This window comes from Stegostoma tigrinum, chromosome 6, assembly GCF_030684315.1.
Source record: "Stegostoma tigrinum isolate sSteTig4 chromosome 6, sSteTig4.hap1, whole genome shotgun sequence".
Lineage (NCBI taxonomy): Eukaryota > Metazoa > Chordata > Chondrichthyes > Orectolobiformes > Stegostomatidae > Stegostoma > Stegostoma tigrinum.
In genome coordinates, this window is record NC_081359.1 from 72,077,459 (window position 1) to 72,365,816 (window position 288,358).

The 288,358-nt window shown below is 40.2% G+C and overlaps 3 protein-coding genes across 11 annotated transcripts in view; 2 read left to right on the forward strand and 1 right to left on the reverse strand.

Annotated features, from left to right (window-relative positions):
- Positions 1-4,356: 4,356 nt before the first annotated feature.
- cenpj (centromere protein J) lies at positions 4,357-67,202 on the reverse strand. Of its 6 annotated transcripts, none has more exons than XM_048533087.1 (19): positions 67,073-67,202; positions 64,488-64,529; positions 57,257-57,746; positions 55,687-55,789; positions 49,888-49,986; positions 47,242-47,407; positions 45,590-45,707; positions 41,650-43,300; positions 37,840-37,972; positions 34,630-34,795; positions 28,920-29,159; positions 27,045-27,122; positions 23,243-23,321; positions 22,198-22,322; positions 18,327-18,392; positions 16,802-16,942; positions 12,928-13,012; positions 5,817-5,937; positions 4,357-4,754 (listed from the first exon to the last, which is right to left on the reverse strand). In XM_048533087.1, exons 3-19 carry the CDS (start codon positions 57,692-57,694, stop codon positions 4,553-4,555), a joined length of 4,011 nt encoding a protein of 1,336 aa, XP_048389044.1. In that variant the 5' UTR covers positions 57,695-57,746; positions 64,488-64,529; positions 67,073-67,202; the 3' UTR covers positions 4,357-4,552. The 6 variants fall into 6 exon arrangements, with proteins under 6 accessions (XP_048389044.1, XP_048389043.1, XP_048389041.1 ...); XM_048533086.1 differs by having other exon boundaries at positions 18,327-18,389; positions 55,666-55,789; XM_048533084.1 differs by having other exon boundaries at positions 55,666-55,789.
- A 2,924-nt stretch (positions 67,203-70,126) lies between these two features.
- On the forward strand, positions 70,127-200,287 carry parp4 (poly (ADP-ribose) polymerase family, member 4). Of its 4 annotated transcripts, none has more exons than XM_048533178.2 (35): positions 70,127-70,469; positions 75,964-76,096; positions 80,919-81,105; positions 81,347-81,413; positions 86,717-86,795; positions 92,141-92,236; positions 96,221-96,379; positions 100,903-101,037; positions 105,725-105,898; positions 106,983-107,143; positions 110,350-110,487; positions 116,831-116,929; positions 117,219-117,402; positions 119,515-119,674; positions 121,768-121,892; positions 122,247-122,378; positions 122,650-122,736; positions 128,720-128,884; positions 132,750-132,793; positions 135,019-135,100; positions 135,207-135,341; positions 140,008-140,194; positions 150,864-150,940; positions 160,809-160,996; positions 163,953-164,052; positions 166,866-167,036; positions 167,307-167,387; positions 173,035-173,115; positions 175,501-175,596; positions 177,949-178,086; positions 182,692-183,647; positions 184,720-184,918; positions 185,713-185,815; positions 197,894-198,026; positions 199,148-200,287. In XM_048533178.2, exons 2-35 carry the CDS (start codon positions 75,971-75,973, stop codon positions 199,329-199,331), a joined length of 5,229 nt encoding a protein of 1,742 aa, XP_048389135.2. In that variant the 5' UTR covers positions 70,127-70,469; positions 75,964-75,970; the 3' UTR covers positions 199,332-200,287. The 4 variants fall into 4 exon arrangements, with proteins under 4 accessions (XP_048389135.2, XP_048389136.2, XP_048389134.2 ...); XM_048533179.2 differs by having other exon boundaries at positions 70,127-70,317; XM_048533177.2 differs by having other exon boundaries at positions 70,127-70,247.
- Positions 200,288-229,415: 29,128 nt separating this feature from the next.
- Positions 229,416-288,358, forward strand: part of mphosph8 (M-phase phosphoprotein 8) — a 59,862-nt gene continuing 919 nt past the window's right edge. The window contains exons 1-14 of the mRNA XM_048533529.2: positions 229,416-229,595; positions 239,007-239,153; positions 251,652-252,671; positions 257,007-257,112; positions 261,522-261,773; positions 263,093-263,218; positions 267,269-267,357; positions 269,496-269,636; positions 273,886-273,972; positions 277,772-277,926; positions 279,712-279,866; positions 283,419-283,549; positions 286,832-286,915; positions 288,072-288,358. The exon at positions 288,072-288,358 is cut by the window's right edge and continues 919 nt beyond it. Of these exons, the coding sequence (XP_048389486.1) occupies positions 229,494-229,595; positions 239,007-239,153; positions 251,652-252,671; positions 257,007-257,112; positions 261,522-261,773; positions 263,093-263,218; positions 267,269-267,357; positions 269,496-269,636; positions 273,886-273,972; positions 277,772-277,926; positions 279,712-279,866; positions 283,419-283,549; positions 286,832-286,915; positions 288,072-288,113 (2,637 nt within the window). The 5' untranslated portion in view covers positions 229,416-229,493 and the 3' untranslated portion in view covers positions 288,114-288,358. The remainder of the gene's footprint in view (positions 229,596-239,006; positions 239,154-251,651; positions 252,672-257,006; positions 257,113-261,521; positions 261,774-263,092; positions 263,219-267,268; positions 267,358-269,495; positions 269,637-273,885; positions 273,973-277,771; positions 277,927-279,711; positions 279,867-283,418; positions 283,550-286,831; positions 286,916-288,071) is intronic.

Consider the following 288,358-nt stretch of genomic DNA (forward strand, 5'->3'; position numbering starts at 1 on the left):
CTTCTGCATTGAAAAAATACGTTTTTATTTCGTGCCAAAACTGTCAATTTGTCACTCTATTCATGACCCAGCTGCCCTTTTTTCTAAGAGATGCTGTCCAGTTGATTTGAGTTTTGCGTTTGCCATTTAAGGCCGGTCACTCTTCCTATGGCAGGCTGTTGTATTCCATTTGGTTTTCAGCCATTGTTGGGAAGGAGAAATTATATTTGCCATAATATAGTGTGGCTTGTGCTAACTAAGGATCATATTGCAGTCAGTAACACTTCTTGTTTTGGTGCTTTTAAATTCTCTATCTGCTGGTTTACCCTGCATTCCTGTACTCGGCCACCAAGAAACAGCTCAAAACCAACTTCAGAATTTGGGCCAATACATTATACATCCCAGGGAACATTCACTGCTAAGCACAATTCTTATTCTGAATGTTTGTATCAGTCACAGTTCAAGCTGGGGTATGATAATTGACCAAACGTTTAAACCAATCATAAGTCGGCAACAGAAATGAAGGCATGATTCAATTCAAAACAAAGCACGGCTCAGTAAGAGAAAATAAAATGAGTACGTTAAAGGAAAAATGAATGTGAGATGAAGTGAAGGAAAGATACTTAAAGCTATGAAGTGGTGTAAAAATGTTTATACCTGGAGAACTAAATGCTATTCAGTTTGCCACATATTCAAATCATTGTTATTTGTAATTCAGAGGTTGATCACTCCCAACATCTTAATCTTTTTGGAATGATCCCAAGATTTCCATTCTGACCTACATGCAGAATATTTTGCAATCAAGTATTTTAGAAGTATAGTCACTGTAATGTAGCAAATGTGGTTGTCAATCTGCACAAGGACCCACAAACAATGAATTTTATTTATACATTCTGTGTGCAGAGTTGACCTTGAGCTTCCAGTTGCCTGCCACTATTTCACATACAGTACAGAAACAGCCCAACTTGTCTATGCTGATCAGATTTCCTAAACTAAACTAGTCTCATTTGCTTGCATTTGGCCCATGTCCGTTTTTGTTTTGTTCATGTACCTGTCCAAATGTGTCTCAAATGTCGTAACTGTACTACTTCATTCAACAGTTCATTCCAGATACACACCACCCTGTGGGGGAAACAAAAAATGCCCGTTAGGTCCCTTATTAAAATCTATTCCCCCTTTCACGTTAAACCTATGCTCTGGAGTTTTAGACTCTACCTACCATGTGGAAAAGACAAAACTTCCCTGTCCATCAGAAATTGTGAAGAGGAGGCATCTAGACACTCTATTAATTCTTTCTCTCTTTAGATGCTGCCAGACCTTCCGAGTTTCTCTGGCAGTTTGCTTTTGCTTCACATTTCCAGCATTTGCAATTCTTTTCAGTGTTGGTTAAGGACTGGTACCTGGGAAGACACTTGCTGTTTGCCAAATAATACTATCAAGTGCTTGTGTTACGAGTGACTACACATCAAAATCTGCAGTAATTTACACCTACACTTCAAAAATTGTAAATACTTTGGAATGTGTTGAGTTAAAAATGAGCAAATAAGACGTGATCAGTGTAGCAGAAGTCAAAAGCTGATTAAGCTATTATTTTGTTTCCTTGCTGAAATAAACTCATTTTCCGCAGGCCATAGGGGGAGATTGTGTGGTGGGGTGCCTACCTCTAAGTCCAAGACATAAAATGTCTGCAGATCAAAACAGGAGCAAAGAAGTTTAAACTGGGAAGGGTGATGCACCATATAAGGCAATGCAAACTTTTAACTAGTCAAGTGAGTACAGCAGATATAAATTCAGATATTAAGTGACTGTAAAAGCACTGAACTATATAATCTTTGAAATCAACAGCAGAATAATCCAGTACAATTTCAATGCTTGAAATTTATCATTACAATTTATATTTTAAATTTACATATTTATTTTAAATACTAGTGAGGATTTAATGGTTGCTGTTAAATTTGCCTCAGTATGAATGACAAGAATTAGTGTTGTTTTTGCATTTGATAGAATGTTTATAACTATAATGTGCACATTGATAGTGTAATTTAGTCATGGATGTTAAAAAAATTGACCTAATAAATTCTTTATTGCATCAAAGGTAGTTGAAACAAATAATCTGATAGTAGTGCAATGTATTCCCTGTGTAGCTAGTTATTCTGAAATGAACTTTGGTTATGGATTGGTTATCTTTGTGACAGCTAGTGTCCAGTGCGTGACGTAATCTGAATTGACTGTCAAAGTGAAATCCTGTCATGTATTTTTTTTGGAAGTAGGAGCTAACTTAAACCACTTCCATTTGGATGTTTACAATGGTACAGAATTAACATTTATCACTTCATGTTTTAACATTGGTTTTGCAATCCAGCTGTTCCTCAGAGAAAGCCTAGAGTTTAAATGTTCTTTAAGTGACAAGCTACATTGACAGTTTAGACAGAATAGTGTAGGTTAGATGGGCTTGAGATCGATATGACAGGTCGGCACAACATCGAGGGCCGAAGGGCCCGTACTGTGCTGCAACGTTCTATGTTTCCCTATCAGTTGTTTCAATCGTCTTTGGTGTAATTGGGGGTGACTTGGCAGTTAAGTGCTGTACTCTGTTTTGAAAACAAGGGTAATTTAGTTATCACAATATTGCTTTTCTTAATTAGATATAATCATTGTCAAATGATAAATCATGTGAGTGATTATATGTAAAGTTCACAAAATTATTTCTGTGCTGAACGGTAAATGTACAAGCTGTCGTTTGAATATGGAGGTATTGTGGTGATGATGCTGAACTGTATTAAGTCCGAGATGAAGAAGGCTATTTGAAAGAGTGCAGTATGAATTCTAACTAATGGCTACAAAATCAGTAGATACTTACGTTGCTGTCCTTAACTGTCCGATATCCTCTTGTAGATGTACACTTATTTTAAGATGAAAAGGAGTAAATCTGATTATACAATTTGTGCTTCAGTTCCGAAGGCCATTCTATCAGCATCTAGGATTGCTGGAAAAATTGATTTGAATGGTTGTAAGGACATCATTAGAGGACATCAAATGTTAGGTCGTGTAAGGTGCAAGAAAAAGCAGGAACAAGTAAGTTACTGGAAAAGCTCATCGGTCTGGCAGCATCCGCAAGTAGAAATCAGAGTTAACATTTTAGGTCTGGAGCAAGGATCACTGGACCCAAAACATTAACTGATTTTTCTTCAAATGCTGCCGGGTGTGCTGAGCTTTTCCAGCAACTAGTTTATGTTCCTGATTTACAGCATCCGCAGTTCTTTTGGTATTTTAGTGTTACAAAGCAGTTTGTTTTTCAGTTTGCAATTGGTGGAGGAAGAATCTGGTTCCTGTTGAAGTTGAGTTGTACTACTTTGCTTTAATGAATTTTGATGATCTTGTCATATTGCTTTCATTATATTTGTATACACTTAGAACAAAAGACTGATATATTCACTGCTAGCACCAGGAGAGCAGTTTCAAAGGGCTCAGTAATCCATCTATTGTTCAGTACATACTGCAGGCCTAATCCAAAATGTTCTATGTTCGACAGTGCTTCTGTTCATTAAAAGCTCTTCCAAAGGTGAAAAGGAGATAAACAATCTCAACATATTGGTTGATAATAAAATGTGAGGCTGGATGAACACAGCAGGCCAAGCAGCATCTCAGGAGCACAAAAGCTTTTGTGCTCCTGAGATGCTGCTTGGCCTGCTGTGTTCATCCAGCCTCACATTTTATTATCTTGGAATTCTCCAGCATCTGCAGTTCCCATTATCTCTCAACATATTGGTTTCTTATTCTTGCTTGTATTATGTCTGCCATTTCTAAATACAGTATTTATTAATTGACTATTACCTTTTAAAAATTTTGGTTCCTGGTCTATCTTGTGTCTCCTTTAGTGTCTTATTCCTTTCAAATCAACATCCTAATGGATTGATTAGGCTAACGGAAGATGTTGCAGTATTACCTCAGCTTGCCAAAGTTGCATATTTCACTACAAAACAGCATTGTGAATATGTACACCAACTATTTTGTGAAAACCACCAGCTACTAGCTGAGCAAAACTATGCTAGAATCCCATGTTATTACTCTTGGTGAGACTGATCAGTTTTTTTTGGAGGCCGTCCAGCTTATTGTGGTCTCTCTCAAAGCATTATAAACTGATCAGTCAAACAGTCAGTTGGTTCCACTTGAATTGTTCTAAAAGTCCACAAAACATCAGTTCAATTTTTTTATGCAGAAAAAAACCAAGCCTTTTAAATTTAAAAAGAAAATTGCCTATAACATAGAAATATTTAAACACTTCTAAAGATGTGATCCAAGTTATTGGGTTCACTTTTTATCAAATGTAGTTGACTTAATTCAAAGATTGATGAGCACACATATATATATTGCACTTCAGTTTTATAAACATTTAAAAATTTACACCACACATTTTTCCCCCACAGGCTTTTAGATCACATTGTTATAACATTCAAGTATTTACATAAGGAAAGCAATATACTAGCATGTGAAATGTAGTTATACAGTACAATTAGATTCTGTGTAAATGAGTTCAGTGTTCAAATACAATAGTTTTAAAATGTTTTAAGACTTAGAATAATTGGGATTTAGTGTCCATGATCACGTTGCCGCCTTTGTCTTTGATTCTTATTCTTCCTGAGCTGTACTTTGTTTCCTGGTGACCATTTGGATACACTGTTTTAACAGTTCCATCAGGGTACTCCCGTCTTTTGTAGCTCGATGTGTGAATTTCTCTTTGTCCATTATTAAATTCAATTATCTTGTTACCATCACTGCATTGAAGGAACAAACAAATTTATGTGGCTTCTTTTGATAACTAAAAGGACATTTCAGACCACTTGATTACAACATAAAATATATAGACAACTTTAGAATTGTAGATGTTAAGACCAAGCTAGATAGGTTCTTGATTATCAAGGGTTATGGGCAGAAAGTGGGAGAATGGGATTGAGAAACTTACCAGCCATGACTGAGTAGTGGAGGAGGCTCAATGGCCTAACTTCTGCTCCTATGTCCTATGTCTTATGGTCTTAAATATGGCACAATAACATTTCATAAACTAACAAGTATCTATAAAATGCCTTTAACATAAACCAGATATTTCACAGGTATTTGAAGGTGATGGTGAAGCTGTCAGCCAAAGCTTGTTAATAGGTTTTAAGGATCACTAGGTAGGATAGAGGTTTATGGAAGGAATTGCAGACCTTGGTGGACTATTAAAATCTGTTGATCAAGGCCAGAATTAAGTGAAAGCATCATAGTTATGACACAAATTTTGGGAGGAGGCAGCAATAGAGGGATTTGAACACCAGATGCTTAATGTAAAAAGATTTGCTGATATTGCTTGAGCCAATTTAGCTGGAACTTGCTCCCTCAAAAGCCATTGGAAACAGTTATTGGTTCATTTAGGCAAAGGAATTGATCTGTGCTGTGCCTTGTCAACCACTCAGCACCCTGTTCATAGAACATCAAAAAGTATAGCACAGTACAGGCCCTTCGGCCTACGATGTTGTGCCGTGGAATAATCCTAATCCAAAGATAAAATAACCTAACCTACATTCCCCTCAATTCACTGCTGTCTGTGTGCATGTCCAGCAGTCGCTTAAATGTCACTAATGACTCTGCTTCCACAACTACCACTGGTAAACTGTTCCATGCGCTCACAACTCTGGGTGAAGAACCTCATTGCTAATTAAGTTGTCACTTGTTTCATTCCTGCTGAGTGGTGATGAAAAGCTTTGACTTTATGCCTCACTGTAGCAGTGTTTTAAGTACTGAATGGGAGAATGATAGAGCTCACATTGCTCAATAAATTACTTTTGGTGATTACTTACAGTTGCATATGTATTATCGTGCCATCTGGAAACACACTTTCTTCACTGCCATCTGCAAACAAGTATTTAATGGTCTGGTCTGGAAAAGTTATTTCCTTTCTCCCATCTGGGTAATGTTTCTCTGGATTTAATAACAATTTTTTGCATAAAATTTTCAATCTATTGCAAAATTTAGTCATGAAAATAAAAATATTTCATTAGAAATGAAATTTGTTACACTTGCAGAACACCCACCTCTACTCCATCTTCAACTTAAATAGCATTCTGTAAGGTGTTGCTGTGCACTTTGAAAACAAACAAACTGATCTACGCTTGCTCATTCAGAATCTGTCTTATAGCTGGAAACAAAGACCTTCACCTTCCCCCTCCCCACTCCTTAGACATGTTCATCAGCTCCAGAAGAGACAATAGCACCCAACCCTGCCAAGTCTTCCCCTTTACTGAGTACGAACAGACAGTCTTCAGTAAAGGGCTCACCTTTCCACCCTAATGTTAGCAAGTATCACTCGTGCTTGGACGTTGAACAGTTTTTCTGCTGCCTCTGTGCTCACTTTAATCGTGAACCTAACCCTCCCTCTACTGACCCCTTCTCCTGGACACCACCTCAAGACCTCGTACCCTCCCTCAACCTCTTCATCTTCATCTCCACCTGCTGTCGAGACATTACTTGCCTCAACTTCTTTCCACAGAACGTGCAGACCTCCGCTCCAATCCCAAACTCACCATAAAACCTGCGGACAAGGGAGGCGCAGTTGTAGTATGGCACACTGACCTCTACATCACCAAGCCAGACACCAGCTTTCTGATCATGACCCCACTCCTGGACAACAAAACATCATCTTCCAAACCATGCACAACCTCATCACTTAAGGTGACCTCCCATCCACAGCCTCCAACCTCATCATTGCCCAACTCTGCATCGCCCATTTGTATCTCCTTCCCCAAATCCACAAACCTGACTGCCCTGGTCAACCCATTGTCTCCACCTGCTTCTGCCCCATTGAACGTCTCCACTCCATTTTCTTCCAATTGGTTCAGCAACTCCCCACCCATGTCCATGACACCAGCCACGTGATGTATCTCCCCAAAACTTCCAATTTCTCGGTCCCCAACACCTCCATCTTTACAGCAGATATCCAGACCCTCTACACTTGCATTTCCCATTCACAAAGCCTAAAGGCCCTCCACTACTTCCTGTCCCACAGGCCCTGACACCCTCAATCACCTAGCTCAACTCATCCTCACCCTCAACAACTTCTCTTTCAATTCCTCCCACTTCCTACAGAGAAAGGGGGTGGCCATGGGTACCCACATGGGCCTAAGCTATGCCTGCCCTCTTTGTAGGTTACATGGAACAATCCCTCTTCCGTAACTACACTGGCCCTGAACCTCACCTCTTCCTCCATTACATCACTGACTGTATTGGCACCGCCTCATGTAACCACGAGGAGCTCAAACGGTTCAAATACTAACACTTTCCACCTCAACCTTAAGTTCACCTGGACTATATCTGAGGTATGAAGAAGTCGTCCCATGTTAAAAGGTGCTGTATTAATGCAAGTTCTGTTAAAAGTGGTATTTCTGTTGAATATGAAAGCAATGACTTATCACTAAACTAGAAATTGCCTGTTAGGAAATGGAAGAACAAAAAGCACTTGACTATAGGTGCTATTGGCAATTAGCTGCAGGACACATCTCTGCTCTGTATCAGGTCTCTACCAGATACTTGATGCATGTCTCCTCAAATCACTAAATTGCAGCATGATGAACATTTTACTATAGCTTTTTTTTTAAATAAAAATTTTAAAATGTTTAAAAGATTCAGGTTCTACTTCCATAAAAAAATGCTTCCCACAGCCAGTTATCATTTGGACAGAATTCATGTTGTGATATTTGCACAAATAGCAGGAAATTGATGAAATTTGAAAACAAAAAAAAAATTAGACTGTTAGGTATTTCTGGTGTTTGTACAGAATTGAACCACCAAAATTGTGAATGACAGTAATTCTTCTCCATTTTTTCTCATCACCAGTAAAAGTTCAAGATATTGGAGCAGAAGTTTTATTTTCCTTTATTCATTCTGGGGATGAGTGTGTCTTTGACCAAGGAGTACTTATTGCCTATCCCTAATTGCCTAGAGGGCAGTTAAGAGTCAACCACATTGCTGTGGGTCTGGAGTCACATGTAGGCCAGACCAGGTAAGGATAGCAGTTTCCTAAACGACATTAGTGAACCACTTAGGTTTTTCCTGAGAGTTGACAGTGAGTTTGTGGTCATCAGATTTTAGTTCCACATAAGATTTATTGAATTCAAGTTAAACCATCTGCCATGGTGGGATTTGAACCCAGGTCCCTGGGATGTTATCTGGATCTCTGGATTAAGAGGCCACTGATAATACCACTAGGCCTTCCAGTCCATTGAATAAGATTCTGTTTGACCCAGTGATCCTTGCCTTCATTCCCTTAACCTTCAATTCACTTATCTATTATAAACTCTGTCCATTGTAGTCTTAAATATATCCATTGTTCCTGTCTTCACAGCTTTTGGCTGTGAAGAACTCCAGATTAGTTCAGAAGAAATTCCTCTCATCTGTGTTTTCAGTGGGTGACTCCTTACTCTGAGAAATTGCTTTCCAGTTCTAGACTCTTATACAAATAGAAGAAATTTAAAGTGATAGAGTGGTACAGCATGGAAACGGATCCTACACTCTACCTCAGCCACGTGGACCAGACATCCTAATCTGATCTGGTATCATTTGCTGGCATTAGATCCATATGCCTGTAAACTCTTCCTAGTCATATACCAATGCAGATGCTTTTTGAATGTCATAATTGTTCCCCCTCCACCACTTCCTCTGACAGCTTGTTCCATATATGCACTATAGTCTGTAAAAAAAAAAGTTAACTATTTAAGTCCTTTGTAAATCTCTCTCCTTTCACCTTAAAACTATGCCCTCTACCTTTTGGACTTCCTCACCCTAGGAAAAAGACCTTGGCTATTCACCATATCCATGCCCCTATTGATTTTCTAAACCTCTTTATAATGTCACCCTCAGCTTCTGACACTCCAGGGAAAATAGCTCCAGCCTATTCAGCTTTTCCCTGTAAGTCAAGCCCTCCAGTCCCAGGAACATCCTTGTAAATCTTCACTGCAATCTCTGAAGATTACCATTTTTCTCCTATAGAAGGGTGACCAGAATTGTACACAGTACTCTAAAAGTGGCCTGTATGTCTTGTACAGCTGCAACATGATGTGCTTTGACCATTGAAGGCAGGCATGCCAAAAGCCTGCTTCACCACCATAAGAATTCACTTACAAGGAATTAAAGCACTTGCACCCTTATGTCTCTTTGTTTGGCAACACTCCAAAACCCTACTATTAACTGTATAAGTCCTGTCCTGGCTTGCCGTCAACTTCACATGTATATAAATTAAACTCCATCTGCCACTCCTGGACCCATTAACCCATCTGATCAAAGTCCAATTGTACTCTGATATAACCTTCACCTGTCCACTACAACACCTATTTTGGTGTCATCCGCACATTTACTAATCATACCTCCTATGTTCACATCCAAATAATTTATGAAAATGACAAAGCAGTGGATCCATTACTTTCTCACTATCTCCCCAGTCAGGCCCTTTAAAATTCCTACATGTTATTAAGGTCATCTCTCCATCTTCTAATCTTCAATGAATATAGGCCCACCTACCTGTAAGAAAATCCCTCCATACCCAGGATGAAATTAGTGAACTTTCACTGGACTTCTTCCAGTGCCATTCTGTCTTTCCTCTAGGAAGGTGACTAAACTGTTCACAGAACTCTAGCTGTGGTCTGACGCGTACCTCGGTTTAACAAAAACTTCCCAATTTTAATACTCCATCCTTTTGACATAAAAGGTCAACACCCCATTACCAACTGAACTTGTGTTCTAGATTTTTGTAATTTATGCACAAGGGACTCCAAATCCCTCTGCACCTCCGTTTTCTTCATTTAAATGATAGTCAGCTCTTATTCTTTCTGCCAATATGCAAAACTTCAGTTTTGCCCACATTAAATTCTATTTTCCAAGTTTTTCCCTACTTGCTTAACCTGTCTAAAACCATCTATAGACCATGCCATGATTCTCCTACTCCCGTGCTGGATAAACATGATCAACACAGCATTACAAGTAGGTTGTCCATGTGGAACGAGTTCCTAGGAAACTAAATCAGTTGACCCTCTTTTATTGTATAGGTGGGAGAAATGTTCTGTTTTCAGTTATTGGCTCAGAATTTTGACAAAGACTCCACCTTTTTCTCTCAGCATTATTAATCTTCGGAATTATGTTCACGTACGTGGGGTTAGATTGACCAATTTTCATATAACCCAAATTTGGAAATAGTACATTCACTTCCCTCATTCAAGTAAATAACATACATTGCAAATAATTGTGGCCCAGCACCACTCAAGTTACAAGTTGCCATCTATAAGTGCCCCTTTTATTCCAACTCTAGTCTTCTATTAGTTAGCCTATCCTCTATCTATGCTAAAATACTAGCCCCAGTACATGGGGCCTTATTAAGTAGCTTTGTGTGTAGTTCCTTATTGAACACCTTTGGATTTCTAAAAGATGGCAACCCATATCTAATCTGTTCATTAACCCAACAAAGAACTTTAATAAATTCGTTAAGCATGATTTACCCTTTACAAATCCATGCTGACTCTAGTTTAAAAAATGAGATTTTGTTTGACAAATTTGTAAGAGTTCCTTGATATTATAAACAGTGGAGATAAAGGAGAACAAGTAAATTGGGTACATATGGATCCCTTGAAGGCAAATGGTAAGGCACAATGTAAAGAGTGCATAAGATAGGAGCTCAATGTATTGGGGATAATATTAGTATGGATTAAATAACAGATGGTAGAATTGGGGTTAATGGGTCTTTTTCAGTTTGGAGAAACAAAACTAGGAATAACAAGGATCAGTCTTTAAATCACAATTTACTACCAATGTTAATGAGATAGAGGAGCAGGCAGAGTGCAATAATTGCAGATCAGATGATGAGACAAAAATAAATGGAAGAGCATGTAATGAGGAGATATGGAGAAACTAGATAGGTTGACTGGGCAAAAACCTGGTGGATGGAGTTTAAATGTAGGAAAATGTGGAAATCAAAAACAAAAATTTGGAAATACTGGAAAAACTCAGGTCAGGCAGCATCTGTGGAGAGAAAGCAGAGTTAATGCTTTGGGTCTAGTGACCCTTTTTCAGACTTCTGATTTTGTTTCTAATGTCATGCAATTTGGTAGGAAGAATCAAAAGGCAGCCTGTTAATTAAATGATAGGCTGCAGTGGGATCTGTGTTCTTGTGCACAAAACAAAATGTTAACATGCACGTATAACAAGTAATTAAGAAAGCGCATGGAGTTTTGGCCTTTTTAGGAGATTGCAGTTCAAAAAAAGGGAAGTCTTGTTGCAACTGCACAGAGTGTTGGTGCAATTGAACCTGATGTGCTGTGTACGGTTTTGAACCCCATAAATAATAGATTGTATTGGCATTGGACACTGTTCAAAGGAATTCACTATGCTGATTCCTGGGATGGAGTGACCAATAGGAATAACTCATACAGTGTGGAGCTGGAGAAACACAGCAGGTTAGGCAGCATCAGAAGAACAGAAAAGTCAATGTTTCAGGTCAGGACACTTTAAACCAGGTTAGACCTTTAACCATTAGAGTTCGTAAGAAAGAGGGTGAGCTTACTGAAGCGTACCAGATTCTCAGGGCCTCGACAAAATAGATGTCAAGATGATGTTTCAACTAGTAGGGAAATTGTGAACCATGAGTCTTAAAGCTGAGATGCAAAGGAATTTCTTCTCCCAGAACGTCATGGGTTCTCCACCAGAGAGGGTTATGGAGGCTAGATTACTAGATTTATTTTTGAAATATCCAAGTTGTCAACCAAGTTGAGCTAGCATACAAGAGAAGTTGAGGCCTGTGGCAGATCAGTCATAAACTTGAGTGAATGGTGGAGTAGGCTTGAAGAGCTGAATGATCTCCATCCTGCTCGAGTTATATTCTAATGATGTTTTTGTAGTCTCAGTATTTATAAGGCAAGTCCAGTTCAATTTCTGGTCAACTGTAACTCTTGGGATGTTTACACAGGGATTCAGAGATGGTCTTACCAGTGAACGTAAAAGGGTGATAGTTAGATTGTCTCTTGTTGGATCTGCTCAATGCATGGTAGTATTACTTGCCCCTGTCAGCCCAAACATGACTTTATGTACCCTATGATAAGAAATAGGAGATTTAGGTTACTTGGCCGCCATGGCTCTACCATTCAATAAGTTCATGGCTGATCTGCTTGTGGTCTTGATTCTTTACTCTTGCCAGTCTCCATAACTCTCACTTCCTTGGTTCATCTAACCCCACGTACATGAACATACTTCCAAAGATTATTAATGGTGAGAGAAAAAAGTAGAGTCTTTGTCAAAACTGAGCCAATAACTGAAGACAGAACATTTCTCCCACTTATACAATAAGAGGGTCAACTGATTTAGTTTCCTAGGAACTCGTTCCACATAGACAACCTACTTGTAATGCTGTGTTGATCATGTTTATCCAGCACAGGAGTAGGAGATTCTAGAAGAGTTGCAAGTTCAAGTGGATGCAGTGCAATTAATGAACTGCATTTTTAGATGTTTTAACTACTTAGCCCAAATAACATTGGTCACTTACACAAATAACAAATTTGTAAAATCATGTTATTTTAACACAAGCATTGACAATCCACTATAAAAAAAAGACAACTTGTGAGCAGGCTTCCATTACGGAATAAGAACCAAAAGAACTGCAGGTGCTGTAAATCAGAAACAAAAACAAAGTTGCTGGAAAAGCTCAGTAGGCCTGGCAGCATCTGCAAAGGAGGAAAAAAAAAGTGAATGTTTCGTGTTCAGTGAGGAAGGGTCACCAGACCCGAAACATTCACTCTTTTTTCCTACTCCACAGATGCTGCCAGGCCTGCTGAGCTTTTCCAGCAACTTTGTTTTTGTTCCATTACAGAATGCCTTGATAATATATTTTAAGACATTATAAACATTGAAAGCCTGAAGGATTAATACTTTTCATACCCATCTGATTATTTGGAAACTGTAAAACCTCTAGACCGTCGGGATAGGTTGTGTGTGTTGTCTGTGCATCTGCATAAAAGTATATCTGTTGAAACAAATAACTTTCCATTAAAAACAATAAAGAGCACAAACTCAAAGTAATCACAAAAATTAAATGGCAGGTTGGAAAACATATCTTCAGAGAATGATTAGATGTGGAATTCTGTCACAAGCTGAAGTTGAGTTCATTAAGTTATATTAAAAGTGAATTCGGTAATTACCAGGCAAATAAAATATGCAAGGTATTTTCTCAATGTTCAGCTCACTGTGTTCACATCATTGGGGTTGCTATTTTAGTAGATTAAGGTCATTTGCACAGATATTTGTACAGTTACGGTCATGGTATCAATTTAGCAAGCTCCCCAAAAAACAGATAAGTATAAAAGCAATATTTCAGATGAAGTTTATTGAAAAAAAACATTGAAAATCTTACTCTGAAAGAAATACATTTGAAAATGTCAGGTCGATGTAAGTTTCAGATTTAAAACCAAAGATCTGATACAAATTATATCAATCAGTTTTGAGATCATTAATCATCATAGCCATGATAAAATCAGTAACTACAAAAGCAAAACTTTACACATGTTGGAAATCTGAACCATTAACAGATAACGATAGAAACACAAAGTAGTCCAGACCACCTCTGTGCAAACAGAAACAGAACTAACATTTAGGGTCAATGACTTTTGCTCAGAATATTTGTCTTACTGAATGTTACTAGCAGTAATTTTTTTGTTATAATTAAAGATTTAGTTACGTTCAAAGCCTAAAGAAAGCTGTTTAAATTTAAGTGTATCATAAGCATGCAAAATGCAAAGACTAAAATGGCAGTGTCAAGCTCATTCATGAAGAATGAGCACCACTGGCTAGGTCAGAACGTATTGGCCTTAAGGTGTTAGTGAACTATTGCTGCTTTGAACCACTTGTGGTGTAGTCTAGAGAGAAGTCCTGTTCAGAGAAAGGTCACTGGACCCGAAACATTAACTTCCAGCATTGGATGAAGGGTCTAGGCCCAAAACGTCAGCTTTTGTGCTCCTGAGATGCTGTTTGGCCTGCTGTGTTCATCCAGCCTCACACTTTGTTATCTGAGCTTTTCCAGCAACTTTGTTTTTGTTCCTGATTTACAGCATCTACAGTTCTTTCGGTTTTTATGTTGAAGGCGGTACATATTTTGAGAAAAGCAATTTAGTGTACTGACTGGTGTGCAACAGTCACGTTACCTCAATCTCTGCTGTGAATGCCTATGTCTGTGGTCTGTGACTGCCCTTACACAGTTGACATCAGGAATGGTCTAACTGAAAATATGCAAAGTTTCAGAACTGTAAGGGAACCAGCTATTATTAAGGACATCAAGGAACACGCTGGTGAAAATATATTTTCAGAAATGTAAGAAAGCAAATATTGAAAGAAACGAGAATTTTTTTTTTAAAAAAGTCTGCAGCTTTGAATTGCTGGGTAAGACAAAATGGCTGTGCATTTTCAATGCCTTGCTGTTATGGATATAGAAGATACAGACAGAAAACATTCCACACTCAAACTATTATATAGTTGCACAATTCATTGCAAAGCCCTGAGCAGATAACAGCAACCATGCTAAGGGTGATGGGGAAAGAATGCTACAGCTATATTGCCACTTGGATTGCCCTGAGCAATGGAAAACTGCGGAGATTTTAAAGGCTTTAAAAACAGACTTTGAATCTCACATTAATATTACTTTTGAATAGTATGTGTTCAACATAGGGCTTAAGGGGAGAGAGACTTGATCAATACATGACTCCCTTAATGCATCCAGCAGAATCCTCAGTTAAGAGATTACCAAAGGAAAGATGCCCAATATGGGGACAGCAGCGCACTAACTGCAAGAAGCTGAATCACTGTGCACCCAGGTGTTTAGCTGCAAAGAAAGAAAAGCAAGCCTATAAAAGACGTATTGTGGTATGTCAGCAATGATTCTGCCAAATCACTACACCATCCAACAGGTTGGCAACATCAAGTCTAACAATGATAAATTATTATTTATCATTATCAGAATGATGAGTGCAGAGTTCTAGATAGTAGACATTTAAACAAAATCCATTCAGCTGAACCAAATCCAATGATTGAACTCGTAACTCAAATGTACCAGAACAGATTTGTAGCATTTTGCAGGTAATTAAGCCATCATCATCATCTAGGATTTATTTGGCAGTTAAAAACAAATGGAAAATATTTTGGACATCTTCCCGATGAGTATCGTCTTGAAGGAGGGCAAGGCCAACACAGCATCTGCTGAGGAGAGTTCCAGCTGTCCTTAGGTGCAGCTTGAAAGACAAGATCGAAGAGGTGGAAGAGAATGAAGTCAAAAAGAAAATTACAACCCTGACACACTGGATTATCAGCGTCGCAGCAGTGACAAAACCTGGAAAGAGTATGCAAAGATCTAAATGATCTCTTCAAAGCTTTGAAGAGCTCTCTCTACCCCCATTATAAATCATTGAAGAAATTTTGCTATAATTTGTCAAGGCAAATATCTTTACGGCCATTGATGCAAAGAATAATTGCTGACATGTGAAACTGGATAAAAACAGTTTTTATAAAACTACGTTCTGGGTGCCATTCAGGAGATCCAGATATTTGCATATCTGTTTGGCATTTCCACTGCTCAAAAACAGAATGAATGCAGATAGCATTAGACAGTAAGTAATCTTCCTGCAGTGGTAATCTACTAATCTATGGAAACCGTCACAGTTCACAATCAGAATCTACTGACTACTTGACAGGTTGCCAGATAAACCAGAGGCTGAGCAAGTTGATGTAGTAGTTGAAGGTGCCTAAACTCAAGTACATCACTCATGTGACTGAAAACAAAAGGACTTTGCCTTGATCCTGACAAGGCGAGGGCTGTAGCAAGAATGCACGACCAACAGATGTGAAAGCAGAGCAATTATTTGGTCAGAGATAATAGTGTAGAGCTGCAAGAACAAAGCAGGTCAGTCAGCCTCAGAGGAGCAGGCAAGTCAACTTTCAGATCTGAAGAAGGGTCCGACCCAAAACGTCAACTTTCCGGTTCCTCTAATGCTGCCTAGCCTGCTGTGCTGTTCCAGCTCTGTGCTGCGTTAGCAACGATTTGTGAAATACTTTGCCAAGTTCTTGCCTAATTTGTCAAGAGTGTGAACTTTTACACAATATCATTGTTAAGAATGTATAGTAGCATCGGGGCACAAAGGAAGAAACTGCTTTTTCTAGAATCAAAGTGACTAGCAGCAATAGCTGAAGTACTACAATGTTTATGAAGAAGTCACTTTGCAGTGTGACGCAGGGATGAATGATGAGGGGCACAGATTTAAGCTAAGGTTTAGGAGGTTCAGAGGGGAGCTGAGAAAGGGAAAACACTCAGGATAGTAGCCTGAAAAAGAGTAATAGAGAGAGGAAATGTTACAACATTTTAGTCATATTTAGAGGGACATTTAGAACACTGTTGTATGTAAGGCTAAACGCCAGGAAATGGGGTCAGTAGATAGATGCTTAATTGATGGAAAGATGAGATTAAGAGGCTTTTTCTTTGCTGTAATACTCTTTGACCTCCTGGATAATTGTGCACATTGGCAGTAGTCAATATTATAATATAAAGCCCCTCAATAACTGTACAAAGCAGATCAGGTTGAACTTCATACATACAAGTGAGTTTTGTCATTCATGAAAGTTTGAACTTCGTTTCATGTCTTCAATGTATAGCATTTATATATAGCTTAAGAAAACATGGTCACTTTGTGTCAAGTTTTTATCTAATCAGCAGAGTAAGGAACAATCTCGTGCAAGCCTTTAATTCTTAAAATCTTAGTGGTTTAATGCTTACCACCGTTCGATCAGACATCATCTGTTTTACATCCCCGTTGAAGAAGGTCACTCTAATAGTTTTCCCATCTGCACTAATTTCTTTACGGGTACCATTACAAAATATAATTACGTGACGTCCACTTCTTAACACCTGTTCAACCTACAAAAGAAATTATTCTTAAATACAAGAAATAGAAAACTCAGGAAATAACAGGCAACTAAAACGTATAAAGAAAAAAGTTAATAATTGGCATATTTTCTAAACTTAGTTTGTCGGAAGAGCTTGTGATTCAACTGGCAAAATCTTATAAATTTTAAAAGGAGATCAGTTCACTGCCTACTTATTGCTGTCTTTAAGTGATGGGGGTGTACGATAATTAAATTCAAACTTGATGCTTTCACAGAATTTCATTGCAGGGTATTACATAACAGAAGGTGTTCTTGTAATCTTGTTAATGTGGTAAGAGATTACCCAAAATTCCTCAAAACCAAGAACGATAAAAGTTATGACAATGTTGGGCTTCAAACTAGTGATGTGCAAGCTCTTAGGGTACTTCTGATTCAACATGCAGTTAAGTTTCTGTGTACGTACCTGATAACCAAATGACAAGGTATCTTTCCATGGAATAGGAAAATTTGAGACAGTGGTTAGTTGTTTCCACATCGACTGCATCAATACATACGACTGGAAACACATTTGATTCAACAACAACTTATCCCCGCGATGGATAACAAAGCTAGAAGCATAAACTCATGACGGTATCTAATCTGCTAAGATTTCCCTAATACAAAGAAAAAAATTCCTATACTTAGTTTGGATGATTGTTCCGGACAATAGATGCAAACGCTAAGTAATGGAACACTGTCCTATTTTGCAGCAGTGTCAATATCAAACATTACTAAGTATAGTAAGACAAGCTGAAAGTTAAAGCGCCCCCTGCATGACATCAGTGAAGCATTTTGTGGCTTTTCGGAGGTGACAACCAATGTGAATTTTTCTTCTATCCATTTATTAGTAATTATAGTTTACAAGGGGCCATAGGTATTTGTCTCTGTTAGTTTCAAATTTGTGTGGCTTTCATATGTTTCTCTGTCCAGTTTCTGATGTTTTGCACCCATCTGGTCCTTTTCAAACTGGTAGATTCTTTCCTGACTTTCACTTTCTATTGTTGCCAATACCTGTCTCTCTCACTGCTTTCTCCAGTTGTCAATTTCCTCTTCTCCTCTTAGGGTAAAATCCCACAAGATACTAGAATTCAAGTTTTCCTGTAGACAAATTAATTGATTTTTCACTTTGTTAGCTGATCAAAGACCTTCAGCAGAGCTACATTTCAAAAGCTGTAAATCACTTTTAAGTCTTTTGAGAGTCCAACTCTCGCACCCATTCAATGCATCACTTCACAGCAGGGATTTTGAAAGTTGCTCTTAAAGCGCGACTTGCTAATTAGAAAAGTGGAAGGTTCAGTAACAATGGTGAAAAGTTACTCAATGATAAAATTACAAGATGCCCATAACGTTCAATATAGACAGAAATACTTTCTCACCTTTCCATCTGGATACTTAATCACTTCTTGAATTTCATCCTCAGTTGCATTAGGCTCAAGAGTCTGCTTTAGAGATTCATAGAAGGAATTAATAGTTCACATCAACTTGTACCATTAAAACCAAGATGTTTGTCAGATATGAATTAAAATGTAACTCCCTTGTACATGTCTGTGTGTTTAAGTTATTGAAGTTTTTAACTAACTTTTAACAGACTTTTGTTTTTATTAAATGGTTAAAAAAAGGGGTCAAATATTGGTTGATCTCCCATGGCATGTTACAGAACAGGCTAGATCAAATGCAATCTTCAACTTACCATTTGTCTGAAAACAAAGGATAATTAAACCAGGACGATTTTGAACTTGTCAGTAATTTTTCTCATTAAGGTGTAATTGCAATTTTCACAGTGTGTCTATCTTTACATTATAAAAGCTTTACTTTCAACCCTTTCCTAAAAATCAGGCATGCTCAGAATCCGAAACACAGATGGTGGACAATGCCAGTCTGTACTCTGGTTGGTTCCAGATTGTCTCTTGGAGCAGCACAATCCTGAAAAAATTCTCTGAAATTATCTCAGTTACTGTTGTCTATTTCAGATTTATCGAGTTTAAATGCAGATCAGTAACCCCCATTACCAATTGGCATGACTTTCTGACAAGTTCCCATTATTTTTCTTCGTATGCCATCCTACCTGATGGTTATTGCTCGCCAGCTTTTACACCAGTGCCACAACTATTGCATTGCCATTACCATTTCTCATCTCTATCCAAATCACTTCCATATCTTGATTTCCAGAACTTGTGTTATCACTCTCTATTGTGTTAATATCATTATTTAACAGGCCATCCTTCCACATTTTCCTTGCTTTTTGTTTTTCCTAAGTGCCGCATATCCTTCAATAATCAGATCCCAATCTATGTCACCCTGCAGCCATGACACTGTAATGGCTATCAAATCATACTGTTTATTTTTATTTATATTATCATTTCACATGCATTGTTTTAAATGCATTCAGATACAGCCTGCAGTTTAGTTCTTTTATTATTTTTGTAGCCTCTGATCTTACTTGTTGATTCACTCCTAGATATGTACTCTCTATCTTTTCCAATCACAGTCTGCTTGTCATTTTTCAGTCTCTACCATTCTTTCTTGCCTTGTTTGCACTGCCATGATTCCAGCTGATTGTAATACTAAACATGTCCGATCCCAGAGTGGAACCCAGCTTTTAGTTTTTTTTAAAATTAGTTACAGTGATGTTCAATCACTAAGCAAATTCAAAGGAGGCTGCTAATATACTTTTAATAAAAACAAGCAATATTTCTTAAAGTCTATTTTACAGCAATGCCCTCATCCTGTGAATGAGTAAAAAAAATTTTAAACTAGACGAGAACTAGTTGAAATGATCCTATTACAAGGTAAAGTTCCTATATAACCTTTTAGATACTTAAACCTCAGGTGAAGGTGACCCGGTTTCCACTTTAAAGTTCCTTATTCAGTTAGCATCACTTTCTTTAGCCAACGACTCCATTCACTCCATGATCATTTTTTTTGAGGTAAATGTCTCTTCATTACATCCTTGAAACAACTGCTAACATAATTCACTTATTTCTGAACATGAATTGCTTAAGCTCCTCTTCCTCAGTCTTTTATTTCTGGAGCGATGTCTTACTGACATTAACCCACCAGGTACTTCATTCTCCTGTCCTGACTGTTTTGGAAATTGCTAAACAGCATTGACCAGCTGCTCTGATGGAAACCTGAACATTCACTGTCCTTCTGGATGCTGTGTCTTTCTAAAAGAACTGGCTACAGTATTTATTTCCATGTGTCACAGTAAACCTTGTTATAGATAACATCCTTTTCTAAAGCATTTATTTAAAAGTTTCATTTAAGTGCATTAATTATTTCCAGATACTACACCACCACTCTCAGAACTCAAAAATTAAACTAAGTCCTTCCGTCCTTAGCCCACACAATATAGATATACAACTTAAAGCTGTACATGGTGCTGTCACATTAAATTCGAAGCTTCAGAACATCATGAACTTACATCACACTCATTTCATCTACAATGTTGCCAAATTTGATTTCTTGTCCCCAGTATTTTTTTAAACAAACAGGGAATGGCAAAAAACAAAAATACAAAAAATGACAGTGACATCATATGCACACAAGATAAATTAACAATATCTTCAATGTCATGCATATGGCACAACGTCCTGCATGTCATACTTATTACAATGTTCTATTGATAACATCCCTTTAGAAGCAGAATTTCCATATTCTCACTTAATTTGTTTGCAAGCCAGAGATTGCTGAACTTTTGTTAGGACCAGATAAAGGTACCCGACTAGAAATTTTAATCCTATCATCCTCTCAATATTACATTAGAGATGCAGAATATCTTCAGCATTCTCCTTATGAATGTTTTTTTAAAAAATACTTGTTACCTACCTCCCTTCCTGAATACATCAGAAGTTTGCTAACTGTCTTTCAGAATCTTATTCACTGGTCAATATTTACATACCCTCTTCTGGGTTTGGTGTTATCGAACTACAGGGAAGGGGATAATCAAGACCACAGCTCAGTCCTCTTTGCTTGATCCTCATGGATGCATGAGCCTTTGGTTAACCATTAGAAGCAACAACTCTGCCCAGCCTTGGACACGAGGCACTACTACAGTACCCCCACAGCTGCCTCAGAACAAAACGAGGATTGAAAATTTAAAAATTTTCTGGACCCGATAGATCAGTTGTTCACTGTATAAACTTAATGGCTTATTGGGTGTGCCCAACTGGAAAATACTTTGACTAAAGGTATGTCACTTATACATAAATACCATTTTCTCAGCATTTGAATTTCAAACAAGTGGTATATAAGTATTGGTCATTTTTTTGTGAAGGGGGTTTAATACTTAAGTAGAAAGCAGATGACTGAAGGCCTCCTGGAGTGTTTATATTGTAGGTTTTATGGTAGGACAAGAAGAAATGAAGCCATTAGCTTAACGGAAGCTAATGTGATCAAGTTTTTTTATAAGAGGTTTAAAACTTTTGAATCAGTTCAAAGGAGACCTGACTGAGGTTGGTTGCAAGAATGATTTCTCCTAGAACAGGAAGTTTGTTCAAAGCAATTAATGGAATAAGTTCTCAACGTAAAGGTTTCAGTTTATGAAAACTTCCAATACCAGGAAAGTTTGGGTAGAAATCTGCATTGGTTATTCAAAGCTGGGAAATTCTCGGAAGTCAGTGATGTTAGGATTTCACAACTTCACAGGACAAGAACTGAAAAGACCGCAGATGCTGGAAACTAGCCAATAAATGTGGAGCTGGAAAAGCATAGCTGGTCAGATGGCATTCGAGAAGCAAGAAAGTCAACGTTTCAGGCCGAAACCCTTCAGGGTAGGAACCAAGGTTAAAATAGTTAAGTCAAACCCACAGGGTGGGCAGGGAAGGAAATTCCTCAGAGTAACTGTGTCACAATGGGGAGTAGATGGAACATTATTTTGCCATGTGTTTTTGAAAGCTTTCAAGTTGTGTTACACTGATGGTAGTTTTATAAAATAAAATCCATAAATTTCTCTTTTATTCCAAAAACCAATTCTTTGGCCCTATGTGCTTTTGTTTCAATAAAATACTGTCACACGAAACTGAAAATAAACAGAAACTAGGATCAAGCACAATTTCGCTCTAGGATCCAACTTGTCCAGTCGTAACATCACGTGAGTTCATACCAATACAAAGTTAAACAGTAAATCTATTCTTCTTCATCATGATCTAAAAAAGGTACTATTAGCATTTGCTGCTTTGAACTTCTATGTTTAATCTAGAATCTCAGTTTTTCTACCAGTATACATATTCATCACTGAAGACTTACAGATCCAGCCGGTGCTGAAACCCCATTAGAGTTTGGAGAATTTTCAGAGAGCTCTGAGTGCATCATCGTACCCATTGCAGAATCAGTCACATCAGTGAGGGATGCAGAAGATATTGAAACAGAACCTGAATGAATAAAATAAAATTGCTGAAAAATTTTGGTTGTGGCAATAATGTACTTCCCAACATTACTGCATTAAAAAGTACCACATAAAACTGAAGATGCCTTTTGGTCCATTGGGTCTGTACCATTAAAAATATAATACAGCTTAGACTACATATTATCCTGTTCTCACTTCTCACTTACTTCTTCCTCCTTTGCTCTTCCGATGTTTATAGTCTGTGATATACTGTTAATAGGATGGAAAAATTGCTTCGTTTAACTCAATACATAAGCTTTCTGTATCTGTCCAATAACAGTTGCACTTTATTTAAACCATTTCCATAATGTTATCTTTAACTGAAACAGATACATTACATCCCATTCCTTAGTTCTCTTTTAATCCTGAATGTGTTGAATCCTGCAATATTTATTTGCCAAAATTGTTCTCAGTCTAGTCAGGTTTCAGTCATTTTGTATTATTTTCAGATCCTCTTTGCAAATCTCTTCCTCTTGTTTAAGCATCTTTGATGTTAGTTCTACTAATGTAGCTTTACCAACCATTAAATTTACTTTGCCTTTTATTTCCTTTTCTGTTTGTACCAGTTATTTATCATTGTATTCTCCAACTTGATTCTATCCCTGATCATTCAAATTTTCTTTGTTCCTTCAGTTCAGGCAAAATTCACTGTTTTCATTGATTAACATTTAATGTTAGTAACAAAATACTGCATTATTTTATAGATTTGCTAATACATTATTGAATGTCGCAGTTGACACAGATACATGCACGGAGCTGTAAAATTTTGCAAATTCCTGGGTGCAAACGCATTTTACAATATTAATCCCACACATCATAGAAACTGTAAAATTATTACACAGTGTTCTGGAGCTGTAAATAACTTTGCAGGTAAGATTATTTTGTTAACTGGAAATGTGTACTCACTTTCTTTTAACCTATTTCTGGTCACTGTGGGAGCAGATAATTTCACAGCTTGTCCAAGTTTAACATCTCTTGGGGTAGTCTGCAACAATAAATATCATCTATCTTTACTCAAATTAAACTTCAGCCAGAATATCGAGAAATGAAGAAATGGCAGAGACAATGAACAATTACTTTGTCTATCTTCACAGTAGAAGACACTGATTACATATCAGAAATAGGTAATATCCTAGGTGCCAAAGTACGTACAAAATTAAGGAAATTCACAAAGAGAACTGGATAAATTCAAGGGTCTAAAACTGGACTGATCTCCAGTCCTGATGATCTACTCCCTGGGATATTGCTTGTAATGGCTACAATTTTCCAAAATTCACCATATTCTGGAATTGTTCGAGCAGAGTGAAAGTTAGAACTAGAAACTAGGGGCAGGAGCCTGCTCTGCCATTTAACATGATCATGGCTGATCTCATGGAATTATAAACAATTGTTCAACTGTGATATTATTATTCAAAAAAATGAGTGAGAGAGAAAACAAAGAACTACAAGCCAGTTAGGTTGCAACAATTTCTTGCAGGCTATTATTAAGGAAGTCTTAATAATGCCCTTAGAAAATCACAGTATGATCAGATAACATCAAAGTGGTTTTATGAAAGGGGAATTGTTATTGATAAATTTAATAGCGTTTGTTGGTTAGATAAAAAGGGAACCAGCAAATGTACTGCACTTAAATTTCCAAAAGTATTCATTCAGGTACTAAATACACATTAAAGGGATGTCTCATGGATCTGGTAGCAAGGTTAAGGGATGATTAATGGAGAGGATCCAAATGCCTAAATAGGCTATTCTTAAATTGACAGGGTGAGGTCTGGGGAGTTCTTTTAAAAATCACTACTTAGCCTCAGCTACTCACTTACAATCTATCGTGATGACTCAGTCAAAAATTCAGTACCTAGGTTTGCCAACAATACAAAACTGGGTTGAGGAAGATGTTGCAGGCTCCAAAGAAATATATACAGGCAAAGTAAGTATGCAATAAGAGGGCAAGTGCAGCATAATGACGGGTAGTGTAAGGTTATTCGTTTTGATTGTAAAAATAGAAAGGTATAATAGTCCAGATATTCCAATTAGTTTCAGAAGGCCCATTTCGTACCCTGATTGGACACAAAAAAAAGGTATTTTTACATTTAGATCACTTCTGGTGTGCAAGTTTCTAGAGTCTGGTGTTAAATAATAATGGAACCCATACAGGAACAGTGGAGCCAGTGGGTTGAATCTGAGGCCCCTTTCACAGCAGTATTTGACACATACTGTAATTTAAATATCCAGCAACTACTTTGATGGCAGCTGTGATGGGTTTAAGTATGCAAGTTAATTAATCCATGAAATTAAGTATGAAAGTTAAGTATGGGGGAAGGGCTGCAGGTGGGTGGAGAAGATGTTAGAGTACCGGGGTCGGGTGTCCGATGGATGAGAGATGCCCAGCTAAGTGGCTAAGGGTGAGTACTTATGGTAGGTTAACAGCTTTAAGAGAAGCTTAAGGGAGAAATCAGCAGCTTGTTGGGTCTGGTGAAGTATAGTCAGGTGCAGAAGTGTGTAGGTGAATGGATTAATAGTGATTCAGGACTCATTAATAGTGATTCAGGGGTTAGAGTAGGTTTTTAATTATTTAACTGTTACCACAACTATTCTGCTTATGGGAATAGGAACGTTCCAAGATCTCTGACTTTAAAGGGACATTTTTGCATAGTTCACAACTCAGGGTAATTGCCTAACAGAATTTTTAATTTCCCATGCAAATCTCAGTTTCGGCTGCACTGGGATTTTGTGCAGTCCCAATGCACAACTCAGTAAATACTGCTGCACCAACCATCTGGAATATCTTAGTTTTTTAAAGGAATGAAAAGCGTACATGCTAACGTCAAGAGAAACTTGAGTGTACTTGTGCAGTAACACATGAAACTAACATGCAGTACAGAAAACAACTAGGAAGGCAAATAACAGGCTGGTATTTATAACAAGGAAATTTCAGTACAGAAATAAAGATGTTTTGAGAAGATTTGTAGCTCAGGTTGAGGTTCTGGATGTGAGTTTGCTCGCTGAGCTGGAAGGTTCGTTTTCAGACGTTTCGTCACCATTCTAGGTAACATCATCAGTGAGCCTCCGGTGAAGCGCTGGTGTTATGTCCCGGTGTGTTGAACCAGAACTCCATCAACAAACACATGGGCTCCAAATCAATGTGTTTGTTGATGGAGTTCTGGTTCAACACACCGGGACATAACACCAGCGCTTCACCGGAGGCTCACTGATGGTGTTACCTAGAATGGTGACGAAACGTCTGAAAACGAACCTTCCAGCTCAGCGAGCAAACTCACATCCAGAAGTAAAGATGTCTTGCTATAATTGTGCAGGGCTTTGGTGAGAACACACATGGAATGCTATGACAAATTTGATTGGAAGCAGTATACCAATGATTTACTAAATTAGTTCCTGGTATGAAAATGTGGGCTACGATGAGATTAAGTAAGTCAAGCAACTCTATACTCTTTAGAATTGAGAAGAATTCTAAGGTAATCTCACTGAAAAATACACAAATACTACCACCTGGAAGTTCCATTCCAAGTCTGGAACTATATTGCTGTCCCTTCACTGTCACTACATTGAAATTCTGGAATTCTGTTCAAAACACTGAGTATATTTATGCCAACAAGGACCACAGCAGTTCGTGAAGGCTGCTCACTACTACCTTCAAGGCCAATTAGGAATCAATAATAAATATTGGCCTAACCAATGTTACTCATATCCTGTGAATGATGAAAATAATTCACCAAGGATTATTCAGCTGCTTAAGTGAAGCAACAAACATCGTTATATTTTACAGGTCATATGGTGTGAGGCTTATAGTGGAAGCACTCATTTCCATGTTCCTAAACACACCCACGCTTAATGTCTTTGTCATGTGGATCTGAATATAGGTATCAATTAAGTCTTTTAGCTTCTTAGGTCTGTTCCACTATTCATTTAGATCACAGCTAATCTATACCTCAATCCCACATATTTACCTTTGCTCCATATCTCAGGTATCACACTGATGAACGTGCATTACAGTGCATCCTTCTGCAATACAATAAATCATGCCCAAGGCTCAGCATTCAAAAGTAAGTGCAACAATGTAGCGAATCTGACAATGCCTCAGTATGACTGAAACATTACTTTCTAGCTTTTTAATTCCAAACCTTTGAGAAAAAGATCAATACTCATTAAGATTTTTGGCTTTTTTAAAAAATAAATCTCCAATTTTTATGATGTTTATATATGGGCATCTTTTAAGTTCCTTTGTTCCTAGTCTTTTACTATTAAAAAAAGTTCTGATTTGTCTTTTTGTATTCAGAAAGGATGATATGATACAGAAGTCCATTTCCTGTAGTTATGTCCAACTATTAAAGTCATTCTATTTCCTTTTATAAATTCCTACAGTCATCTGCACAATTTACTTTACTTCCTAACTTAAGCATCATCTATAAACTTGGGTAGACAGCTTTCTATTACTTTATTCAATTCATTAACATATCCATAAAAGCCACTGCACTTGAGACATGCAGATTCAGAATTTTCACTTTATCTCTACTCTGTCTCCTAACGTTCTTTTGAAGTTGTTGCATTATAACTTAATTCCAGGCCCAACATTGTTGTGTAAACTCACTATTACCTTCTCAGAGCAATTATGATGATGATAATAAATGTGGCCTTATCAAGGTCTCCTATATAGATAACAAATACAACATTGTTAAAAGTTGGATGATGGTACCTGTTCAATCATGCGAGAGATTTTCTTCCCTCCTGTCAGTGCAGCTCTGCCTCTGTCTTTCTGAACATCTGGTTGAACCTATTGTTAAAAAAAACTAAGATCAGTATGCATACCTTCAGTCAGAAAATAAGATTGCTTTCAATTCTACAAAATTATTCTACAAGAAATGCTAATATTTATGGAATTACAAAACTTATTTCTCCATTCTGCACAACTGTAGGGAAAGCAATTGTGAACAATTTTTCAGTGACTTTGCTCAAAAAGTAATGTGAGATCAGGAGCATGGCTGTGATATTTAATTCCAACCAGAATGTTGAGTAATTTGACTGTTCTTTTTAGGCTATTATTCACCTGTTTCATGTGGGTTTCTAATTTGTCACGATTGATATTTTGGGCTTTCATTTCTCCTTTGATAATAGCCTTGACTAGTGATGATAGTTGACGAGCTGTCTGGGACTTCCCATGTTGATGCGACCGTCAAGAAGGCACAACAACGCCTCCTTCCTCAGGCAACTCAGGAAATTTGGCACGTCCACAAGGTCCCTCACAAACTTATACAGATGCACCACTGAAAGCCTACTGTCCAGGTGCATAACGCCAGGTCTGGCAACTGCTCTGCCCAGGACTGTAAGAAACTACAGAACATGGTGTGCACAGCCCACACCATCACAGAAGCCAGCATTCCATCCATGGACTATTTACGTGGTTCGCTGCCATGGAAAGGCAGCCAACATCAAAGACCCATCACACCCTGGTAGCTGACTTCTGCCTGATGGAACAGGTTGCAAGAGGATACAGAAGCCTGAATGCACATACAAGCAGTTTTCAGGAACAGCTTCTTTCCGGCTGTTATCAGACTGTTGAACGGAATCTAGCCTCAAATAATGTAACCTGCAATGAAACGTGTATGCTTCAAGTCTTTTTGCTCTGTACATCCTTTGCTCGCTGTGATCTGTACTGCTCGTAAACAAAGCTTTTTACTGTTTTTTTTACTGTCGTGTATTGAAATAAAGAGTTTTGGATACCATCTTGGTATTTTAATGTAAGGGTTAGTTCAATCAGTTAACAAACTGAATATAATTGTTGTTGGTCGGGGTGGGGGGGGGGTGGTTCAGAAGAGGAAAAGAAAAAGAGACATACAGCATTTTAAGTGGGTTTTGCATCGGTTAGAAGGCACTCAAGTGGAGAAAGCTGAATTGCATGAACCACTGTATGTTTCGTACAGTGACACCGAGATAGTAACTATTCTCACATATTTGGATTTACTTGCCACAGTGTTAAACGCTCAGGTGACTGTTAGTTTACAATGACATAATCTAATTTGAGATGACAGAAGAAACCTAGATGCAAGTATCATAAAATATACTGACTTAAGAAATGACCAAGGGGAGTGTTTCAGAATTATGGTACAAGCATTACATGCAACAGCATATTGTGTTATTTGTGAATTTCCTGTGACTTTGCCCATAGTGAGAGGAATAATATGCTTATTTCCTACACGTACCCTTCGTTTCTATGTTAATGCTGAGTTCTACACTAATATTTTAAAATGTTAATATGGAAATCCCAATGGAATCAATGAAAATAATTTTAGCAACTCAATCGTTCTAAAAATTCATATATATAAATTGATGAGAAGTTATTTCAAAGTAATTTGTGTGCCAAAATCTTTAACAGAATTTAAGAAACATAGAAATGATACAATACTAATTCAACAGGAAAGCCTCTTCTGATTTTCCTCCTTTTCATTAAATGATAAAATTTAAGAATTTTAATTGGACATTTGAATAGCATGTGCATAGTACCACAGCTGTCTGGGTTGGAATGTAATATGTGAAAATGCTGTCACACCCAAAGTATACTACCCAAGCTTACTGCTAATTCTGTTTTGTTTAGTCCTGGAGACGTGGTGTCCGTTTTCTTCTCAATTACAGCCTCAGCTTTCTTCCAAGTTTCCAACCGAAGTCTTTCCATAATGTTAACTTCATCTCTGAGCTCTCTGTTCTCCTTAGTCAATGTATCAATCTGGTTTCGAAGTCTTGCATGAATACTTGACCATCTTAATTCTTTTCGTTTTAGTTCTTCCTGCAAATCGACAATCTGCCGTTTCAGTGCCTATGAAAGAAAGAACAAAGTTCCAAAAGCATATGTAAATCAACTGAAAAACACTACTATAGCTAAAGTATTAGACAATTTGGGTCACTAGATCCAACCAGGTTTTATAGTGTTCTGATTGAGTCTCTTGCTATAAATTCTCATCTAAAATTTACCAGCATAATCTTTTATATGCTTTTCCTTTTATATACAGGCCAGGTGGTATGTGGCTTATAATGGAGTGCTTCCCCCACATTCCCACACAATATCTATGACATGTGGATCAGAATACAGGAATTTGCATTTCCCTAAATCCACCTATACCATTTACTTCAGCTATTCCACAGAGCAAGTCCATGTAGTCACTCAGTAAAGAAATTCCTTCTGAATTCCCATTTGAGTTTTTGTGAAATAAAATTGCATTGTGTAATAGATACAATTGCTAAACCATAAGACAATAAGACATAGGAATGGAAGGCCATTTGGCCCATCGAGTCCAATCCGCCATTTAATCATGGCTGATGGGCATTTCAACTTCACTTCCCCGCACTCTCCCCGTAGCCCTTGATTCCTTGTGAGATCAAGAATTTATTAATCTCTGCCTTGAAGACACAGGCCCACCACTCTCTGGCTGAAGAAATGTCTCCTCATTTCAGTTTTAAATTTACCCCCTCTAATTCTAAGGCTGTGCCCATGGGTCCTAGTCTCCCCGCCTAACAGAAACAACTTCCCAGCGTCCACCCTTTATGAGCCATACATTATCTTGTAAGTTTCTATTAGATCTCCCCTCAACCTTCTAAACTCTAATGAATACAATCCCAGGATCCTCAGGTTTAATCGTACATTAAACCTACCATTCCAGGGATCATCTGTGTGAATCTCTGCAGGACACGCTCCAGTGCCAGTATGTCCTTCCTGAGGTGTGGGGCCCAAAACTGGGCACAGTATTCTAAATGGGGCCTAACTAGAGCTTTATAAAGTCTCAGAAGCACAGCGCTGCTTTTATATTCCAACCCTCTTGAGATAAACAACAACTTTACATTTGCTTTCTTAATCACGGACTCTACCTGCAAGTTAACCTTTAGAGAATCCTGGACCAACACTCCCAGATCCCTTTGCACTTCAGCTTTACGAATTTTCTCACCATTTAGAAAATAGTCCATGCCTGTATTCTTTTTCCCAAAATGCAAAACCTCGCATTTGCTCACGTTGAATTTCATCAGCCATTTCCTGGACCACTCTCCTAAACTGTCTAAATCTTTCTGCAGCCTCCCCAGATCCTCAGTACCACTTGCCTGTCCACCTATCTTCGTATCATCGGCAAACTTCGCCAGAATGCCCCAGTCCCTTCATCCAGATCATTAAATATATAAAGTGAACAGCTGTGGCCCCAACACTGAAGCCTGCAGGACACCACTTGTCACTGGTTGCCATTCTAAAAAAAAAGAGCCTTTTATCCCAACTCTCTGCCTTCTGTCAGACACCAATCCTTAATCCAAGCCAGTAAGCTCACCTCGAACACCATGGGCCCTCACCTTACACAGCAGCCTCCCGTGAGGCACCTTATCAAAGGCCTTTTGGAAGTCAAGATAGATAACATCCAGTGGGTTTCCCTGGTCTAACCTACTTGTTACCTCTTCAAAAAATTCTAACAGGTTTGTCAGGCACGACCTCCCTTACTAAATCCAGGCTGACTTATTCTAACCAGACCCTGCACTTCCAAGAATTTCGAAATCTCATCCTTAACAATGGATTCTAGAATTTTATCAACAACCGAGGTTAGGCTAATCGGGCTATAATTTTCCATCTTTTGTCTTGATCCTTTCTTAAACAAGGGGGTTACAACAGCAATTTTCCAATCGCCTGGGACTTTCCCAGACTGCAGTGACTTTTGAAAGATCACAACCAAAGCCTCCGCTATGTCCTCAGCCACTTCCCTCAGAACTCTAGGATGTAGCCCATCAGGGCCAGGAGATTTATCAATTTTTAGACAAAGAACAAAGAAAATTACAGAACAGGAACAGGCCCTTCGGTCCTCCAAGCCTGCGCCAACCTTTCAGCTTTTCTAGCACTCTCTTTTGTAATGCCTACCATACTCAACTCTGCCCCGACTCTCCTTAATTGTTGGGATACTACTCATGTCTTACATTGTGAAGACTGATGCAAAGTACTTATTAAGTTCTTCAGCTATTTCCTTATCTCCCATCACTAGCCTTCCAGCATCAATTTGGAGCGGCCCAATGTCTACTTTTGCCTCTCGTTTGTTTCTTATGTATCGAAAGAAGCTTCTACTACCATTTCTAATATTACTAGCTAGCCTACCTTCATATTTGATCCTCTCCTTCCTTATTGCTCTCTTTGTTATCCTCTATTTGTTTTTGTAGCCTTCCCAATCTTCTGATTTCCCAGTGCTCTTGGCCACTTCATAGGCTGTCTCTTTGTCTTTGATACATTTCCTGACTTCCTTTGTCAGCCATGGCTGTCTAATCCCACCCCGGATAATCTTTTTCTTTGGGATGAAACTCTGTACTGTGTCCTCAATTACATCCAGAAATTCCTGCCATTGTTGCTCTATCTTCCCCGCTAGGGTCTGCTTCCAGTCGATTTTCATCAATTCCTCTTTCATGGCCCTGTAATTACCTTTATTTAAACTAACACCACTACATCCGATTTTGCCTTCTCTCTTTCAAACTGCAGACTGAACTCTACCATATTATGATCGCTGCCTCCTAAGTGTTCCCTTATTTTAAGATCTTTTATAAAGTCTGGCTCATTACATAGCACTAAGTCCAGAATAGCCTGCTCCCTTGTGGGCTCCATCACAAGCTGTTCCAAAAAGCCATCCTGTAAACATTCCATGAACTCCCTTTCTTTGGATCCACCGGCAACATTACTCACCCAGTCCACCTGCATACTGAAGTCCCCCAGGATCACCGTGACCTTGCCTTTCTGACATGCCCTATCTATTTCCCGGTGCATCTTGCGCCCCTGGTCCTGATGACTGTTAAGAGGTCTGTACATAACTCCCATTATGGTCTTTTTGCCTTTGTGGTTCCTCAACTCCACCCACACAGACTCCACATCCTCTGACCCAATGTCATTCAGTGCCGTAGATTTAATTTCATTCTTAACTAACAAGGCAACCCCGCCCCCTCTGCCCACCTCCCTGTCTTTTCAATAAGTTGTAAATTGTTCTTTCATTAGCTTGGTGCGATACCCCAGGGTGATACACAACACCTTTTCCAAGTTGTAAATCTCAGTTCTTCACCTGGTTTCTGCTTTGAGCTTTGTGATCAAACTTCTGGAGCATTACAACAAAACTTAATGCCAAGCCTAAGTAACAGCACCTCATCTTTCAACAGTGCACTTCATGGTCTTCTGGACTCAACATCAATTCCAACAATTCTTGATAACAACCTCTCTTTGCAATTTGTTTTGAGTTCTTCCCTTTCCTCCATTCAAGCTATTACTAAACTTCCACCATGCCTTTTATTTCCCTTGCACTTGCTAACAACATATAATATCTTCTCACTGATCTGACAAAAATGTCACAGGCTTCTCTCATAAATTCAACTAGACAGACTGAACATTTCCCACAAGTTCTGTTTATATTTATCAGATTTCCAGTATTTGCAGCATTTTATTTTTGTAACAGAACACTCAAAACATTAATTGTTCTTTCTCGTCTCACACAAATAATGAGATATGATGCTACAGTGCAATGCGAGTAGTATTTTTCATTAATAAATGATTCTGCCTGCATCTACCACACAACTGAACGACATCATGTTTGAATTTCAGCGCTGATATGACACGCGGTACATGGATCATATCTCCCAGAATTGGCATAATCAAATCCAAACAGTGTCCTTCACATTTACGTTTCACATTTGCTGGACAATGGTCATTTCCAACAAGTGAGAATCTAAACAAGAGAGTTTACTCAGTGTATCAAACAGAAATATTGCCTACCCTGTATCTGACTTCAAAGCCATAGCCTTGCACCTTGAGAAGTAAACACTATAAATGCAACTGTGCATTTGTTAGTGATTTTCAAGAAATCATTTTTAGTACTATATGATCTATCTTCAATGAATTTCATCCCAAATAAGTAGATGCAAAATGCATGATGACAATTACCAGAGGCAATGTCTTGCGCTCTATATTGGAACAGCTGGTTTGCACAGATGAAAAAGCCTTTAAACCAGAAACAACAGGCTTTCCATTTTGCAGAAGAAAAGCACCCAGGAACTTTTGTGATGCATCTACTTCCAGAATCGTGTCTTTCCTCAGGTTGTAGTTTGAAAAAGAGTTGAAGATATTCTGATATTATTTTGCTCCACATAAAGTGGCATATTTCTTGAGCTAGGGTCTCAGTGGAGATATGACATATTCCAAACTTTACAGAAAAGGTGAGATAATGATGAAACATCCAAGGCAACGTTATTCTTTTTATCCTTGTTAAGATTCTTCTTATCCCTTGAAGTGGGAAAATGTTTAACATCCACAATTTTGCTTCAATCAGGACGGACTTCATAGGCAAGTAAATTGACCCAAAAATACTCAGCTGGTTGATGAAGACTTAGCATTCCATGGTGTTAAATGCCGTTCCATGTCATTGTGCTGCTGCCATCAGCACTAAAAAATTGTGGTCATGCTCTGTTCTGCCTTGCTTGACATGTCTGTAATAGCTTCAGTTATATGTAATACAGCAAGGCACATTTTTAATAATTCCATCTATATGGTGTTAGAATAGATCTTGGCTTAGTCATATTCCGACGGTTACCATTGGAGCTAGTACTGTTCAGTGGCACCCTATGTGTCACGATCCCTTGAGATTTCTGACGAACAGGTTTGTCAAAGTGTTTCACATTGTTAGGATGCACTGAAAATTCAAGTGGTACAGACCATAATCAACAGCCTGCACCAACAAACCAAAAACATCAGGTGTTATTCTGCAACTCAACAGCAATTCATGAACAATCCCGAGCATGCTTATAGCTATACTCACAATCAATTTAAGATTTTCAGTTGAACTTATAAGTGGCTCCTTTACAGTTGCTAGAAATAACACGTTTAGATGCAGGAAACCATTTTCTGCAAACAAAAAGGGATACTGCGTCTTTTTTAATTACCCAGGAGTTTGGAAAGCCTTTAGTTTCCCCCATTGCACTTTTGATGGCAGCACATTGGTCAGAATTGACTTGCCAAGGAATCAGCAACTTTTTCCTTCCTTTCACTTAAATTGTTGTCATTATTTTAAATTTAGCATTTTTGCATTTGTCCCAATGAGTGCAAAAGGAAACTTTAGCAATATTTTAAAGTTATGAGAAAACTGACCAGAGAGAAAAACAAAAGAAACCATTGGTAAATTTTCAAATACAAATCAAATTACTACACATTCTTTGTCAAGAATTCAGTAAAAGCATCCCAGTTATTGAAAAGTGGACTTAATTTTCAGAAGTGTAACAATGCAAAGGGAGATTTTCACCTGTATTTCTTGCCTTTCCTTTTTGTCAGGGATTGCTCTTGCAGCAGCAGCATGTTTTTCAAAAATCATTCGCTCTTTTTGGAGTCGTTTTAATTCTTCTTTTTTATATTCCTCGAATTGAGTTAACTGTCCGGTTTTCTTACGTTCAAAGTCTGCAATTTCTTTCCTGAACATCAAACATCTTCTATTAGTTATTTTTCCCTTTATATCATATTTTAACTCAGAATCAAAACCACTGAAGTAACACCGCGGTCTTCAATTTAGTTAGTAGGATCAGTACAGAAAGATTTGTCAATCCACTATTTGGCTACTTTAGTGGGAACAAGATTAAGATGGTTTGAAATTTGGATCAGCAGTGAAGAAACCAAGTGACACAATGCAGTTGCAACATAGCCGTTGACTACAAGGAGATAGACATCGGCTGGTCAGATGGGTTGATCAGTGGCAAATCAAATTCAATCCGGATTATTGTGAGGTGAGACACTTGGGCAGCACAAACAAGGTTAGGGAATATATGATGAACAGTAGGACCCTGGGAACGTGCTAATGAGAGTAGATAGTGACAAAAAAAGAGTCATACTGGGAGGCTCTGTTCCCTCTCCACAGACGCTGCCAGATCTGCTTAATTTCTTTAGCACTTTGTTTTTACTTCAGATCTCTGGCATTTGCAGTAGTTTGCTTTCATTAACTTGCTGGTTCACTCTTTGAAGAGAGTGGAGTAGGAGTTTTTGAAATTTAAAAACATGGTGTACTAAGGTGAGCCTTGCTGGTTGGTAGAAGCCAGCTCTGGAATACCTTGGGCCAAGAGAAAGGATTTTTAAAACGACACTGGAAGATTCAACCTGGTATGGGAAGAAGTGAACCTGCTGGCAAGTTGGCTGCAGCTTGCAGCTTAATCGTTTACTCTACATATGCATCTGCCTGAAGCTTGCCAGAAAGTAAAACATGCTTTGTTCTGGTTGCATTAAATCAATACAAATGATTCTTTCATATTTAATAGGCAACTAATACATCAAAGTAATATTTAGTCAGTGTTTCCAGTCTTGTTTGTAAAAATTTTAAAACATTCAATTTTGTCCTTCAGTCACTTCAGTCAGTAGTTAGGAAATTAACCTTTTTAAAAAATGCATCCATTTCTCAGGCAATCATAAGATGACAGCAACACATTGTTTTTTTGCAAATGTTTCTGTATTGATTGCTTTCAGCGCTTAACAATATCAGCAGTAACATTTTTACTTGCTTTGTTAGTAAAACGGATTTTTAACGTTCAACCTTCCCGTTCACACACACATTAATTTTTAGGTTTTATTCCATTCTGGACAAGAAACTTAGATTCCAGATTGTCAAACATAAACAAAACATATAAACTCTACTTTTTAAACAATTCACTTATTGAGTTCTTACAACTGTGTTGCATTTCTGGATTTCTTCCACAAATAGGTTAGCTTTTAAAGCAAAGTGTATTCACATAATTTTTAAAAATGCAGAGGACACTGGCAAAAATGCTGATGGAATATGTACTGAAGCTGCTTCCAATAACTGAGAACATTAAGTAGCCTGTCTTGGTTATTGATTTTAATTGTACCGTTCAGCCATATTTAGTTCAGAATTTTCAGTAAGAGTTGCCTGTGAAATTAAGCAGCACAATTTTACATGTTAGACTTACCTACTATTCTTACTCTGGTTTAATTTGTTCATGCGGTATGGATGTCATAGCTAGATCAGCATTTATTGCCTATCCCTAACTAGTCATAAGCTGCTTTCTTGAAGGACTGTAGTTCTTGGGTTGTAAATATACCCATAGCGCTCTGAGGGAGTGAGTATGGAATACTGACACTGCAATAGTGAAGGAACAGCATATAGCTCAAAGTCAAGATGGCATGTGGCTTTTTGGAGGGTAACTTACAGGAAAAGTTGCTCCCATGGCATCTACTGCCTTAGTCCTGTTAGATGGTAGAAGAGCATGGTTTTGGAAGGTGTTGTCAGAGGAACTCTAGTTAATTGGGAAGTGCATCTTGTAGGTGTTACACACTGCTGCCACTGTATGTCAGTGGTAAGGGAAGTGAATGTTGAAGGTGTTAGTTGGGCACTGCAGAGACCTTTTTTTTAAATACTTTTGGTGGAACTGTGATTTGGTGTTAGGATTAGTTGAACTTTGAACAGCTGAATGTTTTAAAAGAAAACAAAAGCAAATGTTTGTTGCCGGTGAATGGTCTAGAAGACCATGCAACGAAGAAACACGGGCGATCTGGCATCGAGCGTTGCTATGTTCAGTGCTAGCAGCTTGGTTGAATATTGGATTGGTCAGTCAAGGGGAAACAATGGTACCCAGCCAGCCGTAGATAATATTGATTTAAAACAAAAACAGAGAGAACATTTGTTTTGTCTGGTTTTGGCAGATGCACATTGATGCTGGAAGCTTTAGGACGAGGTACTATGTTTTACTTTCTCTAGTTTTCCATTCTGTGAAAGAATTATCGAATCTTCTGAGAAAAGAATTCTAGTTTGTAAAAAATGAGTGAACAATTGTGGAAGTCAACTGAAAGTGCTCATATTCACTGCTAACTTACCTATACCAGTTATATGCCCACGAACACATTGTGGTTTGGCTTTAATGCCGTAACTTTAGCAGGACAAAGAATAAATTAATTTTTATTCAATTTATAAACTTACAAAGATCGGTTATTCATAAAGTCTGGTTAGGAACAACTGGGCAATTTTGAAGTTAACTGAATATTTTAATTTCACTGTGTCACAAATTCACTGATTGTACTATCCCTGCATCATCCAGTGCCAACTAAGCAAGCTACTTTATATGGATGGTATCGATGAGTTATTGGTTCACTACCAACAATGTTAGAGGCTATCACATAGCAATATCTCCAAAGGTCACAAATATCCAGTTCAGATTTTCATGAGATACTGTTATACCAAAGTGAGTGACTGTGTAGGGAGATGTTGGGGGTACAAGAACACCCGAAATAGGAGATTCACTTATGAAACTGCACCTAAAACAAAATTCAAACAAAGACCCAAACTTTTAGTAAATAGTAACTTGCAGTGGATTTTGTACAAGTTTTTTATTGCTTCATTCTAATGACATTCTTAAAGGGGTAGAAAAATCATTTATCTTTGTTTCGCCATCATGTTGTGGAGTGATAAGTATTGTATAAATGCTTCCTTCTATTGGAATTAACCACAAGCACATACCTGAGGTCCACCATGGCTTTTTCTCTCTCATTTCGGAGTTTGGCCAATGTAGCATTTTCTGCTCGAAATTGGTTAATTTCATGTTCTAATTCTGCCAGTTTATCCCTCAGTAACTTGGACTGGATACCAGCACCTAGTAAACAGCACAAAATATATCTAAAATGAAAGGTGTAAAAATGAAGAGTTAACATAGCTGTTACTGTTGCCTGAAGGACACAATTTAAAAGAGGAAGAAGAAAGAGGACAAAGTCCCACAGTGGGCCTCCCAACTGTCCACCGAGAGGTTAGTGAAACACCCACTAAAACCATAGCAAGAACGTATGGTGTTTGTGCTATTTTTCTTGAGGCTCTGCAACTCCAAGTCCAGCTACCATGGGCAAGCTAACTGCCAAAACAATTGCTCATTCACTCCCCAGGATTTCTAAAAAACAAAATTATAAAACTTTTCTCCAAACTATTGGAAATCTTTCCAATGTATTTTCCACTCATCCTAGCAATTATTCTCTGCACAACTTCGCTCATGCTGCTTCCACTTTTAGCTACATTCTCCCTTGAAAGCTTCACAATATACACTGGCCAATCTGTCTGTTTTCTGATTGGAATACAATATAAGAAACAGAATCAGAATCAGAATTATGCAATTCTGGACTTTGAAGCTGCTCCATAAATCAATAAGAACATGATGTAACTGAAGTATATCAACCCAGCTTGCCTTCACCACTCAGTCCTTTGAGTATAGGAATTGGGAAGTAATGCGAAGGTTGTACAGGACATTGGTGAAGCCTCTTCTCCAACAGTGTCCAGTTCTGGTTGGCCAGTTATAGGAACGATATTATTAAGCTGGAGAGGGTTCAGAAGAGATTTACCAGGATGTTGCCAGGTATGAGCAGTTTGAGTTAAAAAGAAAGGCTGGATAGGCTGGGGCTTTTTTTCACTGGAGTGTAGGTGACTTTATAGAAGTTTATAAACTAATGAGGGGTATAGATAGACAACTACCATTGACTCTATTCCCTAGGATGGGGCATTTCAAGACGAGGGGGCACATTTTTAAGGTAAGCGGAGAAAGATTTTAAAAAAGACATGACAATGTGGTGGATGTGGCTACATTTACGACGGTTAAAAAGCATTTGGATAAGTACATGAATAGGGAAGGTTTGAAAGGATTTGGGCCAGGAGCTGTCAGGTGGGACTGGTTTAGTTTGGATTATGTTCGGCGTGGACTAGTTGGACCGAAGGGTCTGTTCCGTGCTGTATGACTCTATGTCACAATATCCCCTTGTATCCAAACATCTATTAATATACTCAATGACTGGAACTACAAATCTGAGGCAGAAAATCACAGAGATAATTACAAAGGCCCTTTGGTGCCAGAACTTTCTCCTCGTCTTAGTCCTAACTGGGCAATACCTTGTTCTGAAACTATGACCCCGGGTTCTAGACTCCCAGATAGAAAACCCATCTATCCAACATCTCCATCCAGTTTGAGCTCCTTTAGATTTTAAATATTTCAATGAGAACACTACTCATTCTTCTAAATGCTGGGGAACATAGGCCTAGGGAAACACCCTCATACCAAGGATCAGCTTAGTGAACGGTCGCTGCATTCTCTTCAATGCAAGTATACCTAACTTGTTTTAGGTATGAAAACTAAAATTGTGCACAGTATTCTATATAATCTCATCAAGGACTTAACAACAGCAAGAAGATTTTGTAGACATTATACTCCAAACCCTTTGTACTGAAGGTTAACATGCCATTTGGTTTTCTAATTGCTTGAAGTACACACGTTAACTTTGATTCTTGCTGATGTTGTAATCATAATCGAAATGCCCTGCTATATAACATTCCTAAGAACAGAGTCAAATATTTTCCCTACACGATCAGCCTAACTAGCCAATAATTATGCTTTTTCTCCCCCTTCTTTGTAAAATAGCAGCATTACTTTTGCTGTCTTCTAATCCAGAGGGACTGCTCTGGAAGATCATAAATAACACATTCATGATCTTTAGCAGCCAAATCTTTAAAACATAGGGCACCAGAAATTAAGTATACAAGATTTGATGGCCACAGCCCTAATCTCTACAGTACTTTTTCTTCAAGGTCACCACTCACAAAATTCTCCCTTCCAACTTATTTTTCAGCTCCATCCAAACAGATTCTACGTGAATTTTTAAAATCCAAATTTTTTTCTTTGTACTGTCTACCCAATCATTTAGCATTGCTGAAACCCTGGCCCTTTTTCTATTTTGACTAACCCTTCTAAAAGACATTGCAAATTATTGAATCCCACCTTTAGTCGTACTGCAGACACACACCACTAGAGGCTTTTAGAAATCTTGTGGCATAAGCTCATCCATTTATTTGTGAAACTCTGTGCATTCAATACAGTGCTTTAGCTTTGCTGTTTTTCTGTTATCCCCCGATGGTACCTTAGTCAGTAATATGCCATAATCTTTAAGCTCCCTGTCCCTTTGTAACACACTGCTTATTTTTATCCAGCCTTAACATTTTAATCACTTTACATAATAAAAAGTAGAACATCATTTTTGCACATTAAAAATCTATGGAAATTATCATTCGAGAAATAGGATTATAATCAAGTGCCATTAATGACAAACAGCATTGACAGTTTCACAATTATTACAAAGAACAAAAACAAACAAACAAACAAACAAACAAACAAATAATCTATAGGATTTTCTGAAGAAGGGTCTAGGTCCAAAACATCAGCTTTCCTGCTCGGCCTGCTACGTTCATCCAGCTGTACACCTTGTTATCTCAAACAAACAGACACAGTCTGTTGTGCTCCTAGCCAGCATTTTATGCCCTGTTGGGCTTTTATTTTTCTTTTCTAAACAGCTCCTTTTGCATAATTCCTGTCTAACTGCCTTCCTATCTCTCTTGTGCTGCTGAGTGTGTTTTTCTTATTTATTGCCTGCTTTTAGACGGGGGCTGATCGAAGACCTGGTGGTGAAGTGACACAAAGTGCTGCAACCTTCCACCGTAGTGAAAAAGTGTACTTCAAATGATCAATGGCTACCTCTCAATTCACAACCGAATGTCTTTCTTGTATCGTCCTCAGTCCAGTTCTGACACCCTCAACCTACTATTCGTTGACTGCTTCTGCTCTAGTGTCAAATACCATTCTTGCTTTCAGTCTCTACTGCATATGCTGTGGTTCCACTTATTCTATTTTTCCTCTGACCTTCAACTCAATGTCTCTTCCTTAATTAGCAACTCTAAGAGATATAGGCAAATGTATTATCCTATTTCCTCTCTTTCTAGTATACCTCCAATTTGTAATCTCTCTCTGCAACTGGCCAATAATATGGTGGGAATTGACTAAATAGGTTTTCAATGCGGGTATAAACCTCAAGATATATAAAATTTTCCCAAGTTGGCCTTACGCTAAGGCTAGCTCTCCCTACATTTAGGTGAATAAGCAATCATTATCCTGATTCTAAATCTCCTGACAGTTTGTCAAGTTGAACAAGAACAAGCAGCATTTCACCTCCAGTTTCATATCTACAAACGTTTCATCATCTTGACTGCCTGTCTCTCCCTACAGTATACAAAACATTTGTTATTTTCAAAGTGCTTAAAAAGGAAGTCAGGATATAATATTTAACATTAATAGAATTATTCAATTTTTTTAAAAATCCTGTTCTCAGCCACTGAAGGTTGGCCATACCAGCTCTAGCCCAACAAAAATACTGACCTCCCCAGTGTGCAAGAAGCTTTTTCAAATCCTTAATGAAAACTTACACCGGTTTCATTTTGATTTAAGAACCATAAAGTATACAGATATACCTATTGGTTTATCATTCACAGCTTTAAATTTTTGTTCCAGTCCTTGATCAAATCCAGGCTCAGTCTTGGATTTCAGTGAAGGAAACAATCTCTTTATCAAATCAGTGACTGGGGGCGATTCTGTGGCTTTGTCCATGTTCTTTTCCTCCACATCATCTCCCTTCTTAGCAGAAGCAACTTTTCTTTGCATAGTTTTATCCTCATTAGTTCTTCCAGAACAGAAACATTGATCTACTACAGAAGAATTAGCAGGCTCTGCTGAGTTATCTTCATGTTTAATTAATCCACTTTCGTCCAGGTCAGTCCATGTCTGTTCATCATCAAAATCAGCATTTTCTTGATGCAAAGTTGAACTGCTTTCACATCTGGAATTGAAGAGAGATGAATCTTGTTTCTGGCTCAAAAAAACCTTTCTGTTTTCTATTACAGTAGGCATTTCAATATCAACATCAGACGACGAGGAGGACGACAAGTCAAGATCTGTATCCACGTTCTTGGCTTTACTGAGAATATCTGTTGGTTTTTTTCTACATTTAGATTTAGGGTCATCTTCTTTGTCACTACTGCAGACTACAGACTGCTTCCTCGTTTTTTCAGTTGTCAGTGTGGACTCAAGGTCATCGATTTCAGAATCCAAAGTGATATTACAATTGCTATATTCATCCTCTAAAGGATCACAGTCAACAGCTTTGAATGCTACTTTATTGGTGGCTGATGAGTCTAAAACAGTTTTCCCATTTTCTTTTACCCCATTCCTATGTTCTAACACATTATGACTTTTAAGATTAACATTTTCCTCAAAATCTGTATTCCCACAATGCACCAACCCATTTGAATTTTCAATGGTTTGGTGTTGCTCAGATTTGACTGGGGTAGATGACAATCTGCGACATTCATTGTTTTGCCAGTTACCCTGTACCATTTTTAGTACAAAGGAAGAATTACTAGAGAAGGAAAGTTCTTCAGCCGCCTCCTCCAGAAATTCAAATTCATTCAATTCTATATTTTCTTTCTCTTTTTCCTTGTTCCACTTCTCCAAATTTTTCTGAAATGATGTTTCAAGTGTATATTCATGTCCATTTGCTTCTTTATTACTTGGCCATAGAGGAACCACATGTTCATTTGTGTGAAATTTACCACCATTATGAACTGCTGTTGGTCTACCTGAAGTCACAGTGCTCTGTCCAGTTTGTTTTGATGCACTCTGTTCGTATTTTTGAGCCATGTTTGCACTCTCCGTTTTAGTGATTTTAGGGATATTTTGAATTTTACCAACTGATGTAATTTTTTTTCTGTCTGCCTGCATTTTCAGAGGTGACCGGAGGGAGTTTTCTTCTTTACCATTCTCCAAAGCAGTTAACTTTTTAACACACAAAGCAGAGTTGTACTTTCCTTTACTATTTGCTGCTGGATTATTGATAAGCCCAGCTGAGCTTCCGAAATGATTTTCTTTGTTTAATATTGTGAATTTACACTGCAATTTTTCATGTATTGTGTTCACTGAACTTTGAGAACCAGCTGTCTGTTGGTTCGTTATGTTTGTTTCCTTATCAGTTGTTTTCTTGGATGTCAAATATCTTGACTTAACATTTGAGAATCTTGCTAGTCCTTCACCACGCTTCAGAAACTTTCTCTTTTGATTTTTTCTGTCCTATAAAAGCATAGATGTATTAATTAAGAATTCAGTGACAGTTCTGAAATAGTTCTTAAAATTTATACTGTTATCTTGATGCATTAAAGACATTTAAACAAAATTCGATTTTCAAACTTGCTAAAAAAAAAGTGTTGACTTCAAAGAATACCACAAACTGTATTTCCAGACCTATTCTCAAAATTGGGAACATAAAGGGGCAGGATCAGAAGTAGTAATGTTGGCCAAAATTCAATGGAGCAGTTTATGGAGCATTTTGTTTGGGCTGAAAAATTCTGGAAGTGGAAGCAGATAATGAGATTAATAGGACATCTGAAAAGCAGGAACAACAGTCTACCTCCATTGAGATTTAAGGACATAGGGAAAAATGAACAGAAAGAATTTTTGTTTTCCTTAAGGGTCCCGACCCAAAACATCAACTTTCCCGCTCCTCTAATACTGCTTGGCCTGCTGTGTACCTCCAGCTGCACACAGTGTTATGTCTACTAGGGTTTAATACATCATAACGAAAAGAAGGAAAGACTGAGTTAAAAGTATGGAAGACAGTCTCAAAACTGGTAGGTCTAGATAAGGAGAAATTTCTCCACTCAGAACTGTGATGTTTTGTAATTAGCTAATCCAGAGGGCTGTACATGCTCACTGAGTAGATTCAGCACAGAATTGCACTGATATTTGGGAATAACAGGTGCGAGAAAATAATACTGGGAAGTGGAGTTGATGTTGATGTCTTACTATTCTCTGCCTTAGATGCATGCAAAGGCTTTGCTTCAACTGCCTTCCGAGGTAGAGGGTTCCAACGAATACACAGTTCATGTTCACAAGCTAATCATCATGACAGAGACATAGTAAGAATGCAATAAAATCCTTAATGGGAAAGCTGGACTCGCTCGGATCGGGTGCAGTGTGTGGGGGAGGGGGTTGGAGGGAGGAGAATTGGGAAGGTGAAGATGGAGCAACAGGAGGGTTGGGGAGCGAGAAAGGGAGGGGGTGAGTGAGAGAGGGTGCCTTCCTGCTGCTACACCCTCTTTGTAGCCCCTCCCACCATGACCATGGCTCCTGGATTGATTCTCTCCCTCTCCCGCCCCTAAATCCTGGTTCTCCCCCCATCTTCCAATTCTATTTTTCCCCTCGCCCAACCCCCCAGCCCTGTCCATTCTCTCTCTTGCCCACCAGCACCGTTCACCCTGTTCTTCCTAGTGTCCATTCTCTCCCCACAGCGACCACCAGACCCCTCCATTCTGCTCCACCACTCCCATCAGTTGTCCACCGACACCATCAGCCCCAATTGATTCCCGCTTCCATGTTATACCTGTTTTGCGCACACGTGGAGTACGGACTTTGCTATGATGCAATGATGTAGAGGTATTTGGAACCTTCGACATGTAAGTTTCCAAGTGCATGCCAACATGCATCCCCACAGTTCCAGTGTCATTAGACACTACCTTAGTGCTTGGTCTGCTCCCTTGTTTTCCGCAGCCTTTAATTTTTGATATCATGGGTGCACCCCTGGTAGACAGGTATTTATTTGGGTGATTGGGTGTTTTGGTAGTAGGCGTTTTAGATAATGAACAAAAAGGAAAAAGCTGGGTTTGATTACCCTGGTGAGCAGCTTTGGTGATCATTAATTGTGTATTTTTGTTAATTTGGTGTGGCCTGACATGTAATAGGAGCCAGGTTGTTCCCCAGTGGGAACTTCTAGACACAGAAAATGTACAGGAGGGAAAGGTGGAAACTGGCGTTTGTGATAAACAATAGATTCACAATAAAACCCTTGTAAGTCTTTGAAAACAAATGTATGTTGCTGCTTAATTTAACATATGGATATTGGTCTTTCAAATGACAGACTTCATAGAGAACTCCCCCGCTCTTCTTGGGAATAATGTTCCACAATCTTTGCATAGATGATAAGGGCAGTTGAGGCTTCAGTTTAGTCACTCATTTGCAAGATAACACCTGTCACAGTACTGACTGAAATATCAGTCTTAATTTTGTGCTTTAATCTCTGGAGTGAATTTTGATCCAACACAATGGCAGAGCAGCAACCTTCTGTGCCATAAACAACGCTAAGTTTCTAATCTACAACCTCTGGCACTGAAATGAAGAATGCAGACAGCTTCCCAATTGAGTCATTTTGAAATCTGACAAATAATCATTAAATTAATATGAATAACTTAAGTAGCAAATGATTTCTAATTTTTCTACTATTTTATGGCATGAAATGCTGTTTCACAAATCTCAAATTGAATGTTTACCTTAATGCATTTTACATTGACTGTTCCAAATACAAACCTGTGAATGATTCAATTTAAGTTGTTGTTGTTTCAACCTCTCTTCTTCCATTTGCATCTGTTTCTCCAAGTACTCTTCATAAGTTTCCTTCCGTATATCTGGTCCAGGTCTAATTGGTCTATGAAAAATATTAACAAGAGCATTTTTTTTGGAATTCGTCCAGTTTAAAATCACAGTTCAACAATCTTTGCAGTTTACATATCTGCCTGTAAATATAAAACATTTTAAATAAGATATCAATATAAAATGGTCATATGTATTTTCATTAACATTTCAATCCACCACAAACACATACAATTGTTTTAGACTGTGCAATTTTATTATTGTACAATTTAATATTTTATAAATTAGGATTTTGCCAATCATTTATTAGCAGGGTAATTAAAGTAACAAGCCAGAAGCTGGGAATACTGCGGCAATTAACTCACTTCATGACTCCTCCAAGCCTGTCCACCATCTAAGGCTCAAGTCAGGAGTGTGACGGAATATTCCCCACTTGCCTGGATGACAGAGCCCCAACTACCCTCAAGAAACTTGCTACCATCTAGGACAAAGCAGCCCACTAGATTGGCACTACATCCACAAGCATCCACTCCCTCCACCACCGACACTCAGTAGCAGCAATGTGTACTGTCAACAAGATGCACTGCAGAAATTCAACAAAGATCCTCAGACAGCACCTTCCAAATCCACAACCACTTCCATCTAGAAGGACAATGGCAGCAGACATACGGGAATATCACCAGCTCCAAGTTCCCCTCCAAGCCGCTCACTACCCTGGCTCTGAAAATATATTGCTGTTCCTTCACTGTCACTGGGTCAAATTCCTTCCCTACAGCAGGTGGACTGCAGCGGTTCAAGAAGGCAGCTCACCACCATCTTCTCATGAGCCATTAGCACTGGGCAAGAAATGCTGGCCAGCCAATGACACCCACATATGAATAAAAAAACAAAAAAACGCTTTATTTGATATATAAGCAGTTCCCCAGGTTGCAAAGAGGTTCCATTGTGGAGTCTGTTCGCAAGTCGATTTGTATGCAAGTTGGAACACTTTGTAGGACAATGTAAAGTTGCTGTTCACAAGTCCAAAGAAACATCTGAGATAACAAGGTGTAGAGCTGAATGAACACAGCAGGACATGCAGCATCAGAGGAGCAGGAAAGCTGACGTTTCGGGTCTGAACCCTTGTTCAGAAAATGTTGGCAGATATGTAAACTGCAAAGATTACTGAACTGTGATTAAGCTAGAGGAATTCCAAAAAAAAAATGCTTATTAATATTTTTCATAGACCAATTAAACTCAGGCTAGATACAAGGAAGGACATTTATGAAGAGTACTTGAAGAAACAGATGCAAATGGAAGAAGAGGTTGAAACAGAAAATTTTCTAAAGGGTCCAGACCCGAAACGTCAGCTTTCCTGCTTCTCTGATGCTGCCTGGCCTGCTGCGTTCATCCAGCTCAACACCTATTATCTCAGGTTCTCCAGCATCGGCAGTTTCTACTATCTCTCCCCCAGCAAATATCTGCATGTCATGCCTTTAAAATTACACCCCTATATGGGATGACAATGTTAAGCACAAGCTTTCGTAAGTCAGATGTGCATAAATCAAAGTGCCTTGTGTTCATTATGAGAGTTCCAACCTTTCATTTACCTTTCCTCTAAAGCTGTAAAGGATAGAGGATCTTTATGATCATGTTTTTCAGATGGAGATGGAAGGAAAGATGTACTTGTACAATCTTTATTTCCTTGATGTGTGTTTGAAGGTTCTCCTGAAAATGAACATCCTGAATTTGGTTCATCCTGGACTTTGCTTTCACCTACAAAAGATTTTTGTTTTCAAAAATTAGAAAGGCACATATTTTGTAGGGTCTCGCAATACTAACTTTGTATCCTGTACTTAACGACTTTTGTACTGTCAGGGCTGAAATACAGCACTGTCAGATCTCATTTGCAAAATTTTTGAACTATTTCATGACCAAATGTCATATAAAGAACTTTCATTTGTAAAACATCATACCTCTCAAATATCCAAAAATAAATTACATTGTTTTATGCAAATAAGTATGGGAGCCAAGTAATGCACAAGATCCCACAAACTACAAAAATGTCATTTGTCTATTTATGATCCTATTTGAAGAAGGATTTTCTTAAAAATTCATTCAAGAAACATGGGCATCGCTGACTGGGTCAGCATTTATGCCCATTCATCGTTCTCCTTGAAAAGATGGTGGTGAGCTGCCTTCTTAAACCACTGCAGTCGGTTTGATTTAGATATATCCAGAACGCTACTGGGGAAGGAATTCGAGGATTTTGACCCAACACCACCAAAAGGAATAGCAACATGTATTTCTAAGGTCATGATGATGAGTAGCTTGGAGAGGAACATACAGGTGGTAGCATTCCCATGCATTTGCTGATATTGTCCTTCGATATGGTAGTGGTCAAGGGTTTAGAAGGTGCTGTCCAACAACCCTAAATGAATTTCTGCAATGCATCATGCAAATGAAACACACAGATGTTACTGTGCTTAGTGCTGGAGGAGGTAAATGTTTGAGAATGGGATGCCAATCAATTGGGCTGCCTTGTCCTCAAAGGTGCGTAGCTTGTTGAAGGTTGTTGGAGATTCACTTATCCAGGCAAGCGAGGAGTATTCCATCACTCTCCTGACCTATGCCTTACTGACTGACTTTGAGGAGTCACATGGTATATTACTCACTCTCTTGTTGGAGACAGTAATTGCCAGGAACTTGCAAGATGGGGATGTTACTTGGCAATTATTAGATAGCCTAGATTGCTTCAAACATGGAGTGCTTTAGTATGTAGGGGGTCATGGATGGTAGTGAACATAGTTTTCTGATGACTGCACATTCTCACTTCTGAATTGATGATGGAGGGAAAGTCATTGGTGAAGCAACTGAAAGTGGTTTGACCTACAGTGAGAGAGCGCTAAGAGCAAGAGACCAGTACCAAATGCATATTCTCCTCCTCATTAGTATTAGCATTTTGCAGGGCTCATTGCCTCCATTACACTCTGGTCCACTCTTCCAAAGTCCCTAACACATCCATTACTCTACCATAGGGAATTGCCTGCAATCACAGATGTACCACTTGCCCATTCACCTCCTCCCTCCTCACTAATCAGTGGCCCAAAACAACTTCCATAGGAAGCAGCATTTTACTTGTACTACTTTAGATCTAATCTACTCTATTTGCTGGTCAATAGTCTCCTTTAGACCAAATATAGACACGGGTGACCATTGTGTGAAACACTTTTGCTCCAGCAGTAGGAATCACACCAACCTTACCATTGCTTGCTATTTCAATAAATCACCTTGCTTCCACACTTGTATTTCTGCCCTTTACAATTTAAGAATGTCACAAATAAGTTCAACGCTAGCTGGAGAAACAGCAGCCCTATTTCCTGTGCAGACACTTTACAGATTCTAGGATTCATTACTGACACGCACAACTTCAGAATTTGACCTCTATACTCAATTTTCTTTTGTTTACACCCTTCCCCAGGAAGAATCTGGTTTGTAATATATTAGCTTTGCTCTCAGCAGAGCGTAATCATTTTCTCCTTTTCACTTTAACATTTACACTTGTTATATAAATATGTTTCCTCTACTACCATTACTACTGCCTTTTTTCTTTGGTCTGAGCATCCTCACAGTCTGTTCCACTAACACCTTTACCCAACTTGTCAACAGCAGGGAGAAAAAGAGAAAAAAAAAATCACCATTTTCCAGTTTCCTTCAGTTCCGAAGTGGGATACCAGATTTGAAACATTAACTCTGTTTCTCTCTTCACAGGAGCTGCCCAACCTGCTCAACGTCTCCAGCACTTTGTTTTTATCCCCAGTTCACTACCTGGGTTTCTGAATTACTAACCCAGTAAGATTATCACTGTGCCATTGTTTTGCCAGTGGGCAGGAAACCAGCAAAGCTCTGCACTTCTAAATAATGTCACATGATAGTTAATGACCAGAATCGCAGGGTTACACAATGTTACAGCCCCTCAGCACTGAACAGAAGTGGTCAGTTTAGTTCAGATAAACAGGTTTGTAATCTGCAGTTTTCTGAATCAGATGTGTGAACAAACAATTGAACAAAACTGACACTTGGAAATGTTGTTCTTTGGCAACTTCCAATTAGTTTCTAATGCAACAGTAGCTTCAACACTATTTCACCTCTGAACATATTTATATTAATATATATTTATAGCACAGCTATTTCTCATATCTGTATAAATATTCCAAAGTGAAATTGTCATGCAAGTTACTGTTTTATTTGCTTACCTTCGAGGACATCATTGTCATGTTTAGTATGCCGTTCTCTTTGCTTGACAGCATTAACAAGATATTGTTTTTCTGTATTTTGCAATTTACTTAAAGTTCCTGGAAAAGAGAATGCAGGAGGAAGATTTAAAAATTCAAAGACAACTTTCTCAACAGTAACAACTAGACAGAAGTTAAAAGTGAAACTATCCTTACCAAAATAATGATAACAAACATGACACCCAGCTGCATGGAACACAACAGACATTAAAGAAGCTGAATTATACATGGTTATTTCAGCTGTATATGTTCTATTATTGCAGCTCCCTAGGAAAACGCCAGTGATATTAAGCCAATCTTCCTTACATTTATCAATTCCAGACATGACCAACAGAATTCAAAACTTCATCTGTGGATCAATGAAACAAGTCACACACCATAACTGGGCAATCTAGAACGTTACTGTTTAACAAATTTCACAAAAGGTCTCTGTAAGGCTTCTCTTCCAATTCAATTCATCCGGGGGCTGAACCTTCCTCAATGACAACACAATCACATACTGCTGACAAATGCCAAGTTGAGCATCAGAACCAACTGCAGCACGTAGTAAAATGATTTATATTCATAACAATTTTCAGCAGCTGAAGAACACTTGGTATCTGCAGTCCTGGCCTAGTGGATCCATTCCAGAGGGTAGATAAAAATCCAAACAAAAAACATTTGACACAGAGAGATTTTTAAATCGTACTTTCCAATGTGCATTCCCCTAAGATTCCACTGTTGGTTCCCATTGTCCAAGTTTCAGCCACACTTACAATTAATTCAAGAGACAAGGAAACAATTTCAGGGGAGGTGATGGCCTAGTAGTATTATTACTAGACTGTTAATCTAGAGGTAACATATTGGGATCCAGGTTCAAATCCTGCCAAGGCAGATAGTGGTATTTAATTGAGATATTAAAAAAACTGAGTTTTGGAAAATTCTATCTGATTCATTAAAGTCCTTTAGGAAAGGAAACTGCTATCCTTACCTGGTCTGGTGTACATGTGACTCCAGACCCATGACAAAATGGTGGACTCTTAACTGCCCTCTAGGCAGTTGGGGACATTAAATGCTGGCCTAGTCTGTGATGCTCATATTGCAAACAAATGAAAAAAAATGAACAAGGTGGAGTAGGAATGCTGGCAATTGGCCAATATATTCAGAATCATGTAATCTTGTTCAAAATGTAGGCAGGCAATCTGCTTGTTTTAAAAAATTTAAACAATTTGGCAGTCAACTTTCAATCATCATGGTAGCATATCTACCAATCAATCAGCATATTCTTCTCACACAGTATACATGTTGTTTTCCTTTTACTTTGATATTTCTTGTGAATTGTCCTAATGAACACAAAATAAAAAGTTTTAACAAAATGTGTCATTTTCAGCAATATTATAACTCAGTAATATTTAATATATTACTTCTGTTTATGGCACAGGGAGAGATGATGGTGTGAGATTTATCAAAACACCCGTGCTCACAATCACAGAACTACTGGAGACAAAGTCGTGGAAACAAGTTCTTTTATTGTGAGTCTGCAGAGTTGGGTGCCCCCCGAGAACCGGAGAGACCCTGATACAGAGTTTGCAGTCTTCTTTCATACATCCCATTCATTATGTATTCAGGCGCCAATGTTTGTATTCCCTTGGGCCTCCCTAAGTGGGCGTCCCCATCTGTAGTTCAGCTCTGGCTTTTACTATTCTTTACGATGCATGTGCCATAGCTGCCTGTGGCCACATACCTTTCACCTAGTTAGCCCAAAGTGTTTCCCGGATCCAGTTTTAGCTGGTTCTTAATTGGTCCTTATTATTATCTTCTGCTCACTCAAGCTGATCCCCCATACTGTGCACTGCCGCCTCACCACTTCTCCTTATTGCTATCACATCTGTGACTAAATTCCTGTCCAAGTGTTAACTGTTGTGCCTAAGTTCATCTACTAGTGTTAACTGTAGTTTAACCACTGTCCTGTAGCACTCCATTTCTCTCAATGGCATTTAAAGAAGAGAGCATGCAACCGTTTACTGAACATGTCCAGTTCTTCTCATACCATTCTCCTTGTTGCTTCCACAGTTGTGCATTTATAAATGAATTCTAGACTACTTTTAACTCAACTTACTAAGGTAATGCATTGTAATCTGCAACTCAGCCCCATATCTAACAATTCATAAGGCAAAAACATGTGCTTATCTGTGTTCCTGTAGTTTGCGCTAGAACAGGTCACCAGCCAATCATGACTGGCTAAGACAGCTCTCAATCTTACCATCTACCATGGGTGTTTTGGAACGATTTACAGGTTGATAATTAATATTTGGCCATGTTATAGACACACCTTCCACAGACATCCAGTCCTGGTGCAGACTTGAACTTCAATCTTCTGGTTGAGGGGCAAGGGCACTACCAACTGTGCAACAAAATCATCTCAAAAGCTTTACCAGATTTGAAAAGAATAACTTGAATCTGCAAATTGTGGCCATTAGAAAAACAAAGTTAATAGCCTGGTTAAATCAAAGCTGGGCCAAAAGGACCTGTTCCCACACTGTTGGGAATCTAATCTTAAAAAAATAATAGGAATTCCAAAACAAAAATCACTGTATGGGCTAGATAATAAAATGTGAAGCTGGATGAACACAGCAGGCCAAGCAGCATCTCAGGAGCACAAAAGCTGACGTTTCGGGCCTAGGCCCTTCATCCCCGAAACGTCAGCTTTTGTGCTCCTGAGATGCTGCTTAGCCTGCTGTGTTCATCCAGCTTCACACTTTATTATATTGGATTCTCCAGCATCTGCAGTTCCCATTATCACTGTATGAGCTAATTGTTTGGCATTACTACAAAAACAGCATACTATATTGTAGTCAATTTTGTATAAGCACAAGTATAATAAAAAGACAAATAACCAAGTCACAATTTTATAATTGGAAAGCACTTGCATTGATCTGTGCTATGCACAAAAGATGAAGAGAACATACGCAACATAGTAATTCATAAATTTATGCAACATATTAAAAACCTCATGTTTGTAAACAAACTGTATACACCACCTAATATCCTATTGTCATATTTTTTACACCTACTTTATTCCTTTGTAAATTGCTACAGTTAATTACATTTGTATTTTGCCTATATAAACTTGCATACAGGCCATCTGGTCACATGTTAGACATAATTCTAATCTATGAACAGCTTCACATTTTTTCTTCTCAAAGTTTCAGGTTTTCATTTGTTTTCACAGACCCATTTTTCCTTAGTATTGCTGAAAGAGAGATATGTTGTTGAGGCTTTTTGCCTAATACTCACTCATCAGGACAGATGCAAGAACGTAAAATTACAAAGGTAGTAACAATTTCTGCTACATGGTTAAAAAAAAAGTTTTTGATTTGAAAAGCTGGCACTGATATGTTGAGCTGCTGTCATGAAGTATGCGCCAGAGAAATTCCCCATGCATTTTTTAAAAATTCGCTCACAGGATGCAGATGTCACTGATTGGGCCAACATTTATGGCCCATTCCTAGTTGGCCTTAAGAAAGTACAGGTGAGATGCCTTTTTGGACTGCTACAGTCCATGTAGTATAGGTGGGCCCACTATACCATGAAGAAAGGAATTCCAGGTCTTTAAAAAGCAGACTGAAGGAACAGAAACATTCAGAATTGCAAGCAGGAGTCAGGATGGTGAGCAGTTTGGGGAGAACTTGCAGTTGGTGTCTCCACGTATCTGCTGTCCTTGTCCTTCCAGATGGAAGTGGCTGGATTGCAGAGCTTAGATCTAATGTTGGCTGTGGAATTGCTTAGACGTGTTTATCACTTGCTGCTTACAGTGTTTGACACACAAGATGCCCTGTTGTGTAGCTCCACCAAGTTGACATCTCAGTAGAAATGCCTGGGGATGTACCTTTTTCCTGAGGAGACAGGTCCATAACTTATGAATATGTTGCTTCTAACAAGAATAAGTTAACCACATCACAAGTTTGACTGATAATATTACGTTGCTTGCTTGATCACATTATTCTTAGCTCACAGATTCCTCTACATTTGCCATCCAACTTCAGAATCACATCCGACAATAGATATTAAAACTTGAGGTTTGCAAGCATGGGCCAGTTGAATAAGGTCAGTTATCTGCCTATTGTGAACAGCCGAAGAGAAGCGTCATTTAATATGATCTGCCAGCAATTAGAATGTGCAGCTTAGATATCTGGCATCACAGGAACAGGGAACATCAGATGTATTACCAATTTGTGAAGTAGGAAGAATGCCTTTATTGACTTGATGGCAGCATCCTGCTTGCACCATGGGTACTAATACTGCATAGTTATGTTTGAAATAGTTTGTTGCTGAAAGCAAAGCACTCATTTCCTTTTAGATTTTTTGCATTATAATTTGAACTTCATTTTAATTTAATTATTATAACCTTCTGCACAGTCTTTCACCATATATCCTATTCTGGCCACCATTTTCCTAAATTCTGCAATTTTTTTGAATGACCTCTGTTCCTTTTCCTTCCATTGATACTGCATATTAGCACTATGAAACATCTTTCACTGCAGGTTTTTGCATGACACACTTCTAATGACCATTTTCTCACCCTAATTTCTAGGGCCAGATGACACACTATATCAAGACAATTGTACCAATGAAGTTACTAGATCTGGTATAGAATATTCTTCAAATCAAACCAGGTTGAATAGATTCCACATCATTCAATCACTTCATAAAGTTCGGGTTATGTTCAATCACATGGTTCCAGGTTAAATCAGGGCCTTGGTGTAAATATTTCACCTGTATTATGATATATCTGTCAATGCGACACTGGAGTATCAGCTCTGACTTTTCTAAGATCAAAAATACTAAACAGGAAGATTTATAGATGAGCAATGCTTCAGGAACTTTTGATAACATTTCAATGGTATCAACCAGGTGAAGACAATCAAGTAAGTATTCAGCAAAACATCAGTACAAATAATATTAAAAAGTTTTCGTTCAGAATCACAAAACTTTTAAAACAATAAATGGCAGATTTTAAAAATAATAATTAAAACTTACACCAAACCAAATTCAATTCACCAACTCCCACATCAAGGAAGCCAGTATCAATCTTCAGAAAAAGAAAAGGCTGCCTGACTTCTGGGGAGTCAGACTCCGGAGAACCTTTCTTTTGCTTCCTAAACTAGTGAGGATGGTCTAGTATGGGTACAATGCTAAATGTTATTTGATACTGCTTACAATCTAGCAGCAACAGAATTAACAGGCCCAACGAAACAGGCTAATATAGTTATAACAATCCAGCAGATACCATACTCATTATTCTGTGCAACTTACTTACTGTTAACAGTTTTCAATAAATAATTAAAAGTTAATGGTACGACAAATTTTAAAATTTTGTTGCATTTGTACAATACTGGCAATGGACATGATGAGCGAAATGACTACCCATTTTGTAATCATTTACTTTGAATTATTTAACTTTTTCTATATTAAATGCATGCATACAATGGTTTTAGAGAGTGTCTTTCAATCTCTTCTACTACATACAATGGCTCTTGAATCTTATTTTCTATCATTTCAAATAATGTTTAGAAGTTAGTTTTCTCTGTGCAGTCATATATATTTTGAGAACTCCAAATTCCAGTGTTAGTTACAAAAAGATTGAGAACTAAGGCAATCAAAATGACATGCTGTTTTCAAACAGATATCTTCAGTAATAGAATGCTTGCTATCGACCAAAAAAAAAGCAAAAAATATTTAACATGCAAACTTCTTTACCCGAAAATCCTTGTTGCGTACCAATAAGACCAAGTAGTGTCTGTTGTTCGTGCACCAGTCGCTGAAGCTGCTCCTGATGCTGCTTCTTTAGTTGCTCTTGTCTTTCCTGTTGCCACTCTCTTAACTACAAAAGAAATTATATGAATAATGCTCAATTATCTTACTTTCATATTTCAAAAGCTACACAAAGTTTAAGTTGTCTTTTTTTTAAGCTAAAGATTTCAACCACTGATTGTCAACAATCTTAAATAAGGAAGCTTTGCCATAGATAGTCTATAACAAGAAAGTGTACCATCAAATTAGGCCACATGGGATTAGTGCAAGTTAAGAGGCAGAAAACATTTAAAAAATGAACAAAACAACAACTACCTACTCAAGACACAAATACTTTTTTAATTGTTGACTATTGATGATATTTGTTAACTAACAATAAAAGGGACATTTATGCCTTGCTACATCTTCATTCCTTTCCTTTTACACAGAAACTGACTAAAAAGAGGAAAATGTAAGTTTTTTTGTTTTGTTTTCCTTTTCCATGGTGACAAGTTGTTTCTACAACCAGAGTTCATATTTTCACTGTGAAAGCATCACTTTGATGATCACTAAATATGATTATAATTCCAAAATACCTTACAGCAATGTCTTTGAAGTATAATTACTGTAAAGTGTGGGAAGCATGATATCCAACTTTAAGATATTCATGACAAGAAAAAAAAATTTACTTTATTCAGTTGGTACGAGTTGAGGAATACATATTTGGACACCTTTGAGAACTTCCATGCCATTTTTCCAATAAAAATGCAAAACCTTTCACTTCTACATCAGACAGATAAGAGCAGAGGGCATAATCTCAGAGTAAGGGGTTGACCAGTTAAGACAGAGACGAGCAGTAATTATTTTCTTTCAGAGGGCAGTGTATCCATGGAATTCTTTACTGCAGAGGGCTGTCAAGGCTGTGTCGGTAGGTATATTAAAGGTGAAGACACACAGATTTCCAATCAATAGGGAATTAAGAGTTATGGATAAAAGTCAGGAAAGTGGAATTGAGGATTATCAGGTCAGCCATGATCTCACTCAACGGTGGTGCAGACTTGATGAGCTGTATGACTTTATTCTGCTCTACATCTTATGTCATCTTCAAAAAAAGTGCTGCACTATCAAAGATCTTGAATGAAACAATGTCTCAGGACTGCACTGAAATATCTGCTGAGATTGGGGCTCAAATCTCTGGAGAGGGTCTTGAAACCACAACTTTCTGATCTGACTGCTACCATAAATGTATGCAGGCACCTCAATGGAGGCTGGATTTTTTTTGAAAGAGCATGAGGAATAGGGAGCTGGCAAAACGGCAAACTCTGTTGCATGAAATTATGATAAAGACAAACACATTGAAAAGCAAACAATACCATAGTTTGAAATTTCCTTTTCTTCTGTTATAAATAAAAATGACAATAGTTACTTTTTTAAATATAATAGTTACAGAAAATCTTTATTGCCTGTTGAACTTTGGATTTTCGCTGTTGTCTTCTAACATATTAGCTACCTTTGTAAAACATGCAGGAGAAAGGAAACAAATCTCTATTGTACGGACCTGTTCAAGTCTTTGCAAGACAGCATTATCACATGCAGTCTTTTCTTCAATGTGCTTCACTGCTTCATTATTACAGGACAATAAGCAACTTGGCGACGAAGAAGTGTGCTGTATTACATTTGAATGAAGATCTGAAGTCAACGAACTATTGATTTCAAGAGCAGTTTGTACCTTTCCATTTGGTGTATCTACTTTCAAAACAGGCTCATCATGAAGAGAATCTATGCTGATGCAACTGCTGTCGTTTGAGAACTGAAGTGGAATAAACTGAGCACTGAATGAGTCATTTACACTTCTACATTCTGGAGTTGAGTTAGTACCATTGAAACAAAAAGGAGCATTCAATATCACCCCTGCACGAGCAACATCCGTTGTCCATTCAGTCAAGAAATGCTGTCCTTGGTTGTTAATCATTGCAGACACATTCAAATTGTCCATCAAATTGTTTTGATCATAGGAATTGTTTTGGTGCCCCAAGCGTCTCACAATTCTGTAAAAAAAAAGTTATTTATCTGCAAAAGTCAGAAAAATTACTTATCTTAAATTCAGAATTAAATTCAAATATAGACTAAATACCTCCAAGAGGTATTTCATCTGTGTTTCACTCAGTCACAAAACTTGTAGACTTATTTAAGTTAGCTTTATAAAACATTATCAGTGTTTTGTTTCCCTCATCGCTACTCCATACTTAGTTAGCTTGCCCAAGATGAAGGCTAGCCCCAAGGGTCAGGGAGACTGACTGCTCTGAATAGAAGACGTTATGATAAATGCACTGTTGGAATCATAATACAAGGCAAAATAGATGGTTGGAGAGAATCATATGAAATTCTTCAAGATCTACCTGACTGATGTGGCTTTGTTACCATGAAGACCAGCAGATCCAGGATAAAACTGATTGAGAACAGAATGTAAAATATGTATATCTGAAGGCAGGAGCAGCTGAGAAAACTGTGGTTAGACTTTCAATCTCCAGGGTTTTAGAAGAGTCAATGTACAGTTGGTGTTGCTTTCAGTTTGTTACAGAAAAGGTCTGAAAAAAAAAACTTTAAAAAATTGCCCGACAAAAGTTCAAGTAAGTCACTGGGAATTCAAATAGCTTTCTGAATGTCTTAGCTTGCAATAAGGATTGTGACAAATTGTAGAAAATATGATTATGACTCCATATAGCACGAAACAAACTCTTTAGTCCAATTCATCTGCGCTGACCAGACATCCCACTCCGACCTAGTCCCAGTTGCCATCATTTGACCCAAATCCGTCTAAACCCTTCTTATTCCAATCCCCATCCAGATGCCTCTTAAATACTATCAGAGATAACGGGAACTGCAGATGCTGGAGAATTCCAAGATAATAAAATGTGAGGCTGGATGAACACAGCAGGCCAAGCAGCATCTCAGGAGCACAAAAGCTGACGTTTCGGGACTAGACCCTTCATCAGAGAGGGGGATGGGGAGAGGGAACTGGAATAAATAGGGAGAGAGGGGGAGGCGGACCGCAGATGGAGAGTAAAGAAGATAGGTGGAGAGAGTGTAGGTGGGGAGGTAGGGAGGGGATAGGTCAGTCCAGGGAAGACGGACAGGTCAAGGAGGTGGGATGAGGTTAGTAGGTAGATGGGGGTGCGGCTTGGGGTGGGAGGAAGGGATGGGTGAGAGGAAGAACCGGTTAGGGAGGCAGAGACAGGTTGGACTGGTTTTGGGATGCAGTGGGTGGGGGGGGGAAGAGCTGGGCTGGTTGTGTGGTGCAGTGGGGGGAGGGGACGAACTGGGCTGGTTTAGGGATGCAGTAGGGGAAGGGGAGATTTTGAAACTGGTGAAGTCCACATTGATACCATATGGCTGCAGGGTTCCCAGGCGGAATATGAGTTGCTGTTCCTGCAACCTTCGGGTGGCATCATTGTGGCACTGCAGGAGGCCCATGATGGACATGTCATCTAGAGAATGGGAGGGGGAGTGGAAATGGTTTGCGACTGGGAGGTGCAGTTGTTTGTTGCGAACTGAGCGGAGGTGTTCTGCAAAGCGGTCCCCAAGCCTCCCCTTGGTTTCCCCAATGTAGAGGAAGCCGCACCGGGTACAGTGGATGCAGTATACCACATTGGCAGATGTGCAGGTGAGCCTCTGCTTAATGTGGAATGTCATCTTGGGGCCTGGGATGGGGGTGACGGAGGAGGTGTGGAGACAAGTGTAGCATTTCCTGCGGTTGCAGGGGAAGGTGCCGGGTGTGGTGGGGTTGGAGGGCAGTGTGGAGCGAACAAGGGAGTCACGGAGAGAGTGGTCTCTCCGGAAAGCTGACAGGGGAGGGGATGGAAAAATGTCTTGGGCGGTGGGGTCGGATTGTAAATGGCGGAAGTGTCGGAGGATAATGCGTTGTATCCGGAGGTTGGTAGGGTGGTGTGTGAGAACGAGGGGGATCCTCTTGGGGCGGTTGTGGCGGGGGCGGGGTGTGAGGGATGTGTTGCGGGAAATACGGGAGACGCGGTCAAGGGCGTTCTCGATCACTATGGGGGGGAAAGTTGCGGTCCTTAAAGAACTTGGACATCTGGGATGTGCGGGAGTGGAATGTCTTATCGTGGGAGCAGATGCGGCAGAGGCGGAGGAATTGGGAATAGGGGATGGAATTTTTGCAGGAGGGTGGGTGGGAGGAGGTGTATTCTAGGTAGCTGTGGGAGTCGGTGGGCTTGAAATGGACATCAGTTACAAGCTGGTTGCCTGAGATGGAGACTGAGAGGTCCAGGAAGGTGAGGGATGTGCTGGAGATGGCCCAGGTGAACTGAAGGTTGGGGTGGAAGGTGTTGGTGAAGTGGATGAACTGTTCGAGCTCCTCTGGGGAGCAAGAGGCGGCGCCGATACAGTCATCAATGTACCGGAGGAAGAGGTGGGGTTTGGGGCCTGTGTAGGTGCGGAAGAGGGACTGTTCCATGTAACCTACAAAGAGGCAGGCATAGCTGGAGCCCATGCGGGTGCCCATGGCCACCCCCTTAGTCTGTAGGAAGTGGGAGGAGTCAAAAGAGAAGTTGTTGAGTGTGAGGACGAGTTCAGCTAGGCGGATGAGAGTGTCGGTGGAGGGGGACTGGTCGGGCCTGCGGGACAGGAAGAAGCGGAGGGCCTTGAGGCCATCTCCATGCGGAACGCAGGTGTACAGGGACTGGACGTCCATGGTGAATATGAGGTGTTGGTGGCCAGGGAATTGGAAGTCCTGGAGGAGGTGGAGGGCGTGGGTGGTGTCACGGACGTAGGTGGGGAGTTCCTGGACCAAAGGGGAGAAAATGGAGTCCAGATAGATGGAGATGAGTTCGGTGGGGCAGGAGCAGGCTGAGACGATGGGTCGACCAGGGCAGGCAGGTTTGTGGATTTTGGGAAGGAGATAGAAACGGGCCGTGCGGGGTTGGGGAACAATGAGGTTGGAGGCTGTGGGTGGGAGGTCCCCTGTGGTGATGAGTTCGTGAATGGTGTTGGAGATGATGGTTTGGTGCTCGGGTGTGGGGTCATGATCGAGGAGGCGGTAGGAGGTGGTGTCGGAGAGTTGGCGTCTGGCCTCGGCGATGTAGAGGTCAGTGCGCCATACTACCACTGCGCCACCCTTGTCTGCGGGTTTGATGGTGAGGTTGGGGTTGGAGCGGAGGGAGCGGAGGGCTGCCCGTTCTGCGGGGGAGAGGTTGGAGTGGGTGAGAGGGGTGGAGGGGTTGAGGCGGTTAATGTTATTGCACCCATATCCACCACTTCCTCTAGCTGCTCATTCTATACATGTAGCACCCTGTGTGAAAAGGTTACTTCTCAAGTCTCTTACAAATCTTTCCCTCTGTCCCAAAACCTATGCTATCCGAGAAAAAGAATAAGAAGATAGAGCTGAGGAGATAGTGCAGTGGGCATGGATTCAGATTTTTGGATCGTTAGGATCTCTCTGGTTCAGAGAAGACTTGTTCAAAAGGGACTGGTTTCACCAGAACTGGAAAGAGACTGATATCCTGGTAAAGAGATCTAGTACTATTCGGGAACCTTTACACTAATAAGGGGGTGTGTGCACGTGCATGGGGCAGGGGGTGGAGGAGATCCTAAGTAGAAGTGAGAAGAGAAGGAGATAGGAGGATAGTTCTGGATTAAAAAAGCTCAAGTTATTTATATAAGGCAAGCAAAAGAAAGTCAGAACTCTGAATAATTAAATTGCATTTATTTTCAATGCAGAAAAGACTGATGAGCTCAAGGCATGGATGGAACATGGGACTGGAACATCATAGCTATTACAGCAACATGGCCGGCGAGAGGCAGGACTGATAGCTCAATATTCTGAGGTTTAGATGCTAGAGGAAGGATAGAAAGGGAGGCAAGAGAGGAGGGAGAGTGGTCTTTTTGATTAAGAAAAATATTACTGCAGTTCTTGGAAAGGGTATTTCTGAAGGATTGTCCAGTGAAGCTATATAGGCGGAACTCAAATAAGAAAGGGATGATCACCATGTTGGGATAGTACAAGTGTACTGGGGAACATGGACAAAAAGACACCGAGGGGTTCAGATACATAGTTCTTTGAAAGTTGCATCACGGGAGACAAGATAGTTAAGGTGGCATTTAGCATGCTTGCCTTCATTGCTCAGACTATTGATTTTAGGAGTTGGGATGTTGGTGATGCCACTTTTGGAGTTCTATGTGCAGTTCTAGTTGCCCTGCTATAGGAAAGATATCATTAAATTGGACAGTGTTCGGAAAAGATTGACTAGGATATTGCTAGGACTGGATAGTTTGAGTTATAAGGAAAGGCTGGGACTTTTCTCACTGGAGCGTATGAAGTTGAGAGGTGACCTTACAGAGGCTTATAAAATCAAGAGGGGCATAGATAAGGTGAATTGCAAAGGTCTTTTCCCTAGGATAGGGGAGTTCATAGCTCGGGGACATGCTTTTAATGAGAGAGGAGAAAGATTTAAAAGGGGCTCAAGGAGCAACTTTTTCACAAAGGTGGTCCATACGTGGAATGAACAGCCAGAGGAAGTGGTAGATGCAGGTACAGTTACAACATTTAAAAGACATCTGCATAGGGACATGAGTTGGGTAAGGTTTGGAGGGATATGAGCACGTGGGATAGTTTAGTTTGGGAAATTTGTTTGGCACAGACAAGTTGGTTCAAAGGGTCTGTTTCCGTGCTGTATGACTCAATGACGCTACAGTTTCTCCTGAACAAAACCAAAATTTAAATCATGGCAAGTAACTGAAAAGTCATAGTATTTCTGCATTTAAACAGAAGGATGATGATGGCTGGTTGAGAATTCCTTGAATGCTGAAGAAATCTGCAGCCATGAAAGAGAATGGACACCAGAAATTAAAATTGCAAGAGGCTTGGTTAAGGACTGCATTTACAAGTTAATACCCTGATATTCATGTTCTTCGCACAGCTAACCAAACAAACTGCATAATATCTGAATGCAGGACCTGGAAAAACCATAAAACACTGACAAAATTAGAAAGAAGATCCATAGCAACAAATCACAAGAGAGATGTAAATTGGCAATAAAAATGAATGCTCATTTGGAAGAACATTCGAATTTCAAGAACTCAAACTGAACTTCAAATCCTACATGCCACACAAGATTGGATGTGATGGTTAAATCTAATAAAACTGTTAAGGCAGACTTTTAAACTAAGGAGGTCTGACGGCAAGGGCTGTCAGATATTAGCTGAGTGTTATCTGTACTGAATGAAGTAAGCTGTCATTGAATTGACATGGATATATTTTAATATGATGTTTAAAATATTACTATGGTTATTATCACTCAGAATTCAAACATTTTTTAAAAACTTCGAAGTGTGACACCATGAGAGAGAATGAGGGAAGGATATTGCGGACACTACATTGTGTTACAGTACTTGTGGCTTTAAGAGGTGTATTTTGTCTTTTCCTGAAGAAAGATTGAGATAGAGATATTAAGCAGTCTGCTCCAAAGCCAAAGTGAACAGCTTGAAACTGGATATGGAAGCTCTTATTCCTTTCTCTGATACAGCAAAAAGCTGGGGTTCTCTTTCCGCTGCTAGAATTGCAGTGAGACAATCTATTTTACTGAATTTGCCTTTGTCAAGGGTGTGTTTGTGCAATATTACTACTATATTGGAACAGTCAATTAGTAGTAGTTTATATACACACATTATGTTGTTAACCATTGATAGCGTTAGAGTTAAGCATCAAAGTGTTGCTGAGTAGCAAGGTAAATTCAAGCCACACAAGTGATGCAATGAGCACCTCCCACAGGAGAAAATCTAACCATCTCCCCTTGAAATTGAACGGCATTACAAATTGCTAAATCTCCACTATCATCATCCTGGAGGTTAACATCGAGCAGAAACTGTACTGGACCAGTCATATAAATACTGTAGCTACAATAGCAGTACAGTGGTTGGGCATTCTGCAGCAAGTAACGCATCTCTTGACTCCCCAAAGCTGCCCATCACCCATTAGTTACAAGTTGAGAATGTGGTTAAATACTCTTTACTTGCCTGGAGGAGTGGGATACTTTGAAAGAGCCAAGGCAATAGGGTTAGATATGGGAACACCTCTACGTGCAAGTCACGTCTCCAAGCCACACTCTTATCTCAACTTAGAACTGTAGAATTACTCCTTCACTACCTTGTCAGAAAATGAATTTTATAACAATAATTCTTGCTGCATAGACACGATTTCCTCAAATCACCTACCTTAAAAATATATTTGCTAGTTGCTACTGGATGCAGTTTGTTCCTACTCACTCTCATCATGATCCTACAAGATTTTGAACACCTCCATAAAAAACTTCCCAAGGAGGACAAATACCAGGTTCTTCAATCTCTTCACAGAATTGACATAATATAATTCCTATTGTTCATATACTATACTTCATCCATGCACCATTCTAATAAATTTTGTCTGCATCCATTCAATTGTTTTCACGTCCTCCCTAAAGAATTCACCCTAAGACACCAGCAGAGCCCAGGTTTTTCATTAACACTTTGTCTACCTTCCCTGCTTCTGTATTCCCTGGGTGTATTCATAAAGTCAATCATTTCTTATATTTTTATTTATAGATTCCTCAACTTGTTCTGACCCCTTCAAAGACACTTTCACCTGATCGCTCTTCCTGCACTATCTAGGCTGTAGGGACGTACAAATCTATGGGCCTAGTGCTGGAAAATTGGATTAGAATAGTTTCCCCCTTCCCTCGAAATCGTTCAGCATTTGTATTCTTTCAAATCAATTTGTAGGATTCACCGGTGCTTACCTCGGCTTTTGAGGAGGATCACGTGGGATGTTACCATCTGACCTGAAACATGGAGATAGAGTTCTGTCATTCCTAGCCGCTTGTAAGTGATTTCTTACCTATTTTGCTGTGGATGGCACATGCTGTCATTACTTGGTCTTGTCTACATGTGACACCAGTCCCACAAACATGGTTAACTGTCAACTGCTGCGTGAAATGGCCTAGCAAGCCATTCGGCTCTATCAATCACCACCAAGTCTCAACAAAGAAATGAAATGGATGGACCAGCCAGCATCCACCTTGGCACCAAAAATAATAACAGCAAAATCAAAAAGGTGATGCTGAAAAGTGTTCCTTACTAACATCTACGGGGCTAGTACAAAGGTTTGAAGAGCTGTCTCACAGAATGCTGCAGTGAAAGTGACAACCCTTGATATCAAGGCTACATTTTATTAAGTGTGCCATCAAGGAACCCTAGCAAAACTGAAATCCATGGGAGACTTAAACTTCACACATGGGAAGACAGCTGTGATTATTGGAGATCAGTCATCTTAGCTCCAGAACATCTCTGCAGGAGTTTCTTAGGGTAGATATTTATAACCAACCTGTTCAGAGTTGCTATCACATGCCTCTGAAGCATTTGGGACCTGAACATGGACTTCTTAGTCTAAAGATAGGGACATTACTACTGTGACACAAGAGCTTCAGGGGGCTGTCCCAAGCCCAATCATTTTTAGCTGCTTCAATGACCTTCCCGCTCCACCATTAAAGATTAGAAAAGGTGTGTTTGATGATTGCACAACACTCAGCATTATTCCTGACTTCTCAGATGCTGAAGCATTCCGTGCCCAAATGCAGCAAGTCATGGGCAATATCCAGACTTGGACTAACAAGTGACAAGTAACAGTCACACAATATAAAAGTAAGGCAATGACCGTCTCCAATAAGAGAAAATCTAATCACCATTCTCGACATTCAATGGTGTTGCCATCACTGAATCACTCACTAACAACATTCCAGGGATTACCATTGACCAAAATTGAACTGGAGTCACCAAGTAAATAGTGACAACAAAAGCAGGTCAGACAGGAGGAATGCTGGAGTGGAACTCACCTCCTCGCTCCCAAAAGCCTGTCCACAAGCTACAAATCACAAGTCAGGAGTGTGATGGAATACTCCCCATTTGCCAGGACACATGCAGTTCCAACAACACTCAAGAAGCTTAACACCATCCAGGACAAAGCAGCACAAACATCTAGTCACCACCACAAATCTCTGTAGCAGCGTGCATTATCAGCAACATGCACTTCAGAAATTCACCAAATATCCTCAGACAGCACTTTCTAACCCCCCTACCACTTCCTTCTAGGAGAACAAGAGCAGCAGGTACTTGGGAAGACAACCACCTGCAAGTTTCCCTTCAAGCCATTTATCCTGTCTTGGAGCAATATTACCATTCCTTCACTGTCACTGGGTTAAAATCCTGGAATTCCCTCCCTAACAGTACTGTTTGTTTATCTAGAGCACGTGGACTGCAGAGGTTCAAGGAAGCAGCTCTACCCCGCCTTCTCAAGGGCACCTAGCGACAGGTAATAAATGGCCCAGCAAACAATACCTGCATCCATGAGAATTAGAAAAAGAAATGTAATTTCACAGTTCTCTGTATTAATTTACATCAGAGATATACTACATATCCATTTCAACAAGTTGTCTAGATGCTTGGAAGATTTTGATAGAATGGATAAAGAGAGAACACTTTACTCCCCATTTATAACCAAGAAAAATCAATAGAAATCTTTCCTCCACAGTGGTGAGAACATAGAATTCACAGCCACCGGGAGTGATTGAGATACCATAGACATATTTAAGAGAAAGCTAAAAGGGGAATAGATTACTTCAGCAATTTTCGATGAGGAATGCTCAGAGGAGACTTCAGAGAAACATAAACATCAGACATGTTGGGCAAATGACCTACTTCTATGCCAAATAACCTATGTAATTGCATCGACACAGAAGAAATTTGGCACCCACATCCGACCACATCTGTAATCAGATTGGCTTCAAAATCTGCCATAAAAGCCATCGTGCGACATTCAACCTCTGAAGGCCTATTCCTCCATTACTTCACTCCACTACTTCCAAGTGTACCTAAGCAATCAATAGCATATCACAACAGTTTTAAAATCGTACTCATTCATCAGAAGTGGTTCAAACAATTGGCTAAACCGATGTATCACCTCTAACATCATAAATTTTATTGCACTAATTATATTACCGTAACTGTTTGTTTCATCAAGGTGGCATTTGCATTAAGTTGCCATTTGATGGTTTCATCAGCAAACGCTGATGTCAAAAGCCTCTCGACAGTTATCAATCTGGCGTCATTCTCACAGCGTATGAATAAATTAAACATTAAAACAATTGCAGTTAGCATTGTGCAAACAGCCAAGGAATCAAGAGATGCGATGAACAGGCTAATTTTCAGCCGAGGAGGGCTGTTTCTCGCCAGTATTGGCATATACCACAAACATCGATAGAACAATCTGTTCGGTTTTACTTACGCGGTTCACACAGCATCGGTAAAACTCTAGACCAGGGTAACTCACCATCGCTAAGACACCAAGAAGTCTTCCAGGAACGAACAGCCGACATTTCCCCAACGTGCGCGAGAACGGCAGTTTAACTGACAATCCCAACTTCCCCACATTGATCTTAAATCTACCGCCATTTTGAAACGTTAAACCGCGGCTCTAACTGGGCATGCACCTACTCTCTCAGCACTCTGGGAATTGTAGTCCTCCTCACAAGATCAACCTCCCCCACAACTACAATTTTAATGAGTTTTTCGAGCAATTTCTGTTTTTGTTTCTGATTTCTAGCATCAGCAGTTCTTTCGCGGTTTTTTTGGTACAACTTAAATGCGTTTATTTTTTGTCTAGCCAGCAACATAATTACACAAGTGTACAAAGAAAATGTATATAAATTGATCACAAAAATAAAGAGCTAATACTTGCATGTAACAACACAAAAAGTTTGAGATAACAAGGTGTCGAGCTGGATGAACACAGCAGGCCAAGCAGCATCAGAGGAGCAGGAAGGCTGACGTTTCGGGCCTAGACCGTTCATCAGAAAAATTCGCTCTCCAGCATCTGCAGTTCCTACTATCTCTGAAACAAAAAGAGTTTGATTAACGTTTGCGACAAAGTCATGCATATTATAATTGATTTATTTAAATGGTGTAACATGAAAACACTTCAAGGAAACTTTTAAAAATAAAAAGGAAGGAGCTCAAAAATGGTCTGAGGAGAGCCAGGAGGGGGCACGAGAAAGGCTTGGCAGAAGGAATCCGGGAAAACACAAAGGCATTTTACACTTATGTGAGGAATAAGAGAATGGTCAAAGAAAGAGTAGGGCCGATCAGGGATAGCATAGGGAACTTGTGTGTGGAGCCTGAGGAGGTAGGGGAAGCCCTAAATGAGTTTTTTGCTTCTGTCTTTACGAAAGAAACGACCTGTGTAGTGAATGAAACCTTTGAAGAGCAGGTGTGCATGCTGGAATGGATAGAGATAGAGGAAGCTGATGTACTGAAAATTTTGTCAAACATTAAGATTGACAAGTCGCCAGGCCCGGATCAGATTTGTCCTCGGCTGCTTTGGGAAGCGAGAAATGCAATTGCTTCGCCACTTGCGAAGATCTTTGCATCCTCGCTCTCCACTGGAGTCGTACCTGAGGACTGGAGAGAGGCAAATGTAATTCCTCTCTTCAAGAAAGGAAATAGGGAAATCCCCGGCAATTATAGACCGGTAAGTCTCACGTCTGTCGTCTGCAAGGTGTTAGAAAGGATTCTGAGGGATAAGATTTATGACCATCTGGAAGAGCATGGCTTGATCAAATACAGTCAACACGGCTTTGTGAGGGGTAGGTCATGCCTTACAAACCTTATCGAGTTTTTTGAGGATGTGACTAGTAAGGTTGATGAGGGTCAAGCTGTGGATGTGGTGTATATGGACTTCAGTAAGGCATTTGATAAGGTTCCCCATGGAAGGCTCATTCAGAAGGTCAGGAGGAATGGGATACAGGGGAACTTAGCTGCTTGGATACAGAATTGGCTGGCCAACAGAAGACAGCGAGTGGTAGTAGAAGGAAAATATTCTGCCTGGAAGTCAGTGGTGAGTGGGGTTCCACAGGGCTCTGTCCTTGGGCCTCTACTGTTTGTAATTTTTATTAATGACTTGGACGAGGGAATTGAAGGATGGGTCAGCAAGTTTGCAGACGACACAAAGGTCGGAGGTGTCGTTGACAGTGTAGAGGGCTGTTGTAGGCTGCAGCGGGACATTGACAGGATGCAGAGATGGGCTGAGAGGTGGCAGATGGAGTTCAACCTGGATAAATGCGAGGTGATGCATTTTGGAAGGTCGAATTTGAAAGCTGAGTACAGGATTAAGGATAGGATTCTTGGCAGCGTGGAGGAACAGAGGGATCTTGGTGTGCAGATACATAGATCCCTTAAAATGGCCACCCAAGTGGACAGGGTTGTTAAGAAAGCATATGGTGTTTTGGCTTTCATTAACAGGGGGATTGAGTTTAAGAGTCGTGAGATCTTGTTGCAGCTCTATAAAACTTTGGTTAGACCGCACTTGGAATACTGCGTCCAGTTCTGGGCGCCCTATTATAGGAAAGATGTGGATGCTTTGGAGAGGGTTCAGAGGAGGTTTACCAGGATGCTGCCTGGACTGGAGGGCTTATCTTATGAAGAGAGGTTGACTGAGCTCGGTCTCTTTTCATTGGAGAAAAGGAGGAGGGGAGGGGACCTAATTGAGGTATACAAGATAATGAGAGGCATAGATAGAGTCGATAGCCAGAGACTATTTCCCAGGGCAGAAATGGCTAGCACGAGGGGTCATAGTTTTAAGCTGGTTGGTGGAAAGTATAGAGGGGATGTCAGAGGCAGGTTCTTTACGCAGAGAGTTGTGAGAGCATGGAATGCGTTGCCAGCAGCAGTTGTGGAAGCAAGGTCATTGGGGTCATTTAAGAGACTGCTGGACATGCATATGGTCACAGAAATTTGAGGGTGCATCCATGAGGATCAATGGTCGGCACAACATTGTGGGCTGAAGGGCCTGTTCTGTGCTGTACTGTTCTATGTTCTATGTTCTATTCTAACATCATGACGACCTTTTCATTTTATCATCTGTTGTTGGTACTGAATATAAATGATTAATTTTCCTTTAACATTAAAACTTTTCTGGAACATGCCAATGAGCAAATATATCTAATGCAGAAAGTTGTTAAGATGAATCGGAAATTTGTTGCAGAAACTTCTGGGTTTAGTGTACCAAATTTTACTTTTGAAAAAAAGGCGATTGTCATTTTAAATTTTAACTACAATTTCAATCTAGTCAGATTATTCATGCCCTGTTGCGCACATTTTTGTATCACGATTGGAGAAATTTTCACTTGTGTTCTTCCCTGTTAGTCTGTTTCTATTATTTGACCTGCTAAGCTTTACAGCAATTTTTTGTGTTCCATTATTTGACTGTTTGTTTTGGACGGTGTTTGTAGTATGTTGCTACCGTTTATCGGTACCATTTTTTTTCTCTTGATATTCCTATAATTGGTTGATCCGGTTGCAGAAAACACAAATTGACATTACATCCGGGACAAGGGAGAATTTCCTTAATTACCGAACGATGATGGAAGTATTTTTGTGATTTTTTTCACAAACTAATGTCTGTTTTTTTTAAAAAAAAGTTGCCTGAACCGCGACGAAAAGAAGGCACGGTAAGACATCACAAAGTTAACTTTGCTGAAGGTGTCCAGAACGAACCAAAAGAAGACGGCGGCGAGAAAAGTAATCACTGCGATATTCAGTATCCGCCCTAATTTTCTTGCAACTGGATAGATAAGCCAAAGAAAATGTCGATGAAAATGTAGAGGTTTAGACAAATGCTTTTGTTTCATAATTTAAAAAAAGAACTGCACCTACGAAAGGACTTGATTCCGGTAGGCACAAAAAATAGTTTGCCGTGACTTCCGGTAACTTGTTTTTATTTAATCCTGGACAATATGCATTGTTGGCAAAGTCAGCACTTACTACTCTTACCGAATTATAGTCATAGAGCTGTACAGCACGGAAATAGACCCTTCCGTCCAACTCGCCTATGCTGACTGGGTAACCTGAATACATCTAGTCCCATTTGCCAGTGTTTAGCCCATAGCCCTCTAAACCTTCCTATTCATGTACCCATCCAGATGCTTTTTAAATGTTGTAATTGTTCCAGCATCCACCACTTCCTCTGGTAGCGCATTCCATACATGCACCACCCTCTGCATGAAAAAGTTACTGGTAAGTCCCTTTTAAAATCTTTCTCCCTGACCTTAAACCTTTGCCCTTTAGTTTTGGACACACCCCCACCCTAGGGAAAGACCTTGTCTATTTACCCTATCCATACTTCTCTTGATTTTATAAATCTCTATAAAATCACCCCTCAGCCTCTGATAGTCCAGGGAAAATAGCCCCAACCTATTCAGGCTCTCTTTATAGCTCAAACCCTCCAACCCTGGCAACATGCTCGTAAATCTTTTCTGAAACTTGAACGTTTCCTTCAATGTTGGTGTGATCTGAAAACTTATTAACCTTTTAGTTTTCCAATTACGGGTAGTCTCCTATAACATGATAGTTGGATTCTTGCATTACCTTGTGCCATAGAAAATCACGTTATAGGGAAATTACTATACTTTTACAGTAGAAAGATTGCGTTATCCAAACAACATCCTGTATTCATCAGTTGCATTACAGCCAATTCGCATTAACAAAACACACATTACAGCAGAACTACTTATATCTGCATTTCCTAAGTATGTGATTTGACTTCCATTCTCTTCCCTTTGCTTTGAATTACTGGTTATAATGTCTTTTCCACCTGGATCTACCTTTAGCCTATTTCCTCCATTAAAGTTCATGTGAACACCCTTTCCAAGCCATTCTGTTAGAACCCTGGATTTAAGGTGTTACTGTCTTAATATTATCACTAATGTCCCAGAAAACAGATTAGACCATTCCTTCGCCTTGCTGATCCTGATGCAAATTCACAAATGACTGATAATCAAAGGATCATAAGCTGCCCCTGTCCTGTTCTTAATGTAAAGGGATCAAGGGTTACGGGGAGAAAGGAAGACTGGGGTTGAGGAATTTATCAGCCATGATTGAATAGCAGAGCAGACTTGATGGGCCGAATAGCCTAATTTCTGCTCCTATGTCTTATGGTCATGGATGTTATGATACACCTCTGGAGCAGGTAAAACTGGAACTCCAGTCTCCTGGCTCAGAGGTAGGTGCACTACCACTGTGTGAAAAGAGCCCACCAGCCTTGTCTTTTGCATAAAAATGTACAAGGCACACTCATTAATAAGGATGGGCATATTAAACCCATTTGCTTGGGTTAATTGTTTAGTTGTTCACCACCATTCATGACTAATTGTGCAGGACTGCCATGTTTCAATGTGACTAATTAATTATGGATTTCTTGTTACTTCTATTGTATGGCATACACAAACACCCTTGTAGTAGCTTCATCATGTTGACAACTTTTTAAATAAAAATTACTACCTTTCTGAATCGCTGCAGTTTGCACTGAAAGGGGCTAACAGAATTCTGGAACCTTCCTACTTGTAGTTCAGTTAGCCAAAGATCTGGTATAAAATGCTTTAATCCGTTATTAAGAAAGTATCAGCAGAACATTTAGAAATCAATACATTTAAGTAGGATCAACATGATTTGAGAACGGGTAAATGTGCTTGCCTAATTTATTAGAGTTATTTCAGAAAGTACCCAGATATATCCTGTATTCGGATTTCCAAAGACATTCTATACAGTACCACTTAAAACATTGCTACACAAAAGCACATAGGATAGAGGCAATTTGTCAGTATGGATACAGGATTGGTCACCTCACAAGAAGCAGAAAGTTGGGGTAAGTGAGATAACAAGGTGTAGAGCATCAGAGGAGCAGAAAAGCTGATGTTTCAGGCCTAGACCCTTCTTCAGAAATTCATCCAGCTCTACACCTTGTACTGTGATGTTGCTTAGCCTGCTGTGTTCATGCAGCTCTCCACCTTGATATCTCAGATTCTCCAGCATCTGCAGTTCCTACTATCTCTGAAACAGTTGGGGTAAGTGTTCCTTTTCACATTCACAGAATCACAAAAGTCTTACACAGAAAGCACACAAGGCTATTTCTTCAAGTGAACATTATTGCCTAGTGCCACTTACCCGCTTTCTTCCCCACATCCTTGCACATTATTTTTATCTATTTATTTTATACATTGATACCTCAATTGAATCTGCCTTCACTAAGCTTCCAAGCAGTGTGTTCCATATCCTAACCACTGACTGAGTGAAAATGTTTTTTCTCATATCATCCTTGCTACATTTGCAAATCATTTTAAGTCTTTGCTGCCTTGTTCTTATGCCTCTTACAAACAGGTATAGTTTCTCCCTCTCCACTCTATTCAGCTCCTCACTACTTTGAAACCCTCTATCAGCTCTCTTTTTAGTGTCCTCCTCTGCAACACTAACAGGTGGAATTTCCTTGAATCAAAGGCTCTTGTTGTGACTCCATCTCCAACTATTCCCTCATGACTTTGAAAAGCAGCATTGTTTTTATACACCTAAAAATGTGCATCATGTGATTTCTTTTTCCATTGTAGTTACTTCTAAGATCAACCATAGGAATGCTGAGTACAGGTTTTTGACCATTTTTCAAGCAAACAGAGAGAGACTCCACTCAAGACCAGCTAGAATGAAAACTGTGCTGAATACCAGAAATAATGAATTTATACACCTTTAGCCACATCCTAAATTCTAACTTTGTCAGTCCATATTGTAACAATGAACAGATGTCTCCAATCCTGAATACATAACTTCATTCACCCCAATAAGTATCATTTATTCTCACCCTATCCAGGTACTAATTGCTTCAGCCCTTGTTTGTTTCATTGGAACTATGTGGATTGCATGTTCAGAGGGGTAGTCAAAACTGCTGGTAGTGCATTGGTCCCCTGATGATCCATGCTCAAATTGTTTTTCCATGTTGGACACTGATGAAGGTGATGGTTCCTGAAGGAGTGCAATAGTAACTAGACTGAGGCATCACAGGTGGCCCAGCTGTACAAGTGGGAAGGAAGATGAGTGCAAGAGCTGTCAGTCGTGGTAGGGGATTCATTATTTGGCAAATAGACATGTGTTCTGTGGCTGGAGCATGATTCCTGCGAGGGGTCTTGCCCCCATGCTGCCAGAACCAAGGATATCACAGGTTGGCTTTTAGACATTTTTCATGGGGGAGGGTAAACAGCCAAAGGTTACGGTCAGCATGGTACCAAGACATTAGTAGGAAGGCCAATGTGGTCCTGCAGTCAAGGTCTATGAAGCTTGGTTAAAAATTAGCAAGCAGGACTTCAAAATCAGTTGTCTGTAGATTATTATCAGTGCCATGTGCAGGTACAGAAATAGGAGGATAACAGAGATGAATGTGTGTCTGGAAATATTGTGCAGGAGGGAGTGTTTTAGATTCCTAGGACACTGGTACTAACTTTGGGTGAGATGGCCCCTGTACAATCCAAAAGTGTTGATTATGGCTGGGACTGAGATCTTTGCAAGGTGTCTGCTGTTGTGCTTTAAAGGAACTCAGCAAGGCTGTGAGAGCCAACAAATGAAACTATGATGCATACGTACGGGTTCCCCCATTATCTAATCATTATCTAATTGGAACAGGCATGCATAGAAGATGGGGGGAGAAAGACAGCATTAGGATAGAGAGTGCATGTTAACATGTGGAGTTATAGAAAGAAATAAATCAGAGTTACTCTGCAATTATGTGATTTCACAGAACATGATAGATAAAATTGCTGGGTTACTGGTGTAAATTGTCACATGGAGTTATGATGTTGTGGCTATAATAAAGATGTGGCTGAATGAAGTAGAGAACTGGACATAAAATAATCCGAGTTATCAGGTGTTCATAAAAAATAGGAAAGACAAAAAAATGATAGTAAGAAGTGCCGATGCTGGAGTCAGAGATAACACAGTGTGGAGCTGGAGGAATTTCTGAAGAAGGATCCTGACCCGAAATGTCAGCTTTCCTGCGCCTCTGATATTGCCTCGCCTGCTGTGTTCCTCCAGTTCCACACTGTCTTGTCTCTGGAAAGGCAAAATGTAGGTTTCTCAGAATTGGTAGAGGAGAACATTGTCATGCTGTAGAAAAAACATATCTCAAGGTTTAAGGAAATAATCGATTTGGCTAGAACTAGGGAACAAAAAAACCTGCAATTACATTGAGTCCCCACAGCGTGGAAGTAGGAGACTCAGCCTGTTGAGTCCGCACTGAGTCTCAGAAGAGCTCCCATCCAGACTCACTCCATATCCCTCTAACCTTGTATTTGCCATGGCCAATCCACCCAGTCTGCACATACCTGGACACTATGGGCAATTTAGCATGGCCAATCTATATCTTTGGACTGTGAAAGGAAACCGGAGCACTTGAAGGAAACTCACGCAGACGCAAGGAAAACATGCAAATAAATCCAGGTCTCTGGCACTGTGAGGCAGCAGTGTGAACCACTTTTGCTGCCCCCAATATTACTCAATTATGTCCTCCTGCCAGTGATGAATGCCTATCCCCACATTCATAAATGGAAACTATGCAAATTTGTTATATTGTAATTACATGCTCCTACCAGTAGTGGTGCTCAGTTACAGAAACAGTATTGAAGTAATATTTTGTGAAGAACATATGTGGCATATTTCAGGAAAGGCTTGATGAATACTATTATTAACTTCTTATTACATGACTTTAAACTTGGAATATAGTTGAGTTGTGGGGAAAAGGCAGGGATTGGAGAAAAGGCTGGAAACTGTAACTGAGTGTTGTCACATCAATCATGATCTCATTGATTGGAGAAGCAGACTCGATAGGTTGAGTGATCTTGTTCAGCTTTTAGGTTTTATGGTCTTATAGTTCTTAGTTTGAAGTAGTGACAACTTCTACTTTCGGCTACTAATTGTGTATCTGAAAAGCAAACAAAAGCTTATAGTGACTCATAAGATCATAAGCCATCAAAGCTTAGAGTAAGGTGCTCAGGATAGTGAATAGAATAACATCTTGTCTTATTCTACTCTAAGTTATGCTTCCATACAATCATTCTTCCAGATTTGAATACATTTAATGGATTGTTTAAAACATATTAAGGATTAAATTGAAGTAATTGTCAGGAATGCAATAGAAAATTGCTTTTAAACTTAGTTCTATCTTCTGTGAATGAATTGCTATACCAAAAACTTATTTATGAAATAATTTGTGAAATATTACCTCCTACTGTACTGATTAATGGTTTTAGAATAATAGATTTTAAGAAAAAACATGCTTTGTACAGAGTATTTTTAGAAGTTAATTACTGTTTGATATTAAATAATTCCAAACAAATTGTCTCATTTGGGCAGGTATACCATGGCTTTATTTACTGACTGTGTGATAGTTCTGAATGTGAAGGAGTTGCCAGTTAAAGAGAGAAACAAGTTGAAGACTGCTATCAAGAACAATGATGGAATAATAACTTACATCATCAATCAACAGGTAGGACTCAAGCACGGGCATATATGGTAATCTAGTATCGAGGCTGTTGTGGTGCAGTGGCAGTATCTCTACCACTGAACTGAAAGGCCTGGGCTCAATTCTTATCTGCTCCACAAAACAAACTGTTTAGAAATATCTTAAAACTTGCTGTGCACTTAGTGTGGGATAATTCTTACTTGACTGTCCTTTTGAAGTAATTGATGCAAAGTTACTGTTTGCTTCAATTGTCTAATCTAAACCCCAAAGAAAACTGGTTCTGAGCATCATTCATTATGGTGAACTATAATTCATAATTCCAGCAGTGTCGAAATAGTGCTTTCAGGTACGTATGTTTAGTCACGTAGTTATAATCCAGGAATGGAATGTTCATTTCTGCAGCAGTTAAATTGTCCCATGCTCAGAACCAGCAAATTTTCAGTGGCAGAAGAACTAATACCTCAAAGGACAACAGCTGCTATAAGTAAAGAATTATTTGATCAAAGTATTTCTGTTTCCCTTAAGCAAGACAACAAGAAGCAGCTTCATGTATTTTTTCCCCTAGTATTGTGGCTCATTGTTTATTGAGACTGAAAATGGAAGGCTGTTATGTGTAACTGACAAGAAAGATGCAGGAACAGGAAGAAATGAGCAGCAACTCTTAACAGCCTGCTGTTGGGGAAATCACTACTTTGACTGTATAGCAGAAACACATTAGTAGAAAGTTAAAATATAAAAATGTGATATTAAGCAATTACTGAAAAACAACCAATTTCTTGCTACAATATCTTTGTGAAAGCTGTGAGACAATTGTGAAAACAAAGAGAGGATACAAAAATAAATGGTTGATTATTAAGAAAAATCTAAAGATGTTTTCTCAATACATTTAAGAGCAAGAGAATGACTGGAAAAGGTTTGGACGTACTTCAGGGCTACATGGTAATATTCACAGATGCAGAAGATATGGGCAGATTCTGATTGAATATTCTTTTCCTAGTCTTCACAAAAGAAAGGTATAATGCAAACATTCTAGTGAAGAGGAGGAAGTATGATTATTAGATAAAATAAGTGGAATCAGAAAGGAAATACCTGGAGGGACTGACCTCCTTTGTAGGTGGATAAATCACGAGGGATGGATGAATTTTATCCTAGGCTGTTTTTTGCAAAAAAGGAGCTGAGAAGAAATAGCAGATAGATTCAGGCAAGATACCAAAAGTACAGGGGTTTGCAAATACACATTATTTACAAAATCTGAGGGATAATCCAAATATTATAAGCTGGTCAGTCCAACCTTGCTGGTGGGCAAATTACTGGAATCAATATCCAGAGATAGGATTAACTATTACATCGAGAGGTACAGATTAATCAGGGAAAGTCAGTAGTATTTGTAAAGGGAAGATCTTGTATCAGTAACTTAGATTTTTTGTGGAAGTAACCAGGAGGATTGATGGAGGTAGTACAGTGGATGTTATTTGCCTGCCATTTACAAAGGCATTAGAAAGACAGTTTCCAACTGTGTTCCACAGAGTTGGTGTTAGGTCCCTTCCTACTTATAACATATATGAATGATTTAGACTTAAATATGGGAGGCACAATTGGAAAATTTGCAAACTGCACAAAAATTGGCAAGATAGTTGCTAGTAAAGAGGATGACTGTCAAGTGTTGGAAAAACTTTAGTTGAGTGAAAAAGTGGTAAATGGAATTCAGTTCAGAGAAGTGCGTGGTTAACCATTTAAAGGCAAACAAAGAAGGGGAATAAACAATAAATAGAAGAGCATTTAGAGAGCCGGAAGAAGTGAGAGACCTTTGAGTGCATGTTCGCAGATCCCTGAAGGCTCATGTAGACAGGGTGTAAAGAAGAATTATGGGATGCTTTCCTTCAGCAGGCGAAATATGAATATAGCAGCAGGGATGTAATGCTGGAACTGTATAAGGTATTGGTTGGACCACAGAGGTTTTGTACATGGTCTGGGTTGCTCCTGAGAGAGTACAGAGAAGATTTACAAAAAAGAATCTTGCACTAAGTAACCCACTTCGTAACTCTCCAAAGCCTATCCACAACTACAAGGCTCAAGTCAGGATCTTTATGCCCCCTTGCCTGGAGGAATGCAGCTCCAAAAGCAAGAAGCTTGACATCATCCAGGATAAAGCAACCAACTCGACTGTTACTACATTGTCAAACATTCACTTCCTCCACCACCAACACACAACAGTAGCAGTATGTATCATCTACAAGGTGCACTGTAGAAATTTCCCCAAGGCTGTTTAAATCCTATGATCACTACCATCTAGAAGGACAAGGGAAGCAGATAAATGGGAATGCCACTATCTGCAAGTTCCCCTCAAAACCACTCACCACCCTGACTTGGAAATATCACCGTTTCTTCTCTGACACTGACCCAAAATTCTGGATCTCCTTCTCTAACAGCACTGTATGTCTACCTATACCAAATGGATTGCAGTGATTCAAGAAGACAGCTCACCACACCAACTCAGTAATAAGTGCAGGCCCAATCAATAAAGCCCACATCCCTGAATGGGGTTAATGATTTGGAACACACTTTGACACCAATCTACAAGCAAGCTACACTGTGTATTCACAGGATGATGAAAGTATTACGGGCAGCAATATGTATGAACATGTTAGTCCTCGTACCTGCAGTAGAGCCTGGTCTCCACTTATTTCAGCTGTCCTTGCTATTGGATGTAGATTTGCTGTCAGGACTTTGTGGCAATCAGTGCAATGGCCTACCCGTATTTAAAGGAATTTGCACCCCAATGAAATTTTGGACCAGAAAAATCAGGACCCTCAAAGGCAGCTCAATAACAACAGTCTTGAACATCATACTGCTGTCATAGCCCAGGAACTACAGCATTACATCACTACCCTGAATGAGACATGGCAGGCAAGGGAAGCCCAGCTCAAAGAAACAGGTAACAGACAGACTGTCTTCTGGAAGGATAGGTTTGAAGATGAATGTCGAGTGCAAGGGGTTGGTTTTGCAATTAAGAAAAAAACTAGTTGACTGTCTCACTGAGCTCCACATGGGGAAACAAATGCCTTATGAGGCTCTCCTGAATGTAGAAGCAATACACTATCAGTATAGAAACCCTCAACTCTAAAAGAAATGGATGAGATCAGAGATGGAATTCCAGTCATGATCAATCATCGTCATGTGTCCAAAAGGAAGACAAAAGCTGATTCTCATTGGTTCCTTCAATGCCAGAGTTTGGAGAGATGCAAACCTTTGAAAATGCATTATTGGTAAGGAGCATCTATGGAAGGCAAACGTCAACAAAGTCCTTCCCCAATGAAATATTTGGTCATAACAAACACTCTACTTTATCCGAGAGAAAAATATAAGCCCTCATGGCAACACCCTCATTCTGAATATTGGCATGTACTTGAATGCGCTATCGTCCTAACTAGGGACTGTAAAGATGTTCTCAGTACCACATTATGGCAGGAGCAGACAATGGCTGGACAACCAACGCCAAATCCAGCCTACTACCTTCATTAGTTTGTCCCAAAAATACCAGCAGCAGTAGAAACACAGCCTCTGAAAACACAATATTAATGAACTTAAAGATTCTATGAAGAAAACCCTCAGTGTCTAACAACAATAAATAGGAGCCACAAAATGTTCAGATCACTTATCATAAAGAGTACCTGCAAGGAGACTCTGGATCTCTCTGAGGAAACATCATGACTGGTTTGAAAACATGTCTAGGATCTCCATGACATATCAACTTGTAAGTATAAAGCTTTCCTGAACACCAGGACCAGATGGTATAAAAACAGGTCTACAAAATAAATGAAGACCAATGTCCAACAAAAAATGTTGAACAATAGATGGTAGGTGAAAAGAATTTAGGAAATTGGGCAAGTTACTGACAGCCATGTAGATTCTTCAGCATAATGAAGACTATCTGTGGCCCAGGCACCAAAAACACTACTCCAGTGAGAGCTAAGGACACTGTGGTGCTCATCAAGCACAACCATAGCTGACAGGAGATTGAAAAGGCCATCCAACAGCTGAGAACCAATACATCTGCCATTGCAGATGAAATCCTTGCCAGAAACTAAAATATGGCAGAGAAGCACACTTGGCGTGAATGCATGACACTGGTCTCCCTCATCCTGAAGGAAGAGACCTCACCAGCAGATTGCCAAGACGTTGCAGTTGTGTTTATCTTCAAGAAAGGAGATATGACCAATTGCCATAATTACAGAGGAGCCTTCATGCTGACAACTAGAGGACAATCACAATAATCATTCTCCTCAATCATACGGGATTTAGAATCAATCATTTTCACTTCTGAGCCTGTGCATGTCTGGACCTGAGCTTCCTGAGGTAGTAGAAAGTGATCAACCATTTCAAAGAGATCAGGTCAAGAGAAACCTAGTCTGTTCCAAGTGAAGCCATGCCTCAGGCTGTACCCTCCCTGCAAGTTCTCCAATGAGGGGACACGATCCCCTTTAGCACAGCATAATTCCAGCTACCGTTTTAGGTTGCTGACCATTCATGAGAACCGGATACAATTTTAATCTTGCATGTGTATAAACAAAAATATGTTCCAATTTCCATCATATGTGCAATACATTGTAACTGTTAACTGTGACAGTACACTCTCATTCCCCCAATTATACCCCTCTGCAATCCCTGGTGAAATTGTCAGAGTCAAGTCAAACCAAGTAGAAAAATGTATCATTGAATGGTTAATCAATAGAAATTTATCTTGTTACTGAAATAACTTTGTAACCTTTGACGGTTTAATATACTGGTCATGATTATTTTCAAGTGAAATTGCTTCAGAAAACAATCTTTTACTTTAATTTTACAGTGTACTCATGTTATTGCTTCGGATCTCAATACCGTGAGTTCTTGCAGATTGAAAGCCATTCAGAAATATAATATTCCTGTTGTAAATCTGGATTATGTGCCTAGCTGCATTAAAGAAGGTAAACTTTTGGATGTCAGCTGCTACAAACTAAGTGAACCAACACCTTCTACAAATGCTGATAACAATGGTAAGTACTCTGTGAAGACTGGACTATAAGTCTGTTGTATGACTGTCCACATATGCGTTAAATGGTAAAATCAATGATAAATTTTGGAGCACATTTGCAACCACAGCTAGGACTGGGAATTTTGCAATCAGGGTTTTCACCAAGCCTGTGAAAACGTGATATAAATACAAGTTCTTCCTTTATGATCATAAACTTACATGAGCAAATGTCGTGATTTTATTCTGAAAATTTACATCAACAGCAACAGAGATGCAGCTGATCATGGAAATTCCTCATGAGGAGATCCGAGATGATGCAGAAAATTTTAGGTATGTTAGTTCTGTAAAAATTCTTTTATGAAATATGGGCAATGTTTCATGGACCAGCGTTAATTATCTTAATTGCCTAATGTCCCTAATTACCATTACGGAATGTGGTGGTGAGCTGCCTTCTTGAACTTTTGCAGTCTATGATCTACAGGTACAGCTGGTATGCTGTAAGGAAATTCCAAGATTTTGACCTATTGACACTGAATGAATAGTAATGTAGTTTCACATCAGGGTAGTGTGGTTTGAATTGGCACTTAAACGGATGGTATTTTTCCAATATATCTGCTGCCTTCTCCTCATTGGTAGGTGTTGCAGGTTGGAAGATACTGTCAAAGGCGCCTTGATGGTTTGTTGCAATACATGTTGCATATGGCAGAAAAGGCTGCCACTAGACATCGGTGTTGAAGGAGTGGCTATTTCAGCTGGTAGATGGGGTACCAATCAAGCAACCTGTCTCATCCTAGATGATGTTCACTTCCTTGAGCATTGTTGAGCTGCACTTATCAAGATTGGTGCAGATGTTAAGTTATTTGCCATTGAAGTTGGAGCCTCAAATCTACTCTAAAATCTTGATGACTGAGTTTCTCTTTGAAATCCTGAGCCACTGGTCCAGTTTTAGTCGTCGGGGACACTTTTTTTCTTTTGCATGTTCACATGTCAGATAAGGGTGGCCGTCCCCTGTCTGGTACCTCCACGTATCTCCGAGTTCTTTCCGGCTCACCAACTCTTTTTGTTTGGCAGCCTTTATCAACTTATCTTCTAATTTGTTTTTAAGCTCCTAAAGGGTTTCTGTTTCTCATGGTATTTCCATCCTGTTCCATTGCCATCAGTTTTGTCCAAAGAATGATCGTTACTCACTCTCCTACCTTGGTTGGGACTATAAGATCTCCCCTTTCTAGTATTTTTCTAAGTTTGTGATCTTTTTCTAGAGCTATGTTCACTTCAAGGTCTGCTTTAAATGCTACATTTTTTTGCCCTACTACATCTTTAACTCATTTTACTAATCCCTGGACCTTAAGCACATCTGACATGTTTAGCCAATGTTTGTGCATACGTTGTACATTTTACTGCTTTCCCTTTAATGTTGAAATTCCTCCATTCACTGGCTGCTTGTGGCCTGTAATGGGTGACCTTGGACCCAAAAGTTTCTGGCTGACCTCTGGGGCAAAGTCTTGTTCTGCATGTCTGAATCACTTTCTCCATATTCTGTCAGCACTTCATCTGCCATAATCTGCTCCTCATAATTGTCTAACAAATGTGATTGCAAAGTGCATGGTGTCTATCATTTTTGGTTATTTGTTTAGATTCTTTAAATATGTAATCAGTGCTATTTAACCTTAAGGATCACACTCCAACAGTTTTGATTGCCATAGCGAAAAATTACCATCTTTACATCACTACCTGTAACCTCAGTCATTCCCACATTTGTTTTGCCCTTTTCCCTTGTAATATACCATGTCACACATCAAAAAGAAATTTATGGTTTTACGTCAGGTTATAAGGCTCCCTGAACTTACTGTGAATTCTCAGCTTGAGGTTTCAGAGGAAGGTCAGTAAGCCTTATAGAATGTCCCACAAGTGGGACAAAGGCATTTATTAGACTGTTTCTGCCAGGGTAGATGTTAATTTATAACTTGGTTGGTCTGCTAGTATTTTATGAAGCATCTTATCTAATATTACAACATTTCTTTTACTGTCCCATTTAGTAAACAGACTTTCCACTGTCATATTCATTACCACACATTTGCCCAAATTGCAATGTAGGTATTTAGCTGGTGGCCCCATCTAGTCTTTCTGTTTCTTCTTTACCTTGTCCATGATTACTCTTTTCTCTTTACCGTATTTTATAGATTGACTAAATTTAGTATTCATGTCTTCAAAGTACAAAGAAAATTTATTATCCCATACCTTCAAGTTCATTGTTAAAACTTTGTTAAAGTTTCTTGAAAATGCAAGACTGCATTAGTGCCCACCTATTTTCTAATGGCGCCATCACTAGCTAGGTCAGCATTTACTGCCCATCCTAGAGGACAGTTAAGAGACAACTACATTCCTGTGGGACTGAAATCACACATAGTCTAGACCAGGTAAGGATGACAGCTTCCTTCTCTGAAGGACATTAGTAAACTAGATGGGCTTTTCCCAACAATTGATACATAGTCATACCTTAATTCCAGATTTTTTTCCCCCCATTGAGTTCAATTTCCACCATCTGCTATTGTGGGATTCGAACCAGGATTCCCAAAGTATCAGCTGGATCACTGGATTAACAGTTCTGCAATAATACCACTGGACCATTGCCTCTTCTTATTTTATCCTTTATCAGACATCTCATCTATAAATTTAAGTTGCCCTCTATATACCATACTCCAGCATCCTTTTGACATAAGTTTTACCCTGTAAAAAGATGGATAGTAAAACTGCTGATATAGTTTCACAATAATTAGTCCCTTTTCCTTTGAACTCATCTCATGATGCAAATAACATCTGCATCACAGACATCAGTAGGATGTCATATCCTGACACTTTGCGCTTGTTTTCAGCCATTCTTCTTCATAACTGCAGATACAATTTTCTGACTGAAAAGAACTTTTTGTTTCCAATATTCACTTTTAGGCAACTCTCTTCTACTGTCAATTTGTATCCAAGCCAGTTGATGCACCTTTACTTTGTGCATGGAGTTTATTATCTATCTGTCTTACAGCTGCTTCCCTGCTTTTCTTTTAATAATCAACTGTAAGTTCCGTATATATTAATTAAATAGCTGCCATGGTGAGATTTGAACAACTGATCTAGGCCTCTGGATTACTAGGCTAGTGATATTAGCCCTGTACCACTGCCTCCCCAGAACAGTTAGGCTAAATAATTTAGACATTTTGAATCATCTTAGTCAGAGATGTTATGACACACATCTGGAGCAGCTGGGATTTGAACACAGGTCTCCTGGCTCAAGGATGCTGGTTCACTACCACTGTACCACAAGCGTTCATCCGTCATTTATAAGTGGAATTTTTGTAACGAACCCGTTCAGTGATGTTATTAGACACTTCTGGTGGAGGGAACTTGAACCCAGCTCTCCTCGCTCAAAAGTGTGGACACCGCTACGGTGCCATAACAGCCCATCCTTTCCTGTTTATAAAATTTTTCTTCTTTCTATATACAGAAGTGCTCTTAATGCACAACTGAATTTTTTTCTGCCTCATCACCAAATCACCCATGTTTTTGTTTATTTAACCTATTTTTCTAGTTAACCTGTTCAGAGATGTTATTTCACACATTTGGAGGAGATTGGACTTGAACCTGGGCCTCCCAATTCAGAAATAGGGATGCTACCACGATGTGCCACGTAAGGGCCCCACCCCTTGTGTATTTTTTCATCTATTTACCACCATCAGTAACCCATTGTGTTTTCCAATTGATTAATTTACACGCAAAGCCTCTTAAGGGCAATGCAGACAACCAAAGTTGAGTGAGAAGTAGGGAGGAAGAAGAGGGCTATATCAAAATGGTTTTGGAAGGCATCCTTCCTCAGTCAATTAAGCTGTTAACCCAAATCACCTGCTTACTACTTGTTCATACACTAAGTCTTTAATTATTGCTTGTTGGAAATAGTCATTGTTTGGTACTTGTGTGGAACAAAAATTACAAGCCACTATCAGCCCAAGCCTGAATGTTGTTCTGTGCATTGGTCCATACAAATGCGACTGCTTCAGAATCAAAAGAGCCGTGAATGCTCCTGAACTCTGCATAATTGTCAGCAAACATTCTCACTTTTGACCTTAAAAGAGAGGGAAGGTAATTTTGGAAGTAGCTGAAGATGGTTAGATCTATGATATTACAAAGAAGAGCTGCTGCAGTGATTCCCTCTAACAGCAATGATTGATCTGCACCAGCTGCACCCGTCTTTTGTTTTTACTTGGTGTAACTCGAATCAGCAGAGAGTTTTCCCCTTTATTCCCATTAGCTTCTCCTTTGCTAGGGCTGTTTAATGCTACCCTTGATCAAATGTTGTCTTGATGTCAACGGCAATCATTCACACATTTTATCAATACTATTGTAGTATCACATTATTATTTACCCAAGTTGAGAATATCATTGTGGTAACCATAATTTGCAATTATTTATTTCACATTTCACTGCTTTTTATGTCTGTATGGTGCACCATTTCTATCCAAGATAATGCAGTGATATGCAGTTAAAATTACACCAGTCTTTATTAGCATCTGTTAGCAATTGGACCAAAGGGCTGCGAAATGGCAGATGGAGTTTAATTTAGATAAGTGTGAGGTGTTGCATTTTGGTAAGACAAACAAAAGCAGGACTTACACAGTTAATGGTAGGGACCTAAGGAGGGTTGTTGAGAGAGAGATGTAGGGCTTCAAGTACATAGTTCCTTGAAAGTTGTGTCACAGGTAGACAGAGTGGTAAAGAAGTTGTTCGGCATGCTAGCCTTCATTGCTTAGACCAATGAGTATAGGAGCTGGGATGTCATGTTGCAGTTGTACAAGATGTTGATGAGGCCGCTTTTGGAATACTATACACATTTTTGGATGCCCTGCTACAGGAACGATAATAGTAAATTGGAAACGGTGCAGAAAAGATTTACTTGGACTGGATGGTTTGAATTATAAGAAGTGGCTGGGTAGGCTTGGAATTTTTTCACTGGAGTGTAGGAGGTTGAGCGGCGACCTTTTAGAGGTTTATAAAATTATAAGTGTCATAGATAAAATGAGAAGGTCTTTTCCCTAGAGTAGGGGAGTTCAAAACTAGAATGCATAATTTTGAGGTGAGAAGAGAATGATTTAAGAGGGATTTGAGGGGCAACTCTTTCACAAAGGGAGGTTCGTATGTGAAATTAACTGCCAGAGGAGGTGGTAAGTGCAGGTACAGTTACAACATTGAAAAGACATTCGGACAGGAACATGAATATGAATGGTTTAAAGGGATATGGGCCAAATGCAGGCAAATGAGACTAGTTTACTTTTGGTATTCTGGTTGGCATGGATGAGTTGGACTGAAGGGTCTGTTTCTATGCAGAATGGATCGATAACTAGCCTCTTAAGTTATTTCCAAGATCTTTCTGCTTCAAACTGTTTTCCAATGATTTCACAACCAAAATCTTTAATTTGTATTTGAAGAAGTGTTAGTATGAGTCCACTTGAAATTACACTGTCCTTTCATGTGCAAGTATTCTAATCTACTGCAGCATAAACACTAATTTCAATAATTCTTCACAAATAAGTCAGTGAATATTTATTGTTTATACTGCATAGATAATGTATTGTTTGTTCTTTTCTCCATAGTTTTATTTCTGCGCATGACAGCAATGTTCCTCCTTTTCCACAAGATTTTGAGGTGGCAAAGTATTCTATAATGGAAAAGGTTTGCAGTTAATTAATTCATTTTACTTGTTTTCTTTTCATCTGTTTTCTTCTTTGTTCACTTTGTTTTTACAATTTTGTTTTCTGAGAGTGGTGGACAATTATACTTAGATATTATGTCCTTTGCACTCTGTATAGGAGCAAAGCTATAGCATTTAATAACAAGCTTTCCATTTTAAAGTCATCCGAAAAGCATTGAGTATGACCATTGCTGGCGTGATGAAGTAATGACTTTAGCCCATTCACTCCCCCTACAATTGATTGAGAATGTTTGAAGTAAGTTGCCAGAACAGCAATGTTTTATGCTTTTAACTGAAAACACTTGGATTGATGTTATTGGAAACAAAGGCAGGATGCAACACAGGTTACAACATATAACTCTCTGTTAATGAGTTAAAAATCACAGATTTGCAGTGTGGAAGAAGAGAGCAGAAAAAAGACCTATACTAAACAGGGGCAAAATTAAGAATGGCCATGTACAGTTAATTCAGTCAAAGCAGTATTGGCACGGCCTAGGGAGTATATTGCTTGCATGACTTCTTGGTTGCAGTTACATGACAAGGAAAAGAGAATGGCGTGTTGAATGTCAAACTTTATTCCTATTTCTATATATTCTGAATTTTAGAGATGGATTTGTATCATTTGCAGCCTTTGGGAATCAAGGCACATTACAGTTGTTTGAAAATTGTACAACTGCTGATCAAAAATAGTGTTATTTAATCTAATTTGCATAAAATAAATTATTTGGCATATAACCACCATACTTTAACATTTTTGCGAAGACCTTTAACTCGGGCTGTGGCTGGACTTGTTGGTTGGTTCGCCAAGCTGACTGGTTTTCATGCAAAACGTTTCGTTCCCCATTTAGATGACATCTTCAATCCTGTCTCGCCTCCGTTGAAGCGCCGTTGTTCTGTTCTGTTCTGAATTTATATGGTCCAGCCTGTTATGATGGGTAGTTCTGTTTCTGGTTTTGCTCTGTAGTTGTATGTAGATGGGGTCTATTTCAACATGTTTGTTTATGATACCAGTGGATGAAAACCAAACTTCCAGGAATTCTCATGCTTGTCTTTTTTTTGCTTGACCTAGTGCTGTTACATTGTCCCAGTTAAACTAATATCCTTCTTTGTCAGAGTGAATAGAAACAAGGGAGAGTTGGTTGTGCCATTTTGCTGCGGATTTCCTGCCTGCATGTCCAATGTAGTGCGTCTTGCAGTTGCTGCATGCTATTTTGTATATTATATTTGTTTTCACACGTGATAACATACTGTAACTTCCCGGAGCTGTGCAAAAATGCGGAGGAACACCTATTTAAAGACTTTGTAAGCGATGGGTATTCTCACAAGCTCATTCACCGATGCCTGTCCAATAAACAACACCAAGAAGACACTGTATGCCCCAGCACACTGGCCACCCTACCCTATATTAGAAACATGTCAGAACTGACTACAAGACTCCTACATCCTTTTGGAATAATGATAGCTCACAAACCAACAGCCACACTTTGCCAGCTCCTCTCAAAGACGAAAGGCCCCGTATTCAATATGAGCAGGACGAATGTGATATACAAAATACCATGCAGCAACTGCAAGAAGCAATATATAGGGCAGGTGGGCAGGAAATTTGGCACTACAATACACGAACACCAACTCACAGCAAAATGGCACAACCAACTCTCCTTTGTTTCTGTTCACTCTGATGAAGAAAGAGTTTCTGGGTTTAACTGAGACAACATAACAGTGCTAGGACAAGTGAAACAAAGACAAGCACAAGAATTCCTGGAGGCCTGGTTTTCAACTGCTGGTACCATAAACAAATATGTTAAAATAGACGCCATCTGCATACCACTACGTCGCAAAACAGGAAACAGAACTACCCACCATAACAGACTGGACCACATAAATTCAGAATGGAACAAAACAACAGCGCTTCAGTGGAGGCTAGACAGCGTGGAGATGTCGCCTGGAAGGAGGACGAAATGTTTGCACGAAAACCAGTCATGTCAGCGAACCAATCAACAACTCCAAACGCTATACTGTTTTCACACTCCTGTGAAAGAGTTATATTGTAGAACAAAATGAGTCTACAGTTCTACTGTAGCACGTACCCTCCTTGCATGTCAGTCTTTTGTGGAAGGCATGGGTTGTTTTCAGTAATCACAATGAGTAAGAAACCATTGTGTTTTTCATTATGTACCTGACTGAGTCAGAGTTCTTTAGAAGTATTGTTGTACAGATTCTTTGATTGGAAAGTTTTAAAAATATATTTCTAATGCAGAACAAAATAGTGCACCAGTTGATAAATTTGAAAGTAATTAAAACATGGAACACTGAATTTTCAAGAGACTGACTGATCTCAGCTGGAAATAGGATGACCGACCATCCAGCTTTATCCTGGAATTTAACTTCCTGTCCTGGGTTGCATGCCCGGGCTTCTCAAAATATCATTTTGTCCTGAAACCTCTGGCAGCAACTGAAGAAACTCCTCAGAGTCTCCATCCTCTCACTAGCTAAGCAACTTTGGTGTCTGTACATGCTGATTTACACTGAGCAAGAGAAGTGATGTTGCTCCTCTGAGTGTTTTAAAAACTGTGTTTTAAGTCTATGAACCAAGTAGCACTGACCTTGCTTTCTTCTGTGTACAGAAGTGTGACACTGTCCACAGAGCCAGATAGAAGTGTAAAAGAAAACACTTCAAAAATACAGCAAACCTGATACAGAGAGCAAGAACCAAAATGTTATAAGAAAGCAATGGGCAAAATCTTTGGATCTGATTTAGAATCCTTAAATTCCAACCCTGAGGGGATACAAAAATTATCTACTTGCCTTTACAGGGGTTTTCCAGCTGAACCTCTAAGGCAAAAATTTTTCTAGCAGAAGCAGTCCAATAAACGGCACAGACACCCCACTCCCTGTTGACAACAATTGCTGCTATATTCCATGTTTAAAAGTTCCAAAACCATTTTGACAGCTGGTGGGTAAAGGTAAGTGAAGGGATAGGGTGCCAGATGGGTTTGGCAGCTAGTGGAGTAAGTAGGCGAAGGGTATGGCTACCAGTTGGGTGGAGAGGTAAGGCGCCAGGTTGGTAGGTAGGATGAGAGATAATGGGAACTGCAGATGCTGGAGAATCCAAGATAACAAAGTGTGGAGCTGGATGAACACAGCAGGCCAAGCAGCATCTTAGGAGCACAAAAGCTGACGTTTCGGGCCTAGACCCTTCATCTACCTGCTGTGTTCATCCAGCTCCACACTTTGTTATCTTGGTAGGTAGGATGTCAGAGTTTTAGGATAGTAGGTGTGCATGAGGGTACAGGTGCCAGTTAAGTTGCTGACAGCATGTGGTAGTGACTTGTTTAGGTGGGGAAGCTGTTGGTTTGGTTAGGGATCTGTGGAAGTAACAGAGAAGATTGGGCGTCCATGGAGTCAATGGTTATTGTCTATTTGAGCTGGGGGAGTCGGGGGTGCTGGAGGTGTTGGTCAGATACCTGAGGGGGAAGGGATGATGCATTGGCTCTCAGTGCAGGACAATAGGGTGTTGAGTCAGGTGTCTGTCGGGCCAGTGTGTACTGTGGGTCTTGGCTGGCAGGATAGGAGTAGTTCTTGTAATCAGCCAGGAGTTTTCCTGGTGAGCTCTTAAGTAACTTGGTACCATCCATAGTCTGTAACTCAAAGTTGGGGACTTAGTCAGAGGGTTTCAAATATTGGGTAGTTGCCCATCGGAAGCTCTAAATTCCTGGGCAGCTATTGTGTATTCCCTGTGCCAAGACCTTTAGAGGGGTCTTTTAGAATACATTGGATCTCTGATTTTCTAGGACAGGAAGATCTGGCCCACTGAGTTAAATTAAAAAGGATCTTTATTACAGTTTGTAAATAATGTGCCGCTATTAAAACACATGGGTAAAATGTCATCTAGCTCACTCTGACTCCAAGCTGTTGTGGGCATGCTTTGTGACATATGGCCTGTGCTTGAATCCTGGAGCCTTCAGAAAGGAAGTTTCTCCCTGGGAAACTGGTGCAACTTCTGTATAAGTGATAGTCTTACTTTGTGACAAGGACCATCCCACATTGGTAAAATCGTGACAGCATCCAAAAATGGTTATCAACGGACTCTCAACTCACAGCCAACATTTTCTTCCAAGGCACATACTAATTATCTGTTCATTCCAGAATTCTTTCCTTCTGCTTCCACAGGAGGCAGTCCAATTATTGCTGAATGATTTTGTTCAACTCATTCGTGAGAATTTGGTTTTGCTGGCTGATTCAGCATTTACTTCCCATCCATAGTTCCCTTTGAGAAGATGGTGTAGAGGAGCTGCCTCATTGAACTTCTGCAGTCCATTTCATGTAGGTAGACTCAAAATGCATCAGAGAGGGTGTTCCAGGATTTTGGCCCAGTGACACTGAAGGAACAGTGATATATTTCCAAGCCGGGAAATAGTTCATTTGAGATAACATTGGCTCAATTAAAGCTGGCCCATTTCATTTAGAAATGAAACAAAATGTTATTAACATAGTATTAATTACACTTTGAAAGCACTTTACTTTAAATTTGCTTTGCTGCAAGGTACCCAGTTCTCAAGTAGAAGGTTCAATGAAACCCTGTTGTAGGTGCATTTTGTTTAATATTAAAACAAAATGTTTTCTTGAAACGGCACTGAATGCTTGTTAGGTTTGTACTTGAAAGTCTGCCCATGATCATAGTGCTACTCAACATATAAACATTTAAAGAGTGCATTTGGCAGCAGGCAATCCATGCACATGCACTTGGATTTAGCACTTAGTCAGTTGTTACATTCTATTAACGTAATTGCCTCCATCTCAAGCTATACCTATGTTGTGCAGGCAGAAGTGTTCCTACTGTTGACCATTAATTTAGTTAGAAACAAAATCAAATTGAAATAATCAAGTATCGATGTTGCAAAATTTCACTAGTCCACCTAAAATCTAGATGCTGCTAAATGTCTTGGTAGAAGACTGTGGAATATGGAGTGTTCTCTCAAACACTAAACTGTTGCGATACCCTTGCATGCATTTATACAGCAGATACAAATCTCTTTCTATCTTTGCCTTGTTTTAGTTATAGTGACAGCACCAAGTTAAGTTTGCATTAGAAACTTGCATTTAACAAAGGAAAATGTTTTTTTGTTTAACTGGACATGTTATATATAAAAAAAAATTAACAAGAAAAGACCATCCATCCATTCAGCCCAACGAGCTTCAAGATACTATGTAGAAGCAAAATTTAATGATTAGCCTTGCCATGGGATGTTAATTTGTTTTGTTTTTCTTCACCCACAGATACAGCAAGCCATTTTTTTTGACTGAGATTTTCTTACATTTTCTGTAGAATGAAAATGCAGCTGGTGCTATCGTGGTAGTTGAATTACAGGTTTCTCAGAAAAATGACAAATTTCCTTTTCGAATATCTTCTCACCTTGAACAGGTCAGTAACTTTGCCGTTTGAACATGTGAGCTTCTGAATGAACTCAACAAATCCATTATACCTTAAAACATTTTTTTGCATTTGTTCTGGATACAAATGCACTCAAGAATGTTACTGTAATTTGAGCCACAGGACACAAGTCATGGACTTGTTGTCTTTATAGAAGGGAACTTGAATGTGCTAAAGATTAAAAAAAGGATAATCCTTTAATGTACATCACCATTGGCAAAAATCAGCTTCATGTGAGTTATTAATTCCTTGTCAGGTAATAATTAGTGCAGACAATAGAACATTTATTCAGAAGAGCCGGTAAAGGAAGAGTTGCTGTACTCATGACTTGCAGAGGAATCACAATGACTTTGCTTATATACAGTATTGGGACCACAAAAAGTAAGAGTTGGAAATGCTTAGTGATTTTGCTGGCAGCTACAGAGAGAGAAACAGAATAAACATGTCTATCACTTATTGAAAGAACAAGGAAAAGTTAGAAAATAAATAGGTTTTGAGAGAGTGAAAGGGAGGAGGGTGGGACAAAGAATTCAAGAGATCTGTTATACTGCGGAGGGTAGATGAGATGAAATAGTAGGTTTCATGATGCATGCTGAAGGGTGTGGTAGCTGGTCAAGTAAAGACACAAAAGATGTGTTTAAGATAAGGTATTTTGGGGTAATAGCTGCTTTTGGAATGCAAAGTAAGAGAAATAAAATAAAAAAGCAATTCAGCAAAGAAATATGAAACAAAAAAGGGGAAAAGTTCTTGGTGTAATGTAGGACTCAACCTTATGTCCAGAATGGTGTAAAGTTCACACTTGAAAATTGAGTTGCTGTCTTTTAAGGCTGCGGATGAGTTTTACTGGAAAATTTTTAATAGGCAAAAGCAGAGAGCTCAGTGGAAGCAAAGTAAAGAACTAAAATGACCTCTGACTGCAAGGGAGGCAAAGTGGTTTCCAATCTGTATTTGTGGCCTCCTCAACAATAGGGATAACATCACGAGTGATTTCACAGGAAGGAGCTTTTGGAGCGTTGATTGGTGAGCTAGGAAGAGATAAAAGGGCAAGTATTTCATATGCAGCGCATGAATGACAAGGAAAAGGATGTTCAAAGTGACAGAGTCAGAAACAAGTTGTTGCAGGGGGACAATGATACCTTCAAAATGCTGAGAGGGGAAGAAAAGTTGTTGGTATCATTCTGGGTTTAGAGGAAATCATAGATTAATCACCCATCAAATGTGGCAGATGCAGTTTAGAGAAAGTTTACTAGAATGTCCCCTGGTATGGAAGGATTGTCTTATGAGCTAAAGCTAGTTCAGATAGTTTGGGTCTCGGCTCATACAAATTTAGTAGGATGAAACGTGATCTCATAGAAAAATATAGGATTCTCAATGGGCTCAACAAGATAAATCTTGAGAGGACATTTCCCCTCATGGGAGAGCCTAGAGCCAGAGGGCATAGTCTTAAAGTAAAGGGGTACCAATATAAGACCAAGATGAGGAGGAATTTCTTCTCTCAGATGATGAGAATGACTCAAAGAGTGAGTCTTTGGAACACCTTACTTTGGATAGCTGTGGGAGCAGTGTTCTTACGTATATTTAAGACTGAGCTAAATAGAATCTTGACTCGTACGCGAACAAAGGGTTACAGAAAAAGAGGAGGATAGTGAATGTGAGGAATGTTGGATCAGACATGATCTTATTGATATCTGGAGCAGGCTTGAAGGGCTGAATGGCCTACTACTCCTCCTATCTCTTGTGGTCCTATAGTATAGAAGTAGAAAGTGAAAAAAGGAGAAAATTGAGATTCTAGGAGTAAGTAACAAGAACATAAGCAGGCAAAATGAACCTGACAAGGTTGAAGGGGCAATCAACTACAGTTGGCGAAGGTGGGATCCTTAGCTGAGGAAAAAGGAAGATGGAGTGGAAATTCTGTTATTGAAGGTTGCATTTTCTGAACAGAAGCAACAAAGGTGGAGAAATAGGAATAGAGTTCTTACAAGAAACAAGATATGAAAAAATGTAGTCGAGATAGCTGTGTTGGCAAGTGGGCCAGTGGTGATTATTCACTAATATTCCAATTCCAGAAATGAAAAGAGAAATTAAGGCCAGGAACGTGTCAGAGATGATCATGAAAGAAGGGTGGAAATTGGAAGCAATATCAATTAAATTTTCCAGTTCAGGGTCAGAGCTGGCAATAGCATTCAGAGGATCATCAACAAAATTGTCACCTATCTGTTTGTATCCTTCTGAAGTCTGTTATTATCCTAATAATTCTTTACTGAATTTCCAAGTTTTGTGTCATCTGCACATATCTGCATACCCAAGTTTGGGTTACTAAAACGCTTCAAAATTGAGGGAGCAAAAGCTCAACCTCTTCAATGGCTTATCAGCACCTCCAAGGTCAATTCAGTGTGGTCAATAAATGTTGGCCTTATCAGCAACCCTCATAATCCATGAATTAATGAAAAATATAACTGTTAAAGGAGAAAATTACTTCAGTGATTTGCTGCATGTTTTCTGTAGATTTTATTGTTTGCCATTCATTCAACATTGATCAATGATCAGCAAGTGCGGTGTAAATTTTAAGAAATGAGTACATGTTTGCAATAGAAAATGCACCCCAACATTAAACAAATATTACTTGATATTAAGCAATATTGTTAATTGAGCAGAATATTTTTCAATGTAGACCTTGCATTCTCGACCTCTGCATCTGGGTTTGCTCAAATTGCAAATTTTGGAACTGCGCCATTCATAGCAAGGAAATCTAAACCAACCTAGAAATCACTTTAAGAATGCTCAAATTGTACTAATTAGATATTACTGGCTAGATGCCCAAATTCTAGCTAGTGATTCATTCAGGTTGATTTCTGTGTTGTTGCAATGCACTGTGCTTGCAAAAACAGACGCAGCAATTTGTGTTCATACCCTGCTAATTCTGAAACATAGTTCACCGGAACAGCGTAAGTATTTCCCTTCATAATTAAGAAAAAAGCTGCTGACTTTTTAAAAAAAATTATACAGAAATAGCCGCACTCTATGCTTAAAATATAACCCAGAGGGATTAATGTACTCCTTTTTAGATAAACAAAAGGAAATTGAATTTGTATAGCATTTTCAAAATAGAAACATGCACCAAAGAAATGTAGTGAAATGAAGTTGATGCAATCAGAAAAAAACTCCCTTAGATGTTGTCTCCTGTGTCATGGATTGCTGTAGGTTAGTCAGTCCTCCAGACTCTGGTCAATATTTTTGTAAAAGATGGCTAAGTAAATATAAGCAGTAACAGCATGGGAATGTTTGAAGAAAATCGAAGCAGAAATAATTAATGCAATCTTTTGAATAATAGCTGAAAACCAATTTAAATATATCCTGTGAGTAATTTTCAGATCAGATTCCCTACAGTGTGGAAACAGGACCTTCGGCCCAACAAGTCCACACTGCCCCTTGGAGCATCCCACCCAGACCCATCCCTCTATAACCCACACACCCCTGAACACTACGGGCAATTTAGCATGGCCAATCCACCTAGCCTGCACATCTTTGGACTGTGGGAGGAAACCAGAGGAAACCCATGCAGACACGGGGAGAATGTGCAAACTCCACACAGACAGTCGCCCGAGGCTGGAATTGAAACCGAGTCCTTGGTGCTGTGAGGCAGCAGTGCTAACCACTGAGCCACCCATTTTTCAAAAAATGTGCGATTTTTGTCAATAGTAAGTATAGTAAGCCTGTGAGTGTTGTTATGGGAAGTGAATTGCTGTTGGTCTTTTTCAAATTATTCTTTTGTATCTAATTTGGTGTTTTTTCATCTAATTTAAGTGCTGCTTTGCCACATGTACTATTAAGTTGTTTACATCATGAAATGACTTCATTTGTTCTTTTCTGCTTTAATTTGTGAACTAACCAACTAATGAAGTGATTAAATCTAATTGACATAAATGTGGAGAATTGCATCTGTTTCATTAAATGAAAAAAAGTTGTATATACTAGAGCCATCAGCGGCAGAAACAGTTCATTTTCACCTCAATCGCCGAGAAAGCTGAAGAAGCCTATGACTGGTGTTTGCAGCAACTAGTTGCACAGGAGTTCACAGTGAAAAGTAATGATCTTGCTGCTGTACAGCACTTAACTTCAGACAAGTTGCAACAGGTGAGTATAGTGTTTAAATTCAAAGAATATGGACTTTCTCCTGAACATGATTTACTGCAATGCACTTTCACAATGTAGTTATCACTACTGCATAGTGAAAAATGCAATAACAGCTGCATCATAAGGACTTTACAATTCTACCTGGCAAATTCCAAAATTCAGAAGATAATATAGTATGCTCCTCAGTTATTACTTTCTACCAAAGAAGTCTAATCTCTGTCCAGTTTGCTAGAATTATCAAGATAACAAAGTATGGAGCTGGATGAACACAGCAGGCCAAGCAGCATCTTAGAAGCACAAAAGCTGATGTTTCGGGCCTAGACCCTTCATCAGAAATTAAGGGTCTAGGCCCGAAACGTCAGCTTTTGTGCTCCTAAGTTGCTGCTTGGCCTGCTGTGTTCATCCAGCTCCACACTTTGTTATCTCAGGTTCTCCAGCATCTGCAGTTCCCATTACCTCTGATAGAATTAACCGCCTTTTTTAATTCCTTTGGTGGTCTGTTCCACACATTTCCATGCAAATTTATACTGTCTTTGTAAAATGTATGGGGTTGTCAAATAATATGGCTTGAGTTGCATATGCTTGTTAAAATTATAACCACTTCAAAAAGGTCTTGCACGGACATTTGCCTCTCTTGAGCATGCAGTTTTCCTTGGTCAGTCTCCAATTGCCCAAACCTGGTAAAATATGTACTGTGAGATAATAAAATGTGAGGCTGGATGAACACAGCAGGCCCAGCAGCATCTCAGGAGCTCAAAAGCTGATGTTTCGGGCCTAGACCCTTCATCAGAGAGGGGGATGGGGAGAGGGTTCTGGAATAAATAGGGAGAGAGGGGTAGGCGGACCGAAGATGGAGAGAAAAGAAGATAGGTGGAGAGGAGAGTGTAGGTGGGGAGGTAGGGAGGGGATAGGTCAGTCCAGGGAAGACGGACAGGTCAAGGAGGTGGGATGAGGTTAGCATGTAGGAGATGGAGGTGCGGCTTGGGGTGGGAGGAAGGGATGGGTGAGAGGAAGAACAGGTGAGGGAAGCAGAGACAGGTTGGACTGGTTTTGGGATGCAGTGGGTGGAGGGGAAGAGCTGGGCTGGTTGTGTGGTGCAGTGGGGGGAGGGGATGAACTGGGCTGGTTTTGGGATGCGGTGGGGAAAGGGGAGATTTTTGAAGCTGGTGAAGTCCACATTGATACCATTGGGCTGCAGGGTTCCCAAGCGGAATATGAGTTGCTGTTCCTGCAACCTTCGGGTCTGAAGAAAGGTCCAGGCCCGAAACGCCAGCTTTCCTGCTCCTCTGATACTGCTTTTCCTGCTATGTTCATCCAGCTCTACACGTTGTAATCCTGTACAACCTTCTTGCTCAACTCTGTGGTCTCAGATTCAGGATTGTTTTTGGTGGATTTAAGTTTGCCATAGTTTCCACAGAAGGCCAATTTATAAAAGCACTTTTTGCCCAAAAGACTGGAGAGTGGAATGAACAGAGGTTTAAAGAAATTTACTATCAAACTCTTTCATTTGCATTGAACAATTGAGTGGACTCCCAGTATCAGCAATAGAATTTCCCAATGATTCCCAACTTACCTCTCTGGACTTCCAGTTCTATTTTTCATCTGGTAAATTAATGGAATCGGGTAAAAATGTTCGTATTTAATGGGGAAATATATATCTATAATTACTGTTGAAGCTGTGCTCCCTTATAAAATACATCAGTGAATGAACACATATATTGTCCAGTTTATTACTAAACCATTCAAAGCAAAACTGTTCCAGTTTTGATTTCACATTTGTACTGAGTTTAGTTGATGTACTCAGACATTTTCCAGCTCTTGGCCTGTAGCCCTGGAGGCCATGATGATACAAGTGAAATTGTAATTATTGCTTAAATGTTTCCAGAATTTTAGAATTAACCATCTTTCCATGCAGGGAGAGTTTCAGACATTGACCATTTCCCAGGTGAAAAAAATTCTCCTCTCTCTTTTCTTCGCCTTCAACTTCTTATCTTAAATCTATTCCCCATTCCCCCTCTGATTGTCCAACTCAATAGCCTAATCCATAACCTTTGATCCCATTCACCCCAAGTGCTATTTCTTGTCGCCTCTTGATGTCAAAACATTGAATGTATTCAATTAGTTCCTATGGTAATGAATTCCACAAGCTCACCACTCTTTGGGTGAAGAAATGTCTCCTCATCTCTGTCCTAAATCATTTATCCCGAATCCTCAGCCTGTGACCTTTGGTTCTGGACGCAGCCACTGTTGGGAACATCCTCCCTGCACCTACCCTGTCCAGCCCTGTTAAAATTTTATAAGTCTCTATGAGATTCCCCCCTCATTTGTCTGAACTCCACAGAAAGAAATTGTAGGCCAATTAATTATATATTTTAGCCCTGTCTTCACAAAGGAGCACATAAATATTGCCCCCAAAACTTTGGAGAATGCAGCATCTAGTAAAAGGGATGAACTAAGAGAAGTCGATATTAGTGGGGAAATGTTTTTGGAAATTGATGGGATTAAAGGCTGATTAATCTCCAGGGTCTGATTTTCTACATCCAAGAGTACTTAAGAAAATGATTCTCAACATAGTGGATGATGGTGGTCATCTTCTAAGGTTCCATAGAGTCTGGAAAATGTTCTGTAGGTTAGAGCATAGCGATTTCAACTACTTTAGATAAAAGGGGGTAGAGTCAAAACAGGGAATTATAGACCAGTTAGCCTGATGTGAGTAATGGGGAAAATTTTAGAGTCCATAGTAAAAGCTTAGTGCCAGACCACTTGGAAAACAGTAACAAGATTGGACAAAGTCAGAATGGAATGACGAAAGGGAGGTCATGCTCGACAAATCAGCTGAATTTTTTCAAGGAATATAATGAGTAGAGTTGATAAGGGGGAGCTAGTTGATGTGGTTTACTTTCAGAAGGCATTCAATAAGGTCCAACATTAGAAATTAGTGTGTAAAATTAAAGTGTATGGGATTAAGGGTAGTATACTGACATTGATAAAGAGCTAGTTGTGCAGACCAGAAACAAAGAATAAGAATAAATGAGTCTTCTTCCAAGTGGCAGGCAATAACTAATGGAGTACTGCAGGGATCTGTGCTTGGACCACAGCTATTTACAATACATGTTAGTGGTTTGAAGGTGGCAACAAAATTTAAATCTCCAGTTTTGCAGCCGACACAAAGCTGGGTGTGAAGTAAACTGTGATGAGGATGCAGAGACACTTCAGTGTAATTTGGACAAGCTGCAGTGTGATTTGGACAAGCTGAGTGAGTAAGCAAATGCATGGCAGGTGAAGTATAATATGTAGATATTGTACAGGACCTTGGTGAGACCACACCTGGAGTATTGTGTGCAGTTTTGGTCTCCTTTTGATGTTTTGATGATGGAGGGAGTGCAACAGTGTACGCCAGATTGCGATGACAAGTTTGAGGTATGAGATGAGACTGGATCGATTATGACTATATTCACTGGAGTTCAGAAAAAAATGAGGGGATCTCATAGAATTTTATAACATTCTGACAGGACTACACTTGGTAAATACAGAGAGGGTGTGCCTGATGACCAAGGAGCCCAAAACCAGGGGTCAAAGTCTAATGTTACACGGTAGGCCATTTAGGACTGACATGAGGAGAAATTTCTTCTCACAGGGAGTGGTGAGCCTTGGATTGGAGTTCCATTACATGCCCTAGAGACAAATTTGTGAAATATACTGCACAGAAAAGCCATTTGGCCCATTTATCTATGCTGGTGTTAATGCTTGACACAAGTCTCCTCTCACCTTTTTACATGTAACCCTGACAACACAATATTCTAATCTTTCTCCATCATAAATAATCACGTTTCCCCTTATATACATCTATTCTACTCACAGTATATACAAGTATTTCCTTTATTTTATCATTGACTTATTAATCTGTGTGTCAGCAATGTCATTATAGTAATATTATTGGACTAGTAATTCAAACTCCAGGCTGATATTTTGGAGACAAGGGTTTGAATCCCATGTTCAAAAATGGTGAAATTTGACATAATTAAAAATCTGGAATTAGTAGCCAGGCTAATATCTTAAACTTCGTAACCACTGTCAATTGTTAAAAACCCATCCGGTTCACCACTATCTTTCAGGCAAGGAAGTCTACCATCTTATCTGCCCTGGTCTATATGTTACCCAACCGTAATGTGGTTGGCTTATTATTTGTCATCTCAGCAATTAAAGATGGGCAGTAAATGTTGGCCTACCAATTTGCATATTCATGATTGAATGAAACAAAAGACCTCAGGTCCTGTTTTGTGAATTGGGAATTTGTATCTCAGGTGCCTTTGATTTGTTACTCCATTTAGTTATTTTCTGAATATCCTCCTTAATCTTCCAGCCATTCTACTCTTTCTGTTACTTCTGACCATTCCTTTTGGTGTCCTTTTGACTGCTGTTCATTGTATTTTCCAGATAGACCTAACAAGCAAGCTGTCTGCTTTAACTTTACTGTTTAAGGGAATAATTTTCTCATTCCGTTTATGTTTTGCTGCCAACAGCTTATAATTGAGGAAGCTCAGAATACCAGCACAATTTCGAATGAAGTTGGACTTTTTGTGGAAATGGTTTGGGCAGAAGCTGTGGGCCATTTGGAAGATCAGTTGATCAATCCAACCTCCATCACTCTCAATGATGTAAGATACATTTTTGTTTTGCTTCTGAAGAGCAATCACAATATAATTGGCTGGATATGATTTTTGAGCAATACAACCAAGAGCTAATCTGACAGGGACAGCCATGAGGCTTCCTTTTCTCATTTTTATTGCATATATACAAATTAGTGTCAGTGACAATTTCTGTAAGCCGTACTCATTTCCCTCTATAATCTAAGCTATTTATTACAATTCATAAGATCCAGTGATTGAACAAAGAGCATTTGTTGGTGTATTTGGCCTTGCTAGAATAATTACTTGCTCTCATCCAAACCTAGAGTCTTTGGCCATGCTGAATATACACTCTGAAATAACTCCACAGAGGTTGTCATCCTTTCACCAAGTCACCTTACAGTGTGGAAGCAGAACATTCAGTGCACCAAGTTCACACTGATCCTCCGAAGTGCATCCCACTCAGACTTACCCCCTACCCTATCTCTGTAACCCTGCCTTTCCATGGCTAATCCACCTAGCCCGCCCATCTCTGGACACTTAACAACCCCAACCAGGGAACTCATGTTCTAAAATGTACACCTGGCTGACCTCATTAGAATCACCACATTTCACATGGTCCACGTGCTTGTTCAGGACCGTTGCACCTATCTGAACTTTATACATCACTGGTCCTGACTTTGTGTTAACCAAACCTTTTAATCATGCAGGGCCATTTAGAACATAGAACATAGAACAGTACAGCACAGAACAGGCCCTTCAGCCCACAATGTTGTGCTGACCATTGATCCTCATGTATGCACCCTCAAATTTCTGTGACCATATACATGTCCAGCAGTCTCTTAAATGACCCCAATGACCTTGCTTCCACAACTGCTGCTGGCAACGCATTCCATGCTCTCACAACTCTCTGCATAAAGAACCTACCTCTAAAATCCCCTCTATACTTTCCACCAACCAGCTTAAAACTATGACTCCTCGTGCTAGCCATTTCTGCCCTGGGAAATAGTCTCTGGCTATCAACTCTATCTATGCCTCTCATTATCTTGTATACCTCAATTAGGTCCCCTCTCCTCCTCCTTTTCTCCAATGAAAAGAGACCGAGCTCAGTCAACCTCTCTTCATAAGATAAGCCCTCCAGTCCAGGCAGCATCCTGGTAAACCTCCTCTGAACCCTCTCCAAAGCATCCACATCTTTCCTATAATAGGGCGCCCAGAACTGGACGCAGTATTCCAAGTGCGGTCTAACCAAAGTTTTATAGAGCTGCAACAAGATCTCACGACTCTTAAACTCAATCCCCCTGTTAATGAAAGCCAAAACACCATATGCTTTCTTAACAACCCTGTCCACTTGGGTGGCCATTTTAAGGGATCTATGTATCTGCACAGCAAGATCCCTCTGTTCCTCCACGCTGCCAAGAATCCTATCCTTAATCCTGTACTCAGCTTTCAAATTCGACCTTCCAAAATGCATCAGCTCGCATTTATCCAGGTTGAACTCCATCTCTCCACCTCTCAGCCCATCTCTGCATCCTGTCAATGTCCCGCTGCAGCCTACAACAGCCCTCTACACTGTCAACGACACCTCCGACCTTTGTGTCGTCTGCAAACTTGCTGACCCATCCTTCAATTCCCTCGTCCAAGTCATTAATAAAAATTACAAACAGTAGAGGCCCAAGGACAGAGCCCTGTGGAACTCCACTCACCACTGACTTCCAGGCAGAATATTTTCCTTCTACTACCACTCGCTGTCTTCTGTTGGCCAGCCAATTCTGTATCCAAGCCGCTAAGTTCCCCTGTATCCCATTCCTCCTGACCTTCTGAATGAGCCTACCATGGGGAACCTTATCAAATGCCTTACGGAAGTCCATATACACCACATCCACAGCTCGACCCTCATCAACCTTTCTAGTCACATCCTCAAAAAACTCGATAAGGTTTGTAAGGCATGACCTACCCCTCACAAAGCCGTGTTGACTGTATTTGATCAAGCCATGCTCTTCCAGATGGTCATAAATCTTATCCCTCAGAATCCTTTCTAACACCTTGCAGACGACAGACGTGAGATTTACCGGTCTATAATTGCCGGGGATTTCCCTATTTCCTTTCTTGAAGAGAGGAATTACATTTGCCTCTCTCCAGTCCTCAGGTACGACTCCAGTGGACTTCTGTGGTTCCTGCACCAAACTTAGTCCCCTGTAGTAAACTATCTTTCTTGGCAGAGTTTGGCATCTAAACACTGGTGCTCCTGATGCTGTTTCAACCCTCCACACCCAAGCCTACCCGCATCTAGAAAAATGCAGACCTGAGGTAGACCTTATAAAATATTCTCCATCATCCGCTGAAAAATTGCACAGGCTAATGATACCCCAAGTGGCAGTCTCATACTTTGGAGCAATTCCTTATTGATATTAATTGTAGCATACTTCTGGGAATCCTCATCCCAAGGATCCATGGCTTCTGTCCCGCTTTGTGAAGGACATCTTTGTGTATAAGTCCTCAATGTGAAGGATTGGGTATTTGTTCAGCTGCAAGAAGCATTTTACCGTTTGCTTAAAATTCTCACAAACACAAGTGGACCCATTGGGCTTCAAAATCGGAATGACCAGTGCTGCCCATTTTGCAAACTGGACTTCTTTGCTTTCCAGCCTTCTAATTTCTGCCAGTACTTTTAGCCATAAGGCAAATGGCACTGGGCAGGTATTGCAGAATTGTGGAATTGCTTCATGGCCAATATGCAAGATAGGCTTGACTCCTTTGATAGTCCGTAGACTTCCTGAAGGGTCTTCAGGGTATTTAATTGGGACTTCACTCAGGTAGCCATTTTCTAATTGAAAAATGTTGAGCTAATCTAGGCGAATCTCTCTTAACCAATTTCACCCCATTAAACCTAGGACCAAGGCTGTTTCTATAATCACTTGTAACTGAACCAGCTGTTTCTCATGAGAGACCAGAATCGAAGTTGTACCCTCAATCTGTAAAGGCTCCCCAGGATAGGTTCTCAGTCTAGCCGAGATTTTGCACAAACTTAAGGGTTAGAATCCAGAGCGAATTTTGTCAAAGACTGGTTCTGCAATCATTGAAATGGCTATGCTGTATCGAATGCCACTAGGACTGGATGATGGTTTAACTGGAGTCTGTTTTGATTAGGATGTTGCTAAGCAAGTTAATTGTTCCAAACCAGATGTAGGTAGGCTTTCCAGGGAATGCACCCTCCTGGATACTGGTATGAGTTCTTTTACTCAAGTTAGGTCTGGTGGGATTCCTTTTGCTTTCTTGAATCCACATACAATCAGCAACAACAATGGCTAGCCAGGTCAGATCCCAAAAAAATTAATCATTTGGCTGAGAGTTGGCTTCATTTTGAAGATTTGCTGTGGGATGACCTAGAGTCCTTCTGTTCAGAATATGCCCTGAGTGAAACTATGCAATTCATCTCTCAAGTGGTCTTCCCCAAGCTCAGTCAGACTGGCAAGGGTGTCCACTTCAATCGGAATACTCTGCAACTCATATGCTCCACTTGCCGCATTTTCTAATGATAAAGCCAGTTGTCGTGCTTGTTTGAAGTTCAGCTGGACATCAGCTAGTAGATGCTTTTGCATAGTTACATTAATCCCACGTACCAACCAGTTTCTCAGAACCTCATTAAGGGTTAAACCAAAGAAAAGTGCCTTTGCTAGTAGTCTTAACCTGGTCAAAAATCCTAACACAGATGCCCCTGGTTCAAGAATTGTCGAGTTTAACCACTAGCATCTCAGATTAGAGGAGGCTTGGTATTGTAATGTTCCGAAACTAATAATGTCCGTCAACTCTTGAAAGGTTTTAGTATCTGGTGCCTCAGGGAAAGTAAGGCTCCTAAAAAGCTGTGGGCCCACAAGCTGTCAGGAGAGATATCTGTCCCACTGTCAACTGCCCATGAAAACATAACACGTTTTCCACATACTGGGCCCACTCTTCGACAACAGGGTCAAACAAATCAAGCTTCCCAAATAATAGTATGACACCAGAAATATTTACTCCAGCACAAAGATGACTGTTGCTAGCAAGTTTCTTGAGGAATGTGCTTTATTCTCGTTGCCACTGAAATAACTCCACAGAGGCCAGTATTCCATCACCAAGCCACTCTTTATCTATGCATGGAAAGTCCTTGACACTGGTTCAGTTCCCTCCAAGCTTTCAGATTGTCAGAATATCTGACACCTCCCTTTTTATATAGAAGCCAAGGCTCACTGATTGAAGCTGTGTAACAGCCCCAGTCAGTGAACTCATATTTCATGAGATCCACCTGGCTGACCTCATTACAATCTCTACACTTCCCTCAGATGAATATTGTCCAGGATGCCATAGGAACTCGATTACTTCAAGTTATGCGCTGAAATCGACTATATCTGTTGATCCAAATAACATATTGATGTCTTGACTGGTGTTTTTCCATGACTTGTTTTGTTAATGCTTTTAAGTTGAACCATGGTATGGACCCAAGTCTTGAGGCATGAATCCACAGCCTTTTAGTTCTGGAGTGACAATGTCATCAAGTGAATTAAACTGACATTTGAAAGTTAAAAGCATGGATGAGAGAAAAACATTTAAGAAAAATTGTAATCAAATCAGTATAAACTCCATATTTAATATTTAATGAAAAAGTGTGTGTTATATTTCAGCTAATATTTAACACAAAATATTAAATTCTGTTTATTATTGTTTTACTGACTTGTAGGTATCCAGGGCAGAAGGGATCCTTTTGCAGTTAAAAAAGGCAATTGATGATAAAGTTGAGGCAAAAACATTGAGAGATTTAATGCTTCAATTCTGTTCCACCTTGCTAATCAGATCTGAGACTGACTTCACAGTTACCAAGAGAAAAGTATCTGAGAAACAAGATCTCTGTCAGGTAATTACATTATTTTGTACGTTTGCTTGGTAAAGTTTGCTTTGCTGATGTAGCCCATTACTTTTCCTTATGAACAAGTAGTCCTGATGTTCATAAAATAAATTGGTACAGTTGGCCCAGTTTTTAAAATGTCTTGATTTTCACATTAAAGATACTGTACATCGCATTTTGATGTTTTTAGTGGAGACACCACAGTGAAAACAGAATGGTCTGTCAAGCATGATTTAGTGTTACATAATAGCTGATTCTGGCTTCCATATGTAAATATCACTTGGTGAATTCCCAATTTCAGTGGTGCTACTAAAAATACTTCCAGGGCATTTAATAGAGGAAACCAGGAAAAGTCAAAAGATGCTGTATGTGGGCTCTTCAAATCATAATATCAGAGGCCTTTGAACTGATTGCTCCTATTCTGGAATGAAGAGGCTTGAGGGAAGCCATAGAATGAGACAAAAAGCAAAGTCACTGAAATTAGACCGAGATATTAGTAAATGAAAGTTTTACCAATTTACCTGAAAATAGTTAATATCCAAAAATAGTTAACATTCAAACCAAGCAGAAAAAGGAACTTCAACAATACTAACTACAATAGTGACCTATAACTCCATTAATATTAAAACAGCTTCCCAATGTGCTTCATTGGAGCAATGTCAAATTAATTATATTGGCTAAGTTCACTGAACATTTATTTGTATAGGGGTTCCAGACTTACAAACATCCGAGTTATGAATGCTTGTACTCAAGCAATGCTGTAATTTTATTGGTCCAACTTAAGAACAATTTGCATTGTGCTACATTCAGTTGCAACTCGTACACAAATCGACTTTGAACAGACCCCGGGACGAAACCCATTCACAACCTGAGAACTGCCTATATAGTACAATTTTGGGACTAAATAGTTTTTGAAATTGAAGCTTGAATTTGTTAATTTTTGGCAAGTCCCTTTGACAATTGGAAAGCCAAGGGAAAGAATTCACTCTACCCAATCCCATGAACAGACCAAAAAGCGCCAGAGCATAATATTTGTATGCTTACTCAATAGAAGGCAAAAGGTGGAAATATACAGTTTTGTTTTGTATTTCAGCTACTACGGGATGTCATTAATGCAAGTGAAGCGACTTCATGGACTCCCATACCTTCTTCACTAACTAAATATCATGCATTGAGATGTCAAATTGAATATGTCGATCCAAATAGTGATGAATTTCTGCGTGTCAGAACTCAGTTACTGAATACCAATCAAAGGTAAAATTCTACTTAAAACAAAATTCCATTGGTTTATTTTCTAAGTTTATTTTCAAATCTTTTTCGTATCTGAAAACTTGCATACTACAGTTATTGTTCTTAAACTGTCCCTGCACCTCCTGAACAATCTTCTTCCATAAGAAATTCGATCGTCATATCAATATCTTTCTATTGAGTTTGTAGTTGCATTTCAAAATATATATTCATCTTACTTTTGTGCAGGTTAAACATCACCAGCTCTGGTTGGTTCCATATGTGCATCTCCCTTAAAAGTGAAAACTGTTGTAATCTCTCATGCTGCTTGAGGCTTTCTACTTTTATCCTTTTTGCAATGAGATTTCAAGTCAAGTAACTTCACAGCCACATCATTCTTCCTGTCATTTAAATGCCCCTTAGCCTTTTAGAGAAAATAATTTCCGTGTGAGAATGTCTTAGTAGTTCCCATAGAGCAATGTTTTTTCACTGATCTTGTAGCCATTACAGAGACATTGCTATAAGAAAATCAAAGCCTAGGAACTAAATATTCAGGGACATGTGACTTTTCAAAAGGACAGGCAGGAAAGAAACATTTGATGGAGTTGTTTTGTTAGTATGAGATGGACTAAGTACAATAACAAGAAAAAAATCTTGCATTGAAAGCTATAGAATTCATGTGAGAGGAGGTAAGAAATAAGGAGTAGAAGAAGGCACCAGCAGGAACAATCTAGGCTCTGTGGACTACCACAAGGATCAGTGCTGGGTCCACAGTTATTTACAATGTGTATCATTGCTTTGGATGAGGGAGGTGAATGTAATATCGCAGATTGGCAGATGATACAAAAATAGGTGGGAAGGCAAGTAGTGATAATGATACAAAGAGTCTGTAGAGAGATATAAAGAGTTTTAGTGAGAGAGCAAAAACTTGACAGATGGAATATAACTTTGGAAAATGCGCAAATATGCACTTTGGCAGAAAAAAAAGGTGATGAATATTATTTAAATGGAGAAAGATTGCAGAGAAGTGCAGCACAGAGGGAATTGGGCATCCCTGCTCATGAATCTCAAAAAGTTGGCTTACAAGTTCAACATGTCAGAAGGACTTCTTGCTAAAAATATACAAGGTACAAGTTAGACCACAGTTGAAATACCATGAACAGTTATTGTCCCCTATCTTAACAGAGGCCATCCAGAAAAGGTTCACTCGACTGATATAAATCCAGGGGACGCAGTGGCCTATTAGTGTTATTACTGGACTGTTAAACCAGAGACCATGATAACATTCTGCGTTCGCATCCTGTCGCGGCAGATGAATTTGAATTCAATAAAAAATGTCCAGAATTATGAATCTAGTGATAAGCATGAATCTGTTGCCCATGGTCAGAAAAGCCCATTTGGTTCACTCATGTCCTTTAGGGAAGGAAACTGCCATCCTTACCGGTCTGGCCTACATGTAACTCCAGACTGACAGCAATGTGGTTGATTCTCAACTTCCCTCTGGACAATTAGGAATGGGCAATAAGTGCTGTCTAAAAGCAACATCCCCATCCTGTGAATGAATAAAGAAAGAAAAAATATATGGAGGGATATTTTATGAGGCAAGTTTGAGTAAGTGGAGCTTATACTTGTTGGAATTTAGAAGAATGAGAGGCAAACTAATTGAAACATACAAGATTCTGAGGGGACTTTGCAGGGTAGATGTGGAAAGATTGTATTCTCTTGTACTAGAGGGATAATTACAGAATAAAGGGTCACACATTTTAAGCCATGGCTAAGGAGGAATTTTTTAGAATCATAGAATCCATACAGTATGGGAACAGGCCATTTAGCACATCAAGTGCTCGCCACCCCTCCGAAGAGCATCCCCAAGCAGACCCACCCCTCTTTCATATCCCTGTAACCCTACATTTTCCGTGGATAATTCACCCAGCCTGCATATCTCTGGACACACTGGAAAATTCAGCGTGGCCAAATCATCTAACCTGTACATCTTTGGACTGTGGGGGGAGGAATCCGGAGCACCCAGAGGAAACCCACGCAGACACAGGGAGAATGTGCAAACTCCACACAGTCACCCAAAAGTGGAATTGAACTCGTGTCCCTGGTACTGTGAGGTAGCAGTGCCTACCACTGAGGATTAAAAGTCTGTGAAATTCTTGACTACAGGGGGCTATCAATTTTCGATCATCAAGTATATTCAAGGCTGACAGACTTTTAATTCGTGAGGGAGTCAAAGGTTATGGAGAATAGCTAGGAATGCGGAGATGAGGATTATCGTATCCGCTGTGACCTCACTGGATAACCAAGCAGACTGGATAGGTTAAATGACCTATTCTGCTCCTGTGTCTTATGGTTAAAGCAGGATACAGTGCTCTAACACGTTGAAGGGCCTCAGGAAGTCAGAAGAGGTAACACAATGCATTCAGGTGTGAACCCCAACACTCTAACTTTACCAGCAGTCTCTTGCACACCGCTCTTCCATCAGTTGAGAACATAGTCAATAAAAGAGCCAGATATTTCAAAAGTAAAAATCAGGAAACACAAGAGTGACGGAAAAATAGAGCCCTCTTCTGAAGAAGACCTTTAATGTTAGATCAATGGTGAATTTCAGATTTGGGCTTGATGCCTTAACCATAAGGTAAAAGCAGATTTATAAATTGACATCATCGATCAAACTTAATCTCTTTGAATGGAGGTTCAAGCTGGAGGAGTTAAATGCCTATTCCTATTTCTGTATTCCTTTGATGTTGTGTATTCAAAGGTCACATCTGAGTTGTCTCCTTTCCACGCTGGGAAGCCCAAGGTTTTTTTGAAGATGTCCTCACAATGTTTTCCAAGCACTGCAATTAACTTTTTGGCCCTTTGCTGCAATCTCCACTCAAATTTTTACATCTCACTTTTGCATTATCTTTTCAACTGTCACTGATGATAAACTTAAAAAGTATTATTGAAAGATTGACATTAAAAGATTACAATGAAAGATCAACAGATCTATAATAATTGGCTCATATACAATCAACTTGAATCATTTTCATCCATTTAAAATACAGCAGTAATTTTAGAGCACTTTCGATACAGTGGTATTGCCCCTACCTCTGAGCCAGGAGGTTGTGTTCAAGTATCACATGCTCCATAGCTGTGTTGATTAAAAATAAATATCTGCAATGGTAATTTTTTGTGTGTAGTTCTGAATTTGTATGTATTTATAGATTTATTCTGTTTTCTTCCAGTACTTATTCAGTGAAGATTTTGCAGATTTTTCGTGTTGCCAGATTAATTGAAACTAAGAGTTTTCAAAGCCATATCGGCAATATTCAGCAATTGTACCATGCCTCTTCTGGAAGCAACTTTGTTGGTATATTATCTAGGTAAGTATGAGATTAAGTAATTTACATTGTTTGTATAATTGTGTTCTTTAATTTGTCCCAGCTGTTGTGAATCTAATAAATTTGTCATGTCGTCAAATATTATGATGAATAGTCCATCAAGTCTGCTCTATCTCTTTATAACATTACTTCAAAACATCATAATGCAAATTCTCCACCATCATTTTCCTTATGTAATTTTCTCAAAGCTTTGTCCAAGTTATTAATGTACATTGTAAATAATTGACCCCAGAACCCACGCCTGTGATATCTCACCGACTACAGTTTGTTGGGCTGAAAATTGCTCCTTCATCCCAGCACCTTGTTTGCTATCCTCTGTTTATGCTATATTTATGTTCAGTAACCTTATATTTGCTGTCTTCTTAGATGCCATTTGGAAATCCAAATATACGTTTACTAGTTCTCCTTTGTCCAACCTATCTGAAACATACTCATTTTCTAAATGCCCTTCTGCTGCTCCATTAGTGATGGATTCTAACATGCCCAATGGCAGGCATTGTGTTATGTGATCTACAGTCACTTGCATTTTGTCCCCATCTGTTCTTGACTGATAGATTTACAGTTATTCAAATCAAAATCTAGAAAGTTTTGGAAAATTGCAACCAATGCATCAAATCCAAAGGGCTCTGGTTTCCTCCCACAGTCCAAAGATGTGCAGGGTAGGTGGATTGGCCGTGCTAAATTGTCATGTAGTGCCCAGGGATGTTTAGGTTAGGTGGGCTAGACATGGGAAATACAGGGGTAGGGGAATGGGTCTGGGTGGGATGCTGTTCAGAGGGGTGGTGTGGACTTGTTTGGGGCTGCACGGTGGCTCAGTGGTTAGCACTGCAGCCTCACAGCACCAGGGACCTGGGTTTGATTCCAGCCTCGGGCAACTGTCTGTGCAGAGTTTGCACATTCTCCCCCTGTCTGCATGGGTTTTCTCCGGGTGCTCCGGTTTCCTCCCACAGTCCAAAGATGTGCAGGCTAGGTGGATTGGCCATGCTAAATTGCCCATAGTGTTCAGGGGTGTGTGGGTTATAGAGGGATGGGTCTGGGTAGGATGCTGCAAGAGGCGGTGTGGACTTGTTGGGCCGAAGGGCCTGTTTCCACACTGTAGGGAATCTAATATCATTCCAGCCACTCCTTTTAAGATCTTAGAATGCAGATTATCAGATCCAGAAGAATTTTCAGCCTTCAGTTCCTTTATGCTTTCAATTTTTCTCTGATATTAATGATTATTTTAAAAAGTTCCATGCTTTTATTGTCACCCTCTGTGAAGACAATTACTCGAGAGTCATCTGGATCTTTATCATTTCCTTATTTCCTATTATTGCTTTTCCAGTCTCATGCTCTGATGCACATAGCAAACTCGTAGACTGATAGACAATAGACAATAGACAATAGGTGCAGGAGTAGGCCATTCGGCCCTTCGAGCCAGCACCACCATTCATTATTATCATGGCTGATCATCCACCATCAGTATCGTGTTCCTGCCTTATCCCCATAACCTTGATTCCACTATCTTTAAGAGCTCTATCCATCTCTCTCTTGAAAATATCCAGAGACTTGGCCTTCACTGCCTTCTGGGGCAGAGCATTCCATATATCCACCACTCTCTGGGTGAAGAAGTTTTTCCTCAACTCTGTTCTAAATGGCTCACCCCTTATTTTTAAACTATGTCCTCTGGCTCTGGACTCACCCAATCAGCGGAAACATGCTTCCTGCCTCCAGAGTGTCCAATCCCTTAATAATCTTATACCTCTCAATCAGATCCCCTCTCATCCTTCTAAACCCAAGTCTAATCAAGCCCAGTCGCTCCAATCTTTCAACATATGATAGTCCTGCCATTCCCGGAATTGACCTCATGAACCTATGCTGCACTCCCTCAATAGCAAGAATGTCCTTCCTCAAATTTGGAAACCAAAACTGCACACAGTACTCCAGGTGCGGTCTCACCAGGGCCCTGTACAGCTGCAGAAGGACCTCTTTGCTCCTATACTCAGACAAAGAAAAACAATATTCCACATGTCTTCTAACTACCTTACCTATCTGCCTTCCGATCCTCAAGGATGTGCAAATAGGCATACTGAGGTCCCTCAGATCTTCAGTATTGTCCAGTATCCTACCTTTCATAGTCTAATTGTTTGCCTCATTGGCCCTCCCCAAGTGCACTACTTCATCCTGTTTCGAATTGAATTACATTTGCCACTGCTGTACTCACCTGACTGTCTGTTGGTAACTTCTTGCTCGCTATTTACCATCTATCAATTTTCATGTCATTCGTGAATTTCTTGATCATAACCTCTACATACCCCCTAGATTCTAATGCAAAAGAACTTACCATCTGTGTTTATACTCCCTGCTCCTTCACATTTATTTCTCCTTTTCTCAGTCACCTTTGCAGTTCGAAAATTTACCTGATCTGTTGGCCTACCACAAGTCTTCAGACTATCGTATGCCATTTCCTACAATTTGATAACATTCTGAACTTCCTTAATTATGGACTACTAAATGCTGAGACCGAAATACTGATCTTTACAGTAGCATTATAGTTATAGCCTGCAACTTGGGAATGAGCAGCTTATTTTTACTCTTGTTTACTAACTGTTTACTAGTTCTTGTTCCATGGTAATATGTCATTCTCAATCCAATATGTTTGATGTAGTAACTTCATTTTAAAATGTATTTGTTCATCAGATGTGGGCATTGCTGACATTTATTGTCTATCCCAAATTGTTCTTAAGAAATTGATTTGAGCTGCCTTCCTCAACTGCCACAGTTTGTGTTTTTGTAGAGAGGAAAGGTCCACCCATAGTGCTATTGGAAGGGAATTTGCATATCCATCTGTGGACTTACCCCTTTATTACCCCAAAACTTAGACTCCCTATACATAATTTCCTTTTCATATTTTGACTCTTCAAGTGATCTGTCACCATGATGCTAGTAATAGTTTTTAACATTGTCTTGACTGTTGATTTTGTGCTAGCCTATTGTTTCATGTTTTTTCTCTCCCTCCTATTTTGAATAGTGTCTAAACAATTCTTACCTGCCAATCCTTGCTCTAGAATCTAGGGAAATCTGGACAATTTAAATCAATGCACCCAGTGGAATTATCCACTGATAATCTCATTAATTTCGCCCACATCACTACCACTATCCCAAAGTTTTCTGCAACGGTCGTGCAACTCTCATGAGTACACACCTACATGCTTGACTCCACCGCTTGAAGCTTGACTCCACAGCTTGATGATACAGCCTGTAAAGTATGTAGCTGTTTGGATGTTGCTTCCTAAGTCCAACATTTTGAATGTTTCTAAAAGATTTTTCAAGAAAACAGATTGTTACGAGTCCCACCTCCATGAATTTTATTCCATCGGTGATCAATTTTTCTTCTAAAACCTTTGTGTTCAGATCTTTGTATGAGCTACAAAGTTATTGCTACTTCACTGAATACCTTTATCCAGATTATTTTATGAAAGTGATGAAAACAGTGAATTTATTACCAATCCCTAAAGTTCTTCACTAGTGACCAAGCCCAAATGAAAGTTGTACAGTTAATAATTGCCTACTGCCTTCACAATGCAACCAGTTTTGACATGCATTTGAGTGATTTCTATGACTTCCTAGAAGGAAAAATGGACTAAAAATTCAAAAAGACACAAAAATTTTTGAAGGATTTGTATCTCCCTTCAACTTGGAATATTTAATGTAACCATTTATATTCATTTTTCAAGTATTTTGATGTAAAACTGAATGGCTTCCCATTCTACCTCAAGTTGTGCTGCTAACTTCAAATCTTGCCTGCCTCCCTAACCGGTTCTTCCTCTCACCCATCCCTTCCTCCCACCCCAGCCGCACCCCCAGCTACCTACTAACCTTATCCCACCTCCTTGACCTGTCCGTCTTCCCTGGACTGACCCATCCACTCCCTACCTCCCCACCTATACTCTCCTCTCCACCTATCTTCTTTTCTCTCCGTCTTCGGTCCGCCTCCCCCTCTCTCCCTATTTATTCCAGTTCCCTCTCCCCATCCCCCTCTCTGATGAAGGGTCTAGGCCCGAAACGTCAGCTTTTGTGCTCCTGAGATGCTGCTTGGCCTGCTGTGTTCATCCAGCCTCACATTTTATTATCTTGGAATTCTCCAGCATCTGCAGTTCCCATTATCTCTGATACTATTTTAACCTCACATCAAAAAGACATTCTAGTTTTGCATTATCCAAATCCATCCTTAGCCTCAGAGTCATAAAGGTCTACAGCACAAAGGTCCTTCAGCCCATTGAGTCTGTCCATGTTTAAAAACAAGCATCTGAGTATTCTCCTCCCAGCAGTTGGCACATAATCTTGCATGCCTTGGCATCACAACTACACATCTAAATACTTCTTAAATGTTTTAAGGGTTTCTGCCTCCACCACCCTTACAGGCAGTGAATTCCAGATTCACACCACCCTCTCAGTGAAAATATTTTTCCTCATATCCCCTCTAAGTCTCCTGCCTCTTAGCTTAATCTATCTCTCCTGGTCATTGATTCCCTCCAAGGGGAAAACTGTTTCCTGTCTACCCTATTTCTGCCCCTGATAGTTTTATATATCTCAATTGTGTCCCTCCTCAGCCTCCTCTGTTCCAAGAAAAACAGCCCCAGTCAATTCAATGTCTCTTCATAACTAAAACATCCAGCCCAAGCAACATTCTGGTAAACCTCCGTTGCACTTTCTTGCTCCATCTCTACTTAAAACTCTTACCCAGAATGTAATTACTTCCAGGTGAGTGTTTCAATGTGTGTCTGACTGATTTGTCATCCTGTATGATCTGTAAACCTCAGCTTATCCAAACTTCTGTTGCTCATACACTTTCTCAATCGAAATCTTGTTTCTCATCTCTCCCATCCTTGCTAATGTACATAATAATTCTGAGGGTTGCTTACCTCAGTTTGCTGGATGGTTTAGTGATGCAGAGTGACATCAATAAAGCAGGTTCATTTCCCTTAGCAGCTGAGATTACCATGCATATTCCTCCCCCTTGACCTTTTAGTCTTGCCTGAGGCATGGTGACCCTCTAATTAAACAACCTCTGTCTAATGAGAGAGCAGCCCTACAGTCCACAGGGACGATGGCAACCTTATCTTTACGTTTATATATCAATTCCCATGTACACTAGCAAAGGCACGTGGAAGTTGGTTCACATCTTTTGTCTCCGACATTTTAATGGATTTTCAACCCCGGTGTAGGGGAAAACTCAGAAATAAAAGCAGGTCAGTTCTTCATGAAATGTGATGCAAAATCAGAGGACTTCACAGTTGACAGTTGATCAAAAATTGAGTAAAAGCATTTTAAAGGCTGACATTTCATGCTTGTGTTATCCAATTCCATAATTCACTTCTTCTAAATTAAGAACAAATACATTCTAAAAATGCTGCTAACTATTTTGAACTTACAACCCATTGGAATCAACAATGAAATAGTCAATTAAAAGTCAAGTAAAATTCTGATTCGATGATGTGACATAGGTAAGCTGCATCACTGCTGCCCAAATCTGTAATATTGTAGGTTAGCTTTTGGCACGGAGAGCTTTATATAGTACTACATATGTATACTTATCATACATTTACAATTTTTAAGGATTAAGATTTTATAATGATTATGTTGCAGTAAATCTTATGTTAGGGCACTGTTAATGATTGAGACATCATGGTATTTCAAGGCAGCATTTTACCGTACTTGAATGGCAATCACCCATCGAATCATTGGAGAAAATACTTTGCACATTTTTATTGGGATAGTTGATAGGTTCTAGCATTCATCTATAAAAGCTCAGTCCTTATCTTCTAGTTTTGTTTCTGACCATTCCCAGTCCTCCAAAGTGCTGGTCATTTGAATCATTAAGTCAGTTTTGCTCATGCCAGCTTAAACTCTGAGTGTCTGCATGACCAGCAGATTTGTACATATTGAGTTCAGGTGCACATATATATCTGCTAATCTGTCCAATATCTTGCAAGGATATCCATTTTCTCATGTCTTCTTTTGACTGGTCTAACAACTACCTAATATTATAATTAATAGCTTAATTCGCAGATCTTTTATAGACAATAGCAGTTGGTGATGTGGCTCATACCATTTTTTTTAAACATTTTAATCATATGTGCTGCTCCAGGACTGCTAGTATGTCTAGCCAACACGTTTGTCAATAATCCTTTGTGAAGACGGTTTACGCTTAAAAATTGTTCAGACTGCCAAAAGAGTTTTATCCTTACAACACTGTGTTGTAAATTAATCCATGATAAAATATATAGCAATCTCATTGATGAGCAGCATTCTACAATGATGTGCTTTTGCACTAATTTCACAGAGGGTTATTATTACCAAAGATGGTGGTAGAAGACTATGGGGTAGAGCGAACTGATGTCGGCAGTCTTGGAAGTGGAATTTATTTCAGCAATTCCATCAGGTTAGTATGATTTGCTCAGCATTGTTCTTAAAGGATGATTAATGTGGACAAAATTTTTAATGTCACTGCCAAAAATTATTTTAGTTCATGATTCTTATTTTAAGATGTATCTATGTACCTGTGGTCAGCTGCATCATGAACAATTATGATAGGCAAAATTAAATTTGAAAACGATTTACTACTCTTCTCCATAAACGATGAAAGGACTGTAGTGTCCTTGAATAATTTATGTCCTTATATTCATATGTTGTGATGCATAATTCAATAAAAGACTGCTTTTAAATTGCAGCACAAGTATTAAATACTCAAAGCCAAGTAGAACTAATGGGAGCCGTCTCCTGGTGATCTGTGATGTTTCACTGGGTAAATGTAAAAAGTACTATAAGAAGGACTTCACCTTATCTACTCCACCAGCAGAATATTCAAGTGTACATGGAATATGTAAAACTGAATGTATTTACTCAGAGTTTGAGGTATGTCAGTCAATGCCATAAACTGTGAATGCAACATTTTGTTTTTTTGTGATGGTTTTGTAAAAGTTTTCTTCTCTGTGCTGTTTAGTCTTGGATAAATAGTATAACACTAAAATATGTTTTAATGTCAATACCAATAAATGTACTAGCCGAAGAGCAGGTTAGAGACTAGTAATTTGATTTTGAGCAACTTATCTCTGGACTTTACAAAGCCTATCTACCATCTGTAATGCACTAGTCAGGAGTGTGGAAAAATACTGTCAATTTGTCTGGATGAGTCCATCCTAAACTTGATCACATCCAGGACAAAACAATCCACCTGATTCGTATCTCACTCAACACTTGTAACATTCACTAACTTCAACCACCAGTGCATATGGCAGCAGTGTAAACCATGCACAAGATGCACTGAATATCTCACCAAGGACCGTCTGACGGCACTTTTCAAACCTGTGATTCTGTCTCTTAAAGCGTACAGACAATAGAAGTAGGGAATGCCACCATCTGCAAGTTGCTGTCCAAACCACACACCATTCCAAATATTGGAACTATTTTGCCATTTCTGCACTGTCACTTAGTCAACGACCTGGAATTTCTTTCCCAACAGCCTTGTAAGTATTCCTACACACCCCAGGACTGTAGCAGTTTTAGGCAGCGCACCACTATTTTCTTCAGGGAAATTAGGGATTGGTAATAAATGCTGGCTAAGCCAACAATACCCACATCCTACAAGCAAAATTTTTAAAAAAGCATTTTTAACAGAATTGAAAAAGTATTTGTCGCCCTACATCTTTATAAACATGATTGCTATCTCTCTTTATCTACAAAATTCAATAACAGTTGTGAATATTGAATACATTTGCCTCGGACCATTAATCGATGTGGAAAAATCTTTGTTATTTATTATTTTGAATATTTATTTAAATAATCCTATTTTCAACAAGGTGTATGTAAGATCTTTAGTTTTTCATAAAAATTCTTTTGTTTCTGGATGCCGAGAAAATGCAGACTTATTGCAGAAAGCATGTCTTTTATTCTATTTAAATAAAGTCTTCTATGTGGCAAACAGCTTATGCAAGTTAATTTTGCCTTCAGTACCAGGATTTTCAAGGTTAAAAAATTATTAATTGAACATTTATAAAATGTAAAATTTTGCTAGTACACATCATCTCAGTCATCACCCATTAGGGTCTTATAGATTTCTTGGTCACAAACAGGAAGATCTTCCAGACAATTGCTACCTTCCCACTCTCCAAGCCCCCACTGTTTGGTTCTGCTGGTTCATCCCACCCATGACTTATCTCTTGATTGCTTGGTCTACTTCCCACTCAACTTCTAGCACTGAATTTATTTTCCTGTACACTGTATAATAAACTGATTTATCTTTCTTCAATTTTGCTATGTAATTTGTTGCTGTAGTGCCATTTTTAAAAATTTGACCATGTGGGTATCACTGACTAGGCCATCATTTATTGCTCATCCTTAATTGCCTTTGACTGGGTGATGGTTGAGTTGCTTTCTTGAACCTTTGATTTGTGGACTTTAGAGGCATTGTCTGCTGTTCAGATAAGAGTTTCAGTATTTTGACCCAGCAACAATGAAGAAATGACAATACATTTCCAGGTCTGGAAGATATGTGGCTTGGATTGAAACATGCAGGTGGCAGTATTCCCATTCATCTTCTGCCCTTGTTCTTCGAGGTAGACATCGTGGGTTTGGAAGCCTTGGCGTCACCACCACCTGTATAGTGTCTCCTTTCTGCCATCCTGCATATATGCATCCCTTGTCCTAATTTAATTCCTATCACTTTAAAATTTCAAATACAGCCACCAGACAATGTGATCCCCTGAATAGATGAATATTTCCGGTCACCCTTTATATAAAGATATTTTCAGGCAATGAAAGTAATCAAATTAAATGTGTGTAGCTACTTCTGAATTTCTTCATAAAATAATTGTTTCAAGACATTTGTCCACTGAGCACCTTAAATTAATTAAATATAAATTTTTTCCTTTGGTTTGGGTATTGATGTTGCTAGATATGTACTCGAGTTTGTTTGCTGTCATTTTCCTTCTATGAATCAATAGTGTTGTTTTAAACTTTTGCTCCCAGGATGATGAGTTTGTTGTTTATAGCACTTCTCAAGTGAAAATTAGATATGTTGTCCAGTTCTGCTTCGGTGAAGACCAACTGAAACCTTTTCATCCCCTGATTAATGTAACTCCTGAAGAAACCAGCCCTTCAACATTGACATCTACAGACAGTGATATAGGTCAGAATTACTTTAAGTATGCCTTTTACTTATCATTTGAAATCCATGAAATATTGCCAAACTGATTAGTGTTAAGTCAGTAGCTCATTTGCATGTTTTTTTAACATTGTTTGTATGCATAAATGACCAATTTAGTAGCAATGAATTTTACAGGAAAAGCAAGTTATTGTGATATTATTGTTTGCACTTTCAAATCACATCCTAAAATTTCTTAGGACTGTAAATAATCAAGAGAGTAAATGAGTTAGAGAGGAACCTGCTACAGAACCTTTCTAGAGAGGTGAGAAAATTATTGACAAATCAGTTTGATTAATTTCAATCTTCTGTAGAACTAAAGACTATAAGGCATAAGAGTAGAAGTAGGCCATTCAGCCGATCAAGACTATTCTGCCTTTCGATAAGATCATGACTGATCAGATAATCCTCAACTCAATTTTCCTGCCATTTCTCATCACTTTTGATTTCCTCACTAATTAAAAATCTGGCTGTCTGAGCCTTGCATATACTTCAAGACCTGGCCTCAATAGCCCTTTGTGGTAAAGAAATCCAGACTCCCTACCTCCTGAGAGAAGAAAAATCTCCATTTCTCAGTTTTAAATGTACCATTATTCTGAGATTATGCCCTCTGATCCCTAAACAGTCCCTGAAGGGACTCACATCGACTTACTCAGGTTTGGTAGTGTCAAACATTCCTGTAATTGGCCTGAGCTATTCAACCTTGTTTGAAAAGAAACACTCTCTGCTTTGTATCTATTTCGATATTGATACCAATACTATGTCAATTGTAGGTGAACCCAGTTATGTAGAAACCAGGCTCTCTGTCTTTTGTATTTCCACTTCTTCAGCCTCTCTACATATGGAGTGAGTTATAACATTATTGAGTCAAGAAGAAGAGTTCCAAAGAAAAATCGTATTGTACTTGAAACACTCCTTTTACAAGCAGAAACAGTTTCCTGCTACATACCCTCTTTCTTCAATTATGATCTTGAAAAAGCCTATCAAATCTCCTCTTAATATACCCTCTCCAAGGAATACAGTCCCAACTTCTTCAGTCTATCCTCAAGACTGAAGATCTTCATTCCTGAAAGTATTCAAGTAAACATCTTCTGCCCCTTCTGCAGTGTGACATTGAGAACCTTACACAATACTCAGATGAAGTCTAACCATTCTCGTAATTCAGCATAGCCCCTATTGATTCTTATTAGCTACTCTGGGCCCCAATTCCATTTCATCTTCAAATGAACTGTTGAATGGATAGTTAACAGCACAACCATTTACTTATAAACCCTTTCTCTGATTTTGGAAAACCCAAAGCTTACTCATTGTGAACTCATAGACTGCTGCTGTTGTCAGCAAGATTAAATACTTTGCACCTTCTTCTCAATAAGACAACCTAAACTTTCCTTTGAGTATTAAAAAATAAGCCACAGATGTCCTCTTCATCTAGCCTAAATTTAAATTTAATAGTTGTGGAATCATTTTTCCAGTTTTTAAGAAGCAACATTATATTTCCTTTCTTCTAACTCTCCCACTTTTAGATATTCTTGTGCTGCACACCATTCTCTCGATAACACAACTAATCTGTTTTTACATTTTGGTACTGTATTTTCTGGCCATCCTTTTTGGTGGGAAAGTGACATAAAACTGTTCACACTTGTTTTCAGAACAGTTTGTAGAAGTTTCTACTAAGTGGAAGCAGGCCATTCAGCCCACACCAGCCCTTCAAAGAGTATCCCACCCAAACCCACCCCTCCACCCTGCATTTTTCTATCACTGGACACTATGGACAATTTATCATGGCCACCCCACCTAACCTGCGCATCTTTGGACTGTGGGAGGAAACCATGCAGACTCTGCACAGACAGTCACCCAATGGTGGAATCGAACCTGGGTCCCTGGTGCTGTGAGGCAGCAATGCTAACCACTGAGCCATCGTCTGCCCACAGCCTAAAGCATTGAGTGGAGATTTGACTCGGGCTATAATTGCATGTACCGTAGAGCCACTGGCAATGCTCCCTTATCTTTTCCTTGCAATGAAATCCTTGAGACAAGTGTAAGAAGTTGTAATAATTTGATTTTGTTTTTACTTGCAGATTATTTGGAAATTGCTCAGGCTCCAGTGAAAAACATTAAATCTGGTCTTCAGGACAGTGCTGGCAATGTGATTGCCCTGGAGGAAATCCACGTAGAGGCAAAGTTAATGGATCTTGTTGCAGAGGTACCAACAGTGATTGATCAGAGTGCCAAAACTTGGAAGACAGGAAACTAAATGTGATTGATTACAACAACTTGCTTCCAAAATACAGACTAGAGGATATTTCCTCTGTCTTCGAGGCATGCAGACATATATGTAAAAGTAGATGTACAATATTTTTACAGTTACAGACCAGGAGAAAGAAAACACATACAACTCTGATAGGGAGAAGGGGATATATATGTTTTGTGTCTGTTTTGGGAGGGGAAGGGATAGAGCTCAGCTATATGAGGCACTGGAAGTAATTATTCCCATCTTCACTTCATATAAAAACCTTAATATAAAAATCATTAGTAAATATCTTATTTTGTCTTTTAGGTTGTGATTTTCCAATCCTACATGAACAACAATACATTTCCTATAGAAGCTAAGTATGTATTTCCTTTGGATGATACAGCAGCTGTCTGTGGATTTGAGGCTTTCTTTAATAAAAAGCACATAATTGGCCAGGTAAGTAAGAGAAAGTTTCTCACTGTTTCAAGTCTGGAATAAAGTTATTTCTAAAGGTTTCTCAGTAGTTAATCTGTTTGATTTGTATCGTACCATACAATTTGCATGTCTTCAGATTCACCTAGACTTCTGTGCTCCAATTTCTTGAGTTCTTGTGTTCTGAGTATCTGACCACTGTAAAATTGCACTGGTTCAAGTGTTCACTGTTATTTAAAATAAAATCTGTTTTGACCTAGTATGATAACCAATATATACATTTTTATCTTTGTAGGTAAAAGAGAAAAGTCAAGCACATCATGAGTACAGACAGGCCATCAGAGAAGGTCATGGGGCCTATCTAATGGATCAAGCTGCTGCTGTAAGTTTTAACCATCATTTTACCTGTTTCTGAACATGGTGTAATAATCACGGAGGTGAAAGACATTTATTATAATTTTTATGATTTTCTGACTTCATTTGGGATGTAATCCATAATTTGATTCGATACAAGGCTCTGCAGACAGCAAAAAATTAGTTAATTAGTAGTTCTATTCTATTATAGTTTTCTGCCTGTTATAGTACGTGAAACATCCACAATTATGTTAGAATCCTGTTGGGTAGCCAAGGGTGTGTTGTTCCTCCATTGCAAAGAGATTATCTATTTTCTCCATAATTACATACATCAATTCCAGACACACTCAAAATTATTATTTATTATTGTGGAAGAAAGCTCTCACATATTTTGTATTAAAGAGGAATTTTGTTTTGTGCTTAAACCCAGCTTTGATTCATTTCAAAAATCTTGTTATTCCATTTAGAACAAATGATTGCATAATGATAATTGTCATTGCATCTAATTCACCTATTGAATATTCCTGAACATTGCTGGCGCTCATTCCTGTTGTCTGTCACAGCTTTCAAACATGTATCTATCATTACTCCGCAATAATGGGAACTGCAGATGCTGGAGAATCCAAGATAACAAAGTGTGAAGCTGGATGAACACAGCAGGCCAAGCAGCATCTCAGGAGCACAAAAGCTGATGTTTCGGGCCTAGACCCTTCATCAGAGACCCTCTCTGATGAAGAGTCTAGGCCCGAAACATCAGCTTTTGTGCTCCTGAGATGCTGCTTGGCCTGCTGTGTTCATCCAGCTTCACACTTTGTTATCTATCATTACTCCTTTTGGTTATAATCCTTTCATGCTGATGCTTGTGCCCCAAAAATGGATGGTCTTGAATGCCTCTACTATTAAATCTTCCATTTCTTATGATACTACTAAATGTCCCATCTCAGCCATGAAAAATGCAGAAAATAAATATTTTCACAGGATTTTTAAGGCTTCCAACATCTATATTTGTTTCTAAAAGTCTAATTCCAGTTAATACTTGAAGCCCATCCATAGGGATGGACAACCGTAACACACTTCAACACTCTAAGGACATGCACTGAATTCAGATTCTCCGTGTAGAATTTTTGCAATTTTGAGTGTATTCTGTTAAAATTCATTAAATGTTTTTCTAATGATTAACTGTTATTTTCTAAATTTTTTGAAATCTGCCTGTGCTTCCTACCACTTAATTGAGCATCTTTATTATAAATTTTATCTATAAATGTTAATTTATTAACCAGATCTTTCTCAGTGTCCAATTGACAAGTCCCGCTCCGAAATAACTCTGCACCTTCTCTGTTTTTAATAAGAATTGACAGTCCCAGGCCATTATTTGTTTTCTCTTTGGTAAGAATGTAATTCATTTTCTACATATCTGTTCATTTTCCTTTGATAATTAGGTTCAACTTTACTAAACATGAATGGGAAATCATATGCTTGGTTTTAGCTATTCTTGTCCTAACTAATTCCAATTAAAATCTTCTGTCTTCCAATCTCCATCTTTATGCAAATATCCTGTGCAACCAATGTTAATCATATTCAGACCAGCTGGTGAAATTGAAACAAGACACCTGTATCTTTTACAGAGTTTTACAGAGTTTGTTGCCTTCCTCAATTTTACCGCTTTCATCCTGCACACTGCATTATAGCTAATCTTTCTGTGTATGCTTTATTTTTCTAAATCAACCTGTTTGATGATATTTCATACCACTGGAGTGGGTGGGACTTGAACCTTGCTTTCTAGAGCGAATGTAGAGATACTGCCACTAGAGCTGTTCCCTTTTTATATGAGCACGGACAATTAATAGCCAGCACCCATTTCTCTTAAATAAATATGATTAACCTGACATTAACAGATGTATGTCTTAGAATCATAAATATATACAGCATGGAAACAGACCTGTTGGTCCAACTCATCAATGCCGACCAAATATCCCGAATTAGTATAGTTCCACTCGGCAACATTTGGCCCATTATCTTCCTATTCCTTCCTATTCATATACCCATTCGGATGCTTTTTAAATGCTGTAATTGTATCAGCCTCCACCACTTTCTCTGGCAGCTCATCTGAAACATGCACTGCCCTCTGCATGAAAAAGTAGCCCCTTAGGCCCCTTTTAAATCTTTCCCCTCTCACCTTAAACCTGTGCCCTCTAGTTTTTGACTCCCCTACCCATCAGCCTCTGATGCTGCAGAGAGAAACGCCCTAGCCTATTTGGCCTCTCCCTATAGTCCCTGAAACATCCTTGTACATCTTTTCTGAACCCTTTCAGGTTTCAGAACATCCTTTCTATAGCAGGGAAACCAGAATTGCATGCAGTGTTCCAATAGGCCTAGCCAATGTCCTGTACATGACCTCTCAACTCCTGTACTCAAGATCACTGGCACGACCAGCGATTTTTAATCTCGGGCATTCACCTTATGACTCCCCAAAGCCTAGCCATCATCAAAACTGCACAAATCAGGATCATGATGGAATCTCTGCTTGCATGGGTGAGTGCAGCTGCAACATTATTCGAGACGCTGAACTCCATCCAGGACAATCTTGGTGCCCACTGATTGGCACTCTGGTACACTCTGAGGTGCTGTTAGGAAGTTAACTGCAGGATTTGACCAAGTGACAGTGAAAAAGTGGCAACCTTCGTCCAAGTCAGCAAAGCAAATAACTTGCAGGGGAACTTGAAGATGATGGTGTTCCCATCCATCTGCTGCTTTTGATCTCCTTGGTGGTAGGGATTGTGGTTTTGGAAAGTTCTGTTTGGAGCAGCCTTGAAATGTCACAATAGCATGTCTTTTATATGGTATATAGTACTACCATTGGTGAAGAAGTGAATATTTAAGGTTGTGAATGAAGTGCCAATCAAGTGGGCACCAAAGTTGCCCTGGATGAAGTTCAGCTTCGTGAATAATGTGGAGCTGTGCTCATCCAGACAAGCAGAGAGATTCCATTATGCTCCTGATTTGTGCAGTTTTGATGATGTCAAAGCTTTGGGGAGTCATTAGTTGAATGCTCCTCAGCAGAAATCCCAGGTTCTTACAGCCGTTGTAGACACAGCTTCTACTTAAGTTTATAGACAGTAGTAATGCCAAAGATGTTGGTGCTAATGCCCGGGAACCCAGCAATGATAATGCGGTTGAATGTCAATATAGGGGACTTGAATTCTCTCGTGTTGGAGAGAGTCATTATCTGGCACTTGGATAGTGTGAAAACTACTTAACAGTTGCCGATTCAAGCCTGAATGTCGTTGGTGCCTTCCTGTACATGGATACAGACTGCTTAAATAAATGAGGAATTGCAAATGGTACAACACAATGTATTGATCCGTAAACATCTTCACTTCTAGTGAAGAACTGGTTACTGATGAAGTAACTGAGGGGAGGCCTAGTGGTATTATTGCTAGACTATTAATCCTGAGATCTAGGTAGAGATCTACCTTCCTATTTTGCTGCTGTTCAACAGCCAGAATCTGACGGGTGGAAATGCAAGAGCGATGGGATGGAACTAGCGTTAAAGAAGCTAGAGCTGTTATTCCAGTCCCATTGTCCCAAAGCACCTATTATCACTTTGAGAGGAGCCTTTTTTGAAGGGAGCTAAGAAGCAATTCTTCCCATCAAAACCTGTACCTACATCCACAAATGGAGATCCCCAAAATCCAGATGCCAATCTCCTAAACTTCACCCAATGTGGTAAATGAATTTCAGTACCAATGTGATGCTAATTCCGAAATAATCCCATGCGTGTTAAGAACTGTGCTGACAATCAATTGAAGATTGTCGGTTGGCTTACTGGGTAATATGACTGCACATACTGGAAGCTACATATATTACGACACAGGGCCCTGTTTATTACAGCCAAAACAACATGTTCATACATTATGCTTACTTTAATTCGACTAAATAGGTGACAGCCATTCTTTGGTATATTCCTCAGGACAATTCAACCTGCCTTATTTAAGTTTAAACAAAACTTGGCTGTTAACTGCCAGTCATCATCCAGCTGTTGTATATGTTTTTTTCCTTTATATTGCTCCCCGTATGAATGTCCTGATGAGTGTGTTGTGAAATACTTCAACGAAATATGCATTTTTTTCAACAAATTTAAACAATAACGGAGAATTTGATAAAAGGTTTAGTCAAAGAAATTGGTATCAGCAAGACCAGGGGACAGGTTTAGGAACGAAATTCCAAAACATAAGCTCAAGATGCTGAGGGCATGGGCTGATTAGAATAATGGTGCATATCAGGCTAGAATCAATAGAGTGAAGAATTAGTTGCAGATGGGATTGGGATTGTTGTGCCGAGGAAGATTCCAGAGATTGGAAGGGGAAGGCCATGAAGAGATTTAAGTATAACTCAGAGTCATAGAGGTATACAGCATGATCTTTCAAATTAGAGTTCTTAGGGGGAATTGCTGGCAATTCACTTCTAATTTCTAAAGCAAAATTGAAAGTGCTTGTAGAGAAATGTCACCAAGAGGATAACAGTGTGGAGCTGGATGAACACAGCAGGCCAGGCAGCATCAGAGGAGCAGGAAAGCCGACATTTCGGGTCGGGACCCTTCTTCAGAAATTGGGAGGAGGAAGGGAGCTCAGAAGTAAATAGAGAGAGGAGGGTAGGTGGGATGGTGATAGGTGAGTGCAGGTAGGGAGTGATGGGGTTTGGTCAGAGGTGGGAGGGGTGGATAGGTGGGAGAGAAGATGGACAGGTTGTATCAGTTCAAGGAGGTGAGGATGAGAGGGAGAGACGTGCATGGGATGAGGCCGGGGGTGGGCTCCTCTGATGCTGCCTGGCCTGCTTTGTTCCTCCAACTCCACTTTGTGTAATCTCTCACTTGGGCATCTTTGGCAAAAAGACTATGTCTCACCAGCTGTGTTATAGATTGCTACCAGAGTTATTGAAGTTTTAAAATCCAGAGAATTTGAAATTGAATGATAAATGTTTTATAGCTTATTGAAGTCTGTCATGGAAAGGCAAGTCAACATCAAGTATACACAACTTACTAACACAATGCAGGCTACCATTTGGTTGTCGCCTCTCTTTTTGTTTCTCATGACTTAGTTTTTCTTCAGTTTTTTATAAGACAAAATTGCATGTAAAGAGAGTGAGTCAGAAACCAAAAAGGTCACCTATTTTAGAATCAATTGTCAGTGTGAACATGTGACACTGAATGTGGTGAAGCAAGGAGCGAGCCCTGGTAAACCTGGAGCATCTCGTAGAATGAATCTGAAAGATTGTAATTTTGTTATTATACATCATCATAGCATATCAATTTACAATATATTTCACACCTTTTTTCACAAACGTCTTAGGTTCTCTTCAGTGTTAATTTGAAGATCTCATTAAGATCATATTAACAGATTCAGACAATTTCTCCACCTGCCAAGTCTCTCCATGCTCATTCTGCTTTGGAATGAACATTGTTCTCTGTCAGCTGGAAAATATAATCTCTGTTACCAACAAGAAAATTAAAGTTTCACGGTCTATTGCTTGAAATCCTAAAATTTCTAATTCTGAATATTATTACAAACATTTTCAATTTGCTTATTTGTAATCTAATGATGGAAACTTGTAACTTAGAATCTGACATGATTAGTGAAACTAAATAGCAGAATCTTTCATGATGCTACTACTGAACTCCTAACCATTAAAACTGTTTGTTCTGTGCTGTCTGAACAAGTAATGTAGTTCTCTCTCACAGTACAGCACAATCTACTAAATCTACTAAAATAGTGTTCTGCATTTTTTTAACTGAACAAAATGTAGTGTACTAGGAAAGCAAAATTAATTGGTAAATTATCTGTGATTCATTGGAGAACACTGAAAAAGCTCCAAATTGTCATTAATTTATTTAAATATATTGTGATATGCATTAACATCTTCTTGCTCACTTTCTCCATCTCCTGATGTGTTAAGAGCTTTTTCCATTTTTTATTACTCTGTCTGCATAATCTACTTTATACTTAATGTTTCAGGATGTCTTTACCATTAGTGTTGGCAATCTACCTGCAAATGCCAGTGTCATCATTAAAATCACCTATATCACTGAACTCTCAGTTGATCGTGAATACATTTCATTTCTACTGTCTGGAAGTCTGACATCTCAACAACGGGACAAAGCATTGCAAGAGAAAATTCAGGTTCAGTTTTTAATAATTTATTTTGGCAGATCTGTCATATAGAACTATTTTTGCAGATTGTGGCTTCTAGTTATAACAATGTTAACTTCTGCTTCTGAGTGTACTGTACTTCAGTTCTCTCACTCAAAATGTGAAATCTAATGTTTGAATCCAAGTGCACTTCAAAGTATTGATATCTTCTTTCTCCCATTTAAAAAAATATTATTTACTTTCCAGTGAACACTAGTAATTATAGCTGTTCACCTATTTTGTACGTGTTGTGATTCAGGAAAGGGTAGTCGATATAAAACCTATGTAGAGAAACTTTAATAACTTCTATCCAAATTGTGCTACTTGTTTTATTTCACCCAGTTTTGTTTTACTTTTGAATTTACTAAGGAGCAACTTGCATTCCTCCTTTCTTAGATGGGGAAGTTATCTTTACTATCTTCCAACCCTTTGAAACTGTTCTAGAATGTAAAGAATCTGGAATATTAAACCAATGCTTCCACTATGTCTTCAGCTACTTTGTTTAAGATCTTAGGATACAAGTCGTCACCTCTAAGGGATTTGTTGCCATTTAATCCCATTAATTTCTCCAATACAATTCCTTTATTTGCACTTCTTAAAGTTTCTAATCTTGCTAAACACTGCTAAATGCATCTTCTTCCCCCTCTCCATCACTTCTAGCTTTGCAAACAGATCGCTACATCTGCGAATCTCTAATCCTACTTTTTAATCAACCTTAGCATCTATTATAAACATTTTTTTAAAATCAACCTGTTCAGAGATGTTTCTACACACTTCTAGAGCAAATGCAATTTCCGGATGTGAGTTTGCTCGCTGAGCTGGAAGGTTAGTTTTCAGACGTTTCGTCACCATTCTAGGTAACGTCATCAGTGAGCCTCCAACGAAGTGCTTGTGTTATGTCCCGCTTTCTATTTATATGCAATTTCCCTCTGGCTCAGAAATAGGGACACCACCACCATACCTCAAAACCCCTCATGCTCCCTTTGTTATGCAACCGCAGGAGATGCAACACCTGCTTTTTACTTCCTTTTGTGTCATGCCACGCCCCAATCAATCTTCCAGGAAAAACAGTGTTTTAATTGTGCTACTTCTAATTTTACATATTTTATTTATTGCTCATAATGCAGTCTTGTTACCTGGGAGTGCCAAACACAGATTGAGTGTCCTCTGTATGGATCACCTCCATTCAGTCTTCAAATGTTTCTCTAAGCTACTAGTGCTTGCTATATTAATTCTCTGACCCATTCGCAACGTGTCAGCAATGGTACTTGGGAGCAGTCTCACCTCTACACTACAAGCTCCCAGGTTCAAGTCTCACTCCTGTGTTTTTACACAACTATCTATGCAGACATATCTGTGCAGTAGGAGTTTTAGACTGTTGGAGATGGTATCTTTTGGCTGCAGTTTTGAACCTAGCCCATTTTGCATGCTTGGGTGAATATAAAATATTCTGTAGCAGTGTTTCAAAGAAGGCCAAGAGAATTATCTGTGGAATGCTGATCAAATCAGCGTCACTTAAAAAAAAAACCAAGCCATCTGTCTACACTGCTGTATGTGGGAATATGGAACATATGAATTGGCTGTTGCATTTCCCACAATACAACATTTCAGAAGTACCTCATTGACTGTAAACCATTTTGAAGTGTCCAGTATTTTTGAAAGGCACTGTATAAATGCAGCACCTTTCTTTGCAAAAGTTGAATTTTCTTTCTTTTCTTCCTAAACTGATGCACTGAAGCTCACATTATGGACCAGACCAAACCTCCTTCAGATATATCAAAGAGATAGCCTACCTTTTTATCTTATTTGAAACCATGTGTAAGGTGTTGTGTTCCAGATGTAATTCGATTGGCTACACTACTCGGCTTAAAGCAAAACACCCTTTATTCTTATCCTATAATTAAAATACAAACAAATGAAAGAAGAGTGAGTATGACATTAACTGCATTGGAAAGTTTTAACAGAATAATAGATTATTTAACAACTAAATAGCAACTGGCGTAATATAGTAACATCCCATAAACACACCCTTGGCAACGGCACATTCTGTAAAATAGATTGTCTCACATGCCATGTTTCTCCAGTCCAGGAGGAAAAAAGACCATGAGAAAATTCTGGTAAAGAGAGAAGTATGACAGCTTCCATAACCAACTTCAAAATCCCTACAGCTGCTGAAAGCTAAACTAAAATTCTAGTTCTGTAGGACCCTGACTCCGCCCATTCATGCTGCTTCTGTTGTTCTAATTGAAAACAAAATTTCAAGGTCTAACAAGCTGTTTAATTTATTGACTTGGAAGGGGCAGTTTGTCACCTATGGCTCAAAACCTGTCTTCAAAAACAACCGTTTCCTACTTACTAACCTCATCCTACCTCCTTGACCTGTCCATCCTCCCCAGACTGACCTATCCCCTCCCTACCTCCCCACCTACACTCTCACCTCTACTGGCTCCATCCCCGCCTCATTAACTAGTCTGCCTCCTCTCCACCTATCTTCTCCTCTATCCATCTTCGATCCGCCTCCCCCTCTCTCACTATTTATTTCAGAACCCTCTTCTCCCCACCCCCCACCCCCATTTCTGATGAATGGTCTAGGCCCGAAATGGCAGCTTTTCTGCTCCTAAGATGCTGCTTGGCCTGCTGTGTTCATCCAGCTCCACACCTTGTTATCTAGGACAAGATACACCTCTTAAAGACACAGTATCACCACACTCACCATGAGTGGCACATCCCATAAACACACCCTTGGCAACGGCACATTCTGTAAAATAGATTGTCTCACATGCCATGTTTCTCCAGTCAATGGCACATTCTCTTTCAATCAGCTATCCTACAGTCTTCTGAACTTAAGACTGGATTGAATAATTTCAGCTCATAGCCTCTTCTCATTTTCTTATTTTCAGAAGCAGCTGTTGGTGATGATTCTGTAATGTTTAATTACACTTATGCTGAGCGCAGCTTTTGATCCTTTGCTTGTCCCAGTATCAATTCATTTGTACCTTGCACTATTGTCCCGTTTACCATTTAATTTCTCCTGTGTTCCACCCAGTCATTGACCTTACTTTTGTTCTTTTCTCCTAACTCTCCATTTCCTCATCTCTATTTATTTAAAACCCATTACTCCTTTGATTTTTTTTCAAGCGGGACATAAGGTCATTAACCTCAAACATTAGCTGTTTCTCTCCTCAGGGTTGAAGTGCATATTTTGTTTTTATATTGTCTAAGACTTTCTTCTCCCACTAGTTTAAATTCTCCCCATTGTTTTAAGGTATGGCACCAGAACACACCCTTATCCATGCAATGCAGATTATTCTGGTCCTTATACATGAAGGGAGTTCCGCATTTCTGAAATGAGAGACTGTTCAGGACTTCTTCAGAAATGTGGAGCTGTATTTCCATACTGACAGTTCTTCTGTAGCTCAGAACTGTTGGGGGAAGGCAAGTCACACTCCTTTTCACAGCAGTTGTATTCTGAAATTTTAGAGCAATTGATGAATTGTGGTTAAATTCATTACTTTGTTAAACATTTCAATAGAGGTAACGTTATGCCAACTTTTTTTTTGTATTTTAACTGTATTGCAAGAATAAATCATGTTTTGATTAAAGTCCAGTAGTGGACCAATCGAATCCCATCTGGAACACAGCACCTGACACTTGCCTTTAAATAAGCATAAAAGTTAGAGTATAGGCTATCTCCTTACAGTACTTTTAGGGAAATCTCGTCTACTCCCTGACATCTGATCATGGTTCACGGTGTGGATGAAACTGAAAGAGATGAAGAGCAGAAAAAATAAAACAATTTTAAATCATTTTCTAAAATGGAGATAGTTACTAATGTAGCTTCAAAAACTATTTTCAGGAATCTCTGAAAAAAATTGATGTGCAGAAACTGGAACCAGCCGGGTAAGTCTGTTTTTAAGGATTTTGGTAACCTTAGCAGCAGTCCTGAAAATGGTAGTTGTTCACAAATTGATAAATTTGGCCTAGAAAGTGGGTTGTATCGGAATTCCAGTGCAGCGCATGCTCCAAATGCCGAACTACAGCAACAAGTCAGTCAGCTTCAAATTTTTATTCCTGATGACTACCGTGAATGCCCCAGAGGCAGTTCACTAGATTCACCACAAGTGAATTTTCTTCTGCAACCCCATCTGGCCGTACGCTCTAATGCTGCCACTATTGTGTACTAATTAGGAAGGTAAACCCTCCAGCAAACTCCCTCCCTTCCGGTCAGCATCCAAATACTTACTCATGTAAAGAATTACAATTGTTTGATCATGGAATAGAATCATGTGCAGGTTTTTAAAATAAATTGGATCAGTTCCTATTTGGAAAGAGGATAAAGACTATTAATTCCTGGAGTACTGATGAGAGGTTTGGAAGTGTAAGTTGGGTGGATCAAAAATGATTCTCATGTTAATGTCTATTTGAACAATATTGAACTAAGCCCTGGTTTTCATTGAAGAATTTAGCACATCAAGATGTCACAAAAAACATGTTTACATTCAGTGCTTAATGTGTGTTCCCATTAATACCACCTCGATGTTGCTGATAATATTGAGCGAGATACTATGGGACATTGTGGCCAAAGAATTACGCAGTACAGAATGACACTCTTCAGCACATCGAGTGTGCAATGGCAGAAAAAAGCCATCATCTATCGATACTAGTACCACTTCTCAGCACTGAGCCCATAACCTTGAATGCTATGACACTTCAAGTGCTCATTCATGCTTTTAAAGGTTGTGAGGTTTCCCACTCTCCTGCCCTCCCAGGCAGTCATTCTAGATTCCTAACACCCTCTTGGTGAAAATGACTTTTTTCCTGAAATCCCCCTAAGTTCCTGCCCTTCACCTTAAAATTATGCCCCCTCGTTATTTAATTTTCAGCTAAGGTGAAGAACTGCTTCCTATCCATCCTATCCACACTATCCATGCTTTTCACGATCTTATGGACTTGAATCAGAACCCCTCCTGCTTCCACTACCCAGAAGAAAACAACCCAAACCCATCCAGCCTCTCTTCATGGCCAAGCTGGTCCAACCCAGGGAACATCCTGGTGAATTGCCTCTGCACCTCCTCTAGTGCAATCGCATCCTTCCTATAGTGTGGTGGCCAGAACTGCACACAGTATTCCAGCTATGGCCTAACCAAAATTTGTAAAGATTTTGTCCCCGTATTCCCCTCACCACATCAACTTAAAGGTCAGTGAGGACTCCATCCATGATATTGACAGCTGTCTTGTGGTGTCTTGATGCTTGGAGCGAAATTAATTAGTTTAAGGCAAGATTTCTGCCTCGCCGCCACTGTAACATTTCAGACAGATCAGAAACAATCATCCAGGCAGTGGGAAGGTCGTCTACTGGATTTTATGTCCTCCTTCTGTCAAAGCCACTGGCAGGGGAGCACTAAATCTAGTCCATTCGAGTAGTACTACCAGACTACAGAGCTGTCAAATAATGGGAAAACAAAGTACTGCGCATGTTTTCTTGTCCTATCCTGAGAATAGTGAACATTAATGTTGCAGTGAAGACCAGAACTTTACTCTCAGTGCTTCCCTTTCTACTTCCTCTCTACTTCCCCTCCACTGCTTTACTAGCTGGTAATCTGTTTTCATAAGTGAAAACCAAATTAAATTTAAGTTGATGTTTGGTTATGGATGCTCTCCTGACAGAGTCACAAAATAGCAATCCAAGATGCTGCCTGTTTTCCACATTCATGTGGTCAATACATGTATCTAGTTGCAGAGCTCTTAAGGCCCTAAGTACTTTAATGAAGTGAGGATCTGGAGCTGCTTTAAGCACTATGACACAGTTGTGCTTAGCTCCTGTTTAACACGAAAGATTTAAAACCAGTTTAGCTGACCACTTTCAGAGTTTTTATGTGTCAATCCTACTTCTTCAAAATGGATTCAAAAGCAAGGCCAAAGTCAATTGAATTATAACTCTCCATCATAATAACTAAAATGAATTTTCAATAGCATAGAATGGCAGTCTTTTTGATTTAGCTATAAAAATGATATGATGACATAAAATAGCTTTTATTTAACAGACTGTAACATTTTAATTATCCCATTTTTATATAACTGCTGCTTGTAATTTTACTAAACACTATTTTTTAATTGATTCAAAGTGGATTCTCACTTAACTTATCCATTGAGATGCCGTTTGAAATAAAAGAAATCACATCTCCAACACACAACATCAAAATAAAGGTAATTGTTTTTCCTGCTCTTTGCTTTACTAGGTGTCTGAGAATAGTTTTTATTAGATTAACTGACCTGCTGAATCAAGTTTTCTCAACATATATCTATTTTTCAGCGGACAGACTGTAAGGCTGTTATCTCAGTGGACCAGAACAGCTGTCTAGGAGCTGGTTTCCAGTTGCTGATTTTATTGGCCGAAATCCATGTCCCGAGAATGTGGGTGGAGAACAACCCAGAAAAAGACAGTCAGGTATGATTTGCACCATTTTGAGTAAATGTTGTTGGTGAACTTTAAGCAAAGTAGGTGACTCATTATGGCATGTTAGTGTTTCAAACGATGAACATGTGATTACTATTACAGTGAGCACATTCTGTAAAATGAAAACCTGTCAATTATGATGAAAGACTACATGTTCAGAATTTGTACCAGCAGTTTTTTTTATTTTTTTTAAAGTAACATTATTATTATTGTCAAGTTGCAGCTTCTTTGCAGCTGCTGTTAACACAAAGTGATAACGTTAGTTAAATTGAAGGCCATCATCAGTTTGGCAACTTTACACGTAGTCATATTGCACATGTTGCATTAAGGTAATACCATCCCAATTAGTATTAGATTGTACAATCAACTTTAGTCATGTCTATCTAACTCTGACTTTGATCTGAACTGATTTCAGGAACTAATTGTAATGGAGTAACTATTGGTACTTACATCATGTCCAGAATATCACACACTCAGAATTATCACACTCATTTCATTCTTCCAAATATGCTATACTTCATGAACCCTTGAATATAAAACGTTAGCAATCTGTACAAACTTATCTCTCTACTACCAAACATCTTGACCAAATACAAATGAGGACCTTGTATTTTCACAACTCTTTTCAGTTGTCATTTCAATCATTTCTAATGATGATCTTTCACCTTTAACCTTCAGACTTAATTTCAGACTTCTCTCTTCCACAGCACCCCAGTCATGACTGACTTTCTGCCTTAGACAACAAGGTGTAGAGCTGGATAAACACAGCAGGCCAAGCAGCGACTTAGGAGCAGGAAAGCTGACATTTCGGGCTTAGACCCTTCATCAAAAATGCTATTGGTTCTCTTCTAATGACTCCTAAATTTGGTTTCAACAATGAAAACTTTATTTCAATCTGTCTTAGAAGAAATATTTCAGCTGGCATTCTGCCATTCATAATAACAGGAGTGTTATGAAAAGAAAGCAGAAAATTCACTGATCAATGATGCAATGATAACTGATGTTTCTTCCAATTTGAACTGACCATTTCCTTAACAAGAACACGCTTAACAATTTGTACTTTGTGCTGTGCTGCTCCATTGAAAGTAGGTTAACATGGTGGAATTCTGGTTGGTTTTCTCTGTTCATTCTCCTGACTTTTGCACACTGTTCTGAACAAAACTGAATCTGCTGGCAGATGCACATTCCTCTAGGTTTCCATAAACAGCAAACTACATGACATATGTAACAGTTTAGCTAATTGTTCAATTCAGCAGGAGCTAATCAACCATTTCAAATGGCTACCTATAATAATGTTTAGCTATTGCCCTTCAAATTCTGCACAATTATGTGTAACCTCGGCCACACTCTAGGTGGCCATTTCTGTTGTTGCAAATGTACCAATGGTGGCATGCTTTCAACTGCTTAGAATACCATACACTGTTCCAGTGTGTTTTGTGGGTCCTGTGTAACCCTGACTACCGAAAGTAGCTTTTCTAATCAAGCTCAACCGTAAGTATTGATCAGAGAGTTCATGTAGAAACTATAGTCTGTACTTCTCAGGAATTACCACTCTGGCTGCCCTCATAATACACATCAAGGTGTCCACCTTGTGCATCTGCTGAACAGGACTATTTTCATGTCTAATTGTATAAGCATCAAGTGATAGACAGAACTACGCAATTCCACAGCTAACAGAGCAGATCTAAGCCACACAATCGTACCATATCTAGCCATGGGTCAGTGGGCTGAGAAATGGCAGATGGAGTTCAATCTGGATAAATGCAAGGGATTGCATTTTGGTACAACAAACAGGGGCAGGACTTATACAATTAATGATAGGGCGTACTTAATGACGGATCTAGAGGTTCAAGTACATAACTGTTTGAAGTTTGCGTCAATGTAGACAGGGTGGTTAAAAAGGTGTTTAGCACGCTTGCCTTATTGCTCAGACTCAGGGGTTGGGAAGTCATGTTGATGCTGTACAGGACATTCGTGAGGCCTCTTGTCCAGTTCAGGTCACCCAGTTATAGGAAGGATATTATTAAACTGGAGAGGATTCAAATGAGATTTGCCGGGATATAGCCAGGTATGAAAGATTTGAGTTATAAAGAAAGCCTGGATAGGCTGGGACATTTTTCTCTGGAGCATCGGAGATTGGTAGGTGACCGTATTGAGATTTATAAAATCATGAGGGTTATAGGTAAGGTTAATGGTAGGTGCCTTTTTCTTAAGATGGGGGATTTCAAGATTAGGGAGCATTTCTTTAAAGTGAAGGTAGAGAGATTTAGATTAGATTAGATTAGATTCCTTACAGTGTGGTAATAGGCCCTTCAGGTCAACAAGTCCACACCGCCCCTTGAAGCATCCCACCCAGACCCATCCCCCTATAACCCACACAACTCTGAACCCTACGGGCAATATAGCATGGCCGATCCATCTAGCCTGCACATCTTTGGACTGTGGGAGGAAACCGGAGCACCCGGAGGAAACCCACGCAAACATGGGGAGAATGTGCAAACTCCGCACAGACAGTCGCCCGAGACTTGAATCGAACCCGGGTCCCTGGCGCTGTGAGGCTGCAGTGCTAACCACTGAGCCACCGTGCCGCCCCTTTAAAAAGACATGCGGGGCAATTTTTTTACACACAGGGTAGATTGCATATGGAATGAATTTCCTGAGGAAGTGGTGCATGTGGGCACTGTCACAATATTAAATGACACTTCGATTAGTACATGAACAGGAAGGTTTTGGAGAGATGTGGGCCAGGAGCAGGCAGGCAGGACTAATTTGTTTGGGATTATGTTCAGCATGAACTGGTTGGACTGAAGGGTCTGTTTCCATGCTGTATGACTCTATGAATCCTGGTGGACAATTAAACAACTTCTCAAGCCTCCCAGCCGGCCCCTCCAGTGAGTTTTTTAGTTGTCCACCACCATTCACAGCTAGTTGTGGTATGACTACATGGCTTAGATCTGATCTGTTGCTTGTAGAATCACATAGGTTTTGCTTACTTATTTGACATGTAATTAGTCCTTTATAGTAGCTTCTTGACTTATCCCTCCTGCACTCTTCATTGAGCCTGGATTGGTCCTGTGACTTGATGGTGATGGTTGATTATAGATAATAGGTGCTGGATTAGGCCATTCAGCCCTTCGAGCCAGCACCACAATTGGGGGATATGCTATGCCATGAGGTAGCAGATTATGTTGGAGTACAATTCCTCTGTTACTGATGGCCCACAGCACTTCATGGATGCCCAGTCTTGAGTTACAAAAATAGAAATTGACTCAGTGGGTCTGACAGCATCTGTGAAGAGAAAGTAGAGTTAACATTTCGGGTCCAGTGACCCTTTTTCAGAATGATGGTAGCTAGGAAAAGGTAGGTATTTTGGGTGGAGGGAGGAATGAGGAGTAAATGATAGTTGGAGATAGAGCCCAAAGAGAGAGAAAAACAGCAGGACTGATAAAGAGCAAGTTAACGTCAGCTTGGGAGAATGAATAGATGCTAATGGGGACTTTTTGTAGCTGACAGTGGGTTGTGTGTGGTAGTAGTACATTCGATCACAAGGCCAGGTGAGTAGGAGTTGAGGTAAGCATATAGGAGAATGTGCTGAAACCCTAAAATCACTGAACTCAATATCAAATCCAGAAAGCTACAGAGTTCCCAAGCAGAAAATGAGGTACTGTTCTTTCAGCCTTGCACTGAGCTTCACTGGAACACTGTGGCAAGCCTGAAACAGAGATGTTAGCCAGGGAATACGGTGATATGTTGAAGTGGCTCACGGTCATTTTTGCAGACAGAGTGTAGGTGTTCTGCAAAGCTGTATGGAAAGACTTCAAGACAACAAAATGTGAGGCTGGATGAACACAGCAGGCCAAGCAGCATCTCAGGAGCACAAAAGCTGACGTTTCGGGCCTAGACCCTTCATCTTCAGAAAGGTTACCTCAGTGTTTAGTTAGCTAGCTGACAAGGTTGCCTGATCAACAGCAGGAGACTGAGATATTGCAGCCTCATCATTGCTGTTTCAGTCTGAACCTCAAACAAGTCCAAGTAAACTGGGCCATTTGTATCTGTAAGCATTAGATAGGTAAGAATTTTTGCAGTATTTTTGAAGTATACTATGCTTTAATGTAGAACATTGGGTATATTCCGTTTTTAGAACTGCCTTGGGTTATTAATACCCAGAGTAAACACAGCAGACCAGAGAAAATTGGAATAAAGCCTGCACTAGCACAGTTTGAAACCAAACATGCTATCCCTAGTCCTTTTCTGATTGTCTAAAAGATTATTCACATAAATGAGATGCTTAACTGATGCTATGTGCACAATATAGAGAGTGACTAATGGCCTGTCTGTTTATGTAATTTGTATATCAAAAGTATCCTCAGTCTAGTGTAAAATAAGCAACATTAAACCAAATGCTTTGATTGAATGAATGTAATAGTTTTTCTAATTGGTAATATCCAATGTGATATCACTGATCAAGAATGCCAGATTTGCACTTATTAGCGATCACAATGCACTTTCTGCAGATACCATAGTAATGACATCTGTTGATTTTTTGCCACGAATCTTGCTCTATTTGTTTTCTGTACAACATAGGATAATAAAACTTAATTTAATAAAACTTACATAACTTGCTGAAATCAAGTTCTCTCTCTGTGCTTACTCAAAGGCCTGTATGCTGGCATTTTATCCAGAATTTGATGTTGGAACTCTTTCTGACTGTGAGGCAATCATTTGTTTGGATTGTTCCTATTCAATGAGGGGCTTAGCTCTTGAAGAAGCCAAGAAAGTAGCACTTCTTCTGCTCCGATACCTTCCAACCACCTGCAAGTTTAACGTCATTAAGTTTGGCTCAGGTTTGCAAAACTGTTTGTGATATGATCATTTTTATTTTGTGTGAAATATTGTTAGCTTGAAGTTGTCAATTATTTAATATTGCGTGATTAATAAATGATTAAAAGTGCAGGCAATCTGCGTCCTATACATATTAGAATCAAGTACTGTGAAATCCGCACCAGGAACTGTATCATACTGGATGACGCCAAACCACCTGCAGTTTTAGACTAGTGCAGTAATAGAGCAATTTAAATGTGCCTAGGCAGTCTATTTGACGCATGGAAACTGACAATACTTTATTTGAAGTAATTTGGATACTATAAGAAATTAAAATATTGTTTCAAATCAAAAGCAGACATTTAAAATCCCAGAAATAAATGATGTTCAAAACTTAGCAGAAGCTTTTGGAATTGGAGACAGGTTCACTTCTTCGTTTCTACTGAGTTGTGATTTCAGGCAAGGTAGAAGTTTAGTCTGCAATTAGCTTCAGTGTACTTCAGCTTGGGTATGATAGGTGAGAGATGGTGTCATATGAATTATGAACAGGATAAGCCATTTAGCCATTCAAGTCTGCTCTGCCATTCAATAACATAATGGCTTTTCTGACTGCAACCTCAAATCCATATTCCCATCCACTCCTGATAACCTACAACCACTTGTTTAACAAGAATCTACCTACCTCATTCTTAAAAATACTGAAGGACTCTGCTTCCACCACCTTTTTCCTAGAATCCTTTTTTGTACTGAGGTATATCTTTGGTGTGAGCCATGATGCATCTTCTCATCTGCCGTTGTTCTTACACCATCTTTGTTGCTAAACTCCTTTCCCAGTCACTCCAGTTAGCTTTGCCCTCATTCATTTGTAATAACCGTCATTGAAGTTTTTAGCACAGTTTCCAAGTCAAGTTTCTTTCCTCTCAAGCTGAATACTAAATTCTGCTGTGTTATGGTCACTATTTCCTAAGATGCTGCTTGGCCTGCTGTGTTCATCCAGCTCCACACTTTGTTATCTCAGATTCTCCAGCATCTGCAGTTCCCATTATCTCTGATACTGTTTCCGATGGGATCTTTTATACTCTGAGAGCATTTATTAAACCTGCCTCATTATACATCATCAGCTCCAAAGTAGCCATTCACTACGTGTTATTCTATGGAACTGTGCCACAGACATTTTATGAATTCTTTGTTATGGCTACCTCTGGTAATCTGACTGTCCCCATTAACTTGAATTTGTGCTGTTAACATTTTTTTCCCAAAATATTACATGTTTTTAAGTAAGGAGCCCCTGAGTGTCCCTTTTTGCCTCTTTTTGGCTTTGACTTTTCTTTGTACACTCTTTGCTTTCTTAACCAACTCTGGTTACCATTGTCCAAATAACTCTCCTGTCATGCTGCTGTATCCTTTGCTTTGTAAGCCTACATTTCCGTGTCCCAAACCTTCCCTCCTCTACTTAGATTAAAGTCCACTTGAAATCAATCCTGTCCAAAATGTCCTCATTAGATTCGTAAGGATTTCATAAACCCTAACCCTAGTCCAGATGTTAGTCCAGTATACCTTCTGTAAACTGCCTCTAACATACTCCCATCCTTCTTTAAATAAGGTGATTAATCAATGTATCAGAACCATCCTAGTTTTGTGTTCAATTCCCCTCACAATAAATGATAACATTCAATTAGATTTCCTAATTACTTGGCGTACCTACTATTCTTGCAATTCCTACACAAGGACACCCAGATCCTTTTGTTTCTCAGAGCTCTGCAGTCTTTCATCATTTTAATTAATTGTCTTTTGTTTATTTTTCCTGTCAAATGGATAATTTCACACTTTCCCACATTGTACTCCATTTGCCACATCTTTGCAGACTAATTCAATTAATTTTTTTTGTACCCTCCTCATGATCTCTTCACAACTTGCTTCGCTACCGACCTTTGTGTCATCAGCAACTTTGGCAACTATGCCTTCTATCTCTTCATCAAGTAATTTGAATAATTTGTAAACTACCGAGGTCCCAGCACCAATCTCTGTGGCACACTACTTTCAACATCGTGCCAACTTGGAAGAGATCCATTCTCTTTGCGTCCTGATAGCCAGCCCATCTTCCATCTATGCCAGTGTGCAATTTACTATATCACGAGCTTCTTTTATTCTACAGTAACCTTTTATCTGGCATCCTATCAAATATTTTCTGAAAATCTAAGTACGGTACATCCAGAGGTTACCCTTTATCCACTGCATTTTACCTTCTCAAAGAATTCCAGTAGAACAATTGAAATATGATTTACCTTTCACAAAACTATGTTGGCTATGTCTGATTATCTGCAACTTATTCAATTGACCTACTATAACTTCTTTAATAATATCTGCTGACATTTTCTTGATGGCACGTTAAGTTAACTGGCCTGGTGTTTCCTGCTTTCTGACTCCATTTTAAGTAAAGGAGTTATGTTTGCTATCTTCCAAAGTAATGGGACCATTCCAAATCAAAGGAGCTTTGGAAAATTAAAATTAATGCATTAACTATTTTGCTGCTCTTCGAAGCCTGTCTGTTGAAGTTTATCAAGACCAGGCACATGTCAGCTTGTAGCTCCAATAATTTATTCCGTACCACTTCTCCGTTGATTGTGATTTTCCTAACTTACTCCCTCCCTCTTTTTATTGCATTTATCACTCCTTCTGCAGCATGAAACACCAACTCAATTCCTTTGGCTTTTGCATATTTTCTATTACTAATTCTCCTCTCTTACTTTCTATAGAAAGTTATGTATAGAAATTCTTAGACTGTTTTTATATAAAGGCTAGCTTTCTGTCATATTCTTGAGGGCCATGCTGTAATTTTTCCCTGTTTATTAATTTTTTGGCCATTCTTTGCTGTTTTTCATACACTGTTCAAACTTCTGACCTTCCATCTGTCTTTGCATAATTATTTGCTCCTTCATTTAGTTTAATATAATCTTTAAACACACCTGGTTAACTGTTGATTGTAGGTCCATCTCTTGGAATTTTTCTTGCTTCTTAGAATGTCTGTGTATTGAGAAATATTTCCTTGAATGACTGACACAGAAGCCATATCAACCTATCCTTGAACCTAATTTGCCCAGTAACTTTAGCCAGCTCTACTTTCACGCCTTCATAATTCCCCTTATTTCAATCATTTAAAATCTAGTCCCAGCCCCACTCCTTTCTACCTCAAATTGAATGTAAAATTCAATCATGTCATGTTCACTTCCACCTGTATAAGAACATAAAGACTAAGTGCAAGAATAGGCAGTTCAGCCCCTCAAGCCTACACCACTATTTGATATGATCATGGCTCATTTCATCTCAACCTCAACTCTACTTTCCTGTCTCCTCTGCATAATCCTTCAAACCATTACTAGTTTAAAATCCGTCTTCTCTTCCTTAGATTTACTCCATGTCACAGCATCCACTGCACTCTGGAATCCACAGATTCACAACCCTTTTGGGACAAGCAATTCATTTCTGTTTTAAACCTGCTATCCTTTATCCTAAAACAATGACCCCTTGTTCTAGATTGGACTACATGAGAAAATATCCTTTCCATGTCTACTTTGTCAATCCCTCTTCGCATCTCATCTAATTCAATTAGATCTCTTATCATTCTTCTAAATTCTAGACTGTATAGGCCTAAATTGCTCAATCCCTCATCATAAGACAGACCCCTCATCCCCTCAATTCCTGAAATCAATCTAGTGAAGCTCTTCTGAACTGCCTCCAACACAGCCACGTCCCTCCTCAAGTAAGGGGACCAAAATTGTACACAATATTCCAATAACACCTCCATAATGATATTGTTAATTAGTCCTATCTCATTGCATAATACCAGGTCTGGTATGGCCAGTACGAGAACAGTTTTTGTTCCAAGAAACAATCCTGAAAACATTCTATCAATTCATCTGGACTATGCTTGTCCATCTTACTGTTCCAGTCTCCCATGACTATCACCACACCTTTCTGACAAGCTCTCATTATTTCTTTGTTTATGTTTGATCCAATAATGTAGTTACTCCTAGGGGTCCTGTACACCAATTGTACAAATGATTTGTTTCCTTAAACTTAGGTCATCCCTCTCTATTGTGCTAACACCATAAATGTTGTGGACAGCACGGTGGCACAGTGGTTAGCACTGCTGCCTCACAGCGCCAGGGACCCAGGTTCAATTCCAGCCTCGAGTGATTGTCTGTGTGGAGTTTGCACATTCTCCCCATGTCTGTGTGGGTTTTCTCTGGATGCTCCGGTTTTCTCCCACAGTCGAAAGATGTGCAGATTAGGTGGATTGGCCATGCTAAATTCTCCGTAGTGTTCGGGGATGTTTCGATTAGGTGGGTTATAGGGGGATGGGTCTGCGTGGGATGCTCTGATGTTCGGTGTGGACTTGTTGGGCTGAGGGACCTGTTTCCACACTGTATGGATTCTCTGATTCTGTAACTAACAGAGCTACCCCTCCATTTTTGCTTGGATTCCCATCTTACATAAATATCCTGTGGCATCCCAAGATGAAGCTTCAATCTCAAACACCCTGCACCATATCTCTGTAATGGCTACCAGATCATACTTAGTAATTTCTATTTACCCTCTCAATTCACCTCTTCCGTTTCTAATTCCATGTGCATTCGGATGCAGAGCTTTTAATTTTATCTTATTGCTCTCTTTATAAATTCCTACCTTATCTGTTGATTGAATTTTAGATTCATGCACTGGATTCTTTCCTGTTGCAGTCTGATTATCATTCCCCATATTAATATTATTTCTTTTGGCCATGCCTCTACTCTTTGATTTATCATATCTTCTCAAATTTGATCCCTTAGCCCACTATTTAATTTAAAATCTTCCTGATTCCCTAATTATGTGATTGGCAAGAACACAAGCTCTGGTATGGTTTAGGTGGTGACAGCCGCATCGTTACCATCCAGCTTTCCCCAGTACTGGTGCCAGTGCCCACACCTGAAAGCCATGTCTCCCACACCAGTCTTTGAGCCATGCATTCATCTCTCAAATCTGATTTGCTGATTTGCGCATGGCTCAGGTAGTACTGCAGAATGATGACTGTTCTGCTTAATTTGGCACCGAGTTCCTCATGCTGACTATACAGAACCTCATTCTTTATCCTCCCTTGCTGTCAATACCTACATGGTCCTTTATGACTGAATGCTCCCCTCCCCCTACAGGTTCCTTTCCAACCCTGAGCAGATATCCTGAACTTTGGCACTGGGAAAGCAACATAGCTGTTTGAACATTCACTGTTTGTTACAGTATCAATATCATTATCAGAATCAATCCCTCTGAATATACTGTTCCCTACTACCACTACATTCTTCCCTTCTTCTACATGCACTCATCCCCACCTCACCCTGACACGCCCAATAAATTGAATGGCTTTGTATATCATGGTACCACTGTCACTTAGCTCACTGCAGTCATGCAGCCCTCACTTTCACCCTGACAGCTGAAAGAACCTGAAGGCTAATGCTCTGTGGATACCACTAGCTGCCTCACTTGCAGTCACATTCTCCTGTTCCCAAAGTCTGACCAAATCAAACAACCCAACCCTAAGAAATGTGACTGCTGTTGGTACAAAGAATGCATGCAACTTCAGCCTTCCTTAATTTGTTGCAGTGTCAGTAGTTCAGTCTCTAGCTCATAAACTCCAAGTTGAAGCTGCTTCAACTTCAAACACTAGCTGCGGACATGTTTGCTCTAATCTGGCATCCAGAAATTCCCATATGCTGCAGTTGTGGCACATCACAACGTCAATGCGTTCTGTAAGGAATGGCTAAAATCACCCATCCCTTCCTCCCACCCCAAGCCGCACCTCCATCTCCTACCTACTAACCTCATCCCACCTCCTTGACCTGTCCGTCTTCCCTGGACTGACCTATCCCCTCCCTACCTCCCCACCTATACTCTCCTCTCTACCTATCTTCTTTTCTCTCCATCTTCGGTCTGCCTCCCCCTCTCTCCCTATTTATTCCAGAACCCTCACCCCATCCCCCTCTCTGATGAAGGGTCTAGGCCCGAAACGTCAGCTTTTGTGCTCCTGAGATGCTGCTTGGCCTGCTGTGTTCATCCAGCCTCACATTTCATTATCTTGGATTCTCCAGCATCTGCAGTTCCCATTATCACTGATACAGTTTTAACCTCACTGCGAAGCCTCTTCCAGGGATGCCTAACCTGAAGAAGTTACCCTCCTCCCTCCGGACCAACCTCAGGGAATCTCTCTCCCATTGCAACTCTCTTGTAATCACTTAGGCCTTGAAACTGCTCGACCATGTCCTGAAGCAAACCAGGTACCACAGCCACATCACCTTCCTCAGCACCTGCCTACGGAAGCGGATCATCCCCAATGGACGACAGTCTACATTTCAGCCTTCCCAATTTGGCCCCAACCATGACCACCTCTACACCCAGAATATTCAGACCCTTCAGAAGCGTTTCTCCCTGCGAGTCCTGAAACAGACACTCGCAGCCATGCGCCGGCACCTCCACACACTGCAATCCAGCCTGCCCCAGCTCAGAGCCTCCCTCTCCCAGACCTGCAAAGGACCCCTGCTGTTTTTTATCCTCCGCAGGATCCACAGACTGACACCCAGTTTCACTCAGCTTTACTGGACACCAAAAATCGTAAGTACAACAAACTCACTGGCCCCTGCCACCCACAAGAGGATTCCTGCGCCTCCCAAATCCCGAGTCTGTCCCTACCCCTCCCCCACCATGCACCCACCGCCATTGACCATGAGGACACGGCCAGAGACCCCACTGATGACGTCACATCCGCCCCCACCGGCCACACCACTTTCGGGACAGCTGCTGCAGTCACCGCCTCCACTTCCAGTTACAACACCTCACACACCACCCTCACCGCAGCTGCTGCCGCCCACCCCGATCCTCCAACCGGCGACGGAACCCTGCCCACAGCCAACGCCGACGGAACCCCGCCCACGGCCGAAATAGACAGAACCCCACCCACGGCCGACGCCGACGGAACCCCGCCCACGGCCGACGACCTCATCGCTCCGCCCACAACCTCCACAGCCAGCCACCCCAGAGAAGACAGCCACACTGAACCCTGCCGCATCTTCACCATCCCCCCAGACCTCCCACTAACTGAGGACGAACGATCAGTCCTTAGTAAGGGGCTCACCTTTGTCCCCCTACAACCGCACATCAACGAATACCAGTCACGTTTGGACATAAAACAGTTTTTCCGCCGCCCTCGCCTCCACGCCTACTTCTTCAACCGGGAGCCTAACCCTCCCTCCACTGACCCCTTCACCCGCTTCCAACACAAGCCCTCCTCCTGGACACCACCCCCAGGCCTCCTACCTTCCCTCGACCTCTTCATCTCTAACTGCCGGTGAGACGTTAACCGCCTCAACCTCTCCACCCCTCTCACCCACTCCAACCTCTCCCCCGCAGAACGGGCAGCACTCCGCTCCCTCCGTTCCAACCCCAACCTCACCGTCAAACCCGCAGACAAGGGTGGCGCAGTGGTAGTATGGCGCACTGACCTCTACATCGCTGAGGCCAAACGCCAACTCTCCGACACCACCTCCTACCGCCCCCTCGATCATGACCCCACACCTGAGCACCAAACCATCATCTCCAACACCATTCATGACCTCATCACCTCAGGGGACCTCCCACCCACAGCCTCCAACCTCATTGTTCCCCAACCCCGCACGGCCCGTTTCTATCTCCTTCCCAAAATCCACAAACCTGCCTGCCCTGGTCGACCCATCGTCTCAGTCTGCTCCTGCCCAACTGAACTCATCTCCACCTATCTGGACTCCATTTTCTCCCCTTTGGTCCAGGAACTCCCTACCTACGTCCGTGACACCACCCACGCCCTCCACCTCCTCCAGGACTTCCAATTCCCTGGCCCCCAACACCTCATTTTCACCATGGATGTCCAGTCCCTATACACCTCTATTCCGCATGCAGATGGCCTCAAGGCCCTCCGCTTCATCCTGTCCCGCAGGCCCGACCAGTCCCCCTCCACTGACACCCTCATCCGCCTAACCGAACTCGTCCTCACCCTCAACAACTTCTCTTTCGATTCCTCCCACTTCCTACAGACTAAGGGCGTGGCCATGGGCACCCGCATGGGCCCCAGCTATGCCTGCCTCTTTGTAGGTTACGTGGAACAGTCCCTCTTCCGCACCTACACAGGCCCCAAACCCCACCTCTTCCTCCGTTACATTGATGACTGTATCGGCGCCGCCTCTTACTCCCCAGAGGAGCTCGAACAGTTCATCCACTTCACCAACACCTTCCACCCCAACCTTCAGTTCATCTGGGCCATCTCCAACACATCCCTCACCTTCCTGGACCTCTGAGTCTCCATCTCAGGCAACCAGCTTGTAACAGATGTCCATTTCAAGCCCACCGACTCCCACAGCTACCTAGAATACACCTCCTCCCACCCACCCTCCTACAAAAATTCCATCCCCTATTCCCAATTCCTCCGCCTCCGCCGCATCTGCTCCCAGGATGAGGCATTCCACTCCAACACATCCCAGATGTCCAAGTTCTTCAAGGACCGCAACTTTCCCCCCACAGTGGTCGAGAACGCCCTTGACCGCGTCTCCCGCATTTCCCGCAACACATACCTCACACCCTGCCCCCGCCACAACCACCCAAAGAGGATCCCCCTTGTTCTCACACACCACCCCACCAACCTCCGGATACAACGCATCATCCTCCGACACTTCCGCCATCTACAATCTGACCCCACCACCCAAGCCATTTTTCCATCCCCAACCCTGTCTGCTTTCCGGAGAGACCACTCTCTCTGTGACTCCCTTGTTCGCTCCACACTGCCCTCCAACCCCACCACACCCGGCACCTTCCCCTGCAACCGCAGGAAATGCTACACTTGCCCCCACACCTCCTCCCTCACCCCTGTCCCAGGCCCCAAGATGACTTTCCACATTAAGCAGAGGTTCACCTGTACATCTGCCAATGTGGTATACTGCATCCACTGTAGCCGGTGTGGCTTCCTCTACATTAGGGAAACCAAGCGGAGGCTTGGGGACCGCTTTGCAGAAAACCTCCGCTCGGTTCGCAATAAACAACTGCACCTCCCAGTCGCAAACCATTTCCACTCCCCCTCCCATTCTTTAGATGACGTGTCCATCATGGGCCTCTTGCAGTGCCACAACGATGCCACCCGAAGGTTGCAGGAACAGCAACTCACATTCCGCTTGGGAACCCTGCAGCCCAATGGTATCAATGTGGACTTCATCAGCTTCAAAATCTCCCCTTCCCCCACCGCATCCCAAAACCAGCCCAGTTCGTCCGCTCCCCCCACTGCACCACACAACCAGCCCAGCTCTTCCCCTCCACCCACTGCATCCCAAAACCAGTCCAACCTGTCTCTGCCTCCCTAACCTGTTCTTCCTCCCTAACCTGTTCTTCCTCTCACCCACCCCTTCCTCCCACCCCAAGCCGCACCTCCATCTCCTACCTACTAACCTCATCCCACCTCCTTGACCTGTCCATCTTCCCTGGACTGACCTATCCCCTCCCTACCTCCCCACCTATACTCTCCTCTCCACCTATCTTCTTTTCTCTCCAACTTCGGTCCGCCTCCCCCTCTCTCCCTATTTATTCCAGAACCCCCACCCCATCCCCCTCTCTGATGAAGGGTCTAGGCCCGAAACGTCAGCTTTTGTGCTTCTGAAATGCTGCTGGGCCTGCTGTGTTCATCCAGCCTCACATTTCATTATCTTGGATTCTCCAGCATCTGCAGTTCCCATTATCACTGGCTTAATTATTGTGTTCAGTTTTATATGTGGTTGTGTTTTATATATTTTGTTAACTGTCTAAATAGTTTCTATACTATGTTGAACTTTAGGAATAGAATAGACTCTAGTCCATTACCAGATACTCACCAAAAAGCTAGTGTCAGAACAAATTATTCAGTGTTTCTGTTCAAGCTTACCTGCAGATGCTCTTATTAGAAATTAAACCTGTAAACGTCAAGTAAGGAAAAGATCACAGTCAGACATGTGGTCTCATATCACTTGCTATTCTTATACATACTGAAATTCTTTTGAAAAAGTCAATGGTATTGAGGATGTTTTGGCTGGGAGAAAGATAATTTAACATGTGCTATCCGAATGCTTTGAGGAGAGAGAAAATTGTGAGCAGACCATTTGCTGAAACCAGGAAAGTGGTACATGTTTACAATTAATTTTGCAATCTTCATTGCAGGAGCAGAGTTTTGGAATACCAAAATATTTGGAAAAGAAAGCTAGCCTACTGGCAACAATATAACCACTGTCAATTGGCATAAAAAATGCACATCTGGTTCATTAATATCCTTCAGAGAAGGAAATATGCCATCCTTACTGGCTCCAGTCTAGAATCATAGAAAGAATCAGAAAGTCCCTAAAATGTGGAAGCAGACCCACCGAGTGCACACCAACCCTCCAAAGAGAATCGTACCCAGACCCACCCCCCCCCCCCACCCTACATGTGACACAATACTCATTAATCTGGGCAGTTAGGAATTGGTAATATATGCTGATCTACCTAGTGACACCTACATGCCATGAACAAAAAAAAATGTATTCATGTCTTTTTGACTTCTGTTCTCAGCATAGCAGTGAATTCTCTTGGATTCTACTGGCATAAACTCAGTTTTTTTCTAACGTTTTCCTATTTTAGATTACAAAGAACTCTTTCACTGCTCACAACAAAGAAATTCTGAAGATGCGGTAAAAACTGCAAATAATTTCATTCTGGTAGGCATTTAAGATGTTTTATTTTCTCAATAATAATTATAAAATTTGAGCAACTCATATTTAATGTGTACTTACGAAGGAGATTTACCAGGATGGTGGTGCCCAGGGCTCGAGAACCTGAGCCATGAGGGAAGATTGGACAGGCTGGGATTGTTTTCCATGGAGTAGCGAAAGGTTGAGAGGGGCCTGATAAAGATGTTTAATTAAGATTCTGAAGAGCATAGATAGGGTGAAAGGAAGGCAGTTTTTCCATTAGTTGGGGGAGGGGGTGGTGTCAATAATCAGAGAGCATTCATTAAAGGTAAGATAAAAAACGAGGAGAATTGAAGAGAAACTTCTCACTCAGAGAGAGGTGGAATTTGGAATTCACTGCTTGAAAGGGTATTGAGTCAGAAACTTACAACATTACACAGTATATAGAAATTCACTTCTTTTGCCACAGCTTCCAAAATTATGGGCCAGAACATGAAAAGGAGGATTAGTGCAGTCAAATGTTTGTTGACTAGCATGGATACAGTGGTCTGAATGGCCTCCATTTGTACTGTGAATGCCTGAGTCAATATGAGCATATGCAAATTAGATTATAATTTACCTTGTTACTTATATATTACCAACAATTGCTTGGTAATGCAGAAGTTGAATATGCTGAATAGAGAGACATGTTGGTGAACATTTTTTGCACACACCAGGACTAACATTAGAATACCATGTTTCAAATTATTACAACAGGAGAAGAGATGTGCTGATTAGTTCAAAAGTTGATTCTAATTGACCTATGTATTATCATGGAGAAAGCAATGGGAAACTAAAGACTCTCCATGCTTTCAGGTAATTCAAAAAAAAAATGCACAACGCTTAAATGTATTCCTTTTGGACACAGGGAACAGGTCCCTGTGTAGAAACATATGTCCCTTTTAGCAAGCATAAATAACAGATTTCACTGATTATCAGGAATTAGCTGTTTGTGTGGCTGTTTGAGCAGTTGAAATTATTCAGCAAGTCCTATCAGTCATGGAATCAAGCCTACCAGTAGACGCAGACATTCCTCCATATCAGCATTCCTGAGAACACCCAGAAATGATAAAATTTGCAAGTGTGGGATGTATTAAAAATTAGCTAAAAGTGTGATTTTTGCCCTTGGATATTGATTTTTGTTACTTAATTTTTGATGCAAATAGGAGAATTCACAATTCATGATTTCACAGATACACAGAATTTATTGTATTTTGTTTCTGGTTTTGCAAGCATGATTACAGTCTGTTGCAAACTGTTACAAACAGCCAGAGAAATATGTTTGATTTGATCAGCTAATCATTGGAACGTATGTCTTATGCACCTAGCATCTGAATATATTTTTGCACATCCCCCATTCCTTGTACACATGCTATCCCCCCATGATGTAATATGGAAACTGTGTCAGTTTTCACAGCTAAGCCGACAATAACCAGCTGTATTTTTCTATTAAGTCACTTGACTTGTTCCATTGTTGCTAAATTTTCTGATTGCATTCCACAGCCCTCCTCAGCCTTCTTTGCTGTATATAAAGAAACAATCCAAGTCTATCCAGCCTCTCTTTATAATTAAAATGCTCCAAAGCAGATCTGCTGCTTCTTCACTGCACCCCTTCAGTGCAATCATATCGCCATGTGTGGCAACCAGAACTGCGCATAGATTCCAACTGTGGTCTAACCAAAGTCCTGTATACCCTATCATAACCTTCCTGCTCTTATAACCTATGCCATGACTACTAAAGTGTCCCTTATACCATCTTAACCGCCTTATTAACCTCTTCTGTTGCCTTCAAGGATCTGTATGTACAAGCACCCCAAGATCCCACTGATCCTCTGAGTCGTCTAATGTCCTGCCATCCATTAAGTAAGCCATTGTCTTGCTCCATCCTCCAAAGTGCATCACCTGACACTTTTCAAGATTAAATTCAATGTGCCAGTTATCAGCCCATCTGACCAATTTGCCTCTACATTCCAGTAACCTAACAGCTTCTTCCTCAATGTCAACCTGTCATCCAATTTGCGTGTCATCTGCAAACTTACTTATCATCTCCCACACATTCTTATCTATATTGTTACATATCACAAACTGAGAAACCCAACATTCATCCCTGTGGTGCTCCCACACATTCTTATCTATATTGTTACATATCACAAACTGAGAAACCCAACATTCATTCCTGTGGTGCTCCACTGGAGACCAGTCTCCAGTCACATAAACATATTTCTACCACCACCTTCCACCAATTTTGCATCCATCTTGCCAGGTTACCCAGGATCCCATGTGCTTTTACCTTCTTTATCAGTCTCCCATATGGGATCTAGTCAAAGGCCTTGCTGAAATCCACATAAACTACATCAACTGCACTACCTTCAACTACACACCTGATCACCTCCTTGAAAAATTTAATCAGAGTTGTTAGGCATGACCTCCCTCTGACAACCCATGCTATCTCTGATCAAACCTTGCCTCTCCAAATGAAGATTAATTTGCTCCTTCAGAATTTTCTGAAGAATAGAAGTGCAGTCTGTTTTCTAAGTGGGAAAAAGTCTTTGGAAATCTGAAGCACAAAGGGATTAGTGAGTCCTAGTTCAGGATTCTTGTAAGGTTCACATGCTGGTTCATTTGGCAATTAGGCAGGCAAATGCAATGTTCGCATTCATTTCAAGAGGGCTAGAATACAAAAGCAGAGAGCTACTGCTGAGACTGTTTGATGTTCTCATCAGGCCACATCTGAAATGTTGTGAGCTGCCAAAAAGCTAACATTGGCTCAGTGCACAAGCAGGCTGAATGGCCTCTTTCTTTAGTGCTTTTATTTGATTTGATGAATTGTAGTACTGAATCAAAAATACATTGCACCAAGCTGCTTTCCACTTTTATATTTTACTGAAAAACAATCACATTTTGTCAAAGCCATTCATCTCCTGTTCAATATGACAATTCAGAAGAAGCACCAAATTAAAGAGAAAACAATTTACATACTATATGAAAGGAGAGGGCTAATGGGTTACCAGGTAGTCCCTGATTGATAAAGGCATTGCCTTGAAGATGAAAAGCTTTGTCAAAATGTGTCTTTTTACAGCAATACTTAAGATCTTTTATTTGATTTGAGAGTCAACACTCAAAAATTAAATTCTGCCCTTTCTAGTACCATAGACATCAGTACCAAAAGTGTGCTTAGAATATAAAAAATTCGTTTGAATTTGAAAAAGTCTCTACAACATGCTGATTGCTGACCCTAAATTACCCCATTAGTAGAACATAGAACATAGAACAGTACAGCACAGAACAGGCCCTTCAGCCCACAATGTTGTGCCGACCATTGATCCTCATGTATGCACCCTCAAATTTCTGTGACCATATACATGTCCAGCAGTCTCTTAAATGACCCCAATGACTTTGCTTCCACAACTGCTGCTGGCAACGCATTCCATGCTCTCACAACTCTCTGCGTAAAGAACCTGCCTCTGACATCCCCTCGATACTTTCCACCAACCAGCTTAAAACTATGACCCCTCGTGCTAGCCATTTCTGCCCTGGGAAATAGTCTCTGGCTATCAACTCTATCTATGCCTCTCATTATCTTGTATACCTCAATTAGGTCCCCTCTCCTCCTCCTTTTCTCCAATGAAAAGAGACCGAGCTCAGTCAACCTCTCTTCATAAGATAAGCCCTCCAGTCCAGGCAGCATCCTGGTAAACCTCCTCTGAACCCTCTCCAAAGCATCCACATCTTTCCTATAATAGGGCGCCCAGAACTGGACGCAGTATTCCAAGTGCGGTCTAACCAAAGTTTTATAGAGCTGCAACAAGATCTCACGACTCTTAAACTCAATCCCCCTGTTAATGAAAGCCAAAACACCATATGCTTTCTTAACAACCCTGTCCACTTGGGTGGCCATTTTAAGGGGTCTATGTATCTGCACACCAAGATCCCTCTGTTCCTCCACGCTGCCAAGAATCCTATCCTTAATCCTGTACTCAGCTTTCAAATTCGACCTTCCAAAATGCATCAGCTCGCATTTATCCAGGTTGAACTCCATCTGCCACCTCTCAGCCCATCTCTGCATCCTGTCAATGTCCCGCTGCAGCCTACAACAGCCCTCTACACTGTCAACGACACCTCCGACCTTTGTGTCGTCTGCAAACTTGCTGACCCATCCTTCAATTCCCTCGTCCAAGTCATTAATAAAAATTACAAACAGTAGAGGCCCAAGGACAGAGCCCTGTGGAACTCCACTCACCACTGACTTCCAGGCAGAATATTTTCCTTCTACTACCACTCGCTGTCTTCTGTTGGCCAGCCAATTCTGTATCCAAGCAGCTAAGTTCCCCTGTATCCCATTCCTCCTGACCTTCTGAATGAGCCTACCATGGGGAACCTTATCAAATGCCTGACTGAAGTCCATATACACCACATCCACAGCTCGACCCTCATCAACCTTTCTAGTCACAATAGGATATAGTATATAGGAATTTGTGATAGATTCTACCAGTTATTCATAATTCATCAAAGATTGGTGTGGAAAAAATAGGTTTGAATTCATGGGACTTTGGCACCAGAAATAGGGAAAGAGGGACCTGTTCAATTGGACAAGTTCCAACTGAATCACAATGGGATCGGAGTCCCGGCAAATTATATAACTAGGTCTGTAAATAGGACTTTAAACTAAATGACAGAATGTCACATTATACCAAGGAATCAAAGAAGTTTAGTGAAATTCAAGAATAGAACAAACTCAAAGGCATTGTATCTTAATACACAACGCATTCAGGATAAGGTGGACAAACTGACATTGCAAATCAAGGGAAATAAATATGATGTAATAGCCATTGCATAAAAATGGTAGCAAGGAGATCAAAACTAGGAACTTAGTATTCAGCTATATTTGATCTTTCAGAGAGACAGGAGAGATGGAAATGATGGGGTAGCACTATTGATAAGAAATGAAAGGAGGACAGTTGTGAGAGATGTTCCAGGCTCGGTTGATTTAGAGTCCGTGTGAATGGTGATTTTTTAAAAAAAGCAAAATAGAGAAGGTATTGGTAGAAGTGGTGTACAGACCCCCAGAGAGTAGGAAAGGCTGTGTATAAATCTGCAAATAACAGCAGCATGCATAAAGAATAAAGCAATAATTGTAGTTAACTTCAATCTTCATTTTGATTGGGTTAATCAAGTGCAAAAGAGAATGACAGTGAATTCATAGAGCACTTTAGGGATAGTTTCTTAGAGCAGTATGTCATGAAACCAAACAGGGTGCAGGCTATATTGGATCCTGTAATGGATAATGAGGCAGGTTTACTAAATGACCTGAGTAAAAGATCCCCAGTAAAATAGTCATCGTAATATGATTGAATTTAATGTTCATTTCAAGGGTGGGAAACTTCTGTGAGAAGAAATGTCTTTAATTTGAATACAGGGAATTATAATGAAATAAGGATAGAGTTAGCTATAGTGAACTGGGCAGATAGATTAGCAGGAATGAAAGTAAGCAAGCAGTGGCAGATATTTAACAAAGTATTCATGACTCTCAGCAAAAGTACATCCCAGTAAAGGGAAAAGATTCTAAGAGACGAATAAACCAACCCTGGCTAACAAAGGAAATTAAGGAGAGTACTAAGCTTCTTCACATTCATGGAAATGGCCAGGTAAACCCTGGACTTGATTATACATCGACTGCGCAGGTCCTTTCATGGGCTCAAAGTTCTTGGTCATTGTGGATGCTCACTCGAAGTGGCTGGACCTGCATAGAGTTCATTCGTCAAAAACAGGAATGATGATAGAAAAATTGTGTGTATCTTTTGGAATACCTGGACTTCCAGGAAGTATTGGGCACAGATAACGAGCCATCATTCACCAATAGGGAATTTGAGTATTCATCGTCCAATAGTCTGGCAGAAAGAGCAGCCTAAACTTTGAAGGCAGGCTTAAAGAAAAAGCCTACAGCTTCACTAGATACCAAACTGTTCCGATTCCTATTTGATTATAGGACCTCCCCTCATGCAACTGCAGCGATAGCTTCAGCAGATTAGTTTTCAGACATTTCATCACCATTCTAGGTAACATCATCAGTGAGCCTCAGATGAAGCGCTGGTGTTATGTCCCGCTTTCTATTTATCTGTTTAGATTTCCTTGGGTCGGTGATGTCATTTCCTGCATTAGTGATGCCATTTCCTGTTCTTTTTCTCAGAGGATGGTAGATGGGCTCCAAATCAATGTGTTTGTTGATGGAGTTCCGGTTGGAATGCCATGCCTCTAGGAATTCTCGTGCGTGTCTCTGTTTGGCTTGTCCTAAGATGGATGTGTTGTCCCAATCAAAGTGGTGTCCTTCCTCATCTGTATGTAAGGGTACTAGTGATAGTGGGTCATGTCGTTTTGTGGCTAGTTGATGTTCATGTATCCTGGTGGCTAGCTTTCTGCCTGTTTGTCCAATGTAGTGTTTGTCACAGTTTTTGCAAGGTATTTTGTAGATGACGTTCGTTTTGCTTGTTGTCTCTATAGGGTCTTTTAAGTTCATTCGTCATTTACAAAATACCTTGGAAGGACACCACTTTGATTGGGACAACACATCCATCCTAGGACAAGCCAAACAGAGACACGCACGAGAATTCCTAGAGGCATGGCATTCCAACTGGAACTCCATCAACAAACACATTGATTTGGAGCCAATCTACCATCCTCTGAGAAAAAGAACAGGAAATGACATCACCAACGCAGGAAATGACATCACCAACCCAAGGAAACCTAAACAGATAAATAGAAAGCGAGACATAACACCAGCACTTCATCGGAGGCTCACTGATGATGTTACCTAAATGGTGATGAAACGTCTGAAAACTAACCTTCCAGCTCAGCGAGCAAACTCACATCCAGAACCTCAACCTGAGCTACAAATCTTCTCAAAACTCGCTAGCTCCAGCAGAGTAGCTAATGGGGAGAAGACTCTGCACCAAGTTAAATCTGATCTTCCCAGACCTTGGGGGGAGGTGCTGTGCAGCAGTGGAGAAGGAGGTGAAACGGCATCAAGAACGCCAATGCTGGACTTAAGACTCCATTAAGTGAGAGAGACAGTTTACTTCAGGGGCAATGCTGGGTATAGGAAGCATGGGAATGGCCCTGCACAGGTAAGAGGCATGGTTGACATGAGGTCATGACCACTGACATATAAAGTTCGGGTAGGTGTGATTGTCCTGAACAAGCCTTTGGGCCATACGAAAGCTGCAAATTCACAAATGGTGCAGGAGTAAAACATGCCTGGCTCCTCGACTGCCTTTTTGACTGTTCCAGACCCCATGGGCTCTCACTGTGTGTCAAGTGTTGAAGATGCCTGAGAATCTAAGATGGACATGGCAGATATCACTGCCTTGACATCTTTGCTGCCAGAAGAGGAGAATGAATTTCTTCCAAGACACTCTAGGTGCAAGAGATGAATGAGCTACTCTGCGTTACATGCCACCCATGTTGGAGGCAGAGTTGGAGGAACCTGACCCAGTGCTGCAATCCCCCAGGGGGAGCCACCAAAAAAAAGAACCGGCCTATGTCCTTGAACTCCAAGGGGTAGGGGTGTACTCATTTTAACAAGGTCAGCAGGTGGACCTCGTAGAATATGGCTTCTTTGATCGGACCAGATTAACAGCCTGACTAGGGGGCCCTGACTGACAGATAAAAACAGGAGTGTCAGACATTCTGTTGAGCCTGAGAGCTGGCTCTGAGGAAGCTGGATCAGTGCCAAAGTTTGTCCACATGTAAATAAAGGCTGACTTGGTGATGGGATATCGGCATCTATGGAGTTATTTCAACCAGCTTTAAAGTAGTATTAGACAAACTAATGGGTAAAGGTGGATAAGTCCCCAGGCCATGATGGCTTGTATCTTAGGATCCTAAAAGATATGGCTGCAGGGATAATGGATGCATTGATTGTAATTTTCCAAAACTTGTTGGATTCTGGAGAAGAACCAAAGGATTGGAAAACTTCTAATGGGACACTCCTATTCAAAAAGGGAAACAGGCAAAAAGCTGATAACTATAGGTTGATTGGCCTGTCATCTATTGTTGTAAGTGTATTGAAATCAATTATTAAAGAAGTAAAAGCAGAACATTTGGTAAATCATAATCTAATCAAGTAGAGTCAGCATGACACCAATAAAGGGAAATTATGTCTAACTGATTTATTAGAGTTTTTGAGGAAGTATCGACCAGAGTAGGTATTGAAAAACTGGTAAATGTGTTGAATTTGGGTGTCCATTATGCATTTGAGAAGTCCCTCACAAAAGGTTAAGTCATAAGATAGGATCTCGTGGTTTTAGAGGTGGTATATTGACATGGATAGAGAATTGGTTCGTGGACAGGAAAGGAGTGGGGAGAAGGGATTCTTTCTTTTCATATGGCAACATATGATCAGTGAGGTTCCACAGGGATCTGTGCTGGGACTGCAGCTGTTTACGATAAATATATTAATGATTTGGAGGAAGGAAGTGAATGTAATGTAGTCATACTTGCAGATGACACAAAAATAGGTGGAAAAGCATGTTGTGAGAAGGATACAAACAGTTTACAGAGATATTAATAGGAACAGAAAGTAGGCAAAAGTTAGCAATGGAGCATAATCTGGCGAAATGTGAAGATGTTAATTTTGGAAGGGAGAACAAAAAACAGAGTGTTATTTAATTGGAGAAAAACCTGAGAAAGCTCCAACACAAAGGAACTTGGGGGTGCTCACGTAGAAAACATAGAAAGCTAACACACAGGTGCAGCAGGTAATCAAGAAGTCTAATGGACTCTTGGCCCATATTTTAAGATGGTTGCAGGATGACTGGGAAGTCTTACTGAAACTGCTGGTGAGACCACATCTGGAGTATTCTGAACAGCTTTGGTCCCCTTATTTCAGGAAGGATATCATTTCATTGGAGGCAGTTCAGAGAATGTTCGCTGTGATGTTTCCTCGTATGGACAGATTGTCTTATGGGCAAAGGTTAAACTGTATTCACTGGAGTTTAGAAGAATGAGAGTTGATCTGATTGAAACATATAGGATTCTTAAGGAACTTGATAGGTTAAATGCTGGAAAGATATTTCCCCTCATGGGAGATTCTAGGACCAAAGGCCATATTCTCAGAATAAAGGACACCAGTTAAGTCTGAGTTAAGCAGGAATTTATTCTGTTAGAGGATTGAGAGTCTTTGGAAGAGCTGTGGGGCAGAATCATTGTGAATGTTTAAGTTATACAGAAAGATAAGATTCTTGATCAGCAGGGGAATCAACGGTTACAGGGAAAGGGTGGGAAAGTGGATGTGAGGAATGTCAGATCTGCCATTATCCTGTTGATTGGCAGAGCAGACTCGAGGGGCTGAATGGCCTACACCTATTCCTATTTCTTATGGCCTTATGATCTTGATTCACAGCCTAACTATAAAGGTAGCAATTTGGAATGCGTTGTTATATACACACAGCAAACTTTGTTTTAAACGGTGCCTTATTAATAGGCATTCTCAATAAACTGATAAAAATTGTAGACCTAAATACAGTAAATTTACTGTATTATTGCGATCTCCATGATGTCCAAGTAGTCAGTTGAGAGGGCGAATAAGAAGGCTCCCTGCCAGTAAGTTTTATTTAAGGCAAAGTCACTTTATTATTTAAGTGATTTGAGCTATAAATAAAGTATAACAGTGATGTGTATACCCCCTGCGTTACATTTTTATTACTTAGTGTGTGTTTATATATTGATTATGTGGACTTCTTGATCAACCAGAGTATTTGATCACTCGGCACACACTTGGTCCCAAAGTGCCAGTTAATAAAATGTTTGCTGTGATTCTCTAGTTAACCAATACAATTTTAATTTTCTTGCTCTATCAAAGTCCATACAAAAACCTATGGGAAACACAGATTTTTGGAGACCATTGCTGAATCTGAACTTGCTTGCCCCATCCAAAAGGATACGCAATGTACTTTTGATTTCTGATGGACACCTTCAGAATGAAACTCTTACATTGATGACAGTACACCAGAATGTCAAACACACCAGGATATTTACTTGTGGTGTTGGGTAAGTCTTTTTGTTGAGCACATAGTTGCAAATTGATCGAAGTTAGCAGAAATTTAAGTAGAACCTATTTTATTTGAAATATTTTGTCTGGTTTGTACTTTGTATGTCACGAGTATGTCGTGTGTTTCTATATTATCATAAAACCTTGTGAAAAGCAATGGACTCCGGAACTATTGTGGAGATGAGCTAAGTGAATACTATTGGAAGATGTCATCAAACCATCATTACAAGTGACAAATAGAAACCCCAAAATAGAGAGGGAATACGCTAGGGAGGACATTATCTTGCTTCTGTTTACAAATATCCCTACTTCAGAATAACTTACAGTTCTTACTTCCAAACTTGTTAAAAACTTCTGAAAAATAATTTGATGCATTTAAATGCATACTTTGTGTGATAGGTAGGATCATGATGTAGAGGCTGCTATCCACATTCTGATGTTGAAACCCAACCTTTGGGTGGTTTTTGCACTGTTGCCACCAGTTGGGTGCACAGATGACCTGAGATATTTCTGAAGACTTTTGTTTTCTATTTTCTTTTTGCTATGCATTTTGTTTATCAGCCTTGGTTATGTACAATTTTGGTTTATTTCATTTATATGAACTCAATTAAGATTAAGCATATAAGTATTTGTACTGCTTTCACATTGTCTGACTAGAGATCTTCAAGATTACTCCTATGGTCAGCTTGAAATTTTTTTCTATTTTTGGAGACCCCTATCTAAAAAAGATCATTTGTTATTTATGTACCTCCCACTGAAATAATTGTTTCCACTTTCTGATTTCTGCAGCTGCACCTGTTACATTTTTATGCCTTTCTTTTGTGGCTCTGATTATGTTTCCGTCTTTTGGAAGCTATGACATGGTTTGCTACACAAGGACCTCGAAATGCATTTTTATTAATCTGAATATGAAGTTTCCTTGTTTGAAGAGTACAAGTATGTCTTCTCCTAATCTCTGGTTTATATATGTGTCTGTGACACTGGACAAAATCATTAACGCATCAAAAAATAATTGCTGCTTGGGATGAATTCCACCATTTCTTCATAGCATACCTGGCTGCATAAAGTTACAGGAAGTGGCTGTTTAATTGGCATCTCCGTGCATGCTATCATAAGATGGGAAGATTTCTAAATTTTGTTTAGAAAGGGCAAAAGGGAAAAACCCTCCAAACATGGCTGCAGTTGTGGCCCACAAATCCTTTCATCTCTACCAGGAATGGGTAGGAATAGGCCTTGCAGGCTCCAAACCAAGCTCTTTCAAAGTGGATAAAAGTGTATGACTTCGGTAAGGGGCCAGACCGTCATCAGGAAGATTTTGACAATGTCTCCAATCTGCCCATAATTGGGCACTTAAATACGGTGCTGGATGGATAGCCCTTGTCCCTTCCACCCCACCTCTGGCAAGATTAGTTGAAGGCAGCAACAAAAACAAAGTTGCTGGAACAGCTCAGCAGGTCTGGCAGCATCTGTGAAGGAGAAAACAGAGTTAATGTTTCGGGGACCAGTGACCCTTCCTCAGAACAGCAGTTGAAGGCAGACCTTGTTAACCCAGTGAACCAACACCCTCCCATTCCACGTTCCTTCCAGTCCTGCCTTTAAGCCTAGGACTGAGAATATTCTTTCCAACCTGTTCACATTTACCAGGTGATGACTTAGTCTCACTGGGATCCATCCACTTTCCTCCCTGCCCTGTCCTTCTCCCCATCTCACCCATTTAGTTTAAAGGATTCTTGATTGTTGCAGAAATGTCATTCTCACATAGCTTACCATTACCTTTTCCAATTGTGAGTTTAGTTATTTTATTCCATTTTAAATACGTGGTACAAGTTCTTATTATCTGATTTTATTTTTATAGCTAGCTTCTCTCAAACTGTGATTACTATTTCTTTTAATTTACACATTATTTGCTGATTTTAGCACCCAATGGCTTTCATACTAGGATCTTAAACTAATTTGTTGCAGTGAAAGTAGATGCATTGGCAATGATATTCCAAATTCCTTAGATTCTAGAAATGTCCCAACAACTTGGAAAATTGCTGATGTGAAAACTCTGTTCAAGGCCAGTTATCCTAACTTCTGCCATAGGGAACTACAAGAACCCATTATTAGGGATTAATGGCTGATCATTATGAAAAGCTCAATAAGACAGGCACCGTCAACCTGGTTTTGAGAAAGGGAAATCATGTTTGACTAATTTATTTAGAATTCCTTGAGAAGTAACAAGCAAAATGGATAAGCCATAAGTCATTCAGCACATTGAGTTTGACCTGCCATTTTTAGAGACCATGGCTGATTTGATAATCCACAACTCCACTTCCTGCCTTTTCGCCATTTCCCTTGATCCCTTTACTTATTTAAATCTGTTTATCTCAGCCTTGAAAATATTTAACAATCCAACTTGTACAGCCCTCTATGGTGAAGAATTGTATAGGTTCACTACCCTCTGAGAGACAAAATTCCTCATCATCTCTGTCTTTAATGAGATGATGCCCTCTGGTGCTGGAATTTCCCACAAAGGGAAACAATTGTTTCATGTGTACCTAGCCAAGTTCCTTAAGAATCTTGTATGTTTAATTAAGGTCATCTCTCATTCTTCTAATGTCCAATGAATACAAGCCTAACTTACTCAACCTCTTGTCATTAGACAGATGTCTCCATGCTTACAATCAGCCTTGTGAATCTTCCATGGACTGCCTCCAATAACAGAATATCTTTCCTTAGATAAGAGGCCCAAAACTGCTCACAGTATTCTAGCTGTGATCTCCCTTCCCTATCTATTATCCACCTGCACTAGGTGTTCAATATTTTTGAATTTCTCTATTTAAACATGGTAAAGCATGTTTTCAGCTTTCTCTATGTCGTAAATGTTAAGAATAGGCTGAAATACATGTCAAACATTGTATGTTTTGCTGCATCATAACTTGTAGAATATTTCATTACTATATTTCCCATTAGATCAACAGCAAATCGTCATATGCTCAGAATGTTGGCACAAAATGGAGGAGGAGCGCATGAGATTTTTGATCGGAAAACCAAATTCAGCTGGAAAGCAAAGGTGAGTCTTTTATACCTTTCTGTTGTTATATAATGTGTTTACAATAATCTTTTTTGAAATTTTATTTTAAGTTTAAGAAACATGGCTTTGCACTAATGAAGTTAGTGAATTAAAATGATGGGAATGGAAAGCTCAACAAGCCATTTTGAAGCTTAAGGACTAGTACCCTCAATGGCATATTGTTGGATTCAGCCATGTAAACCAGGTTAAACTGTGATGTTGTGTTGAGGACATATGTGAGAAAATCCACGTCTCCCCATCAAAGATGATCTTAGACTCCTGCTCAGGGTGGCAGGAGTTGAAGCTGCCAGTAAACACATGGAGAATGGAAAAGCCACAGGGGTAGATGCTCAAACTCAGATGAGCGGAGCATATCCATTCTCAATCAATTGTTCCTGAAAATTTGAGACAATGCAGAAATCCTTACCAAACGCAGGGATGTTACCATTGACAACATCTTCAAGAATGGAATCAAAGTGGATTGTGGGAACTGCTGAGGAATCTCCCTGTTCCCTGTCACTGGGAAGATCATGGAGTGAATCCTTGCTAGGCGTCTTTTTTCAGTCTCTGAGGAAAGCCGTTCTTACAGCCAGTGTGGCTTCTGACTAAGCCACGGAACTACGGACATGATTTTGACTGCTTGGGATCGCCACGCAATATACTCTGCATAGCCTTCATTGGCCTGATCAAGGCTTTTGACTCAGACAGTCAGGAAGTAGCATACAAGATTCTGTCAATGGCTGGCTGACCAGAAAAGTTCATCAACATCCTCCAGCCCCTTCATGACAAGATGTCAGCGATGGTCCCCAGCAATGGTAATATTACAGAATCCTTTGAGGCCAAGACAGGGATTGAGTAGGGATGTGTCATCACCCCTCAGTCCTATTCTCCATCTTCTTGGCAAAAACAAGCTTCCCAGTAATGTGGACATTGTGTACAGGATGAACGGAAATCTCTTCAACCTCAACCAGTTGAAGTCCAAAAAGCAAATAACATTAGCCTCACTTGTGGACCTTCAGTGTGCAGATGACAACGTCATCTATGCTCCCTTGGAAGAGAATGTTCAATCCCTGCTTAATGCCTTCAAGGAAACATACTGAAGAGTTGGTCTCAGTCACAAGGTTGAAGACTCAAATCTTTTACCAATCTGTCCCACATCAATTTCTGGTCCATTCATCCATTGAGTTCGAAGGAGAAAGGCTTCCAGATCAGGAATATATCCTGACCTGTGAAACTATCTGTCACCTAAGGCTGACATCAGTGCAGAGATTCAACATTTGCATCCAACCTGTGAGCGCTGTCTTTGGATGCTGAGAGTCTTTGATGACCGTGACATCCATTCTGATATCAAGAAAGAAATAGCCATACCCCTGTTTCCCTTTCTTTGAAACATCTCTCTTCAAAGCTTCCCTGTTGATTTGAAGATCCATTTAAGACAGATGAGGAAAAATATATTCTCAGTGTCATGGATCTTTGGAATGCATTTCCTCAAAAGATTTCAGTGGAAGCAATCTTTGAATATTTTTAAGGCAGTGGGAGATTGATGTTTGATAAGCAAGTAGGTGAAAGCTTAAACAAAAGCAGAAATTGCTGGAAAAGTTCAGCAGGTCTGGCAACATTTGTGGAGTAAAAATCAAAGTTAACGTTTCAAGTCCGGTGACCGTTCTGAAACATTAACTCTGATTTTGCTTCGCAGAAGCTGTGAGACCTGCTGAGCTTTTCAGCAACTTCTGTTTTTGTTTCTGATTTACAGCATCCACAGTTATTTTGGTTTTTATTTGAGTGAAAGCTTACCCTGGGTAGACAGGAATGAGAAGTAATCAAGTCAACCATAAACTTATTGAATGGTGAAGCAGGCTCAAGGCTGAGTAGCCTATTCCTCATCCTAATTTGTCTGTTCATATGTATTTATAATAATAGTGATCATACACTTTCATCATAAATAACAGGAAACATTAACTTGCACCAGTAGTAGTTATGAAATTTAATTCCTGTGCATGTGCAGTTTCCATAGTGCACAGTCACTTGAAATTTGCACAACTACATTTTTATACGGACGTAAGCTAGGGAAAAGAAGCAAATAATGTTTTGAGTCCAATAGTTCTGCTTCAGAACTGAAAGACGAATCATTGGACTTGAAATATTAATTCAGTTTCTGTCTTCTAGATCCTGCCCAGGCCTTAGTTTCTCTGGCATTTCTGATTTTATTTCAGATCTTAGCACAGGTCGGTATCTTTTCACAAAGTCAACCTTTACTTATGTGTGCATAGCACCTGACACTGGTCTCGCCATCATAAAACCAGCACCAGAATAAGCAGAAGCCCAACACTCCTATTTGTATCTGCCCGCCACGACTCCCTGATTGGACCACATTGACAACCCAAATCAAGGAACTCATATTCAATGATGTCCACACGGCTAACCTCATTCTAATCAGTACAATTTTGCGTTTATATACCCTCATGCGGCCTCATGCAGCTTAGTGAAAACATGGCTTCATATCTGCCTGAGTCTTATTGTGAAGTGTTGACCCTATGGCCTGGGGTTTGCATATCTCTAGAGTACTTCAGTATACATAACTTAAAGAAATTAAGGTTTTTAAAAAATTCATAGGTTTCAATGTGAAGTACTTTCCTTTTGTTGTAGATGAGAGTACCTTAAAAAATTCTTGTTACATATTTTTGTTTTTCCTTCTATTGATGCATTATGGAGAACTCTTAAATTTTAAGCTTACTCACTATTAACATAGGTTTAATTGCAGAATCTCAATTTTTGATGAAGGATTACCCTCCAAGTTCATCTCTTTATGCTAGGTTCTATCTCAGGTGGATCGAGTCATTCAACCAGGCTGCAATTCGATTTCTGTGAAGTGGGAGCGGTTCAATCTCAATGCTTCAGCTCCAGTCCAAGCCCCGGCACAAATTCACTCTGTATTCAGCAATTCAAGAATGCTTATCTATGGCTTTGTCCCACATTGTACTCAGGTGAGATTTACTTTTTTCTCTTTAAAGATCATTACATCTTTCTGACCAAAGTAAAGTTTAGGCCTATAAGCCATGTATCTAAGAACTACGAGGCATGACATTGTGTAGTCTGGAAATCACATGTCCAATTTCAGTGTTAATAATTTATAGTTTTGGGACTCGAGTCTTGAAAGAAAAGTAAAACTATAGAAAAAGTAATTATTAAAAGCATGTTGTTTTTTAATATCTAAAATGAAGCTAGATTTAAAATCACTCTTCTGTGTACATCAGGCCAAACTTTCTGCTGTGATCAATAACCAAGAGGTTTGTACCATGGTTTCAACCACTGAACTGCAAAAGACAAAGGGCAAGGTATGTTCCCTTAAAAGGTTTTGATTGACTGAAATGTAAGAATTATTAGCAAAAATATGAATAAGACCATCTGCAGAATAATAGATATCTGTCCAGAGAGGCAGATTTTTATTCATTAACATGTTTTGATGTGTTTATGAATAACATCAGAATTAGAACATTGATGTTCAGCCTTAAAACTGCAGCCATGGTATTTTACTGTATTTGATCGTTTTTGGGCAGTGGGGATATAAAAAGTGGCAATTTTTTAGGTTGATCGTGGAGAACATAATACTATTTCAACATCATGTTAACACAAGCTATGTGAGCTTCAATGCATATAAGACTGAGTTTTATCCTCAGCATTGCTAATGTAAGAGGTTACCAGGATTCAGGAATTTGATTATGGATAGAAAGCAAAATTGGGAGACAGTTATCACTAGGTCAGTCTTGTTACTTCTCGGTGATTGAAACAGATTGTTAGAGGGTGGATACCTAACAGTCAGACTCCTGGTTGGCAAAAAAGGTACATCACAAAATAACAGCTCATGACATTGATGTAGAATCTTGCCATGAACAGAAGATTGGCTAATGAACAGAACACAGATGATCATGACATATTATACTATTGCAGTACCATGGGGACCAGCACTGGGGCCTCAAGTATCAACTCTCCATAATAACATGGATGAACAGACAAAATATATGTCGCAGTTTAACTGAAGATATGGAGATCGATGAAAACAAATTGTTTGCAAAATACAGTGTTTGTGAAGGTTAAAGTTGTGTCAAATAATTCTGTAAAAAAAATTGTCAGATAGAGGAAGATTTGGGAAAATGTCAAGTTGCCCAAATTGATAGGAAGACTAGAAATGCAAGATAGTAGTTAAATGGACAGAGATTGCAGAATGCTTGCTGTTGAGAGGGATCTGGATATCCTCACACATGAAGCACAGAAAGTTAGCATTTAGGTGCAAAAATTAATTAGGAAGTCAAATAAGAACATTGGTCTTTTTTAAAGGAATTTGGAGTATATATGTAAGCTCACTACACCTAAAGCAGCCATGTGGTCCACTGTTACTAATTTTTGTGTTTTTATACTACGTACAGTTTTTTTTATAAAATGTGTGTATATGCTTTTAATTTTCAGGTCATTTTAATTTCCATTTTCTCCCCCCACACACACAACAAAGCTATTTAAGAGCATAAGTAGAGCAAAAGTAGGTCGTACTACCTTTCAGCCTGCTGTGCCATTCTGTAAGATCATGACTGATCTGATCATGGTCATGAGCCCATTTTTCCATTTGTCCCACATAAGCCTAGACTCTTGCAGTTCAAAAGTCTGCCTGTCTCAGATGTAAATATGTATAATGACTCGGCTCCGTAACTCTGTGGGTTTGAGAAGTCTGAAAATTCACAATAATTTGAGAAAAGAATTCTTCTTCATGTCGGTCTTAAATCTGTGATTCGTTCTTCCAAATTAGATGCCCTAGCTCCAGATTCCCCACGAGGGGAAACATCCTCTCAGTATCTCTGTGAAGTACAACAGATTTTTTTAAAAATTGTTTTATTAAGATCAGCTTCCATCCTTCTAAATATGACTGACTATTGATCAAACCTGCTGAATCTTTTCATGTATGTTAATTCCATCATCCCAGGAACCAACTTAGGGAATGATTTCTGAACAACCTCCAATGCAAATAAAATAAAATAAAAAGACCAAAATTATGTGCAGTACTCAAGATGAGATCTCAGTAAGGTTCTGTATAATTGCACCAACACTTCTGTACTTTTATATTTGATTCTGCTTTAATTGAATGCCAGTGTTTCATTTCCATTCTTAACAATTTGCTATTCCTGCATCATTCAATGGTATAAATGACGATTAACTTTCTACCTGAATTCTACTTTCTTGCCCTTTCCTATTATCTCTTGATTCCCTCAAAAAGCAAAAATCTATCTGTCTCAGCCTCAATATAATCAATGATGGGATACCCACAAACCTTTAGATCAGGAATGCTAATGATTTGCACTCCTTTGAGTGAAGCCACTTCTCACGTTGTCCTAACTGGTTAGCCTTTAATTCTGAAGTTATGTGCCTACAATTCAAAACTCCCCATCCAGGGGAAACTATGTCTCAAAGACAACCCTGTCAAGTCTCTTCAGAATCTTGTATGTCTCAATTAAATCACTTTGTATTCTTCCAATTCTCCAGAGAATATAAGCCCAATTTACTCAGCATCACATCATAGGTCAGTGCTGTCATTCCAAATAGTACTATAGTAATATGTTGAACCTAGGCTATACTGCAAGCCAAGATAATAAAATGTGAGGCTGGATGAACACAGCAGGCCAAGCAGCATCTCAGGAGCACAAAAGCTGACGTTTCGGGCCTAGACCCTTCATCAGAGATGATCTCTGATGAAGGGTCTAGGCCCGAAACGTCAGCTTTTGTGCTCCTGAGATGCTGCTTGGCCTGCTGTGTTCATCCAGCCTCACATTTTATTATCTTGGATTCTCCAGCATCTGCAGTTCCCATTATCTCTCTCTCCTATACTGCAAGCCAGTTGTTTCCTCATTAAACATGAAGACCAAAGCTGCACAGTACTCCAGATATGGCTTCACCAAAGCCCTGGAAAATCGTTGCAAGACTTATTTGTTCTTGTAAGGGAGTCTGTATTTAATATTGCCTGTTCTACCATTGTTTTGCTTTAATATACTACATTATTAGTTCTAGAAATGCCATTGAGCAGTATGATATTTACATTAATATGGTTTAAGAACATAAGAATATCATACCTGCATCTACAGGGGCAACACAATGTGGAGCTGGAGGAAGACAGCAGGTCAGGCAGCATCAGAGGAGCAGGAAAGTTGATGTTTCGGATCAGGATCTATGTGCACAGAAACCTGAAAGTTGGGGTGTTAGGTTGTATTGGTAGAGGGACTGAGTTTCAGAGCCACAAGGTCATGTTGCAGCTGTGCAAAACTCTGGTGCAGCCACACTTGGAGTATTGCGTACAGTTCCGGTCGCCGCATTATAGGAAGGATGTGGAAGCATTGGAAAGTGCGCAGAGGAGATTTACCAGGATGTCGCCTGGTATGGAGGGAAGGTCTTATGAGGAAAGGCTGAGGGACTTGAGGCTGTTTTAAGGTTTAAGAGGTGACTTAATAGTGACATACAAGATGATCAGAGGATTAGATAGGGTGGACAGTGAGAGCCTTTTTCCTCGGATGGGATGATGGCTAGCACGAGGGAACATAGCTTTAAATTGAGGGCTGATCGATTTCGGACAGATGTCAGAGGTAGGTTCTTTACTCAGAGAGTAGTAAGGGCGGGGAATGCCCTGCCTGCAACGGTTGTACACTCGCCAAGTTTAAGGGCATTTAAATGATCATTGGATAAACATATGGATGATAATGGAATAGTGTAGGTTAGATGGGCTTCAGATTGGTTTCACAGGTTGGCGCAGCATCGAGGGCCTAAGCGCCTGTACTGCACTGAAATGTTCTATGTTCTATTTCCTATTTCCTATCAAAGCACTCACATTTTTTCACATACTCCATTTACTACGTTCTTGCCCAATCACTAAGCTTGTCCAAATCCAGGCAGTGGCCATTACGCACCCAGGAACAAGTGACAAACTTCACAATAACCTGTAGCTCAGGCACCCCCCATTTCAGTGCAGACATCGGGCAGCATCTTCCTTGGCTCCACTCTGACAGTCCACTACAGGAGGTGCTGTAAATAGACTGCTGCTGTGTTCCAAGAAGGACCAGGAGGTCAAAGTGTTAAACAACAGCTGGAGTTTTATTAATGAGGTGTCCACTCTGCAAGCAGCAACTTTAAACTCAACTGTTTCCTGCATAAATGGCTAATGGCATCATCATGACACCATATGATTAGATTCTTAAAGTGACAGTCCACTATACTTAGTAAATACACAGTAACTGTTATAACTTAATCTTCTATTATAAAATTTATTTTATTTTAACAGTAAATTAATTTACCAGTGAAGGAATTTAGCTGTTTAATGTACAGATGGTTGTATATTTCAACTTAAAGGGTGCAGTCCTACTCTCCTTTTCATGTTAGCTAGCCAATCGTCTATCCTTGCCAGTATGTTACTCCAACAACATGTATCTTAATTTTCCACAATAACCTTTAAAGTGGCACCTTTATCACATTTTTCTGGATTTTCAATTCCAGACCTAGATTTCCAAGCGTTCTGCCAAGAAAAACTTATTTAAAATATCTTTAATTCATTGTGATGGTTGGATTCTGTCCATGTTTATCAATTACCACAAACAGCCTGCTATCTGTTAATGTTTCTTATTTATCGAAGTGGCGTGTTTAACCTACACTGATGTTTCTGCTTGTGCAAAATGGGAGACTGTGGCCTCATGGTATTATCACTGAACTGTTAATCTAGAAAACCATGTAATGTTCTTGGGACCTGGGTTCAAATCCCTCCACAGCAGCTGGTGGAGTTTGAATTCAATTAAGAGTTTAATGATGACCATGAATCTATTGCCAATTGTCAGAAAAACCCATCTGGTTTGCTACTGACCTTCTGGAGGAGGAAATCTGCCGCCCTTACCTGGTCTGGCCTACGTGCGATAGCAATTTGGTTGACTTTTAACTACCCTCTGGACAATTAGGGATGGGCAATAAATGCTGGCCTACCCAACAATGCGCACATCCTGTGAATGAATAATTAGAGAAGAAAAGAAATAAACTACATCCTGTAATAGATGGCAACACTTGTGACCAACATTACTGCTAGATGACATACTTTATGCATCGCACAGAATTGGTGCATTGCAAGGCATCATCACTACCAAGTGTGGTAAGTGTCTGTAATAAAAATGGAGGTCCCACATAGTGACAGAGTAGAAACGCTAGAATAAAGAACTGCGGATGCTGGAAGTCAGAAACAAAAACTAAAATTGCTGGAAAATCTAATCTGTGCCTATATCTGTGGAGAGCAATCAGAATTAACGTTTCAGATCCGGTGATCCTTCTTCAGGAGGGACTCATGCAATGCTGAGTCTCTCGATAAGTTGTGACATGGTGCAAATGATTTCTGGAGTTTGCTTTTATATGAAATATGTTAATATTTCTTTCAATTTGTTATGTTTCTTCAGTGAGTAATTGGGTTAAGTCTTTCACTAAACTTTACTAATAGGAAACAGTGAAATATTCTAATCACAAAGGTTTCAGTAATTATCCACCAGAATGAAATTAGAGCCTACCAGACACCCTACAGGGAGACCTGTCAAAATAAAAAGGGTTGCTGTCCTGGGATGCAGTGCAGTGTTGTAGCTGATACTTAGCCCATTGTTTATGACTGAAAATGATTGATGAAGTGCAAAACAGAAGGCTTCAAGATAACCTACTGGAAATTTTCAATATCAAATTGAGTTTTGATAAATAATTAATGATACTAATGCAAGTGTTCACATATGCTGTAGTCAGTCATCTGCACATGCACAGAGCTATACTGTTGGATCTGAGCTATTGGTACTAGCAAATGACATCCAGGAACAATCTGTGTGTACACCTTTGTATGTGCAGATGACTCTTAGTGACCATCTTCAATGGCAGTGCAGTATATTCAGCACTGGCAGCACTTACCCTGGTAATGGATTGTTCTTGTATATGCAGATACTTCACCGCTTGACAGCTAAAGCTCTTATTGGAGATTATGAAAATGGTAGCCTGGACACAAATGAAAGTGAACATGAAGTATGTACAATCTTTATTGCACTATGCTAAGCATATTGTCAATATCTCCCGAAGTCAGTTTCAGAGACAGTGCTAAAGTCAGCAGTATATTTTCATTCTGTTGAACATTAGACCAGCTTTTGAAGCGTTCATACTTGTAATATATTTGCATGCCATCAATAGTCATTAACATTTTTCAATAAAGACCTATCTTCAAGACAAGGTCAGTGGTGTGCGAGAATCTTGTCTGGCTCCATGGTATGCACCCATAGGTTTTGTTCCATTGTATTTAAGGTCAGCAATTTTTGTAGTTTAACTCCATAGCACAAGGGAGGGGAATAGGAGAATGGATTCTTGGATGGAGGCATGGGATTGGCAAGGTTCAGTCAGTGGTGTGAGAATTATATGAAGTAATGAAGCGGTAAGGTCCTGGCACGCTGAGTGTAATGGGGGAATCAGTCAAGGTATGACAATGAGGGGTTTAAAGAGCAGTGTCAGGATTGTCCAAATATGTATCTGCCCCAAGCTGTTGGCTTTACAGAGCTTTGAGTTCACTACAACATTTTATTTACCCCAACAAAAATTGGTTTTGAACAATGTCTTTTAATGCGCATAGAATGGAGGCCCAGCTGTTTCCGCAAGTTTAGCCATGTCCCACAGATTAGCAAGTACAACCGTGGACACTAATATGAATATGCAATAAAGCATGAATGCATAAAACACCACATTGTTTCTTCCACAATAAAGCAAATGTTCCTAACTCCCCTTAATTACAAATGCAAGCCATCATGAGCTAAGCAAGTATATCTAATTCTCTAACTAAGGTAATCTCATAGTGATGCATGGATGTCTAAAGTGAAGTCAATGTCATGTGAAATACTTAAAATGAAAATTAATTTTGAATGGTAGTGTAGTTAAGGAACGAAGTTGTGGGTGTAATACAGAGCCTCCAGGTTTGTCCAAGAGACTCTTTAATAGGCTCCATATAGGGGCAGGTATGTCAGTTGGTGAGATTGCACCATGAAAAGCTTCCCCAAATACTAACTCAAATGTGGTTTGCTGGCAAGTTGCTTGCATTATATTTAGATGGGATGTCCTCTAAGAGATAATTTAAAGTATTTCACAATGAATCAAGCCATCCATTCAACTCGAAACATCATAGGGAATTGACATTCTGAGGTGTTTGATCAAACAGCAATTTATTATGACTGGAGCTACACTGGCTGAAATGGTATTTGAAGCAGATTCACAGTATCATAAATAAAGCAAAGAGATGCATAACAAAAGTGAAAGACTTGCACGCCTATAGTAAAATTTTACCACCACTGTGTCCGAATGAACTTATTAGTCCGCTCTAATGGTATAGGACTGGTGATTTGAAATGCAGTCACTTTGACAGGTAGTTCAGTTACCCAGGGGCTTTAATTTTCTGTCTTTAAGTCTACTGTTAAAGTCTACTTTAAGTTTACTGGTGGCTACGTGCAATTCAATATGAAGCAAACAAAGAAACTGGCACATTTGTGGTATTTGCATGGAAAGAATAAGAAATTGTAGTTAAATGAACTATTTTGTCTGAAATGTAACAGGGAAAAGGATTCTTGTGATTGTGACATTTTGAGGAGAATTGTAAAGAGAGTCATTAATTAAATGAAAGATACTTCACTTAGTAGGGTATTCGGCTGCTTCCAGGAGTTATTAGCAATAAAGAAAGCAGTGAATCCAGAATGTGAACTGCCAAAAAGCATTCAGAATGGTCATAGAATGGAGGAGAGATGAGATCAGAGTGTAAATTAGCTGGACCATGAAATGGGATTTCAAATTTCTTTACTGATTTCTATAAAAATCTAAGATATAAGCTGGTAGCTGAGGCATTTCAGATGGATAGGAGGATTGGTATACTGACCAAATCTTGATATAAGTCTAACCAAATCATGAAATCATTTGGCAGTGACATGTAAGAAGTCCTTTCAAGATTCACCCTGTCCTTCCTTGCCGATTAACAGTACTAGCACATGACCAAGAAACAACAGAGAAATCTACGGTGCATAAAAGTGCAGCTAAATGATTGTGGGCTGCTTTTTAACTTGTACGTCATTCTCATTCTGATAATCTGTCCAATACATTGGCAGCATACATCATGAAATCGACCTATTTTGTTTATTAGAGAATCGCAATGAGAATACGCCATTAAAATTATGTTAAAATAATGGACATTAGGAATTTGGAAGTAAATATGATTCATAATTGCAACTGCAATTTTATGTAGCATTTTTATTAGTGAAGAAATCAACATTTTGATTTCAGGAATGCTTTTTAAAATCCAACCTGTCTCAGTTGTTGCACTGTGCCTACAGACAGATGGCTTTGCAAAAATAACATTGTAATCTTGATGTCTTTCCTTTCTAGATGAAGAAGTCCACTCTGAAATCATATATCATTGAACTCAGCAAAGAATATTCGATTCTGACTCAATTTACTAGTTTTATAGCCATTGAAGAAAGGGTAAGTGTAATTTAATAAGACAAAAACACAAACACTCAAAGGTTAACCTAAAACTTTCAGGATTTTTGTATTCCTAAATCTGTGTGTGGAAACTATAGATTCTTACTCTTGCTGATCTTTGCTAATGATGCTTTCACCTCTGGGCCAAGGATTTTTGATTTTTCAGTTTTACCTGAGAGGACAAGTTGTAGTGGTAGGGTGGTGGAATTTATTAATATAAATCCACAATGTCAGTGCAGAGCCAGGGAGCAATGTATTGTTGGAGAACCACTTTTAAGATGACCATTTTTGCAGTTCTTTTTCAATCTTTCTTTCTCTTAAATTTGCTATCACACAGTAGTCAGAGCCTCTATCCTTTGAGACAATCATCGCTGCTTTTCATATTTATGTAAGCTTTTAGTAACATCAACACTAATGTTAATTATTTAGACTATTGAAATTATCCCTTCAAAGGATTGCTACACCTTTTTTTGATTAACATTAATTTTTATATCATGCTCCTATAATCATACCCCAGAGGCGATAAATCAGAATAGCACTGTCTGCCAGCTCTTTGAATGAGGTAAATAATCAATTCCAATCAGCTGTTCATCTTCATAGGCCTTCACACTTCTCCTTTCTGAATATGTATCCAAGTCTCTTTTGAATGTTGTGTGAATCTGCTTCATCGGCCTTTCAGGCAGTGGATTCCTAACAACTCTCAGCATTAGCAAAATTATCCTAATCTCTACGTTATTTATTTTGCTAAATATCTCAAATCTGGTTACCATTCCTCCTGACAATGGAAACACATTCTCCTTATTTATTGTATCAAGACCAGTCATAATATTGAACACCTTTTTAAATGTCCCCTTTGCCTTCTGTGTTTCAAGAATTATTCTAACTTTCTCTAGTTTCCTCACACAATTGAAATCCACGATTCTGGGCACTATTCTGGTAAATGTTCTGGGCATCCTATCCTAAACTTAGGCTACATCACTATATCTCTGAGTTGGATATCTTTCAAGACATTTATGTGTTCAAGATTCAGACATTCTAATTCTCGTTCTTTGGTAATCTGTCAAAGTGAAGAGGATACTTGCCACAGATCACAGCCTGTGATAAGGATTTGTGCATAGAATCTCTTAAATTGGGCAGGCTGTTGAGCTACAGCTACCACATTGTTCTGGCTGACCAGAAGATTCTCCCATTCTTAATGCCTGGCATTGGCTTAATGGAAGAATTTGGAGGTTGATAATCAACATTATTGCCCATGATGTGAACGTAATTTTAATGGTTAACAAACCCCAGAATGGAATTCAAACAAAGAGACAGGGCTGCTACCCATTGTATCACAGAACCTTCTGTGAATGTCAATTGACAGGGTCTTAGCATCGAAATTGGGAAAGTGAGAATGAGGGCTCAGTTCCTCCACATTCAGGTAGTTAGCTGTGCTCTCAGTCCCCAGATGTAGGGCTTTGTAGTGAGCAGCAGCCAGAAAATGCTGATATCAAAAATCATACTGTGGTAAGGGAAGAAATTGCATATCAGTAGCAAGGACCCTTAAATGGAGTATTGGGAACAAAATCTTTGGAATCATTTTGGAAACATTTGAAGCTATTATGGGTAATATTGGGATGCCTCTGAGTAGATCCACAGAGTTGAGTTGAGTAACTTCTCTGATCCATAGTTACCCTGCGTGCTACTTCATTTTTGTCAGAGGTTAAACCAAGGTTTCATACTACAAAGCACTAATTACACATAGCATCAGAACATCATATGACCACGAGCTTATACAGAAATAGTTTAAATAGTTTCTTCTGATTGAAAATGTAGAACTGTGGAAATCCAATGCTGAATAGTCTGCTGCTTCCATATGATGTTTTTTGAGCTTTGAACATCTATTACATATATTTATAAACACAAAATAAAGCAGCATAAAGGATCACCATATTTGCTATAACTAAGCATTCGAAAGGTGTTACTGAGAGTTGGATATGATTATTATGCTTGGCATCTAAAACAAAACGAAAGGAGAAACAAATGTTCAAAATTGTAGAGTAAGTAAACTTCAATTCAAGACATCATTCACATTACAACAACAATTTAAACTTAATGTCAACCCAAGATAATAAAATGTGAGGCTGGATGAACACAACAGGCCAAGCAGCATCTCAGGAGCACAAAAGCTGACGTTTCAGGCCTAGACCCTCTGATGAAGGGTCTAGGCCCGAAACGTCAGCTTTTGTGCTCCTGAGATGCTGCTTGGCCTGTTGTGTTCATCCAGCCTCACATTTTATTATCTTGGATTCTCCAGCATCTGCAGTTCCCATTATCTTTAATGTCAACCCATTCTTGTTTTCATTTTTCTAGTATGAACAAGAAGAAGACTTACTTCTTGGCCCCTCTGTTCAGGAACTTGCTGCAAAAGAAAGTGTGGATATTCTGCCATATATGGTCTGGGAGCAACAGTTCAAACATCAGGAATTCATAATGGGAGCTTCACAGACAGTGAGTGTAAAGAGTGCAAATCGATGTTTGAGTGGCACAGTAATGGAATGACTGAGAAATTGCAGGAGACTACGTAACTTTATCCAGTTTGGTGGGTTCAGTGTCTGCCATTACTGTCTTCTGGATGGCCTACATCACACTTCAAAATCAGTAATTGTGTATCTGACTGTCTTATGCATTGATTATGCTCTTTTCAGTGTCTTTTCAGTTATATCCTATGAAATAAAAAGTTTTAGTTTAGTTTAAAAGTTTAAAATGAAAGGCATTTGGGAGTATACATTTCTAAAGAGTGTGCTACAAAACGAGTGGTATAGGATCATTCGCGCATTAAAAACAGTGCTCAATAACCAGCTCTTTTACAATTAATGTAATCAAATATGAGACAATGTGCATATAACAGACAAATTATCCAACGTGTCTATTTTGTACCACAAATTGCTATGGCTTGAAGTTTCGAAATAAATATAAATGGATGTACAGTCCAAGCTCTAGGCAGGGAGTAATGTCTGTCATGCTGTATGCATGCTGGCATCTTCTGAACAGATTTTTCCTAAATATCATCAATGTTAAAGCAGCTACCTCCTAGTTTTTATAATTAATTCACAGAGTGTAAATATCACTGGCCAGGCCAGGTTTATTGCCTGCCACTATTTCCACTTGAGAAGGTGATCTGGAGTAAATATGAGTAAAATATGCCCACAGTGCTTTTATGAAGGGAGTTACAATGACAATGAATGAACAGTGATAAAGTACAGAGTCAGATAGTACGCGAATGGAAGGGAACTTGTTGAGGTTGGTGCTGCCATGAACCTTCTGACCTTGTCCTTCTAGGTAGGCAGTATGTGCTGATGGAGGTGCCTTAGTACGTTGCTGCAGCAGGTCATGTAGCTGGCACACACTGCTACTACTGTGTGTCCATGGTGCAGGCGACAAGTCCGTAGAATCCCTACAGTGTGGAAACAGGTCAGTAGGCCCAATAAGTCCACACCCACTCTCTGGAGAACATCCCACCCAGATTCACCTCCCTTATCTATCCCTGTTCCTTGCATTTCCCTGGACACTATAGATAATTTAACATAACCTGCATCTCTTTGGACTATGGGAAGAAACCTGAGCACCTGGCAGAAACCCATGCAGACACGGGGAGAACGTGCAAAGTCCACACACAGTTGCCCGAGGCTGGTATTGTACTCAAATCCTTGCAGCTGTGAGGCAGCAGTGCTAACCATTGAGCCATTATGCTGCCCCAAATGTCAATGGCATTTGGAAACTTACTTTTTCACCGCATAGAAATGTCACTCAGCAGCTGTACTTACCACTTTTGGCAGGATGTTCAAACACATTGGAGCACAGACTCGCTACAGTGTTTCAGGTGGTGCATGCGATGCCCATTAAGTAGATTGCTTTATCCTGGATGGTATCAAGCTTCTTGAGAATTGTTGGCGTTACACTTATCCAGACAATTGGAGAGTATTCTATCACATTCCTGACTTGTGCCTTGTAGATGATAACAGAGTTTTGAGTTAGAAAGGATTTCTTCACTGCAGAATTCCAAGCCTCTGACCTGCTGTTATAGCTACAGTATTTATATGCTGACCCAGTTTGGTTTTTGGTTACTGCTTACCTCTAGGCTGCTGATCATGGGGGAATTCAGTGATTTGAAGATTGCCATTGTAACCCACTGCTTTTGGAAGGATTGAGAGAGAAATCAGGGAACTAAGGACCTGTTAGCCTCACATCAGTCGTATGAAAAATACTATAATCTACCATAAAGGATGTGTTCACTGAATATTTAGAAAACAGTTGCCTAATTGGATAAAATCAATCTAGATTTATGAAAGGGGAATAATATTTGACAAACTTGATCAAGGTTTTTGATGATGTTACTGATAGAGTCAATAAGAAGGAACCAGTGGATGTGGTGTATTTGGGTTTTGAGGAGGCTTTTGATAAAATGCTACACAGCAAGTTATTAATTAAATTAGAGCACTTTGTATTGGGATAATATACTAGCAATGTTTGAGAAGTTGATTAGTTGACAGAAAAAAAGTGCGTAGGAATAAAAGGGTCATTCTCAGATTGCCAGATCGGCACCCAGTGGGGTACCGAAAGAGTCAGAATTTGCCCTCCAGCTGTTCACGATCAATATTAATGATTCGGATCTGGACGCCAATTGTAATTATTCCAAGTTAGCAGATAATACAGAATTGGTGGAAATGTGAGTTGTGAGCTGAATGAAAAGACGCTTTTAGGGGATTTAGACAAACTGAGAGAGTGGTAAGAAATTGGCAAATTAAACATAATGCGGATAAGTGTGAGATTATCCACTTTAGTAGATGGAACAAAGGTGCAGAGTATTTCTAAATGGTCAAACATTAGATTATTTTGATATTCAAAAAGACCTAGGTGTCCTTGTTCATAAATCCCCAAAAGTTAGCATGCTGCTGTGGTGAACCATTCAGAATGCAAATGATATGTTGGACTTTGTTACAAGAGGATTCAAAGGCTGAGGGTTGTCGCCATCATCATAGTCATCATCATCATCATTACCACCTTCAGGTGCATTTGTGGTCGCAGGGTTCAGGTGAAGAGAATTGGATGGCTGTGGTTAATTGTCTTTTGACTGATGCTTGGGGGTTGGCTTAAAAAAGACATCCAGTTTTTGCTGGTTTGCCCTTTTGTCTGTAACCCCTCAGATTTGCTAGCACTCAGACTTGTTCCTTCAGTACAGCTTTCTTTAATCTTTTCTTCATTGTCTCTAATGGTGTGTAAGGTAGACTTCTTTATTCCTGTTACGCAAACTATATCAGATGTTCTCTCATAATGCTCAAAACTTTACATCTAGCTTCTCTTCCAGTGTTATAGTGTTTCTTTAACATTCAGCACCTGCAATTTTATCATCAGTATACTTCTTGCTAACATTCTTGTTACTTCGTCCTCACATTTTTGTGGCTAACATGGCAATATGTGCAAAGAAACACAAAAACCGCAGAGTACTGTACCTCTCACAGTGCATCACGACAAAGTCAACAAAATGATCACGTGATGCTGGCATGGAGGCTCATTCGGCACTGACATTGCACATGCTCAGTACAAAGCTTGCAAAATGATCATGTGATGTCAATGTGTACTCTGCACACCGATGAAATCGCGTTTAATTCAACACAAGCTTCGTATTTTAGAAATAATGTTCCCCTATTCAAGAGTCACGTGATAGCCAATTCGCATTGCCAGAACATGTGTTATATCAGAGCCAACTGTAAGGGATCAGAGAAGTATCACTTCAATTACATAGCATCATAGGAATAGGAGTAGGCCATTCAGCCCCTTAGGCCTGGCCTGCCATTCAGTAAAATCATGGCTGACTTAAAGTATTGAGTGCAGGTTTGGTCCCCTCACCTAGGGGTGGATATACTTGCCATAGAGGGAGTACAACAGCATATCACCAAACTGATTCCTGGGATGATAGAACTAACCTGTCAGAAGAGATTGAGAAGTCTGGGTCTGTAATTGTTGCCTATCATTCCTTTGAATTCCAATCTCATAGGTGCCTACAAAATTCTTAAAGAGATAGAGGAAAAATAGAAAAGATATTTCTGAATCTCAGAATGAAATCCAAAGCACTTCTTCACTCATGATTGGTGAATCTTTGGAATTTTCTACTGCAGGGGGCAGTGGAAATTCAGTTCTTAAGTAAGTCCAAGATAGAAATTGATAGATTCCTAGTTACTAATGACTTGAAGAAATGTGTGAATAGCATGAGAATATGCTGTTGAGTTATCTGATCAACCATGATCTTATGTGGCAGAATAGTTTCAAGGGCCCAAATGACCTGTGCTTGCTCCTATGTTCCTAGCATAAATTGCAGCAAATGCAAACAATATTATTTTGTCTGATATTGACATTTGACCTTTTGTAAATTGTGCTGCATAAATAGTTTAGATTTTTAAATAAATAAAATAGTTTAATACCTAATTATTTCGGTCCATAAAGTTTTGCTTTATCTTTTACTTCTGATAATTTGCTGCTTCCCTTTTTTGAAAATTACGACCAATTGCGGCTGACAATTCGTTATCTAAAATATTTAACTCCTGATTTTAACCCTGCATACCCAGCTGATAGTTTTAGATGAGGGTGAATAAAACATGACAGCCTGGCACTAACTGTTCCATTTCTGCATTGCCCCCAACGCACCCTTGTGCCCCCATACCACGATCTCTGCCTCCTATTTTGGAATGTCTCGCAATGATGAATGCCGCTATGTCTCCTGGTTTTATTGGAACAAAGGTTTGCCCATCACCAGCAAGCATTGGCACTAAGAATAATTTGATGCCAATGACATGTTGGATCAAGCTGGACACAACACGGGCAAAATCAATTTTTAGAAACCTTTTCAAGTCTTTTCATTTGGACCAGGAGAAGAAAGCACTTTAAGGCTGGCACATAGAAGGTGATGACCCTATAATATAGACCTGTGTTCAATCACTATTTGACATAGCTTGTTATTTCATAATGTGCTACACCGTGTACCATCGACTAGTTTTGTTTGATGATGTTGATACCAGTTTGTTTCAGTACTTAATGCGCCTTATGTTTAACTTATAGGAACTGTTGCAAGAATTGAAAGTTTCCAAGAAAAGCTTTCTAAAAAAATGTGATCGAGACTTTGCTGAAACTTGCTATTATGCAAAACAAAGTAATTCTTTAGCTCAAATGGAATACTTCTTGGGCACAAGTGCATCACCTACTCCTTCTGAAGAGCCTGTTGGTAGCTGTCTGGTAGATTCAATTGCCAGTCCATTATACGCACCTCAACATGATGTAATTAGTAAGTCAGTGAAAATGGCTACTAAAGAAAAACCCGATGTTCAGTCTTCAAAATATTCTTGTTCAGATGATGAGTTAAGTTGTTCATTCGATGAAATGGACGTTTGTCTTGAAAGTAGTCCAATTTTTCACAATATTGGAAATACGGCACATTTTAATTTAGGATTTTCAGCAACTGGTGCTTCTTATATTAAAAGGAAACCTTTTGGTGAATCATTGTTTGTAAATTTTCCTGAGCCAAATCAATCACTTTTTGGTTTAGTTTCTTCAGAGGATGCATCTCTTTCTCTTGGAGCTCCAGGTTTTTCAGCAGCAGCAGTGCCTTCCGATATATGTTCACATGTGTATAAATCACCTTGCTCAATGGCTGAAGGTCATACTGAATATTCTGCCAGCTCTGTTGAACATTCATGGTGTTCTTCAAGATCTCTGTCATCTTTTCTTCATTCACAAGCTTCACGTTCTCGTCGTTCCGTGGCTTCAGCTGTTGCAAATAGCAAATCATTAAGTTTTAGCTCAAGGCTGCAAATTCCACCAGCTGTAAGTTCAGAAGGTTTTGGCTTTGCTGTTTCAAATACTTCCCAGGATCAAGACAAGGTTAATCAAAAAATACCACAATCTCCATCCATGGACACAAGCCTGACTACCACAGATTCACTCACCACTAAGACATCTTCGAATTTTAAAAAAGTGAAAAAATTTAAAACAGCTTTCAATGATCCTCAACGAGTCAGGTAAAAATAATTCATATTAAGAGATTTTCTCGATCTTTGAATGGATGCATTATATCCTATGTTTAGTAACATTAAACAAAAATTAATCGATTTTTTTTGATAAATGTGATAAATCCTGATACAATGCATTATGTGACTGCCTTGTCAACAAATTACAAGCACACTGTCCGGAGCACATTCTCATGCTGACATGCAATATAGTTGAACATTATAAAAAGTTTATATATGCAACATTTTGCAAAGAATCTTCCACAGTTGATCAATATCAGGGAATAGAGAGAAGATCATAGTAACAAAGACCAAACTTAGAAAGATCTTTTCAATATGCCTAATATTCATGGTGGTGACCTTATTGGTTCCATTTCCCCAATGGATCTGCTTGTAAAAGTGATGTCTAGCTTAGCTACAGTGACTAGAAACAGTTCCATTTCTTGTTTTTGGTGAGTTAACTGCTCTCAATGAGCCATGAACAAAGACTAGACTGCAATTAGCTATACTGTATTGAAGACTAAGACAGTGAAAAGTCAAGATACCAACTCCCAATTACTATTCAGACCTCTGCTAGAAAATTAGTGTGGATGTTGGGGTTCCCTGCTTTTGTAAAGCCTGTTGATAATGACTAGTTGATGCATGCATGCATTTAGACAAGTTACTGAAGAGCCTTACAACAGTAACCCATGGTCAAGTCCACACCTTCAGGAAGGGTAAAAAATTAGTAAGAACTAGAAGCATGAGAGTTCTACTGAGTGGTTAACGCAAATGCAGAGAGACATTATTTTGAATGTGAGAAAGCAACTTTTTTATTTGAGAATGTTATTTTTACTAGTGGCTATGGAAGAACAGCAAAGTTTTTTTTGATCAGTAGAAAGGTACTTCAGCTAATGTCAGCCAAAAAAAATTGTTGAAATAAAAACAAAGTGCTGCAGAAACTCAACAGGCCTGGTAGCATCAGTGGAGAGAAAAAAAGTTAATGTCTTGATTCCGAAATGACTCCTCTTCAGTTTTTATTTTTAATAAAATTTAATATTGTAACTGAACAAAAATTGATTTACCCTTTAAAAATGCGTTGCAGCAGTGTTCATAAACTGAAGAAAGGCTCAGCAGAAGTATTAAAAATAAAGAACTTAAAATTAAACGAAGTCACGCATGGAGGTTCCAAGAAACATTTGGTGTTTGGCAGTCTTCAGAGAGAAAAGGAAGATACAGAGAAGGTACTAAGAAGCAGAAATTGTAAAATACCTTGGGTGCAGCTCTTCACATGGCAAAATAAGGTAATTCTTTTAAAATATTTTCTGAAACATTTGGTGAACTGCTTCCCTCCCTGAGTCCCTCATGTATGTGATCTGTCTGTCTTGCTGTGTTAGGGTGTTAGCGTAAAATTTTCTGCATGTTTGTGCCAAAGAAAGGATACTATGGGCTTAAAGTAAATACCCAACATAAAAGACCAAAGAAACTCAGTTGCAAGTCTGTTATGCACATAATTAAACAGCTTTTTTGATGACTTGCACAGGATTACATGACTGCTCATCAGAATGACTTCATCAACTGGCTAGAATTGTGTATACAATTTCCTGCAGCAACTGGCTCAGAGTTGTGTACGAATAAAAACTGATTTTTTAATGTTGCAAGAAACAGCAATTTTTATGGTGTTTGTCTCCTAATTTTACCAACATTCCCTTAGCAAGTGCCAGTACTGAATAAATGTTTTGATTCTTTACTACAGCCATTGACAGAATATTTGCCTTTTGTTCCATGACATCTTCTCTCTTTAATGCTCCTCACCTCTTAATTTATGCAAGATCCTTTTTTCTTTGGCTTTTTATCACCCTTTCCTCTTTCTCTTCAGCACGAAACCCATTACATTTCCACTTCTGTTCAGTTCGGAAGAAATGTCATATTGAACTCAAGTTATTATCTGTTTTTTTCCACATATGCTATCAGTTCTGCTGAGATTTTCTAGCATTTTATTTTTATGTCAGATTTCCTAAATTCCTTCTATTTTGCTTTTATTGTTATATTCATTGTTTCTTGGTTTTGATCATAATATTTTTCTATATTTTTGCAGAGTGGCTACTGGAAATTTACATCTGACCTTGGAGTCTTGTTCGAAATTAATTTGGAATATCTAACAGATGTTTTTCTTATAGACAGAGGCATTAATTCTCTAGGTAATCAATATTTTAGTCTCCATTAGAGCATTATTCTGCAAGTGAATTATTGGAAGCAGCAGTAATTATTGCTAACAAAATTTGAATCAGAATGTAAATTATTAAGCAGAATCTCCACGTTGAGGATGCTGGAAGTGGGGAACATCGAAATGTTTGACTGAATGGGGCTGGTTGGAAGTGAGAGATCATATTATGAAATCATGAAGAGTACAATGAACCTGATAATCATTCGTATGCTTCTGTTTCATTTCTGGCCTTGCTCTCTTATGAACAGGAAGCAGAGAGTAGAGATATGTGTGCCTTTCTTGTGTTGGTAGGCTGTCACCATTAGAGACCCGCAGGGTTCAGTCCTATTCCTCAGTTATTTAAATGATTTGCATGAGGGATTTAAGTGTAGGGTTGCTGATGGCACCAAGGTAGATAGGTAAGTAAGTAATAAAGAGGATGTAGAGATTACACAAGAGGATATAAACAGAGTTAGGATGTTGATCAGCTCAGTTGGATGGATGCCTAGTTTGCAATGTAGAGACATGCTGACAACAGTGTTAGAGATAATGGGAACTGCAGATGCTGGAGAATTCCAAGATAATAAAATGTGAGGCTGGATGAACACAGCAGGCCAAGCAGCATCTCAGGAGCACAAAAGCTGACGTTTCAGGCCTAGACCCTTCATCAGAGAGGGGGATGGTGAGAGGGAACTGGAATAAATAGGGAGAGAGGGGGAGGCGGACCGAAGATGGAGAGTAAAGAAGATAGGTGGAGAGAGTATAGGTGGGGAGGTAGGGAGGGGATAGGTCAGTCCAGGGAAGATGGACAGGTCAAGGAGGTGGGATGAGGTTAGTAGGTAGATGGGGGTGCGGCTTGGGGTGGGAGGAAAGGATGGGTGAGAGGAAGAACCGGTTAGGGAGGCAGAGACGGGTTGGACTGGTTTTGGGATGCAGTGGGTGGGGGAGAAGAGCTGGGCTGGTTGTGTGGTGCAGTGGGGGGAGGGGACGAACTGGGCTGGTTTAGGGATGCAGTAGGGGAAGGGGAGATTTTGAAACTGGTGAAGTCCACATTGATACCATTATTGGACTTCACCAGTTTCAAACTCTCCCCTTCCCCTACTGCATCCCTAAACCAGCCCAGTTCGTCCCCTCCCCCCACTGCACCACACAACCAGCCCAGCTCTTCCCCCCACCCACTGCATCCCAAAACCAATCCAACCCATCTCTGCCTCGCTAACTGGTTCTTCCTCTCACCCATCCCTTCCTCCCACCCCAAGCCGCACCCCCATCTACCTACTAACCTCATCCCACCTCCTTGACCTGTCCGTCTTCCCTGGACTGACCTATCCCCTCCCTACCTCCCCACCTATACTCTCTCCACCTATCTTCTTTACTCTCCATCTTCGGTCCGCCTCCCCCTCTCTCCCTATTTATTCCAGTTCCCTCTCCCCATCCCCGTCTCTGATGACGGGTCTAGGCCCGAAACGTCAGCTTTTGTGCTCCTGAGATGCTGCTTGGCCTGCTGTGTTCATCCAGTCTGACAACAGTGTTTGTTCAATTCCCGCAGTGGCTGAGATTACCATAAAGGACTGTCCTTCTCAACCACTCCCCTTGCTTGAGGCAGGGTGACTGTTGGGTTAAGCCACCACAAGTTGTCTCTATCTAATGAGATAGCAGGTCTATGGTACAGTAGGACTATGGCAACTTTTATTGAGGAAACACGGTTAAGTGAGTGGCAAAATCGGCAGATATGTACATGTAATGTGGATCATGTGAACTTGTCTGCTTTGGCAGAAAGAGTAAAAAAAAATACACTATTCCATGGAAAGATTGCAGAACTCATTGGTGCAGTGGGATCTGGTGTACTCGTCCATAAAGTTAGTATGCAAATACAACAAGTGATTAAGAAGACAAGTGGAATGTTGGGCCACCCACTTTCATCTCACCCTCTCACATTCTAGGAGAAAAACAAACCTCGGTGAGGCAAGAGGAGTTAAGGTGTGTGGTGGTCTACCCAACTCCTCGCCCCTTATGTTTAGAGATCCTGATTCTGACCACCCCAAGCAACTGACAGACCGTGTCCAAGCCCCTGGACTGTTATCGAAAGCAGCCCTTGATCTACTGGGCTGGGAACTCCTGAATAGAGGCTATATCCGTTGACTTTGAAATGGTTGTGGAAACACAGCTCCTCAGTGCTCCTAGAAGAAAGTACAGTGTAAAAACACTGATAAAAGGTTTTCTATAATAAATATATTTACCTCAGTCTAGATTTCTACTGAGCCATTTTGATTTTTAATTGACACAAAAATATAAAAAAAAACCTGCCTGATGCCATCACTCCATTTTTGGTGTAAATGGAAGTAATCGTCAAAAACCTTCTACTCCAAACTTGCCATTCTTAAAGGGGCAAATTGCAGAGGGTGGAGGTGAGGTTCAGAAGCTTAAATGTTTCTTTTTATGGACTGGGCCATGTGCATTTGGCATATTGGAAGTTGCGAGATAGACCGATGGAACTTACAGAAGTTAGTGAAAATAATTCTGAGATGGGAACACAAAAAGATAATACCATGGGCCCAGTTGTAACTCTAACTGTAACAAAAGGCCAGCTGTAAATTCTGTCATTAGTAGAAGAGTTATAAGGTAGATGAGAGGTATGCAGAATTTCTGTGAAAAGGAATGGTGACTCCCTTTTCTTCTGACGAGATAGCTAAGCCTATAACCATACTGAGAATTACAGGTGCTACACAATCACCTTTCCTGGAGAAATAATTTATTTTTGCCTCCATAAAGTTTGATTTGAGCTAAGATATTAATAAGTTGGATTGGTGGAGAATATAAGACCATAAGACATAGGAGTGGAAGTAAGGCCTTTCGGCCCATCGAGTCCACTCCGCCATTTAATCATGGCTGATGGGCATTTCAACTCCACTTCCCTGCACTCTCCCCATAGCCCTTGATTCCTTGTGGGCTCAAGAATTTATCAATCTCTGCCTTGAAGACATTAAATGCCCCGGCCTCCACTGCACTCCGCAAATCAATCAGCTTCCTGACAGTTAAGAACAGATGTGAATGTATTTTGATGGAAGTTGAATGCCAGATATATATTCCAGTTCCATTATGTAAAGTACAACGAGAATGTGTTCTGTTATCAGAAGAAGTAATTGGGCAGTAGTGAAAGAATTACCTGCTGAGAGAGTAAGTTTACTTCTGAGTAATCATTTGACAGGGCTAAGGTAGTAGCTTCACTAATAAATAAAGATTGCCCAAAGGAGGGAAAAGAAGCAAAACAATTATTGGAACAGGTTCCTGATATCTTTTCTGGTAATCAGGGAAATGGTTAAACAAAATCCATCAATAAGGTCTGCTGTGACACCACAAAAAAGGGGAAGGATAACTGAAACTTTACTGAAGGGTGAAGATAATCCAGGTGGTGTTTGTTATGACACCCTTAATTACAGCACCAAAAGCAGATCCTGAATTAAATAATTTGGCTGTCAGCTTATACTGAGGTAGAGGCTGAAAGCGTTTGAGTGCTATTAAGAACGGAGTGCTGACGAGGAAGTGGAGAAGCTATCATACACACACAGACCAAGAATGGTCAGTTGCATGTCAGGTAGTTGTACTGCCTAGGTATCCTAGAGATGAGCTTGGCTGTTGATAACACAGCATGAAGTTTTGAAAGCTCTCTGCAGAATCTCCTACACCAGTTTTCAGAAGCCCAAGGAACATAATAATGAGTGAGAAGCATTATTAACCATGCTAAGTTAACTGAGAATGTGACCCTGATCAGTGTTTCAGAAAAGCAACCAAAGACTCCACATTTATGCCTGTGAAACATCACATCATTTAAGTAGTGTGGACAGTTTTCTTATTTTCTTTTATTTATCCTTGAACTGTGTTTATTTCACTGTCTGACCTTTGTGTGACTTAGGGCTGAAAACAAATGTTTTGGGTTTAAAGCATAGACATTAATTAACGTTAACAGGGATCAAGGAGTTGGAAGCCCTTGAGCTTGTCTAACAGTTTTGAGATTCTTGTTCTCTGTGTGGATGACAGCAGGGGCTAAAGGGAGGATGAGCAAACTGACCATAGCACCATGGTACAGGGAGCCAGTCAAGAGGGTAGAAAAGAGAAATGCAGTCGTAATTGGGGATAGTATAGATACTGTTCTCTGTGGCCAGGATTGAGAGTCCCAAAGGCTTTGTTCCCTGCCTAGTGCCCAGGTTCAGGATATCTCATCTGGGTTGCAGAGGAACTTTGAGTGGGAGGGGAAAGATCCAGTGGTCATAGAACACATAGGTACCAACAACACAGATAGAAAGAGGAAAGATGTTCTTCTGAGGGAATATAAGCAGGTAGGGGTTAAATTAAAAAGCAGAATCGTAAAGGTATAATCTCTGGATTGCCACCTAAGCCACAAGCAAATTAGCACAGGGTCAACAAGATTATACAGGTAAACATATGGCTCAGAAATTATTGTGGGAGAAATGTGTTCAAATTCACCGGACATTGGCACCAGTATTGGGGAAGGAAGGAATTGTTCTAATGGGACAGGCACCACTTGAATCATGCTGGGACCAGAGTCCTGGTGAATTGCATAACAAGGGCCAAGGATAGGGTTTTTAACTAAACATTGGCACGGAAGGGTTGGGGGAAGGTTGGGTGGATTCAGTTACAAAGGAAATTATGGGAAAAGTTAAAGGGGAGAGGGCTCTGCAGAAGTTATTAAAATTTCCAGAACAAGTAATAGGACAGAGAGTATGGACTTCAATTTTCCAAATATTGGTTGGAAACATTTTAGTTGTAAGAGCTTAGATGGAGCGGATTTTGCCCAGTGTGTTCAGGAAGGATTCCTGACACAGTATGTAGATAGACCAACACAAGGAGAAGCCACTTTGGATTTGGTGCTTGGCAATGAACTGGGCCAAGCGTTAGACCTGTTGGTAGGACAGCATTTTGGCGGTAGCGATCATAACCCTGTTACTTTTACAATAGTCTTGGAAAAGGACAGGTACATACAGCAGAGTATGGTTTATAATTGGGGGAAGGGTAACTACAATTCTGTTAGGCAAAAACTGGGTAACATAAAATGGGAACAGATGCTGTCAGGAAAGGGCTGTGTTGAAATGTGGAGATTGTTTAAGGAATGCATACTACATGTGCTCGATACATTCATCCCTACCAAGCAGGGAAGAAGCGGTCGAGTGAGGGAGCCTTGGTTGTCAAGAGAGGTCGAACGACTGGTTAAGAGGAAGAAGGATGCTTATGTAAGGTTTAGGAAAAAAGAACAGAAAAGGCTGTAAAGGGATTCAAGTTAGCCAGGAAGGGGCTGAAGAAAGGGCTTAGGAGAGCTATCAGGGTGCATGGGAAACCTTGGCAGATAGGATCAAGGAAATCTCCAAGGCTTTTTACATGTACGTGAGGAATAAGCGAATGACCGGAGAAAAGGTAGGGCCAATCAATGAATGTAAAGGGAATTTGTGCAAGGAGCCTAAAGAGATAGGAGAGGCCCTTAATGTATATTTTTCTTTGGTATTCACAACTGAGAAGGTCCTTGTTGTCGAAGAGGACAGTGTGAAACAGGCTGGTAGGCTAGAGGAGGTCGATGTTAGTAAGGAAGATGTCCTAGGAATTTTGAGGAAGTTGAAGGTAGATAAGTCCCCCAGGCCTGATGGGATTTATCCAAGGATTCTATGGGAAGCAAGGGAAGACATCGCAGGGCCTTTGGCGATGATCTTTTCGTCCTCACTATCCACGGGTATAGTGCCGGATGATTGGAGAGAGGCAAACGTCATTCCCTTGTTCAAGAAATGGAATAAGGATAACCCCGGAAATTACAGGCCAGTTAGTCTTACATCAGTGGTGGGCAAGTTATTGGAAAGGGCTCTAAGAGATAGGATTTATGATAACTTGGAAAAGTACAGTTTGATTCATGATAGTTAGCATGGATTTGTGACGGGTAGATCATGCCTCACAAACCTTATTGAATTCTTTGTAGAGGTGACCAAATATGTGGATGGAGGTAGAGCAGTGGATGTGGTATACATGGATTTAATTAAGGTTTTTGATAAGGTTCCGCATGGTAGGCTCGTGGAGAAGATAAGGAGGCATGGGATGGGGGAAATGTGGATTATTGGATTCAGAATTGGCTGACCCTTAGAAGACAAGGGGTGGTAGTGGATGGAAAATATTCAACATGGTGCTCAGGTATGAGTGGTGTACCACAAGGATCTGTTCTGGGTCGTCTTCTATTTGTGATTTCTGTAAATGATTTGTATGTAGGAGTGGAAGGTTGGATTAGTAAGTTCGCGGACGATACAAAGGTGGGTTGAGTTGTGGATAGTGCGGAGGGCTGTTCAAGGTTACAAAGGGACATTGATAGGATGCAGAGCTGGGCTGAGAAGTGGCATATGGATTTTAACCCTGAAAAGTGTGAGGTGATTCATTTTGGAAGGACAAACTTGAAAGCAGAATACAGAGTTAACAGATTCTTGGCAGTGTGGAGGAGCAGAGGGATCTTGGCGTTCATGTTCACAGTTCCCTGAAAGCTGCCACCCAGGTGGATAGAGTTGCTAAGAAGGCATATGGTGTGTTAGCTTTCATTAATAGAGGAATTGAGTTCAAGAGCTGTGAATTTATCCTCCTGCTGTTACAAAAGCCTGGTTCAGCCACATCTGGAGTATTGTGTCCAGATGTGGTCACCTCATTACAGGAAAGATGTGGAAGCGTTGGAAAAGGTGCAGAGGAGATTTACCAGAATGTTGCCTGGAATGGAGGGAAGGTCTTATGAGGAAAGGTTAAGAGAGCTAAGGTTTTTCTCTTTAGAACAACAAAGGATGAGGGGTGACTTGATAGAGGTGTATACAAAATGATCAGCGGTAGATAGATTGGACAGCCAGATAATTTTTCCTAGGGTGGAGATAGCTATTACGAGGTTCACAGTGAGTGGGGTTAGATATAGGGGAGATGTCCGAGGTAGGTTCTTTACTCAGAGAGTGGTCGGGGCATGGAATGCATTTCTAGAGAAAATAGTGGAGTCGGCCTCATTAGGGACATTTAAGCAACCAATGGATAGCCATGTGGATGTATGGATATATGATAAGATAGGGGTCAAGGTTAGATAGACCTGAGGATTAGGGTAAAAGTTCAGAACAACATTGTGGGCTGATGGGCCTGTACTGTGCTGCACTGTTCTATGTTCTATGTTCCTTGAAAGAATCAGAAATCTAACTTCAGGCAGAACAGATAAAGGGACATCTATGAGAAGGGGGCAGTCAGTGCTGGACTGAGGATGTTGTACTTAAAATGTGCACAGAATATGAAACTAAGTAAATGAGTTTGTAGTGCAGACTGAATTTGGCAGGTGCGGTGTTGTGGTTATCACAAGGACATGGCTATAAGGGGCTCAGGGCTGGGAACTAAATGTCTAAGGATATACATCCTATTGAAAGAACAGACAGTGGGGACAGGGTTGTCTTGTTAGCAAGAAATTCACTCAATAGTTAGAAGTAAAATAGGAAGGCATAGAATCTGTGAGTAGATTTGAGGAACTGTAAAGGAAAAAGGACTCTTAGCAGTAGTCAGGATGTTGGGAAGAAAATAAATCAGGAGATAGTAAAGGCATGTAAGAAAGGCACTATGACATCAAAATACAGGTTAATAATGGATCTCAAGAAAAGGAATTTGTGGAATGTCTACGAGATGGTTATTTTGGAGCAGCTTGTGGTACAACTCATGAGGGAACAGGCAGTTCTGGATCTGGTGATAAGTGGTGAGGTAGACCTGATCAGGGAGCTTTGAGTGAAGGAACCTGTAGGGGGCATTGACCATATTATGAGAGCATTCACCCTGCAGTTTGAGATGAAAATGGTGGAACGGATGTAATGGTATTAAAATTGAGTAAAGGTAACTACAAAAATATGAGGGGGTAGCTGGCTAGACTTGACTGGAAGGGGACCCTAGCAGAGAAGACAATGGAGCAGCAATGGCAGGTATTTCTGGGGCTAATTTGGGAGGCACAGCAGAAATTCATCCCAAGGAAGAAGAAATGTACTATGGGGAGGACAAGGCAACTGAGCCGACAGGGGTAGTCATCGACAGTATAACAGCAAAGAAAAAAGGATGCAATGTGCTGAGCATTAGTGGGAAGCTTTTAAAACCAGCAAAGGATAACTAAAACAAGTAATAAAGGGGATGAAGATGAAATATGAGAGTAATCTAGTTAGTAATATAAAAGAAGATTGTAAGAATGTTTTTAGATATAAAAAATGTATGGGAGAGGCAAGAGTGTATATGGGATTGCTCGAAAATGATGCTGGCGTGGTAGTACTGAGGGTCAAAAAATGGTGGAGGAACTGAATAAGTACTTTGCATCAGTTTTCATAGTGGACAACACTGGCAGCCTACCAGAAGTCAGTGTAGTGGCCATCACTAAGGAGAAGATGATGGTAAAGTAAAAGGGCTGAAGATAGATATATCACCTGAACCAGATGGACTACACCCTAGAGTTCTGAAGGAGGTAGCTGAGGAGTTTGTAGAGGCGTTGGTAGTGATCTTTCAGAAATCACCACTGTCAGGGACAGTCCCAGAGGACTGGACATTGGTGAATGTAACATCTCTGTTTAAGAACAGAGGAGGGCAGAAGACAAAAAATTATAGACCAGCTGGCCTGACCTTGATTACCGGGAAGATTTTAGAGTACATTATTGATCGGATGATATTGCAGACTGCTTGCAAGTCCATGATAAAATAAGAATTAGTCAGCACTGCTTTGTTAAGGAGAAGTCATGCCTGACAAATATGTTAGAATTCTTTGAGCGCAAAATGACCAAGTTAGACAACAGGGAGCCAGTGGATGTGATCAACTAGATTTTCAGGCAACCTTTGACTGCACAGGAGGCGGTTATAAGTACATGAACAGGAAAGGTTTGGGAGCGATATGGGCCAGGAGCAGGCAGGTGGGACTAATTTAGTTTGGGATTATATTCAGCATGGACAGGTTGGACCAAAGGGTCTGTTTCTGTACTTACGACTTTATGACTGTGTTTCTAAGAGCCCATGGTATTAGGGGCAAGGTACTGGCATGGAAAGAAGATGGGCTGAGTGGCAGAAGATAAAGACTGGAGATAAAAGGGTCTTTCCCAGAATGGCTGGCTGTGACTAGTAGAGTTCAGGAATCAGTGATGAGAGCATAACTATTCGTCTTATACATTAACAACCTGTTCGAAGGAACTGAGGGCATTGTTGCTAAGTTTGCAATTGACACAAAGCTAGGTGGAGGCACAGATAGTGTTGAGAAAGTGGGGAACGTGTAGAAGAACTTGAACAGGGTAGGAGAGTGGGCAAAGAAGTGGCAGATGGAATCCAGTATAGGGAAGTGTGACGTTACATATTTGGGTAGGAAAAATAGAAGTGTAGACTATTTTATAAATGGGGAAATGCTTCAGAAATCTGAACCGCAAAGGGATTTGAGAGTCCTAGTTCAGGATCCTTTTACGGTTAACATGCATGTTCAATTGGCGGTTAGGAAGACAGTTGCATTCATTTCAAAAGGGCCAGAATCCAAGAGCAAAATGTACTGCTAACACTACATGAGGCTCTGGTCAACCACATTTGGAATATTGTGAGCAGTTTTGTGCCCTGTATCTAAGGAAGGATGTGCTGGGCTTGAAGGAGTTCCAGAGGAGGTTTACAAAAATGATTCTGGGAACGAAGACTTAGCGTATGAGGAGCAGTTGAGGACTCTAGGTGTGTATCCAATGGATTTTAGAAGAATGAGGGGAAATCCTATTGAAACTTATAGAATACTAAAAGATCTGGATAGATGGATGTGGTGAAGGCGTTTTCACTAGTGGCAGAGCTAGAAAGGCTGCTTTGGTTCAGCTGTCAAACTCCATGTCGTAACATAAAACTTGCCGTTCCTAAAGGGGCAACCACACACAACTTAAAAAAGAGCAGCAATACCAACAACACAGAACATACCTACCATTCAGATTCTGACATTTTAAAGAGTATAAAACCAGAAAAGGAAGATGGAAAGCATGTACCTAACCATAAATTAGAGCATCTTTGGCATTCTATCAGAAATTCAGTTATTCAGACAGAGCAGCAGTCTTTACAGATCAGCGGAAAGCTGATAGAGCATGATAATGCAAACAACTTCTTGCATTGGACACTGAAGGATTCATAAGAATTAGATCCTCAGTTATTTCTGACAATGACCACAAAGATCCTGTCAAAACTTTTCAGATTTTGGAAAATCAACGTAAAGCTTGTACCAATTTCAGGGTTCAGAGGCTTGAGTACATGTCACACTGCCAACAGTTAGTTGAAACAATGGACCAATTCATAGACAAATGTCATCTTAAAGGCACAGAGTGTGATTTTCCCAAAGCTAGCTTAGTATAAAGGCTTATTAAACTCATCGTTGCCTCTACACGCATCAAATCCTTATGAAAGGCATTTCTATCAAACCTAAGCATGTACCATTGACACTGCTAAGACAAGGATGCAATTTCAAAGCAGTGGTAGCTGGCCAGTATCATATGCAAGTGATTGACTCTTGAACAACTGTTACAGCTATCATCAGATTCAATGGAGCAAAAAATCTTGCATGAGATGTGGCTTATCTCCCAAGACAGTGTTGAGCATTTTGTGACATTTGCAAGTTATGCTTTACAAGAAGACATTGGGTTTAAACTGTAGCAAATTCAATTACCGAGAAGAACACCAAGTACCACAGAATGCTGTGCAGCAGCATGTGAAGAAAGATCAACCATGAAATAATACCAGAGAAGAATCCAAAGTTCCATCCATGTCTTAGAAACATGTTAGCAAAGTCCAAGAGGGAATCAAATTGTAACAGCTTCCAGACCCTAGTCAAACAGTACTTGGTAAACCTGACACACTATGTCGATGCTGGCAGAAAAGCTGAAGCTTTTACTTCCATCCAAGTGATATATCCCAAAACGAATGGACAACATGTGTTATATAACAAGATTGAAATTGATGTGAAAGCAAATAACATTGACTTATCCATATTTGTAATGATGAACTCGGGAAACTGACACGGTGTGATGCAGTCCACACAAGATAACCTAATTGTTCACAATGGGTCTGACATCCCTTTTGCAATGTTGAAACACATGGACAAGTCATTATCAATCTACAGGCATTCTTATGGTCCACTAGGTGACAAATCTGTCAGTTGCAGCACCAAGGGTTCCTGACTGCATTACTAAACCTTTCCATCAATACTACCCCATCTGGTTCTATGCTATTTACAACTTTAATGGTGACTGCATCCCAGTGTTATCTGTCGTCTTAAGAGCAGCACTAACTAGCTGCAGTGACTAGCTTTCAGTGTACGGTGGCTGTCACCATCTTCTAGTACCCATATGCTGTTACTATGATGCCATTTCTACAAATCTTAATCCACATCATATATCCCACAGATGGTTGGGTCCTTCTCAAATATTGTCAATTTAGTCAGATATCTGAAGTTTATTACAATACAAACTACTTACAATTTATAATATCACAGATTTACTCACAATGTTTTCTTGTGCTTACTGATGTTACTGTGCATTACTCATACAATTAACTGACTTCATTACACAGAGAAATGACAGAAGGAGAGGCAGTATCTTTATTTTAGAATGTCACATGTCATGATGTCATATAATCATCGTAAACGTACAGTGCATGTGGGTTCTAGAATCTGTGCCAAGATACATTTACTATGTTACTATATGAAATGATATAGTGTACATTCATTAAGAAGAGTTTTCTGACAGACAATAGACATGTATAATTAAAGAAGTTTATATATCTAAACTTAGCAATTAATTGCTTACCTTTTCTGTTTTAGTGTCGGTAGCAATTATTTGGTAGTTCATTTTAAGAAGGTAGTTTCTCATTCTCACTGCATCAAATGATATGTATTGGCTAATAGTCAGTGGAAATTGCTGAGTGGAATTTCTCTGTACATTAATATGTTGACAGAGTTGCATCAAAATCAGATTTTTAATAGTGACTTTTCAGACTAGGTTTTGAAGTAAGCATTAACTAGAAAATATTTATCCTTTGAAAGGTCACCGAGCAGCTGAAGAGATTGTATCGCTGATTGCTACACTCATGATCCTACAGTTGATTCGTTTCACTGAACAGTTGGAAGGGATTAAATTCAAATCCCTCCTGTGTTTGGACCAGACATTGGATTCAGGGTTTGTATGATATATAAATTGATTGCTGTAAGGGAAATTATAGTATTGTAAATAATGTATTTTAAAAAACAAAAGATAGAGAATTAATCATAATTTCAATATGCTGTAAAGGTCTGTAAAGTAACATTTATGGTATTCTTGTGTAGAATGCAGAACGTAGATTGCAGTTTTCAGTCTTGCTGCAAATGTATGACAAGTGATTCAACTGTTGCTATCATACAATACATTTACATAATATTCTAGGATCAAGCTAAAAAGTATTGGACACTTTATTGATGCAGACCATTTCTAAAAATCAAACTTTTTGAAACAAACCGAAGATGCTCTTATAAAAACTGAAAGAACTGTGGATGCTAAAAATCAGGAACAAAAACAAAATTGTTGGAAAAGCTCAGCAGGTCTGGCAGCATCTGTGAAACAAAAAGCAGAGTTAACATTTCGGCTCCGGTGACCCTACTCAGAACCAGATGTTCTTGGCTTTGTTTCTCCATCTTCAAATAAAAAAAAAATTTATGTAGCAGTTTTCACAACCCAGGTTTCTCAAATCATTGCCAATTAAGTACTTTTGAAGCGTTGTCACTCATGTTAACCATAGGAAATTCACCAGTTTAGGTACTGAACTTCCCTATCAGTGCTCAGACAACTGAACTTCTGGTTAAGGAATACACAATTGCTGGGACACCGGTTGAAGTCCCCTGTTGTCCTTCAAATAATGCTTAAGTTGACAGACATGACCTCAGTATAGTATTTCGTTTGAAAAATTTGTCCTCAAACTACACAGCAATGCCTTGTAGTTTTGGAGTAGATTTGTAGCTCAGGTTATGGATATTGTGATTAGTTGGCTCGCCGAGCTGGTTCGTTGTTATACCACAGACGTTTCATTACTCTGTTGGGAACATCATCAGTGCAGCCTCCAATGAGCCTTCAATTGCACAGAATGTTCAATTTCCAAGTTAATGAAGTAGAACATCTAACAAATTTTATATATTAGCATTGACAATCAAGAAGAATATTACAAATGTGGTATGTTAATCGATTAAGAAATCATTTTACAGCAGGTGGATTTGTATAGTAATTTTATCAAACATATATGACCTAAAAACTTCCATTGTCTTACACAGGCCAACATGTTGGGCAATACAACATGTAAAAAACGCCATAGCTTGGGCTAGAAAAACAGACAGACAGTATCCTGCAATCTGTAGTCGTCTGGAACTAGGAAGGGACTGGGAATCAGCTACTCGTCATCTGTTACGGATTGATCCTCTCAAAAAAGGTTCACCACTTCAGCAGATGTTTAACTGAGCAGATTAAACATAATAATAATGTTTTAATATTAATAGAAGCAGAAAATGTTCAATATACTTGACATTATTATATTCAGCAATTAAAATCCAATTCAGAAAGGCATTCGATTAATTCAAATGTTTCTAACGATGGAAAACTATCTGTACTGGGATATTACAAACATACATGGATAAGTATACTTCTAAACTTTATAGTGGTAGAAATGGTGCAAATAAATGTGCTATTGTTTGAAATATTTTTATTCTTCCTTTTACATTGGGTTGGACTTTCTCTCTTGGGTTGAGAAACAGGTCAGAACTATTTCTGGGATCTCAGCCATTGTGAATTTCACAGCACCCGCTTAACTGGCCCAAAGACTGGCTCACCATCCTGTTAAGGCCATTGGGCAAGTTGTTAAAGCTGAAGGACAAACCAGAGATCTACCTACTTGAAAGGAATAGCAAGCAGCACTAGAAGCTAAGAGAGGAGGTGCAACAGGATGGAAGTGCCTTCTTCTCAAATTTTTCAAACCTAAATTGAAAAATGGCTATTGCATCCACAACACCAGTGTTGAGAAGCAGAGGCTTTGCTAAATGATGGTCTCCAGACCTGCTATTGGAAGACTGTCTCCAGTCACTTAAACTAGTGCCCGCTGTCTGTGGAAACCTGGGAACTATTGGTAAAATCCCAGTCAGCTTCCTTTGGCCTCAAATAGATCCAGTTGAGCGAGAACACTTCCATAGCAGAACAAGTGTGTCACCGAGCCGTTTCCCCACACATTCTCCCCTGCTCCTCTTCAAACCAGCCTCCACAGAAATGGGTCTGATGTGGGATGGAACTGGGAAATTAGCCAATGGACCTGTTTTTAGCTCTATCTACTCTGATCCATGCAGCTGAAAATGTAATATCGTTAATTTTTGGGTGAGAAATGTAACATTATATTCTCTATTATTAAAATAACATTTTTCATGTGATATGTATGCACTTTATTAGTTTTAACTGAATGTATAGTTCCTAGAAAGATGTGAAAAGTCTTATCATGCTATCTATTGTGAAACTCTTGTTAATTATAATATTAAGATTTACTGAAGGCAGATTGAATCACACTTGACCTAGTTGAATGAAATAACAGAGAGGATTGATGGAAGTTTTACAATGTGTATGTGGACTTACAAAATTGTTAAATGGAGTTCCACATAATGGACAGGTTGCACATCAAAAAGCAAAGAGATGTAATGTGTTTTTCTCGCCAAGGGTTTAGTATTGGATCTACTAGTTTTCCTGAAACTCTTAATGACATAGACTTGATTACAGAAAATTTAATTTGAAAGTTTGCAGATGACATAAGTCTTAGAACTGTTAGCAAATATTAGGGGATAGTAGCTGATTTCAGGAAGACATTGTAAGAGTTGTGAAATTAAATGCAGAGAGCTGTGAACTTATCAATCTTGGAAAAAAGAATTGTGGCAAGTAAACTGAAATTATGGCATTTTAAATTTGCAGGAACAGACACATCATTAAGGCAGTTGAAAGCATGTGGGATCTTTGTGTTTATTAATAGATGAATGAGTGCAGATTTTCATCCCCCAGTGGAGGCAGGAATGAGTAGGGAAAGTAAAGAACAGTACATGAATGTAAGAGACAGTAATCAGTATAGGATATTTAACCTCTGGCCTGTGCTGCCATTTAGTGAGATTATGGCTGATCTGATTGTGGCCTTATCTCCATTTGACTGACGACCCCTATGATGCGTAATGGCGTTGTCAATTTGAAAAGTTGAAGTTCTTGACAACAAAAATGAATTTTCTATCCCCTCTTACCTACTTTTGTGTAGCATTTTCATGAATCAGGAAAGCCTAGGTTTATAATTCTGCGTACGCCTCTTCTGAGGTCAGAGGTGCCATTGTGAACTCAATAAAAACATGATATGGAGGTGCCAGTGTTGGACTGGGGTGGACGAAGTCAGAAATCACAGTACACCAGGTTATAGTTCAACAGGTTTACTTGAAAACATAAGCTTTCAGAGCGTAGCCCCTTCATCAGGTGAAGGGAGAAAGAAGCACACAGAACACAGAATTTATAAGTAAAAAATCAAAGGGTCACACAACTGATGAGGATATATTGAAGAAACCTAAGACGCTGTTAAATCTTTAATCCTTTAGAAAGTTTTAATTGATTTATATGTATATGTAAATCTCTGGGTTTCTTTCAAGTCACTGCCCTGAGGGAACTAAAAGCTTTATCAGCGTAAACAAGAGGTGACATTTTAGGTCAGACAATGCATGTTAGGTGGACAAACAAAATAAAGTCAAGCATGAGAATTCCAGGAGGCCTGATTTTCAACCACCACTAAACAAACGACCACTCTCTCCGTGACTCCCTTGTTCGCTCCACACTGCCCTCCAACCCCACCACACCCGGCACCTTCCCCTGCAACCGCAGGAAATGCTACACTTGCCCCCACACCTCCTCCCTCACCCCTATCCCAGGCCCCAAGATGACATTCAACATTAAGCAGAGGTTCACCTGCACATCTGCCAATGTGGTATACTGCATCCACTGTACCCGGTGTGGCTTCCTCTACATTGGGGAAACCAAGCGGAGGCTTGGAGACCGCTTTGCAGAACACCTCCGCTCAGTTCGCAACAAACAACTGCACCTCCCAGTCGCAAACCATTTCCACTCCCCCTCCCATTCTTTAGATGACATGTCCATCATGGGCCTCCTGCACTGCCACAATGATGCCACCCGAAGGCTGCAGGAACCGCAACTCATATTCCGCTTGGGAACCCTGCAGCCTAATGGTATCAATGTGGACTTCACCAGTTTCAAAATCTCCCCTTCCCCTACTGCATCCCTAAACCAGCACCCACTGCATCCCAAAACCAGTCCAACCTGTCTCTGCCTCCCTAACCGGTTCTTCCTCTCACCCATCCCTTCCTCCCGCTAACCTCATCCCACCTCCTTGATCTGTCCGTCTTCCCTGGACTGACCTATCCCCTCCCTACCTCCCCACCTATACTCCCTCCACCTATCTTCTTTACTCTCCATCTTCGGTCCGCCTCCCCCTCTCTCCCTATTTATTCCAGTTCCCTCATCCCATCCCCCTCTGATGAAGGGTCTAGGCCCGAAACGTCAGCTTTTGTGCTCCTGAGATGCTGCTGGGCCTGCTGTGTTCATCCAGCCTCACATTTTATTATCTTGGATTCTCCAGCATCTGCAGTTCCCATTATCTCTGATATTGAAATAGACCCTAACTGCACATGACTAGGGTACAAAACCAGAAATAGATCTACCTACCATGACAGACCGGACCATATAAAGTCAGAGTGGGACAGAACAACAGTGTTTCATAGGCAACTACATGGTACTGACAATGTCACCTAAAAGGGAGACAGAATCAACCAACAACTCCAACCGCAATCTGAGCTACAGATCTTTGTTTAAACATTAAACACTCTCTTTCCATCCCACACACACACACACACACACACACACACACACATACTCTCCCCCCACCACACACAGACAAGCATACTTACCCCTATACACACACACTCTCATGGACACACGCTCTCCCTCACACATTCCCTCTCTCTCTGACCCCCCCAAACACACACATCCACTCGTGCACACACACAGACTCTCCCTCACCCACACACACATTCTCCCATACATACACTCCCCCACCCACCCACACACTCTCCCTCTCTCACATACAGACATACATCTCTCACACACTGTTTTTATCTCTCTCTCACGCACACACATTCTGTCTCCCACTCACACACACATACTCTGTCCTCCCCCCCCTACACACACTCTCACATACATTCTGTCTCTCACACACATACATTCCCACACACACTATCTTTCTCTTGCCACGCACACACACATTCACTGTCTCTCTCACACACAAACACATACACACACACTGTTTCTCTGCCACTCTCCACACAGACACACTCTACCTACATACGTGTACACACACGCTCTGTCACACACATTCACTCACACACACTGTTTCTCTGTCTCTCACCACACACGTACTCTCACCACACACGCACGCGCACACATGCACACTTTCCCCACATGCATGCACGCACACTCTCTTTCTCACACACATACTGTCACTCTCACACACAGTCACACTCTCTCACACACACTCCCCACACACACACACACGCACTCCCTCTCTCTGATCCCCTTGCGCGCGCACACATATACACACTCATGCTCTGGTACACACACCCCCCCCTCTCAAATGCACTCACGCTTTTTCCTCCCCTCACCAATCCACATTCATGGTCTCTAACTCCTCACACACGCACTCACTGTCTCCTTCCGCTCGCACACGCTCATGCTGCCTACCCCTCACACAAATGCACTCACTGTCTCTTCCGCCCCCCACACACATGCACTGATTCACTCATCCCCCCAACACCCACATTCTCTCTCTCTCTCCTTTCTCACACATTCTCTCTTCCCTGTAACTCTCTCACACAGAGAACCTCTCTCTTTCTCCCTCAACTCTCACACAATACATTCTCACACTCTCTCTCGCCCCTTTCACACACACACACTCTTCCCCCTCACACTCATATACACTGTCTCTCTCTTTTCCCACCTCACTCACATTTTCTCTTCTCCCCCTCCATCACACCCACACTCTCTCTCTCTCCCTCACACATCCACACTCGCTCTCACACACATACACACTCTTCCACACACACACACCCTCTCTCTTCCACACACATACTCTCCCTCCTCCCCACGCACACACTTTCCCCTGCACACACTGTCTTCCACACACTAACTCTCCCTGTCATGCACACTCTCTCTCACACACGCACACGGTTTTTCTCTGTCTGTCTCGCCACCTCGTGCACACACACACGTATACGCACATGCACACTTTATCTGTCTCACCCCCTCTCACACAAGTAATCTCATACTTCTCCCCCCTCACCCACACACGTTCACTCTGTCTAACCCCTCTTTCACAAACGCACATTCTCTCTCCCCTCACACATACACGTGTACACTCTCCCCCGCACACACGCACTCACTCTCTCTCCCCCTCGCCCGTACTCATTCACTCTCTATAAACCCCCCCCCATACACACTGTCTCCCCCGCACTAAAGCACACTCTCTCTCCTCTCACACACGCACTCACTTTGTCTGCCCCACTCACTCACCCCCCCTACCAAATACACTCTCCCTCTCTCTCACATACACTGTCACACATATGCATACTCTCCCACTTGTACACACTCACATACTCTTTCTCTCACACATACACAGACCCTGTCTCTCTTTCACCCCCCACCTCACAGACACTCTACCTTCCCACTCCCACACATTGTCTCTCCCTCACACATACACACACACTCCCACACATACACAAACACAGCCTCCCACACACACACTCTCTCTCCCTCTCTTGCACACACACGCACACTTTCTCTCACACACGTGCACACACTCCCACACACACATACACCCTCTCTCTCCAACACGCATACATACACTCTCTCTTCCTGCACACGCTCACTCTCCCTCTCACGCACACTCTCATACACACACTCTCTCTCTTACACATACACACACCCTCTCAGGCACAATCTCGCACACATTCTCTCTCACACACAGACATACACACTCTCACACATATACATTCTCTTTTACATACACACGCGCATTCTGTCTCTCTCCCCTCACACTCACGCTCCCATGCACACACTCTCTCACCCGCTACCAAACACACTCTTCCTCTCTCACACACTCTCTCCCTCACGTACACACACACACATATATACACACTCACACTCCTTTCCACACATGCGCGTGTGCACACACACAGATCCTTTCTCTCTTTCACCCCGACTCTTGCATACATGTACATTCTCTCTCTCTCTCTCTCTCTCTCTCTCTCTCATACACATACATACTGCCTCCCCACTTCACAAACACACACACACACACACACACACACACACACGTTTTTTCACGCCCCCTCAAAGCCACACACTCTCTCCTTCACACATACATACATTCTCCGACACACACACTCTCCCTGGCACACAGACTCTCCCACACACCCTCACTCTCCCCCTCAGGCACACTCTCTCTCACACACACACTCGCTCTCTCACACATACATTCTCTCTCTCTCATACACACACACACACATTCTCTCTCTCTCTCTCTCTCTCACACACTCACACACACACACACACACACACACACACACACACACACACACACACTCTCTCTCTCTCTATCTGTCTCTCCTTCCTCTCTCAGACACATACTCTCACACCCCCCCACCACCCACACACACACATGCACACTCTCTCCCTGACACACGGATTCTCCCACGCACCCTCACTCTCCCTCCCAGGCACACACTCTCACTCACACTCTCTCTCACACATTCACACATACACTCGCTGTTTCACACATAGACACATACACTCTCTCTTTCTCATGCACACGCTCACAAGCATTCTATGTCATACACACATTCTCTCTGTCTCTCTCACTCACACACATACACACACTCTTTCTCACGCACACTCTCTCACACATTCTCTCTCTCTCTCACACACACACGCACACACAAACATAAATCTGTGGGGTGTATTGAATTTGCAGATACACTCCAGTTTGTTCAAAAAGCACACAACTTATGGACAGTCAATGTTACAAATTCCTACTTCTGAAGTAAAAAATTATTGCATAAAGTTCTGCTCACCGCATTATAAGAAGGATGTGGAAGCTTTGGAAAGGATGCAGAGGAGATTTACTAGGATGTTGCCTGGTACGGAGGGAAGGTCTTATGAGGAAAGGCTGAGGGACTTGAGGCTGTTTGCATTAGAGAAGAAGGTTGAGAGGTGACTTAATTGAAACATACAAAATAATCAGAGGGTTAGATAGGGTGGAGAGGGAGATCCTTTTTCCTAGGATGGTGACGGCGAGCACGAGGGAGCATAGCTTTAAATTGAGGGGTGAAAGATATAGGACAGATGTCAGAGGTAGTTTCTTTACTCAGAGAGTAGTAAGGGAATGGAACACTTTGCCTGCAACGGTAGTAGATTCACCAACTTTAAGTACATTTCAGTCGTCATTGGACAAGCATATGGACATACATGGAATAGTGTAGGTTAGATGGGCTTGAGATCGGTATGACAGGTCAGCACAACATCGAGGGCCGAAGGGCCTGTACTGTGCTGTAATGTTCTATGTTCTATATAAAAAACTAGTCTGAATCCAAACCAGAACCAAACAGATCCACATGGCCTCACACCTAACATGCTTTGTCTGATCTAAAATGTCACCTGTTGTTTACATTGATAAAACCTTTAGTTGTCTCAGGGCAGTGACTTGAAAGAAATTTGGGGCTTTACATATCCATATCAATCACTTAAAACCTTATAACTGATTAAAGATTTAACAGCATCTTAGCTTTATTTCATATATCCTCATCAGTTGTGTGACCCTTTTGATTTTTTACTTATAAATTTTGTGTTCTGTGTGCTTCTTTCTCCCTTCATCTGATGAAGGGGCAACGCTCCAAAAGCTTGTGTTTTCAAATAAACCTACTGGACTATAACCAGGTGTCATGTGATCTTTAAAACCTTGTTTGGAGAGCCCTCTTGTGGCACAGTGGTAGTACCCATTCACCAGACCTGGGGTAATAAAATGTGAGGCTGGATGAACACAGCAGGCCAAGCAGCATCTCAGGAGCACAAAAGCTGACGTTTCGGGCCTAGACCCTTCATCAGAGAGGGGGATGGGGAGAGGGAACTGGAATAAATAGGGAGAGAGGGGGAGGCGGACCGAAGATGGAGAGAAAAGAAGATAGGTGGAGAGAGTATAGGTGGGGAGGTAGGGAGGGGATAGGTCAGTCCAGGGAAGACGGACAGGTCAAGGAGGTGGGATGAGGTTAGTAGGTAGATGGGGGTGCGGCTTGGGGTGGGAGGAAGGGATGGGTGAGAGGAAGAACCGGGTAGGGAGGCAGAGACAGGTTGGACTGGTTTTGGGATGCAGTGGGTGGGGGGGAAGAGCTGGGCTGGTTGTGTGGTGCAGTGGGGGGAGGGGATGAACTGGGCTGGTTTAGGGATGCAGTAGGGGAAGGGGAGATTTTGAAACTGGTGAAGTCCACATTGATACCATATGGCTGCAGGGTTCCCAGGCGGAATATGAGTTGCTGTTCCTGCAGCCTTCGGGTGGCATCATTGTGGCAGTGCAGGAGGCCCATGATGGACATGTCATCAAGAGAATGGGAGGGGGAGTGGAACATCATGGGCCTCCTGCACTGCCACAATGATGCCACCCGAAGGTTGCAGGAACAGCAACTCATATTCCGCCTGGGAACCCTGCAGCCATATGGTATCAATGTGGACTTCACCAGTTTCAAAATCTCCCCTTCCCCTACTGCATCCCTAAACCAGCCCAGTTCATCCCCTCCCCCCACTGCACCACACAACCAGCCCAGCTCTTCCCCCCCACCCACTGCATCCCAAAACCAGTCCAACCTGTCTCTGCCTCCCTAACCGGTTCTTCCTCTCACCCATCCCTTCCTCCCACCCCAAGCCGCACCCCCAGCTACCTACTAACCTCATCCCACCTCCTTGACCTGTCCGTCTTCCCTGGACTGACCTATCCCCTCCCTACCTCCCCACCTACACTCTCTCCACCTATCTTCTTTACTCTCCATCTTCGGTCCACCTCCCCCTCTCTCCCTATTTATTCCAGTTCCCTCCCCCCATCCCCCTCTCTGATGAAGGGTCTAGGCCCGAAACGTCAGCTTTTGTGCTCCTGAGATGCTGCTTGGCCTGCTGTGTTCATCCAGCCTCACATTTTATTATCTTGGAATCTCCAGCATCTGCAGTTCCCATTATCTCTGATACCAGACCTGGGGCCTGGGTTCAAATCTCACCTGCTCCATAAGTGTGTAATAACATCTCTGAACAGGTTCATTCAAAAAAATAAGTTAAATAAAAAATTAATATTGGAGAGTTTCTGGCAACTAGGGAAAGCCAGCTGAAAAGTCAGGAACATTCAAACAGGTATACTTAAAGGTTTTGACAATTTGAAATGTCGCTATTAGATGTTGTACTGTAATGTAAATGTGTCATAACTGCAGTGAATCATCATCAGGCTCTGTTCTGTAAAGTTGACCATTGTAGTGACCAGTGCTATTTTATGTGTTGAGGTGTTTATATTACTTTTCACATTTGGAAATTGCTCTTAGGCAGTCAAAACAGAAGAACTCTAGTATAAATATATAAAGTGATTTAATATGCCTAGAGTCCTCTTAAATTGCTAAAAAGAAGCTTTAGCTACTTTTACTGAGAGTGAATTACATCAGCCTGTTGCTCCTGGCCTGTTATAATTGATATCTGCAGCAGTTTAAGGAACAAAGGTCTTTTTTCAATCTTAATAAACTCCATTTTGATATTTACACGTGCTTAATTTTACAATTGAGCCGAGTATAAGTGCTTAGCTAAATTTCAAAACCTCATGAACCACATATCTCTACATGGGGCTGTGTTGAAATTTTGATTGACAGTTTTCGGAGCCTTTAAAGGGTTATCTGTCTTTGATTTGGTAATTGAATAGGTTTTGATTTTGTAAACAAGATGACCACTTAAAGGGAACGTGAATGACTTTTGTGAAGAAGAAAAATTTTCCAGATTAGATTATTTGACTTTTTTTTTAAAATGCATGTTTATTTCAAACTTTTCATTAGGTCTTCCCAAAATATGTGGTGGGCAAGCGGCCATGGTGGATACATGGAGGCAAGGTGAATACAAGATGTTGAGGCAGAAGAGCCATTTTGGGACCTAGGCTGAAAATCCTGAGAAGCTAAGGGGAAGCAATGGCCTAGTGGTGTTACTGCTAGACTATTAATCCAGAAGCTCAGCTCATATTCTGGGGTTAAAATTGTTACAGAGATAGTAGGAACTGCCAATGCTGGACAATCTGATTAACAAGGTGTAGAGCTGGATGAACACAGCAGGCCAAGCAGCATCAGAGGAGCAAGAAAGCTGACGTTTCAGGCTGAGACCCTTCTTCAGAAATGGGGGAGGGTAAAGGGATTCTGAAATAAATAGGGAGAGAGCGGGAGGCGGATAGAAGATGGATAAAGGGGAAGATAAGAGGAGAGGAGACAGACAGGTCAAAGAGGTGGGGTTGGAGCTAGTAAAGGTGAATGTAGGAGGGGACAGGTTGGTCCAGGGAGGACGGACAGGTCAAGGAGGCGGGATGCGGCTAGTGGGAAGGAGTGGGGATGGGGCTTGAGATGGGAGGAATGGTTAGGGAGGCGGGGATGAGCTGGGCTCATTTTGGGGTGCAGTCCGGGACAGGAGATTCTGAAGCTTGTGAAGTCCACCCTTGGGCTGCAGGGTTCCCAAGCAAAATATGAGATGCTGTTCCTGCAGCCTTCAGGTGGCATCATTGTGGCAATGCAGGAGGCCCAGGATGTCCAAGGATTGGAAGGGGGAGTTGAAATGGTTTGCGACTGGGAGGTGCAGTTGTTTGTTATGAATCGAGCACAGGTGTTCCACAATGCGGTCCCCAAGCCTCTGCTTGGTTTCCCTGATGTAGAGGAGGCCACACGGCTACAGTATACCACATTAGCAGATGTGCAGGTGAACATCTGTCCGATGTGGAAGGTCTTCTTAGGGTCTGGGATGGGGGTGAGAAGGGAGGTGTAGGGGCAGATGTAGCACTTGCTGTGTTTACAGGGAAAAGTGACTGGGCTTGAATCCCACGACAGAGATAGCGGAATTTGAATTCAATAAGCAGCATCTCGAATTAAGAATCAACTCATGACTATGAAATCATTATCAATTGTTGGAAAAAAATGCATCTGGCTCACTAATGTCCTCACCTGGTCTGGCCTACATGTGACTACATCACTATGGTTGACTCTCAACTGTCCTCTGAAATGACATAGCAAACCACTCAGTTGTACCAATCACTATGAATGCTCAAAGAAACAAAACCAAACAGACCATCTTCCATCAACCTAGGCGCTGGAAAAAAACCCAGCAGAAACAACCCCATCTACCCTGCAATGTCCTCTTTACAAATATCTGGGGTCTGGTGCCAAATTTGGGAGAGCTGTGTCTGCCTAACTAGCCTGACATTGACATACTCATGGAATCATACAGACAATATCCCAGTCACTGCCATCACTATCCCTGGATATGTTGTGTCCCACCGGCAGGACAGACCCTGCTGAGATGGCAGCACAGTGGTGTACTGTCAAGAGGGAATTGCCCTGGGAGTCCTCAACACTGACTCTGGATCCCATTAAGTTTCACATTTTCAGGCTAAACATGGGCAAGGAAAACCCCTATTGATGACCATTGTCCTCCCTCAGCTGATGAATCAGTGCTCCTTTGTGTTGAATACTGAGGGTAGTACGGGCACAAAATTTCAACGTCCATCACCTAGATTGGCTCGGCAGCAGCACTACTGATTGAGCTGGTTGGGTCTTAAATAACATACTAGTAGACTGGGTTTGCAGCAGGCAGTGAGGCACCAATAAGAGGAAAGAACATACTTGAATACATCTTACTGATCTCCCAACTGCAGATGCATCTGTCCATGATATTGTCAGTAAGAGTAGCCAGTGCACAGTCCTTGTGGGGATAAAGTCCCAGCATCACATTCGAGAATAATTTGCATTGTCTGGTGTGGCACTATCACCATACCGAATGCGAAAGACTTTGAACAGATCCAGCAATTCAAGACTGGGCATCCATGAGGCACTATGGGCCATCAACAGCAGCAGAACTACACTCCAACACAAACTGCAACCTCATGGCCTGGCATATCCCCTCACACAACCATTACCATCAAGCTTGATCAACCCTGAGAGTGCGGGATGGCATGCTAGGATCACCACCAGGTATTGTTATGAGATATACATTGAAGAAGGATTTGTTCTGTCACGTTTCTTTTGAAAGCAAGTATTGTAAACTTGGAGCTGATTGTCTACCTTGAGCCCAGCTAGGTTTGTTCCTTTTTAAAAATTGGAACAACAGAAGCAATATGAAGACGTGGTGTCAAGGTCACACAGAGCCTATACTTCAGTCTTAGCTTTCAGAAATTGCTGGGTTCTCGAAGCTAGAAGCAAAAGTTATTATTCCTTTCTCAGTTACAGCTAAAAGCTTGGGTTTGTTTCCGGGCTCGAATTGCATGTGAGACAACCTAATTTACTCAATTTGTCTTTGCCAAGGGTGTGTTTATAGGATGTTAGTATATGGAAATCATTGCTGTTTAATAATTAAATAATCTATTATTCTGTTAAATTTCCCAATAAAGTTAGGTTATTCCAATTCTTCTGGAAAAGCTCAGCGGGCCTGGTAGCATCTGTGAAGAGAAATCAGCTAACGTTTCAGGGCAGTGACTCTTCCTCAGAACCTTCAGACCCTGCCTGAGTTCTGAGGAAAGGTCACTGGACCAGTAACGTTAACTCTGATTTCTTTTCACAGATGCTGCCAGACCTGCTGAGCTTTTCCAGCAAATTCTTCCTTCTTTTGTTTGTATTTTAATACAGTGTATGGATAAAGTGTGCTTTAAACCTGACCAAACGAATTGCATCCAGAACACAACTCCTCACACTTGCCTTTAAAAATAAGAAAATATTCGGGTCTGGGCTATCTTCTTAATACATTTTGAGGGGGTCTGGCCTGGTCCATAACAGCATGCCTAAAAATGAGATGTTAACCTGGTGAAGCTACCAAACAGGACTACTTGAACACCACACAGTATCCACAGCAAGTGCAAGACAGAGAAAATCCAGTCCACAACAAATAAATCAGATCTAATCTCTGCAGTCCTGCTACGCCCAGTCATGAATGGTGGCAGACAATTAAACAATTCGTTAGAGAAGGAGGATCCACAAATATCCCCGTTCCCAATGATGGAAGAGCCAAGTACAACAGTGCAAAAGGTAAGGCTAAGAGTTCAAAGCAATCTTCAGCCAGAAGTGCCAAGTGGATGATTTGTCTTGGCCTCTTCAAGTAGTCCCCAGCATTTCAGATGCCAGTCTTCAGTGAATTCAATTCACTCCATGTGATATCAAGAAACATTTGGAAGCACTGGACAGTTGAAAGGCCATGGGCCCTGAGAACATTCTGGTAATAGTACTGAAGACTCGTGCTCCAGAACCTACCACTCCGCTAGCCAATCTCTTCCAGTACTTTTACAACATTGGTATCTACCTGACAATGTGGAAAATTGCCCAAGTATGTCCTGTACATAAAAAGCAGAACAAATCAAACCCGACCAATTACCGCCCCATCAGTCTACTCACAAACATCAGTAAAGTGATAGAATGTGTCCTCAAGCAACACCTGCTCGGTGATGCCCAGTTTGGTTTCACCAGGGCCACTCAGCTCCTGACTTCATTGCAGTCTTGCTTCAAACATGGACAAATGAGCTGAATTCAAGAGGTGAGGTGAGAGTGACACCTTTGGCATCAAAGTCCCCTGAAAAACCGGAATCAATGGGAATTAGGAGGTAAACTCTCACTGGTTGGAGTCATACCTGGCAAGTAAGAAGATGTTTGTGATTGTTGGAGGTCAATCATCTCAGCTCCAGGACATCAGTGCAGGTGTTTCTCAGGATAGTGTCTAAAGCTGAACCATCTTCAGCTGCTTGATCAATGACCTTCCTTCCATTTTAAGGTCAGAAGAGGGGATGCTCGCTGATGATTGGACAATATTCAGCATCATTCATGACCCCTCAGATACTAAAGCAGTCTGTGTTCAAATGCAAAACGATCTGCGCAGTATCCAGGCTTGAGCTGACAAGTGGCCAGTAACATTCACACCACACAAATATCAGGTAATGACCATCATCAATAAGAGACAAAATAATCACCACTCATTGACATTCAATGGCTGAATTCCCATATCAACATCCTGGGGTTATCATTGACTGGAAACTCAACTGGACACATCACATAAACACAATGGCTATAACAGCAGGTCAAACGCTCAGAGTACTGGGGTGAGTAATTCACTTCCTGCCTCCCAAAGCCTGTCCATCATCTACAAAGTGCAAGTCAGGAGTGTGATGGACTACTCCCCATTTGCCTGGATGGCTGCATCTCCAACACCATCAAAAAACTTGACACCATCAAGGACAATGTAGTCCACGTGATTGGCACCAAATCCACACACATCCACTACCTCCATCACCACTGCTCAGTCGCAGTAGTGGATACTATCTAAAACATGCACTGCAGAAATTCACCAAGGTTCCTTAGACAGCACCTTCCAAACCCACGACCACTTCCATCTAGAAGGTCAAGGGTAGCAGATACATGGGAACCTGCAAGTACCCTTTCAAGCCACTAACAATCCTAACCTGGAAATATATTGTTATTCCTGTCACTGGGTCAAAATTGTGGAATTCCCTTCCTAATGGTATTGTGGATCAACCCACAGCACCTGGGCCACAGCAGTTCAAGAAGGCATCTCACCACCACCCTTTCAAGGGCAAGTAGGGGCAGGCAATAATTGCTGGCCAGCCAGAGATGCCCACATCCTACAAATGAATAAAATTTATTTGGGACATCTAATGAGGATGACTCCTCACTCAGACTCATTACACTTTGCATCATAGCTTGCAAAACCTGATGCCTCCCTGCACATGTCTCAAAGAAACAAAAATATGATTGAAATGGCTGCCTTGCATTCCAGAAGTTGCAGAGACATCCAACACAAGTTTTAAACTGTTTATTCCCTGTTCATCCGAAACTAAGAATCTTGCCAAAATCTGTCGTTTTTGATTTTCCTCTCGCAGTTCAATCTTCTTTTCCCTCTCCACTTCTCATTGTCTGCCTATTTCAAGTCTAATTGATCCTCCTGAAATCACTGTAGCACATTCCTGAAGCAGAGTCACATGGCTAGCACATTCATAACAAAGTGGTAATACTGCATTTCGCAGACCTGGAAGCAGAAACGGAATGTGTGACTGCCAGATCTCCACGGGAAACAGGAGTCACCTGGGGTCCCATTCACAAATCATTTTTCCAGTTTTGAAAGTAGCTGAGGGCTGTGATATCTCAAAGGAGTACAGTCAGAGATTCCACATACATCTCGGTTGTTCTGGATGGGAGGAAGAAGAAAGGAAGAGCAGAAGTGACAGAAGATTCATTAGCCAGGGTAACAAACCAGCATTTCAATGCCTATTAACATGACACCAGGATGCCATGTTGCCTCCCAGTACCAGGGTCAAGGATGAAACAGAATGACATTCTTCTGAGGGAGGGTGAACAGCCAGAGCTCATGGTCTATGTTTGAACCAACTGCTAAGGTAGGAAAGAGGATGTGAACATACAATCAGAATATAGGGAGTTAAGTAGAAAATTAGCAAGCAGGACTTCAAATGAAGTAATTGCCAGATTAATCCTAGTGCCAATGGCTCAGTTAGGTTCAGAAATATAAGGATAAAGCAGATGAATGGAAAGATAGTTCAGGAAGGGAGGCTTTAGATTCCTGCAACAATGAGGTTGGCTCTGGGGTAGATATTACTGAAGAAGCAAGATGGGTCGCACCTGAACAGAGCTGTGATTGAGCCCTTTAGGACATTTTGTTTGTGTTATTTGGAAGGCTTTAAACTAATTTGGCAAGGATGTCGGAACAAATAGAGAATATTAAACAAGAATATCAGGGTTCATAAATACCTGGAGAGATAGAGAGCACTAGCATAGAGAATAGTAAGTTAATGGGTGAAGCCAGAGTAAGGGAAAAAGTCATGGTCTAATTCAAGGCTACTGTGCAATTATGTGAATGAAAATGTAGTAAATAGCACTGGGAAATTACAGGCACAAATTGTTCTGTGGAAATATGACATTGTGGGCATCAGAGACCTGGCTTAAGAAAGGGCAAGACTGGATGTTCAGAAAAAGGAAGGAAAGAGAGGTGGGGTGTGTGTGTGTGTGTGTGTGTGTGTCAAAAGCTGACGTTTCGGGCCTAGACCCTTCCTCAGGTGGTTGAGGTGGTGGTATTTTTAAGGAGACCATTGCAGTGCTGATGGAAGAAGATGGCTCAGGGGCTTAAAGACTCAAGAATCAATTTGGCTACAGCTAAGGAACAAAAGGGGTGCAACTAAATTACCCAGTGTAATCTGTTGACTACTAATGGCTGGGAAGGTTGTAGAGGAATAAATCATCAGGGAAATCACTGAGATGCCAGCAATATACAGTAATTATAATGGGGAACTCTAATTACCCTTATATGGACTGGGATAGTGGTTGTGTAAGAAGCAACAATGGGCAAGTGTTGTTGAAATTGTATCAGTGATAATGGGAACTGCAGATGCTGGAGAATCCAAGACAAGAAAGTGTGGAGCTGGATGAACGCAGCAGGCCAAGCAGCATCTCAGGAGCACAAAAGCTGACGTTTCAGGCCTAGACCCTTCATCAGAAAACCTCTCTAGATAATACGGTGTAGTGGGCAGATAGGTAGCAACTGAAGTTCAGTGCCGAGAAACATGAGATGATGCATTTTGGTAGGAAGAACATTAGACAGACAATATAACTTTAGTGCACAGATCATTGAAGGTGGCAGGATAAGTGGACATTGCTGTTAATAAAGCATCAGCATTTGTGAGGGGCATGGGGTACAAGAGCAAGATGGTGATGCTGAAGTTGTATATTACATTTGTTAGACGTCAGCTAGAATTTTGTTTATAGTTCTGGTTCCACATTTTAGGAAGTTTATGAACACATTAGACAGAACTGAGTTGAGATTTACAGGGTCACAGGGATGAGAAACTTTAGTTTTGAGCATAGATTTATTTTTCTTGGAGAGAAGAAAGTTAAAAGAAGATCTGAAAGAAGTTTTTATAATTATGATTCGGTCAGACAGACTAGAAAGGGAGAAACTGTCCCCGCTCCTATGAGAATCAAGATGACCTAAACTGAGATGCAGAAGAAACAAATGCGAGGCATGAGAAAAAAAAACCTTTCCTAAAGTGAATGTTTCAGGTCTGGATTGCTCTGCCTAGAGATGTGGTGACAGCAAGTTCAACTGAGGCAGTCGAAAGGGCATTGGATGATAGAAATTTTGGAATAGGGTATTGTGTAACGGCAGGAGAATGACACTGTGTCATGATGCTCATTTTGGAGAGGCAGTGTCAACATGATAGGCAAAATAGTTGCCTTTGCTCCATACCACTTCTGTGATTCATTTCTCTTAATCCTTGAATATTATTAGTTCAGGAAAAGATCCTTATTCATTAATGGAACGAAGATGTCGCTGGCTAGGCAGCATTTACTGTCCATCCCTAAGGAACCAGGCACTGCCCTGCAGTGTGAAGTACAAACCTCCACTCAACAACCACAAGCATACAAAATAGCTGAATAGAATGGACCCAGAATTCTTTGAGCAATGATTAATAATGCCCATGACCGACTCCACAGGTACGAAGGGGAAATTTGTGCCAAAATCACAGTATCTAAAGACTACTGACTAGCAGTGGACTACAATCCTAGAACAAGCCATTATCATCAATCAACACAAAACCAAAACTAAGAAGAAACACAAGCTACAGGAGAAACTCACCAAACTGATCCACCATAAAGACAAGGGCAACAACAAACCAGAGACATGGATAAGAAACCTATCCAGCAGACAACTCTCAGAAACTGAGAAAGCTGTCCTATTACACAGACTGAACTATAACCACAAAGATGCAAATAGAACAGACTTTGTGGCCACCCTGGAGACTACATGAAAAGACAACAGATTCACAGACAAAACACAACAAGCCATCTGACAACTATAATCCCCACACTATGCAGAAGGAACAAAGGGGTCACCCTGAACACATCAGAGAAAAGAACACTAGATAAAGTCAAAAAAAGCAAGAACATCATAATCCTACCAGCAAAGGGCACACGACCGTCATTATGAACAAACCAGACTACTTTAAGAAAGCACAGGTATTGCTTGCAGATACAACCACTTAACAACAGGTGGCAATAGACCCAACACCCAGCTAGGTAACAGGATCACCCAGACACTGAAGAGATGAAAGGATAACAAGGTGTCGAGCTGGATAAACACATCAGGCCAAGCAGTATCAGAGGAGCAGGAAGGCTGACGTTTCAAGCCTAGGCCCTTCTTCAGAAGAGGGGTCTAGGCCCAAAACATCAGCCTTCCTGTTCCTCTGATGCTGCTTGGCCTGCTGTGTTCATCCAGCTCTACACCTTGTTATCTCAGATTCTCCAGCATCTGCATTTCCTTCTATCTCAGAGATGAAAGGATACAGGGAAAATAACCAAGACAGATTCCATGAGAATGAAACCAGAAGGCACAAACACCCCATGCTTCTATGGACTTCCTAAAGTGCATAAACCAGACATCCCCCTCAGAACCATTGTTTCCCTACCAGGCACACCTTCACACAAACTGGCCAAGGACCTACAGAGATTGAAACACCTAGTTGACGGATCGCCATTTCCTCCACTTAACCCAAGATTTCCTCAATACCCTCAAGAACATAAAAATCAGCAACGATGAGATTATGGTATCCTTTGATGTCACAGCTTTATCCACATCAATCGACATCCCACTAGCCAAAGAAACAGTGGCCATATTACTAGAGGAAGCAGCAACGCAGACCAGCAGCTCCATCAGCAATGACAACACACTTAAACTGCTAGACCTCTCCACATACTTCATCTTTAATGGTTAAAGATACAAACAGATCAACGGTACACCAATGGGGTCACCCATCTCAGGGGTCATTGCAGAAGCAGTCATGCAAAGACTAGAACACACCTCCCTCCCCCACATTCAACCGAAACTGTGGATCTGATACCTATTTGTTATTTTTAAAGGCAACAAATTAGAAGAGACCCATCACCTCATCGACAATGTATTCGCAAGGATTAAATTCACAAGGGAAGAAGAAAACAACAATGAACTTCTGCTTCTGGATGTTAAAGTTGAGTGCACGACCGATGGGGAGTTCCAACTCTCAGTGTACGGAAAAACAACCCATACTGATCAAATCCTCAACTTCCACAGCAACCACCCCAACATCCACAAACAAAGCTGCATTAGGACATGATTTAAACAGGCCAGGACACACTGCAACACCTGGAACTACGCAGGAAAGAGGAAGAGCACGTTTACAAAATCCTCGCTATAAATGGATATCCCCTCAACTTCATCCGCAGATGCCTACAAAACAGGACACAGTACGCCCTAACACACTGGCCACACTGCAATACATCAAAAACATATCGGAACTGACAACAAGACTCCTTAGACCACTACGAATCATGACGGCCCACAAGCCCACAGCCACGTTATGACAGATACTTATAAGGATTAAAGAAGACCCATTCCCACAATAGGCAGAACCAACGTAGTTTATAAATTACCATGCAATGACTGTCACAAACATTGCATTGGACAGACAGGAAGGAAAAAACTAGCCATCAGAATACATGAACATTAACTAGCAGCAAAACAGCATGATGAATTCTTAATAATAAAATGTGAGGCTGGATGAACACAGCAGGCCCAGCAGCATCTCAGGAGCACAAAAGCAGACGTTTCGGGCCTGGACCCTTCTGAGGAAGGGTCACCGAACCCAAAACGTTAACTCTTTTTTCCTTCACAGATGCTACCAGACCTGCTGAGCTTTTCCAGCAAATTTGTTTTTGTTCCTGGTATTAAGAGTTCATCAGTGATAATGGGAACTGCAGATGCTGGAGAATCCAAGATAATAAAATGTGAGGCTGGATGAACACAGCAGGCCCAGCAGCATCTGTGAAGAAAAAAACAGAGTTAATGTTTTGGGTTCGGTGACCCTTCCTCAGAACTCTCCTTAATATCGGAACATTCAGACAATGAAGGCCGTCAGTTTAATTAGGACAAGGTAACCATAGTAGCCCAAGCCAAACATAAACATGCCCGTGAATTCCTAGAGGCATGGTTCTCCGCCCATAGTGCAATCAATAAAATACTTAGAATTGGACCTCATATACAAACCCAGACAGATAAAAACAGGAAATGACACTACTCACCATAACAGACCAAACAGTATAAATTCCAAGCGGAGTAGAACACCATTGCTTCATTGGAGACTGATTATGATGTCACCTAGCACGGTGATGAAACGTCTGAGCAAGAACAAGTCAGCTTGGCGGGCAAGTCAACAACCTCACCCACAACACAAGCTACAAATCTTGGCCAAAACTTTAAGTATAAGGAAAATGTCTAACATTATCATGTGTTGTAAGATTTAGCTAACTAAACTGTGCCTGTTCTCTACCAATGTTGACTAATTTGAGGATTTCCAGTATTTTCTCATGGGCAATGGCCAACAAATATTGGCCTTGCTGGTGATAATCATATCTCATGGATGAATGGAAAATTCTTTTAACTTTCTTTTATCATGGGTGTTTGTTGTTTTCTATTGAAATTGTTTTGACTATTTTTAGTGTGCCTTTAAAAAGTAGTATGGAGTAAAAATGCTAAAATTGGATCCTCAAGGGAGCTGATTGGGACAGCAATTAGTTTAGTTTAGTATAATTTAATCTAATTTTGCCCTCTGGACCTTCACCCCAACCCCTTCCCTTTGACTCCATTCCGTCCCCCGACCTCACCTCCTGTCATCTCCTCATCCTACAGACCCGTTTGCCCAGCTCCCACTCTCTTTCTGTCTGGAGACCTCCCACTGACGTTTAACCTGCGATCGATGTGTTCATTGAGAACTGTTGACTTGACATTGTTCACTTCAATTACTCTGCCCTCCTCACCCAACCTGACCTGTCTCCCACTGAACTGACTTCCTCTGTGCGCTTGGATCCAACCCTTGTTATTAAGCCTGCAGATAAGGTTGGTGCTGTTGTAGTCTGATGTACTACCACAATATTGCAAAGGTTGAGCACCAGCTCTCCGATTCCTCCTCCTATCTCCCCACCATGGAACATCAGGCCATTGTATCAACTATGGTCACTGGCCTCATTTCATCTGATAATCACTCCCCCACCAACTGCCTCCAAGCTGATAGTCCCCTAGCCCCGCACAGCTTGCTTCTACCTCCTTCTGAAAATCCACAAACAGGAGAATCCAGGCAGACCCATTGTTTCAGCCTGTTCCTGTCCCACTGAACTCATCTGTTCCTACCTTGGCTCAGTATTTTCTCCCCTGGTCCAGTCACTGCCCATTTACATCCGTGATTCCCTCTGATGCTTTACGCCAGTTTCAGAATTTCCAGTTTGTATGCTCCAGATGCCTCCTTTTTACCATGGACATGCCATCCCTTTACACGTCCATCTGTCACCAGAGAGGTCTCAGAACTCTCCGCTTCTTCCTGGAGCAATGGCCTGAACCATTACACTCATCTCTCCCTTCCTCTATTTGGCTGAGCTTGACCTAACTCTGAACAACTTCTCTTTTAACTCCTCTCATTTTCTTCAGGTCAGCGTGGTGATCATGGGCACAAGCATGGGCCCTAGATATGATTAGACTAGATTCCCTACAGTGTGGGAAAAGGGGCCTTTGGCCCAACAAGTCCACACTGCCCCTTGAAGCATCCCACCCAGACCCACACACCCCTGAACACTATGGGCAATTTAGCATGGCCGATCCACCTAGCCTGCATATCTTTGGACTGTGGGAGGAAATCGGAGCACCTGGAAGAAACCCATGCAGACACGGAGAGAATGTGCAAATTCCGCACAGACAGTTGCCCGAGGCTGGAATCGAACCCGGGTCCCTGGTGCTGTGAGGCTGCAGTGCTAACCACTGAGCCACTGTGCCGCCCCAAATATGCCTGTCTCTTTGTGGTGTCATGGAACCAAACCACAACTCTTTCTCTGATATATTGATGATATCATCGGTGCTGCTTTCCTCTCTCATTCGGAATTGAAAAAGTTATTTGATTTTGTTTCCATTTCTACTGTTGTGCTGTTGTGGGAGGGAAGAGATTGGGTGAGGGCAGAAATGCAGGAAATGGGTCAGAGCCAGTTGAGAGCCCTGTCAAAAACAGTGCTGGGGAATCCTCGATTGAGGAAGAAGGTGGTCATCCAATGTTTACCTCACCATCACTTTCATCTGCTCTATCTCCGACTCCTCCCTTCCCTTCTTCGACATCTCTTTTTCCATTTCTGGGGATAAACTGCCACTAATATCCATTAAAAACCCACCAACTCCCACAGCTACCTGGACTATGCATCCTCACACCCTGTAAAGACTCCATTCCATTCTCCCAGTTCTTCCATCTCTATCACATATGTTCCGATGAGGCCAACTTCCACAAGGGATCCTCTGAAATGTACACCTTCTTCCTCAACCAAAGATTCCTCAGCACTGTTTTTGACAGGGCTATCAACTGGGTCTGACCCATCTACTGCATTTCTGCCCTCACCCCCTCTCTTCCCTCCCACAACAGAGCAACAGTTCTTACCTACCATCCCACTAGCATCTACATCCTGAAGACCCGCAGCGACCACTTCTGCCACCTCCAATGAGACGCCATCACCCGAAACATACTTTCCTTGCCTCCCTTGTCCGTCGTTTGCAGGGACCATTCCCTCTGGGACACCCTGGTCCACTTCCAGGTTAAGCAGCACTTTACTTGCACTTCGCACAATCTAGTCCACTACAGGCTCTGCTCACAATGTGGTCTTCTCTACACAAGGGAAATGAAGTGTTGATTGGTTGATCCGTTTGTAGAACATCTACATTAAGCTCACAAAAAAGACCCTGAGCTTCCAGTTGCCTACCAGTTTAACACACCACCCTGCTCCCTCGCCATCATCTCTATCTCTGGAATGCTGCATTGTTCCAGCAAAGCTCAGTGCAAGCTGGAAGAACAACACCTCATCTTCCGCTTGGGGATCCTGCAGCCCTTCAGACTCAATATTGAGTTCAATAGTTTTAGGGCCTGAACTCTCCCATGTTCTAGACCCCAAGCTCATATACCAGGCCTTGTTATCTCACAGTCGCAAATTACACACTACCTATAGTTAGCTACTAACAGTCTCCATTAACAACTATTTACTCTCCTAGCCAGATCGTTATCCACTCCTTTGTCTGTCCAACCGTTCTCTCTCTCTTTGGTCTCTATCCCCAAATATCATTTCCTCCTTTCCCCTTAACCCGACCCTATCTTCTGCATATAAGCTGACATTTTGCTAGCTACCACCAGTTCTGAGGAAGCAGTCACCAGGCCCAAACCGTTAATGCTGATTTCTCTTCACAGGTGTTGCCAGACATTTCTGATTTCCAGCATCTGCAGTTATTTTGGTTTTTATTTAGCGATTTAGTTACTTCAATTGGCTTTAGTAGCCTTGGGTTTCAGCTTCAGAAATTCATTAAGTACAGGAGCAAGCTTCAAACTGTTTCCAGTTTAATAATATCCATCCTACAGCAAGGTAACCAAAACTGAACATGGTACTCTAAGTGTGGCCTTACCAATGTCCTGTACAACTACAACATAACTTCCCAACTTCAATACTCAATGCCCTGACTGATGAAGGTCAATGTGCCAAAAGCCTTCTTCACGGCCCTGTCTACCTGTGACGCCACTTCCAGAGAACCGTGCACTTGACCTCCGAAGTTCCTTTGTTCCACTACACTCCTCCAGGCCCTACCATTCACTATGAAACTCCTACCTTTCCAAAATGCAACACCTCACACTTATCGGTATTAAATTCCATTTGTCATTTCCTGGCCCACTTCCCCAGCTGATCAAGATCCTGCTGCAATTTCTGATAACCTTCCTCATTGTCCATGATACCACTTATTTAGCATCATCCACAAACTTGCTCCTCATGCCTTGTACATTCTCATCAAAATCATTGATATAGAAAACAAACAGTAATGGGCCCAACACCGACTCCCTGAGGCCACCAATAGTCATAGTCAACAAGCATCCTTCCACTATTACTGTCTGCTGCCTCCCATCAAGCCAATTATGTATCCAATTTGCCAGGTCTCCCTGGATTCCATGCGATCTTACCTTCCAGAGCAGCCTACCATGTGGAGCCTTATCAAAGGCCTTACTGAAATCAATACAGACTACACCTGCCCCCCTGCCCTCATCAACCTTCCTGGTCACTTCATCAAAGAACTCTAACAAATTTGTGAGGCATGATCTCCCATACGAGAAGCCAGCTGACTACTCCTAATCAAACTGTGTCTTTCCAAATGCATGTATATCTAATCTTATCAAATAACTTACCTGCCACAGATGTTAGACTTATAGACTCATCTATAATTGCCAGTTATTCTTTGTGGCCCTTCTTGAATAAGGGCTCTACATTTGCTACCCTCCAGTCTTTTGGGACCTCATCTGTGGCTAACAATGATGCAAATACATCAGCCAGGGGCCCCACAATTTTTCTCCAGCCTCTTGTAGAGTTCTTGGATATATTTGGTCAGGACCAGGAAATTTATCCACCTTCATACATTCTAATACTTCCAACACCTCCTCTAGTGTGATATGGACTGTCCCAAGATATTGCCACTAACTTCCTCAAGTTCCCAAATCTTCATGTCTTTCTCCATGGTAAACACAGAGGAGAAATATTCATTGAGGACCTCAACCATCTCCTGTGGTTCCACACATACATGTCTACTTTGGTCCTGGAGGGGTCCTGTTCTCTTTCTAGGTATTCTTTTTCCTTTAATATACTTAAAGAATCTCTTTGGATTTACCCTAATCTTCTCAACCAAAACTATCTTGTGCCCCCTTTTCACTCTCCTGATTTCCTTCAGGAAACTCCTGTATCCCCTGTATACGTCCAGGGATTCCCTTGATCCTAGCTGCCTGTACCTGAGCCATTCCTGCTTCTTTTTTCTGGTCAAAGCCTCAATATCTATTGTCATCCAAGGTTCCCTACTCTTGCCAACCTTGCCCTTCACTCTCACAGGAACGTAAAGACCTTGAACTCTAGCTATCACATTTTTAAAGGGCTTAAACTTGCTAGGGGTCTCTTCGCCTGCAAACATACTACTTCACTCAACCCCTGCAAGCTCCTGTCTAATTCCATCAAAATTCACCTTGCCCTTGTTTGGAACTTTAACCTGGGGACCAGTTTTGTCCTTCTCCACACCTATTTTAAAATCAATAGAACTATGGTCACTGGTCCCAAAGTGCTCCCCCACTGTCAGCTCGGTCACCTGTCTTGCCCTATTTCCCAAGAGTAGGTCAAGTTTTGCACCTTCCCAAGTAGGGCCCTCTATATACTGCTTGAGAAAATTTTCCTGAACACATTTAACAAATTCCATCCCACCTAAGTACCTAACACTATGGCAGTCCTGGTCTATATTAGGAAAATTAAAATCTCCCACAATGACAACCCTATTGCTCCTGCAAGTCTCCCCAGTCTCCCTGCATATTTGTTTCTCTAATTTCCATTGACTATTTGGATGCCTGTAATATCACACCAATAACATCACCATCCCCTTCTTAGTTCTTAGCTCCAGCCACAAAGCCTCACTGAATGATTCCTCAGTTATTTCATCTCTGACTACTGCTGTGTTACTCACCTTAATAAAAAATGCAACTCTCCCTCCCCTCTTTCCTCCACCTCTGTCCTGCCTAAAGCACCTGTACCCTGGCAGATTAAACTGCCAGTCCTGTCTGTCCCTTAGCCATGTTTCTGTAACGGCTACAATATCCCAGTCCCACGTACCTGTCCATGCCCTGAATTCATCGCCTTACCTGTCAGCCCTCTTGCATTGAAATAGATGTAATTCAATCCAACAGGCATTCCTTGCTCCCTGTCCTGTTCCAGCTGACCTGTCTCGTGTTTTTAAAACATTTTATTAACAAGAAAGCATCACTGTAGCCAATTTTTAACACACAAGATTGTGCACGCAAATGTTATCCTTTGAGGACAGGCAAGGTCATTGAGGGCATAGCAGCCGATAAATTAATCAACTCAACACTAAAAGCTTAATCTGTGTGCAGTATGTTTGGGGCTGGCTTCCTCTGATGAGGTGCAGTGCCCACCTGGGATCAAATAAGAACCTCCTACTAATCCCTAAGGTGCTTGGGATAACAGATCCTCCAGTGCCTTTGACATAACTAGGGTACTGTTCCGTTCCTGGTGCTCTGCACATGGGTTCATTACAAACATGATTGATGGATTCAGCCACAGGAAGTGTTATTTGCAGCAAAGATGCAAAGAAAGAAGAGAAACCAGCAAGCCTAGGACCAGCAGTAACTTGCAGCAATGCTGAGAAGCCTGCACATGAAAAGTCACAGCTGAAGGTTCCCTCAGGATGTGCAGTAGATACGGGAGATCCAGGGTCTATCTCCCTTGATGTTATTTCCTCTGAATGAGTGAGGCACAATGTTGGCACTGAGTTGTGATGTCCCATGATACTGTCACAGAATTATGCCAACTGCTAGAGTGACCTGTATCCTGAAGAGATCAGCAGCTATCCTAACCTGATGGCTGTTATGACAGTTGTATTGAATTTTTGTATGTTTGGCTGGGGATCTCTCAATTGCCTATCCACAGAAGTGTTAAGGCTGTTATCAACTTACCAAAGGTCTTCAGACAGTACCTTCCATGGGAACACCATCATCTGCAAGTTTCCGTCCAAGCTACTGACCATCCTGACTCAAAAATATATCACTGTTCCTTCTCTGTGGCTAGGTCAAAGTCCTGGAATTCCCTCCCAAAGGGACCAATCTACAGCACTTGGACAATGACGGTTCAAGAAGGCAGCTCACCACCTTCCACCACCACCTTCTCAAGGGCAATAAATGAACGCCAGCAAGAAACACCCACATCCCACAAGTGAATAATTAAAAAAAGCCATTTGTGTCAGATCATACTGCTTCATCTCGTTTCCTCATGACAAGACCCTGAGCAGTAGAATTCAGCAACACAGCTCGATCAACATGCAAGCACAATATTTCTGTACTTTCTGTGTTCATCCAGCTCTACACCTTGTTATCTCAGATGCAGCTTCTGATTATTTATTTTCTGTTCACTCTTTTTGTTAGTGAATGCTTTTAACTGTTCATTGTACGTGATGGTCCCACATTAAACAATAAGATGCTGGGCTACAGTGGACATTGGGAATACAGCAGCAGCACCGTTGAAGGTTGTGAGAGAAAATGTTTGCGCAGATGGGTAAGCTGTGTGGCTTGGAACTAAAACCACAATTGGGAATGGAATATACAGTTGCATCAGCAGGGAAGTGCTAGCCATGCCAACTATATGATGTCAAAGATGTTGGATTGTGGCTGCTGTGTCACTATGTTGGCAGTGGAGGGCAACTCCAGAATGCATCAAATAGGGTACTGGCATCAGGGATCCCAGGATATCCTGGCAGTGGTGAATACCTTCGCCATGGCGAGTGGGAGAATCCAGCTAACATCGGATAAAATGTCAGTCATTGGGACATGGTATTTAGTTAATGAGGTAAGCTTGGGACAATTGCTTGAGAAACTTGCTAGGCCTTGCAGAGAGAAACTCTCACTGAAACTTGACAAAACTGACGACTGATTTCTGGTAGGATTCAGCCCATTGTATTTGGTGTCAGTCATACAAGTGGTGCATTGTTTTGGGCAAGTTTATGTATACAAATCCAAAAAAATGTTTGTTAACATTAATCTTACTTCATAACCACAGACCACTTCTCAATCAACAATTTGTGCTTTGATACCTTTCCTGTAAATATATGATCCTCTGTTTTAGGGCTTTTTTTTACTTGTTTGTGAATTTGACTTCAATAAAGGATGTTATCTAGAAAATTGAGGCCACATCCTTACAATTCCTCAAAATCACAAAATAAATCTGGTCATAAACACTTGTTTGTGTGAGCTTGCTTTGTGCAATTTGATGACCATGTTTTCTGTGTTACAACAGTGACTATGTTCAACAATACTTTATTAGCTGTCTTTTGACAAACGGAAACTACCAATGTGGATTTCTTAGGAGTTAAGTCTGACAACATGTTAAGAAAATGTGAAAATCTGGCTCACGAAATATCATTACTTAATGAGGAATAAGCAAGAAAACGTTTTTGTTCATGGGATATGGGCACTGCTGGCAAGGTCAGAATTTTTTAATCATCTTGATAAAAACCAAAAGAACTGTGGATGCTATAAATCAGAAACAAAGACAGAAGAGAAACCAGAGGGTCACTAGACCCGAAACGATAACTAATTTCTCTTCACAGATGCTGCCAGAACTGCTGAGCTTTTCCAACAACTTCCATTTTTGTTTCTAATTATCTTGAGCTGCCATCTTCCTGAGCCACTACAGACCTTGTATAGGAAGGGGCTTCCAAGATTGTGACCCAATGACAGCTAACATCCAACTTGGAATGGTGCGAGAATTAAAGAAGAACTTGCAGGTGGTGTTCTCTCATGTTGGCTGTCTTTGTTCTTCTAGGTGGTGGATATTGTGGTTTTGGAAGATGTCATCAATGAAGCTTTGACAAGTTGATGTACTGTATCTTTTATCTGGGAAATGCTGTTGCCACTGTGCATCAGTAATGGTTTGAGTTTATGTTTAAGATAAGCAAAAATGGTGTCAGTTGCTTTATCTTGGATTTGGTTGATATTGTCTTCAATGGACAATTTACAAAGCTTTTTGACCAAATTATTAATGAATTACTAGGTTTATCATTTCAGATTGTCTTTTGAGTTTGTAACATCATAGTGAATACTGCAGTGCCTGAAAATGTACTCTGAATACAAGAGTACTAGAGAATTGCAAACGTTACACTTCTGTTAAAAAGAAGTTTGAAACCGTGTGCTATCGGCCAGTCAGTTTAAGCCCAGCAATGTGGGCCAGTCAACAACCTTGGAGTTGTTTTACAAAAGATAATTTGGGACAAAATTAATAGTCAATTGGTCAAATTTATTTTAATCAAGGGAAGGGAAAATGGTGTTCAATTAATTTGCTTTAATATTTGATAAAATCAGAGATAGCATTCATAACACTAATATATTTGACGTGGTACGCATGAAAATTAGCAAACTGTACTGTCTTTATGGGTGGACAAAATACAATTCAGATAGAGGGGCTGGGATAGTTCTTTAAGAGAAAGTTTAGCGATGTATTAGAAGTATTCAAAATTATGAGGGATCTGTACAGAGTGGACAAGGAGAAACGAATGTCTTTGGCACAAAGAGCCTGAACCAGAAGACACCAATTTTAGGTGAATGCCAAAATAAGCATGGTGTAACTTTGCCACTACAACGTACAACGTCCACTGCCTGGGAGTCGTGGAGGCAGATTCGATCAAGACCTTCAAAATAAATTTTCTGGAGCAAAAAAAACTGCAATTGCTGCGGGGACAAGCAAGGGAGTGAGAATGTGATTAGCTCTTGCAGACACGACAGTGACACGATATGCCGAATGGCCTCACGCAATGAGACATCAGTGTCGGGGGTTGGGAGATCGCAATCGTGATCTTATATTAGCGACTCTGAGGATTTAAAAGCCATCACGAACGCATGAACCTCTTCAGCGTAAACTAACACTAAGCCCATCCTTTCTCAGTTCCCAGCGGGGGGCTGCATTCCTGAGGAAGAGGGGCCCATCATGGCGCTGTCACTCCTCACAGGCCATCGATCAAGATTCACTAGGCCCATAAACTCAGCCATTTACACTCACTTGCTTGATAATTTTAATAACTCTTGCTCTGCCGCACCCACTACAATGTGATTTCCATTAAATCCAATGCAGAAAGCAATATTTAAATACAATGGGGTGTACGCGGGAGTAAACAAGCCTTATGAAAGATCGAGATGTTTTTACAGTGAATTAAAGCGCCAATACCAATATGAGCTGTTGCTGTTGACGCGGCTACAATTCTTACTCTTTTCAGATGAATTTTTAAATTGGTTAAATTAGGTGCGAAGGCTGTTAAATTGTAACAAAATGTCTGATTCGACTGGATTCGGTCTGTTGCCATCACGGAGACCCGCTGGGGCTGGCCTTGAGAGGCGGTTCCCCATTGACGGGCAGAGATGGTCATTGGCTGTCGCCGTTTCCATTTGGCTAAAGGCAGCGTTGTCAATCAAGGCGATTCATACCTTTGATTGGCTTTTGTCGCCGTTGTCATCGTCCTCGATGCCCTTCCCCTACCGTTCGCTCCTTGCACAGTTTTTTTCACCCAAAACTCGGCGGCGGCTCGTTGCTTATCATGGCGGCGGTGACGGAGGCTGTGGACAAGTCGGATCAAGAAAGCGAAACGGAGGAAGATGTGTATGAGGTGGAGAGGATAGTGGACATGAAGGTTTCTGAGGTGCGTGAAAGAGGCTGGACTGTGGGGAGGGGAAAGCGTTTCAGATTGGATTATGTTTTATTGAAGATGGAGTCAAGCGTTACGTGTTGGTGAAGCGGGGCCTGTGGCTCGGCTGTCTCCACCTGCCCAGAGCCGTCGATGCAGTGTATCACTTAAACCTGCAACTGGAGGAAACATTGTGGCAGAAGGCTACCTCTACGTACCGTTATGCCTCATTAATATTCGACCCCCGTTTTAACCAAAAGTTCCAAGCGAGATTGGTGACAAGTAGGCGTTAGTGTAATCAACAAAACGTGAAGATTAGTTCTACGGTAGTGGCATAAGTTAGCTGGGCAATTTTAGAAGTAATCTCCTGTTTTACACAGTCAACGTTTCTACGTGACCGTTTTCGGGCCATGCATTTCGGACAGTTAACAGCTAAAACTTGCATTAGTTAGATGAAATGTTGGGCACCGCGAAATTGCAGCATTCATTTTTTTAAAAAAAACGTCATATTGAAAAAATAGATTTTAGGATGGGGATTTTTTTTAAAAAGTGTGAATTCGTGAGAGAGAATTTCTGTGACATTTTGCCTGTCCCCCTCATCTTGTGCTCGACTCATTGGCGATCATCCTTCCTTCTGTACTACCCCATTTTTCCTCTCCTCGCATCATCGCCCCTTCCTCCACCCCGTCCTGTTTACCCCGTGATTCTGCATAAAGGAGTTGATGTCCATCGCCAATCATGGTTACTACCAGCATCTGGGGAAACTTCAATTTCTGCCAGCCTTTGGTTGTTTGGGGGAGCATCATCCTTAGATACTGACTAAATAGATTTGACAGAAATGCAAAACGAATACGCTATTTAGTACTTAAACATTAACGTTTTAAATAAATTATAATAATTGTTTATTAAAACTCCTTTTAATTTTTTTTGTCTGGTTTTATTTAGTTTTTGATTGGAAATCTAGTGCATGTTTTTACATGGTGCAAAATGTTTACTCTGTATTTAATGAGAAATATTTGTTCAAAATGATGGGCAATATTTTTCTGTGATGGTAAGGAAATATTTAAAAACTAAGTCACCAAATTGGAATGTTCAGTGTTTAATAACTTCACTGTTTTTGTTTACTTAGTCTAGTACTCCATCTGCTGGATGTTGCTTTGACTAAAACATGCATGGCTGCTATCAGGAACACATCAGGCCAGGCAGCATCAGAGGAGCAGAAAAATTGACGTTTTGGGTCGGACCCTTCTTCAGAAAAGGGTCCCAACCCAAAGTGTCAACTTTCTTGCTTGTCTGATGCTGCCTGACCTGCTGTGTTCTTCCTGGTCTAAACAATGTTATCTCTGACTCCAGCGTCGGCAGTTCTTATTATTTCTGGCTGCTACCAGGTGCAGCTTCACTTTTTATTTCAGGAGGAGTGCAGTTGAGCAATGTAGTGGGTAAATTGTGTCCATGTGCTCTTGTGCAAATAGTGTCTAAACTTCTCTTGTTTATTTATGCTCCTTTTTGGAGACGGGAGAAAAAGACCAGGAAGCGGCATGAAACAGGTTTCCTGTAGGGCACGTAGATTAGATGTATATTCAGGAATATGCTGTTTGTGATTTGTTACTAAATTTAAAAAAAATTCTTTTCAATTGGTATTGTTTTCGATGCATGACACTAACCTAGTCTTGACTAATTATTAGGTTTGATTCTTTTGTTTTTAAACAGAGCTTTAAAATAAGTTTGAGCACAATATGTTGAACAGGAGATTGGGAACTCTCTTCAGTGAGATGGAAATTTACAAATTCAATAAGGACAGAATCCTACATGTGGGAATGAAAAGTCGTCTTTTATTCCATCTTTTGAGACCTGTTGAAATTCAACCTTAATGCCTTTTGGGTATCAACAAGGAACTTATTGTACTATATCCAAGTGATCTTTATATAGTACATTTCTGTCTAGAGTCCGGTATTTCTGTTTCCTTTCTGTACCTTCTCAACTGTACCTGGTAACAAGTTGGCATGTACTTTTTGGGACTGATGTTTGATCCAAATTAGGGAAAATGGATCAAACAGTTTTTAAATTCATCAATGTGAGAAGACACAGTAGGAGTATACAATTGAGGGGAAAAGGAGTTAGATCAAATAAGAATCAGTTTTGATACAGCAGATTTGTGCTTTTTCTAAGCTACAGTAAATGATTTATGGTAAACCAATTAATGCTTGTCAATTAAAGCTTTGCTTTTTCTTGGGAATAATTTTGAAAGGTGGGGTTGTGCAAGAATTGGCTTGTAACTGCACCCAAACTACTTTTCTGTAGATGTAGTTAAGAAAAGCATATCTGAGTAAAGATTGGATATGCTTTTGGAGAGGTTTGTTCTTGTTAGTAATTCGTTTTTTTTCCCCCCAGTATCATACATTCATACAATATGGATATAGATCCTTTGGTCCAACTCCCAGGCCACACAGACCATGTTCCCAAAGTAAACTAGTCCCACCTGCCTGTGCTTGGCCCATATACCTCCAATCCTTCCCTATTCATGTACTTATCCAAATGTCATTTAAACATTGCAACTGTACCTGCCGTGCCACTTCCTCTAGCGGTTCATTTCACACACCAACCACTTTGTTTTTTAAAAAAAGTTGTTTCTCATGTCCTTTTTAAATCTTTGTCCTCTTGCCTTAAAAATATGACTGCTAGTTTTGAACGCCAGCACCTGAGGGAAAATACCTTTACTGTTCGCCTTATGTATGCCCCTTGTGATTTTTATCAATCTCTGAGGTCACCCTTGACCTCTTATGCTTTAGTGAAAGAAGTCCCAGCCTATCCAGCCTCTCCTTTATAACTCAAACCCTCCATTCGCAGCCACATCCTGGTAAATGCTTTCTAAAACACGCTCCAATTTAACAATACCCTTCCCTATAACAGAGAGACCAGAACTGGGCACTGTACTCCAGAAGAGACCTCACCATTGGCCTGTACAAGCTAAACATGATGTCTTTGCTCATACGATGGAGCATAGGAGCTATGAAGGCAAGTGTGTTAAATGCCATGTTAATTGCCCTATCTACCTGTAATGCAAATTTAAAAGAATTATGTATCTGAATCCCTTGTTCTCTCTGTCCTGTGACACTCCCCATGGCCCTGATGTTAAACAAGTCTGGCCCTTGTTTCTTTTACCAAAAGGCAATGCCACTATTTAGATGCCATCTGCCAGTGTTCAGCCCACTGACCTAATTGATCAAGATCTTCTGTAATCTTAGATAAGCTTCTTTACTTTTCACTATAGCACCAATTTTGCTGTAATCCACAAACTTATTAACCATGCCTTCTATATTCTCGTCCAAATCATTTATATAAAAGACAAACAAAAGTGGACCCAGTACTGATGCCTGTGAAACACCGGTGGTTCCAGTCCAAAAAGCCATCATCCACTGTCTCCTACCATTAAGTCAATTTTGTTTCCAAATAGCAAACGCACCCTGAATTCCACGTGATCTAACTTTACTAATTAGTCTACCGCGTGGAACCTTATCAAAGGCTTTACTAATACCCAAGTAAACAGTAATCTACTGCTCTGTCCTCCTCAATCTCTTTGGTTACTTTCTCAAAAAATTCAATGAATTTCGAGAAACACAATTTATCTTGTACAAAACCATGCTGACTATCTTTAATCATTCCTTGCCTCTTCAGATGCATGTTAAATCCTATCTTTCTGAATGCTCTGCATCAACTTACCCATCACAGATGTCAGACTTGCATGCCTATAGTTCCGAGGCTTTTCCAAACAGCTTTTCTTAAATAAAGGCACAGCATTAGTCACCTTCCAGTTTTCCAGCACATCAACGATAATATGAATATTTCTGCTAGGGGCCCTGCAATTTCCTTCCTAATTTCCCATAATGTCCTGGGATCTACACAATCAAGTCCTGGAGGTTTATCCACCATTGTTTTCTAAGACCCCCAGCACTTCCTATTCTGTAATATAAACTGTTTTCAAAACATCTTAGTTATTTCCACGAATTCTCTGGCTTTCATTTCTTTCTCCATAGTAAAAGCTTTTTTTTAAATTCCAGTTATTTTATTGTTGTGGTTTTTTTGACAATCTTGCTTTTGTCAAAAGTTATCTTATGTATCAAATTTATTTCTTAAGTGGACTTTAAATGACAGATCACATTATTTGTGCCTGCGTGTATCTTGTAAGGATGTTGTCATTTTGGAATGTGACAAGTAATTGCCCTAATCCTTCTAATGAGTGAATCTCCTGTATGGTAGTATGTTACAGATGAGATAGTTTTTCTGCACGTCACAGATTAGCCCCAAGTTTCTCCTTAGTATGCCTCTTTTTTTTCTATAGAAAGAAGTAATCAGTAGTACACATTACTGTTCTTAGTGTAGCAAACATGCTGAGAAATTAGTTGTACAACATGTTGAGATCTGTTGTTCCTGAAGTGTTTGCCCAAAACAGTATGAAAACCTTCATGGGTTGTTCGCATCAAATCGAATAACTTTCAGAAACGCAAATTTGAGCAGATTGTAGTTTAATTCTGGCACATTGCAAGTATAACTTGAAATTCTCAAGATATCCATATAATGCTGTAAAATTCAACATTGTGGACTGGCTAGGAGTTGTACCTTTTATACAGGCAGTTTTTTCCATCTAGATTTGTGATTCATGTCAATATTTTGAAGACCAAGGAAACTCGCCTCTGTATCCTTTTCAATATTTGTGCCTTGATTAATTTCACAAATAAGGATAATTTTGGTTATTTCATAGTTGTTTTCGAAACCTTGTGAATAAGGTGATTGCCATATTTTTTAAAGTGATGGCCACACTTCAGAAATACTTAATTGGTTAGAAAGTGTTATTGCTGTAGAGGAGTGAACTGCAGTGGAATGTTCTGGAGCATGACGTTGGTGCGAGTACACAGCACAGAATTAAATCTTTCTGAACCATTGTGTGAATGATCTAACAGATTTCTGACCTTCGCCATTCATCAACTGCAGATATTGGACCTCTTCTCCATTTTAATCGGTTCCCATTACAAGGGTATAAATAATTCTGAATGACACTTTTCAGGGACAGTATCCATGCAGTTTAATTTTCCACAAAATGTAGCATCCAGAAACCTCGATAATAAAGTGTGAAGCTGGATGAACACAGCAGGCCAAGCAGTATCTCAGGAGCACAAAAGCTGACATTTCGGGCCTAGACCCTTCATCAGAGAGGGGGATGGGGTGAGGGTTCTGGAATAAATAGGGAGAGAGGGGGAGGTGGACCGAAGATGGAGAGAAAAGAAGGTAGGTGGGGAGGTAGGGAGGGGATAGGTCAGTCCAGGGAAGACGGACAGGTCAAGGAGGTGGGATGAGGTTAGTAGGTAGGAGATGGAGGTGCGGCTTGAGGTGGGAGGAAGGGATGGGTGAGAGGAAGAACAGTTTGGGGAGGCAGACACAGGCTGGGCCGGTTTTGGGATGCAGTGGGTGGAGGGGAAGAGCTGGGCTGGTTGTGTGGTGCAGTGGGGGGAGCGGACGAACTGGGCTGGTTTTGGGATGCGTTGGGGGAAGGGGAGATTTTGAAGCTTGTGAAGTCCACATTGATACCATTGGGCTGCAGGGTTCCCAAGCGGAATATGAGTTGCCGTTCCTGCAACCTTCGGGTGGCAACATTGTGGCACTGCAGGAGGCCCATGATGGACATGTCATCTAAAGAATGGGAGGGGGAGTTGTTTATTGCAAACCGAGCGGAGGTGTTCTGCAAAGCGGTCCCCAAGCCTCCGCTTGGTTTCCCCACTGTAGAGGAAGCCACACCGGCTACAGTGGATGCAGTATACCACATTGGCAGATGTGCAGGTGAACCTCTGCTTAATGTGGAAAGTCATCTTGGGGCCTGGGATAGGGGTGAGGGAGGTGGTGTGGGGGCAAGTGTAGCATTTCCTGCGGTTGCAGGGGAAGGTGCCGGGTGTGGTGGGGTTGGAGGGCAGTGTGGAGTGAACAAGGGAGTCACGGAGAGAGTGGTCTCTCCAGAAAGCAGACAAGGGTGGAGATGGAAAAATGTCTTGGGTGGTGGGTTCGGATTGTAGATGGCGGAAGTGTCAGAGGATGAGCGTTGTATCCGGAGGTTGGTGGGGTGGTGTGTGAGAACGAGGGGGATCCTCTTGGGGTGGTTGTGGCGGGGACAGGGTGTGAGGGATGTGTTGCGGGAGACGCGGTCAAGGGCGTTCTCGACCACTGTGGGGGGGAAGTTGCGGTCCTTGAAGAACTTGGACATCTGGGATGTGCGGGAGTGGAATGCCTCATCGTGGGAGCAGATGCTGCGGAGGCGGAGGAATTGGGAATAGGGATCTCCCTTCCCCCACCGCATCCCAAAACCAGCTCAGTTCGTCCCCTCCCCCCACTGCACCACACAACCAGCCCAGCTCTTCCCCTCCACCCACTGCATCCCAAAACCAGTCCAACCTGTCTCTGCCTCCCTAACCTGTTCTTCCTCCCACCCCAAGCCGCACCTCCATCTCCTACCTACTAACTCATCCCACCTCCTTGACCTGTCTGTCTTCCCTGGACTGACCTATCCCCTCCCCACCTATACTCTGCTCTCCACCTATCTTCTTTTCTGTCCAGCTTCGGTCCACCTCCCCCTCTCTCCCAATTTATTCCAGACCCCTCACCCCATCCCCCTCTCTGATGAAGGGTCTAGGCCCGAAACGTCAGCTTTTGTGCTCCTGAGATGCTGCTGGGCCTGCTGTGTTCATCCAGCTTCACACTTTATTGTCTTGGATTCGCCAGCATCTGCAGTTCCCATTATCACTGCATCCAGAAACCTATTGTTTTTGTAATTTCTTCCTTCATTTTAGATTTTGCATATTTTCTTGTTTTCATATTCTTAGGCTTTCTTGCATTTTATTTATTTTGTTACCTTTATTTTCTTATTCATTCTGTCTTTTTATGTACATTTTGTCGTAGTTGATTTCCTTGGGGTTTCAGGTTGAGGTGACTATTTACCATGGGTATACAAGGTTGTGATTAAGAATTACCATTCCTGAAGATTAGTAAAACTTTACTAAAGTGTACAGTGACACCTATTTGAGATGGGCAGTTATTAACTTGCGTATTCTAGATAAAACCTGAATCTTGAAACTACTGCCACTTTCAAATAATTTTGAATTATGGACAACTTTCATGCATTGGATAACAAGTTTGACAGCTGGACGAGCGCAGCAGGCCAGGCAGCATCAGAGGAGTAGGAAGGCTGACGTTTCGGGTCTGGACCTAAATTCAGAAATGGGATGTGTTGGGTTATTTTATAATTCAGAGCACCGGACACAGGTAACTTGCAAGGTGGTAACTGAAGAGAGGCATTCTGAGTAATGGCAGTTTTATTACTGCATTTTCATAGCAGAAGATGGGATGGCACGGTGGTCAGTGCTTAGCGCTGCTGCCTTACAGCGCTAGGGATCCTGGTTTGATTCCACATTCGAACAACTGTGTGGAGGTTGCATGTTCTTCTGTCTCTGGGAGGGTTTCTTCTGGGTGCTCCAGTTTCCTCCCACAGAGCAAAGATGTGTAGGTTATGTGGATTGACCATGCTAAATTATCCATAGTGTCCAGGAATATGTAGGTTGGGTTGATTGGCCATGGGGAATGCAGGTTTACATGGTCTGGATGTACTGCTGTTTGGAGGGTTGGTGTGGACTCCATGGCTTGCTTCCACACTTTGGGGATTCTGTGTTTCTGGGAGACACTTTGTTTCATTTTTATGGATTAAATGGATCATGAACCAATATTTCAAATGAAATGTTTATTGAAGAATTGCGTTCCTCAAACAAAACTGAACTCTGAAGCAGGGTCACTTGACCTGAAACATTAATTGTGTTTTCCACAGATGCTGCCAGACCTGCTGAATTTTACCAGCAATTTCTGGTTTTGCTGCTGAACTGACTGGTACTCATGAATATTTTCTGTAATCAAATGGCAGTGTTACTTACGTGGTATATGCAGCCCAAAAAAGAGGACATCAGATTGAAGAAATTGATATACAACAACTACATTTTAAACAAGAACTTGTTTACATAGCAGTGACTTGAGTTGAGATTTCCCACTGCAGTGCATCCCTGTCTCTCACTGTGACATCAGCTGTTGATATTACAAGATAGTAGATTGTGAAGTGTGGATGTTGGATTGCTGGAAATCGTGACTGTTGACATTCGGGAGTTGTTTTTAATGTAGGTTTGTCATGCAGTAAAGGAGCTAACGACTGGAGACATTAATGTTCAAAGCACGAGTTTGCTCACGGTGCGTTGCAACTACCAACATTTTTCTGCTGAGCAAGGTGCAACCTAGAATTGTGAGAGCACAGAAGCCAGTAACCTGTAAAGTTGAAGAACTAAATGAGGAGGAGGGTAATGGGAGAGAATGCCACATCACCACCATTTGTGCTTTTTTAGCATCTTTGTTTGTTTGTATTTGCATTTCTGATTATTAATGTTGGCAGTCTGCACATTTGTGTACACGATGTAGCAGACCTCAAGGCTGGAATATCTTTCCCTCATTCCCAAAAAAGTGGGAAACATGATTAATAGAAATTTTAGGTGAAATTCCAGCTCAAATTACTTAAATCCCATATGAGGGTTTGAGGTAGAGATGGACAAAGAATTAATGCAGATGATGAAAGCTGATCTTGGGATATGTAATTTAACAAGTATATTGTGTACACTAGTTTCATTTTGAAAACAAGGAAGCTACAAATAAAGGAGACCTGATGCAAATTCCTTGTTGTCTTCAATTTACAGGTTTTGTTGAACTTGGATGGGTGGCATCTGACTCAGTGATTAGCACTGCTGCCTCAACACTAGGGACCCGGGTTTGATCTTCACACAGCTGTCTGTGCGGAGTTTGCACATTCTCCCGGTGTCTGCATGAGTTTCTTCTAGGTGCTGTGATTTCCTCTCATAGTCCAAAAATGTGCAGGTTATGTGGATTGGCCATGCTAAATTGTCCTGTAGTGTGCAGGCTAAGTTGGCTAGCCAATGTAAATGTGGAGGTACAGGATAGGGTGGGGTGCTGGGCTTTGGTGGGATACCCATTTGGAGCGTCAGCGCAGACGGAGTCGGTCAAATGGCCTTTTTCCGCACTGTAGGGATTCTGTAGTTCTATGAATTGCAAGCAGATGTAGGATTGTCTAGAAATAGACCATTTGGTCTCCTCCCATACAAAATGTATCTTGTGTGTGCTTCTAACATTTTGATTTGTGCATTTATGTAATGCATTTTATAAAATTTAGTAATTAAAAATCTTAGAATCCTAGACTTATGATTTCAGTTGATTAGCTTTTATATAAAGATTTGTTTTAGGTTGGTATAATTTGATACTATTGAATATTTTCTGTATTTACTGTTTGGCAGTCTCTGGTTTGACTTTTCTTGCATAAACATGTCTTTTCTTTAACAGGGTCAAGTCTTGTACAGAGTTCATTGGAAAGGCTATTCTTCTGAAGATGATACTTGGGAACCAGAGGCTCACCTGGAGGACTGCACAGAAGTGTTGCAAGTGTTTAAACGAAAACTGACAGAAAAATCACCTGTAAATGAAAATCGGGTAAGACTTAAGCCGTTCTACCTTCTTGCACTCAGCTTCATCTGACTGCATTGCCATCCTATCTATTCCTTTTGTCCTTGAGTAAGTAACTATCTAGCTTCCTGCTAAATGTGTTAATAATCCATAGTTCTTGTTTCTATTCTAGTGGAATATGCATTCTCCCATCCTCCATGGAATCACGTGGAAAATATCAATTTTGAGAATCATGTCCTTATCTTTCACTGCCGCAGACAGTTTTTCCTTTGACCTCTAATTTACTTGATGCTATTTTGGATTATTCTCTTGGTTTTTTTTACAATTATAAAATACCTAGATTTTCTTTGAATCTACATGTTTTTTATGCTTCCTTTTGTGCACCTAAAATTTTACATTGATCCCTACATTTTCTATAATCCTTTAAACTTTTGTCAGGAAGAAGTTCTGGAATGTGTTAGAGCTATGTTACTCCAGAAAATTGTAGACGAACCGAATAGGATACAGTCTATTTTAGATCCAGTGTTATGCAGTCAGAAGGGCCGAATTATTAATTTTGCCAAAGAACCTTCAATGGTCATTGTATGGTACAATTTTCCGTTATGTTTGGAAAAAGGTGTTGTTCATTCTGAAACTAGCCTTAAATCTTAAGGGCAATTAAGAAGGTATGAGGGGGGTGAGGTTGACCCTGGTGATGAGCCTGAAGATTGGGGAAAATTTTAGAATTCAGCAAAGGAGGGCTAAGAAACTGATGAGAGACTAGAGGATATGAATGTAAGATTCCAGGGAAAAGAAAAACAGATAGGGACAGCTTTTACAATGTAAGAAGAAAGATTACTAAAGTCAAATGTGTTTCTATTACAGACAAAGGCAGGTGAATTTATAGTAGAAAATGAAGAAATGACAAAGCTAATTAAGGACTTTGCCTGTCTTCACAGAGGAGGACATGAGAAGTCTTCCTCAAATAATTTTGATCTAAGGTCCAGTGAGTGTGGAACTGAATACAGTTAGTATCACTTAAGAATAAATAGTATTGGAGCAATTAATGAGACTGAAAGTGGACACTTCACCGGGGCTCATTGACCCTGACCATAGCTTGTTAGGGGCCCTCTTGTGGTGCAGTGGTAGTGTCCCTACCCCTGGGCTGAGAGACTCTGGGTTCAAGTCTCACCTGCTCCAGAAGTGTGTGATAGCATCTCTGAACACATTGAGGTGAGTGTTCTTTGGAGCAAGTCTAAGGGATGTCCAGGATGCAACAATCCTCCACATGAATTATATGACACTGGCATTTGTTATTTCCATGACCAAGACAAGATATCAAACGCAGAAATTGCTGGAAAATCTCAGCAGGTTTTGCGGTATCTATGGAGAGAAAGCAGTGTTACTGTTTCTGGTCAAGTGACCCTTTCTCAGGTTTGATTGGAGCTAGGAAAGTGTCTGTTTATGTGCAGAAGATGGGGCCAGGTGGAGGGATAAGGAGTAAGCAGTTGGTGGGGATTGAGCCCAAAGAGAGAGAATAACAGTTGGATAGATAAAGGGGCTAATGATCTTGTGAATTTGGATGCTGGAGTGATGAGAGGCATTGAGGGTCAAGGTGGTGGAGATGGGTTAGACCAACAGTAATGCTTTACCAGCATTTCACACAATTTAGTCTACTGCATTCGTTGCTCACAATGTGGTCTTGTCTACATTGGGGAAATGAGGTGTTGACTGGGTGATTGCTTTGCAGAACACCTACATTCTGTCCACAAAATAGACCCTGAGCTTCCAGTTGCCTGTCACTTCAACACACCATCCTGTTCCCTGGCCAATATCTGTCTCAGGCTTGCTGAAGCGCTCCAGCAAAGCTTAATGCAAGCTGGAAGAAGAGAATGCCATTTTCTGTTTGGGGATCCTGCAGACTTCTAGACTCAATAGAGTTCAACAGCTATGGGGCTTGAGCTCTCCCATGCCCTTACTCCAACCCCCACTCATTAGGCCTTGTTATCACGTGGTGTGTTTTTGCACACAATCCAGCATTATCAACTAACAGGCCCAATTAATAGCTATTCACCCTTCTAGCTGGGTCGTTATTCACTCCTTTGTCTATTCACCTGTTCTTCTGTCTCCTTGTGCTCTATCTGCCCCTGTCATTTACTCCCCCCAATCTTCTGCATATAAATGGACGTTTTCCTAGCCATCATCAGTTCTGAGGAAGGTCACTTGACCCGAAACACTAATTCTGATTTCTCTCCACAGATGCTGCGAGATCTGCTGAGATTTTCCAGCAATTTCTATTTTTGTTTTTGATTTACACATCCACGATTCTTTAGCTTTTGTTCTATTTAGGGCAAGATATCATCTTTGAGATGCCAACGCTTTAGATCTAGGATACTTCCATACATCGTTTTATTAGTTTTTCTCAAGGAGCAACATGTCTGTTATAATGGGGCCACGCTGAGTGCCATTGTCATCAGGAAGGCTCCATGTGCTTTGACTTTTCACACCCTGTTTTTCCCAATGGGTCTGCATCAGTTATTAGAATCATGGTCAACAATGGATTTTTCTTTTTGGGATGGGAATCAAAGTTCAAGGTCAAAATAGAACAGTCTCTACACCTTTGGGGCCAAGGATTGGGACATAGCCTTGGTGATGCTGGCATGTTGCTTATGACTGTGCTGTGTGTAAAATAAGTTGTCTTTAATTTTGAATGCTTGGGAGTGTTCTGCCAAAGTACACGATCTGATTCTGAATGGTGTAAAGACCAACTTTTATTCCTTTTTACCAATAAACTAGAAATTGGTGCTGAATTGGTAAATGGAGCAGACAAGATTTTTACAACTTGAAGATCAAGTGGGATTGTACGCTTTGGCAACACATGATTGCCCCAAAAAGTAACAATGAGCTGGATACTTCGAGAAAGCATGGCACTACATATTGGTTGAGTAAAAGCTCCCTAATGACAGCCTTCAAACCAAAAGGACCTGACTGTGAAAAAGACAAATAAGCTGAGACTTTAGTTAAAAAAAAAACATAAGAAGTGAGAAGTAACTCTCCACCTTTTGAAACTTTAATCTACAGACGTTCTTTTCCTGTCTATATTTTCCAGTCCACATGATCTATGTCAGTCCTTTGTCTTAGTTATGCATGAATCTGTGTTTTGAGGTTTTAAAGAGAGACCGCTTAAGATGCACACTAAACTAGTGAGAGTTGTTAAGGAATAAGTTTGTCTACAATAAATACTGTCCTGTAAAAGAACCTGATGTGAATAAATTCTGTCTCAAACAGATTGATCATCTTGGTGGTTTAATTACAGCTTGTGGAATAGTGGGGCTTACTTATTGGCACACTGTTCCCAAATGAGTCACGACAATCGTGAAATCCACTCTGGCAAGAGAGTTGCTGTTAGCATTTCCTTTCCATTTTGTACATGTATTCTCAACACTTTCTTTCACTTGCAATTTTCCCATTGTGACTGGGGGCAGTCATGTCAGTTTGGGTCCATGAAAGCTCATGTGGTTTGGTTGCAGTTCTTCTATGTGTTCACTCTTGAGCTTGCCCATAAGTGTTCTTGCATTCCAGCTTGCAAGTTAGAAAGCATTTTTTTCCTTCGACTGCAAAGGTAGCAAACTAGCTTGGCATGGTTTCCAATCGGGAGAATGTGGGACAGCCTAGTTTTAGGGCACTATTTCTAATTTGGAAAAAGCTTGTACACTCATTGTTGTTGTCCAGAGGCACCTCCGATATCCAACTACTGCCACTCATCTTTCACTGTTTGCAGATTCCTGACATAGGAACTCTACTGTCAATCCTGAATAATCATGGGATCTTTTAGGGTGCCCTGGTACTAACTTGCATGTGACTTTGTTTAACATGCAAAACTTGGATGCTATCGCTGACTATCCTGACAGTGTGTTGATCAGATTTCGGTGATATGTCACACTTTGAAAGCAAGGACCTACTGGATGCTGCAGCCTTATCCAGATTCTAAGAAATAGGAGCAAGAATTGCCGAAGTGAGCTGTTCAGCCCACTGTACCCGCACTCAGACATTCAGTTAAGATGATGGGTTTGTTTCCCACCTGTCCCTCATTATGCTTAACTCCCATGTCGTTGGGAACCTGTCTAATTTGACTTTGAATCTATACAGTGACCCAGGTGCACCTGCACTCTGAAAAAATAATTCCGCAGGTGAGCCATCTTCTAAGAGAAGGAATTCTTCCTTTTGTGTCATCTTTTTAAACTTTTCCTCTTGGTTAGTTGCAAATAATGCTTTTCTTTTCATCGTTCAGCTACCACACTTCAATAAAGTGTGCTATCAGAATTATAAAGCTAATTACCAGTTTCTCTGAAAGCAGAATTTTATTATTTGTTACAAAATTAATAAGCTACCACATCAGACCTAAATATAAACTTAAAATGGTGAAGGTGTCAGGTGCAAACAGCCAGAATATTGGCTGTGCAGTTTAAAACTCCTTGAGAGCCATTGAGGTTTTAATCGTAAGATGCAGGAGCCGAAATAGATTATTCAGTCCTTGGTGTCTACTCTCATTCAATGAGATATTGTCTGATTTGATAATTCTTAATTTTTCTTGCTTTATCGCTATACCCTCGGTTCCCTAATTGATCAAAAACCTCTGCTGCAGCCTTGAATATAGTTAATGATGCATCCTTGGTAGCCCTCCTTATGGTAAGGAATTTCATAGATTGACTGAGCTGAAAGGAAAAGAAAATCCTAATTTCTATCATAAGTGGGCAACCACAAACTCTGAGAGTATGTTCTCTTGTTCTAGGCTATGCCTGAAGAGGAATCTTTTTGCATCCACTTTGTCAAGTCCCCTAAGAATCTTGTATCTTTCATTAAGGTTGCCTCTCACACTTCACAACTCCAATGAGCGTAAGCCGAACCTTCTCAATCAACCTTTATAAAATCCCTCCATTCCAGGAATTGACCTAGTGAATCTTCTCTGGACTGTCTTCAATGCAGTAAATCTCCCCTTGGATGAGGGGGCAAAATTGTTCACTCTATTCAAGATGTGGTCTAAATAGTGCTTTGTATAGTTGTTAGCAAAATGTCCCTATTATACTCAATTCCCTTCGAAATAAAGTCCAGCAGCCTATTTGTCTTCTCTGTTAACTTCTGAACTTAGATGCTAACTTCTTAGAATCTTCTTAAAGGAATCACTTTATGGAGTCTTTCTCCAATAAATCATTTTTGGATCTTGTGTTCTTCGTTCCAAAATGCATAACCTCTCACTTTCCAGCATTGTATTCCTTCTGCCAAACTTTTGCCCACTTTCTGAACATGTGTGTGTACCTGTAGACTGAGCATCCTCGCTACTTATCTCTCAACCTATTTTTGACATCTGGAAACTTTGTGATAGTGAATGTACTGTCGTTCAAGCAGTTAAAATATATTGTAAATAATTCTGGCCCCAGCATTGACCCTGTGGCATGGCACTGGTTCCAGGCTGCCATCCTAGCCTTTATCCCAATTCTCTATATACAAGAAAGCTGATGGAACGATCTAGAAGACTGGAGTATAAAGATCCCGAAGTTATGCTGCCTTATACAGAACCCTGGTTAGACCCTATCTGGAATACTGTGAGCAGATCTTGGCACCTTACCTTACAAAGGATATATTGGCCATGGAGGGAGTATGGCATATACGTTTATAGGAATGATATCTGGACTTAAGAAGTTAAGTCATGAGGAGAAATTAAGCAAATATGTTCTGTTTTCTCTAGAATTTAGAAGGTTAAGGGTCATCTGATGGAAGTCTGCAAAATATTAACAGAAAAAGACAGGATAGATAAAGTTAAACCATTTCCATTGGTTAGAGATTCTAGAACTAGGGACATTAATCTTAAAACTTAGGGGTGGACCATCAAGGAGCAATATTAAGAGGCATTACAGAGAAGGTGGTAGATGTTTGGAATCTCTTATAAATGGCAGAGGATGCGAAATAAATTAATTTTACATTTGAGATCGACGTTAAATTTTTGAGAGGCAAAAGTATTAATGGATATGGACCAAAGGCAGATATTTGGAGTTAAGCCACAGATCAGCCAAGATCTCATTGAATGGCAAAAAAGGCTTGAGGGGCTTCTCTTGTTCCTGCGTTCTATCAATCAGCCAATCCTTTATCCATAATAATGTAGTATCCACATCACCATGGGCCTTTTGTTTATTTGGTAACTTTGTTAGCAATACTTAATGGAAAAAAAAATCTATTGCCCAGCAGTGAATTTTAAGAAAATTGTGAAGGACTAGTTCCACCTGCCTGCGTGAGTGCAGTTCCTTGATGGCATTCAAGACAATGTAGCTCACTTAATGGGCACTCCACCTATCAGTTTGGTCATTCACTTGCTCCTCACCACTGACCCACCCAGCAGCATTGCATTAAGTCTTATAAATGATATACAGTAACTCACCAGAGCTCTTTACACATTACTTTCTAAACTTATGACCCTTTCCTAGAAAGAGCAGCAGATCCATGGGAACTTTACAACCTGCAACTTTTCCCAAGCTACTCACCATTCTAACTTAAAACTATATCACTGTGTCCTCGTTGTAGCTGGGTTAAAATTCTTTAATTATCTCCTTAACAGCATGGTGAGTATCCTACACCACATGCACTGTAGGTGTTTAAGGAGACAGTTCATACCACAGTCATAAGGACAGTTGGGAATGGGCAATAAATGTCAGCCAAATCAGCAATACCCCTAATCTGGGTAGTCAATAAGTGGCATAGCTACACAGTGATACATCTTGACTGGAAGAGTAATGGTGCTGGGAGATTAGCTAACAAGGAGAATAGTCAAGTGTTTCCTGTGACCACACATGAATCCAAGGAAGTGTGTTCTGTTCCTAGTATGAGGTTCAAGGATGTCACTGACTGCATAGCACCCTGTGGAGGGAAGGTAAGCCAGAAGTCATAGCTCATATTGGTACTAACGACACTGAGGGGAGAAAAGAGGGATATAATTCTGTAAGTAGACTTTATGGAGCTAGGCAGAGAATTGGCAGTTTGGTGCTCAAAATGATACATTTTGATACAGTGCCACATAGCAGATCAGTGAGCAAAGTTTGGAATGAAAGAGAAAGCATTAATAAGGATACAAAATTGGCTGAGTGATAGGATAGTTCATAAACGTTTATCAGGTGGGTGGAGGTCTGATGAGGTGATCCCTAGAGATTGGTGTTGGGACCCTTGCTTTTCTTGATGTACACGGACGTATGCGTACGAGAAACCATTTCCACATTTGGAGCTGATTCAAAACTCGGAAGCATTGCGAACCTAGGGAAAGGATCATGTGCAACTTCAAAAGGATATTGATAAGTTGTAGTGGTCCGGTTGCTGAAGCTTAGTGTGGGGAAAATGTGAGGGAACGTACTTTGGATGGAAGGAACATAGTCTTATTAAGCAAAGGGCACTAACCACTGGACCGGTGTGGGAAGAGAGATGTGATAATGGGAACTGCAGATGCTGGAGAGGGTTCTGGAATAAATAGAGAGAGAGGGGGAGGCGGACCGAAGATGGAGAGAAAAGAAGATAGGTGGAGAGGAGAATATAGGTGGGGAGGTAGGGAGGGGATAGGTCAGTCCAGGGAAGTCCCACTTCCTACAGACTAAGGGGGTGGCCATGGGCACCCGCATGGGCCCCAGCTATGCCTGCCTGTTTGTAGGTTACGTGGAACATTCCCTGTTCCGCACCTACACACGCCCCAAACCCCACCTCTTCCTCCGTTACATTGATGACTGTATCGGCGCCGCCTCTTGCTCCCCAGAGGAGCTCAAACAGTTCATCCACTTCACCAACACCTTCCACCCTAACCTTCAGTTCACCTGGGCCATCTCCAGCACATCCCTCGCTTTCCTGGAACTCTCAGTCTCCATTTCAGGCAACCAGCTTGTAACTGATGTCCATTTCAAGCCCACCGACTCCCACAGCTACCTAGAATACACCTCCTCCCACCCACCCTCCTGTAAAAATTCCATCCCCTATTCCCAATTCCTCCGCCTCCGCCGCATCTGCTCCCACGATGAGGCATTCCACTCCAGCACATCCCAGATGTCCAAGTGCTTCGAGGACCGCAACTTTTCCCCCACAGTGGTCGAGAACGCCCTTGACCGTGTCTCCCGCATTTCCCGCAACACATCCATCACACCCCGCCCCCCACCACAACCGCCCAAAGAGGATTCCCCTCGTTCTCACACACCACCCCACCAACCTCCGGATACAACGCATCATCCTCCGACATTTCCGCCATCTACAATCTGACCCCACCACCCAAGACATTTTTCCATCCCCACCCCTGTCTGCATTCCAGAGAGACCACTCTCTCCGTGACTCCTTTGTTTGCTCCACACTGTCCTCCAACCCCACCACACCCGGCACCTTCCCCTGCAACCGCAGGAAATGCTACACTTGCCCCCACACCACCTCCCTCACCCCTATCCCAGGCCCCAAGATGACTTTCCATATTAAGCAGAGGTTCACCTGCACATCTGCCAATGTGGTATACTGCATCCACTGTAGCCGGTGTGGCTTCCTTTACATTGGGGAAACCAAGCGGAGGCTTGGGGACTGCTTTGCAGAACACCTCTGCTCGGTTCGCAATAAACAACTGCACCTCCCAGTCGCAAACCATTTCCACTCCCCCTCCCATTCTTTAGATGACATGTCCATCATGGGCCTCCTGCAGTGCCGCAGTGATGCCACCCGAAGGTTGCAGGAACAGCAACTCATTCTGCTTGGGAACCCTGCAGCCCAATGGTATCAGTGTGGACTTCACGAGCTTCAAAATCTCCCCTTCCCCCATCGCATCCCAAAACCAGCCCAGTTCGTCCCCTCCCCCCACTGCACCACACAACCAGCCCAGCTCTTCCCCTCCACCCACTGCATCTCAAAACCAGTCCAACCTGTCTCTGCCTCCCTAACCTGTTCTTCCTCCCACCCCAAGCCGCACCTCCATCTCCTACCTACTAACCTCATCCCACCTCCTTGACCTGTCCGTCTTGCCTGGACTGACCTATCTGGACTCCCTACCTCCCCACCTATACTCTCCTCTCCACCTATCTTCTTTTCTCTCCATCTTCGGTCCGCCTCCCCCTCTCTCCCTATTTATTCCAGAGCCCTCACCCCATCCCCGTCTCTGATGAAGGGTCTAGGCCCGAAACGTCAGCTTTTGTGCTCCTGAGATGCTGCTGGGCCTGCTGTGTTCATCAAGCCTCACATTTCATTAGCTGGGAAGAGAGATGTGGCTGTATATGTATGTAAGTTATTAAAGGTGACACGACAACTGTTAACTGTACCTGCATTCACCACTTCCACTGGCAGTTCATGAACCATTGTGTTTAAAAAGAAATTGCCCCTCATGTCTTTTATAATTTTTATTTTCCTCTCACTTTTTAAAAATATACCCCCGGCTTTGAATGAAAAGTTTAATTTGGATAAGTGTGAGGTGACGTAAGGGGCATTTTTTTTAATACAGAGTGGCTCGTGTGGTATGAACTTGCAAAGGAAATGACGAATGAAAGAACAGTTATTAAAAGTCATTTAGATAAGCACATGAGAAAGGAATGTTTGAAGGGATATGGACCAAGCGTAGGCAGGTGGCGCTAGTTTAGTTTGCGACTGAATGGTCTCTTTTGGTGCTGGATGACTCTAAAATGCAATATGTCGCATTTAAGCAATTAAACTCCATCTGCCAATCCTCAGCCCATTGATCTGATTGATCAAGATCCGTTTGTAATCTTAGATAACTATCTTCATTCTGCCACTAAAGCTCCAATTTTGGTGTCACCTGCAAACTTACTAACCATGCCTTCCGTATTCTCATCCAAATTATTTATTTATATAAACAGAAGTGGACCTGAGGAGCACTGTTGGTCACAGGCCTCCAGTCCCAAAAACAACACTCCTCTACTACCCTTTGTCTCTGAAAATAAAAGCCAGTTTTGTTTGACTGATTTTGTTTTGATCCTCTAAACTATCATCATTACTTGCTTGTGCTGATTTTTATCATAATTATCGGGGCCTCACTACTTTTATTTTCTAGCTTCATTGTGTATTACGGTAGTGATGTATAGCCTTCCTTTGCTAAGAGCCTGTGGACTGTACTTGTTTGTCACCTCCCTCTGATCTTGTTGCCCTGAGTGTCCCTGCACCAGGAGCAACAAGGTCCTAGTGATATTGCTCATGGGATTGTCAGAACATAAAGCCTTACATTTCTACACCATGCACTCATCCGCTTCTATATAGAGTGGCAGTGGAAATAATCCATAGCTGATCTGCTTTTTGAGCTCCATCCTTTTAATCCTTTCTTAGCTCCTTCTATAATCTTCCTGCAGAACTTCATTCCTTTTTTGTCCTTGTGCTGTTGGTACTGTAATGGACTGAGAGTTCTGGATGTGCCCCACCCCATCGCCCGTTTGCTGATTTCTTTGGCCCTGACATCGAGGAGGCAATGTAATGTTCTAGAATTGTCTACAGCCATGTTTGCCTGTCTGGTCCCTTTTTTAAATAGTAAATCACCGATTTTATAATTACTTTCTGACCCTTCTCTCATGAGAAACTGAACCGCCAAAGATGTGATAGATTGACTCTGGTCATACTTCATGGGTAACAGTTGAACTCCTCAGTATTCAAAATAAATGTCGATGCAGAAGCAAGATTGCATATGGAGCATTGCATTGTCTGACCTTCCAGTTGGTAAGAAAGTCATCCATTGCCTTGCTGCTCACACTTAAGATGTGTAGCAAACACCGACAGAAAGGTGCTGAGTTGTTTTCACTTCATTGAGAGAATCATCTATTGCTGCTACCAAGTGCATCTTTCTCTTTCTTATCAGCATTCTGAAGAAACTATTTCCAATGCAAGATCACTCATCAGTCACCTTTTCAACATTTCCTTCCCTTTACAAACTTAGCAACAAAGTGCAGGAGATGTAGGACCTTCCCATTTATTTCCCTTTTGGTCTGTCAGATTCCTAAATACTGTTCCAGATGACATAATTGCATTTGCAACTCACGTTTAAGAGACCAAATGCAGACGGGGTGATCATTTTGCAAACTGAGTTAAGATGCGTTGCAAGACTAATCCCAAGCTTCCAGTAACATGTCATTTCAGTTCCCCAATTTACTCGCATTCTGTTTGACTTACTGCAGTCTTGCAGTGAAGCTCAGTACAAGGTTGAGAAACGGCACTTTTCATTTCAACTAACAACACAGTGTGGAGCTGGAGGAATATAGCAGGTCAGGCAGCATCAGAGGACCAGGAAAGTTGACGTTTCTGTGTGTTACTTCCGCTCCACACTGTGGTGTATCAGACTCCAGTGTCTGCAGTTCTTGCTATTTCCCTTTATTTCAACTGGGCACTTTTCAGTCTTTTAGACTCTGAGTTGCCAATTCTAATTCAGGACCTCTGCTTCCACTTTGTTTCCTTTTTTCCCTTTTGATTCCTAATTTCTTATTTTTGCATTTGAACAGTTATGATCCTTCTCATTACACGTCCCCTAAACATATTTTTGATTGTCACTCCCTTTGGCGTTGTACCATAAAACCGTTTGTCATTTAAAGTCTTCTTAAAGTCATCCTATCACAACCTTTTGTTCTTTTCACCACCTCCCCCTTCCCCTCGTTTTGTAACCTGATTGATGAATTTTTCCAGTGTTTTCTGTTCTCCAAATAACATTTCTTCCTGTCATATCTATGGTATTGTTAAATTTATTAAACTGCGGGTGACGTTTTTCCTGAATGACATTTTGATATGATTTTATTTATACAGAATTTTCATGTATTCTTTGTTTGCTTTTGAAGTGTGATTACTGATTTCTAGACAAATACCACAGTTGGTGATGTGATGAGCCATGATTGGCCAGATTAATTTTTAATGGTGTACCATCCATGACGTAGAGGAGCACTGCTGCTTCTCGAATCGGACTGAGATCTTCCATGCACATTCAATTAGATGAGACTTCCATTTAATGTATAATCCATGCTCCAGAATGTACACACTGAGGTACTGCGATACTTCATGGTTCAGTGGATAAGTTTGAACTTGCGGTCTTTTCACTGAGATGAGTCTGCTCTCCATATATCCCAGTTGACCCAGCTTTTTACATTACATGCAATGCAGATGTGACAGATTTACATGATATGTATATATCTATATATGTATATCATTTTTTCCCTCTAATTTCTATAGTTTACAGTGGAACCCATGGTCTAAATAATTAGTAACACAATTGACCTGACTTCCTATCAAAAAGAATGAAACTGGATTGATCCAATTTAAACTTGCGAAAAGTCGTTGATCTGTAACGTCCAGCTTTTTTGACTGTGTCCTGAAACACTTCTCATGTTAGATTACCTATTGAATTTGAAAGCTAATAATAAGGAAAATGAAAGAAAAATATAAAAGATACTGAAATAAAGATAATAACTGCTTTTTTTTTAAGCTTGAACGAAACAGCAATTTGTTGATCTTATGATTTTATACTTTTTCAGTCACATCTGATAAGTGCCTTTTTTGTCTTTTCAGAGGCTTACCTTAGACAAAGATATTTTTGAAGATGAGTCTGCAGATGATTATGGAGGCGTGAAAGAAACTTGCCCACAAAAGACTAAAAAAAAGAAAAAATCTAAAACTGAACTGGACATGAAGCATGACAGTCCTAAAATAGATAAAAAAGCTAAATCCAGCAGGTCAAATAATGAAGAACTGAGAGACAACATTTTAGATAATGTGAGAGAGACCCCTGAAGATGGGAAGGTAAAGAAAACAAATTCAACTGAATCTAAGAAATTGAAAAAACAACATGATGCACAGAGGTCTTTAGTTGAGCCAGTCACACAGGTTGACTTGTTAACTGAATCTGGTGAAAGCAAAGAGCAGAAAATTGTGGATCCCAGTGATCCAACATTTGAGAAAACTAGGGGATTAACAACCCAAGACACGATTACAACACCAAAAAGATCTCTGGATAGCTCAGATGAGGATGACCTGGAGCTTAAGATAAAGAAAAAGAAAAAGAAGAGGGATAAAGTGGACAGTTCCAAGCAAGAAATGAAATTCCAGAAGCAGAGAAAGAATCTTAAAGATGATTGTTCAGAGAAGAAAGTTATAAATAAGGAGAATAGCAGTCATAATAAAAAACACAAGTCTCAAGAGAAGCGAAAGGAGGCTGTTTCATCGGTAAAATCAGATGAAAGTGAAATTAAGGTTCCAAAATTTCAAATGGATGCCAAAGGCAGAAAGTCAATAGACAATGAAAACAGTACTACTCCTAAACAAGATTGTGTGAAAAATGCAATGATAAAACTGAACAAAATGTATAATGTGACTGATAGTTCTCCTCGGTGTGGTACTGAGAAGGTGACTCAAGGTTCTGAATCTAGTGTAACAACGTCGGGACAGCCATCCCAATTTGCTGAGCCTAGTCTCTTTGACAAGTTGGGATTGGATTCTGAAGTTAATCGAGAAAATGTGAAGACTGACAATTCAAACTACTCTGCAACGACCACTGAGGAGAAGCTGGAAGCAATTAAAGTTCCAAGCCAAGTAAGCATAGGGTTTTGAATTCTCAGTGAACTTGGTGAATTGTTTTGAGTGGAACTTTGTAGGTGGTGGTGTTCCCAATTATCTGCTGCTCAGTTCTAGATGGTAGTGTTGGTGGCATTGAAAGATACTACCTGTGAAGCCATTATGCATTTCTGCACTTATTTTGTAACTGGTGCACCCTGTTACTGACCATGAATGTGGACAAAGTTAATGTTATGGATGTGATGCTATTCAAGGAGGCTGCTTTGTCCTGCGTAATTTCAAGCTTCTTGACTTTTGTTGGAGCTGCACTCATCGAGGCAAGTGGGGAGTATTCCATAACATGCCCAACTTGTACCTTGTATGTGTTCTGTAGGCTTTGGGGAGTCAGGTGGTGAGTTACTTGCTGCAGAATTCCCAGCCTCTGACCTGCTGTTTTAGCCACAGTATCTAGATGGCTAGCCCAGTTCAGTTTCTGGTCAAGTGTAACCTCATTAATATTGATAATGGAGAATTAATTACTGCTGGTGATACTTTTAAAGGGGCAATGATTAGATTATCTTATCTCTACAAGGTCACTGTCAACCTCGTGCTCCAGTGGCAAAAGTTCCAGCCAATCCAGCTGTTCCTTATAACTCAAACCCTCCAGTCCCAGTAACATCCTTGTAAATCATTTCTTAACCCCCTCCAATTTATAGCAGGGCGACGAGAACTGTACTCAGCTTTCCAGAAGTGGCAACGAAAACAGACGTTGCTGGAAAAGCTTAGCAGATCTAGCAGCATCTGTGAAGAAACAAATCAGTTAACATTTTGGATTTTGACCCTCCCTCAGAAGCCTTCTGAGGAAGGTCACTGGACCCGAAATGTTCACTGTGATTTTTTGTTTTTCTTTGCAGATGCTGCCAGACCTGCTGAACTTTTCCAGCAACATCTGTTTTCAATCCTGATTTACAGCATTGCTGTTCTTTTGGTTTTTACTCCAGAAGTAGCTCTCCAAAATCCTGTACAAGTGCAATGTGATGCCCCAACTGTTGTATGCAAAAGGTCTGAGCAATGAAGGTGTGTGTACTAAATGCCACCTTAATCCCCCTGTTTACCTGTGACACGACTTTTAAGGGACTATGTACCTGAATTTCTGTGTCTCTCTCTGTTCAACAACTCTCCCCAAGACCCTAACATTAACTGTGTCTTAGCAAAACGCAGTACCCCTCATTCATCCAAATTAAGCTCCATCTGCCACTCTGGCCTAATTTATCAAGATCCCTTTGTAATCTTAACCTCCTTCACTATCTACTATAATCACCAGTTTTGGTGTCATTCACAAACTTAACTATGTCTCCTGAATTCTCCTGCAAATCATTGGAAGAGGCAAGATAACACTGAAGAATGGCAACACTGTTCCAGCAGTGGCAGCTCGGCTCCTGGCTGCATAAATGCAGTGGCATTCCGGCTATGGGCAGGGGCATGTGGTGGTCAGTCAGCCAGGTGTTTACAGACTGCAGAATGGACTATGACTGACTGTGTGTTTTTCTGGTGGCAAGGATTCATGGCAGAGGTGGGGAAGTGTTCTGGATGCTTCCTTTTTTTTTTGGCAGTTTCTTTTATTTCTACTTCTGTTTGTAATCAAGTCTAGTGCATACTAAAATGGTGTCAGAGGGTGGCAACTTTGCACTTTTCACTGTACTTCTGTGTTCCTGTACTTGAGTGCACGTGGCAATAAAAAAATCAAAATCAAATTGTTTGTATAAATGACAAGCAGCAGACCCAGCACCAGTCCTGCACAGGACATTGAGGCTGCTTTTGGAGTACTGTGTACGTTCAGATCACCCAGCTATAGGAAGGATATTATTAAATTGGAAAGGGAGTAGAAAAGATTTCCAAGGATGTTACCAGGACTAGATGGTTAGCATTGAGAGGCTGGATGGGTGTAGGAAGGTGAGGAGTGACCTTATTGAAGTTTATAAAATCATGGTGGGTATAGATCAGGGGAATTGCAAAATCTTTTACTTAGGATGGGGAATTCAAAATTAGATGGCATAATTTTAAGATGAGAGGAGAAAGATTTAAGACAAGGGGCAATATTTTCAGAGTAGTTCATATGTGGAATGACCTGCCAGAGGAAGTGGTGGGTGCAGGTAGAGTTAGATCATTTAAAACAACATTTGGGTAAGTTAATGAATAGGAAAGTTTTAGAGGGATATGGGCTAAATGCTGGCCAATGGGACTAGTTTATTTTGGGAAACTTGGTCAGCATGGATGAATTGGACTGAAGGGTCTGCTTCTGTGCTGTATGTCTTTGAGTCTATAAGTGTTAATTGCCACTTCCCAGCTCTAACCTGGATATTGTCCAGGCTTTTACTAGACATGGGCTGCTTCAGTATCTGAGGAGTTCTAAATGGTGCTGACCATTGTGTAGTGATCCACTGAACAGTCCAAATTATGACCTTTGGTCATTGAAGCAGCTGAAGATGGCTAGGTATAGGACACTACCCTGAGGAAATAGAGGTTCTTATGATGTGGTAGTGTCCCTGCCTCAGCAGAAAAATCTGGATTTCAGTCCCATCAGAAGTGTGTCATAACATCTCCAAACAGGCTGATGAGAAAATGTCTACCCTGAGGAGTTTCTGCCTGCAGAGATGTGCTGGACCTTAGATGATTGAGTTCTATGTTCTTTGTGCCAGATATGAACCAACTAGCAGAGAGCTTCTCCTTGATTCCCTTTGACTATGGTTATGCTAGGGCTCCTTAATGCCAAGCTGTGTCAGATGGAGCCCTTATGACAAGAACAGTCACTATCTTGTCTGGAATTCAGCTGTTTTGTCCATCCATGTTTGAACCAAGGCTATAACAAGGTCAGGAGCTGAGTTGTCCTGGTGGAACCCAAACTGGTTGTCAGTGAGCAGTACTGTTAGGCAAGTGCTGCTTCAAACACCTTCCATCACTTGACTGATTGAAAATAGATTGGTAGGCTGGTAACTGGCTGGATTGGATTTATCCTACTCATTGTGCACACAGATACCTGAGCAGTTTTCCACATTGTCACCTCATTACCAATGTTGCAGCTGTATTGGAACAGCTTGGCTCGGAGGGGTACAACAAGTCCTAAAGTGCATTTCTTCAGTGCTACTGCTAGAATGTTTCCATGCCTGTGGTTTTTGTAGTGTCCACTTTCTTCTGCTGATTCTCTGTTTCTGTTGTTCACACATCTTGTTTTGTAAAAAAGAGTGGTTTAATGCCTCCATATGTCTGTCTGTTGGTCATACTGAAGAGATGAACCAGATTGTATTTCCCACACATCATTGGGTGCCATTGTGGTAGCATCTATCATTGTCTTAGGGGAAACTATTAACCCAGTTTTGGGCCATAAAATATTGCAGACTCATATCCATTTTGAAATATGAAGCAATGTATTACATACTACCATTACTGTTTGGGACTAGTATGCATGGGTAGACTTCTATGTTCCTGTGATTTGTTTCTAAGTTTGAGTTGAACTTAATAGAAACAAACTGTTAGCCATAACAGCAAAAGTTATTGCGGACCATAGATGGAATTGGTTTCAAAGCAATTTTTTCCCCATTTATGATACATGCCTGCCATCTGTTAACTTCAGTTTTTTTTAGCATATTAAAGCAACATGCAAAGATTGGAGCACAGTAAGACATTCCAGAAAGTGGTAAAGGCAATATGAGAAATTTGAAATGGAAATATTCAGTTTGCATATGTATCACTTTTTAATATTGCACAATTTACAACTTGTGCCAAGCATGTGGCTTACTGAAGTCCAGAGGTAAAATCCAGTTTCTTTCTTAATGAGACATTTCTTGTTTTCATTAGTTGTTGGACAAAGAATTGTTTAAAGGCTTTTTTGTCAAAGCTTTACATCTTGCACTCTTCAGAATTTCAGAAGAAAACCAGTTCAAGGGAGAATCAATTCACATGGAAAGTGCACCAGTGAATTGTTTGATAATTAACCATCAGTTTTTGTTTGAGTTTTAAGTCATGCTGGGCTGACTCTGGTCAGGACCAGCAACTTAGGGATGTCATTAGGACTCAGTGTAGTGCTCCTGCATGTATTAGAAGTTGCATATTAACACACAGCCCTATTTTATTTTTGCTGACAGCAGATATACATACTGCATTGGTTTCAAATCAGCAAAGTAGATAATGGCCATTTTCTAGTTAATTGAATTAGTATTCTTGTGAATTGCTCTGATGAGTGGAAGACAAAAAGCTTTAACAAAACGCCTACTTGAAGCAATACTTAATTCCTCATTTTATATGTAGTTTCAGCTTTTTGTATTTTCTGTTTAAACATTTAAGGTACGTGGCTATAATTCTCGTTTTTTGTTTTAGTTTGTTTCCCGAGAGCGGTTGGGAAAGAAAGGTGAAGCTCCCAAAGAAATTTCTGATAAAAAAATGGATATTGACAAGGGGCGAAAGGAACAAAGTGTGGACCATCGTAAGTACTAGTAGAAGTTGTACCAGCAATCTTCGTGTGTACTGGGGAGGCAATGGAGTAAGCGGTAATGTAACGACTAGCATTCCAGAAATTTAGGCTCATGTTCTGGGTGCATGGATTTGAATCCCATCATGGTAGCTGGCCTAATTTATTGATTTGTTGGCCTTTGTTGTAAAAACCCATCTGGTTCACTAATAACCTTTCATGGAAGGAAATATCCCTTTTACCAGATTTGTTCTACTTGTGATTCCAGACCCACTGCAATGTGTTTGACTCTTAACTGCCTACTGTGCAATTGGGAATGGGCAATAAACAACACCTACGCCTTTTTGAACTAATGAAAAATGAATGTTGCTGTACATCATGTCATTTTATTCTGTATTTTGACAGTTTCTGTGTCAAGTATCTTAAGTTTTAAAACTTACAATTTCAGATATTTTTACTAACATTTTAATGGAAATCTTATTGAAAGGTGTTTTGCATTTAAATGAGGTAGATTCAGATGTAAACATTCTCACTTGTCAAACAAATGTTAGAACTAATTTATTAGTAGTAATAGAAGTACAATTTATTGGCAAGCTAAGTGAAAATATTGTAAATGTTGGCTTTTTTCTGATTAAATGCATAGATATATCTTTAAAGTAAAGATATATTACCTAACCCTTACTAACATTGGAACCCCCTTGTCACTTCTTAGCCCCTTCATCAAAGCTGTCAAGTATCATGTCTTTCAGCGTAGTTTTTAGCGTTGTAAAATGTTGATTCAGTCTCTTAATTTGCTATTATAAATGTTAATTTTTATCGCTATATGCAAGGAACAGAAGTAACCTCCAGAACTGGCCAATCTTATGTGCAAACAAGCTTCGAGGAAAAGTGAAACCCAAGTTGTTTTCTGGGGCTGTTCCTACTAACCAATTTTTTCCTTTGTTTAAAACCAAATTAACAACAAACTTTCTCAGTCTGTTTTGTGGACTATTTTTTTTTATTAAGATGAGTTTGCCACTTTTACATCTCCATTGTTATTCCCTATATCTTATGACATACACTTTGAAAGTTCCACAGCTCTGATGATCGGGACGAGGTGCAGTCCATGTGATGTGTGTTGCTGGGAAGCATCAAGTACCAGGGTAACCCAGTACTACAAAAACAAAATACTGCAGATGCTGAAAGTCTGAAATTAAAACAGAAAATGCTAGAAATACTCTATCTTTATTGATAAATAGTTAACATTTCAGATTGATCTTTCATCAGATTCTGAAGTTTGTTTTTAATTGCAGTTTGTATTGTAAGTTTTTTTTAAATATTGTCTTTGTGATAGCTGTGCTACAGAGGTCAAACTGTGCACATCATTGAGTGAGTTGCTTATCTTGTCCTTCTTTTCTTTGCCATGCTTGGAATGAATTCTGAATATGGCTGCAACCCTCCCACTCAACTGGAAGCTTTGTTTTGGTTTGGGTATTTCTTATCCTCATACGTGTTCCTCTTAAACAGTGTATTGTATACGTGATATAACAACAGAACTCATGGCTCTTAGCTACACTAGTTCTAACTTTCTAGTAGAGTCTCTGTCACGTGACTATCGAAGTCACAGTTATATACTGAAGAGACTCAAGTGCATTTCCACTAAACCTCAACTTTGACTCAAAACTTAGACACCTATAAAATGCAATCACATCTTGCTCTCCTTGCAGCTTCACAGAATGTCTGATGCATCTCAATGCAGATAATCTACATATTAAATGAATGGACTTTTTTGTTTCCAGTTAATAAATGCACTAAGGTTCTACTTTGTTGACATCAGAGATCAGCGTGGTTGGAACGATCCAAAATCAAAAAAAGTAAGCTGAGGCATGACTTCATCTCCATGACTGACACTCCCTGGGGGGTAAATCTGTGACTTTGGTTATCCTTGAAGAATACTTGGCGAATTGCCCTTGTGAGGTGCTATCTCTCCATGTCCTGATTCATTGGCAGGCCCTTGAATGACCTTGTCATTCTACGGACTGTTGGAGGAGGAATATTAATGAGTGAATTATGATCCCTGTCCAAGATGCCTCACTTTCTGGACGTTTTTGCCTTTGCTCTTCTTTGTTCTTTGCTTAGAAAGTTGAATCCGGACTGATCGTTGGGAAAGCTTATTGTCATTCTGAACATGAGTGCTAGCGAATTGAAAATTTTTAAGTTGAGATTTGCGGAACCCTTAGGAAAATTGAAATGGCAAGAAGAATTTGGTCAAAAAATTGCTACGAAGACCAGCTGAATCATCAGAGCACTAATACTGTGAATATCTAACTCAGTAGCATGTAGATTTCTCAAAGTAACTGTGTTTGCTATATCATATCCAAGAAATGCGCACCAGCTTCCCTTTTTAGTGTGGTAAGGTGTAATAATGGTAAAAGCTGATTGCGTTGTGATCTCTTAAATGTAGTCACTGTGGTGGACAGAAAGCTAACTTGTGTGAATTTAATGTGCTGTTTTTGTGTCTCAATCCTTTAAACCTTTCTGCTGCTCAACTGAACAAGGTGTTGAACTATCTTATAGTGCCTTATGCTTGATAGACTCATAACAATATGCAGCTGAATATGCACTAATTCATTATCTATTATTTGCTATTGAACAGCAGAACGTTAAGAGCAGAGAAGCTTCAGGTAAACTTGTACGCTGCTGAGATGGCTGGCAAGTTTGTTGATTTTCTTTTTAAAAACAACTCTTGGTAGTTTCCTACTCTTTCTTTGTAGGTTGGTCACTGGTCATGAATACTCCAAATTAAACAGGGTGAACTTGTTTATTAAAGTGGCCGTTTAGCAGAAGCGAGTTTATGATTTGCGGTAGCTTTGCACAGATTAAAGACAGGCAGTACAATTATTCAGGTATGACATTGAAGTTGCATTTTGGGGAGTACTGTGGCATTTTTTCAAACTGCTAGCATATTTGCTTAGCAAAATCACTAATCAAGTTGATTAGAGAATGTCTTGAAAACTGGAAGGCCAGTCACTGCATGTTGTGGTGACTTACTCTTGGCAGTTCATATCTGTCGAGAAGTAAACTAATTTGCTTGGAGCCGCACTGGTTGAAATCAGATTTCCAGTATTTGTTGCTGCAAATAACGCTTCCCCACCAACACAAATATGAACTATGGAATTGTGGCATCAGCTGTGACTATAATAGGATGTTGTCATGTCATTGTAACTTACAGGAGAAACGACACTGAAATCAGAAGCCCACCCATTTGTCACTTTGAAACGGCCCATTTCTGTTGCCTGATGCGTTTTCTCGGGCATCATCGGGGAAAACATTTGGGGAGTGCTTTGTTGTATATATGAAGAGATGGTACAAGACTTGCCACCAGAATCATGGCTAAATGTTGCAACATATTTTGATGAAGTTGGCAGGGTGTGTATGATTTTTTGATTTCTTGAATCTTCCATAAGATATTAACACTGATCCAGTGACTTTTAAGTATGTAACCATGACTGATTTCCTATTCATTCTGGCCTACACTCCTGACTTAGAGTGTGAAGTGTCCAGTTGCGGTGCTTATTGATCGTCTTTGCTAGGAAGCCACTAATTATCGATCTTGATATGCTGAGAGGAAACTGGAAGCGAGCTGTCTGCTCAAATTCTGTTCCACCTTCTACCCTGCCCACTGTTTAACACAGTGTATCCCAGGGTGCTTTGGAATTTTAGGGTACTGAACTGCAGTGTTTTAATTTCTTATTATGCAGCCGAGTTGATTTTTGATTCTGCGCAGGCTAGAATAGTGTGATAGGTGGACATTTGAACAAAAATGTACGCCTGCCTTTATCGTTGATTTTTTGCTTCTTTTAGTAGGTAACTGACAATAATGTTCACTGACACAGATATTCTTAACTGTGCTGTGGATGTTGAACAACATGCAGGTGTGTAACTGAGGCTCTGCTTTTCTGATTATAGTTGTATAAGCCTGTCCTCACTCTGCAGCTGTCAATTTTACACATCGGCTAGAGAATTTAACTGTTTAACTTTCCTTCCCAATAACTGTTTATCACATTTTTTTTGTACTTTTCAACTCATAAATTATCAACACAAATACTTCTTTCAGACACTGGGTTGCAACCAGGGAAAGTCATCTAAATGAAATAAATTTAGAAAATTATTCAACGTTGCCAAATTTAGTTTTTCAGCAGTGGTACTCAATGCAGGGATTAATATTTGGGGTATTTTCACAGAACAGACTGAGCTACTGATTTTATTTGAAAGCTGATTTCATGCAAAGGTATTTTTAAAAATGTATTGATTCCTTTGAATGCTGACAAGGCTAGAAAAAACAAGTTCAGATTAAGCTACAGCTATGAAGTTTGTAAATTCTTATCCCTACCCAATTTATTTGTGTACTTATTGTGTTTTTAACTTCTTTCTGCTTTTTATAGATAACAGAGAGATGAAAGGTCTTTTTGATAAGTTCCTGATTCCTTTCACTGAAAGAATGGATGATGAGGACAGGGAGAATAAAGACTCAGTTTTCCAAGGTTCTAAAATTGATGGGAACCGAACCAAAGGGAAGAAGCAGGTGCAAAAAGATAAGAAAAGTACAAAAGAGGAGAATGATTGCAGAGTGCAGAATGCAATTGAAGAGACTCAAGAAGTTCTTGATACCATGTCTCAGACTGAGGAAAATCCAGGTATAAACCAGACTTTTTCTCGTCATTGCAGAAGTAAACTTTATTTGTTATCTTGAGATGCTATTGTATGAAATGATTGCTATTACCTCCTCATCTTTCAGATGATTTGTTTAAAACTTACTGTACTGTAAAATCTTAACTTTTCCAGGCATTGTTTTCTGACATTGCCAGGAGTACAGTTTTTTGGCAAAGTTCCAAACAGTTGAGCTATCTCATTTACATTTGAAAGGATTCAAGATGTCTTTACGCTGGTGGGAGAATCTGGCTAATTTAGCGTAGACGAGAGGGTAATCCTAGATAACACCGTGGAGCTGGAGGATCACAGCAGGCCAGGCAGCATCAGAACAGCAGGAAAGTTGATGTTTCGGGTCGGGACCTGAAAACTTCTGAAGAAGGGTCCCGATCCGAAATGTCAACATTCCTGTTCCTCTGATGCTGCCTGGCCTGATGTGTTCCTCCAGTTCCACACTGTTATCTCTGACTCCGGTGTCTACAGTTATTGCTTTCTCTTCGAGGGTAGTCCTTCTGTTTTGTATGTCTCCATCTTGCACTGTACCTTATTCCAGCCCTTGTTGGCATGTTATCTTCTGGGAGAAGTTGACAATCTGGGTCCGATATGAGAAAACAGAACTAATTCAGAAAGTATCCAGGACAGGATATGCATCATATTTTCTCTATAATATGACCCTTGCTGCTGCTTGGTACAGCTATGCAGCAGGTCATGTACCTGTTGGCAGTGCTTACCAGGCATTCATTACTTGTTGGAAAAGAACAGTTGTTCATTATATTGCTCCTATTGAAAAATTAAATTAATGTTTCCTCAGCTACCTCATTTTGTGAAACTGGAGTAATGTACCGATTAATCTTGCAATCCAGCCCTTGCTTTCATTCTGTAAAGTACAAATCTACACTGCACGTACGCCGGTACAGTTCTTAAGTTTGTATGAGTAATTAAGTTTCTTTTAAAGTGGAAATCATTCCTCTAGTTCACCTCATCTGAACGTTTTACAAGGGCATATGTATTCCAAACCTTGCAAGAGAACCAAACTTGGCCTCAGTATTTGTGGCGTGCTCTAATTCAAGACGTCTGTGGTGATGAATGGCACCTTTGTGCTGGATTTATCTATGAATACAACCTAATATATTGATCATGAACCTTCAGAGACTTTTGAACCATTACACCTAGATAATTTTCTCTTTCAGTGACATTGCCTGGAAATTAGAAACAATTCCAGTTCTTCCTTATTGTGCTTCTGTAGCAATAATTTGCATTATAACTGTTAATTTTATTCCTTTTTTGTAATGTTTTCAATATTCAGCTGAAAAACAGGAGATGCTTAAATTGGGTGTGGACCTCCAGCTTGATTGGATGACATTGGAAGATTTTCAAAAACACTTGGATGGAAATGATGACTTGATTTCTGTACCAAAAACAATATCCAATAGTGAGTTTCAACAAAATAACTTCTGGAATTATTAGTGTTAACAGCAAATTCAAATCATTATAAATTATTTTAAACTATACTTTGTAAGTTACTTGTTGATTGTTCTGCTATTACAAGTTTTGAGTTAAAGATTATATTTGAAATTAGTTTTGCGGGTTTTGTAATGTGTATGTGAAAGAAAATTTGAATTTGGGGCACATGCATTAACATTTTGTAAAAGAATGCAAAACAGAATTTGGTTTTAATCCATTCACCTATTACTTCAAAGTTTTGAACTTAGTGTCATGCAAAGAATTGCATAGGAATGAGTAATTATTCAATAACTCTCTTCCTACATTGTTTATTTTAAAAGTGTTGGAGCTTAGCAGAGATGAACATTTTTTGATTGAATGTAGAAATGCTTAAAATGGCTTAAATATTTTCCAAAGATGTGTGGGCTGTTGAACTTGTCATAACTCTACAGTCTTGAATTTGATGTTGAATAACCAAGGTAGTTCATTGTTAATATTAGTCCTGCTTCATAATTATTTCAAAATTCAATACAAGTATAATATTTATACATGTAGACCAGTCCTACAATTGAGATCCAAGCTCAGATATCACTTTTTATAATTGTCTAAGAATAGGAGGACGTGTTTGAAATATTTCTTTAACCTTGACTCAAACTTCAGATGATGGAATAGTATGCTAAGGCAGGTTTTTGCCCATTGTAGCCTGAACTATATTTTTAGCATATTAAGGGCATTGATGTGTTCTATTTCAAATTGCGTAATGAGTATCAGACAAATTATTTGACCGCTTAAATTAAAAATTGCTGGTGTACTATTTAAAAGAATTCTTTCATGATTTGTGGGCATTACCTTGTGGGCCAGGAGGAAACAAATGTTGCCCTTGTCAGCAATGTTGAGTTGCTACCTAGAACCAGGGAGTACCTGCACCAGTTTACTGCATAATGCTGTTAGGAAGCAAGTTCCAGGATTTTGATCCATTAAAAGAGAAGGAATGATGATCAAATTCAAGTTAAAATGATGGATGATTTGAAAGGGAAGTTGTGACTGACCGTTGTTCCCATGCATTTGCTGCTCGTGTCCTTCTGGTTTTGAAGGTGTTACTTAAGGAGGTTTGGCAAATTGTTGCAATGCATCCCGTACATGGAACACACCACTGGCAAAAGTGAGTGCATGAGGGAGTGCTAATTAGGTAGCTATGTTTTCCTTAATGATAATATTCAAATATTGGTGGACCTACATTCATCTAGGCAAATGAGGAGTGTTCTATCACAGTCCTGACTTGTACTGAAATTAACATGCTGGGGATCACAGCAGATCAGACAGCATCCATGGAGAGAGAACAAGCTAAAACTTTGAGTCTAAATGACTCTTCATCAGAGCTGAAGTGAAGTTTCTCAAATTCTCACATTTTAATCACTTAATCTGAACTATCAACATCCTTTCTCCACCAGCACTCTATACCCAGCACTGCCATCCCCACCCTAATTATAGTGTAAATGCTGTTCCTTCCAAACTTCACTTCAACTCTGAAAAGTCATCTAGATTCAAAATGTTTCTCCATGGATGTTGTCTGACCTAGTGTGATATCCAGCATTTGTTCAGTACAGATTCCAGCATCTGCAATAACTTGCTGTTACAGTCCTGACTTGTGCCTTGTAGATGGTGGGCACACTTTTGAAGATTCTTTAAGGCGTTAAACAAGGTTCTGCATGGTAGACTGGTTAGCCGGGTTAGATCACATGGAATCCAAGGAGAGCTAGCCATTTGGATACAAAATTGGCTCGAAGGTAGGAGACAGAGCATGGTGGTGGAGGGTTGCTTTTGGACTGGAGGCCTGTGACCAGTGATGTGCACAAGGATTAGTGCTGGGTTGACTGTTTTTTGTTATTTTATATAAATGCTTTGGGTTTGAATATAGGAGGAATGGTTAGTAAGTTTGTAGATGATACCAAAATTGGTGGTTCAGTGGACAGTGAAGAAGGTTACCTCCAGAGTATAATGCGACCTTGATCAGATGGGCAGACGAGTGGTCATTGGAGATTTTAGACAAAAGTGAGGTGTTGCATTTTAGAAATGCCAACCAGGGCAGGACTTTACACTTTAGTAGGGTCCTGGGGAGTGTTGCTGAACAAAGAGTCCTTTAGGTACAGTTTCATATTTCCTTGAAAGTGGAGTTGCAAGTAGATAGGGTAGTGAAGAAGGCATTTTGTACACCTTGCCTTTATTGGTCAGTACATTGAGTACAGGAATTGGGATGTTGTATTGAGGCTGTACAGGACATTGGTTAGACCATTTTTGGAATACTGCATTCAGTTCTGGTCTCCCTGCAAAAGGAAGGGTGTTGCCAGGTTTGGAGAACTTGAGCTATACGGAGAGGGTGAATAGGCTGGGGCTATTTTCTCAGGATTGTTGAAGGCTGAGCAATGACCTTTAGAGATTTATAAAATCATGAGCGGCATGGATAGAGTGAATTGCCAAGGTCTTTTCCACAAGGGGTGTCCAAAACTAGAGGGCGTAAGTTTAAGGCGAGAGGGGAAAGATTTAAAAGGGACCAAAGGAGCAACTTTTTCATGCAGTGGATGGTGCTTGAATGGATTGAGCTACAGAGGAAGTAGAGGAGGCTGGTATAATGATGACATTTAAAAAGGCACCTGGATGGATCTGTGAATATGAAGAGTTAAGAGAGAGATATGGCCAAATTCTGGCAAATGGGACTTTATGATTTGGGTTATCTAGTCGGTGTGGATGAATTGGACCAAAGGATCTGTTTCCAAGCAGTACAACTCTTTAGCTCTGAGTCAGGAGGTGACTTACTTCAGGCAGAATTCTTAGCCTCTGACTTGCTCTTAGAGTCACACTATTTATATGAGTGGAGGATTTCAGTTTTGGGTCAATGGTAACCCGCAGGAAGATGATAGAGGATTCCGACGTGGTAATGCCATTGAACATTTCACTGTTGGCCTTGTCTGGTTTGAAGTGCAGATTACTTGGGTTACACAAATGTTATTTGCCCCTGATCAGAAGCCTGAATGTTGTCTAGGTTGTGCTGTATCTGGCCCAGACTGCTTCAGCCTCTAAGGAGTTAAAAATAGTGCTAAATTTTTTAATCCTCGGTAAACATGCCCAGCTCGGATTTTATCATAGAGGAATGGGCATGGTACTGCTTTGGGCACTAGCCTGATGACATGTCTGGGGACTGAGGTTATTGGCCTCCAGCAACCACAATCAACTATCTTCCTTTATGCTAGGTATGACTTCAATTAGCAGAAAATACCTCCAGATTCCTATTGGTTTCAAGTTTATTAAATCTACTTGATGTTAGTCATGATGTGGAGGTGTTGGTGTTGTACAGGGGTAGACACAGTGAGAAGTCACATGACACCAAGTTATGGCCCAGCAGGTTTATTTGAAATCACAGGCTTTCGGAGTGCTGCTCCTTTGTCAGGTTAAGTGCGTCACTTCAACTGACGAAGGAGTAGAGCTCTGAAAGCTTGTGATTTCAAATAAACCTTTTGGACCATAACTTGGTGTCATGTGACTATTTGATGCTATACTCGGTTAAATGCTGTTTTAGGTCAGTTAATTTGCCTGTGTTTGGACGAAAGTTACACTGAGGTCAGGAGCTGGGCCACCGAGGTGGAATCCAAACTGCTGTTTGATAGCTCTGTCAGGGACACCCGGCACAGCATCATTGATCAACGGTGGACTGCGTTATTGGTTGTTTTGGATTTATGTTTCTTTTTGACTGGTTCCACCACTTGCACCTCATTTATTTTCCATCTTCCCCAATCAGGAATGTGAATACATGTAATATTAAGTGGTATAATATGAGCGTGTCCATTCTGTATTAAAGTGCTGGAAAGCTGAATACGTCTTGTCTTACATCACATCTATCCTAAAATGCCAATTTGTTATTGTCCTTGTTATCTTGCTTATGAAATTTTAAATGTAATTAAATTAGTTAAATGCAAATATGGGAGTGAGGAAACTTCTTAACTAATAGTTATTTTTGCTTGATTTTGTAAACTTGTTCATGTAGGTGTGTTGCGCGATGCAGTAAAAAGTGGGAACTATTTAACCGTAAAACTGGCTCTAAATTCAAGTGAAGAGTATAATCTAGATCAAGAGGTACGTATAGCGTCATACAGCATGGAAATAGACCCTTTGGTCCAAATAGTCCATGCCACACATAATCCCAAACTAAACTAGTCCTACCTGTCTGCTGCCGGCCCATATTCCGTCTAAACCTCTCCCAAACCTTTCCTATTTCTGTACCTATCCAAATGTCTTTTAAACATTGTAACTGTCGGATGCACCACTTCTTCAGGACGTTCATTCTACACACTAACCACCCAGTGTTAAATAATTTGCTGTATGTGGAAGCTGCATTTTTAGCAAATGCTTATGTTTCCTTTTTCAGTACTATTCCTTTGAGACCTGTCTACAGACTTTGATAGAATTATAACTGCGACTGCTTTTGCATGATTCTATTCATGCCTATCAAACTTTAGCCCTGTGATATCCTACAATGTCTTCTCTTCCCACCCTGATTGTTGTCCTTGGTGTTGTCCTTGGTGTTCTGTAGGATCTATTTGTGGATCCTTGCTTCTGTATTTGGCAGCATCACCAAAAAGGTGAGGTCACGTGAAGATACACATCACATTCCACATTTATGTTTGTGACACCCGGTTCTGTTCGCACTACTGTTGCTTGGCCCCTTAATTTTGTCAAGCTGTCTCTGTCCTGTCTCAGTTCGTCTGTTACAGTCAGAATTGTTTTTCTTATTGCCAGACTTTGCTACACACCCATTGTTCATCCTGTTTAACTTCATGTTTAACTGGAATCCCAGTGCTTGCTGGCCTATATTCACCACCATCTCAACCGAAAAATGTTGTATTCTGTTTAAATCCTGTTATGACTTTCTGTTTCCCTTTGTAGCAGGCTTGCTCCTTTCCTCCAAGTCTAGTCTTTCATTTATGGTTCGCTTCTTTTGCCCAGCTTTTGACAGCTGTGCTTCCAGTCTAATGGACAGTGAACTGAGGAATTCTCTTAGCAAAACACTCTTACACTCCTCCAAAGCTTAAACAATAGCCTTTGACTAAATTTTTGGTTTCCTGTCATTATGATGTCTTTGATTTATTGGCAAATTCCACCTTATTGTGCTCCTCTGAATATTTGAGTCTTTTTCCCTGGGTTAAAGGACTCTTGTACAATATGTCAACAAATTGCGTTTATAATTGTTGAATGGTTACAGTGCAGTTTGAGGCCCATTGAACATAAAAATAATTCTACAGTTAAGTTATTAATGAGTGCAAAATTTTAATTCCTTGGCATTTTGTGATGAACATTTTTCAATGAACTTTGGCTCCCATGATCATTCATTATGGTATTGATTCTGGGTGTCACCCCACGAAAATAATGTCTCCACTAATTCCCACTTCAAATAATACTCAGTTTTGACCAGAATTATTTTTTTGGTCTACAGCTGGAGTTTAGATGGTAGGAATTAGTAACCTAAAAATAACAATTGATTTTGTTGAACAAATTTAGTTTGAGAGTATGGAATGCAGTTTTGATAACTATTTGTAACTTTACCAATTTTGAAAGTATTTACTTCTAGTCGTAGATTTAAGCAAAATTTGTTAAACTCAGTATTCTGAGTCAAAGGTTATTAGTTCAAGCACATAATCCAGGCAATAATTCTTGTAGTTTTGGGAGAATGCTGTCCCATCACATGGCCAACCTTCCAGTTTGGACGCTGCTTCCCTCTGATCAATTGTTTTTAACAAAATAACAACACTCTGGCAATATTTTGATGAGCACCAAGAGACATTCTTGTGTCTGGTTAATATTATCATTAAAAGTATCCAACAAAAAACATGATACCATGCTGCTGCTGGGACTTGGCTGTGTGTAATTTGGTTGCTACGTTTCCAACATTGACCACATCGAGAGTACTTGCTGTAAAATACCTTAAGGATGAGATATAAATGCAGGTTTTTAACTTTTTGGTTGTGATAAATTGCTTCAAAATAACTGTGATCAAAAGAATTAAAGTGCTAATGATAGCGTTGTCAGCATTACCCGAGTAAATCAAAAAAAATTAGGAACATAATCATGAAATCTGGTGAAATCTCAAAATGAGCTAGGAACCAAGTCCATCATCCCACTCATCAGATTTAAGTGGGGATTGCGATGAACATTCCTAATTCAGTTGAGTAATCTGCTTTGAAGCTTTCATATTTAAGAGGATTTGTCTGTCACAGGACCCTAGTGGAATGAATCTCGTCATGTTTGCAGCTGCCGGAGGACAGGATGATATCCTTAGGTTGCTCATCAAGAAAGGTGCAAACATCAGTTCTAGACAGAAGAATGGTACAACAGCATTGATGCATGCAGCTGAAAAGGTAGCCCGTACTATATTGGCTGATCAATTATTTGTGCAGTTACAATTTGTTTGCAGGTATAAGGTAAGCAAGGCAGAAGTAGTAAAATTGATCTGCAATTAATTTCTTCCAAAATTGTATTAAATAATGCTAATGTTTGATTTTGATAGTTTTTCTATTCCCAAGGAGATCATCCTCTGTATTCTGTTCTGATTATTTTAACAGTAATAGTTGGTTTTGGAAAATAATATTTGCATGTCATTTTTATTCATTGTTGTCTTAAAATGTTTCCCCTTCAGTCTAGCCTAAGGATAACTTTGGTCACAGTGATATAGGTTGATGCAGTACAAACCAAAGGCTGGCACATTCTTGCTTGTAAAACTTCGCATGTGGTGTACTCTTTATCCTTGAATCAGACTATTAATGTTTTAAATCATCATTAAAAGTTGAAGTTTTCTTGGCTGCTTTTCTGTTTCTATGGGTTTGTACAAAAGCTTTAGAATATGATATTAATGATACGTATTTACATACAAACACAAATGTGAAGCTGGGCTGGCCATTTGCCCCATCGGTTTGCTCCACCATTGGAAAAAATCATGGTTGATCTCATTATTGTGCCTCCTTACATGCTTACTTATCATAAAGACATCAACTAAAAAAATTCAAAGATTCTTCTTTGCCCTTTTTGAAGAAGAGTTCAAAAGAGTCATTTTCCCTTAGAGGAAAATAGTTGTCATCTGTCTTAAATGGACAACCTCTTACTTTGAATTTCTAATAGTAATTCCTAGTTTAGATTTCCACAACCCCAAAAAAGGGGCAACACCCTTTTCACATGCACCATGTCAAGACTCTTCAGGATCTTGTATGTTTCAATTAATTTCTCTCTATTCTAATGCCAGCAGATACAAATCTAGTCTGTCAAACCTTTCCTCGTAAGACAACCTACCTGTGCTGTGAATTAGTCTTGTAATCCTTCACTGAACTGCTTTCAGTGTATTTACAGCCTTCCTTAAATGAGGCTACCAATACTGTACAGTGTACTCCAGATGTGGTCTTGCCCAATGTCCTTTTATAACTGAAGCATTACCTCCGTATGTATGTTTTGATTCTACTTAAAATGAATGATAATGTCTATACACTTATTACTTGCTGAGCTTGCAAACTAATTTTTTGCAATTCATGCACTGACATCTAAATCGTGCTACAGTCTCTCTCTGTCTCAAATTTGCTGCTGCTTCCTGCCAAAATGGACAATTTCACGTGTTCCAACATTTATACTCCATTTGCCAGATTTTTGCCTAATCCTCTTTAGCCACCTTTGTAGTCTCCTTATGTCCACTTTGTCACGTACTTTCCTACCTAACTTTGTGTCATGAGCAAATTTTACAACCAGTGTCCGTCCCTTCACAGAAGGCATTTTATATAAGTTGTAAACTGTTGAGGCTTGATCTCTACGGCATACCACTTCATACATCTTGCTTAACAGCAAATGACACCATTAGTGTCTACTATTTCCTAATAGCTAGTCAGTCTTTGATATGGCACTTAATCAGATGCCTTTCGGAAATCTAAGTACAGTCATCCACTATTTCTCCTTTATCCATCACATCTCATTTTTCAAAGGGCTCTCATAAATAATGCTTAACATGGCTTTGTTGACTCTGCCTGTTTTAACTTGAATTAGTCCATGTGCTCTGCCGTAATTTCTTTAATAGCCTCTAACATCTTTCTGTTGACCAAAGTTAACTTCACATGGCTGACGTGTAGTTTCCTGCTTTATAGTTTACAAAAGTTATACTAACTATTATTCAAATCTGGGACTTTTTATTTAGAAAATTAGAACTAACACACCACTTTACTGATGCGGAGACTGACAAGTGGTTTGCTCTGTAACACTTACTTGATAATTTTTAGCCTTCTAGAGGTTTTCTCTCCCTGCCATTTCCTGATTTACCAGTACTACTTAGAAGTTTCTTGCATCCTCTGTAGTGAAAACTCTCAAACTCTCTCTTTGCTTAAGCTGCCATCTTTTTATTCTCCATTATTAATTAGTTTCCAACACTCACTCTCGAATAGGAGTTAATAAAGTATCTTTGGAAATTCTTGCTATGTTTTCAGATGTCTAGCTTTCTCTTATACGCTAAAGTTTTACCTTCCTTTTTCATTTTTTACTCAGTCTTTGCTGATTTTTATGTCCTACCTAATCCCTTAAACTGCCACCCATTTTTGTGTAACTGTGCTTTTTCTTTGTCTCTTTTTTTTGCCTTTGGCATCTTTAATTTTTCTAGTTTGCCTCCAGTGGCAGTTTCTCCTCTTGGAATGTTGTTTTCTGGTTGGAACGTACCTTTTTCTGTGTTCTAAAGAATTCATTTAAATGCCTGCCACTGATTATTGACCTGTTTGTTAACATAATTTGCCAGTTTGCTTTAGCTTCATGCCCTTATAATTTCCTTAGGCTTGAATCCACGTTCCCTCCTTCAAACTGAATGTTAAGTTCAACCAAACTGCATTGGTTGCTACCTTAGGGGTATCTTCACTGTTGGGTCATGAATACCAGGTCTAATATAGTCTGCTGTCTGGTCAACCTGAGAACATGCTATTCCAGGGAACTGTCCTAAAAACATTGTGATCCATCAAGGCTACCTTTTTGCTTATCTGACCTTTTCCATTCTATATGTAAATTAAAATCTCCCATGAGTATTGCTGTACTCATTTCTTCCTTTATGTTACACCCTATCCTTTGGTTAATGATAAGGGCCTGGAAACCACTCTTCACAAGTGATTTTATTTTTTGCCTTTATCGTTACATCTCCCAGCTTCCATGTTCTGATTTCCTGTCTTCAGGGTATCTCTGTCCACTGTACTTACTGCTTAATTAAATCACAGCCATCTGGGCACATTTCCTCGCTCCTGTTCCCCCCTCAATGTCAGGAGTCAAATCTGTCGTCCTGCAGCCATGTCTCTGCACTGGCCATCAAATTGTATGCATTTACTTCTATTTGCCCTATTAATTCATCTCATGTTTCAAATTTCACATGTTCAGATTTTGTCTTCCTTATTTTAGAAAGCTTTGCTTATCTGTTGATTTTACTTTTATATTTGTCCCTTCCTATTGCAGTCTGTTTGTTGTTTCCTTTATTAATACCTTTTCTGTTTTGCCTTGTCTCTATTTTTTGGTTTACCACATTTCCCTAAATTTGATCCTTAATCCTTGCTATTTAATTTAAGAAACCCTTCCCTAGGAATGCAACTCACTGGGACACCAGTCCCAACATGCTTCTGGCATAAACTGTCCCAAAGGAACAGCTCCCATTTTCCCCCAAAACTGGTGTCAGTGCCACACAAACCGGAACCCGCCTTTGCTCTCGGTTGTCTTCGAATCAGTCGTCTATCATATCTAATCTATCTTCTGTTTCTCAATTAGCTGCCTAGCTCTTTCCCCTAACTACGCAGCACCTATTTTGTTGTCTTCTGAGATTGGTACCTTCATTGACTATGACAGTTAGGTCCTCGCCCTTGCACCACTGCCTCTATACCTCTCTCACTGTGCTGTTCACTACATTCCTTTTTACTCCTACCCACTTGAATGGCTTCCAGTATGAAGAGCTAGTGCTAATCCAGTGGTATAATGGAGAGCCAGATGGTAAATATCAAACTGTAAAGCATTCAGTGAGGCCTGAGATTAGGAATACTTCTTCCATCCCTGACCAGAGGAATTGATATGTGAAACAAACACTTAGCTGATAAATGTATTGATTAACCCCTTACCACAGTGCGAATTAGTGTACATAGTTATAAGTAATTCTAGAGTCAGTCAGATGTTATGTGGAATATATTAGTGTTGTCAGGGCCTAGAAGGAAGTTGAAATTTTTTCAGATGATTAAATGGTGTGAGGTAGAGTTTAAAACAAATTACAATTGGAATGAACAAGATGACCCTGAATATTTTGTTTGTTCTGTGCTTCTATTTGAGATGCACTGATGTTGTTCTTTCAAAAAATGCATTTCTTCTCCTGCCTTCTCCCTCACTTTAATTTGAATGTCCTTATTGCTGTATTGCCACATCTCTCAAGGAGATGTTGCAGAAGCCTATTTACATACTATAGAGACTAAAGACTTCTCCTGTCCTCCTCATGGTTGAAAAAGCTATTGTAACTGACTTCGTACAAGTTATCCTATTTATGCACGCTTGCTAAATGTAGCACTCTGTGCTACATGTGAAATATGAGCATCTAACCTGTTTTTATTTCCTCTTTCTCTATCTCCTAAGAATTATCTGACAACAGTTGCAATTCTTCTGGAGGCAGGTTCCCAAGTCAATGTTCAACAAATCAGTGGAGAGACTGCATTAATGAAGGTATGTGTCATTTATGCTGGTGCCCCCCAAAGCTCTCAGAACACATTACTTATCACGTTTTGAAGTGGTATTTTGTAGGACAGAAGTGAGTTCCAATTTGTAATTATTCTTGGTATTACCCTATCAGTATGCTCAAGATGACCTGCTGTTGGCACTTCGCATCGTTCTGCATTGGAAAGGTAAACTTTAAGTAGCTTGTTCCCTGTTGCTCAGTTTTTTTTCAAATGGTGCACAGACATTTGTTTCCCTGTGGGGAAAAATAGTGGTTGGTCTTGTAAATGGAGGAGGTTTTAGAGTAGATCAAGAAAATGTTTATAGCCTGCTATGATCTAAATCAATGTTAGGATAGGGTTGTTTTAAAATATGGCAACAAATGGTCAGATGGCTGTTCATTTTAATTCACAACCGTTCTGTACTCAGTTAGCAGGAAGAAATACCAAGATGCTTCAAGGAGAAAAATTTCTGAATAGTTATGGGAAATTGAATGATAGATAATAATTGAGGTTTCAGTAGACTTTTGGTGGGAAAAGAATTTATTACAAGCTGGTAGAGCTAAGGCACCTCAAGATTGTTATCTGTGATAAAATGAAGAGCGTTAAGTGTGTGGAGTAGAGGTGATGATCTTAAGAACACAAGCTATACATTAAGCCAGACAGCGTTGAAAGTAGGAAAGGATGGAGGGATTTGTAAATTAGGGTTTTGAAGTCCACGTGTTGGTGAATAGAAAAATAATGACTAGATTATGGACAAGGGCCCTTAGTCTGAAATAGGGAACTATGACGATACCATGACTGGGAATGGATTATCATTCTTTCTAAATTGGCCTCCTGGTTCTCCATTGCAAGTATGAGAGTAAACTTGTAAATCATATAAAAGTGAACTATCAGAGATACTGTATATAAAAAAAAAGGATTCGTGCAGACAATGTAGGCCCCTTATAGTCCAAAATGGGATAATGGAGAACAATAAAATGACAAAACAGTTAAACAGCTACTTTATTTCACTGTGAAGCCCAGCTGAATAAGTTCCCACAAACACTAAGAAAACAGTGAAGGACATTACTACCAAACAAAATGGAAATTTCTGGAGGAATGTGACCGATCTTGCTCCTTCTGTAAAGAGAAACAGTGGACGTTTAGTCCTGTGACCCTTTATGGAAAAAAATATTCTGTTTTTGTTTGTTTTAGATCTCCAACATCCACAGTACTTTGTTTTATTGTGGAAAAGAACAGTATGATTTTTAAAAAGTACTGGAGAAATTAGTAGGATTGAAAGCTGAAATCCATAGGGTGACAATACAAATCTCTGGTTACTGAAGGAGGTGACTGTGAAAATAGTGTAGTCGTTGATAGTCATCTTCCAAAATTCTGTAGATCTTGAATCAATCCCGGTAGTTTGGAGGCTGGCAAATGCAACCCCACTATCCTTTCTTCTTACTAAAGGTGGGAGAAAGTCGGGAGTTACTAACATTAGTAATAGGGAGAATTCTGGAGTTTGTTTGTTTGTGGCTGCAGTAATAGAACACTTCTTCTGGAAGAAAAATGGGATTTCATAGAGTAAATGTGGATTTATGGAATGGAAGTCATGTTTGACAAACTGACCGGCTTTTTTTTGAATATATATATCTTGTAGAGTAAACGGGGAGACCAGTGACTATGGCGTGTTTGGCTTTTCAGAAAGCTTTTGATAAAGTTAGAGGCTATTCATTAGAGGTTAGGGTACAAAATAAATACACTGTTTTGTGGTAATATACAGATATTGAGAATTGGTGAGAAAGTGGAACAGTAGGAAAAAAATTAGTCATTGGATAAATGGAGTAGTGTAGGGATCAGTACTTGGAGTTCCAGCTATTCACATATATCAACTTGGTCAAATGCATCAAATGTAATATTTCTAAGTTTGCTGACCACACAAAATTAGAAGTGTGAAGTTGTCCATGTGCTAGTAAGAACATAATGGTGGAGTAGTATTTAAACGGTGCTAGATTAGGAAAATTAATGTACAGCAAGACTTGGATGTCCTTGTACACCATTCACTGAAACAAAGCATGCAGTTGTAGCAAGCAATGGGAAAGGCAGATGGTATGTTGACCTTCACAGCAAGAGCCTTTAGGTAAAGGAGCATAAGGATCTTGCTGCAGCTGTGCAGGCCTTGGTGAGAGCACACCTGAAATATTGTATGCAGTTCTGGTTTCCTTACCAAAGAAAAAAAATATTTTGAGAAGGGACTAGATCAAAGTTCACTTGACTGATGACTGGGATTGCAGTTTTGTCACAAGAGATTGGTTCAATGGGATTTGCTTTCAGTAGAGTTTTGAGGAATGAGGAGGGAACTCTTTGAAATGTAACACCATCAAAACTGCATCAGTACACTATTTAAAAGAGCCACAATGCGTTGCAACAATCTGCAACTACACAAAGCAGAACAGGGGCACCTATACAATGTCTTCAAAAGGAATGGATACCCGAAAAGCACAATCTGCTGTTACTTCTGAGACAGGCCACAACAGGAAGACTCAACCAGACTATACTCCCTTATCGTCCAACCATACATCAAGGACACTTCAAAGATAACTACACGACCACTCAGACCCAGAGTTATCAGGGTAGCCCACAAACCAGCAACCACTCTACAACAGCTACTGACGAATGTAAAGGATCCCATACCTAAAACCAGCAAAACCGGTGTAATATACAAAATACCATGCAAGGACTGTGAGAAACACTACATAGGCCAAACCAGAAGAAAATTGACAATACAGATACATGAACACCAACTAGCCACCAAGAGACATAACCAATTCTCACCTGTTTCGCTGCATGTGGACAACGAGGGACATGACTTCGATTGCGGCAACACCTCCATATTCGCCCAACCAAACCAAACATGCCAGGGAATTTCTGGAGGCCTACTTTCCAACTAGAACTCCATCAACAAACACATTGAATTAGACCCTGTGTACAAACCAGTGAAACAGAATTGGAAGTGGTACCAAAAAACCCAGCAAACTGAGGCATATAAATAACCAGCAGGACAGAACACCAACACTTCACAGGAGGTGCACTGATGCTGTTACCTAGTGGGATGATGAAACGTTTGCAACCAAACTCACTGATTCAGCAAGCAAGTCTACAGCCTCACCTGAGGAGGATATAATGAGGATAAATGTTTGCCGCCTTTTGTAAGGGGGAAGCAAAATATGGCTTTGCTTCTTCCAAAGTTGAATAACAGATGGTACAATAGATCGGGCATGAACTACGTCCAGTTGATGGAAAATTGAAAACTAAGTATGTGGATTTAGGTAATTGGTGTAAGAAACTGAGCAACCATGAGGAAAAGCTTTTATGCAAGTTAGGCAAGTGCTGCCTGAGAGTTTGGTGGCAGGTTTAATCATAGTTTTTGTAAATAAATTCAATAATTTATCTGCAGGGAAAACTGATGGTAAACCTGATGGTAAACATACGAAGAATGGGCAGGATAGCGGGTGTAGCTAATAACTCGTATGCAGAGATATCACAGAATAGAGCCCATCTGTGCCTCTTATCATCATTCTATGATTTTTCCTGTAGGTGGTAGGTTGTGCTAGAACAGAAAGAATGTGATAGTAGAAAGCTTTAGTACTTGTCACATATTTGTCGGGACTGACTTTGTGCCGACAGATACTGTCAAGGGGCAGAATGTAAACGAGGGAAAGTAGGAAAGCTAGTGGTGATTAGAGGAAGAGCCAAAAATACCTTATTACTTAGCAACAAAAGGAATGTGATCTGATCACTTAACATTTGTATTTTGCCTTTTGTAGGCTTGTAAGAGAGGAAATGCTGACATTGTAAGACTTCTGCTAGAATATGGTGCAGACTGTGGTATCCTTTCTAAACACCAGAACAATGCTCTATACTATGCTAAACAGAGCAATAATATTCTAGTATATGATCTCCTGAAGAATCATGTGGAAACGTAAGTGCATCATCAGGGATATTATTTTTATTGCTATGTCAGGTGACTATTTCTATGGTTTCAAACATCTGATTTCTTTCTTATTCAGTTCTTAACAGTGTGGGATTATGCTGCTTTATGTTTTGATATTTTGTGGATGTTTATCAGCTTTGTACCCCTGGTTAAGTACCTATTTGTGGGCAGCATGGTGGCTCAGTGGTTAGCACCGCAGCTTCACAGCACCAGGGACCTGGGTTCGATACTAAGCTGGGGCAACTATCTGCGGAGTTTGCACGTTCTCCCTGTTCCTCCTGGTGCTGCGGTTTCCTCCCACAGTCCAAAGATGTGCAGGCTAGGTGGATTAGCTATGCTAAATTGCCTGTAGTGTTCAGGGGTGTGTGGGTTATAGGGGATGGGTCTGGGTGGGATGCTCCAAAGTGCACTGTGGACTCCCCAAACTGTAGGGAATCTGATCCAATCCGATCCGATCTAATCTATTCCCACAAAGGACCAGATCTTTAAATGTTAAGTGAAATCATCTGAAATCTGCACACACACTTTTCACCCTCTGGTCTGTGCAGAACTTCTGATCTCAACTTTGTCCTTTTTGCTTTGACAACCTGGTTTAGGGAAGGTTCTTCCACATTGATCCACAAATGCCAGCCTAAAGTGAGTTCGTACCAGATGACTATCATACCAGTACTCAATGTTTAGGTTTACAAAAACAGTTCAGGTTGTTGTACCATGTCGTTTGTCCAATGCAGCCCACTTATTTTTGGCAAAAGATAGCAGCACACTTTGTAACTGATGCTTTGAGTTTTGAAGCTTTTATAATGTCAATTTTACCTGTCAATTAAGTGCTTTCACTCGGACTTATGTGACAAATTATGCTGATACTCTAGCTGTATTTACAGTAATTGCTGCAGTAGTGAAACTGATCAGATTGCTGTGTACCTCAACCTCATTCAGTTCTTGTTAGTTGAATAAAGCTTCCATCTTGCTAAGTCTTGCTGTAGACAGGGATACTTTGTACAATATAGTTTTGAAGAAATAGTAACAACAGAGAGGCTCAACCTTTCTGGTAACGTCACTGATGGCAAATTCTGTCTGGCAGCACAAGCACAATAGAACGGCTTCTTGCATGTTCTCACAGCCTACTTGTGACTTGGGAGAATCACTTCCATTTAAGAAGAAAAAAGGAATGACTATCTGAATCAAAATCCTAGAACTGACAGTTTTTAACCAACAAGTTAATTTTTAACTTAAGTTGCTAAAACTCTGCTTGAAATGGATCTAACATGACATGTTAGCTTTCAGCTGTGGCAAATCATGTTCTTGTGAATGTACATTCGATAAATGGTTGTGGCTGTACTTTAGGGTTGCTGAGTTCTGTAAAAGCACATCTGGAAGAGGAGAAAATTGAAAGATTTTTCTTTCTTAAGAGTAAGAACTTTTCTGCTTATTCTGTTTATATACACTTTCTCTTCTGTCTTGCCACTCCGTGTGCGCACACGTACACAACTGTAGCTTAAAAAATATACATTTGGGACTGTCACAATTGCTTTGATATTTGTCAACAGCGTTCAGTCGTCTTCTTGCCTATGGCTAATTTCACGCCAGTGTGTTTGAGATCACCAATTTAGTCATGATAGGGATCACTAACAAACTCCAAAGCATGTTGTCCTGGAATAAATCCTGCAAAATATTATTTATGTATTTTTCATGATGTTTGAAAAAGACTGGTAAATTTTTAGGATATTTGGAAATGAGAGCTTAAAAATAACTGAACTTTTATTTTCTGACTAGTATATCCAGAGTAACAGATGAAACAATCAGAGATTACTTTGAAGCACGTCTGTCATTGCTTGAGCCTGTGTTTCCTGTTGCTTGTCACCGACTTTGTGAAGGACCAGACTTTGCTTTGGACTTCAACTATAAACCTCAGCACAGTTCAGTTGAAGGTGTGTGAGTATACTGCAACATAAAGATTACCTACTAATACAGGCTAGGATAGGTCTCGTTGACCAATTTTTCAAACAATGAGAGCCAGCTGTCTAGTTTGGAGAATGATTCCAAGTTTAATATCAGGACATTTTTTTTTTGCTTCTAACTTTTTGTCTCTCTTTAACTTGAAGCATGCTTTCTCTACTAAAAGCCTGTTTTTATTTCAGAAAAGTTGTTGTCATTTAAAATAAAATATAAATGTTGACCACAAACCTAGAAGTATGGTAAAAATCTTGGGTTTCATCTTTTTAGAAGTGATGTCCGTCATGGAGCTCCTGGATATAACTGATTGAAACAGAGTGGAACGGAGGATTTCAAGTTTTCAAGGCACTTTTTTAACTTCTGTGCTTTGAATTTCCAGTTTCTTTTTCTCTTTCTTATTACTGTATTGCCTTCAATTTGGAGAAACCTTTGTACAAATTTAACTAGTTCAATTAAAGTTCATTCCGTGTTTTTGAAAAAACTCAGAAGCATGTATATCTCACTCTGGTGCAATATAAGCAACAATTTGAATGTATATTAATTTCTTTGATCCAACTGAATTATATTTTAAATTCATTTGAAAGGAAGTAAGTACAAACTTGCATTTATTTTATGTCCTTGGAGGATCCAATCTCAGCAGACTAAACACTTTTATAGACGTGTGCGGCAGCTAATTTGCACGCAGTAATATCCTACAAAGAATATTTGAACAATTAGACATCTAATTTTAGTGGCATTCCGACTAGTGTTGGCTCTGAGAAGAGGAGACCTTCCCTGCGCAATGGGAAAACCTCAGACAATGCAGCATTCCCTCAATGCTACATGATGTGTCTGTCTTCGTCATCTGTTCTATAATGAAGTTTAAATTCAGGATATCACTGCACCAAGTTGTTGCGTTATCTTGCACCACTTAATCAGTTACCATTTGCAAGTTGAGTCAGATGCAATCCAGATATTGAGCCATCTCAGCTGACTGAGTACTGAGGGAGTGTTGCATTCTTTTTTGTTAGTTATGCCTAGTACAATGAAAGATGGTTGTAGTTGTTGGTTGATCATCTCAATCCCAGAGCATCATTACCTGAGTTCACCAGGATATTGTCATACACTCAGCCATTTTCAGCTATTTCATCACTGGTCTTCCTTCCATTATAAGATGTGGGGATATTCATTGATGGAAGTCACGAATGGTGCTGAGCATTGTGTTCAGATACAGTAGTTCATGTCCATATACAGCAAGAGCTAGACAACATCCAGTTTTGAGCCATTAAGTGGCAAGTAACATTTGTGCCACACATTGTTAGGCACTGACCCACCACTAACAAGAAGGAATCCAACCATTGCTCCATAATGTTCAATAATCTTACCATTGCTGAATTGCTCACTGGGGGTCATAAAAATTGAAATCCCTGGTACTTGAACCAGAAGAACTGTGTATGCACAATGCCTTTTAAGATGCTCTTAGAGCTAATTTGTGTATGTGTCCTTACACTATGAAAAGTCTGCATCACTTGCGTTGTTTTCACATGTCAGTGAAAAAGGCAGTGCTTAAAAATTAAATGCACCTTGTGGGCAGCTAAAAATGGTTAATTATTTATGGTTATATCATCAAGTTGCTCACCACTTGTAAGCAGGTCTTGTGTCAAATGCTGCTCATTAACTTTCTTGCAATGAATGAAATGTGTTTCTTAGTGTTATAAGAGAAAATTGTATATCATTTCTAGAACACCTGCCATTTTTGGGAGCATTTACTAGCTTCCTGATGATTTAAGATGGAGTTTGTTTTGCTTGTTCATGGAATATGGGAGGCCAGCATTTATTGCCCATCCATGTCTGCCCTAGAGAAGATGGTAGTGAGCTGCTTTTTTGAAAAGTTATGTTCCTTGGTGTATGAAAATCCACAGTACTGTTAGGAATGGACAAGTTTGAACATTCTGAATCAAAATTTGGAAGCAAATATTAAGGATTTTTTTAAAAACCAAAGTTAGGTCAGCAGAAGGGAAACTGTATCAAAGTTGCGTATGTTCCTTATTAATTGACTTGATGTTGAGGTATTTAAAATGGTACCTTTTTTAGCATCCCCGTCCACTGAAATAGACTGTGTCTTTTGATTCTTCCTACCAAAGTGCATGACCTTACTCATTCCTACAGTAAACTCCATCTGCTAAGGTTTTGTCAACTTACTCAACCTATGTTTATCCCTTTGCAGATTCCTTGTGTCTTAATTGCAACATGCACTTCCATCTATTTTTGTATTGTCAGCAAATTTGGATAAATTACATTCTGCACCCTCTATGCCATTTAATATAGATACCAAATGATTGAGGCCCTAGGACTGGTCATTGTGGAATTCCACTACTTGCATATTTCAAATCTGAAAAGACTCTTCTGTATCTTTAACCAATTTTCAATCCATTGCTAATACAATACCCCCAATACAGTTGTTCTACTTCCTAGTTGTCATTCCTGACGTTTCTAGCCTTTCCCTTTTTTTCTGTGTTCCAATCCTTTATCTTTTCTCTTTAATTCTGTGGGTACTCAGATTTGTCCCACTTGTTCGTTCTGAAAATTTACTCTTCACTAATTGAAACTGGTTCAACCCCTTCAATTTAAATTATGGAATAAATTTGTTGATGTCGCAAAGGTGGGTGACGTAAAGTGGTGTAAGTGGAAGCTTAAAATTCCAAAGAAATATGGATTAAGTAAGCACAATTCTCGTAGATTTCAGTATAGGAAATTGGATGTCAATTGGATGTTTTACCTAGAAAAGTTAGTGCAAAGTACTTTCTAAATGGTGAACGTCTTGAAACAGTTGAGACTGAAGAGTGCAGTGCTAGGGAAACAGTAACATTGGAGAGAGTGACACAAAAATACTGGGATCTAAGGGTTATAAGAAGAAGTTACATAGATTTGGGTTGTATTCCTTTTAATTCAGCAGGTTAGAAGGTAATTTGATCAAATCTTTCATGGTATTGAGTGGCACTGAAAGTGTAGATAGAGGTCATTTTTGCTGACTATAAGAGTCTAAGATGAGACTCCACAGATTGGAACAAAACATTTTCAATTATCAGATTAGGAAATATTTGGCACCCTCTGTGCTGATGTTTGAAAAGTTTTTTTCTGTAAGATAGTTGTTGCCTGATCAGTGGTCAATTTTAAGTCCGAGATCAATTCAATTTTTAATTAAAGGCATGAAGAAAAACTGAGTAAAAAGTAGGTCATTACATTTGGGTTTTAGATTAGGCATGATTTCATTGAATAGCAGAACATGTTTGAGAGCAAAAAATTACCTAATTGTTCCTATGTTATTAGTTACTGCTACTTTTGTTCCTTTATCTGCCAAACGCTATCTAATTTAACTTTGATATTGGGGTGGCATTTTTGGTTTTAGTCCTGTATTGTCTGTTGCAAACATTGGGCAAATTACATCTGTGAGGGTATATCAGCTATAATTTAGTGGAGGCAGCAGAAGTGTTGTATTGGCATTCCATATATATAGACTAATCTAATCCAGGATATTCTTTCTATAGGTACTGGGATTCTTCTCTTTATCTTTCATGCAAACTTTTATAGCCATGACCATATAGTGGCTAAACTCTGTGGATCCTGCAGTGTTCAGGCAGTTATTCTAAATGATAAGTTTCAACTCCCTGTATTTTTGGTAAGTGCTTGCTTTTGTCATTGTGTTTTCTAAACCTGATAGGCTGATATCCCAACTTGCTAATTATTACCTTAATGTAAAAATGACTCTGTTAAAGCAGTGCCATTTTCCTTTCCAGTGATTTCAATTTCGTTTGGGCAATGAGTTGAAAAATTCATTTTTTACAGTTGAATTTGTCTTGAAAATCTTACAAATATGCTTAGCACAGAAATAACTATAATCCCAACTAAAAGATTGAAGTAAGATTTATACTCTTATTCTTCCTTGCATACTGTTGATATTCTAGGCGGTCTCTGACATAAAAACACCTGTACTTATTGAACACAATCTCATACAGGGATGTAATTTTAAAGATCTAACAAACAAACATCTCCTCTATTTAAGAATAGTACCTTTTATGTTGTCCTGCATTGTGTTCCAACCTGCACACAAAAATGATTTGCTAAATGGACTCCAGAATGGAACCTGTTCGCAAGCTGAGTTCTACTTGTAAATGAACTGCACAGCTTTAAAAGCAGCGCATTAATCAAAATTTCATCACCGGGCAAAACTAGGATCTTTTCAATTTCAGAGAATTGCATCCTCTCACCCAATAGGATATTATTTAACTTCCTGTGTACCCTGTTTACCAACCTTAATACCAAAAGCACAGTATTATTCAAATTTATGATGTTGTATCATGTAAATTGGAAATGATGTGTTTTATTGTACAGCGTTGTGGTTTCACATGTTGTAATCTTGGCAATCTCACAGCACCTGTACTTCAACCTACCAGTTCTAAATGAAGTTGATAAAATAAATGGAAATCTGAAATAAAGCACATGTTGGAAATGGACAAATTAGGTAGCATCTTTGCAGAAAGAAATATTAAAGATTTCAGATCTATTTTAGACTGCAAAATGTTAATTGGTTGTAATTGGTTTTAAGCAAGGTAACCAAATGGCCAGGGAAGAGGAAGAAAGGACAAAGGTTGGCCTTCAGTTAGAAAGGCAGCAATGATTTAAATGACCAAAAGCTATGAGGGTGGAAGGCACAATGGTTTAGTAATGGGACAAGAAAAATGATTGGTCTAGAGATTCTGTAAATGGCAACAGAATAACTATTAACACTTGCTCACTTGTATTTTCTGAACATTACGACCTGACCTTGTTGAACTTTATTTTGGGGTCCAAGGCTGTAAAGTACCTAATTAGAAGACATGTTGCTGATCTTCAAAGCTTTTCCTCAAGCTTTTATTTAAACTGACTGAAACAGTATCAGATGCACCAGAATGGAAATGAGGTGAGAATTAAAATGGCAAGTGACTGGAGGTTGAATCGTGGTCTTGGAGATTGAACAAAGAGCTTAGCAAAATGATTTCCAAATTTTGTTTAATTTCCTTTATTGTAAAGGATATCCACTTGAGCAGCAAATACAGCATGCTAAAATACATTGAGATTAGTGCCAGTAAGTCACTTGCACTGTAATTTAAAGGCACTGACCTGATCTTGGGAACTTTGGGTTGCTCTGCAGCCACTTAACTGGGAGGAAATGTTGAGTTGCTTTGACTTGTAAATTGGTTATCACCCTGTCTCCAACAGTGGTGTGGTGGTGCTGGTGTTGGACTGGGGTGGACAAAGTCATAAATCACACAACACCAAATTATAGTCCAACAGGTTTATTTGAAATCACACAAGTGTTTAGAGCACAGCCCCTTCACCAGGTGCAGTGAGACAGCAGAACACGCAGATTCAGAGTTTATAGACAGAGAGATCACAAGATCATACTACTGCTTCGAATAGTGTCAGATGATCAGTCTCTGCAGCTGACCATGAGTGTTAGATTGTGATTAAAACGTCAACAACTGAATAACTAGCAAAGGGATGACGTATAATCCAACTAAATGATGCCGAGAGATAATTATAAAAAATTATTAAGGCGGTGCTGAAGACAAACAAAATGACTGGAATAACATTATAGGTACAACAGTCGCACCATCTTTTATCTTTAATTTTTTGTAATTGTCTTGGCTTCACTTAATTGGGATAATAGGTCATCCCTTCGCTGATTATTCAGCTGTTGACGTTTTACTCACAGTCTAACACGTGGTCAGCTGCAGAGACTTACAACCGATAATGGAGTGTCAGATGATATGATCTTGTGATCTCTCTGCCTATAAACACTGAATCTGTGTACTGTGCTGTCTCACTGCATCTGATGAAGCTGTGCTCCAGACACTTGTGTGATTTCAAATAAACCCGTTGGACAATAATCTGGTGTCATGTGACTTCTAACTTCTGGTGATAGAGATGAGAAAAGGTGTAGAAATTTGAAACAAAATTGAGTTTTCCAGTTGGAAGTAAGAACTGATGGTCATTAATGTATGGATGGGAGGACAGTGTAAGACTGGAACAAGTAATCTTTTGGTTTGTCGCATAGAAACAGGCACAGCCAATTCCCATATGTTTTATTTAAAACGCTGGTTTTGTTGTGTATCAGCAGATGGTATATACAGTTCCAAAATCCACATTATAGGAGAGATATAAAGGACTTGGAAAGTTTTTTTGTATGATGTTAGGTGGTAGAGGAGGATGGGATTGCTGTCCAAGGAAGAAGGTTTTGGGTGGGGGCAGAGGGAAGGAGGTGAAGCAAAGAGGACGGTTTAATTTCTCACACAGCATTTTTGAGTCTTTGTAGTCAGAGGTCTGCAGCATGGAGAAAGGCCCTTAGTCCCATTTTGAGTCTGCACTGGTCAAAACCAACTATTTTAATCCTGTTTTCCATCTCTTGTCTTGTAGCCTTGGGATTACAAGTGTACATCTAAATACTTAAATGTTATGATGGTTTTTGTCTCTACGTCCTTTTATAGGCAGAGTTCCAGACTCTAACCACCACCTTGCCCCTCGCCTCCTATCTATACCTCTGGTTATTTATCCCTCCACCAAGGGGAACTGCCTACCTTGTCTATAACTCTCATAATTTTATACCTGTCATAGTCATATCAATCATGTTCCCTCCTCTCTCCAGTGCTTCAAGGGAAGTCCCAGCCTATCCAATCTTTCTTCATAGCTAAAACTCTGCAACTCAGGCACCTTACAGTAAATTTCCCCATGACCTTTTCTAGAGCAGTCAAATCTCTCCTATAATGTGGATTTTGGAACTGTATGCACCATATGCTGATTTGCTATAAAACCAGTATTTTAGCACTATTGGAAAATGTGTATAAAATTTTAAATAGCTTTATTATGTTTTTCATTGTTGAAACCTAATCTGTGATCACTTCAATTCCTTTTTGTTTTCCAGGATAGCCATTTTATTTATTCTTTTAGCCCAGTGCCTGGTGCCAATAAGTTATTCATTAGACTTGCTGAAGCACCCACTGCTAAGGTAGGATTATATTGATCTGTTGGATAAAACTCTGGAAAGTGGAAATGTTTGTTTCAAAACTGTATACAATTAGTTATAGTCTGGCAGCAGAACAAGCAATTCACTCAATTTTTAATCTGAATTAGCAAGAATTGGTTTATTTCTGGCATAAGACTACTTTCAATATGAACTAGAAATACAATTTTAATTGGTAAAAAGTGATGATACTTCAATTCTTCTTCAAAAATAGTGATGTGTGACTTGTGGCTGGTGGCAGTCTCCTGCCAGTTGGATGGTTTTGTGTCAGTTATTGAGTTGAAACAAAAACTGAACTGCAGATGCTGAAAATCAAGCAATACAAATTGCTGGAGGAACTCCACTGATTTGGATCATCTCCGGTGAGAAAGCAGAGTCAACATTAAAGACTAGCGACCCCTCAGAATATGAATAATTTATGGTGTTCTGCATAGTTATCTAGTCAATCCCATTTATTTGCTCAATCTGTTATAAACCTGCAGGCTTACTTGCCTCCAGAGCCTAGTTGTTTCCTTTTGAACTTCTTTTTGTTCTCTCCACCTTTCGTGGGTAGTGAATTCTAGGTTGTAGTTACTTTAAAGATAAATTATTTTATACATATTTAACATTGGGCAAAAGATATATTGTTTGTAATCTTTGTATAGAAACATAAAAAATAAGAGGAGTAGGCCACTTAGCCCTCAACTGCTGCACCAGTGGTAGATTATCCTAACTCAACTTGTTCCTGCTTTTCACCCACATCCTTTTATGCCTCTAGCCCCAAGTACTATATCCAGCTCCTCCATAAGCTCATAGTTAGTTAATGGGAATAGTTTTACCTTCCCTCCTTTTGCTAGCATAATCTTGTACATGTTTTCTATCAAGGCTGCCCAGTCTCCTTTGCTGTGAAGGAAAGTAGCTCCAATTTTTCCAACCTAACTGTAATTAAATCTTACCCCATCTCCAGAATGAGAGCTTCCAAGGATCCTCACATCCTTTCTCCAGTATAATGACTAACTGGTTGCAGTCCTTAAGGCCCAATCAGAGTTGGGCTCCTTGTAGTTCCCATGAGAATGCTTAACTCATTTTTTTATAATCTGAATTTTTTTGACATGTGTTTGGAATAAATAATTTCTAATAGAATGTCACTTTTTTGTTTCAGGTAAAGCTGCTTATTTGTGCATACAGAGTCCAACTCCAGTGAACCATTTGCCCACATTGTAACTATAATCTGCAGGTAGAAAAACGGCAGAGATCTGAGCATTTTTTTAAATGTACAGTTCCTCCAGGACAGTTGGATTTTATGCTGCAATGTCTGAAATGCTTAAATGACAACTTCAGAAACGTATTGCATTTAAAGTTTTACAGACTGTAGTTATGTTGTTTTTTAAAGTTGTCGTCTTGTAGGGAGCAGTCGATTTTAGTGTGAAGAGATAACTGGTGCAGTGT

Bases quoted from the DNA above. Each gene is read 5' to 3' on its own strand.
- cenpj (XM_048533085.1), bottom strand. From the start codon at position 57,694: ATGGACAATTTGAATGTGTCTGCAATGATTAACAACCAAGGACAGCAT. The intron at 34,796-37,839 runs GTATGTGCTTGT...TTTGATGTTCAG, and splicing joins AAAGCCATGGTGGACCTCAG to GAAAGAAATTGCAGACTTTG. The intron at 29,160-34,629 runs GTGAAAATCTCC...TTTCTTTCATAG, and splicing joins AGGAAAGGCAAGAAATACAG to GCACTGAAACGGCAGATTGT.
- parp4 (XM_048533178.2), top strand. From the start codon at position 75,971: ATGGCTTTATTTACTGACTGTGTGATAGTTCTGAATGTGAAGGAGTTG. The intron at 107,144-110,349 runs GTAAAATTCTAC...GTTTTCTTCCAG, and splicing joins TTACTGAATACCAATCAAAG to TACTTATTCAGTGAAGATTT. The intron at 122,737-128,719 runs GTAAGTTTTAAC...TTAATGTTTCAG, and splicing joins TAATGGATCAAGCTGCTGCT to GATGTCTTTACCATTAGTGT.